This window comes from Eumetopias jubatus, unplaced genomic scaffold (assembly GCF_037043125.1).
Source record: "Eumetopias jubatus isolate StellerSeaLion01/CBP00866 unplaced genomic scaffold, mEumJub1_p1.0 scaffold_12, whole genome shotgun sequence".
NCBI classification, from domain to species: domain Eukaryota; kingdom Metazoa; phylum Chordata; class Mammalia; order Carnivora; family Otariidae; genus Eumetopias; species Eumetopias jubatus.
The window spans coordinates 41074585-41362942 of NW_028274818.1; the positions used below are offsets into that span (position 1 = coordinate 41074585).

At 38.8% G+C, this 288358-nt stretch overlaps 1 protein-coding gene and 6 pseudogenes across 3 annotated transcripts; 5 read left to right on the forward strand and 2 right to left on the reverse strand.

The window, feature by feature from the left end:
• Positions 1-7077: 7077 nt before the first annotated feature.
• ACBD6 (acyl-CoA binding domain containing 6) lies at positions 7078-225314 on the reverse strand. 3 transcript variants are annotated; one of them, XM_028121551.2, is made up of 9 exons: positions 224781-225314; positions 217521-217585; positions 214753-214849; positions 147577-147659; positions 130460-130565; positions 111039-111128; positions 106696-106840; positions 26589-26619; positions 7320-7366 (listed from the first exon to the last, which is right to left on the reverse strand). In XM_028121551.2, exons 1-8 carry the CDS (start codon positions 225000-225002, stop codon positions 26615-26617), a joined length of 813 nt encoding a protein of 270 aa, XP_027977352.1. In that variant the 5' UTR covers positions 225003-225314; the 3' UTR covers positions 7320-7366; positions 26589-26614. The 3 variants fall into 3 exon arrangements, with proteins under 3 accessions (XP_027977350.1, XP_087872900.1, XP_027977352.1); XM_028121549.1 differs by lacking the exon at positions 106696-106840 and having other exon boundaries at positions 7078-7366; XM_088016774.1 differs by lacking the exons at positions 106696-106840; positions 214753-214849; positions 217521-217585 and having other exon boundaries at positions 7078-7366.
• Positions 38694-39366, forward strand: LOC114222876 (lactoylglutathione lyase pseudogene; annotated as a pseudogene).
• Positions 93570-94310, reverse strand: LOC114222875 (calcyclin-binding protein pseudogene; annotated as a pseudogene).
• LOC114222873 (heterogeneous nuclear ribonucleoprotein A1-like) lies at positions 204322-205322 on the forward strand (annotated as a pseudogene).
• A 6275-nt stretch (positions 225315-231589) lies between the features above and the next one.
• LOC114222879 (ATP synthase F(0) complex subunit f, mitochondrial pseudogene) lies at positions 231590-231977 on the forward strand (annotated as a pseudogene).
• Positions 231978-233886: 1909 nt separating this feature from the next.
• On the forward strand, positions 233887-234471 carry LOC114222868 (large ribosomal subunit protein uL22 pseudogene; annotated as a pseudogene).
• Positions 234472-270735: 36264 nt separating this feature from the next.
• Positions 270736-271052, forward strand: LOC114222907 (large ribosomal subunit protein eL37-like; annotated as a pseudogene).
• The last annotated feature ends 17306 nt before the right edge of the window (positions 271053-288358 follow it).

Below are 288358 nucleotides of genomic sequence, written 5' to 3' on the forward strand. Positions count from 1 at the left end.
TTAGAATCATTTTAACATTTAATGCTTCTCAATTAAAGTGATTTCCTGGAGTGGATGCCAAGCTTCGTTCAGAATGCGCATTAACCACTTTCTGTACCGGCAGTTAAAGGCACTGAGGGATTTAAACAGCAATCCACAAGTCTGTTCAGTTAAGGTTTGGCAGAATAAAGCAGATTATAAACAATAATATATGTCTTTCTCTTCTTTTTTTGGAAGGGTTCCAAACTCACAAACGGAGCTAAAGTGCTATAAACATATCCAGGACTAAGCTCTGGGCTCTACGAAATGTACCCCGTGAAAGCCGTGGGCAGTCCCGTGTGTGTACGTGTGCACGTATTTTAAAAGAGCTTTTTATTACAGAGTGTCCATCAACTGAACTTACCTTCCAAATATGAAAATGGAAACCAGGATTGCTACACAAGTGAGAGGAAAAATAAATCCAGGCTGCAGTGTGGAGGATGAATTTGTTGCTGCCGCCTAGGGCGGCCCCGGCAAAGCCGCGCTCCAGTCCAAGTGCTCTCACGGAGCCCTGGCGTCAGCCACCGCAGGCGGGAGTTCTGGGTTCCAGGGGCATTTCCCCACCGATAAGAGACACCCACACGGAGGGCACTGACTTCCGCCACGAGGCAAATGCATGAGATGGGGGGCGGCTCCCGGGAGGTTTCCCATCTGGTTTTTAACCTCAGTGTTCTATTGCAAACTCATGTTCGTTCCTTCTAAGACCATGTAGGAGGAACTTCAGAAAGGAAGATTCTGTCTTGAGTATAAATAAGCTAGCATGCACCTTATGAACAGCCCCATCTAGTTTTGGGGCCCTGGAGGCTTCCGATTAAGGAGGAAGGGACACACCTTCAGAAGTGACTTCAGTACAGGAGTCCCCAGAGAAGAGACAGTGGAAAATGTAAGATAATGACATTTATAATTGTGCCAAGAAAAGTGATATAACAAAACACAGGAAAGAGGGTTTTGAAGAATTTATATATAAGAGTAAAGATAGTAGGAAATAAAAAGCCACAAACTCCCAGTAACTGCCGGTGAACAAACCATTAAGTCCTTCCCAGGGAGGAGCAGGACAAGGCATTCCCAAGGATAAGTGAATACAGACGAGGTCAGAGAGCTTTTCCTGTTCAGGCCTTTAGTGTAATGTCAGTTAATGCATATTTGAAAAATTGATCAGGCTTGGTACATAATAAACGTTAAGTGATGAGTACAACAAGGAAGGTGATTATTATTATCAGTCTGACGAGCACTATACTTGGGCCCAAAATCTCTCGGATGAAGGAACTGTGAAAGGATACTTATTAAAATAACTAAAGATGCTTATGGTAAAGCTCCAATCATGATCGTAACTTTCAAATCACATGATTACAACAGACTGCCCTGAAAGCTCTATATGTCCTAAGGACAAAGTCCAATGTGTATATATAAAATCCATGAAGAGGCTTGATTATTAATGTACCTTTGAGGATGGATGCTTTTGTTTCCACTGATAACGTGGTACAGGAAAACTTTTTGATTTGGTATCACAAAGCTTGGATAATCACCCTGATTCTGAAAAAAAATTAAAAAAAAATAAGATCATGTAGATTGACGTGCTTTACCTATAATAAAGCCCATAAAAAGATGAGCATGCTTACTATTCCTATTTATAGAACCTCAGACAAGTTCCCTGACAGTTCTGCTTCAATTCCCTCACTTGCAAAACAGAGAAAATACCATTTCTACTTTTACAATTATTCTGAGGTTCAATTAAGATGCTTGTGCATAGAATCTTGTACAAAAGGTATAATTACTGTTACGTCCTTGAAGTTACAATGTATCGATTGTAAGACACATTAGTTTATGTGTCACTAACCAAAAAAAGTGTGCCTTACAATGGATCAAATATAGTATGGTAACTACTCTTAAAACATTTAATCCAGGGGCGCCTGGGAGGCTCAGTCGTTAAGCGTCTGCTTTCGGCTCGGGTCATGATCCCAGGGTCCTGGGATCGAGCCCCGCATCGGGCTCCCTGCTCGGCGGGAAGCCTGCTTCTCCCTCTCCCACTGCCCCCCTGCTTGTGTTCCCTCTCTCGCTGTGTGTCTCTGTCAAATAAATAAAATCTTTAAAAAAAAACCCCACATTTAATCCAAAATACCTTAGGAATTAGGATTTGAGATTCACTCACAAATATTTAAACTCAATATACTACTAAATTGTGGCTGGTGGGTAACATACCTATTCTGTGATAAACATTTATTTATGAAGGGGATTTTTGGGGGACTGGAAGTTTGATGAAACCTTTCAACTGTTAAATGTTAAATAAACATTTGAAAGTCTTCATGTTCAACTGAAGCATGTATTAGCCTGGGCACTAACCCCTTCTGCAACCCAAGCTCAGCTCCGCTATAATCATGCACCTTGCTCATTAATCCTCAGGGATGCCGTAGTGTACAAAGAATAATAACCCATAGCCAAGCAGTTAAACCTGGCAGGAAGCTAAGAAATACCTATCTAATAGAAAGGTTCACTTGATTATAGCAACCTTTTAGCTGGAAAATGATGAAACATTAAAAAAAAGATATAATACATACAGTTCCAGATATTATCCTTTGGTTGTTATCCTTCTACCTGACAAGCCTAAGAGATAACAAGATGTGGCCAATTGGCTGACTTCTTACATCTTTATTTGAGACACAGTTATGGTAGGTTTAAAAGATTTAGGTTTTCGTAAGTAATTTATGAATTTCTATGAGACTTTTCAAGATACCTCATGCAATATCTTGAGATAACATCATGTAATTCTAAATATCCATGATAACGGGAAAAGGGAATGACAGTGGCCTAGAACAGTGTCTGTCATTCAGCAGCCTCTCAAAAATTATCTGGATTGAATGGAGGAAGAGTTTTAAAACTTTACGTGAGTTTTGTGGTCAAATAGACAGGACTGAGATTCAGTAGATTTGGTCCTGTGGCTCTACTACTCCTCTGTGATCCTGGGCAATTTAAGTAACCGGCTTGTATCTTCAATTCATCCTTGTTTAAGTGGCCTTAATAAACACGTGCGCTGGCTACTTGATAGGATCCCTATGGAGGGATGACAGATTAAATAATGCCCATGAAAGCCTCTGAAAAGTCAAAAAAGCTAACTGCATATGAAAAGGCATCACTAGTCACACAGAATTGAACACATGGGCTCATTTCTGTCCTGCAGCAGAATCAGAGGTCAAAGAGGTGAGAGTCCGGCTTTTTGGCCAATGTCTCTTTAAAAATTTCCCCATGTACGGCGCCTGGGGGGCTCAGTCCTTAAGAGTCTGCCTTCGGCTTAGGTCATGATCCCAGGGTCCTGGGACCAAGCCCCGCATCCAGCCCCGCATCCATGGGGCTCCCTGCTCAGCGGGAAGCAAGCTTCTCCCTCTCCCACTCCCCCTGTTTGTGGTCCCTCTCTCTCTGTCAAAAAATAAATAAAAATCTTTAAAAGAAAAAAATACAGGAAGCCCAGTTACATCTGAATCTCCAATACACAGTGAATAAATTAAAAAATAAATAAATAAACATTTCCCCATGTGGTGATCAGTGATAAAACTGCAGTCTGTGTACACTGTTGAAATCTTGGTCAGTGGTTCAAAAAAAAAAAAAAAAAAGTGTTTCTCTTATTCTTTCAGATAGGCACAGCAACACCCCCGATCACTCGGTAGGAGCACTTAGAACTACGAAAATAGGGTCAGTCAACAAAAGATTTCTCATTCTTGAAATACTGTAACAAGGAGTCAGGAAAAAGAGTTCTTAGTGGGATCCATAGACCCCTGGGGAGTCCATAGATGGGCTTCAGCAGATCTGTGAACTTTTCAAAATTCCATGTACAACACTGTATTCTAGGGAAGAGGTTCATAGTTTTTTCAAAGTGTTCGGACACTCCCCAAGAGTTAAAAAACACCGATTGAGTAGACTCAAGCAAGCGTTCTGAAGATAACAATGATTCAGGTATTTTTCTGTCTCCTCTTTAATGGTTATTTACATGATTCTCTTTTTACTCCTCATTTTTCACTAGTGTGTATCAAAGCTACTGTGAAGGCAATCTGGGCCTCTTAGATTAGTTGGTGGAGGGCAAAGCAAATGAGAGTCATGAATAAAAAATAAAGATAGAGTCACTAGTGTTGCTCTGATCACAGTATCTTCGGGAAAGAGAAAAGAAAAAGCAACAAATTCTCTTTTGCGTTTTTTTAGGGACATAGGAAAATGGGGCTAGGTATGTTTTTATGTATACACGTACATCTACAGAGGTGGACCTGAAGATAGGAAAAATTATCGTCTTGAGAACTGAGAATGAGGTAAGAGTAGAAAGGCAATCTGTAAACAGTCTAGAAAATTCAAGTGCAAAAAGTAACTACTAACTCAGACAAATGTCTTTAGTTATCCATCTTCTTATGACCACTCCAACTGAACTAGTTTCCAGCTTGAGAACACAGTGGAGACTCAATTTTTAAAATATTATGTATAATAAAAATAACAAATCAGAGAGTTTCAACCGAGGATGAAGTAAATTGAATTCCAATCTCAGTAAATGTTAGGAAAAAAAAAAGCAACAATTATTTTGAAATACTTGTGTCATGACCAGAAATGAACTTTCAGGAAAAGGAAAAGGTTTTCTATGATATTTTAAAACACTAATGGGCTTGAACATTACTAATCTGTCCAGGAGAAAAAAATTATGCATAGCAGAACCAAAGTTATGCTAAATTAAATTATGTCCTGGTTTTATCCTGCTGAACTATACGAAGAGATGGTTCGCCACATATCTGGGGAAGTTGGCTGCTTTCTGCTCCAGTAAATTCGTGTTCTTTGCTCGGTGGGAACTATTGCAGCTTTTGCCAATGGAACTCATGATCCGGCTAAATTGTGATGCACAACATAATAATTCAATAATTTAAGGGAAATGAAAACAAACCAAGATCCAGTTTTCTGACATTTCTGGATGAAATCTTTCCCTCAAGCCACAGGGAGATGATCCACAGATTGTCATGATAGTATGGTTTTCAAAAATTCAAGTACCAGTGACAAAAGAATAGAGATTTTGGGAAATGATTTTAGAATGCACTAGAAAATGTAAAGTTGATGACTGTTTTTAGTGACAGCTTTGAATGTAAATGTGAGACCCTTAAAATAAATATAAAACAAGCTATATTCTTTGCTTAAAAACAATTTATATAGTTTTAGATGTGCCAAAACAGGTTTAAAAAACTTGTCTCAGAAATTTTAAGGTCAGGGGAGCCTGGGTGGCTGAGTTAGTTGAGTGCCTGACTCTTGATTTTGGCTTAGGTCATGACCTCAGGGTCATGGGATGGAGCCCTGAGTCAGGCTCCACACTCAGCCGGGAGTCTGCTTGAGATTCTCTCTCTCTCTCTCTCCCTCTGCCCCTGCCCTCCTGCATGCTCTCTCTCTCTCTTTCTAAAATAAATAAATCAATCTTAAAAAAAAAAAAGAAATTTTAAGGTCAAATTACAAAAGAGAAATGAGAAAAGGAGCTCCTTGATAGCTTTCTGCTTAGATAACTACCCTGTAAATCTGAAATGAATTAAACACTTTTTGATTTGCTAATGTCCTAAAATGCACAAAGCACTATTAATGAAAGCTGCATGCAACATCTTGGTCACTTTTACTGTAACTAATGAATAATGTTTGTTAAAACACAATGTGGAACATGAGAGAATTTAGTTTAATAGCAGGTTGCAATGTGGCTGGGATTATGGGAAAAGAACAGATAATGAATAGAAAGCTCTACCAGAATTACAGTAATATTTCAGTATGTACTAACATGCACATCACTTCTACAGATAATTAAGAAACCATTTAAAGAATGAACAGTCTTAGTGAATGGTTTTGGTTTACATCTCAGAAAATAAGAAATTTGGTTTACATCTCAGAAAATAAGAAATTAGCTTAGAAAAATCACAAAATAAGCAGCATTCACATGCCTCATTTCTCCTCTGAAGGGGCTTGTTCCAGAAGGACAGGTTAGGTGCAGCTAATGGAAACTGTGTCCACTGTCGAGGGCTCCCACGAAGCAAGTTTATTACTTTTCTTAATAGTGACACATTGGAAAAATTACCTTTTAAATACTCATCTTTGCATCTCAAATCATTTACTTCATTTCTCTTCCTATGGCAACAATCTACTTTCCTTATATAATGAGAAATGTCAAGGGATTCCCCCGATGGAGTTCTTGAGGCTTAAAGAGGAAACGTAGGGAGCTGGTTTCAACAGCGGCATACTCGTCTATCCTTTAAAGAAACACTGTGGTGTACTATGTTTTTAATGAAGAAAAAAAAAAAAAGCTCTCCTGGTATCCAGAAATAACTATAATCACAACTAAGCACTGGGGCATAATGGGCTATTTCACATTTCAAACAGGCCTCACAGTTCAGGTCTAAGCCCATTTCCAGAGACTACTGCCAAAGGCAAGGACGGGGGACATCAGAGCCAATTAAAAGGGCCCTGGGGAAATCCCTCCCCATTCTGTGAAGGTGAGTTTAAGGAACCCCGACCTAACCAGTGAATCCTCCGGAACCTGTGCTTTGATCCTGAAGTGAGGTCGCTGAATCTTACTCTAAAATGCCCAACGTTTTGAGGTTTTCAGTAAATCTGGTTATTCCTCTGATTTCTAGACCCCTTTTATGACAAAATTCTACCCTTTTTCTTTTGCTTGCTTTTTCTTAACACCCCTCTTTCTTCTCTATCTTCGCAATCCATCTGCCAGAAAGAAAAGACATTTTAGCTACCTATTCAGACCAGCCTGCAAAATGCCACAGGATCATTTGATCTCTACTGTCCTGGGATTTCGTGCAACTTTGCCTAATTGTCAGTGTAGCACACCGTCGGTCACGTTTTGCTTCTGTATGTTTTTTTTTTTAAAGAGCAGCCATGTTTAATATTGTGAAATACGATGTGTCTCCTCCGTGCCCCACCCTCTAGAACAGTGATACATTTCAGCGCACGCTCAGCAGAATTGGATTGTATTATGCACAGTACACACGTTCATTACCAAAACCGTACTTGCTGGAATGGATGCAAGGAGAATGAACTGCTGAGACTTCAGAATCCCAGTTCCTCAGAACCACTTTTATTAGCCAATGTATACCAAAGACGGGTGGTAAAAGAAGTATTATTTTTGCAGTTTTCCTTCATCATTGACGCTCTCTGATGTTACAGAGTGTGGTTTTCCAGTCTTTTGATTAAGCCTTGCCAGTCGTGTGCTGCTGCAACACGGAAGACACAGCTTTGCAACCTGTCACCTCTTCCGGCAGGCAGCCATCCTGGTCTCGGAGAGCGGGGTCGGCGCCCGACTGGAGTAGCAGCTCCACGATGTCCAAAAACTCACAGGCAGCAGCTGACGGGGAAATGGACAGACAGGAAAAGAAGGCTACTGTGAGACGAAGGGAAATGACTGTACCCCAGCAGGAAAGGCAAGGGCTGAGCAGTAAGGGATCCTGAACAATGAGAAATGTTCCAGCGGCTGGTGGGTGGGTGATCGGGCCTTGTGAGGAGAGCTGGGCCATGAGAGTGCATTCTCAAGTGTTAGGAAAATCAAATTCACCTTTTTTGGTTGCCCAGAAGCAAACAAACAAACACATTTTTGAAACTGTGAGGTTTTTAGGGGCGCCAGGGTGGTTCAGTCGGTTAAGCGTCTGCCTTTGGCTCAGGTCATGATCCTGGGGTCCTGGGATCGAGTCCCACGTCGGGCTCCCTGCTCTGCGGAGGCGGGGGCGGGGGGGCTGCTTCTCCCTCTGCCTGCCGCTCTGCCTACTGTGCTCTCTTATCTCTTTGTCAAATAAATAAATAAAATCTTTAAAAAAAAAAACCTGTGAGGTTTTTAGACTCTCTTAAGAATGGAATGAGGGAGAGAACAAAAATAGTGTTTATGTATTTTACTTTGATCAGAATAATGATAGGTTTGTAGGCTATGTCAAAAGGCTAAAAATATGTAAATGTAAAAAGAAAGATTTCGTTTTGTTTTTGAAGAGGGGGTTAAATGGGTAACTAACTAAACTTTAAAATTTGCAAATGAAAAAAAAAAAAGCTGGCCTAGGAATCATACCATCCCTCTACAGAACTTTTATTTATTTAAAAAAATAACAAATGGCCCAAATCACATAAGACACAGGGAGGGGACAAGGACCTACAGATACGGAGACTCATTATGAAGATGGCATGTATCGCCTCCAGGAGGACACACAGACCAAAGGGCTAGAATGGAGAGCTATCTATGTTTTTGCACATATATGGAAACTTGATTTATGACAACACTGGCGTCGCAGATCAGCAAGGAAACAAAGATCCATTAATTCAGATGCACTGAAACAACTGGGCTAAAGGCAAAAACAGGCATTTCATACAAGATGAAACAGAAATGGCAATAAACATATGAAAAGATGAACAACCACATTAGTAGTCAGGGAAATGAAAATTAAAACTCGGAGATACCATTTCACACCCAGTAGAGAGGTGGAAATTAAGAACAGACGGTACGAAGGTACGGGAGAGGGCTGGGGCGGGGGACGCTCCCCTCCGGACGGCCCGAGCGCACGCTGGTGCCGTCACTACGGGCAACAGCTTGTGTTAAACCTCACACACGTGGGCCCTGCGCCCAGCCATCCCACTCCTACTTACACACTCCAGAGAAACTTGTGTGTGGTTCTCTAGGAGACGTTTGCAACAATGTGTGTAGCGGCGCTCTTCCTATTCATGATAGACCCCAAAGGTCAACAACCCAAATGCCCATTAAGAATAACATGTGAAAATAAAACTGTTTACTTCTTCAATAAAATCCCATACAACACTGAAAAGTCATGAACTATACTTTTACACACGAGTGTACCTCCAGAACATAACGTTGAAGGAAAGAGGCGAGTCAGAAGAATACATACAGTATGGTTCCACTTAAACAAAATTTTAAAAATAGACCAAACTAAACACCATTGTTCAGAGAGACAAATATGTAGTAAAACGATAAGGGAAATCATTACTATAAAATTTGGGATAGTGTTAATCTTGGGAGAGGGGATGGAGGGAAGGCCATGCGAATGGATAAGCACACCCAGGAGGTTTCAGAGATATTGGCAATGTTGCATTTCTTAAGCTAGGTGGTGGGTACATTTTTTTCAAGTTATATTTTAAATTCTTCATATACATTTTACATACGCTTTCATAGGTGATGTAACATAACAGCAACAACAAAAGGTCAAAAAAAAAAAAAAAACAGGGAAAGAAAGAAGAGTAAGGAGTTTGATTCAATGGCCATTTTATTGAGTACATGCCATACCAGTCCTACCAAGGATGCATTAAGATTCCTGCTCTGTGGAACTTACTAACAGCTGGGAGGCTAATATGGAAGTCTGACACTCTTAACACAAAACAGTAACTATTGTAACGCATGCGTGTGCACGCGCGTGCACACACACACACACACACACACACACACACACACATACAAGCAAAGAGGTGGGGTGGGTGGGTGGAGAAGTCGAGGGATCAGGAAAAATGCAAGTAGGTGGTATGTAAGCTGAGCTCTGAAGGACAGAGTAAAATTCCAGGTAAGTGGAGACAGGCATTGCGGAGAGAAAACACCACTAATGGAGGGAGTACTGAGAGAACCAACCGTCTGCTGGCTCTGGGAAGTGATACAGACAGTCAAAAGAACACAGGGTGGACTTGAGTCAAACCATGCAGGGCTGTGAGAGCCATACTAAGCCATGCTGAGAAGTGTGGTTTCGAGTGCTCTAGTAAAGTCTGCATTTATAAGGAAGGGAGTGGCATAATTTGGCCTCCGTGTTAGGATGAAAATTCTAAAAGAGTGACTTGGACAGCCTAAAAATTTGTGGCAGGTAGACCACGTAGGAGACTATGACTATTTTAGGAGGCTTGAAATTAGCCAGTGTCAGCATTAATATAAAGAATGGACTGAATAAGAGCCACTGAAATTCATGTGGTTAGGACACAGCAAAGTACTGGATAGATTAAAAAAAAAACTGTTTGTGAACACTAAATTTAATAATTAATGAAGCTGATATAATATATTTACAGTTAAACATTTAATTATTTATATTTTGCAATTTTCTTTTTGTTTTTTGGAACAAAAATATTTTATTTCAGGTTTCAAATATTTTTAGAGGTTTTTGAAAAGCTCACAGGCCCCCCACTTGTGATCACAATGTTCACTGAATAAAATGGCCCGAGTTTTTCTATACTTGATATGAAACCCAGACACCATAAAGAAAATTACTCATAAATCTGAATACATAGAAACCTAAAATTGAGGGGTGCCTGGGTGGCTCAGTCGGTTAAGTGGCTGCCTTCGGCTCAGGTCATGATCCCAGGGTCCTGGGATTGAGCCCCTCATCGGGCTCCCTGCTCAGCGGAGAGCCTGCTTCTCCCTCCCCCTCTGCCTGCCTCTCTGCCTACTTATACTCTTCTATCTGTCAAATAAATAAAATCTTAAAAAAAAAAGAAACCTAAAATTGATAAATATGAACACATAAAAATTTGTAAAACAGCTATACCACACACAAACAAAATATGATATATAAAGGTAAATCATAAACTGGAGCATAAACACATACAAGAGCTAATACCCTTAATATCTAAAAAGCATTAACAAATCAATCCAAAAGAACAATGGGCAGGGGTGCCTGGGTGGCTTAGCTGGTTAAGCGCCTGAGTCTTGATTTTGGGTCAGCTCATGATCTCAGGGTTGTGAGATCAAGCCCTATGTCAGGGTCTGCGCTGGGCGTGAAGCCTCCTTAAGATTCTGTCTCTCCTCTCCTTCTGCTCCTCCCCCCAGTCTCTTAAAAAAAAAAGAATGGGCAAAAGTATGACAGGAACCAAAGATGATACCCATGTTTTCAGTCTGGGAGACTTGTGCTCTGTCTGTCTCTCTCTCTCAAATAAATAAAATCTCAAGAAAAAAAGATTTTATTTATTTATTTGAAAGAAAGAGAGAGAAAATGAGCCAGGCAGGAGGGGCAGCGGGAGAGGGAGAAGCAGGCTCCCCATTAAGCAGGGAGCCCTATGCAGGGGTTAATCCCAGGACCCCTGGATCATGACCTAAGCTGAAGGCAGATGCTTACCCGACTGAGTCAACCAGGCAGGTGCCCCTCAAATAAATAAAATCTTAAAAAAACATATATAAATAACTCTTAGAGCTCAACAATAAGAAAACAAGTAACTGGATTAAAAATTGGGCCAAAGACCTTAACTGACATCTCACCACAGAAGATATACATATGGCAATTAAGCTTATGAAAAGGTATTCCACATCACATGATCAGGGAAATGCAAATTAAAAGAACATTGAGATACCACTACACACCTATTAGACTGGCCAAAATGTGGAACACTGGCAACACCAAATGCTGGTGAGGATGTGGAGCAACAGGAACTCACTCATTGCTGGTGGGAATGCAAAAGGACACAGACATTTGGAAGACAGTGTGATGGCTTCTTATAAAACTAAATATACCCTTACCATATGATCCGGCAACCATGCTCCTCAGTATCTACCCAAAGGAGCTAAAAACTTATGTCCACTCAGAAATCTACACATGAATGTTTATAGCAGCTTAAATCATAACTGCCAAAACTTGGAAGCAACCAAGATGTCCTTTAGTAGGTGAATGGATAAATAAGCTACTCAACACTAATGAGCTATCAAGCTAACAAAGGACATGGAGAAACCTTAAATATTACTAAGTGAGAGAAGCCATTCTGAAAAGGTTATCTACTGTATGATTCCAACAATATGAACATTCTGGAAAAGGCAAAACTCTGGAAATAGTAAAAAGATCAGTGGTTGCCAGAGGCTGGGGGTGAGGGAGGGACAAACAGGTAGAGCACAGTAGAATTTTAGGGCAGAGAAAATACTCTGGATGATATCATAATGACGGATACACATCATTTTACATTTATCCATAGAATACATGATGCCAAGAGTGAATCATAATGTAAACTTTGGGTGATTATGACATATTTTGACATAATAATTTTATGGTATGTAGCTTCATCAACTGTAACAAACGTACCACTCTGATGAGGGATGTTGACAATGAAAGTGTGAAACGACAGAAAAAATATACATTGGTCTCTGTCCCCAGTTCCTGGCACAGAGCTCCTAAAACCCCCGGCCTTTCCTAAGTGCAGGAGCACTAGAGGCATCTTTTGTTCTAACGCTTAGTCTTTGACCCTGGTTCCTGACAGAGCTCCTCAATCACTTGGAATTTCCCAGGTGACAGGCGTATCTTTTGTTCTAATGAGGTGACTCTTGGTGGGCTCCTGGATTGCTTCAGGGAGGGGGCTGGTCCCCAAAAAGACCCAACCATGATTAGAAGCTTGTAACTTTCAGCCCCAACTCCCATCCTCCTCGAAGGGGAGAGAGGCTGGAGATTGAGTTAATGATCAATCATGCCTATGTAATGAAGCCTCCATAAAACCCCTCAAAGTACGGTTTTAGAGAACTTCTGGGTTACTGAACACATGGAAGTACTTAAAAGGTGGTACTGATGATAGCACGGAAGCTCTGCTCCCCTCCCCCCATATCTCGTCCAATGCATCTCTTCTAGCTAGATGTTCCTCTGTATCACCATATCCTTTTAAATTAAGCCAGTAAACCTAAGTGTGTCCTTGATTTCTGTGAGCCATTCTAGCAAATTATCGAACCCAGGAAGGGGTCATGGAAACCCGACATTGTAGAAGGTCAGTCAGAAGTGCTGGTGACAACCTGGGACTTGTGATTGGCATCTGAAGGCAGAGGTGTAGTCTTGTGGGACTGGGGGGAAGGTAGACAGTGTCTGAGTTGAATTAAGTGGAAGAACACCCAGCTGGTGTTGCAGAGAATTGCTTGTTGTGAGGAAAAAAACACACACACGGTGACCAGAGAGGTGAAGTGAAGTGTGGGGGTAGCGTGAGAGTAAAGGAGACACACACAGCAAGCGTCTGTTCTTTAGAGGGAGGCTATCATGGGGTGAGGGGTATATGGAAAATCTCTGTATCTTTCCCTCAATTTTGCTGTGAACCTACAACTGCTCTAAAAGTCTTAACCCACCAACAAAGCACTTGTAATTGGGTCTATTTCTGTGTTATCTATCATGTTTCATGGATTTACACACCTATCCTTATACTAATACCACACTGTCTTGATGTTTGTAACTTTATAATAAGTCCTGAAGTAAGGGTGTGTCCTCCATCTGGGTCCTTTCCTTTTCCATATAACTTTTAGAATAAGCTTGTAAATTTTTTCCAAACGTCCCGTTGGAATTTTGATTGGGAGTGTGTATAGATCAATTTGGGGAGAATGGAGAGCTTAACACCATAACATTAAGTCTTTTGACCCATGAACAACAGTATCTCTGTCCATTTACTCAAACTGCCCTTAATTTCTCTCAGCATTGTTTGGGAATTTTCAGCATACAAATTGTGCATTTATTTTGATTTAGCCTTAGGATTTTAATTTTTCTGAGGCTATTATAAATGGTATTTTAAAAAATTTCAATATCTAATTGGTTCATTGCAAGTATAACGGAAAACAACTGATATCTGTATACTGACCTTGTGTTTTTAACTTTCTTTTTTTTCTTTTTTTTTAAAGATTTTGTTTATTTATTTGAGAAAGAGAGAATGAGAGACAGACAGCACGAGAGGGAAGAGGGTCAGAGGGAGAAGCAGACTCCCTGCTGAGCAGGGAGCCCGATGCAGGACTCGATCCTGGGACTCCAGGATCATGACCTGAGCCGAAGGCAGTCGCTTAACCAACTGAGCCACCCAGGTGCCCGTGTTTTTAACTTTCAATTTCCAATTGTTCCTTACCAGTGTATAGGAGCTTTTTGATTTTTGTAAATTGATTTATCCTGCAAACTTGCTGAACTCAACTTATTAATTCTAATAGCTTTTTAAAAAATAGATTCTTTGGGGTCTTCTACATAGGTGTCATGTCATCTGTGAATAAAGGAAATTTTATTTCTTCCTTCTAAATCCAACTGCCTTTTACTTCTTTCTTTTGCCTTAAAGCACTGGCTAGAACTTCTAGTATGATGTTGAATCAAAGGGGAGAGAGTGGACATCTCTGCCTTTTTCCCAGTCAGAAGGAAAGCATTCAGCCTTTCACCATTAAGAATGATGTTAGCTAGGGCGCCTGGGTGGCTCAGTCCTTAAGCGTCTGCCTTCGGCTCAGGTCATGATCCCAGGGTCCTGGGATCGAGCCCCATATCAGGCTCCCTGCTCAGTGGGAAGCCTGCTTCTCCCTCTCCCACTTCTCCTGCTTGTGTTCCCTCTCTCGCTGTGTCTCTGTCAAATAAATAAATAAAATCTTAAAAAAAAAAAAAAAAGAATGATGTTAGCTATGGGGCACCTGGGTGGCTCAGTCAGTTAAGCGTCTGCCTTCAGCTCAGGTCATGATCCTGGGGTTCTGGGATTGAGCCCCACATCGGGCTCTCTGCTCCTCGGGGAACCTGCTTCTCCCTCTGCCTCTCTCTCAGTCTCTCATGAATAAATAAATGAAATCTTTAAAAAAAATGATGTTAGCCAACAATTACTTCAGACTGAGGAAGTTTCTTTCTATTCCTATTTTGCTGCATTTTTATTTTTTTTAATCATGAAGGGAAGTTGAATTTTGTCAACTGTTTTTTCTACATAGATGGAGATGATCATGTGTTTTGTTTCGGTTTTGATCTGCTGACATGGTGAAATACAATGATTTTCAAGTACTGAACCAACCTTACATTCCTGGGATAAAGATATTTGAGTATTATTTGTTATTCTTTTTGTATATTGCTGGGTTGACTTTGCTAACATTTTATTAAAGATGTTTGCACTGGGGCACCTGGGTGGCTTAGTTAGTTGAGTGTCCAACTCTTGGTTTCAAGTCCAGGGTCATGAGATGGAGCCTGGTGTTGGGCTCCATGCTCAGGAGGGAATCTGCTTGAGATTCTCTCTCTCCCTCTGCCTCTCCCCACTACTCATGTTCTCTCTCTCTCAAATTAATTAATTAATTAAAAAAAAAGATGTTTGCATCTATATTTGTGGGAGACATTGGCCTGAAGTTTTCTTTTCCTCCAGAGTCTTTTCCTGGTTTTGGTATTAGGATAATGTCAGCCTCACAGAATGAGTTGGACAGCATCTTTTATTTTCTGAAAGAGTTGATGTGTAGACTTAGTTTTATTTCTTCCTTAAACATTTAGTAGAATTTACCAGTGAAGCAATCAGGGCCTGGAGATTTTATTGTGGAAAAGTTTTTAGCTACAAATTCAATGTCTTTTATAGATAGAAGGCTACCTAGGTTATCAGGGCAAACTTTGTCTGATTTTTAAAATATTTGTTGAAATTTGTTTTACGGCCTAGAATATGGTCTAACGTGGTGGCTGCCTCGTCCTTGGGTGCTCCACCAAAGGTGAAACAGTCTGTGTGTCTTGTAGGGGCTTGTTATCCTTTGGAATCAGTTTACTTTGCTGGCATGCAACCTCTGCTATCTGCCGGGTTCAAGAAATTAATGATCTTGTAGATTATCTGTCCTTTTCTTCTTGTTAGTATGGGAGCACTGTTCTCTTGCACTTTTCTACATTTCAAGTGGAAGTAGAACTCTATGGGGGTTTGGTTTTATTTTTTTTTTAAGATTTTATTTATTTGAGAGAGAGAAAGAGAGAGAGCACGAGTGGGAAGGGGCAGAGCGGGAGGGAGAAAGAATCTGAAGCAGACTCGGCACTGAGCATGGAGCCCAACGTGGGGCTCAATTCCACAACTGCAAGACCATGGCCTGAGCTGAAACCAAGAGGAGGATGCTTAACTGAATGAGTCACCCAGGTGCCCTGGGAGTTCGGTTTTAGATGATTTAGTAGTGATATTTCTTCTTTTGCTCTTTGTTGTTACTCAGATAAGGATAGTTTCACTGGCTCCCTTGACCCTTTATTCTGCTGGTGGCTGCTTCCCACTCTGGGCCCCCTGCTATATGCTATTCAATGGCATAAAGCCAGCAGCCAAAATCAGGTTGTGATGAGTTATAAACTTGGGACAGCTTTGGCGGTCCTTTATATTACCCACCGTGACAGACTTAGGCACCAAACTCTACTCCATAATAGCCCGGGCTCAGAGGTAGTTCTAAGTGACTAGAGGCGGAGGGCAGAATTTTACTCTGAGCTTAAGCCAGACCATTTGAGAATGCTATCTGTGTCTCCAGTGGTGTGGGATTTCTGGGAAGGCTACCAGGATTGTCAGTGTTAAATTAGCATCTGATGAATGAATGAAGAAATAAACAGAGAGTAGGAGAAAAGGTAGGAAAAGGCAAGAATTGCCTATTCCAGTCCTGGGGCAGGTGTTAATGGGCTAAGGTCATATTTTGCTTCGGTAGGTCACAGACAGGAGGATGGCGGAGACAGAATATCTTTACCAAGGCCCAGGATTCAACAGAAATTATGTAAGATTATAATATCCCTTAAAGAATTTAAAATAATCGCCCCCAAATAATATAATGGGCATTTTAATTTTACATTTCTGAAAGGTTTTACCATGAATCACTGTACACCAAATTAGATTCCAATGGAAGGCAGTCTTTTATTAAATATAACAAAGTTAAAGACACATTGCCTAGTATCAAGTACTTGTGAGAAGATATTTATCCTGCATAGAACTAGCTCCGTGACATTTATATTTTGAGAAATAATCAGTTAACCTTTTTGCCACAACTATCAGTCTCAACTTATTGTAAGAAACACTTGGTTAGGTTTTAAAATTGGAACTTTTAAAGCAGTATCAGAGGAATAAATTTCCCAGTGTATAAATCTGTAATACAGGATAATAACTACCACTGTCAGATCACACTTCTCAAATCTAACCCAACACTTGAGGATCCTGAGCATGAAGAGCAAGGCTAAACGGACGTGTGCTACAGCTGAAGACATTAAGCCAGCCATCTCAGACAAAGCAGCATTAATGTCACATAGGCCATATAGTGAAGTGACTTTTCCCAACAGTGAGATATGATAGAACGTATGACTACTAACTCAGGAATAGAGCTTACATTTTTAAGTTCCACATCTAGAGGACCACAGCCAACCAGCTGAGAAAAGGCTATGGAGGCTATCTAATAATCCCCTAACCTAACAAATGTGAATGAAATTTTAGCTCAAGACTAACTATACAGTGAGGTTTAAATTAGGAAGTTCAGGGGGCACCTGGCTGGCTCAGTCGATAGAGCATGTGACTCTTGGTTTCGGGGTCGTGAGTTCAAGCCCCATGTTGGGCGTGGAGCCTACTTAAAAAAGAAAGAAAGAGAAAGAAAGAAAAGAAAGAAAGAAAGAAAAGAAAAGAAAGAAAGAAAGAGAGAAAGAGAGAGAAAGAAAGAATAAATTAGCAAATTCAGGGTTGTAGAACAGTACTTCAGAGTGAAGGATAGGTTGTCCATAAGGAAAAGGAGTTTTATTAACAAATGCCTGGGATTTACGCAAAGACCGTTATGAGCACCAGGCAATCAGGAAGTTGTAACAGAGAGAGAAAGAGAGAAGAGGAAGACTAATTTAAAGGACAGGAGGACACTACACAGGTCAATCTCATCCTGGTATGAGGAAGGCATCAATTATGTTTGTTTAGCACAGAGCCAACGGGCAAAGATAGGTGCCCAACAAATGGTTTTTGAAAAAAATATATGCTTTGTACCCCCACTTAGATGGTGAGCTACTTGATTATGCACTTTGTTATATTCTCCTCTCCATCTAGCATAGTGCTGGGAACTTAGTATTTGCTCAAAATTCATTAGTTAATTGATTTCTCCGCCTTTGGCATCTTCAGTAAAGCACAATTCACAAGGCAGAGCCATCTTTCAGAAATGTGTGAGCTGCCCATCCCCTCAAAACGGACAAAGGCAAAGAAGATGAGAGTGGGATGAGAAGGGTACTAACATTTTGCCAAATTAATGAGGGAATATATTGGTGCCCACAATGTGCTGGGAAATACAAAACCAGTCATAAGCCTGTCTCGGAAAAGCTTGAGGAAGTCTACAGGGATTAGAACAGTTGCTGAATTTATGGTACCCTGGGAACCTCTATTTGTCAAGTGCCACAGAGGCAGCCCTGACACTGGCACAGGTGAAGATGAATTTTCATTCAGAGCAGTGAGCCTTCTGACTCCATTAATCCTCAGGGTTTTGATGATGAATTTCTTTCTTTTTTTTATTTTATTTATTTTCACTCTAATGCCTCCTCCCACTGCCCTAACAGCGTGGAAGGAACAGAACAGATGGTCCTTTACGTGGAAGCCCGAGGGCTCATGAGGATACAAAGCCTGCCCACTCTGCAATCACATGACTGCACGTGCAAGGCAAAGCCTTGATTTCCCCCGGGAGACACAGATGCAAGGATGTTAGTATTCCCAGCGGAGGGAGAGGAGGGGACGGCTAACAGGCCATTTACAGGGAAGACCACACTTACACTAATATACTCTTCAGCAAGAACTGGGTTTAATCACAAAACAGGAAGACCGGAATCTGAAGATGAAAAAACACCAAAGTGAAATGGAGGCAAGTAAGGGTTTTAGTAGGCTGCTATGCAAAGCCCATTTAGAATGAACTAGTGAAGACATACAGGCGTAGAACACCGGCCTCTAGTTAACCTGCCATTGGCTCTGACCCAGTTTTAATCGGAAGAAGCCAGGATTTACAACCTGCTTAAGGATGGAGTTTGACAACTGCTATAATCAGAAGAGCTGTCAACACAAGGACAGCTGTCAAGCCAAACTGTAATTCATAAAATATAAGAGCTAAGCCCCTAAGATATCCCCAACATCGTCTGTACTTACTGGATTTAACTAAGAGTTTTATTCAAGTTACAAAAATAGGTTAAGGGTCCTAAAATCAAATAAAAAAATAGCTACGGAGTACCTAGTAAATAAAAAAGGTTAAACAATACTAAGTGACTAAATGGGTAAAATACGTCCAGGAGATTCCCTAGCACAGTGTTTAATAAATGGTTATTATTATTATTACATGCCCAACTCTGCTTTGATGACCTTAAAAACTGGCAGAAGTCTAGTGACCTAGTAAAAAATCTTAATTAAAAATAAATCACTCCTAAAAAAAAATCACTCCTATAACTGATTATTAATTAAACTTAAAATCTTAATTTCATGAAATATTCCTGAGTTGTCAGAATATTTTAGTTTTATATATTTGTAATGTCAAAACCTCTTAACTAATGGTATTATTTTAGTGTTTAATTATCTTGATTATAATATACATGGTATTTGTTTTGTTCTTTCTGCAATGAATAATATAATCTGAGAGACAGAAATAGAAGTTGTTTTACTAGATCAATTTTGGGCAGGATTCCTGAATCAGAGATAATTTTTATTAATGTCAAAACTCTCAGTGAACAGAAATAAGAATACAAAAGCACATGGAGGAACACAGATATGGATAAAGTACAGTTTTGAAAAACAGCCTTGACTCTCTAAGGTGACCAATGATAAAGGATTTTAATTTATTTTATTTCTATAAAAGATTATCTTGCAGAAAATAATGTCTGCTTTAAAAGGATACCAGGGCTGTAATTATTTATGAAATTATGAAAACAGGACTGGAAGTGCAATCAGGAGACCTGAACAAGTGTCTTGGCTCTGCTACAAGACAACCTGTATTACCCTGTCAAGGTCACTTGGCCCCGCCAGACTTCAGCTTTTCATTTGCAAATGTAGAAAACAAGGCCTAGCTCAGACATCTGTTGGAAAGGTTAAGAGATTATGTATATGAAAACAGTACCACCACCACCTTATATCTATCCGGGTTTGGAGGTTTTTTTGTGTGTAAACGTTTTATTAGAGTACATATAAATTAAATACTGAAGAGGACAAATTTTCTTAAGATGAAATTATTCCTATAACTAACGAGCACATAGATCCAGAATCAGATCATTAGGGAGCCTGAGTGACTCAGTCGTTAAGCGTCTGCCCTTAGCTCAGGTCGTGATCCCGGGGTCCTGGGATCGAGCCCCGCATGGGGCTCCCTGCTCGGCGGGGAGCCTGCTTCTCCCTCTCCCGCTCCCCCTGCTTGTGTCCCCTCTCACACTGTGTGTCTCTCTGTCAAATGAATAAATAAAAGAATCTTTTTTTTTTTAAAGATTTTATTTATTTATTTGAGAGAGAGAATGAGAGAGAGAGAGAGCATGAGAGGGGAGAGGGTCAGAGGGAGAAGCAGACTCCCTGCCGAGCAGGGAGCCCGATGCGGGACTCAATCCCAGGACTCCAGGATCATGACCTGAGCCGAAGGCAGTCGCTTAACCAACTGAGCCACCCAGGCGCCCAAGCCCTATTTTAGAGGGCTGCTTATAGATGGAGCCTAGAGATTACCTTCCTTGTATACTGCATTGTGTATGTACATTTTTAATGGTACACCTTTCAAAGGCATTTGATAACATAAAATATGTATGTATGTATATATATATATATATATATAGGTGTGTATATATATATGTAATTTTAATCAACAAATATTTTAAGTATGGTAGAGGAATATAAATGCTAATAAAACAAATTTTTGGCTATCACAAATAATGCTGCAATAAATGTTCTTAATCATGTCTCATTACATATATGTCCAGGAGTATTTCTTGGTTATATAAACAGAAGTGGAATTGTTGGGTTGTAGGGTATGTGTACCTTCAGTTTCACTAGATTTTGCCAAAGTGATCTCCAAAGTGGTTGTGACAGTTGATACTCCCATCAGCAAAGTATGACTGTTCTTGCTCCACATCCTAATACTAATTATTTGTAGATGTTTACTTGTTGCCAAAGTGACCAGTGTCAAGTTATATCTAAATGTTATAATCTGCATTCTCTGATTATTGTTGGGAGACAGTTCTCCAAGGGACTCTTCATGATTCTGTACCTCTTGAGAACAAAGGTAATGACAGCTTCTGTTTCAGACTCTTTTCAAGGATGTGTGTATAGTGAACAGCCTTGGACAACAGAGGTAGTGTTTCCTTCCAGAGCAGAGGGTAGGTTTCTTTACTGTCCAGTATAATAAAGATAACATGTTCTCCTGGGCCACAGCTGGGCAGGTTTGCTTGCAGCTCATTATAAAAGACTAGTGCTCCTTATGCTTAGGATTCCTTTTTTTTAAAGATTTTATTTATTGGAGAGAGAGCAAGCTCGAGCATGAGTGGGGGGGGGAGTGAAGAGAGAGAGGGAGAAGCAGACACCCCATTGAGCAGGGAGCCCGATGTGGGGCTCAATCCCATGACCCTGGGACCCTGAGCGGAAGGTAGACAGATGCTTAACCGACAGAGCCACCCAGGCGCCCCTAAGCTTAGGATTCCTAAGATATGATACACTATGTGTGTAGTATCTACCTGGACTTCTCTGCTTAGCTCCTATAGGACTCAAAAGGAAATGACACAAACATAAAGCTCATCTGCTTGCTGTGCTGTAACAGTCTTGTGTTTTTTGCCAGAATCCATGAAACTGTGTTAGGCTAACTTGTTTGTCTATAAGCAGGGTATAATCCCAGATTACTCATAGTTTTTGACAGTTATGAGTGGGGTTGAGCATCTTTTCTTGCTGTTTATTTGATATTTGGCTCTTCCCATCTGTGAACTATCCATTTTTGGGGGTCTATTTTTCTATTTGATTGTCTTCCTTATTGGCTGGGGAGATGTTCTTGATATAGTCTGAATAATGATCTTATGCAGGTTATTTGCATTTTAAATATCTTCTCCCAGTCTGTGCCTTGTATTTTTACTTTGCTTACACTATCTTTTGTTTAATAGAAGTTTAAAATTTTTAATGTACTTATAATTTAAATTATGATTTGTATTTTTGAGTGTTTTCTTAAGAAACCCTTCCTTACCCTATTCATCTAAAAGTTTGTAATTTTGCTTTTCTTTATATGTGCATTTGATTCAGTTAAAATTGATTTATGTGTATGGGGTGCATTATTTGGTTATCTACTGTTGTATATAACAAACCACTCAAAATCTAGTGGCTTAAATACAACAATGTATTATTTTTCATGATCCTGTGGGTTGACCAGCTGGTTCTTTTCCTTCAAAGAACTAATTTTTAGTTTGTTGATTTTCTCTATTGTTTTTCTATTCTCTATTTCACTTTTTTCTACTCTAATCTCTATTATTCTTTGTTTTCTTTAGGCTTTGTTTGCTCTTCTTTCTCCAGTGTCTTAAAGTGGAAGATTAAGTTAGTTACTGATTTGAGGTTTTTCTTCTTTCTGAACGAAAGCATTTACAGCTATAAATTTCTCTGTAAGCACTACGTTAGCCGCACTCCATAAGCTTTGGCACGTGTTATCTTCATTTTCATTCATCGCAAAGTATTTTCTGATTTCTCTTTTAATTTCCTCCTCCTTGACCCACTTGTTATTTAATAGTAAGCTTATTAGTTTCCTAATACTTTTGAGTTTTCAAGTCTTGATATCTAATTTCATTCCACTGTGGTTGGTGAACATACACTGTATTATTTCTATTCTTTTAAATTTATTGAGGTTGTTTCATGGACTTCATATTGTGTATCCTGAAGAATGCTCTATGTGCACTTGAAAATTATGTATATTCTGTTGTCTTGGATGGAGTGTTTCATAGATGTCTGTTAGATCTTGTTGGTTTATAGTGTTGTTCAGGTCTTCCATTTCCTTGTTTACCTTCTGTTTAGCTGTCCTACCCATTATTGAAAGTGGGGTGCTGGAATTTCCAACTATTATTTTTGAATTGTCTATTTTGAGTTTTTTCTTAAGTGGTTGCTCTTGGGTTTATCACATAAGCGTTTTACCTTCAGCTTCAGATTTATACTCAGCTTAATTCCAGTGATATGCAGAAACATTACTCCCTTATATTTCTATTGCATTTTCCCTCTTTTGGTGGCAGTATTGTTATATCTGTTACATCTGTTAATGTTACAAATCCAACAAGACATTATTACAATTACTTTAACATCTGTAGTCACTTCCTTAACCCATTATAACTTTGTTCTCATCCATCTCCTTTGGGCTGTTATTGGCAAATATATTATACTTCTATATGTTATGGGCCCAATAATACATTATATACATATTATTTTAGATATTACTTTTTAAAATCAGTTAAGGAAAGAAAGGAGAAAAAAGTATGCATTCATGCTGTCTTTTATAAGTATATAATTGTATTTATGGGTGCTCTTTTGTTTTTTCATATGGATTTGAATTACTTTTTGGGTCATTTGCTTTTAGTCTGAATCTTTTCTTTTAGTACTTCTTGTCAGTCTGCTAGCAACAAATTCTCTCAGTCTTTGTTATCTGGAAAAGACTTTATTCCATCTTCATTTTTGAAAGACAGCTTTGCCAGATATAGATTCCTTATTTCTATAAATAGATATTCAAGGTCAGAACACGGTGGGATAACACTGAAAGTGCTCAAAGGAAACCACTCAACTGGGGCATAAATTGTCCTACAAACCAACCCAAATTGTGGCTTCTTTAAAGGTCAGTGTTTGATATTTGTTCTTACTCATGAAGGCTCCTCCCACATGTAGTATTCTCCCATCCTCCCCACTATTCTTGAGAGTACCCTTAGCCTTGAACTTCTCCAGGCTCTGCTGCAAATGAGGTCAGTTCCTTTGGGAAGAGATTAGGAGCTGTTTTAGAGTCTGCTTCTCCCCACAGGCAAAATCTCTGAGCCAGATTCTGGAGCCGGGAGTGTGGACAACAGCAAGCTTCTCTTTGAGTGACACCCTTCTTCTCCCTGCTCTAGGAGTTGGTGCTTGGTGGCAGTGCGGGGGGAGCCTGGTTTGCCTCTCCTGGCATGGAGCCACTACCCTGCAAGCCAGGGCAAGGGTGATCAGGGCTTCAGCAATGTCAGAGTACCACATCCAAGCCTCCATTTCATGGGTGGCTGCCTCCATCTCTTGACTGCACTTGCCTAGGACTTAGGTCTTTATATTTATTTTCTACCTTTTATACTAATGTTTAAGAATGTAATTTTAAAAAACTGATGTTGTATTCAGCATCTTTGCTAAACTGTATTAGTTTTAATAATTTGACTGTAGAGTCTCTTGAATTTCTATGTAGCTACTTATTTTGTTTGAGATTAATAATGATTTTGTTTCTTTTTATCCATCCCATGTACTTTTTAGTTCTTTTGCTTTTCTTTCTGTGTAGTCTAGGATTCCAATATAATATTAAAGAAACTTAGTTTTGGGAGGCATCCTTTTCTCATTCCTGTTTCTAAAGGAAATGCTTCAAACGTTTCACCTTTAGTAATATTTGCACTAGGTTTTTGATATATAATTTAATCAGGCCACAGAAGTTTCCTTGCGTATCTAGTTTATTAAGAGTTTTTATCATAAACAATCATATTAGCTAACATTTACTGAGTACCTACAAGGTGTTGGACATTGTCCTAAGCACTTTACATAGATTAGCCTATTATATGTTTATAACATGTCTCTGAGGTTATTATTATTCCTATCTCACCATAAGTAAACAGGTTCATTGAAGTTAAATAATCTGTCCAAGTTCAGTAGTAGAACTAGAATTTGAACCCAGAAGTCTGGCTTAAGAGCCTGGCGTCTTAACTACTTTTCTGTATTACTTCTTTATATTGCATTCTGTATTGAATTTCCTCAATTGCTTTTTCTACATCTGATTTGTCCAAATGGTTTTTCAACTAACTTACTAATGTGGCAAACTACATTAATAAATGTTTAAACTGTTAAATCCTTTGAATTTCTAGAATAAATTCAACTTAAATCACATCTTTATAAAAAATACATTGATAGATTTCATTTGCTAATATTTTACTTAGGATTTTTACATATATGTTCAAAAGTGAGACTGACTCACAATTTTCCTTTTTTTGCTGGTTTTGGCACCCGCATTATACTAGCTAAACTCATAGATGAGTTGGGGCATGCATTTGGTGATATTTAATCTTCATTATTGGGCTGATAAACATAGTTAGCATCAACAGCTAGCTCAATAGTTTAGATTCCTGGACAACTTAGAGAGGTTTCTGACATCCAAGCCAATGCTAATAAGCAGTGGACATCTGGGGCATCTGGGTCATTTATTACTGAATGGTGGTCAAGGATGGCCAAAACTAGCAAAAGAGCTTAATGTAACCTGTCTCCCAAAGTCTGAAGGTAGTTGATCCTTAATCTGATTTAAATATTGATGGTTGTCTTTTACTCAACCATATTCACACCCAAATAGAATAAAAGTAAGGATACTTTACTAAGTGCTTTATTTACAAAATACTTCAGTATTTTTATCTCACTGAATTTATCCAGTATTCTTTAAGAGCCACACTATGTCCATCTTACAGATTATCCTCTATTTTATAGACTAGTTAAGTGAAGATTACTCAACTAAGCTAATCAGTTAGTAAGTGAAATGAGTTAAAAAATCAAACCTATTTTTCTTCGCTTCAATTACATCAAGAAAGTATTTCCTGTAGAAAAGACTGGAGCTCCTACAGTGACGATGATTAGCATCTCAGTTGTCACTGACAGTACCAAGAATGAAATAATGAATTTTCAAAGGGGGACTGGAGGAGCCTCCATTTCTGCTGATGGTACTGAAAGGCTCAATTTACTATGAATGTTCCCATAAGAATTTTAATATATCTCCAACTATAGAGGTTATTAATCTATTTTTAAACAAAAATGACTGTATTTCTGCTAGTGACCATTTTCCTTTTTAAATTTGTTTTTATATTATTTCTTAAAATTCAAGTATAATTAACAGTGTTATACTAGTTTCAGATATACAATATAATGGTTCAATAATACTATATATTTCTCAAATGTTCATCAAGATAAGTATAGCCTTAATCTCCTTTACCCATTTCACCAACCCCCATGCCTCCATCCACCTCCCCTCTGGCAACCACCAGTTTGTTCTCTGTTTTTTTTTTTTTAAAGCAGGCTCTAAGCCTAGCATGGAGCCCAACATGGGGCTTGAACTCACAACCCTGAGATCAAGACCTGAGCTGAGATCAAGAGTCGGACACAACCGACTGAGGCACCCAGGTGCCTCTGGTTCCCTGTACAAGAGTCTGTCTCTTTTTCCCTTTGTTCATTTGTTTCCTAAATTCTTAATTCCTTAAATGAGTGAAATCATGTGGCATTTGTCTTTCTCTGACTGACTTATTTCACTTAGCATTATACCCTTTAGGTTCATCCATGTTGCTGCAAATAGCAAGATTTCATTCTTCTTTTGTGACTGAGTAGTATTTCCTAGTGTATATGTGTATATATGTCTACTTTATCCATTCATCTTCTTCATCCATTCATCTATCAATGGACACTTGGGTTGCTTCCATATCTTGGTGATTATAAATAATGCTGCAATATACATAGGGGTGCATATTTTTTTGAATTAGTGTTTTTGCTTTCTTTGGGTAAATATACAGTAGTGGAATTACTGGATCAAATGGTAATTCTATTTTTAATTTTTTGAGGAACCTCCATACTGTTTTCTACAGTGGCTGCACCAACTGACCAGGCATTTTTCTAAGCACTACACAGGGTTGGACAAAGTTGAAATAAACAAATAGAGAAAACTTTCTAATATGATTACTAATAATTTGGAAACATCTTACCATAATGTAGAGCTGTCTGACCTTCATTATCCTGTAAAAGAAACAAATAACACATTTTAGAAGTCTACATTATTGCAAAAGTATGAAAGTACCTAAGCTATAGCAAATATATCTGGTACACCAAAGCTCTACAGGTTTTTTTTTTTTTTTAAGATTTTATTTATTTATTTGACAGAGAGAAACACAGCGAGAGAGGGAACACAAGCAGGAGGAGTGGGAGAGGGAGAAGCGAAGCAGGCTTCCCGCAGAGCAGGGAGCCCGATGTGGGGCTCGATCCCAAGACCCTGGGATCATGACCTGAGCCGAAGGCAGACGCTTAACGACTGAGCCACCCAGGCGCCCCCAAAGCTCTACAGGTTTATCAGAAACAGTTCTTTGAGCCTCCAGTAATGTCTGAGCAAGCTCTACTGAGGAGAACAGAGGCTGCTGAATGGCAACTTGTGTACGCAGATGCTACAGCAGAGTCCCAGGAAAACCAGCGTGCAGGTACTAAACCAAAGGGAACCTCTTAACATGTGGCAGTCTGATTACCCAATTAGAGGCAAAAAAAACCCCTGACACTGTATATCCTTTATCTTGGTTAGTATTATAAAGTTCTTTCTAAGTTTATAGCCAAATTTATCTAAGAAGTCTGTGATTTTTCATAGAAGTTAATAGCTTTTGGGGCCCCTGGGTGGCTCAGTCAGTTAAGCATCTGCCTTCGGCTCAGGTCATGATCCCAGCGTCCTGGGATGGAGCCCCACATCAGGCTCCCTGCTCAGTGGGGAGTCTGCTTCTCCCTCTCCCTCTCCCTCTGCCTCTGCTTCTGCCCCTCCCTCCACTTATGCTCATGCTCTCTGTCTCATAAATAAAATCTAAAAAAAAGTTAGCTTTTTAATCCCCTTTCAAATAGTCACAAATTCCAGGCTCATGATATTATCAAATATTATCAGATCAAATATCATAAAGAAACATGATTTCAAAGCACACAAAGTCCTAGAAGTTAAGAAAGTCAAAAGTTCCCACAGGTAACTGCAATAGCTCAGTTAATTTTTTTATTCTTTTAAAACCAAGATATTCTAACTATATATACTAATTGTAGCACACATAAGTACCTTTTAGCAATGCTGCCTCTTAAGTTGAGAGCAGGTGATCATATTAATAAGTAACAAATCAGGATTAAGTACAAGTAAGAAGTAGAATTTAGTAGTTAATTTGATATTCACTTAGTAATATGCATAGCCACTATTGTGCCCCTGGTAATTAAGAATAAATGCTTAATTATTGTGAATAAGTGGGAAAGAGTGATATTATGACCTAATCAACTATTCCTGGGCACACCATATCTACTTTCCTCACTTCTTAGAAGTTGAATGTGAGGGTTGATTCCCAGAACTTTTGGCTATGGTTCTATTTAATCCCTGGGATGATTCCCAGAACTTTTGGCTATGGTTCTATTTAATCCCTGGGTTGATTCCCAGAACTTTTGGCTATGGTTCTATTTAATTTCCTATGGCAGGAAACTTCTTTTCTGGTTCAGACAAGTAGTAAGAAAAAGTCATTCCTTAAGGGCTTTTTAACACCTAGAGAAAGTTTGCAGGGGTGACATTTGGGGGGGCAGAGAGACAACCTTGAGGCAATATAGCTTAATTAAACTGTTTTGCTACCAGAGAATAGGAATTCTTGTTGGATTTGGGGGTGAGGTGTGAGGAAGTGAGTGGAGATCTGAAATAAGTAATTCTGAGGGACCTTGGGAGTCGGGAAGACTTGGCTGAAGTGTACAGTGGTTAAGTGTGGGATGCCCATCGAAGATCATTAGGATAATAAACTCTAAGGGAAGTAAAAGATGGAAAGGAATACTAAGAAGTCAGGAAGATAGCAAAATATTTTTGCCTCCTTTAAAAAAAATTTTAATTGTAGTTGACATACAATGTATTAGTTTCAAGTGTACTACTTAGTGATTCAACAATCATATACATTACAAAATGCCCGTTTCTTTTTTGTCTTTTTTAATATAGCCCCCGCCTTGCTCCCCGCTCCCCTTTGCCTTGCCCTGCTCTTGAGGTTAAGGACAGGTAGGAGAATGGAACAGAGGCAGCTACACAGTAAACAGGTTCCAAGTGACGTTTATGGTAGGCAGAACAACAATGGGAAGTTGCACTCCAGAGTATTCTGACTTGCCTGGCTACAACCAAAAACAATTTAGAAAGAACAAGAAGTGCCCATTACAGCTTTAGACTCATATCTACTTTGCCCATTTCCAATGTTAATCAGAAAAAGTTTATGTAGTGTGTCTATATGTTCTTATACATTCACATGCATGCACGTGATCAGTTTATACATTCATGCTTATGGTTTAAATGTTCAGCAATAGAAAGCAATTTCAGAAAGGGCTTAATCTACTGCAATTTTGGACTTACGTATCCATCATGCAAAGCTGTATTTTCCACAATTATCTATCTTTAGGAAGTGTAGTTCTCTTCCTATTTGTGCATAACTTTCTTGTTTAATCACCCTATTTATATATATATATATATATATTCGAAGTTCAGTTTCTTTCAACCAACCTACCGTCCGTCCTTCCTTCCTTCCTTCCTTCCTTCCTTCCTTCCTTCCTTCCCTCCCTCCCTCCCTCCTTTTTTTAAAGCAGGCTCCACACCCAGCATGGAGCCCAATGCAGGGCTTAAACCCACGACCCTGAGATCAAGACCTGAGCTGAGATCAAGAGTCCAGATGTTTAACGGACTGAGACACCAGGTGCCCCTTTTAATTTCTATCTGTTTATCTTCATTAGGGAGGTGGAAACAATTTTTTTAAAGATTTTATTTATTTATCAGAGAGAGAGAGAGAGCACAAGCGGGGGCGGGGGGGAGGTAGGCAGAAGGAGAAGCAGGTTCCCCACTGAGCAAGGAGCCCAATGCGGGACTTGATCCCAGGACTCCAGGATCATAACCTGAGCTGACGGCAGATGCTTAACCAACTGAGCCACCCAGGCATCCCTAGAAACAATTTCTTTTAATCACTTTTACCAATGAATACTAAATTTGTATCTCCAGCCCAATTTCTAGTTAATTAAAAATATTTACTGAGCTCCTATTATGTCCCAGTTACTATTCTAGGGACTGGAAACACAGATGTAAGAGAGAAAAGGTCCCTTATGTTATAAATCTTACATTCCACTGGTAGGGGAAGTAATAAGCAAATTAATATATTTAATAACAGGCAGTGATATGCTCTGAAAAAAAACCAACAAAGCAGAATAAGGGTCTAGAGTGATGTGGGGTACTGTTTTAGATAGAGAGGACAAAGAAGGACTCTGTGAGAAGGTATGTTTACACAGAGAACTGGGGAAGATTCTAGGGTAGCCATGTAACCCAAGCTGAGCAAACCACAGCATCCATCATCGTCCTGGTCTGAAAAGCCAAGCCAAGCCAATCAGAGTTTTTGCTCAGGATTCTGAAATATGGAAACTAGGGGGATGGAAGCATGCGTACAGAGAAGGTTCTTGCCTCTATAATCAAAATAAGACAGACACAGATGGACAAATATTGTATTCTTTCACTTACATGAAGTACTTAGAGTAGTCAAATTCACAAAGACAGAAAAACAGAAAAGTGGTTACCAGGGGCTCGAGGAAGGAAGGAATGGGGAGCTTTGTTAATGGGGACAGAGTTACGGTTTGGGATGGTGAAAAAGTTCTGGAGGTGGATAGTGGTCATGGTTGCACAATGTGAATGTGTTTATGCCACTGCACTATACACTTGGTTAAAATGATTAATTTTCTATTGTATTTTACCACAATTAAAAAAAAAAGCACAAGCAAACGATGTGAGCCAAAACTGCAAATGGCAACATTCTCCACCTCTCGGAGAAAACGTCTGCAGTAGAAAAGAATGAAGTAGGGTGCCTGGGTGGCTCAGTTGGTTAAGCAACTGCCTTTGGCTCAGGTCATGATCCTGGAGTCCCAGCATCGAGTCCCACATCGGGCTCCCTGCTCAGCAGGGGGGTCTGCTTCTCCCTCTGACCCTCTTCCCTCTCGTGCTCTCTGTCTCTCATTCTCTCTCTCTCAAATAAATAAAATCTTTTTAAAAAATTTAAAAAATTAAAAAAGAAAAGAATGAAGTATTCACAAAGAAATGTAGTGGTCAGAGATGGAGAGAAAATGAGTCTCTGATTCCTATCATTCCAACTATATCCTTGCCCTTCTTGGTTAGGTGAGCCAACAACAAAATACTCCCTAGACGAATGTTGATCTTTTTGTCACTTGCAAATAAGAGTCCTAATACAGAATGCAAAGCGATTTATGACCTGAGTCTTCCTCCCAATTCCTCCTCCCATTTTGGTGACTGCAGTTCCCAATAAGAAGATCTGTCTGGACTTCCACAACTGTAAATGCTCTTCCCTCTGCTTGAAAACCATCTTCTGATCTTTTATAGATAGATACTATCTTGCTCTTTTCTCGTGTTTTAAAATGCAACTTTGACATATTTGAGCATTTTAAATAGACTTATTTTATAGTCCCTATATTTCTTTCATTTGAGATCAGGGAAGAGATGGGTGATGGCTACATGTGATGTTTGTTGTGCTGCCTGAGATCTGCTTAATGTTGATTGATTCCTGTGTACTTTATAATTTTGGACTGTAAGTTTATTTTAAGTGGGTTTTTGGGGGGACTCTGGGTGGCATTTTCTTTCTTTTTCATTTATTTTTTAAATTTAATTTTATTTAAATTCAATTAATTATGATATAGTATGTTATTAGTTTTAGAGGTAGAGTTCAGTGATTCATCAGTTGCATATAACACCCAGTGCTCATCACATCACGAGCCCTCCTCAATGCCCATCACCCAGTTACCCCATCCCCCCACTCATCTCCCCTCCAACAACCCTGTTTGTTTCCTATAGTTAAGAATCTCTAATGGTTTGTCTCCCTCTCTGATTTCGTCTTATTTTTTTTTCCCTCCCTTCTCCTCTCATCCTCTGTTTTGTTTCTTATATTCCACATATGCGTGAAATCACATGGTAATTGTCTTTCACTGACTGACTTAATTTGCTTAGCATAATACCCTCTAGTTCCATCCATGTCGTTGCAAATGGTAAGATTTCATTTTTTTCTGGGGCGCCTGGGTGGCTCAGATGGTTAAGTGTCTGCCTTAGGCTCAGGTCATGATCTCCAGGTCCTGGGATCGAGCCCCATATAGGACTCCCTGCTCAGCAGGGAGTCTGCTTCTCCCTCTTCCTCTGCCTCTCTCCACTGCTCCTGCTCTCTCAAATGTCTCAAATGAATAAATAAAAAATACTTAAAAAAAAAGATTTCATTTTTTTCTGATGGCTTAGTAACATCCCATTGTGTATATTTATATATATACACCCCACCTCTTTATCCGTTCATCTGTCAATGGACATCTGGGCTTTTTCCATAGTTTGGCTACTGTGGACACCGCTGCTATAAACATTGGGGTACAGGTGCCCCTTCAGATCACTGTTTGAATCTTTTGGGTAAATACCTAGTAGTCTAATTGCTGGGTCATAGGGTAGCTCTATTTTCAACTTTTTGAGGAACCTCCATACTGTTTTCCAGAGTGGCTGCACCAGCTTGCGTTCCCACCAGCAGTGGAGGAGGGTTCCCCTTTCTCTGCATCCCCGCCAACATATGTTGTTTCCTGACTTGTTAATTTTAGCCATTCTGACTGGTGTGAGGTGGTATCTCGTGGTTTTAATTTGTATTTCCCTGATGCCGAGTGATGTGGAGCATTTTTTCATGTGTCTGTTGGCCATTTGTATGTCTTCTTTGGAGACATGTCTGTTCATGTCTTCTGCCCATTTTTGACTGGATTATTTGTTTTTTGGGGGATGAGTCTGATAAGTTCTTTATAGATCTTGGATACTAGCCCTTTATGTGATAAGACATTTGCAAATATCTTCTCCCATTCTGTAGGTTGTCTTTTGGTTTTGTTGACGGTTTCCTTTGCTGTGCAAAAGCTTTTTATCTTGACAAAGTCCCAATAGTTCATTTTCACTTTTATTTTCCTTGCCTTTGGAGACATGTTTAGCAAGAAGTTGTTGCGGCCGAGGTCAAAGAGGTTGCTGCCTGTGTTCTTCTCTAGGATTTTGATGGATTCCTGTCTCACACTTAGGTCTTTCATCCATTTTGAGTCTATTTTTGTATATGGTGTAAGGAAATGGTCTGGTTTCATTCTTCTGCATGTGGCTGTCCAATTTTCTCAACACCATTTGTTGAACCAACTGTCTTTTTTCCACTGGACATTCTTTCCTGCTTTGTCCAAGATTAGTTGACCACAGAGTTGAGGGTCCATTTCTGGGTTCTCTATTCTGTTCCACTGATCCATGTGTCTGTTTTTGTGCCAGTACCATACTGTCTTGATGTTTACAGCTTTGTAATATAGCTTGAAATCCAGAATTGTGATGCTAACAGCTTCGATTTTCTTTTTCTGAGTGGGGTTTTAAGTACGAAAAATTCTGTGCTGTGTTCACTGGATTGAGGGTCTGTTCCTCCAGAATGATCTTGCTTTTGTTTCTGCTGGGTACCACAGAGATACTATCAGTCTCTATGTTGATTTCTTAGCTTGAGGATTTTGAACAATTAGTTGGTGTAAATTTTTTTTTAAGATTTTTATTTATTTATTTGACAGAGAGAGACACAGTGAAAGAGGGAACACAAGCAGGGGGAGTGGGAGAGGGAGAAGCAGGCTTCCTGCAGAGCAGGGAGCCCGATGCGGGGCTCGATCCCGGGACCCTGGGATCATGACCTGAGCCGAAGGCAGATACTTAACGACTGAGCCACCCAGGCACCCCAAGTTGGTGTAAATTTTAAAAGGGCAAACCTTTCTCCCACCCCTGGGCCTGGAACTCAGGCCAAGACAAACTCTCCACGTTAACTTTGCATTGGTGGGCAGATTATTTTAGTCTACCTTTTCCCTGATGGTTGTTGGTGTTCTTTCAGATCTCTATCTCATTGGTATTGAGACTGGCAAATCCTTTCAGGGCAGCCTAGTGTTGGTTTAAACTTATCACCTTCTTTTTAAAGCTTTGGGTTTTTTAAAGTTATAAGACTTACAATTTTGTTTCTTGGCTGTGTTTGTTTGAGCCGCTGGAGAATTACCTTGCTTTTTTAAAAGCTCTGCTATGTATTTAAAGGGATGCTTGTTATATTTTATTTTGCGTTGCTGGGTGTTTTGTGGTGGCAGAATTTTCAGAGTATTTAGTCTGGAATCTTGTAGGAAAAGGAAATCCCTTAACCTTTAAGACACAATTCAGCTTCTTCAGGAAACTTCCCCAACTTCTCAGGTGGGGTTAGGTGCCCCTTTTTCTACTACTGGGCAGAGCATACTATATGTACTTACCTGTCTCTTCCACCAAGACGGTGAACTTCTTGCAGGCAAGTACTATGTCTTTTACCCAGTGCCTATCACAGTATCTTGCATATAGTGTATGCTCAATAAATGTTCATGAAATGAGAGAATGAAAGTATTACTTTCATCTTTACTCATTCGTTTATTCTTTAATTTCTTGACCTACCTTTTTTCTTTCACCTGAATTAAAAAAAAATCTCCATGTAATTCCTATAGTGTAAAGTATAACATTAGTATTGTAATGCAATAAGGGACTAAACAATGAACAGGAGACTCAGTTTACAGTTAACTAAGTGCTAAATGACTACTATATTCAGTTTGATTTCTAGATTCTTTTTCTTCTATACGTGCACACAGCAAATTGGTCTCTCTTGAATTTATACAGATTATTTCTCTCCCCACATGTATTCTGCACTAATCTTTTCTTACTTTATTTTGATCATGTCTCCATTTTATTAATTATTTGTTTAAAGATTTAGTTTTCTTCTATCTCCAGATTGGGTACCCTATCAAACATAAGAAATATATTTAATTTTACCAAATGAAGTATTAATGAAAATATTAAATATTTTGTTCAGAACTGATATACAGGAAACTTTATTTTATCCCTTTAACATTAAGCCACTGATAACACTACTGTTTCCTGTGCATAAAACTCTATAGCCAAGTTGATTTTTTTCCTACTGTTAAAAGCAGTTTATCAAATTGAATTAAGAGCCATATTTCTATCATATTTACAGCTAACATCATATTCAATGGTGAAAAACTGAGAGCTTTTCCTCTAAGATTTGGAATAAGACAAAGAGGTCCATGTTCACCATTTTATTCAACATAGTACTAGAAGTCCTAGCTGCAGCAATTGGACAAGAGAAATAAAAAGCATCCAAACTGGTAAGGAAAAAATGAAACTGTCACTATTTGCAGATGATACAACACTATATAGAGAAAAACATAAAGACTCTACCAAAAACTATTAGAACTGATAAATGAATTCAGTAAAATTGCAGGATACAAAATTAATATACATAAATCTGTTGCATTTCTATACACTAATAATGAAGCAGCACAAAGAGAAATTAAGAAAGCAATCCCATTAATAATTGTACCAAAAGGATAAAATACCTAGGAATAAACTTAACCAAGGAGGTGAAAGATCTATACTCTGAAAACCATAAAACACTGATGAAAGAAATTGAGGACAACACAAACAAATCAAAAGATATTCCATGTTCATGGACTGGAAGAACCAATATCGTTAAAATGTCTATACTACTCAAAGCAATCTACAGATTCAATGCAATCCTTATCAAAATACTAACAGCATTTTTTTTTTTTTTTTTTTTTTTACAGAATGAGAACAAATAATCCTAAAATTTGTATGGAACTACAAAAAAGCCTGAAGAGCCAAAGCAATCTTGAGAAAGAAGAACAAAGCTGAAGTCATAATCCCAGATTTCAAGATATACTACAAAGCTATAGTAACCAAAACAGTATGGGACTGGCACAAAAACAGACACATAGATCAGAGGAACAGAATAGAGAGCCCAGACATAAACTCATGCTTATATGGTCAATTAATCTATGACAAAGAAGGCAAGAATATACAATAGTCTTTGATAAATGGTGCTGGGAAAACTGGACAGCTACATGCAAACGAATGAAACTGGACCACTTTCTTACACCATAAATAAAAATAAACAAAATGGGCTAAACAACTAAATGTGAGACCTGAAAGCATAAAACTCCCAGAGGAAAACACAGGCAGTAATTTCTCTGACATCAGCCTTAGCAATATTTCTCTAGATAGGTCTCCTGAGGCAAGGGAAACAAAGGCAAAAACAAACTACTGGGACTACATCAAAATAAAAAGCTTCTACACAGGAAAGGAAACCATCTACAAAATAAAGTGGCAACCTACTAAATAGGAGAAGATATTTGCAAATGATATATCCAACAAGGGATTAATATCTGAAAAACAAAGTTATGGAATGAATACGACAGGAATAAAAGGTACAGTATAGGGAATATAGTCAATGACATTGTTATATCATTGTAGGTGACAGATAGATGGCAGCTACACTTGTGGTAAGCATAGAATAACATATAGAGAAGTTGAATCACTATCTTGTACACCTGAAACTAATGTAACATTGTGTGTCAACTGTACTCAAAAACAAAAAACCCCCAACCCTTTGTTGGAAAATAAAAGAGTAGTTGTTTTTTTTTTTAAAGAACTTATACAACTCAATCCCCTGAAAACAAATAATCCAATTAAAATGAACAGAGGACCTTTGGAAAAGACATACAGATGGCCAACAGACACATGAAAAAGATGCTCAACATCACTGATCATCAGGAAAATGCAAATCAAAAACCACAATAATGGGTGTCTGGGTGGCTCAGTAGGTTAAATGTCCAACTCTTGATTCTGGCTCAGGTCATGATCTCAGGGTTGTGAGATCAAGCCCCATATCGGGTTCTGCACTCAGCACAGAGTCTGCTTAAGATTTTCTCCCTCTCCCTCTGCCCCCGCTCATAATCTCTCTCTCTCTCTCTCTCTAAAAAAGATAAAACAAAAAATAAAAATAAATTAAAGAAAAATTTTAAACCCCACAATAAGATATCACCTTACACCTGTCAGAATGGCTAGCATAAAAAAGACAAGAAATAACAAGTGTTGACAAAGATGTGGAGAAAAAGGAACCCTCATGCACTGTTGGTGGGAATGTAAATTGGTGTGGCCACTGTGGAAAACAATATGGAGGTTCCTCAAAAAATTAAAAATAGAAATACCATATGATCCAGTAATACCACTACTAGGTATTTACCCAAAGAAAATGAAAACACTAGTTTGAAAAGATATATGCACCCCGGTGTTTTTGCAACATTATTTATAGAAGCCAAGATAGGGAAGCAACTCATGTGTCCACTGACAGATGAATGAATAAAGAAGATACAGTATATACATACATACATAGATGCATACATACATACTAGGGAATATTACTCAGCCATACAAAGAATGAGATCTTGCCATTTGTGACAACATGGATGGACCTAGAGGGTATTATGCTAAGTGAAATAAATCAAAGAAAGACAGATACAATATGATTTCACTTATATGTGGAATCTAAAAAACAAAACAAACAAGCAAGCAAAGAAACAAACAAAAAACCAGACTCTTAAATACAGAGAACTGATGGTTGTCAGAAGGGAGATGGGTGGGGAACATGTGAAATAGATAAGGAAGATTAAGGGGTATAAACTTCCAGTTATAAAAAAAATACATCATGGAGATGAAAAGTACAGCATAGGGAATGCAATAAAAAAAAGATGTAAATTTACAGGCACAGAAATAACATGCTTCCTAGATGTTCTCTGTGAGCAGAAAATTCTGAGTATTACTGGATTTCTATTTTTGTGACCATAGTGATATTGATACTCTAATTCAATTCAGACTCGATCTATCATCTCTACCAATATTAGTTCTAAAGATACTGTAGTAAGGCAGCACGAACCATTAAAATCATAATAACAGAGCTACATAGAGGGGATGGATTTTCCCATGTGGCTAATGAGAGATTTTGTTCTTACCCAGTAATTTGATATTTAAAATATGAATTTTATTTTAAAAATAGTATTTCAAGTGAATGCATGATAAGGGAGGCACACAAGAAAATTAACTGTGAAAAATTAGAAGTAGTGATAAAAATTATGAATTAGTAATTTAATTTTGGGTAATTTTTATATTATTTCTAAGCCTGGAATGTACTGCCTCTCCTTATGAGATCTGTGACTCTGTAACAGAATATGATTAAAAGTAAGCTCACAATTTAGAATTTTGAAAATGTATTTTATGATTATTTTTCTAAGAATTTTTCTAGATACATGAATTAAACCTTCACTTGAAGGTTATAGGCATACTCTTTTCTTCCTTGGGGGGAAAAAAGTAGGTACAATAATACTTCATGTAACTGGTATCTTTACAGAGTGTAAAACCTGTCAGGAGGTTTTTCAAATAATTGGAATATTACCCTTTGAGCATACAAACATTAAAACCACCACCCCTAGAAAGAGAGGAAAAAATAAAACAAGATGAAATCAGAGAGGGAGAAAAACCGTGAGAGACTTTTAACCATAGGAAACAAACTGAGGGCTGCTGTAGGGGAGGGGGTAGGGGGGTGGGGTAACTGGGTTATGGGCACTGGGGAGGACATGTGATGTAATGAGCACTGGGTGTTATGTAAGACTGATGAATCACAGACCTGTACCTCTGAAACCAATAATATATGTTAGTTAATTGAATTTAAAAAAAATAAAAATAATAAAAATAAAAACACCACCCCTATAAACCTTCTAAAATATCTTACTTCTCCTTATCACTTTGCACGGAGAACATGGAAGTAAGTTAACCTTCTCTTGAATCAGAGTTATCATTATAAATGGATGATGGCCCTTGATGTCTGGCAGCAAGTAAACATCTGGGAATACGAGTAAACAAAAACATCCTGTTTTTTAAGAAACTTAAGCATAGTCAATACATAACATCAGTTTCAGGTGTACAGAATAGTGATTCGATATTTATATACATTATAAATGTTTATCACAAATGAAGTGCAGTCGCCACACAATGCTATTACAATATAATTGACTATTCTTCATGCTGCACTTTTCATCCCTGTGACTTATTTATTTTAAAACCAGAAGTCTGGACCCGGGCCGGGAGGAGTGTGGGTGGTTGCGGTGTTCTCCGTACTGTAGTCTGTGAAACAACAGTGCGGCCATGGCAGAACCACAGCCCGCATCCAGCGGCCTCACCGACGAGGCTGCCCTCGGTTGCTGCTCCGACCTGGATCCCAGCACTAAGGATTTTCTGTTGCAGCAGACCATGCTACGAATTAAGGATCCTAAGAAGTCACTGGATTTTTATACTAGAGTTCTTGGAATGACGCTACTCCAAAAATTAGATTTTCCCATTATGAAATTCTCACTGTATTTCTTGGCTTATGAGGGAAAAAATGACATCCCAAAAGATAAAGATGAAAAAGTAGCATGGGTATTCCCCAGAAAGCTACCCTTGAACTGACACACAATTGGGGCACGGAAGATGATGAGACCCAGAGTTACCACAGTGGCAACTCAGACCCTCGAGGATTTGGTCACATTGGAATCGCTGTTCCTGATGTACATGGTGCTTGTAAAAGATCTGAAGAGCTGGGAGTCAAATTTGTGAAGAAACCTGACGATGGTAAAACGAAAGGCCTGGCATTTATCCAAGATCCCGATGGCTACTGGATTGAAATTTTGAATCCTAACAAAATGACAACTATTATTTAGTTCTGTGAGAATACTGCTTTGCGACTTCAGTGAAGACCTTGTGGGAGGTAAAAAAGGAAATGGTATGATTCAGGACATTCAGATAACAGAAACATCTAGGACTGAAGAATCATTGTCCCAATTTAAGATTATTCTGACGTCCATTCCCCTTTCCTATTTCAGCTATGTTTTTCACCTAACTGTTCAGTCATTGTGATTTTAAAGTAGTGCTTTGTCTTATGTCCTTGAATTTAGTTAAAAAACTTTACTTTTTAAGGTAATAATTAGAACAGTTCCCTTCAGAGGCTGCATCTGCCTTCTTTCTCCTAAATATGATTTCCCTACAAGTCTGCCTTTGAATCATCATTCTCAAAAAAAAAAAAAATTAAAAAATAAAACCAGAAGTCTGTACCTCTTAATCCCCTTTACCTAGTTCACTCATTCTCCCCAACCTCTCTCCCCTCTGGCAACCATCAGCTTGTTCTCTGTATCTATACATCTGTTTGTTTTATTTCTTTACTTGTGTTTTTAGATTCCACACATGAGTGAAATCATATGGTATTTATCTTTCTCTGTCTGACTTATTTCACGTAGTGTAATGTCCTCTAGGTCCATCCCTGTTGTTGCATTTGGCAGGATTTCCTTCTTTCTCATGGGTGAATAATATTCCACTACACATATATACCACATCTTCTTTATCTATGTATGTATCGATGGACACTTAAGTTGTTTCCCTATCACAGCTATTGTAAATAATGCTGCAGTAAACAAAGGGGTGCACACTATCTTTTCAAATTAGTGAAAAAACATCATTTATTATACATGCTATAATATAAATGATGCCTTCATAGGACATGAAGATATAGAAAGTTATTTGTCTTCCATTAAATGACCCCAGACTACGTTTGCTTTTCGTTGATTTTTACTTTACTTTAGTTTTTTTTTTTTTTACAGCTTTTTCTCGTCACAAGATCATCAAATATTCTTTATTACTGACAACGTGCCTAAACTCCTAACATTGTCTACTTCTGCTGAGGGCTGGTAATCAGATCAGTAAGTTCTTCAAGTGGTGTCTAAAATTACAAAACAGTCTGAGTGATGGACTGGGATGGTCTTACAACATGATCTGTAGTAAGCTTTGTCACAGATCTGTTTATTTTACCTTGAGTGCTGGGCTTCATTCTCTTGGTCAGTGATTTTCACTGTAGGTGTATTTTTTACACTCTGGAAAGTTTGTTCGCAGGGAATCTGGAGTGGCAAGTAATTGAGGCAAACAGAAAGCTCTGGCTGAGAAGGGGACCAACTTGGAGCCCCTGAACACTTGGCACCAGTTGCCAGCACTGTCACCAGAAGGCGCCCCCACGTGTGGGGCTTGAAAGTCACTTCCTAGAGACCTGAGGATGATGGGTTAACGAGCCTCTGAAGAAGTCGGATGTCACTGTTTCACTTGCTTTCTTTCTGTCTCTGGACACTTGTCTAATCCTCCACAAAATCGTGGAATGTGACAAGAAAATGACTGAGAGGAGAGCAATCAAAGGCAGAGTGTACCGATTACTCATCCCTCTTAAGGCAAATGTGAGGACTCACCTCTATGCAAATGTTCTCGAGAACATGTCTGTTTTCGGAACTGAAGCTGAGATGACTGCACTAACTTCAGAATGTTAGGGAAAGTGCTAGAGAGAGGGACTGGAGTAAGAGAGGCACAGTGTGAGTGAGCGGCTGAAACTAGGGAATGGATAATGTATCTGCTGCGTCCACAAGATGGTCCTCTTAGGTTCACCTAAGATTCAGACTCCTAAAGCTACCGCTGAGCACACTTGGCATCAGTTTATTCAGGACTGCAGACAGAAACCATTCAGAACTTGCCAGCAGGGCAGTTGTCAGATGGAGGCCTCGCAGTAATTCATGTGACAGCTTGCCTAGCCATCCAGGAGTTATCTTTTCTCTAGGAGATGCAGCTCAGGTGAGACGAGAAGAAATCCATACAAGTGGATGTGGAGTCTAACCGGACTTAGAAGCCCTGCTGTTTTATAGGAGGCACTGTATCTTGTAACAACAGCTTCTAGGGTCCCACAATGGATACGCCAATTACATGAAACTCAGGACAGTCCAAAGTGCAGTGCCCCCATCAAATATTTATCACTCCTTTGCAGTTCCTCCCAGCCCAGATGTAATTTACCAGTCAGAAGGTCATTTTTATATGTGATGTTGCCTAGCAATAGAACGTGACATCTTTCACCTCATCAGGTTCCTTAGGGAACTTAGACATTTTTACCTGAGGCCAGCTTTTCATCCAGCAGGGGAAACTGTAGTAAACATCACCATATGGTACTAAATATAGCCAGAGTTCCCTTCGAGAAGTTTAATTTGAAATACTTTTTGGATCTCAAAGGACTTGGTCAACTCTTACTATGTCACTTTGACCATGAGAACTTCTTTCAGGGCATGTGTTCTCCCTTCCTATTTTTATTTTCTTTTTGCCTAAATTCTTTGAATACCTAGGTGGATTGGGCTACAATTTTACTATATCTGGTGTTTAAATCAGGAGCATCTGACAGGATAATACTAAATAATGCTAAAACAATACTAGTAATGCTAAAGCATATCTGAAAGAACAAATGCATGAGCATACTTAAGAAAATGGGGGCCTAGCAACTCTACTTCTGGAAATTTATCTCGAGAAACATGGTCCCATCCGCAAGTGTTCATGTTAATAAACGACATGTCATTTGGGTCTACTGTTTATCTAGCTTCTCAAGCCAGAAATGTGAGGTCCATCCTTGCCTTCTCTTTTCCTTATCTTTATATATCTAATCAATCAGCAACTCCTTCTGGTTCTACTTCCAAAATACACATCTTCATTTCTCTTCATCCCCATGGCCTACCCACCCCCCATCATATGTTAAAGTCCCAGTTCCCAGTGCCCCAGACTGTGCTCTTATTCAAAAAAAGGCTGGAGTTATGCATCTATACACCAAGGAATGCCAAGGATTGCTGGCAAACACTAGAAGCTTGAAGAGGCAAGGAAGGATTCTCCCCTAGAGGTTGCAGAAGAAGAATGGCCCTACTAACAATAAGTTCCTATTTTTTAAGCCACCTAGTTTGTAGCACTTTGTTATGGCAATCCTAGCACACCAATGCTCCACTTCCGTCCAGGCCTCCATCACTTCTTACTGGGACTAATGCAGGGCCTTCAGATTTGTGCTCCTGCCTCCTCCCACTGCTGACCCACTGCGGTCTATTCCTCACACAGCAGAGAGAGTGACCTTTTCAAAAGTTAAATTAGCTCTCATCACCACCTTGGTTTAATATCCTTCAGTAGTTTTCTATTGCTCTTAGAATAAAGTAAAAAACTCGGTTACCATGACCTATTTCTTAAACTTTCTGGTCTCAACGATGGACTCTGAAAAACAAACTGAGGGTTCTAGAGGGGAGGGGGGTGGGGGGATGGGTTAGCCTGGTGATGGGTATTGAGGAGGGCACATTCTGCGTGGAGCACCGGGTGTTATGCACAAACAATGAATCATGGAACACTACATCAAGAACTAATGATGTAATGTATGGTGATTAACATAACAATAAAAAATTAAAAAAATTTTTTTGGTCTCAAGGCCCTTGTATAGTAAGCCTTCAAAATTACTGAGGACTTTAAAGACTTTTTTTATGTGGTTTAAATCTGTCAATATTTACCATATTAGAAATTAACACTGAGAAATTTAAAAATCATTACCTTTTACTAGAAGTAACTAAATTTTTTATTTTTATTTTATTTATTTTTAATTTTTAGAGAGAGAATACGAGCAGGTGGGGGGAGGTGCAGAGGGAGAGAGAGACTCTCAAGACCCTGAGATCATGGCCTGGGCTGAAATTGGGAGTTGGACGCTTAACTGACTGAGCCACCTGGGTGCCCCAGAAGTAACTTAATTTTTTAAGTGAAAATATATTTTCTGAAAAAGAAGAAAACACAGTGAGAAGAGTGACAGTGTTTTACATTTTTGCAAGTCTCCTTAATGCGTGGCTAAATAGAAAATAACTGGACATTCATATCTCATTCAGCATTCAGTCTACAATGATACCATGTCACGGGGCCTCTGGAAAATGCCACTGCATGCTCATGAGTGAGTGACTGTAAAAAAGGTCAAATACTGTCTTACCGTTGTTATGAATATAGTTTTAAAAAGATCAGGACTCCCAGGGGTTCCCATTCCCTACTCTGAGAACCCCTGGGCCTAGGAAACCCTGCATAATTTAGTCCTGCCTAACTTTCTAATCTGACCTCATAAATGCCGTTCTTCCTGCTCTCCACGTGGCTGGATCCTTCCTCATCCTTCAAGTCCCAGCCTCTCTTTCATCCACGTAGAGAAAGTCTTCCTTCACTACTGGTGTTATTCTTCAGTTCAATTCCCTGGTTGTTTCTTTCATAGCACTTATTACAATTTATAGTTTAAAAACACATTTATCTGTCTCTTCACTGGATTATGAGCTCTATAGGGATAGGACCCCTGTCTGACTTTCTGACTTATGTCCTAGTACCTAGGACAGAATCTGGCACACAGTAAGGACGTAAACACTTTACTGAGTGAATGAATAAATCAATCATGGATCTGTACAAATATTTATCTGCCAAGGATGTTGCTGCTTACATTCATTCATTAACAGATATTTACTGAGAACCTATTAAGTGCCAGGCACTGTTCTAAATGCAGGAAATAAAAACAGACAAAAATCTCCACCCTAGTTTTGGAAGAGGGGATAGAGAAAATAAACTAAGGAAGGAAAATACACAATATGTTAGATGATAATACATGATGTAGAGAAAAATAAAGCAGGAAAAGATAGGGGATGCTGAAGGCAGGGTAGAATGGATTTCAATTTAAAATAAGGTCTTACTGGAAAACACAGGCCTTACTGGAAAAATTATGGGGGGTGGTGGTGAAAAACGTGAAAATGGTGAAAGAACAAGCTGTATGAATATCTGGGGGGAAAACAATAGAGGGAGCAAGATGAGCAAGTACAAAGGCCCTGAAATGGTCCTGTGCTGGCATGTTTCAGGAACTAAAATGGGGCCAATGTGTGACAGCAGCAGAGGGAGCAAGTTAGATCAGTAACAGTAAATGAGGTGTGAGAGGTAACAGAGGGCCAGATGGCATAGGGCCTTGTAGGCCATTTTAAGGATTCTAGCTTTTATTGTGAATTCAGTAAGAGGTCACTGGAGGGTTTTAAGCAGAGGAGTAACTTGACTTCACTTATGAGCTAAGAGGATTACCCTGGCGCTAGGTTGAGAATAGACTGAAGGGAAGTGGGAAGACCAGACAGGAAGCTTATTTTAACCATCTGGGTAAGAAACGAGGGGCACTTGGGCCAAAATGTTAGCAGAAGGCAAGGTGAGAAGTGGTCAGATTCTGGTCATATTATGAAGACAGAAGGGATAGGATTTGCTGACAGATTGGGTGTTAATGCAAGAAGAGAGAAGGTAAGAATTTCACCAAGAATTTGGCCTGAGCAACAAGGACGTAATTGCCATTAACTAAGATGGGAAAGACTTGGGGCAAAGGAGGTTTCATGGGTAAGATCAGGAGTCTGGTTTTGGACACATTAAGTGTGGGATGTCTATCAGACATCTAAGAGAGATGTCATGTAGGCAGTTAGAGATACATCTGAAGGAGAGAGGTATGGGCTGGACATGTAAGTTTGAGAGTTGTGAGCATATACTTAAAGCCCAGAGACTGGATAAGATCACCAAAGAATTGGGTACAGAGAGAAAAAGAGATACAAAGTTTGAGCTCTAGGGCCTCCCAAAACAAGAGAGGAAAAGAGGCAACCAAAGGAACTGAAAAGGAACTACTGAGAGGAATGAGCCAAAGGAACTGAGAAGGCCAGTAAGGTAGTAAGAAAAGCAGATGAGTGTAATGTCCTGAAACATAAGAGAATATAACGTATTTTGAGAAGGAGTAATCAATTGTGCCAAATGCTGCTGATAGGTCAGGTATGGTAAGAACTGAAAAGTGATCATTGGATTTAACAAAGTGGAAGTTAGTGGGTTTTCCTGATAAGAACTAGAAGAAGGGTGGAAGTGAACATCTACTTCAAGTGGGTCCAAGAGATAATGGGAAAGGAGGAGTTAAGAGCATAAACAACTCTTTCATGGAATTTTGCCATAAAGAATGAAATGGGGTGGTACTTGGACACTTAAATGGGGCAGAGATAGTAGCATATCTGTAACACGCTCATGGAATTTATACAGAAAAGAGGGAAGACTGATAGTGCAAAAAAGGACATGTGGAGTAAGATCCTTGAGTAGGATGGGATCGTACCTAAGAGAGGGCCTGGCTTTTGGAGCACAGATAGTTCATACATACTCACAGGAGGGATGGAGGTCTGTAAGTTCATACATGCTCATAGGATGGAAGGAGGTCTACATAAGCACAGATGCAGGGAGGTGGGTAGATATGACAGTGAGAACTTGTGGAAGTTTTTTTTTTTTTAAATGATGCATGTTTCCTCAGTTATATGGGAAGAAAGGTCATCAGCAGAAAGTGAGGATGAGGAAGGAGATGTTTGGATTTTAAGGAGAGAAGAGTTAATGAGAGTTATCTAACAGAATGGAAGAGTTAATGAAGTAAGGACATGTAGTGTGAATGCTGGGCAGCACTTGAGATTAATGGTCATAACTAAAGTGAGCACAGTTATGTATTTTTCTCCTGGCATGTTTAGCTGCACAGGTACAGACAAGGAAGGGTATGAGAATTAAACACCTATTTTCTGAAAGCCTCCATATGAGGGCCACAATGATACATAAACTAGTTCTAGTCTCTGTGCTCATGGAGTTTGCATTCTTGCTAATATATTGCAAAAGAGAATAACCCAAGCATCTTACCAGTGGCATGGGTACAGTATGATATACCTGCATGACAGGATACTAGGCAGACATCAGCAATTATGTTAAAGACTATCTATGGGTAAGAGAAGATAGTCATGATAAATAAAGTAGGTTAAAAACTATGGACAGGATGAGGGGCGCCTGGGTGGCTCAGTCATTAAGCATCTGCCTTCGGCTCAGGTCATGGTCCCAGGGTCCTGGGATCGAGCCCCGCATCAGGCTCCCTGCTTGGCGGGAAGCCTGCTTCTCCCTCTCCCACTCCCCCTGCTTGTGTTCCCTCTCTCGCTGTGTCTCTCTCTGTCAAATAAATAAAATCTTTAAAAAAAAAAAAACTACTATGGACAGGATGATCCCATGTTTATTTTTAAAATGTGTTATCTACCTATAGGAAAAAAAGATAAGAAAACATCAAAAGTGATAAGGGGTTATCTCAAGGTTGAAATTAAAGATGACTAAAATCTTTTTCTTTATACTTATTTGCATCTTTACAAAATGTCTTATATCTATTAACTTTTTATTATGTTATGTTAATCACCATACATTACATCATTAGTTTTTGATGTAGCATTCCATGATTCATTGTTTGTGTATAACACCCAGTGCTCCATGCAGAACGTGCCCTCTTTAATACCCATCACCAGGCTAACCCATACCCCCAGTCCCCTCCCCTCTAGAACCCTCAGTTTGTTTCTCAGAGTCCAGAAAATGTTACTATTCATTTGTATTTTCTCTGAACCTGAATACTGTCTATGTTTACAAACATTTTTCAGTGATAATTATTACTTAGCTCTTATAAAAACTGATCAAACCAGGGGTGCCTGGGAGGCTCAGTCAGTTAAGTGTCTGCCTTTGGCTGGGGTCATGATCTCGGGGTTCTGAGATTTGAGCCCCGCGTCGGGCTCCCTGCTCACCAAGAGCTTGCTTCTCCCTCTGCCTCCTGCCCTGCTCAGGCTCTCTGTCTCTCTCAAATAAATAAATAAAATCTTAAAAAAAAAAAAATCTGATCAAAACAATTAAAATCATAGCTACTTGTAAATGGCTCTTCACAATTACAAGCATGGTAGGGTTATCTCCCATCTATTTCTGGTTTGCTATGTTCCTCAGATCACCATGTCTAATTCGGGGCTTTTGAGTTCACATGCTGTGGGCTGAAGTGTTCCAGTGTTTAATGTAAAATGTTGAGATTTTTGATCTTATGACATAGAGCATGTCCACCCAAAAATCAATTAAAGCAGGGACATGAACATAAGAACCATGACTCCAATCACAGAACTGATTGGCAAGTTGGGAATAGAAAGACAGGAGGACAACCAGCTTGTCTTCTAATTCTATTACCTTTCCTGTCTTCCAAGAGTACTAGAGAAAGGAATAGGCTTTAAAAAGACATCAAGAGTTTTCCTCAATTCTGAGTTGTTTGTATGTCTAAGTACCTTGATATGTCTATAGAATAGGTTTCTGGCTGAAAACAAAGATGATTATTTTAAATTACTTGCTAATCAAATAACAGTCTTTAGAGACCCAAATGAAAATTCTTCTTTTATTCATCTTTTGTATGCCTAGTACATTAGAAGCACTTAAGAAATGTTCAATCAATGAACTCGATGGTAATGAATGACTAATATAAAGGCTATTCAGTTTTTAGTCATAGTTAATAATTATTTTAAATCAACTACTATAATACTCTACTATGATTATGATGCTTTAATAAAACACATTATCTTATATTTATAAAATCTTTACCTCTACTATTCCTCTTTGTGTGTTTAAGTGGAATTTGTATAGCAAGAATATGACTCCAAACATTTTTTTCTTGGTAACTTCAAAAAGGATATAGGAAACCAAACCTTAGTCTTTATAAACATTCTGTTTTAAAATATATTACAAAGAATAAATGGAATTGAATGTCAAGAATGAGTAAGTGAAAGCTTTTACTCATCTGGTTTACAACTTATATCAGCTAATTTTTTAAAATTTAAGTTGATTAAATTTTTTGGTTGTTTCATTTCAAATGGCCACACCAGAAAAGGGTTGTTTGTCATGGTTATTTATGCCTTTCCTTTCTGTTTTAGCTTAAAAGAAATGTTCAAATTTAATAAATATGTAGTTGTTATAAACAGTAGCAAAAACAATTCCAATAAATTAAAATTGGTTATACATCTGAAATCTTTGTAAGGCATTATACATTAGGGTAAAAGAAAAATACTCAGTTGAATTAAAATAAACAAACTCACTTAGTAAAGTTAGAGTACAGAAAAATTCAGCCATGCTTTTTTTGTAAAACCCAGACTACAAAAGCATAGCAATGTGCAACCCCTCCACTATACCCCACGTCCTTTCTGTTTCCAAATCAATAATAAAAATTCATAAGGAATACAAATGAATGGCAAAATAATACAAGAAATCTAAAGACCCAGACTCTCAAATAAGAAAAGGAAAAATGTGCCCATGTTCCCATTAAGTGATTCTCTACCATTACTTTTAAAGTGGGAGAGAATCATGAAAGCTCCCCTCCATCTGGACTGTTTCTCTGTTCTCTCTTTTTTTTTTTTTAAAGATTTTATTTATTTGACAGAGAGAGACACAGCGAGAGAGGGAACACAAACAGGGGGAGTGGGAGAGGGAAAAGCAGGCTTCCCGCGGAGCAGGGAGCCCGATGCAGGGCGTGATCCCAGTACTCTGGGATCATGACCTGAGCTGAAGGCAGCCGCTTAACGACTGAGCCACCCAGGCGCCCCTCTGTTCTGACTCTTGAAGGGACTTGAAACTATCACCCACCACTCTGAGGCTGGCCTCCAAGGCAGCCACTCTTTGTTAGAATTTTTGCTAGAACCCTGAGCCTTCCTAATCCTTAACTAAAACTGTCTCTCTCATCCCCCTTTACCTTGTATTATTTGTGAATATGTGTTCCCCTGCTCTTTCGAAGGTAAGGACCATGGCATACTTTAACTTATGAGACCCCTATTACCATCATCCCTTGTATCTAGCACAAAACTGCATAAAATTAAAGTTAAATAAGACTAAAGAAAAATAAATGACTTGCAAGAAAACCAAATATAGTTATACCTCACTAATCTAAGGACTTGCTTTTTAGCATTCTTAAGTACCTGGAATAGGGCCCACAGTATGGAGGAAAAACGCCAGTAAGGGCCACATTAAACATGTTGTGACCAGCTGGCTCCCTGGACAGAAGGATTCTTCTACCTAGTTTGAGAAAGCAATGAAAGGCCAATTTGCCCACAAACTATGAGATGCAACACGAAGAGTAAGAGACCTGGAAAGTGAAAAGTGAAGGAGAACAAGGAGTAGAGAAGAGAATGGTAAGAGGGCCCTCAGAGCCTAATGGTAATTAGGAGAAAGAATGGGGGCAGCAGGAGTAGCGGTGAGAAATGAGAAGCTGTGACAGAGGTGGCAAGTTGCAGACATTCTAGACCACAGAGAACAGCCAGCCATAAAGTGGGCTGGGCTGCGTGCCAACCAGTAGATTTTAGCAATCTCAAGAGAGAAAGAGAACCTTTTTAGCCCTATACTTCACACTATCTATAAATACCCATGGTATAGTACAACGATTTAAGAAGGAGGCAATGAAGTACAGAATACGTTCAAAAAAAGATGTTCTAGAAAACCAGTTAAAAAAAATAAAAAGCAGAATGTAACTGTCCAGCTTTTTGAAACCAATACTAATCTAAAACGTTTAACTTTCCAAAGGGTGCTAGATAGTTATGTGTGCTAGACAGTTGTGGGTTAGTAGAGAAAGGAAAGAAAAAGGAACAAACAATACAATACCTATTGTACGCTGAAAGCTTTACAAACATTTCTTTCAGTCCCTCACAACAACCGTATTACATACACGTTGTTATTCCCATTTCCAAGCTCAGTAAAATAAGGCTCAGAGAGATGATATATAACTTGCCCAAGGTCCCCAGGCTCTTCTGACATCAAAATCCATGTTTTCTCAAATATACTGAAAAGGAAAAAGGGGAATCAACACAAATAAATACAAGTAAGGAGAAGAGTGGTTACATTTTTTTCCTTTCACGGGTTAAAGACAATAGGTAACCGAGGTTACAGCCTCACATACAGCATGCTCGTGGGATTCCTATTAACCATACTGTATATCACATTCAGAGAGTGAGCCATCTTCCGCCTCAGCACTATACACTCATCTTTACTTCTCCTCAGTTGATTGCTGTACTTTTTCAAGTCTGCATATTTTGCGAAGCTGTAGCTTATTTTAAAAAATTAACTTTCTAGGGCGCCTGGGTGGCTCAGTTGGTTAAGCAACTGCCTTTTCGGCTCAGGTCATGATCCTGGAGTCCCGGGATCGAGTCCCACATCGGGCTCCCTGCTCGGCGGGGAGTCTGCTTCTCCCTCTGACCCTCTTCCCTCTTGTGCTCTCTATCTCTCATTCTCTCTCTCTAATAAATAAATAAAATCTTTAAAAAAAAATTAACTTTCTAAGCTGATCTAGCATACATAAGGTACATAAGATATCAGAGCCAAGCTGCTTTTTCTGAAAGGTGTTTTGCTTACTGCATTACTGTTTCTTTAATACTATACGGTAAAAACTCAATATACCTCAATCCGCTCTATTCTAAACCCCTTGTATGGTAAATAATCAGACATATAACAGAGAAATCCCAGAAATGATTATTTCTGTTCATACTTACTCGCTACTTTCACAACGAAAGTTTTAATAGACTGCTAAGTCCACAGAACAGTTCCCTTTCCATATAAGGTGCTATGAAATAGGCACTTTATTTGTTGTTGGTAAGAGCATAAATAAGTATGACACTCAGAAAATGTTCATTGCCTCTGGTTTAGCATTTCTAGAATCTAACTTAAAAAATACTTCAAATAGTTTAAAAGCTTTGTGAAAAAAAGAGTTTATTCTAGTATTATCTAGAATAGCAAGAAAGTGGGAACAGTTTAATAATTTAATGCCCCCAAATATAGGAAAAGTTAATAATACATTTGTTGAGCATATTGTTATTCAGCAATTTCAAATGATGGTCATAAAGTATTTATAACTTAGAAAATCATCACAATATTATCAGTGTAAAATGGAAAAATAAAAAACATTTTTACAGTAAGATCTCAAATATGTGAAACAAGAAAATATGGTATACTGAAAACATATTTTTAAAAAATCTACATTGTAAATAGTAGATATATGTCTATGAAGTGTTTTTGTTTTATTTTTCTATATATTCTATGAGCAGGTACTATCATTATAATGGAAAAACAAAATGCCTTGAATTTTTCAAAGTTACATTATTTTACAATATAGCAAAGTCTGGCCTGTAGCAGCTCCCTGAAAACCAGCAGTATTTGCTGGAAATTTAGAATTCTGAAGCTAACGTTTTAGAAATCCATTCGAGGTGGCAAAAATTAACAAGTCAGGAAATGACAGATGTTGGCGGGGATGCGGAGAAAGGGGAACCCTCCTACACTGTTGGTGGGAATGCAAGCTGGTGCAGCCACTCTGGATAACAGTACGGAGCTTCCTCAAAAAGTTGAAAATAGAGCTACCATACGACCCAGCAATTGCACTACTGGGTATTTACCCCAAAGATACAAATATAGGGATCCGAAGGGGTACGTGCACCCCGATGCTTATAGCAGCAATGTCCACAACAGCCAAACTATGGAAAGAGCCAAGATGTCCATCGACAGATGAATGGATAAAGAAGAGGTGGTATATACATACAATGGAATATTATGCAGCCAACAAAAGGAATGAAATCTTGCCATTTGCAACGACATGGATGGAACTGGAGGGTATTATGCTGAGTGAAATAAGTCAATCAGAGAAAGACATGTATCATATGACCTCACTGATATGAGGAATTCTTAATCTCAGGAAACAAACTGAGGGTTGCTGGAGTGGTGGGGGGTGGGAGGGATGGGGTGGCTGGGTGATAGTTACTGGGGAGGGTATGTGCTACGGTGAGCGCTGTGAATCGTGTAAGACTGTTGAATCACAGACCTGTACCTCTGAAACAAATAATACATTATATGTTAAAAAAAAAAAAAGATAGCAGGAAGGGAAGAATGAAGAGGGGGAAATCAGAGGGGGAGACAAACCAAGAGAGACTACAGACTCTGAGAAACAAACTGAGGGTTCTAGAGGGGAGGTGGGTGGGGGGATGGGTTAGCCTGGTGATGGGTATTAAAGAGGGCGTGTATTGAATGGAGCACTGGGTGTTATATGCAAACAATGAATCATGGAACACTACATCAAAAACTAATGATGTAATGTATGGTGATTAACATAATAATAATTTAAAAAATGTATAGTTGGACAATGTTAAAATGAGGAAAGTGATAGTACCCGTGGCAGGTGGAATTTTGGCATGATCCCCAATGACCCATGCCCTTGTATAATCCCTTCCCCTTGGGCATGACTAGGACCTGTGAATATGAGGGAAGACTACTTCCGTAATGGAGGGCAGAAATGGCCTGGAAAGGGCGCGGCTTAAAACAAACAGCCACACTGACCAGGTTGTAAACTGCCTATGGAGAGGGATGGCCTCCAGCTGAGGGAGGGCCTCAGTCCTACAACCACAAGGAACTGAATTCTGGCCATAATCTGAATGAATCTGGAAGACAACACCAAGTTCCAGATGAAAACACATCATGGCTGGCACTCTGAATACAGCCTTGAGGGACCCTGAGCAGAAGACCCAAATAAACCATGCCCCAACTCCTGACCCATGGAGCCCGTGAGATAATAAACATGTACTGGTTCAGGCTACTGAATTTGTGGTAATATGTTATACAGCAAAAAATAAATAAATAAAAATAAAATAAATAACATACAGCGCTATTCTGTTTGGGTTGGATGATTCCTACAGTGTTAGTAGTATGGAATCTGGGTGAAAAATGTTGTGAAGGGCATATATAAAGAGCTTGAGAAAGGTTTCAGTTGGATGATACAGTAATTTTAAATTATATTATGTTAGGCATGAAAGAGAAAATGTCTGAAAACAGAGGAATTAAGTTTGCTTCTACATGGCTATACCGCAGAACTCGGAAGAATATGAGAAAATTCCAGGGAGTCAGATACTTAATTTTCTAATAGAAAGATGTTTCCAAACATAAAACAACTGCTTTTTTTTTTTTTTAAGATTTTTAAAATTTATTTATTTGAAAGAGAGTGAGTATGAGCAGGGGTTAAGGACAGAGAGAGAAGCAGACTCCCTGCTGAACAGGGAGCTGACCCGGGGCTCAATCCCAGGACCCTGAGATCATGACCTGAGCTGAAGGCAGACGCTCAACCACTGAGCCACCTAGGTGCCCCTGAACAACTGCTTTAACGGTCCCTGCGTTCCTTATCCCAAGAAGTTTCAAGCTTAGAAAGCTGACTGAGTAGGAGGCCTAGTATAGGGAAAATCTAGGCATTTCTAGATGGTCTGATTAGTAACCTAAAGACTGCCTCTTTCTTAGACATTTGCCTTTTTAAATACTGTATGTGAATAAAGAGGTACTTTTTTTAAAAAAAGATTTTATTTATTTATTTGACAGAGAGAGACACAGCGAGAGAGGGAACACAAGCAGGGGGAGTGAGAGAGGGAGAAGCAGGCTTCCTGCTGAGCAGGGAGCTCAATGTGGGGCTTGATCCCACAACCCCGGGATCATGACCTGAACCGAAGGCAGATGCTTAACGATTGAGCCTCCCAGGCGCCCAAATAAAGAGGTACTTTCTATTAGAGTACAAAAATTTCCTGCCTGGTAATATTATAGGCAGACAGTAAACATTTGATGAATGAATAAATGCACAAACAACTAAGGAAGGAAAGAGATAGAGATATTAATATGGTTAAGGCTTAGTTACCTTTCAATTTGTGTGTCGGGGGGAGGGTAAATTAAAAATAAAACCTTGGGTGCCTGGGTGGCTCAGTTGGTTAAGCGACTGCCTTCGGCTCAGGTCATGATCCTGGAGTCCCGGGATCGAGTCCCACATCGGGCTCCCTGCTCAGCGGGGAGTCTGTTTCTCCCTCTGACCCTCTTCCCTCTTGTGCTCTCTATCTCTCATTCTCTCTCTCTCAAATAAATAAATAAAATCTTTAAAAATATATTAAAAAAATAAAATAAAATAAAAATAAAACCTTGATGATAGTGAGGGAGTAGCTATCTCTGGAAGAAAGAATGGTGTCTTTCTGTAGCAAATAGGACCACACAGGGAAACTGAAGGAGCTCCAACTGTGTGCTCAAGATCCAGTTTTAGGGGGCGCCTGGGTGGCTCAGTTGTTTAGCATCTGCCTTCGGCTCAGGTCATGGTCCCAGGGTCCTGGGATCGAGCCCCACATCGGGCTCCCTGCTCGGCAGGAAGCCTGCTTCTCCTTCTCCCACTTCCCCTGCTTGTGTTCCCTCTCTCGCTGTGTCTCTCTCTGTCAAATAAATAAATAAAATCTTAAAAAAAAAAAAAAAGATCCAGTTTTAGTCCTGGTACCACCCTCCCACCCTCTTGGTCCATGAGATGAACTGAAATGATTACTGCAGGGCTTCAGGTTGAGCTGGGAGGCATGTTAAGGCAGGAAGTGCAGGGAGAAATGGGGAATGTTAAGAATGAATGATCTAGGGAAATTTCAGAACTTGAAGTCTTAAAAGGAAGCATGATCCGAGATGTGTGTGGCTGAGAGGTTTCACAAACTGAGACCAAGACTGGTAGGTTTCAGCATGAACACTGAAGTGCCTGAATAAAGCCACATGGGATAGAATGAAGGGAGAAACTGTGACATATTCTTACCCTTTCCATTAATTAAAAACTTCAGTCCAAAAGCTATTAATTTCTAAATAGTATATATATTTTGATATATAAATATTGCTTATTTCTTGTCAGCTCTGTAGTCCATAGCCTTCAAAACATTTACTTTCTACATTTATTCCATTGCTTTTACTAAAAACTTATGACAGACTTATTGGACAATATATCAACAAATAAAATCCAAATATGCTTTCTTTTTGCTCTTGTAATTTTTCTTTTCCTTTTTTTTTTTTGACTCTCAAGTTAATGGAACAAAATATATTAGGAATCAAAAATATACTTGAAAATTACCTTTATTAAGAAGGCTGTTTTTTAAATATCATTTATAGGTTAAAAGGCACAATGTTTCTTGAGTTTTTTATTTGCTTTAGGACATTGCTAGAGCAATGCTACTTAACAAATTATTTTATACTTTTTATCTAATTTTAGCTAATTCATTTCTTATGTGAAGTCAGCTTTTAAAAAGGGGTTTAATTCTTCAGTTAATGATGAGGCTTTTTTGGGTTCATACCCTCTCATTTATTAGTGGGCCTCTCTTTCACCTCATTTTCCCCTGAAATAAAACCACATTTTATTCTTTTTAGCTCCCCCTTTTATCCCTCACAAAGTTTTATTAATACTTCAAATTGTTGGGGCGCCTGGGTGGCTCAGTCGTTTAAGCATCTGACACTTAGTTTCGGTTCAGGTCATGATCTCAGGGTCGTGAGACTGAGCCCCGCCTCCAGCTCTGCACTCAGCATGGAGTCTGCTTTCGACTGTCTATCTCTCTCCCTCTGCTCTTCCCCCCCCAAATAAATAAATAAATCTTAAAAAAATATTTCAGATTGTCTTCAGCTTTGCCTCTGAATGTCACTGTAAAGCAGATTTTTACTTTTGAAGTCAAGTCTTTTAGCTATCATAAAATCATTATCAAATATTTTTCTACTTGCATTCTCCTCACTCCCCATTCCCTTTCCCCAACAAATGTGTAAGTCTGATATGATCAACCAGGCTATACGATAATAACAGTGCAACTAAAGATGTTTTAACCCTCTTCAGTGACACCCAGTTTTAATGTTTCCTCCCAGCACTCCTTAACCCAATCTGTCAAGGGACCCTAGGTTCAAGTTTTCCTTTGGCTATCTGGGAAATTTATTCATATCTTCTGCTGTTGTTACCCAAACACAAATCAATTCATATCTGAATTAATACAGTGGCATCTTCACTGGTGGCCCTCCTAATTGACTTTCTCCCTAGTCACAGTACACCGTCACTAGATTAATCATTCTAAAAAAACCCTGTTGTCACTCCTTTTAAATACACACACACAAATTCCCTAATCCGTGGTCTGACTCCACTTTATCCAATTATTCTTCATTACAAACACAGATCTAGATTTCTGCTACCTCTCTCTGTCCCCACCTCTGTGGCCATCAAATATCACCTAGCATTTACAGTTCATGACAGGCCACAGCTCCCTCTTGCAGAGGTCTCTGACTACTGTGGCTCTTACCAATCTCCCCTTTCTCCCCTATTACCTCTCCAAAAAGTACTTTCAGAGTCTCTCTCATTATGGCACTTCATTATATTCTGGATTATCACTGTTCTTGTTATTTAATGAGCTTTTATTGTCTCACCAGTAAGCAACCTGAGGGCTGGGACCATGGCTTATACCTTTTGTGTTCTCTAATGTTTTGTAGCATCAGGCCATGGAGTATTTAATAAAAATATTTGAGTTAAGCTTAATAATCTCAGCAGTTTTCTTATGTTTGTATTGCTGATTTTATTCCTATGGTAGTCTGTGTGCTAAATTTCTAGTAATTACTCTCTTAATCATGATAAACAATTCTATGACATTTAATATAGATGACTTGTAGATATCTATTCTCATATAAAATTGAAAATAATAGGTTTATTATCCATCTAGACATCTCTGTATCATTCTATGGCTTACATTATTTGTCAGGCATTCCTTTAATCTAGGTATTCTGTCAGTTATCTGCCAAGTATTAAAATTTCCTGACAATGCAATGAGATATCACTTCATACCCATTAAGACGGCTGTTGTCAAAAACAGAAAATAACAAGTGTTGGCAAGGATGTAGAGAAATTGGAAACCCTGTGCCCTGCTGGTGGGAATAAAAAATGGTGCAGCTGCTGTAGAAAACAGTATGGCAATTCCTCATAAAATTAAACAGAATTACCATTTGATCCAGCTATGCCACTTCTGGGTATATGCCCCAAAGAAATGAAAGCAAGTGCTTAAATTGGTTATTTGTACACCAATGTTCATAGCAGCATTATTCGCAATAGCCCAAAAGCAAAAACAACCTAAATGCCCATCAACAGATGACTGGATAAACAAAATGTGATCTATACGTTCAATGGAATACTATTCAGCCTTAAAACAAAATGAAATTCTGACACATGCTATATCATAGATTAACCTTGAAGACATTATGCTAAATGAAATGAACCAGCACAGAAGGACAGATATGGTATAATTCCATTCACATGAGGTATCAATAGTAGTCAGATTCGTATAAGACAGAAAGTAGAGTAATGGTCTGCCAGGGGCTGGGGGGAGGAGAGTATGGGGAGTTAATGTTTAATGGGTACAGAATTTCAGCTGGGGAAGAGGAAAAATTTCTGGAGATGGATGGTGGTGATGAAGGCACAACAACTTGAATAAACTTAATGCTACTGAACTGTTTACTAAAAATGGCTAAAATGGTTATTTTATGCTATGTATATTTCGCTAATCAAATTTTTTCCTGGTAATAGATATTTAAAAAACCCACAAAGCCCCAAAATTCTGATGATGTGTTAAATTTGTAGGGCACACCTAACTTTTTATTCCTTTCTCTCTGTTTACTTTATTCTTTTTTACTTTTTATTTTGAAGAGCCATTTTTATGAATTTAAGCTTTCTCTCAAATTTGACTTAGTTCTGAAATGTCTATACAAATACAAGTGGAATGAAACTCCAGTGGCCTTGCTGTCTTTTGCTACACAGGGAAATACTTTAAGATGCTTGGGAATAAGCTGCACTCTAATTTTTAGTAATTGACTTCAGGTTTGTTTTTTTCAAATACACATATCCTTGGAGACATTGAAGGTTCAATTCCAGACCACAGCAATAAAGTGAATATTGCAGTAAAGTGAGTAAAATGAATTTAGTGTCTCAGTGCACATAAAAGTTATGTTTACACTGTAGTCTATTAAGTGTGCAATTGCATTGTCTAAAAAAAAAAGAATGTACATACCTTAATTAAAAAACACTTGACTGCTAAAGAATGCTAACCATCATCTGAGCCCTCAGTGAGTTGTAATCTTTTTTGCTGGTGGAGGGTCTTGCCTTGATGTTGATGTCTGCTGACTGATCAGGGTGGTGGTTGCTGCAGGTTGTGGTGACTCTGGTAATTGCTTAAAATAAGACAACAATGAAGTCGGCCACACTGATTGACTCTTCCTTTCATGAATGATTTCTCTGTAGCATGAGATGCTCTTTGATGGTGTTTAACCCACAGAACTTCTCTCAAAATTGGGAGTCAATCCTCTCCAACCCTGCCATTGCTTTATCAACTAAATTTATGTAATATTCTAAATACTTGCTTGTCATTTCAACAATCTTCACATCTTCATCAGAAGTAGATTCCATCTCAAGAAACCATGCTCTTTGCTCATCCATAAGAAACAACTCCTCATCTGTCTAAGTTTGACCATGAGATTGCAGCAATTCTGTCACATCTTCAGGCTCCACTTCTAATTCTAGTTCTCTTGCTATTTCCACCATGTCTTCAGTTACTTCCTTCACTGAGGTCTTGAACCCCTCAAAGTCATCCATGAGAGTGGGAATCACTTCTTCCAAACTCCTGTTAATATTCATATATGGACCTCTTCCCATGAATTATGAATGTTCTCAATGGCATCTAGAATGGTGAATCTTTTCCAGAAGGTTTTCAACTTACTTTGCTCACATCCATCAGAGGAATCACTATCTATGGCAGCTACAGCCTTATGAAATGTATTTCTTAAATAATAAGACTTGAAAGTTGAAATTACTCCTTGATCCATGGGCTGCAGAATGGATGTTGTGTTATCAGAAGATGACAACAACATTAATCTTGTACATCTCCATCAAGAGTTCTTGAGTGACCAGGTGCATTGTCAATGAGCAGTAATATTTTGAAAGGAATCTTTTTCTGAGCAGTAGGTCTCAACAGTGGGCTTAAAATATCCAGTAAACCATGTTATAAATAGATATGCTGTCCTCTAGGCTTTGTTGTTCCATTTATAGAGCACAAAGTGATTTAGCATCATTCTTAAGGGCCTTAGGATTTTTGGAATGGTCAGTGAGCAATGGCTTGAACTTAAAGTCACCAGATGCATTAGACCCTAACAAGAAAGTCGGGCTGTACTTTGAAGCTTTGAAGCCAGGCACGGTCTTCTCATCTCTAGCTCTGCATGTCCTAGATGGCATCTTCTTCCAATACAAAGCTATTGTATCTACTCTGAAAATCTGATTAGTGTAGCTACCTTCACTCTCTTTGCTAGATCTTCTGGATGACTTGCCACAGCTTCCCCAGCAGCACTTGCTGCTTCACCTTGCACTGTTATGTTATGGAGATGGCTTCTCTCCTTAAACCTCAGGAACCAACCTCTGCTGGCTTCAGACTTTTCTTTTGCTGCTTCCTCACCTCTCTCGGCCTGCACAGAATTGAAGAGATTTAGGGCCTTGTTCTGGATTGGGCTTAAGGGAAGGTTGCGTCTGGTTTGCTCTCTCTAGACCACTCAAGGTTTCTCTGTATTGGCAATAGGGCTGTTCTGATTTCTTATCATTTGTGTGTTCAGTGGAGCAGCACCTTTAATTTCCTTCAAGAACACTCACAACCCGGCTAACTGTTTGGCACAAGAGGCCTAACTTTCAGTCTATCTCAACTTTCAGCATATGCCTTCCTCACTAAGCTTAATCATTTCTAGCTTTTGATTGATTGATTGAAGATTTTATTTATTCATAAGAGACAGAGAGAGAGAGGCAGAGGGAGAAGCAGGCTCCCCGCTGAACAGGGAGCCTGATGTGGGACTCGATCCTAGGACCCTGGGATCATGACCTGAGCCGAAGGCAGACGCTTAACCATCTGAGCCACCCAGGCGCCCTCTAGCTTTTGATTTGAAGTGATGTGGCTCGGGGCACCTGGGTGGCTCAGTTGTTAAGCGTCTGCCTTCGGCTCAGGACATGATCCCCGGGTCCTGGGATGGAGCCCCACGTCAGGCTCTCTGCTCAACGGGGAGCCTGCTTCTCCTTCTCCCTCTCCCCTGCTTGTACTCTCTCTCTCTCTCTCTCTCTCTCACTGTCAAATAAATAAATCGTTAAAAAAATAAAGTGATGTGTGACTATTCCTGTCATGTGAACATTTAGGGGCCACTGTAGGGGTATTAATTGGCTTAATTTCAATACTGTTGGGTCTCAAGGAATAGGGAGGCCTGAGGAAAGGGGGAGAGATAGAACAGCCAGTCAGTGGGCCAGTCAGAACACAGACAACATTTATTAAGTTTCCTGCTGTATCTGGGCGTGGTTCATGGAGCGCTTAAACAATTATGAGTAACATCAAAGATCACTGATCACAGATCATCATAATGAATATAATAATAATGAAAAGTTTGAAATACTGCAAGAATTACCAAAACATGACACAGAGACATGAGGTGAGTAAATGCTGTTGGAAAAATGGTGTGGACAGACTTGTTCAATGCCACAAACCTTCAATTTGTAAGAAACACAGTATCTGCAAAGTGCAATAACACAAAGGGCAATAAAATGAAGTAAACCTGTACTGTGAAGCTATTCTACAATTCCATTACTTTTACTAGAGGCACTTTTGTGACTTTCTGGCTTTAAAGTGGTCTGTGCCTTTAGTCCAACAGTACTAGCAGCAAAGTCTTGGTAAAAGGGCTTTAATTTTTTAAATTCTATTCAATAAACCACCATATATTTGTATGTGTATTTGTTATTGTTTACTTATATTTACAACACAGGAACTGATAAAAAAATTAAAAAGAAAAACTTGTATTTCTTTTTTTTATTTTTTTTAAGATTTTATTTATTTGAGAGAGAGAGAATGAGAGAGAGAGAGCACGAGAGGGAAGAGGGTCAGAGGGAGAAGCAGACTCCCTGCTGAGCAGGGAGCCCAATGTGGGACTCGATCCCGGGACTCCAGGATCATGACCTGAGCCGAAGGCAGTCGCTTAACCAACTGAGCCACCCAGGTGCCCCGAAAAACTTGTATTTCTATACCTTTTTTGTGTGGCAGAAACTGTGCTAGGCATTTTCACATATATAATTTAATCCTCACAAAAGCTATTAAGTAGGTTATTATCCAAATTTTACAAAAGGGGAAATGAGAATCAGAGAGGTTCTGTAATTTGCCTAAGACACACAATATGTAAGCAGTACAATCCTAATTGAATCTGCATCTTACTACCCCAAAACTCACATGGAAACGTCCAATAGGCTAACAGGAAATACAGATCCGAGGTCTGAACTACAGATAAAGATTTGAAAAACATCAGGCCAGAGGGAATAACTGAAATCACAGGTGTTAATGGGATAGTCTAGACAAAGTATAGAGTGAAAGGTGGGGTGAAAGTCAAAACTGTTGTTTAAAAAAGAGAAGGAAGAAAATGAGCCTGATAAGGAATGATCCAAAACAGTGGGTGAAGAATCAAACCTGAAGCCAAGACAAGAGAGTGTTAAGGAAAGAGTGGCCAGTAATATAAAAAGGTCCAGTAGGTATGCCAAATATCATCTCCTCTGAGAGGCAAGAGGCAGGGACAAATGGTTTTCTCTGGTATGGTAGCCACATCCCTTTATATGCATTTCTATGGGGGCAGTCAATCCCACTGTATCATTACGTGTGTCCATCATTCCAGACTGAGGTGCAGTTACACTACAGGAAGGGTTCAGTCATATAACTACCTACTGGGTATAGATCAGAGCCTACTAGAGCCAAATGCTGAAATGCTAACTGACTCAATGAGCCCAAGGCTACTTAAACCTAGGATATAGTACCAAACAGGACAGAAAGTGGAGTACCTGCTTTAGGATCAGAAGAGAAGACTCCGGCTGACAGTCCAAATTCCTGGATGTGAGGCTCTGCTTTAGCTAACTTCTTAGCCTTCCTAAGTGTCATCTACCTGACAGAACCTCTTCTACTTAGCTGGATTCCTGGTTCTGACCCTCATGGCCAGGATTGCCCTATTTTACCTGTAGTTTTAAATGCTAGATAGAAGTGCTAAATATTGCAAAGTAATATTGGATGCTGACTGGTTGAGCAAGGGAAAAGATTCTTTAACAAGAAACAAGTCACTGTAAAAATAAGAGTATTACTGCTGTGACATAATTACATTCACTGGCCTTACTAATTCTACCAGAATGCCACTGTCCTTTTCCCTCACATATGCATATACACTTATATATAATACATATATAATAGAGCCCAGATTTATTGAACCCTAACGATTTTATTACAAATATAATACTATGTAAATTTCCATTTTAAATTATTTATATTTAACAGTGCAGTAGCTATTGTATTTCTAGAGCTTCTAGCAGGCCAAAACTTTTTCCTTAGAGAACTTGGATTGATCCTCACCCTCCACACACCCACCTTTCTCTGTTCTACTAAACTTTAAGGTAAAAGTTGCTTTAAACTTCACTGTATTTGGAGGCCAGATAATCAGTATTTTTCTAAAAATGTGAATATTCTATGTGCTAGAAAAATCCTAATGATTAAGCAAAGACTTCCTTCAATGGAGCACAGCATTTAAAACTGTCAAATAGTGTCCTGGGAATTAGAGGTTTGCCTCATTTTATGCAAAAGATTTATTCCTGAAAAGTCAGAAGCACATCAAATCATACCCTAAATGCAATGGGGAATTATGGCACTTGTTGATAAATCCTTTTGAGCAGTATCTTTTTACACTTGATCTTAGCCAAAAGGCTGAGAAGTGACAGCAGTATCTTTTTATAGTATGACTAAGTATCCTTTATCAGTTTGGTAAGGCAAAATGGTGCAGTACTATATTTCTCAATCTTGAAATATTCATGCCCCCTTCAGATAAACATAAAGATTGCATGCCCTTTAAACATTTTTATTTGAAAAACTGCACACATATACAAAAATAGAAAATATGAACTTCCATGTACCCATCTTCCATATTCAACAACCACAATGATTTTACTGTTTGTTTCATTTATTCCTTTTTTCTTTCTGAAATAATTTAAAGAAGTTCCAGATATGTCATTTCCCCCGCATATCTCAATACGAAACTCTTAAAAAACATGGGAATGTACTCCTATAACCACAATAGCAAAGTTTCCTGATTGTTTTAAAACTGTGTTTTTACAGTTGATTTGTTGGAATGAGGATCCAAACAAGGTTACATGGCTACATTTGATTGTTAGATCTCTTAAATAATTTTCCACCTAGAGCTGACCTCATTTTTTTTTAAGTGCCACTGACTTGTAACAGAGTTTAGTTGTTCAGTAGAATGTCCCACAGTTTATAGATTTGCCAATTTCCTTTCTCTTGATGCCATCATGTCATTATCACATACATTTTTAAATTAGGTTTTATGAGATTTGGGTTCAACATTTTTTGGTAAGAATACTTCACAATTAGTATTCCATGCTTCCTACCGAAAAGGGATCTTGAAGAGCAAATGGTATTTGAGAGGATGGGAATGGATGCATGTGTGACAGGGTAGGACTGGACATTATAGGTATGAAAACATGAGCAAAGGCATAGAGGAAATAGGTAAGTAAGTGATGTGTTCAAGGGAAGAAACTATCTACACCCGTTGGAGGTAGGTTGTCAATACTGTCACGGCACTGTATACACAGGTCCCATCCCCGTCAGACCTGCTAAATCAGCATTTCTGGAGATACAAGCTCAGATATCTTTATTTCCCCAAAGTTCCTAAGGAAATTCAGATGCTTTGCCAGGCCTGAAATCCACTGGCCTGGAGAAGAGTATACATATAAGTAATCTGCTCTTGGTCAAGCAGTGCCTGACCTAAGCAATGCTTAGGAGAGGTCTGGGCCTATAAAAGATGCACACTAGATGTTCACAGAATGGATGGATAAATTTGGCAGATTTAAGAATTTTGGGGGGAACACTCTTATGTAATGTAGATAGGAAACAATAAAATTATCCTTTAAAGATTGTCGTCATTAAGACTGGGATAGTAAGTACCTTCTTTGAGAATCTCTCTTGGCCATTTTGGATATTTTGCTTTATGATAGCTCAGTCACCTTGCTGTTTAAATGGAAAAATTTGGGACAGCATTTCATAGAAGATAACTGCAACTCACAACATCTATCTAATCAATTCAATAATAATTTCCAAATGTACTTAATGGACTATTAAATCAGTAATTAGAAATCAAATTTTGCTACGCTGCAAAAGATATCAAAATTATGTATGCTCAGACTAAGATATTTTAAAATTAAAATTTTATTTAATTAGCATTCCTCAGAGACAGATATTTTAAAATTAGAATTTTATTTAATTAGTGTTCCCATAATCTATATTAAAATTTATTTGTACCTTGCTGACTTATAAAAATATAGGCAGGGCAGGGTAAATATACAGAAAGAGCTCATGGCAGTTGACAAAATTCAATGACATAAAACAACCAGAAAAAAAAAAAAGGCCCAGCAGAAAAAATGATTTAGGGTTTAAGGAGTAGCAAAAAATATGAATAAAGTGAAGAAAACTTTTATATAAGTTGTTTTGTGGGGTGTTTGAAAACATTCCTTCCTTTCACCCACACTTTTGTGAGTTAAAGTTAATGGATTTCTATTGCATTCCTGTTGTCACTATTGCCAAAAGCTTTCCTATGGATGAGGCAGATACCTGGTTATTTAAGGAGCAGGATAAATGGGCCAAGACAGCTTTCCTTATCCCCAATTCACCAGGGAACATTTGAGAATTCCACCTGACATGAGGACAGCACTGTGCTCTTAAACAATCTGCAGTTTGATCCGATTGTTCCCCAGTGGGGGAGGTAGGCCACAGCTCACTCAAGAGTCATTGATTGGATTAACAGCCTAATTCCCAACAGATGAATAGAATACTGATGTCTTGTCAGCCCAGATCACAAAAGGAAAACACAATCTGCTTCTACAGCTCAGAGGTTTAACCCTCTATTTGCCCTGAAGCAACAGTCTCAGTTTTTAGTACTATAATTTCTTCAGAACTATTTGCCAATGAACATCATCAAATGGTGGTTTTATCACCAACCACATACTTTCATCCTCATGTAGGGTAGTTTTAGAAAATGTTTAAAAGCATGGAGTTTTCCTTCAGTTTCACTGCCCACATTAGTCCTGCTGCCTAAATTCTTTCTTGGGTTTCCTAAGGAAATAATAAACTGCTTTCTTTGGGGACTTCATAAAACAGGACATAGCATATGAGAAGAAAAGTAACAAAATCCATACATTCAAAGATAAAACTATTTTGAGCTATTTTTCTGGAATATGCGACTGATTTTATTAAGGGGAATGAATGATTGCATTAAGGGGAATAGAGCTCTTAAATGTTAGCTTTAGTTTATTCTCCTACTCAACCTCTACCTCCCAGCCCTTACTGTAATTTAATTTTTGTGTATGACTGTACAACAAAGAATCGAATAAAAAGGTCTTATTTCTAATACAGGTTTATTAAAAATAAGAACAAAAGACTTCATCTATTACAACACTGTGTAACAGTTGAGAATAAAAACAATGATGGTAGTGGCTAATCTGTTTACTGTACTAAGCAATTTACATGTGTTCTCTTATTTAATCCACCCAACCTTATGAAGTAGGTATTAAATTATCTCATTTCACAAATGAAGAAACTAAAGCTTAGGTTAAGTAACTTTGTCTGAGGTCACATGATTTGTTAGTGGCAGAGCCAGAACTTTAAAATTAAATCTCTGGCTCCAAAGCTTATGCTCTTAAACACTACTGAGATTTTTATGGATTTCTCTGTATGTCTTCATATTTATATGGAGTCTGAGGTGTTAAAATTAAGATTCAGCCATCGCTTAGAATCTGTTATCATTCTTTTGGGAAAACATCTCTATGTGTACAAATGTCCTCTATTGGCTTTTCTTTTCCTTTAGGGCATTTTTTCAAGCATTTCATAATAGCCACCTAAAATTAGCCATGTCAAAACAGAAATCTTTTTTGCCCATGGTTTTGGAGTCATATTCAACGTCTATCTTTTTTCTTTATCTCTCATATTGTCTTTCATCAAGTGAGGTTGATTGAATTCTCCTCTGCACTGTATCTCTGATTCTTTCTTTCTCCACAGTAATGGATCCTATCCAGGTCCTAACCTCCTAATCCACTAACTCCTACAAGCGCTTCCCTGATAATTTATCTGGTCTCCTGTCCCTTTGCAAGCACTGTCCTAAGCATGTTATTCTTCTATTTAAAACTTTGAAACATATTCTAATTGTCTTCAAGTCAGATAAAAATTTCTAAGGATTTCCCTAGCTCTGAACAGAATTTGGCATATTGTCATGGTTTTAAAAATTAACCTTGTATATGAAGGAAGTTTAGATCAGTGCAAATATGAGAACAAATTATATAATGAATAAAGATTGTTTATATTATTAGTATTATAATATTACATTAGATTATAACCTAATTCTTTATGGTAATACATGTTCCCTTAATAGCCATTAGGCTAAAGGACACTTTTGGAAAAATAAAAAGTACAGGGAAGAGAATATATTTTTTGGAAAGAGACAAGGAAAAAGCTCAACTAACGCCAATAAAAAAACATTCACAAAATATGATGGTGTGAAAGATCTTCATACTACCTAGGCTCCAACAAAGCTTTCTTAATTCAGATATGCTTTTCTCTCAAGAAAACAAAAATTTACAGTAGTATTATTATTTTACAGAACACTTTCATATAGACCAACTTATTTGAAAGTAACATCCTGAAGTAAGTAGGATAAGCATTAGTAGCTCCATTTTATAAATGAGGAAATTAAAGTTCAGCAGGGTTAAACGACTTGCCCAAAGTGATATAGTAAGTCAAACAACAGAATTAAGACTTAAACTTATGTCCTCTACACAAATGGAATTAGTAAAGAAATGGCAAGTTTGGGAATTTCAACGTCTAATTCCCACTTTTAGACCACAAGTAACAGTTATTACTGAATCTGAATAATAAAACATTAGCTACTAATATTTTGGCCAAGATCCCTCCCACCATCTCCAAATATGTTGTCAATGTTCATTCAGTTAAGCATGAAGAAATCCAACAAAGAGGAGAAAGGACAGTCTCAGTAACTAAAAATAACCTTATACTAAAACAAAACAATCTATTTTTTAAAGATTTTATTTATTTTTGCGATAGAGAGTGAGAGAGAGCGCACTCGCGCACATAAGTGGTGGGGAGGGGCAGAGGAAGAAGCAGACTCCCTGCTGAGCAGGGAGCAGGGAGCCGATGTTGTTGTCGCACTCTACTCGATTCCAGGACCCCGGGATCATGACCTGAGTGGAAGGCAGATGCTTAACCTACTGAGCCACCCGGGCTCCCGTAAAATAAAACAATCTAAAACAAGTGTTTAGAAGGTACAAATATCATGAACACATTCTGAATCAAGACAGGTCCTATTAGAGGTTCCCTAGAAGCTGGAAGATACCTAGGAGGATGACCTCCAAAGAATTTCTTTCCCCACTTATCTGGAAGGAGGGGCAAAAGACTGCATGAGGAAGCAGAACTGCTTCCCTGAGTGTTAAACACTTAGGAGCACTTCCATGGTGGCTGGAGACATGACGCTTAATGCCATGGATACTAATAGCTCATAAGCTCTTGTGATTTTTGTTCCTTCATACTGTGTGAGTTCTTAAATTCAGAGGAAATTTTTATAGCCCTCACTCACATAAATTAGGGAGGTAGAAGTCTTTGCTCTGGATTCCCTGGTCAAGTATAAAGTTTAGCTGACAAGGCTGGAAATGGTAGGCATGTCTACTAACCCATCTTTAAAAAAGAATATCCTGAAAGGCCTACTGTTTTAATAATATCCTGAAAGGCCCAGAGCTTTCCATATTTTCATGTCTACAACTTCAGATTCCTATCATGTAATACAAAACAGCATTTTAGCAGATATTCTAAAATAAGCCATATTTTCAGTTCTCCTTTCAAAAATCAGAAATGTTAACAATATCAAGTAGAAGCAAAAACCAACCAACAAAAACAAAAACCAAACAACCCCCAATTTTAATAACAAGGACAATCCAATCAATGATGTATCCTCTGTGGTAACAGAGATAGACTTGTCTGACTGTGGAAACCAGGTTAAAGACAAGGGCTTGGACAGTTGTGCCCTGAAACAAGCAGACTGCAGGTCTTATAAATACATACAGAAATAATTAAAATATAAGGGGTTTAGAGAGATTAATCTCCTTTAAATAATCTCAGCCACAAAGCCTGTAAAGACACTGCTGCAGGCCCGCGTGAGACCAGCTGTCGGATATCAGCGCAGCAGAGATTAACTGCCACCACTTCTGCTCTGACCCTCCGCACACTCTTCTCTGGACTCCATCTGCAGTACTCACTGCAGCACTCAGTACCTGGTACAATGTGGGGCATTATCATTTTGGCTTGATTACCTATCTTTAGCTGAGGGAACAAAACAAACCAAAATAAGAAAGTTGGTGCCGGAAGGGAATCAAAAAACGGAGGGCGCAGAGGACTCTAGGGAAATGCAGGAGGGCTCTGGAAAAGTGCTGATTACCTGATTCCATTCATTTAACCCGTGGCAATTTCAAAGTCACCTTTAATTATTTTCAGACTGAGTTTTAAGTAATGCAGATAGTACCCTTACTCCCAAAGGAAGCACAAAGCAACTGATAACTCTTTAAAAACACATTTGTTTCAAAGTAGCCACAAATTAAAAAAATATTTTTAAAGGTGACAGTGCCAATGAATACAACAAGAATATTTATCATAAACAGCATTCCTTCAGTCAGATAAATTTGGGGGGCCCCCTCTGTATCTCTATTATATGCTACTTCCATGACTTAAAAAGGAAACCATTAAAATCCAGACAAACAATAGCTTTGAAGATGACATGAAATCAATGTACGTAGAAGTCCTTTTAAAAATATAAGGTGTTATGCAAATACTATATAAATATTTTATGAGAAGGATTTCAGATAGAATTTACTTGGACTGATAGAAGAAAATAGGATTATGAAACAGAAGAATATTATGAAGCATTCTAAGTGTTCAAACATTGTAAGAACAGATACACATGTTATTATCAGATCTATTCTTCAACCAGGATAAATTGAGACCTGGTGCTGGACCACCTTCTTTAAATAGGGTCTATCCAATGTTCCTAAGCCTCTTTTATTCTAAGTTTGCTTCTCTGATTTTTGGATACCAACAAATCTCTGCTATAATTTCTTCTTGTCAAAAAGGTGATCTTTTAAAATTTTTTATTTTTTTAGTATCCTATTTACCTCACAGGTGCATTTGAAGGACGAGTGAATAGATAGTATCTAACTCTCTGACTCTAGACTAAAAGTGGGCTACTGCATCAATTCGAAGTATTTCAAAGAAAATTCTGTTGATATGCTAGAAGGAAATATTCTGGATAACATAATTACTGCATTTCTTACACAAATATGACCAATTTTCAAAGAACTAGAATATCAAATTTACTTTTTTTTAAATGAGTAAGAAGGTGTTTTGGGTTTTTATATGGTTAAAAGGCAGAGTTCTTGTTAAAAAGAAAATTTCAGACATTAAGACATAATAGAAGACAGCCTCATTCTATTATTATGCAACGGGTCATAAAAAACATGTTCAGTTTCTATTCTTTTAAATCACACAGGTACCCACACTTTTCTCTTCTGTATGTCTTTAAAATGAAAGCTCTGTCTTTATGTTTTTCCCCCCTTAAGAATGGGTTTTAAAGAGTGCCAAGAAGGAGGCCAAATGTCAAATATACACCTGTCCAGTCAAGACTATATTGATATCCATCAACACATTTTTCAACTTCAGAGTGCTCTCAGATGGTAATGACTTTCAGAATAAATGACTGGATTCAAATTTTGAACCACTGATCCAGAGGTAAGCACCTCTTTTTCACTGATCACCTAGCCCAGTGGTTCTCCAAGTACGGGCTCCAAGTCTGTGGTATGAGTTTCACTGGAAAACTCATTAAAAATGCAAATTATTAGGCTCCTACCCAGACCTACTAGACCAGAAACTTTGGGGGCCCAACCAATCTGTTTTAACAAGCCCCTGGTGATTCTAATGTTAGCCAACATTTGAGGACCACGGCCCTACGCTAGTCCAATATATTCTCTGTAAATGAGCACCATCTTTTGGACGAATAGAAGTAACTATCAACCATAGTGAAATAATTAAATGCAATAAAAAGTTTATTAAAATATTATTTTAAATGATTTATCTTTTCCTTAATTATTTGAATTTAAACATACTTGACAGGATTTCTTTTCATCTTCCAGTGAAAGGCTGTCCATCAGAGATACCATTATAGTCTGGTGCACTGTTTTTATAAGTTCTATAACATAAACTGACATTTATTGGAGCTTCACATAAGATTTTTCCATCAACGGATGTGTTGGAAGAGCAATAACCAAGTATGCTGTGGTGGGCAAATACCTACACATCAGGACACTTTTCAAAGCCATCAGGCAAAAGGGGGTCAGCTGAATTTTTTTTACAGCACAGGCTAATGCTTTAAGAGTGTCTTGATGGAATCAAGGAAATTGGATTGTCCCCCCATTTGCTGGGCTAAAACAAGCCTTTTTTATTTATCCCATTAGAGGAACACAAGAGAAACCTTTTAAATGTCACTAAAAATTTCCCTGCATTGCAAAACCCAGTCAAAAGGGTTTTAATTTTCTCTGAGAACTCTTAAGTAATGCAGTATGTCAAGGTTTAATAAATTGTAGGTGGGGATAGTTTTTGTTACAGGCAACTTTTTTTTTTTAAACAAGTGCTTAGACATGCTTAGGCTTCTCTATAGAGAGAGGTCGGGGCACCACCTCATCCAGCAGAGAACTCAACTTCAGTCCAGATAGCAAACAAATGAATCATAATGGAATCGGTAAAATATTTGAAATAAATTATAAGGATATTTTAAAAAAAGAAAAAAAAATTTTTTTAAAGATTTATTTGACAGAGAGAGACACAGTGAGAGAGGGAACACAAGCAGGGGGAGTGGGAGAGGGAGAAGCAGGCTTCCTGCCGAGCAGGGAGCCCAATGTGGGGCTCGATCCCAGGACCCTGGGATCATGACCTGAGCCGAAGGCAGACACTTAACGGCTGAGCCACGCAGCCGCCCCAAAAAGGAAGTATTTTAAAATGTTTTGAAAATGATGGTAAATTTTTTGATATGTAATATTTTTGTGTTGAGCTTCTTGAAAAATTTCTTAAAGAATGTGGCCTTGAACAAAGAAAGCCAAACCCAAAGGACAGCATGGAGATTAGGTATTCAACAGTCTTCCAAAAGAAAGAGGGACTACACAGCAAAGAGTGACACTGTATTCCCAACCTGTAACAGGGTAAAACCCCACCTTTTACAACTTTCAAAATGCTATAGACATACCAACTAATAATAAAAAAAAAAATAGTTGAGAGGCGCCTGGGTGGCTCAGTCGGTTGAGTGTCTGCCTTTGGCTCAGGTCATGATCCCAAGGTCCTGGGATCAAGCCCCACCTCAGGCTCCTCGCTCAGCAGGGAGTCTGCTTTTCCCTCTCCCTCTCCCCCTCCTCTTCTCTGTCTAAAATAAATAAAATCTTTTAAAAAAAAAAGGCATAGCACAAGCAGTACTGAGGTTTTAAAAAAAATAGTTGATATATATATGGATTACATATATCTCTAGAAACATAATAATGAAATGGTCTATATTTAGCTTCTATGATCATATATTTTGGTGTATTTTTTAAATAGATCTAACCATTAAATGTTACGAGGGTTTTCTGGTTGATTTTTTCCCTCTTCAACAAAATATTAAAAGTACTTAAAAACACAAAACAAAATGTTACCAAGGGAATACCAGAACAGAGGAGTTTAAAAAAAAAAATGATTACCTACAAATGAATATGGTTCCTTTCCTGAATCATCATCTTAGCAGAACTATTTTTAACCATGCTGAAATGCTTGAACAGAGCATCTTACTCTATTTCCAAGAAAGAGCACGAGGGAGGAAGAGGGTAAGAAACTATGCCAAAGATAAAATAGCTAGTTCTTCTAAATATAATGATTAATAATGAAATTATGTCACTATCCCTCTTTTTATTCCCTGCTTCTAGAATATACATTTAGGTCACATCAGGACCAGAGGACGTGGGGTTCAACAATAAGACCGTTCAGTAGGGCAGTCCTACAGGCTGCTGGAGCCACTTGAACTGCTGGTGTTTTGAGTCCACCCTGTAACCACAGCTGTTCCAGAGGGAGGCTGAGTGAAGTGCAAGCTGACAAAAGAAGAATGTGAAGCAGAAAGATTACATTTGTGTCATGTATAATCAGCTATTCCTACACTTTCAATTAATCTGCTTTAATTATTAATTAAACTTAGTATTTAAAAGTTAGCATCTTCTTTTTATGGGAACTCTAGCTTTATTACTTAAGTTCCTAACAAGTTAATACATTTCGGTATTAGTCACTCTATTCTTTACATGAAGACAAAGGTAGTTTTCCCTTTTTAGCTGTTAGCAATAACAACTCAGAAGCTCTAGATGAAATTCTAAGTTGTCAGGCCTTGAAAGGTGAGTTGTTGAAAGTCTTCCAAATCTGTCAACACTGATAAAAGAACTATCAATTATAAAAAGACAAATAAGCAACCAAAGAGAAAAGAAGCTGACCATGGAATAAGGGAATATATTCAGAGAGTCTATAATGAATTTTTAATCATCAAAAGATCCTACTATTGGCTTAACTTTACTACTGTTTTCATAGGAGAACCTACACTAATCCCAAAACTTGACATTCAGGTGAATAGAAATGTTGAGAAAACTTAGTGTTCTCTTTGCTGGAATGCAGGGATTCTTATTCTGGATTCTCAGGTTCACAGGATATCTGTGAAAGGGCTTCAACAAGTGTATGAACCTATTAAAATTGTTTGTAAAATTCTACATGCATGTCCTTTCTCTCTGGTGTTCACAGCTTTCCTAATATTCTTCCTAAAAATGTTAAAGAGCACTGTTGTGGGGTAGCCAAACGGATTAAACCAGACTGGCCATGAATTGGTAATTGCTGAAACCGGGAATGAGTACGTGGAAGTTTGTCATACTAGTCCCTCTAATTCTGCATGTGGTTGAAGTTTTTATAATTAAAGATTATTTTTCTTTTCACTGCTGTGAAAGGAATTCATTATATACAAACCACTTCTTGAGAGGGGACTGTGGAATTCTACCAATCAATCTGAGTGAATTGCCAAAGTAAGTGATAGTTTTATCTTTCCTTATGTCACAAGTCAAAGTGAAGGTAAGGGATTTGGAATCTTAGAAAACGTAAGTGTAGAGACCATAAATATGGAAATCTTTCACACCAAAACTTTCAATGATACAAGTTACCTTACTTTTACAATTCTTTATTTTCTTTCTCAAATATGCCAAAACTTGACACAAAATAAGGAAAACAGGAGAGAGAAAAGGTAACTGGCAAAGCAAAGACCACAAAGACAAAGAAGGTGGTGGTTTGATGCTTGAAGGGGAGGGGGGAGAAGGGAAAGGAATAAAGTGGTGGGTCTAATCAAATCAGTGTAAAAAGCTGAGGCTCTCAGAGTTAACCTTGCCAATCAGAGTAAGCAAGAGAAGGAGCAGGAGCATGTTTGTGCACATTAAACTTTGTGTGTGTCCTTGAACCTCTGGTGCACTTCCTCCTCTCAAGCAGCCTGCGAAGGCTTCATAATGCTTACCCTTAAAGAGAACCTTGAATTCCATTAGAAAGCTCCATAGGAAGGAGAAACCCTCAAGTGGCGGCTTGAACCACATGGACAGCTCATACCCTTTACTGATATTAGAAGTGAGCTCATGGGATTAAGTCAGGAAGTTCTGGAAAATTAAAAAGTATGAACACACTGATAAATGCCATTATTACCAACAAGAATACAAGATACCTTTAGATCCTCTCTCCTTTTTTTTTTTTTTTAAGAGATGGCAAATACTTATAACACCTATATCATAAAGACTGGTTACTAAGTCTACAATTAAACTCTAACTGATCTGGCTAAAATCTGACTAATATTTTATTAATTTTTACATCTGTATACTGCTTTGCTATAAAATCACACACTCATTTGATAGCCTAGCATATTTTACCACAAACTATACTTTTGAATACAAGGAAGTAGGAAGGTAGATACCTTGTCTTTCATGTCACACCTATTAAGTGATTATAGTTCCATTCTGTTCTGTACTAATGAGAAGATACCTTATATAATATACAGTTTTAATATTACATGTAGGCAGACAAAGATTCAATATGAAGGAGAAATTTCTAATTAGAGCTTTTGAAATTGGAATAGTCTACTATGTGAAGTAAACAGAAATGTTCTAGCAGAGGCTACCTGGCTTAACCTTTTGGAAATTTAGCAGAGAGAATTCTTGCATTGGGTAGGAAGTTGAACCAGATGATTTTTAAATTCCTTTCTACCTTTAAGATTTCACAATTAGGCTTTATTCAGGGTCACATAGTATAGTCAATGGTAGAATAGAAACTAGAATCTAGGTAACCTGACTCCAAGCTTAAGGTCTTTCTAAACATAAGGTTTTGAAGGGTTATAAGCCTTCAAAAGTCTTCAGACAATAAACAGAAGAGTGAGGTTAATTGGGTCAGGGAAGCAACAGTGGGGTGATGAGGAACTGGAGAGCTCAAGGCCTATCAACAGAGGGCAGTAGCTACTCAGCTCTAGCTGATTGCTGCTCTATAGGAAGGAGCCCCGGACTGCCATATTTTTAGATTTTTCAAGAGAATCCTAAACTCTCTATTTTTATGTGAAATTAATTGGCAGTTATTGGCAGTTAGTTGTAAATAAACTGTGGGTACACTATCAGTGCTAAACAAAAATTGATCTTTGGGGTATGTATGACCCATGCCAGTTTGTGACCAAGAGACTTTCTGCAAAAACCCCACATCCAATTACTGATCTTTAAAAACCCCTCTCTAGATTCTTCAAACTTATCAACACTCTTTTTGAAATACAAAAACCTAAAATTTGTGCTTTATATTAATTATAGTCTGCTATGTATATAATAGTAATTTGCTCTGGCTTTTATAGATTATATTCCTGTTACTATTAAGTGTCAGCATTAAGTTGGCTTTTGCAAGAACAGCACTACAATGCAATCTCAATATTCACGTATGGTCCAAAATAACCATCAAATTTTCTACAGATGATATTTGTGCACAATCAATCTCTCTACATATGTATATGGATATGTGTCCATAAATACTCTAAAAACACTTTTAGACAAATCACCATTTCTTTGAGGCGTCATTTTTTTCTTGAATTATCTTATTCCCATCTTTCAGGCATTATTAACCACTCTATGAGTGTATCAGTTTGATCATCAAAAAGTTTTGATTCCCATCTTTCAGGCATCATTCTGTTGCCTCATTTGGGAGCATCCTGTTACTTTGTGTAATTCCTTCATCTTTAATTTGCCCTCTTAATGTGACATTTAGAAGACCATTTCAGACTCAGCAACACCACGCACAGCCAAATAAATTTTATAACATGCATACATCTAAGTAATAAATCTCAGAAATCATCAATGAGCCACCATTCAACATTCAAACAAATTAGTTCTTTTAAGGCAGATGACTCATCCATTTCTTGAGTTCAATGAGGAAAAACTGCTTGACTTTTTAAAAAGTTACAGAAGTACAGAATTAGCCCAGTTCTGAGGGCACAATCAACTTTAAAGTGTCAAAATGCTGTGATTCAACTGTAGGTAGCTAAGATGTTCAGAAATCTTTATGATGAAGAAGGTGGATTGCCTGGGGATAAAAACCCATTCTTTTGTTTTCAAGCTTACAACAGTGTAAGATGTCAACAATTTCTGGTTTACAGCAATAGCAAGAGAGCATGTAGCCAGGGAACCATTAAGAAGGAGCAATTTACTATACCAGGTCATAACACTTTGACAGTGTCCTATAATTCAGTTAGATGTAAAAATAAGATGACACTGGGTGTTCTCTGAACTCAAAGTAATTTGAACTTGATTCACACTGTACTGGGAGCCAGTTGCTCATTCTTAGGTACAAACTTAGCAAAAGAAGTGATTATTCAGTATAAAAATGACAGAAAAAAAACTTATTAAAGAAAATTGTGAGCTGTGAAAATAGGAACATGGATTAAAAGTCACACTGAAGGGGAATACCAGGTGAACGAAATGATGTCTACGTATAAGAATTTCAGTATAAATAAGGAAATATTAAGGACACGAAGAACTTATTACTACAATCCTCACAAAACACATTAGATGGCTGTGAATTCTAAAAGCACTGAGTCAGTGTGATAGAGAATGATGACAGCACAATGCAGGAAAACAGCATGGAATCTGCAGTTAAAATACGAAGTGTGAACTCTGGTTATCCTACTTACTAGCTTTGTGTTCTCAAGCAATTCACATAATGTCTTTGAGCTTTAGTTTTCTCAACTGTGAAATGAGGACAATGCCACACAGGGCTCTTGTAAGGATAAAATGAGCTAATATATATAAATACATTTTGTAAAATGGAAAAAATGATACAAATATTTGATCTTTCAATCAAAGAAAGATTACATCATCTTTGTTCACAATTTTCAGACTTCTTTTGCAGTGACATGTCTTTCTCTGTTGACCCAGAAAACTGCCTTCATTTTTTGGAGATATACAGGTTTCTTTGCACAAGAGGATGATACATTTGTTTTATTCAACAAGTATTTACAAAAAGCCTCCAAAGCTCCCAGGACTTAATACTAAAGGCTTGGTACACAGGGAGGACTAGACTTGATCTCTACCTTCATAATCTATTATAAGGGACCTCTTTTTTGAAATAAAATCATATTCAGCAGGATATTCTTAAACTAGATAAAAATTGAGGTAGGGAAGGAAACTTCTAGGTACCTCTGTGGGGATTTACAGAACACTCTGAAAACCATCAAGCTGGTAGGTAAGCCTCCCAACATTTGTGTGTGCCTAGGGCAAGATTACAAATGGAGATCTCTAGAACCCCTTCCTTTCCAACTCCTGGCTCCATCCTACGTCACAAAGGGCTTCACATGCATGAGTAGAGAAACCTCAGCGACCATGTCGAAGCTCAGTTCATCTCTCCACCTCCATTCACTTACCCCGTGCCCATCCTTCAGGCCTAGGGGTGCATGCTAGCAGCAAGATCTGCCTGCCCTTGGATTGGGTCCTGAGAATGAACTGGGCCATGGCCACTGGTCTCCATAAAAGCCAGGTGTATTTCTGGTGCAAGATGTGACTTGAAGGTACAAAGCAAATATAAATTTTACATTTTGGGAAGGGATAAATAAGAGACATGACTGTCTTACACCTCAGCTGTTTCTTCTTTCTACTCTAGTCATAAACTAATACATTCAACCACAGTTTTAAGAGATTCTCTACATTTCTTTCAATCCATTCATGTTTTAAAAAGTATGTTAAAATTAAACACTGCAGTTCTAAAAAAATAAAAAACTGTTTGAAAAAGATAAATAATAGCCACATGAAACAAAACCAATCCACTGCCAAGATATCTGTCAAGAGCATTAAGTCACTTCAACATGGGTACTGTGGTCTCATAATGCATACCCTTCATTACGAGTACATCTAATTTGTCTTCAGAGCAGTCTTTAGCATCTACTGCTCAAGAATGTCTACCTGATGTATGTGTTAAAGCATATTTGTTTAGGCCTGCCACACGCAGACAGTACTCTACAGAATATGCATATTGACCGAATGTGTCAAGAAAGTCATGAAGGATTCAAATAACCTTGTTAAGATCAAGTTTTCCTACTCTAATTTTTCTTTTTTTTTCTTTCCACAATTTTCTAAAAGATACTGTTTCTTTGAGGCATTATTATTTCTATTCTAAATCTTTGCTCATTGTTTATTTCAAACACATACTAAGTGATACGTCAGGTAATGTGACATATACATATATAAACACACATTTATACACATATATAAACATACATACATAACATATATAAATGTGTATATAAATTATACATATATAAACACATTTATACACATATAAATGTGTGTTTATTTCAAACACATACTAAGTGATATGTCAGGTAATGTGTCTACACTCAGGAGTAGAAAAATATCCAAGTTCCTACTCTCAAGAAGCCTAGAGTCTTAAAAATGGAGATAATTATAATAAAGAATGATAAACTCTATCACAGATGTAAATGAAGTATATTACAGGAGTGAAAAAGAGGGGGTATAAGAGGAGGTTGTGGTTGGAGGAAAAGAAGTGGTACGGAAATGAAGAAAGTGTAGGCAGAAGGACTTTGTGAGCATGTATGTGCGCACACGTGTGTGTGTGTTCCCGGCTGGCGGAGTATTTACCTACAAATGAACAATAATTTTTTTAATATTTTATAATATTTACTGAATGTGTGCTGTATATCGAACATTATGTAAGAGACCACCAGGAATATTACAGAAACAGAAAACATGATCCTTGCCCTCAAAGAACTTACCATCCTGGAGAGACAATGAAGGTGAATAATAAAGTAAATACAATTAAGGCAATCACAGCAGTTAAATAAAACAACTGGAGAATACCCTATATATATATAGTAGAGTTTTCTTTAATTTTATCTTCCTTGGTTAGGGAATTTTTCTATGATGCTGTCTTGACCTCAGTCAGGGTAGATAGTCTCTGACTGTATTTGCCTTCCAAATGACCCATTAAAAAAACACAACCTTGTTCCCCAAGTTGTTGCTTTATTATTCTGTACGTACATGAACTTATGGAAAATATGCGAATTCCAAAATGAACAAAGGGCAGAAACTACAGAAACACACTGAAAAATGACCTCATGTTGGATAGCCTTATTATTTTTAAAAAAATTTTTTTATTAACACATATAATGTATTATTTGTTTCAGGGGTAAAGGGCTGTGATTCATCAGTCTTACACAATTCACAGCACTCACCACAGTACATACCCTCCCCAATGTCCATCACCCAGCCACCTCATCCCTCCCACCCCTCTCCACTCCAGCAACCCTCAGTTTCCTGAAATTAAGAGTCTCTTACAGTTTGTCTCCCTCTCTGGTTTTGTCTTATTTCACTTTCTGCCCCCCTTCCTCTATGATCCTCTGCCTTGTTTCTCAAAATCCTCATATCAGTGAGATCATATGATACTTATCTTCCTCTGACTGACTTATTTCGCTTAGCATAATACCCTCTAGTTCCATCCACGTCATTGCAAATCAGCCTTGTTTATTCTGTTTAAAAATATATTCTCTAGGGGTGCCTGGGTAGCACCCTTGGTTAAGCATCCAACTCTTGGTTTCAGCTCAGGTCATGATCTCAGGGTTGTGAGATTGAGCCCCAAATTGGGCTCCATGCTCAGCAGGGAGTCTGCTGAAGATCCTTTCCCCCTCCATCCCCCTTCCCCTTTGCGCTCTCTCTCTCTCAAATAAATTCTTAATATATATATATATATATATACATTATATATATATATATCTTTTCTAAAAAGCTTTGATGTCTTCACTTTGTTTTGATAAAGTAACTGAAATTTTACCAGTCAGGATCATTTGTTAGTGGAAAACCTGGATTTGACTCTTGATGTTGTAGCTGTCTGACTGGATTATTATGTGGAAAAAATTCTTTTTAAGGATTATAAGAAAAAAAAAGACCAAATATGTAGACATAGCTTGCACAATAATCTAAAAAAATCACAAGTGCTCAGCCCATAGGATTATATCTAAATTTACATCCGTCCTTTAAAAATCTAGGAATTCTAAACAGTTGTTATTCATCATAGCAATGAATTAGTTTAATCTGATGATTTTATCCTAACTCCTACTTAAGATAGATGGCTAGATGGCACCACAAAACTGGCAGGTGAATATAGACAAGCCTGGCACTACAGAATTACATGCAGACATTTTATAAATTTGAGATTCTCATCTTCCCAATACGCGCCATCCCCAACTCACCTACTAAGTCGTAATTTCTGGAATTGAGGTTTATTTTTAAAAAGATCTATAGTTGATTCTGGTGATCCAGGTTTGGGAACTTCTGGGATATACAAAATGAACTCAGCAACTTCATAAAGCAAGGAACGCTGGATAGAACAGTATGGTCAGAGAGGTGGGGCTTTGAGAGTCAATCATTAAAGTCGAGGATTGATTCATAGATAAGAAACCACCAGAAGTTCTTGATCATAGAATCATTTTGATACTGAAGTAACATTTAGATAATGATATTTAAGGAAGACTAATGTATCAATTTTATAGAGGATCAAAAAGTCCCTTTAATAAGTTGCCACAACAATACACTCATGAAGGAATGGTAATTCAGACCATACGATTGTCAATGGAAATGAAATTTATACTATATAGCTCTCCATACCTTACACAGGCAACAACTGTAGATCTCAAGAGCTCACCTTCCCACAGTCAGATGGTAGTTAAGCCTGAGTGGCAATAATATTATTAAACAATGAGTGGAATGCCAAAGGTTTATACTAATTAAGCAATTATTATTACTATGGATAAACAATAATATAATGCATAAAGAAGCCAAGGTTTGACAACTAAGTAGAAATTAAAAGTATGAGCAGAATGGGACAGAGAGAAACCTTTTCTAGTAACACACTAGCCTAATGGTTTTATTACGCATGGTTCTTTTTGGTGGTTACTTTTTATTATGAAAATAACATATATATAGAAAAACAGAAACCTATTATTCATATTTAAAGCTGTTAACATTCTGCCATATTTTTCTTTTTTGTTGACGTAGGTTAAAGAAATATGGATGACATGACATCTTGTCCCTAAATATATCAGTGTGCACCTAAAAACATAAGGAAAAATCCTACACACCCAAAATACAATTATCACACTTAAAATGGTTAATATTAACTCATTAATGTTAATGTAACATGGTCCTCTTAACTTTTACAGTTATATACAAATCAAGACAACATGGGCTTGTGTTACATTCCTTCCCCAAAACAATCTATACACTCTTTTTGAATTACTGATGGAAAAGTTAGATAAATAGACTTCGCAAATCCTCTGGACCTTAACCGGCAATGTGATAGAAACTCTTTTTGTTTAAAAAAATGTGTCATTAAGGAATGTTCATTTGATATTAACAAAGAGAAGTCACTTGGAGTTTCACACATAGTGCTTCCAGAAGACTTTCAAGAGTTCTTGAGTATCACTGCTTTCCAAGGGTCATGGGTGTGGATTGAACATCAGCAAGAACCATGGCATGCTCAAGACTTTGCCCTTAACAGAACCAAGACCTCTGGCCACTGTCAGATAATCTGTCACTATAAGCTACTTGTATCCAAGCCAGATATTTATTGCTATTGATCTGCCTGGTCCTAGCAAAAGACTTTTGTTCTCCCAGACCGGGACTTTGACCTCAATTAAGTTATGAATTTCAATCCGATAGACTGCTCCACTTACCCTACTGCTCTCCCTGACTGGATTAATTAGAATTAGCTAGGCCGAGAGTCACCCCAAGCTCCTCATGGATCATGTTATTTTAATAATAAATAAAAGAATAGCAGCAATGTACAAGAAGTATTTTGAAAGATTGCTCATCTAGGAACATCATTCAGAACCTGCCAATATCAATTTCTCTGACTTTGATTACCTCATTTACTTTTTATTTCTTTTCATTCATTGGCGTTTCCCCTTTTATTTCAGCTTTCTAAACATGTTCTTTGCATTTAAAAGTCAAAGTACTTGCCATTTTAGCACTTTGGTGCTATTTTAGGGTTTCATTAGAGAGTAACTCATCAAAGCAATCATTTGCAAGAACGTAACTTAAAAACATTTATAATCTCAGAGCATCAAGGAAAAAAACATTCCATCATCTAAGAAAAGTACTAGTCTTTAGCTAAATGCACTTTTCCTACAGCTGGTTAAAGCAATAAAAGCAGACAAATCAGAATGTCACCAAGAAGGCAATATCCAAAGTTGCAAAGAATAAGAATGTACAAATACATTTGTTTTTAATCCATAATCCACTGGGACAGAGTACATAGTGGCCAATGAGAACTTTAAATCATGTTGATATCAACAATAATCAGTGGGATCAGGATTTGCTAAATATACTGTTCTAACTTCATGATTTACCACCTAAACATAAAAAATTATTTTAAAATGTAAATAATATTATATAAGAATGTTCACATTCTGGGATGAATATTTGGTATTTGATACTGAAACTGTAAGATTTTTAGAACACATAAAGGGAATCCTAAAAACTCTATATGTTTTCAATTGATGGTTTTGACATAGCAAAAACCCTTTTATTACTTCTTTGATTACTGAAATTTTGAGTTTTGATTAGCTTGAGGAAACATAAAAGAAAGATTTAATTAGAATGTCTAAGTCTAGTAGCAATTTCAGTATTAAAAGCAATACAAAATTATAGCACAAACTCTGCCCTCAAAATGCTGAGAATTCCATGTATATTTGGAAGGTGTATTCTGAGGACAAAAGGATATGCCATATATAACATTGTAAGTCAGTGATTTATCAAGCGTTAGTAATAGAAGTGTTCTTATCAAATAATCTTGTAGGAAAGAAATAGGCACACATGAAAGTGCTGCAATGAAAAATCAAACAACTGTATTTTTTCAAAGTACAGTTACTGGATTTAATATCCATTCCCCCTCTTCCCTCTCACTACCACATACGCACTCACTTGGGTTCTATAGATTATGTGAAACTTCATTCATTTTAGAGAAGAATTTTCTATTTTCCCGTGGAAAGGTTCTAAACTCAAGCACTAGCAAACATTTCTTCTTCAGCACCCAAAACATATCAGTAATGTAGTAAGAAAGCAAAACTGGCATGAGGACTGGACTTTTTACAATGTGTGAGAGAATCAAGGATAAAAGAAATAATTTGAGAGCTAAGGCTATTTTCATAATGAGCCACCCAGCAGGAAAAGATCAAATGACAAAATGTATTGTGCTTTGGCAAAGAGCGTCTGTTTTCACACCTGACTTTCATTAAGTTGCATATTCTTAAGTGGGATTAGAGCAATTCTCTAGCAAATCATACAGGTGATTTAACACATTAGCCCAGACTTTTCAAATGACCCTTAATTAGGGTCACAAGGACAATATGTGAGGGAAATCAGGAAAATTTAACATATTTACAACTTCCCTTACAGTTGAAATATTTGAAATGTAGACAATGACTTAACATCATAAAAACAGTATAGGAGCTACATTAAAGTAATCAGAAATCTAAAAATCTCAAACATTATTTGAAAAACATAAATGCTAGACAGATTATAGCAACAGAAAAGATTAAATATTTAAGAATAAATTTAGCAAGAAATGCTCAAATCCTATGTAAGGAAAAATTTTAAATATTCCTGGAAAGATGCAAAAGTAGACTCGATCAAATGGAAAGATATCTCCTATACCTGAACAGGATGACTCAATATTATGAATACATCAGGTCTCCCTAATTTATAAATTCAATATAATCTCATTAAAAACACCAACCAGCTATTTTATGAAGTTACATAAACTGGTATTAAAGTTCATAACAAACAAACGAATATGTAGAATAGCCAGGAAAACATTTAAAAAGAAAAACTATGAGGAATAGCTGTTCCAGACATCAATACCTACTATGAGGCCTCTTTATCAAATCACGTAGTTTTGGTAAGTGAATAGACAAAGAGACTAGATGAACAGATGATAAGACCCAGAATCAGACCCAAACATATGGAAATTTTGTACAGGACAAAGGTGGCACCTCGGGTCACTGGGGGATGGCCTTGTAAATAAATGATGCTAACACAACTGGGGAAGCCATTTGGGAAAAGACAAAATTGGGCTCATATCTCACACCATACATGTAGGGATCTGAATGTAAAACATGAAACCATACACGTACCAGGAGACAACACAGGTGAATTCCTCTTTAACCTTGGTGTTAAGAAAAAGCTTACCATGACTAAAACTCCAGAGGCAATAAAAAGGCTGATAAATTTGACTACATAAAAATTAAATTTTAGGGTGCCTGGGTGGCTCAGTCGTTAAGCGTCTGCCTCCGGCTCAGGTCATGATCCCAGGGTCCTGGGATTGAGCCCTGCATCAGGCTCCCTGCTCGGTGGGAAGCCTGTTTCTCCCTCTCCCACTCCCCCTGCTTGTGCTCCCTCTCTTGCTGTGTCTTTCTCTGTCAAATAAATAAATAAAATCTTAAAAGAAAATTAAATTTTATATCGCAAAAGATACCATAAAAACAGTTAAAAGAAAACTGAAAAAACGGGGGGAAAATCTGCAACATACTCATATCATACAATGACTGTAACTCAACTGAAGAGACAACATTAATAACTAAAGCCTACCTCTGTTCAAATACAGGCAATGACAATTACATTATTTAACGATTAACAGTGATTTTAAGACGTCTCAATTTCAAAATGTTAAAAAAGTCATCTTAGAATTGACTTAATGTGATGTAACTAGTTAGTTCAATGTCATTCCAACAACAATGCCATGGCTTCAAGGTACTTGGTCACTATAATAATTCTGAGATTCAAATTTTAGTTCTTATGATTTATAACCTCTAGATACATGTCAACTATATATGTATATATATATATATACACACATATATATATTTATTTATTTGTAAATGGGTTTACAAATGTATAAAAGAATTTAAGAATTTGAAAAATAAATATTTTTAGTAAATTTACAAAAAGATATACCTATGTCATTTACTAGTATACTCTATTTTTGCTTAAACATCTCAATTTTTCAGTCTAATTTAAATATTTACTTTAATACTGATTGTCCAGGAATAGTGTTTACATATAAAATAAAGGTAGTAAAAGGGAGAAGGCAAGCCTTTTTTTCCCCATTTTCTGGGGAGGACTTTTTAAAGGCAAACAAAAAAAGAAAAGATTAATACATGTCTTCTAAAATTAGAAAATGAGATACTCAGTGATAGTTACATATTTGAATACTGAAAGAGAGGGAGGTAAGATAAATCCAAACTACTTCCCCTTGAGAGAAAAATTTTTGAAAAACTGAAAGAATATCTTTTTTTTTTCCTCATTAAAGTTTTGTTTAAATGGGCCTCAAAATTCTGTGATAGTTTTTTGGTCAAGTTGTTTCCATTAAAAAGTACTGATTTTAAAAACTAATAACTTAAAACTGCCATACAAACACAAAAACCTCAATGGTCCAAAAAACATTCTTCTTTCCTTCTGAAAGTTTTACGATGCATTGTTATCATTAACCAGTCTTTTACTATTAAACTTAAATGGCCAATTGACACAAACAGTTCTGAGACCGTTCTTCCACCACTGATTAAGACTGGGGTGGCAGGTATTGGGGATAATATTCATTTAGCCTTCTGAGCTTTCTTGCCAGACTTGGTGACCTTGTCCGCTCCAGCTGCCTTCTTGTCCAAAAAAAAAGAAAGAATATCTTAAGTGACTATACAGCCTTACTGAAAACAAGAAATTTCCTTGAAATCTTGTTTTATCTAAGTAATGTGTGTACATTTTATATCCTATTCTACAATTATATGTTTCTTTACCTATAAAATGATTTTTAGAGCTACTTCCAAGTTAAATTATTTGTATTCCCCAAATCTTCAAGGAAAATGGATACTCTGGAAAGATGCACCATATTCATCTTATGGTTTCTCATATATTCTTTTTTATTAAATTTTTAATTTTTTTTTACTTTCTTAAAGATTTATTTATTTGAGAGAGAGAGAGAGAGAGAGGATGAACAGGATTACAGAGGGAAAGGTAGAGAGAGAGAGAGGTAGAGGGAGGAGCAGACTCTCCGCTGAGCATGGAGCCTGACTCAGGGCTCAATCCCAGGACCCCGAATTCATGACCTGAACCGGAGTCAGACACTTAACCAACTAAGCCACCCAGGCACTCTGGTTTCTCATGTATTCTTGCATATACCATGTATTCCACTGTTGCCAGGGATATAAGGCCCTCAGTTTGATAAGCTATTAAAAAAAACAATAAAAAACTTTAAAACAATAGAATGATATGGAAAAATGCCCACTATATATAATATTAACTGAAAAAGAAGTACAGAAACCACATGTATGGCTGTTTTTTGGTTCTCAGTAAGATGTAAGAAGATATAATAATTTTCTTAATGCAACAATTAAAAAAGTTAGGTAAATTGAAAAGTTGTATTTATAAAGAGTCATGGAAGCAAAAAGGACTGAATGAACTAAATCAGAGAGCTATTCAGAGAACACGTTCTCAAAAAAAAAAAAAATTAAAAGAAAGAGAGAACAAGCTCTCTCCTGATGCTTCCTTACCTCAGGGTATCTGCTGATTCTGTGTAAAGGCTAAGGAAATAAAATGATGACACTGGGGAAAATAAAATCAGCAAAACTTTTGGAGGTTGTCTGGGGTTGGCTCAACAACTGAAAAATTTCAGAAGTCCCAAATACAAAGTGCTATTTTCCCACATGGTTTAATTTCTGAATCAGGGGTCGTGTGGGAAATCAGAGTTTCTAAAAGAACACACAGGAATCTGTTACCTTGCAATATTTGAGAGAGACAGTCCTGCTTGAGGAAGAGGCCTACCTCAAACAACAAGTCTCAGTGTAAATACATAATGCCAAAATTTGGAAGCCGTGTGAGATAGGAAGCTGGAGAAAAAAAGCTCAGAGCAGAAAGAACCAGATTGAGTGTTCATCAGTCTTTCACGGCAGGGAGGCAGAGACCCACCCATAGGCTCACAAGCTAAAGCCCTAAAAAGCCTCCCCCAGATACGCAGGAAAGCAGAAGTATAACTAGAGCTACAACACAGCACCAACCTAGCTTAATTCCTCATTGGCCTGAGCTGATCAGCCCCTCAATCAATATATCTGACCGAGGATCAGGGCTGCCCTCTCTTGGGGGAAAACAGCACTGACTTCAGTCTCTATTCTTCTTTATACATAATGTGCAACATATCATAAAAAAATCATGAGATATAGCTCTTCCTCGTCTTTTATTGAATAGTTCAGTTTTAAAACCATAGGTAAGGCTGAATGAAGTAGGTATCCATGTGAGTGGAAGGGAAGAGAAGAGGGGAGGAGTCATGGTATAGAGCAAGGTATTAGAGACTAACTAGGATGAAGAGGGTGTCCACTGGGAGTGGTAGCAGCCTAATGTGAGGTGTCAGGGCCCATACAGGATGAGGAAGATGTCCAGACAGAAAGATGGTCTGGTGCAAAGTATCAGAGTCCAAGTAGAGTGAAGAAGCTATCCCTACAAAAGGTTGGCAAGGTATTGGATGTTGAAGCCTAAGCCGCCTGAGGAAGGCACTCCCATGGGAAAGTGACCCATCTCAGAGAGTCAGCGGCCAAGAGGTGTGAGGATGGCATCCTCCAGGAAAGTGGTCTGAGCAAACTGTCAGAACTTCAGTATGATGAAGGTATCCATGCAGGAGAGGGGGTGACAACAGCAGTGAGAGACTGGTTACACATTGGGAGACTGATCAAATAAGTAAATATGATAATAAGAGCCAGGCTTCTCTCTGTCAGAGAAAAAGAGTTACAAATATAGAAAAATTGAATGAATCTTGTGGTATTCACCCGGAAGTAGAGGTACTGGTGTGAACTTATGGTAAACATACACACAGCACACAAAGAAAAAGGAACACAGATATTAATGTGTGTATGTGTATATGTCAGGGGATCTGGGAAGAGTGACAGCCCAACAGCAATGAACATACCTATTACTCAGATCTTGGTTTCTAAATACCATTCTCTACTAAAATGAACCACAGCTCTCTGGAGAAACTGCTGTTTCCATGGCTGGGAAAGGGAAAGGTTCAAGATGAGCTGGAGTTCCTGTTATGCCAGAAGTGCGAAAATTCTCAAAGAATTATGGGCATATGTCAAAAAGACACAGGAGCCAGACTGAAGGGCTCCCACTGGACAAACCTGGAATAATTTGAGCATAAATTTAAATAATGGTAACAGTATATTATAATATTAAATAAAATAGGGAACTATGAATCCAAACTGATGTAAATAAAAGCATGAATTGAAGTTTTGACGAGGACAGGATATTTTTATATCTCCAAGTATCTTTCCAACAAAACAGTAATGAATTACAAAGGGACAAAAGTAATTTTACTATGAAGAATCTTGGCAGACACCACCCTAACCAAGTGACCAAAATAAACATCAGTAGTGGGGCAAATTGAAAGTATGTGCTATCAGATAGGTTCCAATAAGAACATAGTATCACTTCTACAACATCCCTCTAGAGATGCGTAACATAAACATAATCAGGAGGAAACATCAGACAAACTCTAAATGAGAAACAGTCTAGAAAGTAATTGGTCTGTAATTTTTAAAGATATCAAATTCATAAAGGTCAAGGAGAAACTGTGTAATTGTTCCAGACTAAAGGAAATCTTTAGGCTCTTTTCAACATGATAGTTAAATGCAATGTGTGATTCTAAACTGAAGCCTTTTGTTATAAAAGACCCTCTAGGGGGACATGTGGGTGGCTTAGTTGGTTGAGCCTCTGACTCTTGGTTTTGGCTCAGGTCATAATCTCAGGATCCTGGGATCAAGCCCCGAGTCAGTTTCCATGCTCACTGGGAGTGTGCTTGTCTCCCTCTCTCTCTGCCCCTCCCCATGCTTGTGCTCTCTAAAATAGAATGAATAAAAATAAAAAAAAATAAAAAAAAAAAGACCCTCAAGGGCCAACTGGCAAAATTTGAGTGATGTATAAAGATTAGATGACAGTAATATACAGTGATAATATCCTGATTGGGATAGGTGAATTGTGGTTATATAGTAGAATGTCCTTGTTTGTATAGGGGTGATAGGGCATAATGCTGGCAAAATACTCTTCTAGTTCAAGGTTTAAGGTTTAAACACACTCTTGTTGTTTGTATAAGTTTAGATTGTTTTCAAATTAAAAAAAATTTATTGAAATATGTGGACAAGCGGGAAATTGTGATCCATAAACAATAAAGAAGAAAGAGCCAAAAGCAGCAGCCTCAAAGATGATTCAGCTATTTAAATTAAGAAAAAAGAACTTTAAAATGATTACTGCAAGGACGCCTGGGTGGTTCAGTCGGTTAAGCGTCTGCCTTCGGCTCAGGTCACGATCCCAGGGTCCTGGGATCGAGTCCTGCATTGGGTTCCCTGCCGAGAAGCTCCCTGCTTCTCCCTCTGTCTCTCTCTCTCTCTGTCTCTTATGGATAAATAAATAAAATCTTTAAAAATAAATAAATAAAATGATTACTGCAAATACATGAAAGAAAATAGAACAAAAGATGAAAAATTTCAACATAAAAAGGGATTAGGTAAAGTTAATTAAATGGTCATTCTAGAACTGAAAAATTACAATGTTTGTAATTAAGAACTCAATGCAATTAAGAACTTAACAGAAGAAGATAAATTTATCAAAGGCAAAGATGGGTCAACAAAAATTATCCAAACTGGAGCACTTAGAGAATATAAATATATAAATAATACAAAACAAAAACAATAAAAAATATATGATTTTTAGAATACATGCCAAATGGTCTAAAATATGAGAAACTGTACTTCCAGATAAGAGAATGGAGGAGAAGCAATATCTGAAGACATCACAGTGAAAAATTTTGCAAAATCAAGAAAAGGTATGTTAAAAGGTTCAGTGGACTCCAAGAAGAGTTAAACAACAACACCCACTTAGTCACTCCTGGAAAATGATATATATTGGGAAAATCTTAAATGTTGTCGGACCAAAAGACATCATCCTCAGGGCAAGAACAGTAAGACTTACAGCTAACTTCTAAGAAGAAAATATGACAGCTAGAAGACGGAATGACAGCTCTAAAGGGCAGAAAGAATAAAGTGGCCAGCACAGAATTCTCTATCAAGCAAAATTATCTTTTTAAACAATAAGTGAAACAGACATACTCAGAGAACTAAAGTTGAGGTTACCCACCATTAGAAGTCAATATTATAAGAAATACTGAAGTAAGTACTTCAGGCAAAAGAAAAATGATACCAGATGAAATCAGGAAACTGCAAGAAGGAATAAAAAAGCATCATTTATATGCATAAAGATAAAAAACTATTGACTGTTCAATGCCAAAACAGTATCCTGTGAGGTATGTAGCAAATACAGAAGTAAAAATATATCACAGTTACAGTAACATAAGCAGAAAGAAAAATAAACAGAATTGTACCGTTTTAAGAATTTTACATAGTTCAGGAGGAGACAAAAGCATTAATTTAAAGCAGACTGTAATAAGGTACTATTTTGTAACTCCTATCACAACCACTAAAAGAATGATCATAAAAAGAATAGCCAATACCCATTAAAGAAGGCAAAATGAAATAATAAAAAAATACTTGATAAATACAGAAAAAATTGGGAAAGTAAAAGCAGAAAAACAAAAAGCAGGTGAAACAGAAAACAGAGAAAGATGGCAAAATTAAATGGAATAATACCACTAATTACATTAAATGTAAATAAATTAAACTTTGTCATTAAAAGATAAAGATCCAAATAAAAACCAAGACCTAACTACATGCTACTTACAAGAAACACACTTTAAATATAAAGACATAGTGTTAATAGACTGAATTATGTTCCCCTCAAATTCGTTAAGTTGAAGCCCTTACTCCCAGTGTGACTGTACTTGGAGGCAAGGCTTTTAAGGTGGTAATTAAGGTTAAATGACGTCATTGGAGTAGGGCCTTGATCCAACAGGGCTGTTGTCCTATTAGAAGCAGAGGAGACACCAGAGACCTCTCTGTGAGCACACAGAAGAAAGGCCATGTGAGGACAAGTGAGAAGGCAGCTGTCTGCAAGCCACTACAAGAGGTCCCACCAGAAACCGACCCTGTCAGCCCTCTGCTCTTAGACTTGAAGCCTCCAGAGCTGTGAGAAAATGTCTGCTGTTTAAGCCATTCCATCTGTGGTATTTTGTCATGGCAGCCCAAGCAGACTAATACAGAAATAGGGTAAAATTTAAAGGATAGAAAAAAATATATGAGGCAAACACTATCCAAAGAAAAACTGATGTGGGGCACCTGGGTGGCTCAGTCATTAAGCGTCTGCCTTCGGCTAGGGTCATGATTCCAGGGTCCTGGGATCGAGCCCCACATCAGGCTCCCTGCTCAGCGGGAAGCCTGCTTCTCACTCTCCCACTCCCCCTGCTTGTGTTCCCTCTCCCGCTATCTCTCTCTGTCAAATAAATAAATAAAATCTTAAAAAAAAAAGAAAAACTGATGTAACTATATAACACTGAACAAAGTACATTTTAAGGCACTAAAATTAATAATTTTAAAATAGCCATTTCTCAGTGATAAAAGGGTCAATTCAACAAGATCTTAGATCTGTATCTAATAACACAGTTTGAAGGTCTATAAAAAGGAACATAACTAGAAGAAAAAATAAATAAATTATAATTGGAGATTTTAAGACAATTCTCTTAGTAACTGAAACCCCTATCTTATACCACACACAAAAATCAGTTCAAAATAGGTTAATGACCTGAAACCACAAAACTATTAGAAAACATGGGGGTTAAGCTCCTTAGCACTGGTCTTGTCAATGTGTTCCACTATTATTTTTGTTATTATAAGGACTGATATTTCTATGTTCTTTAATTTTGGAGCTGAAACTATGCTCCCCCCCCCCAATGTAATTGTCTTAAATATTTCTTATGGATCAGTAGGATATTTAACATCAGATGATATAAAATTTTTGATTTGGTTTTCAAGTGTAATTTTAAAAAATCGAGTAAAAGACAGTATATTATTTTTACCCCTATTTTCATCCATTCTACTGTTGTTTCTCTTTCTTCTTTATGTCACAAGTTCCCTCCTGTTATCATTTCCTTTCTCTTTAACGAACTTCCATTTAGCCATTCTTTTAGAGTAGATCTGTGGGTGACAAATGCCCTGCATTTTTTTTCATTTGAGAACGTCTTTATTTCACCTTTATTCCTGAAAGGTATTTTCACTGGCTATAGAATTAAGAGTTGACAGCTTTTCTTTCAGCACCTGAAAAATGTGGTGCCACTTCCTTCTGACCTCCATGAAAAACCATCTGAATCATTGTTTCCCTATAGAAATAATGTATTCTTTCCTACTAGCTGCTTTCAATGTTTTCTCTTTAATTTTTGAAAGTCTGATTTTGACATATTCAGCATAGAATTTTTCAGATTTATCTGTTTTGGGTTTGTTCGGCTTCTTTAATCTATAATGCCATTCATCAAATTGGGAAGTTTTCCGCATTATTTCTTTGAATATTTTTCAGCTTCACACTGTTTTTCTCCTCCTTCTGGGACTCAGATGACAAAAAGCTAAATCGGTAATTGTCACACAGGTCCTGGAAGCTCTGTTGATTTCTGTTCCATCTACCTTCTCTTAGTTTTTCAAAATAGGTAATTTCTACTAATCTGACTTCAAGTTCACAGATTCTTTTCTCTGTCATCTCCATTTTGGTATTGAGCTCATCCAGTGAATTTTTATTTCGGTTATTGTGTCTTCAGTTCTGTAATTTTCATTTAGTTCTTTTTTATATCTTCTATTCTTTTGCTTAGGAATAAATTTTAAAAAAGAAGTGTAAGACTTATACACTGAAAACTACAAAACATCATTGAAAGAAATTAAACAAGCCCTAAATAAATGAAAGGACATTTCATGGATGACATGACTTAATATTTTAAAATGGCACCACCTCCCAAATTGATCTACAGATTCAATGCAATCCCTATAAAAATCTCAGCTGCCTTTTGTTTTGCAGAAATAAGTAAACTGATTCTAAAATTTAGGTGGAAATCTAAGGGCCCAGAATAGCAAAAACGACCTTGAAAAAAAAAGAACAAAGTCAGAGAGTTCACACTTCTCAGTTTCAAAACATACTACAAAGTCATAGTAATCAAGAACCAAGAAAATCAGAACTTGAATGAGCAAAGGCAATCAATATACACCAAACACCAAGGTGACTCAGATGTTAGAATTATCTGACAAGGATTTTAAAGTAGTAGTCATAAAATATTTCAATGAGTTATGAGCATTCTTTTTTGTTATGCAAAAATTCAGGTTTTATTTTTACTTATTCTTACAATGGTGGGAGTTGGTATCAGGAACTTATAGGCAAATATCAGGAACTTATAGGCAAACAACTTTTGTTTTCTATCACTTAGCTGAACAAAAATACGCACAATGTGGCATTACCATTAGGCAAGACTTGCTTTTTTACATTTCACACAAGAATACAATATTATCCTTTTTTGAACAAAATGCCGAGATTACTAAGGAAACCATTTTGGAGGAAGTGTTTAATAAGCATGTTTTATGTAAATAAATCCTCCAGGAGGAAATGGGAACATTCACTGCCTTTACTTAGAAGGCTATGTAAGCAGTTATCTGTCAAATTTATCTGTGCAGCTTACCAACATTTCCTCATTGGAAACATCAATATTTCCACATCGCAGTTCCCAAAATGACTTTAAAGTCTTAAAATTCTGTGTCTCCTTTGGCTTGCTTCTCTCTTGATTCCACCCAGGCTTTATTATATGGTTCACTTCATGTCATCATCTCCATCTTCATAAATTTTCTTTAGAACATTCATCAATCCCTCACTAGGATCTGTTTCAGTGTCATAGGAGGGCTTTTCTTTCCCTTTACATTCTTTTTCAACCTGAGTCAGGTAGTCCCACTGCGTGTTTTCTGCTTTCTTTCTACATAAGATAAGAACTGTATCTGTCTTGACTTTTTTTGAACTGCCTTCCACAGAGATGGGTTTTAAGAGATTGTTCACAATCATGGAGTAACTCTTCCCATTTAGATTCTTTACCAAAAAGATCAAATGACCTCTCTGTAAAATGCACCTGCACATTCTTAGTGGGGACCTGATGAGTTACTCCAGTTAAGGTAATGTAGATTTTCACAAACTTATCTGACTGATCCCATCCGTAATTACTGATTTTCACTGTATATCCTGTTGTAATGGGAGAAACCACAGCGGCCGGCTTTTCACTGTCAAGAAGTTCTGCTTTTTTCTGTGATTTCTGCTGCATCTTGTTCTTGATTTCTGTCTCAATCTTGGATTTTTCAGCTATAAGGGCATCACGTACTTTCTAGTGGCCTTTTCTAGCAGCACCTTCACCTCTTCTAAATCTTTCTGTAGCTCTTCCAAAGCTGAAGCCATGGTCGGGCAGATTGGGCAAGACCCAAGCTGCAGACACGCAGGGGAGAGAACAGGAAACACGGCACCGAACGTGCTTACCCAGACGCAGGCCCCACCCGCACGAGTCGCAAAGCGCCCCAAGCCTGCGTGCACACCCGACCTGGCACGAGACCCGGCCCGCCTCCTGCACACAGTGCCTCTGGGAGTTATGAGCATTCTTGAAATAAATAAGAACAGAAAATCTCAGCAAAGGAATAAATTTAACAAAAGATATGTATTGGCATAAGGGTAGACAAATCAATCAATGGAAAAGAATTGAGAATTCTTTTGAAATCAACCCCACATTTACGGTCAAATGATTTTTGGTAAGGGTCCTACAATTCAATGGGGGGAAAGGAATGGTCTTTTCAACCAATGACACTGAAACAATATCCACATGTAAAAGAATAAAGTTGGACCTCTACCTCACATCATATACCTCTCAAATTTAATCAAAAACCTAAATGTAAGAGAGAACATTATGTAACACTCTTAGAAGAAAAAGGCTTAGGGCACCTGGGTGGCTCAGTCGTTAAGCGTCTGCCTTCAGCTCAGGTCATGATCCCAGGGTCCTGGGATCAAGCCCTGCATCGGGCTCCCTGCTCCATGGGAGGCCTGTTTCTCCCTCTCCCACTCCCCCTGCTTGTGTTCCCTCTCTCGCTGTCTCTCTCTGTCAAATAAATAAGTAAAACCTTCAAAAAAAAAAAAAAAGGCTATGATCTCTGATTAAACAACAGTTTCTTAGAAATGACATCAAAAACACAAACAAAATAAAAACTAGATATATTGGGCTTCACCAAAATTAAAACTTTTTATGTTTCAAAGATACTATTATGCCAGTAAAAAGACAATCCATTGAATGGAAGAACATATGTGCAAATCATACCTGATAATGGGCTTGTATTCATAATACATAATAAATCTCACAACTCAATAATAAAAAGACAACCAAATTCTTAAAATGGGGACAGACATGTTTTTTTTCCATATGGATTTTTAAAATTTAAATTCAATTAGCCAAAATATACTACATCATTTGTTTCAGACGTAGTGTTCAATGATTCATCAGTTGTGTGTAACACCCAGTGCTCATCACATCATGTGCCCTCCTTTGCGTCCACCACCCAGTTAGCCCATCTCCCCACCCAACCTCCCCTTCCGCAACCCTGTTTGTTTCCCAGAGTCAAGAGTCTCTCATAGTTTGTCTCCCTCTCTGATTTCTTCCCAGTTTTCCCTCCCTTGCCTTCCCCTAGACATAGTTAATATTAATCTGTTCTAGCTGTTTGAGGTATAGAGACCACCTACAGAATTAGGTGAATCCACAAAACTAACCTAGTCCCTTTTCTTTGGGGGTCCTTCTGAATGATGGCTAGAGAATTTAGGGAGATTAAAAGAAAAGTGCCAAAAATAAAATAAAGGGTCTGATTCAGGCAATTACTTCATTTATCCCACTACTAATACCATCACCTAAGCAAAGTCCCCAACCTACTCCCTTGTACCCACACCCGTCAGGCTTCTGTTATGACATATTTTCCCTTTGAGGTCACCACTATCGGTCCTTTCAAAGCTGATTTCACCCAGATTAATATCTCAGACAGAAGAGAGGATGGCAATAAGAGACACAAATGATGATTTACCTCAAAAAGGCTGGCCCTGAGTCCATTATATCCCTCAATAGGTTTTGCTTCCAAAAAATCTTATTATGCATTCTGCGGCCTTTTTTTTCCCCACCCAATTAAAAAAAAGTGGGCCCAGGATCTGAAAAGACATTTACCTTTCAAAGAACATGCAAAAGTGGCCAATAAGCACAGGAAAAGATCCTCAACATCATTAACAATTAGGACAATGAAAATCAAAACCACAATGAAATATGCAAAATGGCTATGTTGACAAAGATGTGGAAAAACTGGAACTCTCACACATTGCTGGTGGGAATGTAAAATGGGGCAGCCTCTTTGAAAAACTGTAAGTAGTTCCTCAAAAGGTTCAACTGAGAGTTACCATATGATCCAGCAATTCTACTCCTATGTATATATCCAAGAGAAATGAAAATATATGTGTATATGCCCATGTAAAATGTTTATAGCCACTTTATTCATAACAACCAATATTCATTAAACTGAAGAGCAAAAAATCAAAAAACTAAATGTCCATCAACAGGAGAATAGATAAGTTGTGGTACACGCATGCATAGAATAAAAAAAAAACATACAGCAAATAAAGGAACAAATGATATATGTAACAAGATGGATATATGTTATAGTAAGCATATGTTATATTGAGCATAATAAACCTGATCCAAAATAATATATATGTTACAAATATTTGACTTTCAAGAGGAGGTAGAATTAATTGATGGCAATAAAAGTCAGAATAATAAAGGCTATTAATGAGGTGCAATCAAAAATGGAAGCTCTAACTGCTAGGATAAATGAGGCAGAAGAGGGAATTAGTGATACAGAAGACCACATGATGGAAAATAAAGAAGCTGAGAAAAAGAGAGTTAAACAACTACTGGATCCACGAGAGCAGAATCTGAGAGATAAGTAATACGATAAGACGAAACAACATTAGAATAATTGGGATATCAGAAGAAGAAGAAAGAGAGAGAGGGGAAGAAGGTATACTGGAGCAATATATAGCAGAGAACTTCCCTAATTTGGGGAAGGAAACAGGCATCAAAATCCAGAAGGCACAGAGAACCCCTCTCAAAATCAATAAAAATAGGTTAACACCCCGACATCTAATAGTAAAACTTATGAGTCTCAGAGACAAAGAGAAAATCCTGAAAGCAGCTCGGGAGAAGAGGTCTGTAACCTACAATGGTAGAAATATTAGATTGGCAACAGACCTATCCACAGAGACCTGGCAGGCCAGAAAGGACTGGCATGATATATTCAGAGCACTAAATGAGAAAAATATGCAGCCAAGAATACTATATCCAGCTAGGCTGTCACTGAAAAATAGAAGGAGAGATAAAAAACTTCCAGGACAAACAAAAACTAAAGGAATTTGCAAACACGAAACCAGCCCTCCAAGAAATATTGAAAGGGGTCCTCTAAGCAAAGAGAGCGCCTAAAAGCAACATAGACCAGAAAGGAACACAGACAATATACAGTAACAGTCACCTTATAGGCAATACAATGGCACTAAATTTGTATCTTTCAATAGTTACCCTGAATGTAAATGGGCTAAATGCCCCAATCAAAAGACACAGGCTATCAGACTGGATAAAAAAACAAGACCCATCAATATGCTGTCTGAAAGAGACTCATTTTAGACCCAAAGATACCTCCAGATTGAAAGTGAGGGGGTGGAAAACCATTTACCATGCTAATGGACACCAAAAGAAAGCTGGGGTGGCAATCCTTATATCAGACAAATTAGGTTTTAAACCAAAGACTGTAATAAGAGATGAGGAAGGACATTATATATCCTACTTAAAGGGTCTATCCAACAAGAAGATCTAACATTTGTAAATATCTATGCCCCTAACATGGGAGCAGCCAATTATATAAGCCAATTAATAACAAAAGCAAAGAAACACATCGACAACAATACAATAATAGTGGGGGACTTTAACACCCCCCTCACTGAAATGGACAGATCATCTAAGCAAAAGATCAACAAGGAAATAAAGACTTTAAATGACACAATGGACCAAATGGACTTCACAGGTATATTCAAAACATTCCATCCCAAAGCAACAGAATACACATTCTTCTCTAGTGCCCATGGAACATTCTCCAGAAAAGATCACATCCTAGGTCACAAATCAGGTCTCAACCGGTACCAAAAGACTGGGATCATTCCCTGCATATTTTCGGACCACAATGCTTTGAAACTAGAACTCAATCACAAGAGGAAAGTCGGAAAGAACTCAAATACATGGAGGCTAAAGATCATCCTACTAAAGAATGAATCGGTCAACCAGGAAATTAAAGAAGATTTAAAAAAATTCATGGAAACCAATGAAAATGAAAACACAACTGTTCAAAATCTTTGGGATGCAGCAAAGGCGGTCCTAAGAGGAAAGTATATAGCAATACAAGCCTTTCTCAAGAAACAAGAAAGGTCTCAAATACACAACCTAACCCTACACCTAAAGGAGCTGGAGAAAGAACAGCAAATAAAGCCTAAAGGAGAAGAGAAATAATAAAGATCAGAGCAGAAATCAATGAAATAGAAACCAAAAGAACAGTGGAACAGAACAACAAAACTAGAAGCTGGTTCTTTGAAAGAATTAACAAGATTGATAAATCCCTGGCCAGACTTAATCAAAAAGAAAAGAGAAATGACCCAAATAAATAAAATCATGAATGAAAGAGGAGAGATCACAACCAACACCAAAGAAATACAAACAATTAAAAGAACATATTACGAGCAACTATAGGCCAGCAAATTAGATAATCTGGAAGAAATGGATGCATTCCTAGAGATGTTTCAACTACCAAAACTGAACCAGGAAGAAATAGAAAACCTGAACAGACCTATAACCACTAAGGAAATGGAAGCAGTCATCAAAAATCTCCCAACAAAGAAGAGCCCAGGGCCAGATGGCTTCCCAGGGGAATTCTACCAAACATTTCAAGAAGAATTAATACCTATTCTTCTGAAACTGTTCCAAAAAACACAAATGGAAGGAAAATTTCCAAACTCACTTTATGAGGCCACCATTACCTTGATCCCCAAACCAGACAAAGACCCCATCAAAAAGGAGAATTACAGACCAATATCCTTGATGAACATGGATGAAAAAATTCTCACCAAAATACTAGCCAATAGGATCCAACAGTACATTAAAAGGATTATTCACCACGAACAAGTGGGATTTATCCCTGGGCTGCAAGGTTGGTTCAATATCTGCAAATCAATCGATGTTATACAATACATTAACAAAAGAAAGAAAAAGAACCATATGATCCTCTCAACAGATGCAGAAAAAGCATTTGACAGAGTACAGCATCCTTTCTTGATCAAAACTCTTCAGAGTATAGGGATAGAAGGTACATACCTCAATATCATAAAAGCCATCTATGAAAAACCCACAGCAAATATCATTCTCAATGGGGAAAAACTGAGAGCTTTCCCACTAAGGTCAGGAACATGACAGGAATATCCACTATCACCACTGCCATTCAACATAGTATTAGAAGTCCTAGCCACAGCAATCAGACAACAACAAGAAATAAAAGGCATCCAAATCGGCAAAGAGGTCAAACTCTCACTCTTCGCAGATGATATGATACTGTATGTGGAAAACCCAAAAGACTCCACCCCAAAACTGCTAGAACTCATACAAGAATTCAGTAAAGTGGCAGGATATAAAATCAATGCACAGAAATCAGTGGCATTCCTATACACCAACAACAAGACAGAAGAGAGAGAAATTAAGGAGTCGATCCCATTTACAATTGCACCCAAAACCATAAGATACCTAGGAATAAATCTAACCAAAGTGGCAAAAGATCTGTATTCAGAAAACTATAAAATACTCATGAAAGAAATTGAGGAAGACACAAAGAAATGGAAAAACGTTCCATGCTCATGGATTGGAAGAACAAACATTGTGAAGATGTCAATGCTACCTAGAGCAATCTACACGTTCAATGCAATCCCCATCAAAATACCATCTGCTTTTTTTCAAAGAAATGGAACAAATAATCTTAAAATTTGTATGGAACCAGAAAAGCCAAATAGCCAGAGGAATGTTGAAAAAGAAAAGCAAAGCTGGCGGCATCACAATTCTGGATTTCAAGCTCTATTACAAAGCTGTAATCATCAAGACAGTATGGTACTGGCACAAAAACAGACACATAGATCAATGGAACAGAATCGAGAGCCCAGAAATGGACCCTCAATGCTATGGTCAAGTAATCTTCAAAAAAGCAGGAAAGAATGTCCACTGGAAAAAAGACAGTCTCTTCAACAAATGGTGTTGGGAAAAATTGGGCAGCCACATGCAGAAGAATGAAACTGGACCATTTCCTTACACCACACACAAAAATAGACTCAAAATGGTTGAAAGACCTAAACGTGAGACAGGAGTCCATCAAAATCCTAAAGGAGAACACAGGCAGCAACCTCTTCAACCTCAGCCGCAGCAACTTCTTCCTTCAAAACGTCGCCAAAGGCAAGGGAAGCAAGGGAAAAAATGAACTACTGGGAGTTCAAGATAAAAAGCTTTTGCACAGCAAAAGAAACAGTCCACAAAACCAAAAGACAACTGACAGAATGGGAGAAGATATTTGCAAATGACATATCAGATAAAGGGCTAGTATCCAAAATCTATAAAGAACTTCTCAAAGTCAACACCCAAAGAACAAAGGATCCAATCAAGAAATGGGCAGAAGACATAACAGACATTTTTCCAAAGAAGGCATCCAAATGGGGCCAACAGACACATGAAAAAGTGCTCAACATCGCTCAGCATCAGAGAAATCCAAATCAAAACCTCAATAAGGTATCACCTCACACCCGTCAGAATGGCTAAAATTAGCAAGTCAGGAAATGACAGATGTTGGCGGGGATGCGGAGAAAGGGGAACCCTCCTCCACTGTTGGTGGGAATGCAAGCTGGTGCAACCACTCTGGAAAACAGTATGGAGGTTCCTCAAAAAGTTGAAAATAGAGCTACCCTACAATCCAGCAATTGCACTACTGGGTATTTACCCCAAAGATACAAATATAGGGATGCGAAGGGGTACGTGCACCCCAATGTTTATAGCAGCAATGTCCACAACAGCCAAACTGTGGAAAGAGCCAAGATGTCCATCGACAGATGAATGGATAAAGAAGAGGTGGTATATACATACAATGGAATATTATGCAGCCATCAAAAGGAATGAAATCTTGCCATTTGCAACGACGTGGATGGAAATGGAGAGTGTTATGCTGAGCAAAATAAGTCAATCGGAGAAAGACATGTATCATATGACCTCACTGATATGAGGAATTCTTAATCTCAGGAAACAAACTGAGGGTTGCTGGAGTGGTGGGGGGTGGGAGGGATGGGGTGTCTGGGTGATAGACATTGGGGAGGGTATGTGCTATGGTGAGCGCTGTGAATTGTGTAAGACTGTTGAATCACAGACCTGTACCTCTGAAACAAATAATACATTACATGTTAAAAAAAAAAAAAAAGGAGAAGATAGCAGGAGGCGAAGAATGAAGAGGGGGAAATCGGAGGGGGAGAAGAACCATGACAGACGATGGACTCTGAAAAACAAACTGAGGGTTCTAGAGGGGAGGGGGGCGGAGGGATGGGTTAGCCTGGTGATAGGTATTGAAGAGGGCACGTTCTGCATGGAGCACTGGGTGTTATACGCAAACAATGAATCGTGGAACACTACATCAAAAACTAATGATGTAATGTATGGTGATTAACATAACATAATTAAAAAAAAAAAAAGAATAATAGTTCCCTCAGAGTGGGTGTGGGAGGATCGATACTGATGGGAAGTTGCTTAAGGAAATAAACCTACTGGGGTTTTGGAAATGTTCTACTTTAATATAGATGATAGTTGCATAGGTGTGCATGTGTGTATTAAGTTGTGTCCTTAAGATTTTTGTACTATATGTATCTCACTAAATATATTTTATATGTCAATTCTTTTAAATAATAAAGAAAAACTACTCTAGTACTTTCATACCAAACATCTTTTTTTATTTCAATTTTTATTTATTTTTTATTTTTTTAAGTAATTTTTACACCCAACGTGAGGCTCAAACTCACAACCCCGAGATCAAGAATTGCATGGTCTACCACTGAGCCAGCCAGGCACCCCTATACCAAATATCTTTAAAATATGTTATATATGTGTAAGTAGAGAAAATAAAGAGAATAAAATGTACTCAAGTTTTACAGTGGAGCAGTTAAGAGTTTGGGCTTTATTTAGAGTCAGAATGACATGTTCAAATCTAAACTTTATCACTTACTAGCTCCAGGACTTCCCAACCTCCTGTTTCTTCACCAATAAAATCCAGATAACAATACACCTACATTATAGCACTGATGTGATAACTAAAAGAGATAATATATATAAAATGCTTGGTACACAGTAAACACTAAAAAACTGTTTTATATCTTACCCCTCCTCCAACCTACACACATAATTATAGATGGTTTTACTTACTGTTTTATACTTTTCTCATGACTTTGTTTGTTTTTTGTCTTTTTTCAGATAATGAGGAACTCTGAATTCAAATCTGGAGAGTTTGGAATTTGTCCTATGGGCAGTGCAGTCTTAGAGAGTTTTGACCAGGTCAGTGACATAATAAACAGCAGTCTCAAGAAGTCTCTGTTGGCAGCAATATTTTTGGTGGACTTGGGGAGGAGAAGTAGACTTGGTCAGGAGCAGCAAGACAGCTTGAAGTAGAGAGGTCATTAAGTTAAGCCCCACAACACCCTGGTGAAATCTAGACTTGTCAATTATTCCTATACTTTAAAAAAAATACATTTTCTATTTATTTCATAAACCTACATACAGAGATAGAATTTCTTTTTTTTCAGATTCATTCATTTATTCGTTCATTCCACGTATCCTTTTTTTTAAACTGAGATGTAACTGACATTCAACATTATATTAGTTTCAGGTATACAACATAATGATTCAATATTTATATATACTGTGAAATGATCACCACAGTAAGTTTAGTTAACATCTCATGTTTTTGAAATCTTTTACAACACATAGACACCAAGGGATTCACAGAGAGGGCATGGTGCTCTCTGCCATTATGTAAACCATAAGTTTATGTAATTTACAAATCACCAAGTCTTAAATATTTCGGTACCAAACAAGATATTTTCCACTTGAACTGCATTAACACCTACTACACAGTGTAACCACCTAACACCACAGATGCTCCCACTTCCCCCTCAGCCCTGCTGAGTTCCTAATTATTACTTTACAGTAAATCTTAGAAAACCTAGTAATAAATCTTCAGCATTCAAATACCTCCAGTGTGCTTTGGGAGTAGTTTTAATCTTTCTCCAGGGTTTGAAAGATCAAAATTACTCAAGAGGTCTGTGGGGTATATGTGTGTATATTTAACCTATATCCTAATTTCAAATATGGTTAAGAACCTATGTTCCAGAGTTGAACTAAAAATCAATACCAAGCAGTGGAAGAGACAAAACTGTGTCCATAATACTGCCAGATAACAAATGAAATCTATAAAGGATCTTTCTTAGAAATAAAATAAAAAATTCCAATTCCATCAGTCACAGAATATAGAAACTGCAATAAAAGTACATATGAGATATACTGACGGGTAAAAATTACAGAAAAACACAGAGGAGACTTTGACATATCCCTAATTATGACTCCGTTTCAGGCTAATGGTAAAAATTAGTCTTCAGATAGTTGATAACATCAGCCTGTCTCTGCTGGGTTAGTACCACGATCTGTGGCCAAGCAAATACTTCTAATAAAATTGATTTTCCTTTTTGGCAACCAATAGGCCAGTCAATAATAATGTTGTTTAAGAAAGATTGAATCATGAGGGAGATGAACCCTTCCTTCCATTTATTATGTTTGTATTGTCTATATTTGAAAAGAGTTTTCAATAACGAAACCAAAGAAGAAATTACAAGGGGAAAGCTATTCTGAGAGCTAATCTCCAAAAGCCCTGTGACTTGGAAGCATGTTAGCAATCCAAACTATCAAAGTCAAGAGCATTCCCTTAACTGAAGCCAAATTGTATGGATTAGGATTCTCAATAACAAAGGAAAATCGAGGCTAGGGGCAATATAAAGTAGTCCTGTGAATACAAAGATGTCAAGGAAAAAACTGGCTGCACATAGTCCTAAATTATCCATCCAAAAACCTACATGGAACTTTTACTTTGCATTAAAACTGGTATTCTGTAAAGAGTATTCCATAAGGCCACATACGCAGTTTTTGAATTGTCTGTCTTATATTAACCAAACATAATACAAGAAAAACATAGACAAAAACCTCAGGCTATTCCTAACTTGGGAACATTTCCCTCCAAAATACCCCCTAACAATGCAAACCAAATAAAAGACATAATTGCACCAATACTTTGTTGTTTTGTTTTTTAATTTACTTAACTTTATGGTAGTGGATAAGGGAAGCAAGGGATGGAAACATGATTTAAAAGTTCATAAAGAAAAATAAACAAGTAAAAATCACAGGAAAATTTCTCAATAAGTAGTGAAGGAACCTATCCTACAAGATATTAAAAAATATTTTGAAGCTATAATCCTTAAAACATCATAGCACAAGTACATGAACGGAAAAACAGAGCAATGGGATAGGAAACAGCCCCAGAAATACACTGAAATAATATAGAGGAAGTCAGAATATGGAAAAAAAGATACTTCAAATCAGTAAAGGAAAGATTATTCAATAAACATCACTGAACAAATGATTAATCATCCACACAAAAATAAAATTGGCACCATCTGGACAAAAATAAAATCTCTATTACATACATGTGACACAAATTAATTCTGGATGGATCAAAGAAATCATGAAATGATGAAAGTACGAGAGGGAAACATGGGGAAAAATTTTAAAATTTTTATCACAAAGTGCTAAATTTTCCTTAATATATAAAAAGTTCCTCTAAATTAAGAAGAAAACATCAATCCAACGGGAAACAGATCCATATCCAAAACATATGAGCAGATATTTCACAGAAAATGAAATACAAATGGTTCTTGGTTACAGGAAAGGATGCTCAACACATTGGTCCATTTATATGGTACCAGTTAAATAAATTATGGTACACCTCTATAAAGGAATATTAAGCAGACATTAAAAAAAGTAAGGCAGCACTATCAATACTGATATAGAACAATCTCCAAGATAAAGAAAGCAAGTTATAGAATACTGTGTGTAGTTTGCTACATACATGCTTATATATATATATATAACATATCCTGCATGGATATATATAAAACTAGTAATAGATCTGTCTCCAGAAGGGAACTGGGTGGCTGGGAAACAATGATGGGAGGAAGAGTTTTAAAAATGAGTCTTTTGTGTTTTTTGAGGGTTTTTTTTTAAGATTTTATTTATTTATTTGACAGAGAGAGAGAGAGCACAAGCAGTGGGAGCGGCAGGCAAAGGGAAAGGGAGAGGGAGAAGCAGGCTCCCCGCTGAGCAGGGAGCCCAATGCAGGGCTCGATCCCAGGAGCCCAGGATCATGACTTGAACCAAAGGCAGACGCTTAACTGACTGAGCCACCCAGGTGGCCCGAGGTTTTTTTTAAAATATACATAGTACCTACTAAAAAAAATATATATATATATACATATATATTTCAAGGCAAATTATGGCAGCAGGCTCAAAGCTAGGGAACTGGCCCAAGAAGAATGCACACATGTCCAATGGGAAAGAAGTATTTCCTCTGATAAAGCAACGAAGACACCCAAAAAGTTCTGGTAAATGCTTAGGTCCTTTCTGGTACTCATGTTCTATTTTTCTAACATTTTATCAACTTCTTTATAAGCCAATATTACTTTATTCAATAATTACTGAGCATCTACTGTATGTCAGCTATTATACAAGGCACTGGTGATATAACCAGACTCTAGTACCTGTATATGGTAGTGTTGACAATACAGACATGTAATCAGCCAATTACAATACAAAGTGATTGTACTGTACTATCTCTTTGATGAGCTTAAGAACAGGGAGCTATAAACTACTGGGTGTGTCTAAGTGGCTGAGTGAAGGAAGGCTTCCTGGAGGAAGTAATGTGTAGGCTGAGGCATAGGAAGGAGAATGAAGGAGAGAGAAAATAGCATATATAAAGGCCAAGAGGTGAGCAGCATGTCAAGTCCTTCAAAGAAATGAAGCTTAGCACACCAGGGATGGGCATAAGCAAGGAGCATGCTGAGAAATAAGTGGAGATGTAAAATCATGAAGGGTTTTCCAGGGCACATGAAATTTAGATTCTGCCTTAGAAAAATAAGAGTAAACAAGAAAACAGTTGCAAATCAGCATCTTAGAAAGATTCTCCAGATGAAAAATGGAAAACATACTGAAGGATATTAAGATTAGAAGCAGAAATATAATTCGGAGCTGCTGAAATAATTTAAGAAGCCTGAACTAGTGTACTAGAAATGTTGAAATAGAGAATGAGTACAGGGGTGCCTGGGTGGCTCAGTTGTTAAGCGTCTGCCTTCGGCTCAGGTCACGATCCCAGGGTCCTGGGATGGAGCCCCGCATCCGGCTCCTTGCTTCGCGAGAAGCCTGCTTCTCCCTCTCCCACTCCCCCTGCTTGTGTTCCCTCTCTCACTGTCTCTCTCTGTCAAATAAATAAATAAAATCTCTTCAAAAAAGAGAGAGAAATGGGTAGATGTGGAGATATACTTAGAAGGCAGAACCTACCGGACTTGAATGGGTATGAAAATGAGAGAAGAATCAAGGATGATCCTGGAAACCTGGTTGGATGATGGTGCCAACCACGGTGAGGGGTAGTGGCAGTTGTTGAGAGATGGTAGGTCCAGTGTAGGATGTTGTGACTCTGAAGTGTCTGAGGGAGAGCCAAGAAGAGATATATGTTTTTAGACCTACTGGCTGAGATCTGGGTTGGTGATAAAGCTTTCTCTTATTCTCTGTGAACTGAGAGAGAATCTGAGAATGAAAAGGACTATAAGACTTTTCAGGCAAAATTAAAGATGGATACCATAACTTATGATAATATCAGAGTTGTATAAATTTTTTCTAGCTTTACCCAGAGACTAGGTGTACATGTGTAAAAGGCAGGTAATTGCATTAATCAGAATTAGGCTTTTCCCATGTGGCTTTACCAGTTGAAAAACAGAGAGAACAGAGATGAGGATGACTATAATAGCATGAGAATGGATGAAATGGGAGAAGGTAGATCAGTAAGGAAACTAGAGATTTCTTTTAGGTCAAATAAGAAATTTAGAGTGAAGTGGAGAGTGTAGTTAGAACTAAAAACTTTAGGCTTAATGAAAAGAGCCAGGATGATCCCAAAGGCCTAAAGGGCTAGACTGGAATGGATATATATGGCAATCAATGTTATGTAAAGAAAAGCATTTTATATCTAATATACTAAATTAAAAAGTAAACACCTAGAACAAGACAAGGATACCCATTTACATTACTTCTATTTGACATAGTACTAGAAAGCCTAGTCAGATTAAGCAAGCAAGAAAAATAAAAGGAATCCTGGGGCATCTGACTGGCTCAGTCGGTAGAGCATGTGACTCTTGATTTGGGGTCATGAGTTTGAGTCTCACACTGGGTGTACAGATTACTTAAAAAAAAAAAAAAAAGGAAGAGAGAAGGAATCCAAATTGTAAAGGAAGAAGGAAAATTATCTGTTTATAGACAACAAACATGATCTTATATGTAAAAAAAACCCAAAGATTCCACAAAAGCTGTAAGAACTAATAAACGAATTCAGCAAAGTTGTAGGATACAGAATCAACATGCAAAAATCAGCTGTCTTTCTGAACACTAACAATGAACAATCCAAAAAGGAAATTCAGAAAACAATTTCATTTACAATAGCATCAAAAAGAATAAAATACTTAGGAATAAACTTAACCAAGGAGGTGAAAGAACTATACCCTGAAAACCACAAAATGCTGCCTAAGGAAATTAGAGAAACCAATAAATGGAAAAACAACCCATAGACTGGAAGATTTAACATTGTTAAGATGCCAATACCCCCCTAAGTGATCTAGAGATTCAACGAAATCCCTATCAAAATCCCAATGACATTTTTTGCAAAAATAAAAAAAAAATTCCATCTTATTAAGCAACCCAGAATAGCCAAAACAATCTTGAAAAAGTAAAACAAAATTGTATGGCATCTGGCTGGCTCAGTCGGAGGAGAATGTGACTCTTAATCTTGGGGTTGTGAGTTTGAGCCCCACATTGGGTGTAGACATTACTTAAATAAATTAATTAATTTAATTAAATTAAAAAAAGACAAAGAAAGTTGGAGGTCTCACAGTTCCTGGTTTCAAATTTTGCTACAAAGCTACAGTAATCAAACCAGTGTGATAATGGCACAAAGACAGAAATATAGACCAATGGAATAAGATATAAAGCCTAAACCCTCATATATATGATCAAATGATTTTTGACAAGGGTTCCAAGACCATTCAGTGGGGAAAAGACATTTCAACAAATGATGCTGAGAAAACAGACTATCCACATGCAAAAAAATGAAGTTGGACCCCTACCTTAGGCCATATACAAAAACTAACTCAAAATGGGTCAAAGACCTAGACATATGACCTAAAATTATAAAACTCTTAAACATGGGGAAAAAGCTTCAAAATATTGAATTTGGCAATGATTTCTTGCATATGATACTAAAAGCACAGGCAACAAAAGAAAAAATAAGTCAGGCGGACTTCATCAAAATTTAACACTGTTGTGCATCAAAGGACACTATCAATAGAGTGAAAGACAGTTCACAGAATGGGAGAAAATATTTGCAAATCATGTATCTGACAAGGGATTGACATCCAGAATATATAATGAATTCCTACAACTTAAAAATACAAACAATTCAATTTAAAAATGGGCAAAGGACACAAACAAAGAAGATATATAAAGGACCGATAATCAAATGAAAAGATGTTCAACATCACAAATCATTAGGGAAATGCGTATTAAAACCACAATGAGATACCACTTCACACTCAGTAAGATCCCTATTATCACAAATACAGAAAATAACAAATGTTGGTAAAGATGTGAAGAAACTGGAACACTTGTGTATGGCTGATGGGGACGTATAATGGTGTAGCCACTGTGGAAAATGCTATGGTGATTCCTCAAAATATTCAACAAAGAATTACCATATGATCAAGCAATTCCACTTCTGGGTACATACTCAAAAGAAATGAAAGCAAGGACTCAAATAAACATTTGTTTCCTATGCTCATAGGAGGAGTCATCACAATAATGAAAAGGGGAAAGCAACCCAAGTGTCCGTAGATGGATATTTGGATAAACAAAATGCAGTATATACATATACTGATAACTAGTTTTAAAAAGCAAGGAAATTCTTTTTATTTTTTTAATTTTTAATTTATTTGAGAGAGAGGAGTAAGCGAGAGAGAGCAACAGCAGGGGAGGAGCCAAGGGAGAGGGAGAAGCAGACTCCCCGCTGAGCATGGAGCTGGACATGGGGCTCGATTCCGGGACCCCGGGATCAGACTCTGTGCCAAAAGCAGACGCTTAACCGAATGAGCCACCCAGGCGCCCCTAAAAAGTAAGGAAATTCTGACACATGCTACCAACAAGGAGGATCCTTGAAAATATTATGTTAAGTGAAATGAGTCAGTCATAAAAGGACAAATATTATAAAATTCCACTTATAGGAGATACTTCGAATAGTCAAATTCATGAAGGTAGAAAGTAGAATTGTGGTTGCTAGGAGCTAGGGAAATGGGGAGTTAGTTAAGAATTCAGAATTTCAGTTGGGGAAGAAGAAAAAGTTCTAGAGATGAATGGTGGTGATGGTTGAACAATGTGAATGTACTTAATGCCACAGAACTGCATACTTCAAAATGGTTAAAATGGTAAATTTTATGTTATGTATATTTTGCTACAGTAAAAACAAAAAAGAAAGAAAACATAAGGGTAAATCTTAATGATCTTATATTTGGCAATGGTTTCTTAAGTATGACACCAAGAGCACAACTGAAAAAAAAAATAGATAAACTGGACTTACATCAAACTTAAAACCTGTGCACCAAACGATACTATCAAAAAGTGAAAAGAACCCACAGAAAGGAAGAAGATACCTGCAAATCATGTATCTGACAGTGGTCTACTACCCAGAATATATAAAGAACTCTCAAATCTTAACAACAAAAAGACAAACAACTCAATTTAAAAAGGGGTGAAGGACTTAAACAGACATTTCTCCAAAGGAGATTCAGACTTTTTTAACAAGTACATGAAAAGATATCAACATCAGTTGTTAAAGAAATACAAATCAAAATCAAGCAAGATGTGATATCGCTTTGCCCCCAGTATAATGGTTACTAAAAAGAAAATAAGTGTTGGCAAAGCAGTGGAGAAATTAGAACCCTCATGCATTGCCAGTAGAAATGTAAAATGGTGTGATTCCTGTGGAAATAGTTTTGAGGTTCCCCAATAACATCAAATTACCATACAACTCTGAAATTCTACTCTTAGGTACAGAACCAAAGAACTGAAAAGAAGCGTTCAAAAACACATACATGAATTGCTCACAGCAATTATTCACAACTGCCAAAAAATGGAAATTACCCAACTGTCCATCAACTGAAGAAATGATAAAACAACATGTGGTATACCCGTACAACGGTATAATATTTAGCCATAAAAAAAGAATGAAGTACTGTTACATGCTACATGATGAACCTTGAAAACATATGACAAGTTAAAGAAGCCACTGATTATGATTCTATTTACATGAAATACCCAGAATAGGCAAATCCGTTGAAACAGAAAGCAGATTAGTTGTTGCCACGGTCTGTGATGAGGGGGAAATAGGGAGTGACTGCTTAGCAAGTACAAGGTTTCCTTTTGGGGTAACGAAAATGTGAAACAAGAAAGTAGCAACAGTCACACAATACTGTTAAGTGTATGAATGCCAATGAACTTTACACTTTAAAGTGGTTAATATGGTGAATTTTATGTTGTGCAAATTTTACCTCGATTTTTTAAAAAAGCTCCCTCTTCATCAGTCTTACCTGACAGTTAATATCAGCTCTATATTGTAGCAGGACTGTAACTAGTTCTTTATGTCCTCGATCACATGCCCAATGGAGTAGAGCTCTTCCCTAAAAACACACAAAAAAAGAAATGAATTTGTTGTTCCAGTTATGAGGCCAGGTAAAACATACTTTTTTTCTTTGAGAATCGTGTATATATTTCATTATTATATTTATCTGAGTATAGTTGACACACAATGTTACACTAGTTTCAGGTGTACAACACAGTGATTCAACTTCTCTATATGTTATGCTATTCTCACCGCAAGTGTAACTACCATCTGTCACCATACAATTCTATTATAGTATCAGTGACCGTATTCCCTATGCTGTGCCTCTTATTCCTGTGATTTATTCATTACACAACTAAAAGTCTGTATCTCCCACTCCCCTTCACCCATTTTTCCCATGTCCCCAGCCCCCTTCCGACAATCATCAGTTTGTTCTGTGTATTTATAGATCTGATTCTGCTTTTTGTTTATTCATTTGTTTTGTTTTTTAGATTCCACAAGTGAAATCATATGGTATTTGTCTTTATTAGTCTGATTTATTTCACTTAGCATAACATCCTTTAGGTCCATCCATATTGCTTGCCATTCTCATCCTTTTTTACAAGAGCATAATATTTGTATGCATGTGTGTGTTGTGTACACATATCGATATATCACAACTTCTTTATCCATTTTTCTATCAATGGACACTTAGGCTGCTTCCACATCTTGGCTACTGTATGTAATTCTGCAATAGACATAGGGGTGCATTTATCTTTTCAAATTAGTGTTTTTGTTTTCTTTGGGTAAATACCCAGTAGTGAAATTATTGGATCATACAGTATTTTTTGGGGGGGATCATATTTCTATTTTTTTAAAGATGTTATTTATTTGTTTATTTGAGAGAGAGAGAGCACGTGCATGAGCAGGGAGAGGGGCAGAGGAAGAGAGAAAAGCAGACTCCCCTGCTGAGCAGGGAGCCCGATGCGGGGCTCAATCCCAGGACCCCAGGATCATGACCTGAGCCAAAGGCAGACACTCAACTGAATGAGCTACCCAGGCACCGCTGGTATTTCTATTTTTATTATTTTGAGGAACCTCCATACTGTTTTCCACAGTGGCTACACCAATTCACGTTCCCACCAACAATGCAGGAGGGCTCCTTTTTCTCCACATCCTCTACAACACTTATTATTTCTTTTGTTTTTGATTTTAGCCATTCTGACAGATATGAGGTAATATCTCTTTGTGGGTTTTTTCTGCATTTTGCTGATGATTACTATGTTGAGCATCTTTTCCTGTGTCTATTGGCCATCTGTATGTCTTTGGAAAAATGTCTATTCAGATCCTCTGCCCACTTTTTAATTGTGTTATTTTTTTGGTGTTGAGGCACACAAACTCTTCATATATTTTGGATATTAACCCCTCATTGGACATATCACTTGGAAATATCTTTTCCCATTCAGTAGGTTGCCTTTTTGTTTTGCTGATGATTTCCTTGGTTGTGCAAAAGCTTTTTATTTTGATAGAGTCCCAATAGTTTATTTTTGCTTTTGCCTTAGGAGACTTACCAAGAAAAATGTTGCTATGGCCTATGCCAGAGAAATTACTACCTGTGCTCCATTCTAGGATTTTTATGGTTTCAGGTCTTACATTTAGGTCTTTAATCCATTTTGAGTTTATTTTTGTGGATGGTGTGAGAAAGTGATCCAGTTTCATTCTTTTACAGGTACCTGTCTACTTTTCTCAACACCATTTATTGAAGAAACTATTTTTTCCCTATTGTATGTTTTTGTCTTTGTCATAGATGAATTGACCATATGAGCATGAGTTTGTACTTGGGTTCCCTACTCTGTTCCATTCATCTATGTGCCTACTTTGTGCAAACACCATACTGCTTTGATGACTACAGCTTTGTAGTCTTACCTTGAAATCTGGAATTATGATACCTGCAGTTTTTTCTTTCTCAAGATTGCTTTGGATATTCAGCCTCTTTTGTGGTTCCATCCAAATTTTAGGATTATTTGTTCTTGTTCTGTGAAAAATGCTGTTGGTATTTTGATAGAGATTGCACTGAATCTGTTGATTGCTTTGGGTATGAACATTTTAACAATATTGGTTCTTTCAATCCATGAGCAGGGACTATCTTTCCATTTGTTTGTGTTGTCTTTAATTTCTTTCATCAATGTTTTATAGTTTTTAGAGAACAGGTCTTTCACCTCTTTGGTTAAGTTTAGTCCTAGGCATTTTATTTTACTATTTTTGGTGCAATTGTAAATGAAATTTTTTCTTAATTTCTCTGTTATTTTGTTATTAGTATACAGAAATGCTGATTTCTGGGTATTAATTTTGTATCTTACAACTTCACTGAATTCATTTATCAGTTCTAGTAGTTTTCTGGTGGAGCCTTTAGGGTTTTCCATGTATAGTATCATGTCATCTGCAAAGAGGGACAGTTTAACCTCTTCCTTACCAATATGGATGCCTTGTATTTCTTTCTCTTTTATAATTGCTATTGCTAGGACTTCCAGCACTATACTGAATTAAGTGGTGAGAGTGGACATCTTTGTCTTGTTCCTGATCTTAGAGAAAAAGCCCTCAGTTTTTCACCATTGAGTATGGTGTTAGCTATGGGTGTTTCATATATGGCTCTTATTATGTTGAGGTATTTTCCCCTCTAATTTGTTGAGTTCCTATCATGAACAGATGTCAAATTTTGTCAAATGCTTTTTCTGCATCTACTGAGATGATCACATGATTTTCATCCTTCATTTTGTTGATGTGGTGTATCACGTTGATTGGCTTGTGACTACTGAACCATCCTTGGATCCCCAGAAAAAAATCCCACTTGGTGGGGGTGAATGATCCTTTTATTTTTTTAATTTTTTAACTTTTTTTTAAGATTTTATTTATTTGACAGAGCGAGACACAGCGAGAGAAGGAACACAAGCAGGGGGAGTGGGAAAGGGAGAAGCAGGCTTCCCACGGAGCAGGGAGCCCGATGCGGGGCTCGATCCCAGAACCCAGGGATCATGACCTGAGCCGAAGGCAGACACTTAACAGCTTAGCCACCCAGGTGCCCCTGAATGATCCTTTTAATGTACTGTGAATGTGGCTTGCTAATATTTTGTTGAGGATTTTTGCATCTATGTTCATCAGGGATATTGACCTGTGGTTTTCTTTTTTGGTGGTGTCCGTGCACAATTTTGGTATCAGGGTAATGCCGGCTTCGTAGAATGTATTTTAAAGCTTTCCTTCCTCTTCTATTTTTTGGAATAGTTTAAGGACAATAGGTATTAACTCTTCTTTAAATGTTTGATAGAATTTACCTGTGGATCTAGAATTTACCTAGATGTTTATTTTTTGGTAGTTTTTTGATTACCAATTCAATTTTGTTACTAGGATTTTCAGATTTTCTATTTCTTCCTGATTTAGTTATAGATGACTATATGTTTCTAGGAATTTATCCATTTTTTCTAGGTTGTCCAATTTGTTGGCATATAATTTTTCCTATTAGTCTCTTAAAATGCTTTGTATTTCTGTGGTGTCAGATGTTACTTCTCCTTTGTTTCTGACTTTATTTGGGTCCTTTTTTGCCCCCCCCCATGAGTATGGCTAAGGGTTATCAATTTTATCTTCTCAAAGAACCTCCTACTGATTTCACTGATTTTTTTTTTTTAGTCTTTATGTCATTTCTTTATGCTCTGATCTTTATTATTTCCTTTCTTCCACTCACCTTGGGTTTTGTTCTTTTAAGGTGTAAGGTTAGATTGTTTATTTGAGCTTTTTCTTGTTTCTTGAGGCAGGCCTGTATTGCTATACATTTCCTTCTAAGAACTGCTTTTGCTGCACCCCAAAGATTTTGGATCTTTGTGTTTTCATTTTCATTTGTCTCCATGTTTTTTATTTCTTCTTTGACTTCTTCACTGACCCACTCGTTGTTTAGTAGCATGTTGTTTAGCCTCCACGTTTGTGTTTTTTCCAGTTTTTTTCTTGTAATTGATTTCTAGTTTCATACTGTTGTGATCAGAAAAAAACGCATGGTGCGATTTCACATTCTTAAAATATTTGAGACCTGTTTTGTGGCCTAACATGTGATTATTCTGGAGAATGTTCCATGAGCACTTGAAAAGAATGTGTATTCTGTTGTTTTTGGATGGAACTTTCTATAAATATGTTATAACCATCTGTTATAATGTCTCATTCAACGATACTGTTTCTTTATGGATTTTCTGCCTAAATCTATCCATTGATGTAAGTGGGTTGTTAAATTCCCTACTATTACTGTATTACCATCAATTTCTCTCTTTATGTCCATTAATATTTGCTTTATGTATTTAGGTGCTCCAATGTTAGGTGCAAGATATTTACAATTCTTATAACTTCTTGTTGGATTGATCCCTTTATCATTATGTAATGCCCTTCTTTGTCTCTTGCTACAGTGTTTCTTTTTTTTAAGATTTTATTTATTCATTTGAGAGTCAGAGACAGAGACAGAGAGAGCACAAGCAGGGGGAGAGGCAGAGGGAGAGGGAGAAGCAGATTCCCCGCTGAGCTGGAACCCCAACATGGGGCTCGATTCCAGGACCTGGAGATCATGACCTGATCCAAAGGCAGACGCTCAAACGTCTGAGCCATCCAGGCGCTCCTACGGTGTTTGTTTTAAAGTCTATTTTGTCTGATGTAAGTATTGCTACCCCAGCTTGTTTCTTGCTTCCATTTGCATGGTAAATGTTTTTCCATCTCTTCATTTTCAGTCTATGTGTCTTTAGATCAGAGGTGAGTCTCCTGAAGGCAGCATATAGATGGGTCTTTTTTATCCATTCCGCCACCCTGTATCTTTTGATTGTAGCATTTAGGCCATTCAAGTAATTATTAATAAATATGTCCTAAAAGATACAATGTTTTAAGAAAGACAAAGTAATATGTAAAACTGCAGGTTAATTATTCTAAGAATAGTTGATAGAAAATCCTCCATAGGAAAGGCAATAGGCTTTTCTAAATCAACTGGAAATCCTGAGTTCTACTTCTGGAATCCATTATGCACGAGCCCAATGACTTACTTCAGCCTGATCCATTTCCTCACCCACAGAGTAAAGAAAAGGATAATACTAACACCAGTAACACCGATTAGTACTTGTTGAATGAATGAACTATAAGAGAATGCGTTGTTAATTTTAAAGTACTTTATAAATGTAAAATAGTTTTCTTAAATTATTATGTTCACTTCTTCTGGTGAAAGAAATCTTATGGATAAAATATGAGTACTTAAACTTAGGTAGAAATTACAATCAGTATATCTAAATTAACTCATATATTCCTTACAATGTAAGAAAATTTAGTCAGTTTGAAACTAAGCACTGCCCATTAATATCCCAAATTTACACTGTGAAATATCTAAAAAAACCCACTAATACAGTCTGCTAGTGTCTATCTTCAAATGTTGCACTTGCAAAACAGAATAGATGACTGTTAGGAGACAAAGTACTAAATATGAAACATTTAACCACTGTCTACCAAAGACTCACAGTTACTATCAACATGTTACTTCTATTCTCCACTTTCAGAAAATCTTGATTTAGTTAATTAAAGAAGCTCACTTGGTCCAAAAAAAAAAAACAAAAAACCCAGAAGCTAAGGGCTTTTCTGAAGAAATGAGTGGTATATAGTTTAAACCTACTCTTTGAGGGTAGAAGTGATGTTGTCATTTTTAAAGAATGTAATGTTTTTCTACATTAAGTTGAAATCCCTACTTTATGTCATTTTAGAAAAGATTTAAGAAGATATAAGCAGGAACAAAGATGGTTTTAAAGTAAAAAGCACTTTTCAAGAAAGCTTTTCTAAACCCACTTTATACTCTTTATCTTTCAGACTCTCTTCATGCACCTAGTAGTTCGACTAATTAAACCAGGATTTATTCTTGAAGAAAACAAGAAAAAAACAAAGACAACTTCTTCCCTTCAAATTATTCTTCTCCTTTTCTTCCATTTGCTCAATTTATTTACTTGTGAATATGTTTTCCTACAGGCTTACACAAAATCCAAAGAGGAAGGAAAGCAGAAAAATTTTTAAATGTGGGCAAATTCTTCACAATTTGTTATAGCAGCAAAACTATTTTGTTCAGAGCCCACTAAGAATATCTTTTAATGGAGACAGTTCTAAAAGCCAAGTAAAAAATGTATTGTCTAGTAGAGAAAAAGAGTTTCCCATGTTAAAATTTCTGTAGCTCTAATATGTATTAACCTGGTGTTACTAAGGCACAAATTCCAAAACCCTTCATAGGGACAATCAGATACTGTAATAAGACTCTTGGGAAAAATACCAATGTATAAAATATTCTATAGTTCTATTTAACTGTTTCACAGATTTTCCATTAAGAGAATCAGGATTTCAAAGTCTCTAATTCTAAGTGTATATTTTATGGCTATTAAGTTAAACTATTAACAAGAATTACTGCACAGTTAAAATGACGTGTGATATACTTACATGGGGCACCTACCAAAGTACCTAATAGTTAAGTAAGAAAACATAATATTAATATATCTAGGACTTTTACTTCAAACTGTACAGATAATTTCTACTTCTCAACTAGGTTCCTGCTTTCTCCTCAGGTTTAACCCAATAGGGTTATATCGACTAACGCTAAAATATAAATCCTTAGCCATTGTGACGGGAAAGCAGACAAGCAACACATTTTACTGTTAATGGGAGTTATATTTTAAATTTCCCATATGTGGTGCCAAAAATTTACTTTAGGGGAAACACCTATGACTGGACCCCAGTAGTGATTTCCACTTTAGATATATTTTCCAGAACGGTAGCACTAGTCTAGCAATGTTTTAAGGAGGATGATGTGCTCTCAGACATTTACACTACGCTTTTTAATACGTTTTTTGACCCATGATGTAATTAATTTTTGTAACACATTATTTTAATGGTACACTAATTAACCTTGAATTAGAATGAATTCTCTGACAATGACTTTCTGTAGAAGTGCTGAAGATATCTACATTAAGACCACCTAATGATTAATATTTTTACACAGTATTAAGAAGCCCAAAACAAGAGCAAGATTAAACATACCTGTAAATAAACAAAGATAAAATAAATCAGGCTTTGGAATTTTACCTTCAAAATGTTCTATACTTAAATGAAGAAAGACCAGCACAACCAGGTGTCTGAATGTGATCTCTTCAGATCGCATAAATCTTTCCCCTTTTACTTCAAATTATAAAGTTCCTGTGAACATGCTCTAAGATTATTAATTCAAGGAATAATATAACCAGTAATTTGCAGAGATGTTATCCTCATAACCATTCGGGACAAAATCAGGAAGCAAACACCTGTGTTTTCTTCCTTTTCTCTTTGGTAACCACACACATATCTCGACAAATACAATGCAATTATTAAATTATTTCAGATACAGGATTTCATAATCTTTCCTCTAAGAGAAAAACCATGAAGTAGATACATATCAAAGTGACAAGTTTCTTAAAGACTATCCCAATTCATAAAGTAGTTCACCTATTTTTTATATAATTGCTTTATTTTCTATGAATGATACAATCTCCTACAAATTTTCAAGTTAAATGTACTTTTACTATACCACAAAAGCTGACAATTCTTTGTTTCTAGTTTTAACAAGTCTCCTGAAAAAATATCCTACAAGTATTTAGGAGATTGGGGGAAAGTCATTATTTAAAGGAAGTTTTGGCCACAAGAAGACTAAGAAGCACTATTTGTAGAGCTCTGGATAAATTCTGGAATTCGAATACAGTAAAACACAGGGGGTAAAAAAGAGTTCTCATCTGTTAACCACGAGTGCAAATACTGTCCTACCTCAGACAGATGAATGACTCTTAAGTGCTTTGAAAGTGCAGGGTGGCAGCTAACCTATTAAGTGGTATTACTTTCATATCTTATGGAAAATACAGAGCGGGTCTTAATATTTTAAATGCTTCTTTGATATCCTTAGTTACTTGTCCTTATACCTGTAGAATCTTTTTAAAACTAGATTTTCTCCTGATACCACAAATTAAATGAAAAATGAATGCATTATAAAATGAGTCTTGATGTTCTTATGGTATTTTGAGAACACATACAAAACGTACACCATAAGTACAGTAGACAGAAACATAGCAAAGTTAGTATATTTAAATTTGTGAGAGTTATCTTGTTATTCTGTGCAAAAGAAATACTGCAAACAGACTGACTTGAACTTCTCTCTGCAAAAACACTGGGTTTAAACTGACAATTGTGGTGGAGACTGACTGCGGCTACCGACAACCTTCCGTGTCTCTGTCCCCTCTGTCATCCCTATCGTCTACCTTTGCTGCTATGGCTGCTAGAGCAGCTGGCTACCTGAGGCACCACGAACTACACAAGGCCTCCCACTTACCCCTCCCTCTCAACAGTGACCCAACAGTGTTGTTTCAAAAACGTAAAGACAGGATTAGGATCAGGAGGCAGTGTAAGGTGCCAAGATGCGCCTAGCAGGGAAGGCAGTGGCTCCTCATAGGATACTTCCTTTACCAGCCTTAGAGAGAATACCACATACCAGTATGTGTGATACATATTTAAATCAGCAACTACTGGATCTCTTTCACTGGCTAAGATCTAAGGTAAAGAGAAACGCTGTTGCTGAGTTAACAGGGAATTGAGAAGTATTTTAAATTTACTACTTTAAAAAATCTCTTCACACGGAGTTACTAAGCCATAACGTTAGTGACTTAAGGATGAAGAAATAAGCAAGGGAGTTATTACTTTATCCTGTATAAAATAAATAATAATAAGTTGCCATGAAAACAGCCCAGGTGGGGCACCGGGGTGGCTCAGTCATTAAGCGTCTGCCTTTGGCTCAGGCCATGATCCCGGGGTCCTGGGATCGAGCCCCACATCAGGCTCCCTGCTCAGCGGGAAGCCAGCTTCTCCCTCTCCCACTCCCCCTGTTTGTGTTCCCTCTCTCGCTGTGTCTCTCTCTGTCAAATAAATAAATAAAATCTTAAAAAAAAAGAAAACAGCCCAGATGTCCATCACAAGGCAATGGATAATGATATATTTGTATGATGGAATATTACTCAGTAGTACAAGAAAGAACTGATTTACAGAACAAAGTGACTGAATCTCAAAACATAATGCTAAATGAAAGAAAACTTACACAGAAAGTACATATTATGATTCCATTTACATAAAGTTCTAAAACTTACAAAACCAATCTATGGTAGAAAAATTATAAGAACAATGGTTACATTTGTGGAATTAGAAGAACGAACCAGCTGGGAAGGGGCATGATGGAACTTTCTGAGGTGATAGTAATGTTCTATATCTTGACAGGAGTTTCACTTACATAGGTATATTAACTGAATGTGCAGTTAAGATTTGTGCATTTCACCGTATGTAAATGCTATCTCAAAAGAAAAAATACTGAATTCTAGTAAGTGATATGATGCTGACGCATTTAGAAGGTAATGTGTTGTCTGCAAAATACTCTGAAATGCATCTAAAATAAGATTGACTGATGGACAGAAAGATGGATAGATATTGATAAAGCCAGCACAGTAAAATATTAGTGGTAGAATCTAGGTGGTAGGGATACAGATGTTCACTGTAAATTTCTTTCAACTTTGCTGTATGCTTAAAATTTTTCATAGTAAAGTGTTGGAAAAAAATGAAACAAAAATTTGTACACCCACATTCATAGCAACATTGTTCATAATAGCCAAAATATGAAAGCAACTCAAGTGTCCAAAGACAGATAAACGAAATGTGGTATAGACATACAATGCAATATTATTTAGTTTTAAAAAGCAAGGAAATTCTGACACATGTTATAACATAGATGAACCTGAAGACGTTATGCTAAGTGGAATAAGTCAGTCACAAGGGACAAATACTTGTGATTCCATTTCCATGAGATACCTAAAGTAGTTACATCCATGGAGATAGAAGGCAGAATGGTGGTTGCTGGGGGGGTGGGCGGGTGGAGACAGGGGAGGGAATGAGGAGTTAGTGTTTAATGAGTACAGACTTTTGGTTGGGGAAGATGAAAAAATTCTATAGATGGATGGTGGTGATAGTGCAAGTGAATGTATTTAGTGCCACAGTAAAATGGCTAAAATGGTAAATTTTATGTTATGTGTATTTTACCACAATAAAAAATAAGTTGCCAAAGCTCATAAGATTTAACCTACTTTTACTACCTTCTGATTTTGTACTAAATATGAGCTTCTGATATAAAGTTAGGCTTGATTTTGAAATGGTGCTGCCTGCACTAATGCAAATGAGAATGTGACAGTTTAGAATGCATTTCTCAATTATTAGTGTGAATGAACAAATGCCTTCAAATTACTATTTTAATCAAATATACAATCAAAATAACATATACTGAAATGTAGAAAGTTATTTAAGGACATACATTTTTTTTTCCTTTCTCAAATCTTAAATAAAAGCATAAATTTAGCCTCAATATACTGACTCTGCTTCTTAAACCTTTTGTTAATAATGTTAAGACTATCAGTTTCACGAAATTTTGCAGCAGTTTCTCAAGGCAAAAACATGTAAATTGTACTCTGACATGGGCTACAAATTTAAAGCAAAGCAAGAAGGGAAAGGGATGGAGAGAAAAGTAACTTCCTTCAAAGCATTTGAAAGAACCAACAGACATATGGAGAATGGTATAGTAAGTATTAACTACAAAACTTGTTTCTTTTTTTTTATAAAACTTTTTTCTGTTATGTGAAATACAATGTCCTATTTACAGTATCAGCTGGAAACACCATGTAATTTTCTCCAATTAGAAATACGTGCCTTACTATATTAGCAATTACAGCTTGAATAAAAAAAAGATATATACCAGGAACTATACTTATTCATAATAACTTCATTATGAAATACGAATTATTTAAAAGCATTTTATATATATGTTCATGTGCCATGACAGTTATAGATCCAAATATATACATTTCCAGCAATATATGATTGTGTTTATTTCAATATGTGGAAAAGCAAGCATATCATTTATGACTATAAATTAAATTTCTATGACTATGACTTATTTTATGACTATAATTAAATTTATGTGCTTACAGCAAATTTTTAGTGCAATAAATGTAATTTTTGTCATCTAAGGCAAGACTGAAATTGGGTTGAACTTGCTGGATGAACATTTTAAATAAAGTCAGATACCATCCCAAAGAATCCTAGGTAATCAGTAATGAATCTCTCAAGCTCAAATATCAGATAGATGGACACAAAGAACTGGATGTCCTTTCAAAATTAATTGTCACCCAACTTATTATAGTAGGGAAATGTCTTTTTTTATAAAGGGGTTAAGAGTATTTAGCTAGCAATTTAATTCTGACATTTCATATTTTTAGGCCATCATCAAGGCTTACCAAGTTGTTGTTTTATTTGCTAGAGCTTTAAAAGTCATGAAGCAATACCATTTATTTTATTTAGGATGTTAACTTTGATTCTAATTTTAAGCTCTCATTTCCCTCATGTTCTTAAATTAATTCATACAAATCCCTGATTAATAATAAAAGGCTTGCCATCAGTATTCAAGGCCCAGCCTGAGATGTCATGGCTGAGAGGGCAGAAATCTGCTTGGAGCAATGAGAGAACCCAACTGAATTCTTGGCGTCTCAGTCTATGAATGTGTAAGCACTTCATCTGTTCCTGGAAACACAATGTTCTGGCAGGCTGGGGGTAAAGGTAGCTGCATGGGTAACAAACTGGAAGACCTGGAAACCATACTACATCAAAGTAACTGAATGACAGAAGCACTACATTTTACAAGTTTCTTTTATCTTTAAAAAAAAAATTGTGTTAGTGTAAGCTATTTGTGTTCTAGACGTTTTATTCCCATCAATGCTGTCCAGTGATCTTTGCAAAGGTCGTGCGGTAGATTTGCCTTTTAGTACTATTTCATAAAAGAAATTGTTGGGGCGCCTGGGTGGCTCAGTCGATAAGCGTCTGCCTTTGGCTCAGGGCATGATCCCAGGGTCCTGGGATCGAGCCCCACTTTGGGCTCCCTGCTCGGCGAGAAGCCTGCTTCTCCCTCTCCCACTCCCCCTGCTTGTGTTCCCTCCTCTCACTGTGTCTCTCTCTGTCAAATTAATAAATAAAATCTTTAAAAAAAATAAAAGAAATTGTTGAAAATCAGAGAATAACACTAGCAGGGCCAACTGGAAATCACATATCCTTCTTAAATCCTGTGGCAAAAAGGACACTCTCTCAAACCTGCATTTCTTAGCACTTATATGTATTTGAGTAGTGATATGTATATCTCTGAATTAGTTCCTGTCTGTAAAATGAGGATAGTATCTATCTTATAGTGTTGTTGGGAAGATAATAAGTGAAAGTACTCTGTAAACTAAAACACACACCATATAAAGTATTATTATTTGAAAGATGGAAAATTCTAATAGGGAACATCTAGTACATGCACAATACGTTCCAGGGGGAAAGTGACCTTGAAAAGTTAAGTGGACTTCCAGTTTCCAATTCCATATATAAGGGGCTTGGAAGTTGCCACTCTTTCCTAACAACAAGCAAAATGCTGAACAGGTTGAAAAATCAACTATTCTTGTTGGATCCATAAGAGAGGGGAAGACACAGGGGTGCCTGGGTGGCTCAGCAGGTTAAGCATCTGCCTTCGGGTCAGGTCATGATCCCAGGGGTCCTGGGTTCCAGTCCTGCATCAGGTTCCCTGCTCAGCAGGGAAGGGGAGAAGCCTGCTTCTCCCTCTGCCCCTTCCCCCAACTCATGCTCACTCTCTCTCTCGCTTGTGAACCCTCTCAAATAAATAAAATTTTTGAAAAAAAAAAAAAAGAGAGAGAGAGAGAGAGAGAGAGAGGGGAGGACACAGGGTAAACCACTGCCCCCAAGACTAGAGAGGCGGACAGGTGAACTCAACTTTCTGAAGCAGAGCTTCATAAGTGAAAACCACCCCAGGAACTGCCAGGCAGAAAAACCATACTACAACTGACAAAACTGACAAACTGCTGAAAGCTCAGTGTGAACAACTCTAAGAGTAAAAACTCCAGGGGAATCTACTCCATGGTGGGGAGGCTACCCGACACTGTGAGATTTACCTCCAGGAGTTTGGCCAGGCTCCCAAAGTAACTATCAGAGAAAAATCCCCTCCTAATTCTGGAGCGGGAAATGAATCTTTTTGAAATAAATCAGAGTACTCTGTTATTAATAAGGCCTGCCTTTGAGGAAAACTAGTTAACCGGTGCCTAACCTGCTAGGGTATTATCAGAGCCAACTGACCTGGGGAAAGGGAAATACCCAACTCCAGCCCACTCTAGCCATCCTGTTCCACCTAAACAGGGAGGAAAAAAGACAGAACCACTTGTGAGATTCACAGACCAGAGGCATAGACTGACACTGCGACCTAATCATAGGACCATAGAGCCCTTCCCCTCTTCCACACCTCACCACCACATTACTAAAGAACTATTCATAGCAGTTCCTTTTACCCAGTATATGATGTGTAGCTACTAGTAAAAATTACAAGGCACACCAAAGGATAAAAGACACAATCTGAAGAGAAAGAGCAATTACCAGATCCAAATATGGCAAGGACATTGCCATCATCAGGCCAAGAATTTGTAACAACTATGATTAATATGCCAAAGCCTCTAAGAGATAAAATCGACAGTGTGTAAGAACAGATGGACCATGTAAGCAAAGACATAGAAATTCTAAGGAAAACCAAAAAGAAATGCTAGAGATTGAAAAAAAAAAAAAAACCTGTAATAGAAACAAATAATGCCTTTGAAGAGTGGCCGGTTAGGTCAGTTGGTTAGAGTGTGGTGCTAATAACAAATAATGCCTTTGATGGGCTTATTAGTGGCCTGGATATGACTAAGGAAATAATCTTTGAGCTAGAGGAGATACCTAATAGAATCCATGAAAACTGAAAATCAAAGAGAACAAAGACTGAAAAAAACCAGAAAAGAATATCCAAGAACTGTGGGAAAACAAAAGGTGTGACATATGCATAATGGGGACACCAGAAACAGAAGAACCAGAAGGTACAGAAGAAGTATGTGAAACAATGACTGGATTTCCCCAAATTAATGCTATACACGAAGCCACAGATCCAGGAAGCTCAGAAAACACCAAGCAAGATAAACACCAAAACATACACACACTACACCTAGCCATATTCTTTTCAAACTACAGAAAGTCAAAGACAAAGAAAAATCTTGAAAGAAACTGGAGAAAAAAAATCTTACTTATAGAGGAACAAAGATAAGAATTACATCTGACTTCTCCTCAGAAACCGTGCAAGAGGGGCGCCTGGGTGGCTCAGTCAGTTGAGCGTCCGACTCTTGATTTCAGCTCAGGTCATGATCTAGCGTGGTGAGAATGAGCCCTCCGTAGGGCTCCATGCGCTCAGTGTGGAGTCTGCTGACCGTCTCCCTCTCCCTCTACCCCTCCCCCACACTTGCACTCTAAATAAATAAAATCTTAAAAAAAAAAAAAAAGAATGAAACCATGAAAGCAAGAGAGTAGTTTGGAAAAAAACACCAACCTACAATTATGTACCCTGAGAAATTCTCCTTCAGAAATAAAGGAGAAATAAAGACTTTCTCAGACAAACAAAAATTGAGGGAATTTGTTGCCAGTAGACCTTGCAAAAAATATTAAAAGTTCTCTAGAGAGAAGGAAAATAATACAGTCAGAAACTTGGATCTACATAAAGAAAAGAAGAACAGAGAAGAAGGAATAAGTGAAGGCAAAATAAAAACTTTTTTCTTATTTTTCACTGATCTAACAGATAACAGTTTGTTCAAAATACCAGCAACGTTGTGCTCAATTATGTATGCTTATATATACATATACATATATATATGCTTACATATAAGTGAAATGAGTGACAGCAATGATACAAGGGACTAGAGGGATAAATTAAGATTATTTTATTGTTATTATCTTATTATAAGATACACTATCCATGAAATGGTATCATGTTATCATGATAATAGACCTGGATTAGTTGTAAATGTATATTGCAAACTCCAGAGCAACCACTAGAAAAAGGTTAAAAGAAAAAAAAAAAAGAGGCCTAACTGATAAGCTAAGAAAGGAGAGAAAATGGAATCAATTAAATCCTCAATTAAAACCACAAAAAGTAGAAAAAGAGAAGATAAAAATAGGAACAAAGAATGAGTGTAACAAATAGAAAACAGTAACAAAAATGATAGACACTAATCCAACTATACCAAAATTACTCTGAATGTCAATCGTCTAAATACACCAGTTAAAAGACAGATTGTCTCAGTGGATCAAAAACATGACCCCATTATACTGTGTCTGTAAGAAACCCACTTTAAATATAATCACACATACACAGTAAAAGTAAATGTTTGGGGGAAAATATACCATGCTAATAAAAAGATAATAAAAAGATCAATGGTTGGAGCAGGGCAGGGAGTATAACCAGGCAGAGCACATAGAATTTTAAGGGCAGTGAAAATATTCTGTATGATATTAAAATGATGGATAGATATCATTATACACTTGTCCAAACCCACACCCAGAGTCAACCCTAAGGTAAACTACGGACTTTGGGTGATTGTGACGTATCAACGTAGGTTCATCCTTGTAAAAAATGCACAGTTCTGGTGAGTGATGTTAATAATGGGGTTGGCTAGACACAGGCAGGGGACAGGGAGTATATGGGGAGTCTCTGCATTTTATTTTATTGTAAACCTAAAACTTCTCTAAAAAAAAATTAAGCCTTTAAAAAAACAGAGTCAGGGCGCCTGGGTAGCTTAATCAGTTGGGCGTCTGACTCTTGGTTTCAGCTGGGGTCACGATCTTGGGGTTGTGGGATTGAGCCCCACACTGGGCTCCCAGTGAGGAGTTTGCCTATCCCTCTCCCTCCCCCACTGCCCCTCTCCCTGCACACACACGTACTCTCTCTTTCTCTAAAATAAATGGATGAGTGAAATCTTAAAAAGAAAAGTTAAGTGATCTTCATTCATTTCTTCATTATATTATTACTTTTCATTCATATTATTCATTAAAAATAATCAAGATAGCTAAAATTTATTGAGTGCTTGTTATGTGTGCGTCAGGTATCATTTAAGTGCTTTATATATATTAACTGATTTAATCCTCAAAACAATGCTGACACAGTACTATGATAATCTCCATTTTATACATAAGGAAACAGACACAGAATAAACTTGACAAAGGTCATATAGCTAGGAAGTGACAGTGCTAAGATTTGAACCTATGTAGTCTAGCTCACCACAATTATAATATACTGGTTCTCTTTTTCTTTTTAAAGATTTATTTATTTATATCGGAGAGCAAGAGAAAGAGAGGGCACGCACAAGTGGGAGGAGCAGGGAAAGGGAGAGAGAGAATTTCAAGCAGACTCTGCACTAAGCATGGAGCCCAACATGGGGCTTGATCTCATGACCCCAAGATCATGACCTGACCTGAAACCAAGAGTCAGACACTCAACCAACTGTGCCACCCAGGCAACCCTATAATATACTGCTCCTACTTATTCATTCATTTAATCATTCATTAGTTCATCAAATATTTATTGAGCATATGGAATATGCCCAAAACTCTTAACTGAGACGTTCTCAACACGGAAGATCTCAAAACATTTACCTTTCTCAGGAAGCTACTAGAGGAAATGCTCCATCAAAACTGGGAAATAAATAAAAAAGGAAGCTCCTGGAGGAGACACTTCATCTAAACAAGGAAATAAATAATAAAAGACCTGGGATCCAGAAAACAGGGAGAGAAGGGAAGGGAATTCCCAAGACAGCGGTAAAGCGTAATCCCAGGATGACATCTACACAACAGGCCCAGAGGGCACCCAGGTGAGATTAGAGAAAAAGAAAGGAGAGCTCCAGAAGGGACATCACTCAGTACAGGATTGATGACCTGATGTGTGTGTCTGCACACAGAAGATCTCTGCTGGGCAATTTGAGGAAAGAAGTAATGATAGAAACATAGAAGATATAACATGAAAACAAAAAAAAAAAGCAATGATTAGCCTTCAGAAAAACAGAATGTTGTACCATGGCATGTAGATTATATTATTCATAATTATATAATTATTCATTTCCTTCCCACCTGTGCATTACTTCCCTGTTGTCAGAAAAGGTTTCCTACCATCCAGACCTGGAGTTTGGTCTCGTGACTTGTTTTGACCAAAGGAATGTGAGTAGATGTTGACACATGCTACATCTAAGCAAAAGCTTTAAATGTATTTGTGGGGTCTGATTCAGTCTGCCCTTAGTTCTGCCCCAGACAGTGTCTATCCACTGAGATCTCAGAATGAGAATGAGAAGATACATGAAATTGAGATAAACTGAGCCCAAACAAGGCTAGCTAACATAGCAGAGCCGGACTGATGCAAACCCTTTTGAAATATGAGCAAGAAATAAATGTAGTTATTAACCACTGAAATGTGGCTAACAGCAAAAACTGACTAGGACACCCAGTACCACCTAAAGCTCAGAAGTGAGTATAATTTACATAGAAATAATAATATAATTACTCTACACCTATACTATAATTAATTATAAAATAATAATGATATTTTAACATTGATTCTGTAGAGATTCAATCAGAAAATGAAACCAAATGTTGTGACATAACTGTTAGGAGGGTGGGAAGAGGAGAGGGAAGTATGAGTAAAACAGCTAAATCCTAATATAGCAGAAAAGAAAATCAATAATGGCTAAAGTTGAAAAATCAAGAGATACATATATGTTATTTAGAAATATGCAGGTAGGGGGCGCCTGGGTCGCTCAGCTGTTAAGCGTCTGCCTTCGGCTCAGGTCACGGTCCCGGGGTCCTGGGATGGAGCCCCGCATCGGGCTCCCTGCTCCGCGGGAAGCCTGCTTCTCCCTCTCCCACTCCCCCTGCTTGTGTTCCCTCTCTCTCGCTGTGTCTCTCTGTCAAATAAATAAATAAAATCTAAAAAAAAAAAAAAAAAAAGAAAGAAATATGCAGGTAAATTGCAAAAGAAACAATGAGAAGAATTGAAAGTTTTTGCCTCAAGGGAGCTAGAATCAATATGAGAAGGGTACAGGTAAGGAAATACTTTTTTGTTAGAAGACTTATAGTACTGATTTTTGTTGAACTACTTACGTGTATTAATTTTATAAAAATCTTAACTCCCAAGTACAAAAATAAAAAACAACAATAAAATCAAGGGAAGCAGTAACACCTGATTTACTAGGGGAAAAAAGTGTATTCTAATCCTGAAAGGCAAAAAACACGCTAGTTGGATCAAAATACCTGGTTTTATTATTTCCCAATCTGGCTTCTACTCTTCTCTAGCTACATCTTTCTTAGCTGTTTGTTTCATTAGTTAGGGGAGAACAAACACTATTACTGGTCCCCCTATACTACAGAATTACAGTCTTTCCAGATGTCATTGACAATGTACTACAGGAAAGACACTAGCTAACAATCAGATAATATTAAGGGCTAACCTGTATAAAGAGCTATCAGTATGTACACTGATTATTTATCTACTCCACACATTATCTATGATAACTGCATGTCTTCTTCCTAACAACTGCCACCTTTCAGTCATTTGGATCATCTTTCACTGCATTATCAAAGAATGAGTAAAATGAGTAAAACTGAATAGTAAATTTTGCTCCCTATTTAACAACTATTAATTCAGGGACAGTTTAAGCTCAAAATGTGAACAGTTTTATTCACAAAACAAATAAAATAAAAAGTAATATATTTTACAAAATAATTTAGTATAGAATCCCTTTACATAGCAGGCCCACGTTTAAATGAATGGATTTACCAGGGAGCCTGGGTGGCTCAGTTGGGACAACTCTTAATTTCAGCTCAGGTCATGACCTCAGGGTTGTGAGATCTAGCCCCACATCAGGCTCCGTGCTGGGTGTGGAGCTTGCTTGAGAGTCTCCCCCTCTGCCCCTCCCACCCCCACCCCATCTCTCTCTCTTCCTATCTTAAAAAAAAGAAAAAGAATGGATTTATCAAAATTCTGACACATTGTTTTCTAGAAATATATTTACTGAGCAAAGGACAATATACCTGTTTAAAGTATAATGAAAGAAGACACAAACTATTTATAAATATTTTTATATTACCTATAGATTTCACTTATTAGGTTAACAGTCTCTCCCTTTATTGTGAAGAAACAGAAGTTATTCCACTGCAGCAAGTTTCAGCTAGTAACTTACACAAAATCAACAGATGGATGGATACATACATAGAAAGTATCTTAACTGGGTAACACTATCTCATATAGATTATTCTGATACAATCTTAACCATACTACACTTTGAGCTGTAGTTCATAGGCCATTTTGAAAAAAAGCACTGGGGCAGAATAACAAAGCATAAGAAAATAATTAACAAGGCATGTCTTCCATACCTCTTCATCTTTCATATTCACATCCACATTTTTCGATTTGATGACTTTGGTTACATGGTCAATGTTGTTTTCCCTGCAGTAATCAAATATGTTTTTGTCTTCTTCCCTAATTAGAGTAAAAATAAAAAGTGTTTGTCTTACTATAGATAATGCATAAAAGTTACATATTTTTAACACAATCTGTTTACTGTTAACAAACATCAATGGAATTTGTTTTCATAAAGCATTTTACATGAACAATAATGGATTTTCCATAAGACATAATATATCCAATCTCTAAAGACTAAAGTTCTTAGCAACTATAATAGGGAAAAGCTTCACCTGCTTTAAGTTTCACTAGTACACTGACATAACACCTTGAGTTGATCTTCTCAGCCCTCTTCCTCTCCCCAGTTCCTTTTACACACTGACAGGCACAGATGTCCTGACTCAGAATTCTCAATAGCAGCACTGCAATAACGAGGTTATTTGCTATTGTCAATACAGAGGTCTCAAAAGATCAGGGCACAGCTTACTGCTTGTCTTACAGGGTAACATAGTAAGTTGATTGCTACCCAAGTTTAAAATAGTGTGTGTGTGTGTGTGTGTGTGTGTGTGTGTACACACATATATACACACATACACATATACACTAATGTAATTTTCTTAAATACAGAAAGCAATTTTCTTAAGGGAAAGACAGAGCATCACAAAATTCAGAAATCTTTCATGAAATATTAGAAACAAAGACCAGGAACAAAAACTGGGAAGCATATTATACCCAGCACAGTATTCTAAGTATATTGGTGGACTACATTCATTCACGCTTTCCCAACAACTTCACAAAGAAACAGGTAAAGAGAGATTATATGACCTGCCAAATGGCATCACATTTATCACAGGTAGAACAAGAGCTAGAACTCACTCAGATCAACTGATTTTGTATATAGTACATTTTTCTATCATATCAAGCCACATCTTGACTAGTCAGCTAGTCTATTCTAGAATCTAATGCAGAAGTTCTTAACATGAGGTCTATGAGTTCTCAAAAATAGTATACAGAATTGTGTAAATGTGTGTGCATTTTTCTGAGTGTGTTGCATGTATGTGGGAGTATGGGAGCTTCAATGAAGAGTCTCAAAAAATCAGTAATTCCCAAAAAGATCAGTAATTTGGAATATTATCAAAGAAACTTCTATATGTGGACTACATTTTCTGGACAGGCATAAAAGAATGCAATTTGAGTTCTAAAAATTATACTAGTATGTTTTATAACCTGCCGGGCCATAGCTTCCATTCATCAGAAATGAAAGCTATTGGCCTTAGGAGTCCTTCTATCTTAAAAGCCAATTTAAATACCTTATACCTTATAAAAAAAGCTATTTTCACTCAGAGGTAATTAACTTAAAACACCCCATTTTGGCATTAACCATCTAAGCTTTCCTTATGCACGTGATGTATTTAATTGAGCACCTACACATGCAAGACACTGGGCAAGATTCTGTTGATGACGTAGGATAAACAAGAAACTTTATGTTCAATACATGTAGAGTACAGTTGGGATGAGAAAAATCAATACATGATTAACATAAAGTAAAGATGGATCTTTAAAAAGGCCTATAAGAGTACAGAGCTCAGCTGGAAAAAAATGAGGTAGACCTCCAAGAAGAAACAGGTTTAAAAGGAATATGAAAAGGTCCATTTTGCGGAGGAGAAAATGCTCTTCCAGATCACTTACTCTGAAAGAAAACAGAGAAGTCTGAGAATGGACAAGTATGACTTTTAAAATTAAGGCTGTATGTAATATCACTTTAGCTATATACCTAACTCTCACAAAAAACACTGTTTCTGTGAAAGTGTATTAAAAATTCTGACTTGGGAATAATAGGGACCCTTTATTTTCATCCAATCCAGTAAGAAAGGCCCCTCTAATTTAAGAGGCAGCAACTAACTGCAAGAGAAAGGACTGTATCATTTTGAATTATAACAAAAAATGCACTATTCCCCAGTTGTTTTGAACTTGAAAACAATGGACAATTGGTGGTGGGGCACAGAAAGGAAGGTAAGGAGGATCCCCTGGATCTGGGTTACCCATACCTAGTAACGCGTAAGGGTTATTCATAGATGGGGAGGACCCTTCTCAATCTATGAGGTCTTTCTTCCTGAATCCTAAATGTGTATGTATACTTAGGCCTTAACCAGTGAAAGAGTAAATACAATACAAACTTACTTAAATTTTTATTTAATATATTTCATATTTTCAATGTGTATTATGCATCATTTATATAAATTATTTTTATTTGGGCATATGAATGTTTTGGAGGGCAGGGGCATTTTTTTCTTTAAATTTTTTTATTGTTATGTTAATCACCATACATTACATCATTAGTTTTTGATGTAGTGTTCCATGATTCATTGTTTGTGCATAACACCCAGTGCTCCATGCAGAACGTGCCCTCTTTAATACCCATCAACAGGCTAACCCATCCCCCCACCCCCTCCCCTCTAGACCCCTCAGTTTGTTTTTCAGAGTCCATCGTCTCTCACGGTTCATCTCCCCCTCTGATTTACTCCCCTTCATTCTTCCCCTCCTGCTATTTTCTCCTTTTTTTTTTTTTAACACATATTGCATTAATTGTTTCAGAGGTACAGATCTGTGATTCAACAGTCTTGCACAATTCACAGCACTCACCATAGCACATACCCTCCCCAATGTCTATCACCCAGACACCCCATCCCTCCCACCGCCACCACTCCAGCAACCCTCAGTTTGTTTCCTGAGATTAAGAATTCCTCATATCAGTGAGGTCATATAATACATGTCTTTCTGACTGACTTATTTCACTCAGCATAACACCCTCCAGTTCCATCCACGTGGCTGCAAACGGCAAGATCTCATTCCTTTTGATGGCTGCATAATATTCAATTGTGTATACATACCACATCTTCTTTATCCATGATATCTTGGCTCTTTCCATGGTTTGGCTATTGTGGACATTGCTGCTATAAACATTGGGGTGCACATACCCCTTCGGATCCCTACATTTGTATCTTTGTGGTAAATACCTAGTAGTGCAATTGCTGGATCGTATGGTAGCTCTATTTTCAACTTTTTGAGGAACCTCCATACTGTTTTCCAGAGTGGTTGCACCAGCTTGCATTCCCACCAACAGTGTAGGAGGGTTCCCCTTTCTCCACATCCCCGCCGACATCTGTTGTTTCCTGACTTGTTAATTTTAGCCATTCTGACTGGTGTGAAGTGGTATCTCATTGAGGTTTTGATGTGGATTTCACTGATGCCGAGCGATGTTGAGCACTTTTTCATGTGTCTATTGGCCATTTGGATGTCCTCTTTGGAAAACTGTTCATGTCTTCTGCCCATTTCTTGATTGGATCATTTGTTCTTTGGGTGTTGAGTTTGATAAGTTCTTTATAGATTTTGGATACTAGCCCTTTATCTGATATGTCATTTGCAAATATTTTCTCCCATTCTATCGGTTGTCTTTTGGTTTTGTGGATGTTTCTTTTGCTGTGCAAAAGCTTTTTATCTTGATGAAATCCCGATAGTTCATTTTTGCCCTTGCTTCCCTTGCCTTTGGCGATGTTTCTAGGAAAAAGTTGCTGTGGCTGAGGTCAAAAAGGTTGCTGCCTTTTTTGATGGACTTTTGATGGACTCCTGTCTCATGTTGAGGCCTTTCAACCATTTGGAGTCTATTTTTGTGTGTGGTGTAAGGAAATGGTCCAGTTTCATTCTTCTGCATGTGGCTGTCCAATTATCCCAACACCATTTGTTGAAGAGACTGTCTTTTTTCCATTGGACAGTCTTTCCTGCTTTGTCAAAGATTAGTTGACCATGGAGTTGAGGGTCCATTTCTGGGCTCTCGATTCTGTTCCATTGATCTATGTGTCTGTTTTTGTGCCAGTACCATACTGTCTTGATGATGACAGCTTTGTAATAGAGCTGGAAGTCTGGAATTGTGATGCCGCCAGCTTTGCTTTTCTTTTTCAACATTCCTCTGGCTATTTGGGGTCTCTTCTGGTTCCATACAAATTTTAGGATTATTTGTTCCATTTCTTTGAAAAAAGTGGATGGTATTTTGGTGGGGATTGCATTCAATGTGTAGACTGCTCTGGGTAGCATTGACATCTTCACAATGTTTGTTCTTCCAATCCATGAGCATGGAACACTTTTCCATTTCTTTGTGTCTTCCTCAATTTCTTTCATGAGTATTTTAGAGTTTTCTGAGTACAGACTCTTTGCCTCTTTGGTTAGATTTATTCCTAGGTATCTTATGGTTTTGGGTGCAATTGTAAATGGGATCGACTCCTTAATTTGTCTCTCTTCTTGTTGTGGAGGGCAGGGGCATTTTTTTCATCCGAACAACAGTTCATCATCTGTTGTTTATCACCACTAAATATGTCAGGCACATAGAGGACTTACAAAATGCTTATGGGTACAATATACAGTGTAAATTAAATATAAAAAAGAAATTCAGTAAAATCACCACAAATGTGCCACAAGCTAAGTGACTAAGACAAAAAAGAAAAATAAGTGATACTCTTAGGTTTAGTTGCTAAGTTATCCCCACTCCAAGATTGACTCTAGTACTGCCAGCAACCAAGCTGTCTTTATACAATGTCACCACCTAGTGTCCAAAATGGAGAAACATCTGGAGCAACATCTTTCCACATCTCTTGCCTCCAAGATTATGTACAATTTACAAATCTAATTCTCTTTTCCTGTCTACATTCCCCTGTTAATACAGCATTCTGTAGGAAACATTCCCTCTATAACCCCCATACTTACCTTAAATAAAACATGTGCAAATGAATTCAACCATTACCAAATACAGTAGAGCTTAAACAAATGTCAGTGCTCTTTCACATCTTCTCACTTTATCTTCCTTTCTCTTACAATTCTTAGCCAGTTATCTCTCTCCCTCTCTTTGCTGAATTTGAGTGATAAAATTACCATATCCATTCTCTATGGATAAGCAAGAGTTATGGCCAAGATACTATCTTCAAAGATATCCCACAGTATCCCTAGCAAAAGACAGAAAGTCTCTCTCTCTACTCCAAATTTTCTGAAATCGACAGAAAATACAATTGTATATCTGAAGGGGAAAAAAACCCCACTGGTTTTCTTTGAAATTCTTTTAAAATATGAGGACACACCCTTATGGAAGAGAGGAGTGGTGTTTAAGTATGGCTGTCATTCATCAATCACAGGAAGAACAGATCCTTGCATAATCCTAAAAATGTTATCTGTACCACTTTCAATGAAGATTGTATTTTCCTATCAAAAGAGTATTTTAAACAAGCTTCACAGCAAGCCACCTAGAGTCCATTAGCTACTATTTCACCTCTTTTGTAGAATTAAAAAAACGCTTTTATGGGACTAGCTCAGAGAGATACATGCAATAAATATTTCAATTTATATATTTATTAAACTCTCAATCAGAAAAAAAATAGTATGCCAGTAAATAGACAATGAAAAATTCTTTACTGAATGAAGGAAAATACAAAGTAGAGTAAGCCAATTCTTACACAAATATAAACACATGCCATTAATTCCTCAAATTAAGAAATGTGTACCTTTGTGCTCTGTGGAAGTACACAAAGACCTTTAAAGGGATATGCAGGTATGAAAAACTTGAGCTAGAAAAAAAATTAAAATTTTAAGTGAATCAACTTTCAGCTCAACTTGTAAATAAATGCATCTTTTTCCCTTAACTGATCTACCTGGAGAGACTCCTGTGGTAACTATCTCATCACCATTGTCCTTTTCAAATTTTCCTCTGTTCTGATCACTCCCCTCCCTAGGTTATATCAGAAAGGCATATGCCTCTCTCCTTATTATGCTATACTTCTAGGAAATACAAAAAAAAAAAGACTTTGCTAAGACTTAGCAAATGACTCAATTAAATCTGTTACTCTTTTGCTTAGAAATGCTCCGTTTAACTAATATACTAGGAAAGGTTTGGGGGGAAAAAATCAATCCTAGGTTGACTATCCCAAGATAGACCTTCCTTGGTACCAAATAAAGGGACAATTCTCATTAAAAACTGGTGTTGGGAAACATTCTAGAGCTAAGGTTAGAGGATGGAAGAGCTGAAATAAAACACAAAACAGACTTGATACTCTACTCGGTCTCATTTTAATAAAAAAAAATGTTCATCTGTTAAACTATTTCTAAAAGCCTCATTCATCTCATTAAGATACATTTTCAATTAAATTTTACTTATGTTTAATAATTATTTAACAATATTTATGATGGATGTTGATCAGCTGTATAGAAATAATTACAATGATAACTCAAAGGGGAAAAGATTTAATGCATAAAGTTTTGGGTTATAGAAAATTAAATTTTAAAAAGTCCAACTTACATATGTATTTTTGTTACAGAGAATTATGATTGTATGATAAGATTACACAAAATATATTACTTTAAAATAAAACTGTGTGGGAGAAGAATAAAAGAAGAAAAAGGAATGATGTAAAATTTCTGTTAAAGACCTTGTTCATGTATTTTTTTTTAAGATTTATTTATTTAGGGCGCCTGGGTGGCTCAGTTGGTTAAGCGACTGCCTTCGGCTCAGGTCATGATCCTGGAGTCCCGGGATCGAGTCCCACATTGGGCTCCCTGCTCAGCGGGGGGTTTGCTTCTCCCTGTAACCCTCTTCCCTCTCGTGCTCTCTGTCTCTCATTCTCTCTTTCAAATAAATAAATAAAATCTTTAAAAAAAAAGATTTATTTATTTAGAGACCGTGAGTGGGGGAGGGGCAGAGGGGGAGAGAAACTCAAGCAGACGTTGTGCTGGGCGAAGACTGACAAGGGGTTCAATCTCATGACCCTGGGATCACAACCTGAGCAGAAACCAAGAGTCAGATGCTTAACTGACTATACCAGGAACCCTTTGTTCCTGTATTTTTAAATCAAGATAAGAATTTTATTTTAGTTAAACTTTTTATTTTGAGACAACTAAAGATTCACATACAACTATAAGAAATAATACAGAGATCTTGTGTACCATTTTCCCAGTTTCTCTCAATGGTAGTATAATCATGTATTTTAAAAAATGGATTATTGGGTGCCTGGGTGGCTCAGTTGGTTAAGCGACTGCCTTCAGCTCAGGTCATGATCCTGGAGTCCCGGGATTGAGTCCCACATCGGGCTCCCTGCTCATCAGGGAGTCTGCTTCTCCCTCTGACCCTCTTCCCTCTAGTGCTCTCTATCTCTCATTCTCTCTCTCAAATAAATAAATAAAATCTTTTAAAAAATGGATTATCATTGAGAGTATTTAGATTCATCTAAAAGATTTAAATATCATTATTTATAAAATACCAGAAATTATGCTCTTTGTAATATACTTAAACTTTTAAATAAGAATTTTAGATGTTATCATAAGATTCTAAAGAAGAACATAGTCTTCCAAAATTCTCTTAGGGACTACACTAGCAAAAAGTTGCTTTGAGTGTCAAACTAGCCCAATATTCTATAAAGTAGAGGCCCAAAATAAGGAGTGGGCTAATCAACTAAGGATGGTCAAATAAAAGCACTACAGAAGAGCTAGCTTTGAAGAATGAATTGACCACCCAGCTGGATTACTGAAGAATAGAACGAAGAATATTCCAAAGAATAGAAAGAAAAGGAAAAGCATCAACAAAAAGAAGTGCTCAAGGGACCTAGCTATGGTAGGGTGTTGGGAAATAAATTAGAGAGAATACCAGATACAGATCCAAAGAGCTACTTGATTCAGATACTAACCTCAGCATATCTAAAACAAACAAAAAACCCTGAAAAGGCAACTATCCTCAAGTAGGAGGTATGATTAGCAATGAACCATAGTAGGGGGAAAAGTCAGTGAGGCCAATTATGAACTCTGACCAAAAGAAACAATTAATTTGAGAAAAAAAAAGGGGGGGGCGCCTGGGTGGCTCAGTTGGTTAAGCGACTGCCTTCGGCTCAGGTCATGATCCTGGAGTCCCAGGATCGAGTCCCACATTGGGCTCCCTGCTCAGCGGGGAGTCTGCTTCTCCCTCTGACCTTCTCCCCTCTCGTGCTATCTCTCATTCTCTCTCTCTCAAATAAATAAATAAAATCTTTAAAAAAAAAAAGCATTCTGAGCTATCTCTCTACTGGGAGACAGTTTGTCCAAGAGGCCTCAATTAGGACCTTGGCTAAATCAACTCTCAGAAAATGGTTCACCTTCTATTTACATATTCACAAACAGTCATCTAACTATCAATCTGTCTGGGTTCCTCAATACTTAGACCGAGGGTGGTATGCAGGGTACCTAAGCACTTGTCTCACTACAAGGATACAGCCTTTGGTATTTTAGTTTACACCTTAGATTCAAATGAGTTCTATTATTGCTACTCTGTCCCTGGAGTATGTATCTTTTTCTAGATCTTTGAGACTGAAGAATGAACATAAATTCACAGAAAAGACACTGTGAAGCTCTTTAGGAGCCAGTCTTTCTAAAATGAAAGCCTGCTGGCTGTCTTACAAAACTCAGGAGTACTGTTGCTGAATACTACTTCTTTGCAGGAATTTAAGTTCCTAATTTATTTGACAAATGTATGGTCAGAAGTTGTTAATCTGAGGGGCGCCGGGGTGGAGCAGTCAGTTACGCATCCAACTCTTGGTTTCAGCTCAGGTCATGATTTCAGGGCCGTAAGATCGAGCCCCACGTTGGGCTCTACACTCTGTGTGGAGTCTGCTTAAGATTCTCTCCCTCTTCCTCTGCCTCTCCCTCCCAAGCTCTCTCTCTCCCCCTCTCTAAAATAAATAAATAAATCTTAAAAAAAAAGTTGTCTATCTGAAAGGTAAAGACTTGTTATTCTGTCCAAACACAATGTCAGGAAATAATGATGTCATCTCACTGATCTCATTTTGACTAGATTACCAACATTCTATCATTGTATGACAAATACAAAGCCCAAAGTCTAATGCTGATTTTTTATACCTTTATGTATATTTTATATGTAAATGTATAATCTTTATTTTATATGTATCTATATATAACCTTTGATATGACTAAACTATCAATACTTTAGGAGCTGAGATAAAATGTCTACATAGAAATTAAGATACTCTATTTTTTTAAAAAAGCATGTTTTAACTTACAAATATAAAAAATATATACAAGCATATTTTAATTTTGCTTACAGTTGCCTTTCTCCTGAACAGGAAAAATTTGTTCTTACTCAAAAGTTTTTGGCAAAGCTGGTGTAAGGTTTATTTGGGAGAAGGAAATAGGTAAAGTCAGCTCCTAACTTAAGAATTAAATAGAGCTGTCATACCTAGCACATCAAAAATCCCCACTTTTAATTAATATCTAATTAAAATTTTGGATATTAAATTTCACCTTGTAAAACACTGTTTTCGAGTCTCAATCTTACAAAGACCATAAGTGAGAATCTATACTATGATCCTCCAGGTAAAATCTTGTAAATAGTACCTCTTTTCTGAGATACCTTGGTCATATGCCCTTGAGAAGGCAAACAATGCTGGGCCAGTAACTATGCTCAAGAAACCTAGCATTCAGATCAAGGCACTTAAGAAAGTGCTTTTGTTGTTGTTGTTGTTGCTATTTGTAGTGTTGTTCTTAAAATAATTCCTGAAATCCTAAATGGCAAAAAAGACCTTTAGAAATTATTCATTAAGTTACCATATTTCCTTGATTCTAAAACACAAATTTTTTCATATTTTAACATTTCTGATGAATCTTATCATCTGTAACACCTTACAATTAATTAGCAGCATTTTTTTCTTAACGGTATTTAAATAACGGTATTCTAAAACCAGGGGTGTTTTAGAGTCAATGAAGAAATAAAGTAGGTTCAAAATACACAGTGCCAAATGGACAGGTGAATGACTGCAAGAATTTATATATACTGAATCATAATCCTCCCACTCAGAGTGCTACTATATCTGCAATTGGTTTCAACCAGTTAGTTTTCCCTCTTCCTGTTATGCAGTAATGGCAATGTCTTCTCCACCAAATTGTAACTATATTCGACTAGGTTATATATACAGTGTACTTAATTCTATGTCTAGAAAATGTATTTATTTATTTATTTATTTTTAAGATTTTACTTATTTGAGAGAAAAATGAGTGGGGAGTGGAAGGGCAAAGGGAGAAGCCAACTCCCTGCTGAGCAGGGAGCCTGATGCAGGGCTCGATCCCAGGACCCTGAGATCATGACCTGAGCCAAAGTCAGACACTCAACTGACTGAGCCACCCAGGCACCCCTAAAAAATTCTTAAAAGCCTCAAATAAAAAGTTTTATTTCTTATTTATGTTGTTAATATGCTGTTAATGTATTTTTCTCACATTTTTGCAAGGAAGCAATGACGAAAGATCAATGTCCCAAGTACTTCTTGTATATAACTTGTTATTCTGGAAAAGTTATCTAGCCATGATTTATAGACAGTAGTTACTAAAAATGCATTTTCACCTCTTAAAACCTGCTTAACTCTAAAATAGTTGATTGAAAATTTCTGATACTTTAAATACCTGTATGAAAAAATGTATTTCAATTTGATCAATCCCTGGAAAACCAGTGGCCACATCAGAAAAATTTATAGAATCTCTTGGCTAACAGGCTCTATAGAGCTGAGTTACATTCTCAAACATTAAGGTAAGTCTAAAATCAATAAATTCAATTAATCCAAAAGAAGCATCATCATCAGTATACTGATAAATGAAAGACTATAGTTTCTAATTTTACCAGTAAAGCAAATTTTAAAAAACACTAAATGGAAAAGGGATTTAAAAGTTTAAATGGAAGATATGCATATGTTCATGTAGTAACAACTACTGAAATTACTTTCACTAGTTGCAGAACACAAGGATTCCTCAACCACCTCAGGAGCAGTATAGTATAGCAACAGCAGAGTACTAATCATGTGACCCCGGGCAAGTAACCTCACCTCTCTGAGTCTCAGTTTCCTCATCTGTAAAATAGGGATATTAATACCTACATCTCATAGGATCATTCTGAAGATTAAGTGAAATAATATAACACATGTAGTATGGTAACTAGCATATAATTACGGTCAATAAATGTTAGTTGGTATTACTACCTTAAGATTTCAACATATGTTGTATGCTGGGTCCTTTCTCATATACCCTTATATAACACTATCAATTAATTCATCTAACAACTATTAATTAGACCTCTAAGGAAATAAAAATAAGCCAATGTGGATGGAACGGCGTCAATAAGGGGGGGTGAGGGGAAAATGGCATTAGATAAGATGATGAGGGGCCCTGTAAGACATGCTAAGAATTTTAGATTTTATCCTAAGTGCTATGAGAAACCACTAAAGAGCTTCAAGCAGGAGAGTGATCTGATGATATGAGTTATAAATCCGGAGGAAACAGCAAAGGAAGAAGGAATCCATTGTGTACTGTCCTGGCCAAGAGATGATGACTGTTTAAGAGTAGTGACAGTATTGCCAAAGGCATGATAGTGGTGATAATGAAAACTAGATGAATCTGGATTATTTTGGAACATGAAGAAACAGAATTTCTGATACATTAGGAATGAGGGGGAGAGAGAGAGTAGACCAATGTGACGTAAGAGACCCAGGAACAACATACTTTACATAAAATACCGGTAAAATACTTATCTAATACATACATACATAACATTTTATACTGGGTAAAATTTATAAATAAAACCATGTAATTAATGTTATAATGCCTTTTTCACACAGAATCCCAACTTCGACAAACACCAAGCATTTATTACCATATACAATGCAATCAGCAAAATTCTCATAAATTGAAAGGCAATGAAATGAACCAAAATTGCTTGCTTTCAGTATTGAGAGAACAGCTGATAATAATTAAATGAGAGTTAAGAAGATGACTTACAATTCTAGCATCTTTGCTACACTTTTAAAATATCTTCTTTTAAATATGTCTGTAAAGCATTTTAACAGAAGAAAACATTTATTTATATTATGTGTAATATATATACCTTTTATTATAATGGATAGTGTACCATAACTTTATGTATCTTTATATGTGCACACACACACATACACTAAAAACTCTGTAAATGAGTCTAAGTGTTTAGCATTTCAGATACTACATAATGATAAGATTAGAGAGGCAGACAGAAAAGAGACAACAAGGTGGGGAAGAAAAAAGAAAGAAAAAAAGGAGAGAGGAGGAGAGTATGGTTTTTGTTGAGGAATGACCCCTTGTTCAGAAAGGGCTGTTGATCTACAAACAGGTGGATCTACCTATATGCTTGGTTGGCATCATGACACTGAGCACACAGGAGCTAAATAAAGCACGTAAGAAAAGGGTGAATATGAGAGCCAGGAGACTCTTACAACAGTTACTGTTTATGGCAAGACCTGCTTGTCCCAAGGGACCCATTTTCACATAATCTATAATTATCTCTTCGCTTTAATCGCCTTGTCATTCCTAAGGCTCTCCTGGGCACTGGAAGAGGAAAAGCTCATTAACTAAACCTTTTCTCCTCTCTCCAGCCACCCATGGCTTTTAATTGCTTGGTGTGTTATTATCTAGGAGTGCAACTGGGATCATTTTCATAAGAAAGGGAGGTAGAGAGGAGGAAGGGAGCCATGAGTCCCTGAGGTATGCACCACAGAAAAACCTTTGCTTTCTCAATTATTTATGCCAGCTGAGGTTTTACAGGCTGAATAAATCCATAACTCAAGTTCATTCTGAGCAGTCAGATTCTCAAGGGGGAGTTGCCCACTTGCCTATACACACTTGTGTAGTCCTCAAAGAATAACCAGAATGTAACAAGACATATGTCATCCAATTTATCACCTATCACCAAAGTGTTAACACAATGTTGATCATGGGCAACGCAGTGCAACAGGAAAGGATTTCACTACTACCAGCCAAACAGATGTAGGGAAGCAGGATAATCTTTCTGGTGCTGAGAAAAGCGGTATCAATGGTACAGCAGTGTCCCAGAACGACTTAGCCAACTGAAAGCAAAAAAATCCAAATATTCAAATTTTAAAATTAAAATATGTATAACACATACTCTTGAAACTTTGGAGTCTTACATTGATTTGTCCAAACAGACTGCTATCTAACAATGTGAAGCTTTGAATAAATAACAATGGAATTTTATACCATCTGATTTTATAAATCACTTAATAAAACAATATATGTTGTAGCTTTTTCTCCAATTACACCTCTTTCAGGAAAATTTTAGAGTACAATTTATGTGCAAGGGATAAGCTTTTACGCTTTCATTCCAGTTCATATTTTTACCAAAAATACAAAATTAAAGCATAATCACTTTCACTGTAGTTTATTATATTATGCCACTTTATAATCAGAACTAAAGAGCAGCCAATCAAAAGATATTTATAAAATATTTTCAAAATCCAACGTTGTTTAAAAATTTTTAACTTTGTAAGTCAATGATGAAAGCATCTCTTTAAAATTCTACAGGCTTTTGTGTCTGACCACAGCAGTGACCTCTGGTATTTTCTGCCAAAACAGTTCATTTGTCTCACAGAACAACTAATCAATTCCAGAGCCCATCAATCATCTTAGTTGTATGCTGGTCTGGTCTTGCTTAGAGAAGGTCCAGATGGCTGCCTGTCTAAGTGGGATTAATAAAATTCTGATAGATTACATAGCATCAAACTACAAAATATAACAGGGACGACCAAATCTTATTGCAGGGTAGATTGGACACTGTACATGCTTCATTTATTTTTAATTCTTGCCCTAATTTCTCAGTTTATGTGTCAACTTCTAGATAAAACCTTCTAAGCATACAAGTCACCAAAAGTGATTTCTTGTTGAGTCAGTATATGTAGTGCAGAAGCATTTGACTCTTTGCAAAGCCCTATGCTTATTAATCAGAGCTTTTTCTGCCCATCTGCAGTATAAATGAAACACATCTGCTCTTAAGATTAGAGCAACTGTCTGTGAGTTCAAAGATTTGTCACTCTCTTGTTTCTATAGTTCCAAACATAGATTCTAATAGTATTGGCTCTTCCTTTCTTATTTTCCATTTTCTCTTGCAAAAGCAAAAAACCTGTACTTAATTCTAGAACCAGACCAACATGGGATTTTAGCTCCTAACATAAGCCCTGTGTTCTGGGTCCTTGCTGTGGGAGTTCTGTGTTGAATAACAATACTAGTAAAAGTTCACAGTTACATAGTAACTTATTTTGTGCCAGATATTATTCTAGGATGCCTGTGCATACTATTCATATAATCCACCTAAGTGTCATATAAGAAAGGTAATATAATTACCCCCATTTTGCAAATAAAGTAACTTGTCTAAGGTCACAGAGCTAGTAAGTGGTGGAACCAACATTTGAATGCCGGCAGTTTGGCTTCATAGTATTTTATATTTAATTAGCCTCACACTATATCTCCTCTATTACACCATAGAACAATTAACCAGCTTCATAATGAAAAATCGGTGTCAGGGGGTACTGGGGTGGCTCAGTCAGTTAAGCAACCGACTCCTCATTTCGGCTCAGGTCATGATCTCAGGGTTGTAAGATCCAGCCCCGCATCAAGCCCCACGTTGGGCTCTGCGCTTATCACGGAGTTGGCTTGTCCGTCTCCTGTCCCTCCCCTCCTCTCTAAAATAAATAAAATCTTTAAAAAAATTGGTGTCAGGGCTCTAGAATATTAACACAGAGATCTGTACCTATGACATTATATTGTCACTTTCTGTGACAGAGTAGAAATAAGGGTCCGAACCAAAACAGGCTCAGAATTGGCCCCAGTGGCCCTTGGCTCAAGCACATGTATAATAAAACAAAAATGGGCCTTAACTTATCACCTACAATGCACATTAGTCAGGAAAGCTGCCAGAACAATGGAGCCCAAGCCTTATTAAATGAGTTTATTAGATACTGATTTTCCTGATCTTTAAAAATTAAAAAAATTTACAAGACTATATGTATTAAAATACCCAAAACAGAACTTCAATATACTTTTTTAGGGGCTCCTGGGAGGCACAGTCGGTTAAGCATCCGACTCTTGATTTCAGCTCAGGTCATGATCTCAGGGTCATGAGATCAAGTCCCGGTCAGGCTCCATGCTGAGCATGTGGAATCTGCTTGGGATTCTCTCCCTTTCCTTCTGCCCTTCCTACTCATGCTCTCTCTCCCCCTCTCTCTAAAGTAAGTAAGGAAATAAATACAAAATATTTTTTAGTGTTCTTTTTAAAAACATTGGTTCTACAGAACTTTTCCTTTCACCTAAGTTTACAATTTAACATTTCTAAAGCTCTAAAACCTGTCACTTTCACCTCAGCTGAACTTAATTCTGCCAAGAAACTGCAATTAACATCAGTTAAAGCACAACTTCCTCTTGAAAAAATAAAACACCAGGTATATTTCACCTAAGTACAAGCAAAATTTGATTACATAAACTTTAACAAATAGCCTATATTCATTGTTGTAACTGCATTCTAATACTTCAGAAACAATAGGGATCACATCTGATCCTTTACTGAAATAACCCAACATTTCAGTTTAATTTTTATCATGATCTAGTTTATTATAATGGAATTCAGTTTAATTACAAAATGATTTCTTGAATATAAGAAAATGACTAAGTGCTGTGATTTCTGATTTGCTGTTAATAATGGCAAAATTAATGTTTGTAATACTTAAAAGTCTTTCAGTGGTCCACATTCATGTTTCCTACTGTTTCATATCTTAATAATATGTTCCAGAATATATAAGACTAAAATTTAGATGACTTAAAAAAACAAGGCCAAGACAAAAAAATCTTAGAAGAATGTGTCACATGACTTTAAAGCAGGGCAAAATCCTTTTCCTGATTTTCACATAGTGCTGAAAGAAATATTATCAAAGAAATTTTATACATAACTTATAAAACGTAAGATCCTTGTTAAATAATACAAGATGACCATTAAGAATTTTTAAAATTGTGGTTAAAAAAATCCCCACATAAAATTTACCATCTTAACCATTTCTAAGTGCACAGTTCAGTAATGTTAAGTATATTCACATTGTTGCACAACCAATCCCCAGAAATTTTTATCTTGCAAAATTGAAACTCTACACCCATTAAATAACAACTCCCCATTTCCCACTTCCTCCAGTTCCTGACAACTGCCATTCTACTTTTTGTTTCTATGAATTTGACTACTCTTGTTATCTCCATATAAGAGGAATCATACTGTATTTATCTTTTTATGAATGGCTTATTTCACTTAGCATAATGTCCTTAAGGTTCATCCATGTTCTATAGCCTGTGTCAGAATTTCCTTCCTTTTTGAGGCTGAATAAGATTCTACTATATGTATATATACCACATTTTGTTTATCCATTCTTCTGTCGATGGACATTTGGGTGGCTTCCACCTCTTTGCTATTATGAATAGTGCTGCTATGAACACGGGTGTGCAAATAGGTCTCTGAGATCCTGTTTTCAATTCTTTTGGATATAAAACCAGAAGCTGAATTGCTGGATCATATACTAATTCTTTAACTTTTTGAGAATTCTCCACAATATTCTCTTTAGTGTACCATTTTATACTCAACGTGATTTTTAATCTTTAAAAGAAATAATGCTAATTTCACAATGACAACAAAAAATTTAAAACTTTTTTTTCTAAAAAAGAACATAAACATTTTTAGAAATTGTATAAGCTTCATGGGACTAAATCAACACCTTCCCTTACATACTTCAGTTCAGACTGGAGCCATACTAAAAAATAAAAAAAAAAGGATAATGGCATTTTTATCAGTATTGTGAATAAACCTAACACAAATACACACACACTCACACACACAAAGAAATAAGGTATTCTGAGGAAAACTAACACCAACAACAAAACCCCACAGCTTTAGATTGTGTGAGACACAAAACCTTGCCCTACCAACTACTTATGTGGTGGGAAAAGTTACTACTGGTACTGACTCAAACACTTATTGATTTCAAAGATAATACACCTAAAAAATTCTTTCCTATTTATTATACTACTAGAGATACCACCAAATTAGTTTCATATTAAGAAAAATTCTTCACAGATGGAAGTTTTCAGAATTAAAAATATATACACACACATACATGTATACACACATTTAGATGTATGTATCTCTATTATCAAAAACCAGAAGAGAAATTACCTGATGATTTCTTCATGATACAGAGAACTAACAACAGGCCCACCAAAACCAGTATTTGCTTCTTTTCCTTTCTTCTCTGGTGACTGTAGGAGGAAAGAAGGTGAAAAAAAGACACATGCATTAAGGCAGTGTGTATTTAAAATAGTCACAAAATACTACCTTGCTAAGTAATACTAAAGATTTGAGGTCCACCATTTTTCTGAGGCCTTAGTAACAATTTCAAGATGGTATCCAAAAGGCAAGATGACCCTCAGGTCATCAGACTAATGGAATGAGTACCCACAAGCAAACCAAGGTCATTTCACTACTGTGCTCTTGAGCCACTTAAAGTCCACCATTCCCTTAGCTGATTATAAGATGTCAGCTTTGTTGACTGTGGAAAATATTGATGCTCAATGTAGAAAAATGAAAATGAAATATGACCTATAAATATCAGATGTAAATGTGATCATGAAAATCATATCTAGTTAGCAAAATTAAAGTTTCCAAATAAAAAAACTAAACTGTAGTAAAACTTCAAACTCAACCATAAAGAAAAATAAGTTAGATAAATAAATAAATCGAAAATAAAAATAAATATTTTTAGGTGGCAAGAAGGAAGGAGAGAAGGTGGAAGAGAGAGGAAAGGAGGTTATGATCTAAAATAAATGAAAAAAGAAGCAAATTGTTACTGGAAGACTTTCCAAAATCAAATATTCAATAGGCCCTGACCCTCAATATTCTCAAAAAGCAGAAAATTAAGATTAGCAAAAGATGTGAATAGATACTTTACCAGAGAAGATACACAGATGGCAAATAAGCAAATGAAAAGATGTCCAATATCATACATTGTTAGGGAAGTGCAAATTAAAACGATGATATATTACTACACACCTCTCAGAATGGCTAAATACAAAAGACTGATAACACCCAATGCTGGTAAAAATGTGAAACCACCAGGAACTCTCATTCATTGCTGGAGGAAATGCAAAATGGAACGGCTATTTTGGAAGATGGTTTGGCAGTTCTTCTAAAACTAAACTAAACATCATCTTACATATACATGATCCAGCAATCTTGTTTCTAGGTATTTATCCCCCAAACTTGAAAATTCATATCCACAAAACATCAATGTTTAAAGCAGTGTTGTTGTTTTTATAACTGGCAAAACCTAGAAGCAACCAAGATGTCCTTCAATAGGTGAACAAATAAACAAACTGTGGAACATCTATACAATAGAATATTATCCTCTGATAAAAAGAAATGAGCTGTTCTATATTAAGACAAATGACAGTAAATGACTAAAATCATTAATTAAAAAGGAGACTTTACAACTGATACCACAGAATTAAAAAAGGATTTTAAGAGACGACTATGAACAATTATACACCTACGTTATATAACAAGTTGGATAACCTAGAAGAAATGCAAAAATTCCTAGACATATATAACCTACCATGATAAAATTCTTATGCTTAGAATAAGAATAAAAAATCTGAAGAGACCTATAACCATTAAAGAGATTGAATGAGACATTTAAAATCTCCCAACAAAGAAAAGTCCAGGACCACAAGACTTCACCAAAGAATTTTACCGAACATTTAAAGAATTAACACCAATCCTTCTTAAACTCTTCCAAAAAACTGAAGAGGAGGCAACATGCCTAACCTCATTTTATGAGGTCAGCATTACCTTGATACCAAAGGCAGACACAGAAACTAGAAGAAAACTATAGAACAACATCTGAGGAATACTGATGAAAAAATCCTCAACTAAATACTACCAAATTGAGTACAGCAGTACATGAAAAGGATTATATACCATGACCAAGTGGGATTTATTCCTGTGAACTTAAGGATGGTATGGTTCAACACATGAAAGTTGATCAGTGGAATACACCACATTAACAAAATGAAGAAAAACTATGTGATCATCTCAACTGGTACAGAAAAAAGTATTTGACAAAATTCAACGCGCTTTCATGATAAAAAAAAAAAAACCCACTCAATAAACTAGAAATAGAAGGAAACTAGTTCAACATAATAAAGGCTAAATATGAACGGCCCACAGCTAACCTCATACTCAACTGTAAAAAAACTGAAAGCTTTTCTTTGAAGATCAGGAACAAGGCAAGGATGCCTACTCCTAACACTTCTATTCAACAGAGTATTGGAAGTAGCCAGAGCAATTAGGCAAAAAAAAAAAAAAAGGTATCCAAATTGGAAAGGAAGAGGTAAAATGATCTCCATTAACAGATGACATGATCTTATACCTAAAGATCCCCTCTACATACACAAACATAGACATACAAGAAACTGACAGAACTAATGAACAAATACAGCAAAGTTGCTGTATTAATACACTGAAATATGTAATGTCTGAGAGAGACAGAAATAAGTAGGTTTTCTAATATTAAAAAGTGATCAGTGTTATGGAAAAAATGTGGGGAAGATAATTGCAATTTTAGGGCCTCCCAGGGAAGGTCATTTGAATAAAGACATAAAGGAAGTAAAAAAGTGAGCCTTGCAAATATCTGGGGGAGATTGTCTGATATATAGGAAACAGCTAGTACAAAGGCCCTATGGTGAGGGTATGCTTAGAATGTTAGAAAACTTAAGTGTTCTTTTCTGAAGGCTAATTAATATATTTTAGGGGGCAAGACTAGAGGCAAGAACACAAAGCTGTTCATGAGACAAGTTTCTGTTGGTGTCATTCACTGAAACTCCCCCTGCTTGTGTTCCCTCTCTCACTGTGTCTCTCTCTGTCAAATGAATAAAAAAAAAAAATCTTAAAAATAAATAAATAATATGAAAAAAGCCTTTTATATTTACGCTTTTACCTAAAGAAGTTCCTTTAATATTTATTATAGTGCAGATCAGTCACACTCTTAATGTGAGTGAAAGAGGCAATTTAGAAGAAATACCTGTGATCTGCTGGCAATTATTTGCTGTGAAAACACAAACTAGTAATTCAGAGTTATATGTACTTTGGAAAGGGATGAATACAGTTCTTTTTCTTTCTTATTTAATTAATAGCCTTTATTTTTTATTTATTTTTTTAAGATTTTATTTATTTATTTGACAGAGAGAGAGCAAGAGAGGGGACATAAGCAGGGGGAGTGGGAGACAGAGAAGCAGGCTTCTGGTTGAGCAGGGAGCCCGATGCGGGGCTCAATCCCAGGACCCTGGGATCATGACCTGAGCCGAAGGCAGATGCTTAATGACTGACCCACCCAGGCACCCCTAATAGCCTTTATTTTTTAGAGCAGTTTCAGTTTATAGAAAACTGAGTGGAAACTACAGAAAGTTCCCATATGCTTACCTCCCCCAAATATTCCCCTATTATTAACATCTTGCATTACTGTGGTTACTGTGGTACATGTTATTAATTGAAGTCCATAGTTTATAGTAGGGTTCACTCTTTGTGTTGTATATGCATTTTGACAAATGTATAACAACACGTATCCACCATTACAGTATCATTTAGAATAGTTTCACTGCCCTAAAAATCTGGTACTTCACCTAGTCATCCCTCACTCCCACTGAAACCCTGGCAAATACTGATCTTTCCACGGTCTCCATAATTTTATCTTTTCCAGAATATCATATAGTTGAATCATACAGTAGATAGCCTTTCAGATTGGTTTCTTTCACTTAGCAATATGTATATAAGGTTCCTCCATGTCTTTTCTTGGCTTGATAGCTCATTTCTTTTTTAAATTTTTAATTGTTTTTTTTTAACTTTTTTAAATTTATTTATTCATGAGAGACAGAGAGAGAGAAAGAGAGGCAGAGGGAGAAGCAGGCTCCCAAGGAGCAGGGAGCCCGATGCGGGACCCAATCCCAGGACCCTGGGATCATGACCTGAGCCTAAGGCAGACGCTCAACCATCTGAGCCACCCAGGCGCCGTTATAAATACACACACACACACACACACACACACACACACACTTACTTTACCACTGTAACCATTTTTAAGTATATTGTTCAGTAGTGTTAATTATATTCAACCTCCCCTGGCTCAAAACACAAGATTTTTCTCCAGTCTTCATCATAAGAGTATGGTGGGGCTCTGCGAGGCAAAACAAATAGAAATAGGGGGCTCTCCTAAGACGGGGCCCCCAGGAGTTTTTAACTCTCAAGCCTGTCCACTCGGCCTCCAGCAATTCATCTACTATCATTTAAGCCAGTTTATGGCTCAAGCAACTTCTGCTTCCAGTAAGCTGATCTCAGGTGCGATTCTCTCTATTCACCTGTCTATCCAGTTTGAGAAGTGGTAATTTCCCTACAACCTCAAATCTCAGAAGGATCTAAGAATAGTTCTTGATTTTCAGTTTGGTCAGATTTTTGTTACTGTTGAGGACAGGAGTGATGACTTCCATGTTCTTTATATTTAGAGCTAAAACTGGAAGTTTGATTATCTTTTAAAGATAGTTTAAAATGAAAAAAGTCGGGGCGGCTGGGTGGCTCAGAGTCGTTAAGCGTCTGCCTTCGGCTCAGGTCATGATCCTGGTGTCGAGCGCCACATCAGGCTCCCTGCTCGGCAGGAAGCCAGCTTCTCCCTCTCCCACTCCCCCTGCTTGTGTTTCCTCTCTCGCCGTGTCTCTCTCTCTCAAATGAATAAAAAAATCTTAAAAAAAATAAATAGAATGAAAAAAGTCTTTTATATTTACCCATATATATTTAGCACTTCCAGTTTCTCTTCACTCTTATGTAGGTCCAAATTTCCATCTATTTTTCCTTTTACCTAAAGAAGTTCCTTTAATATTTATTATAGTGCAGATCAGTCAGCAATGAATTATCTCTGCTTTTATTTGTGTGAAAGTGTTTATTTTACCCTCACTTTTTTTTGTATTAACATTAGATTCACATAACAAAATTAACCATTTTAAAGTGTACAAGTGAGTGGCATTTAGTACATTCACAATGTTGTACAACTACTACCTCTATTTAGTCCCCATTTTCATCATCCCAAAAGAAAATCTTAAACCCAATGCAGTCACTCCACTGTTCCTTCTCCCCGAAACCCTGGCAACCACCAATCTGTTTTCAGTTTCCATGGATTCACCCATTCTGGATATTTCATACAAGTGGAATTATTCATTATGTGAGCTTTGGTGTCTGGCTTCCTTCACTTAGCATGTTTTTGAGGTTCATCTACATTTTAGTGAATATCATTCATGTATCATGCACTTCATTCCTTTTTATGGTTGAGTAATATTCTACTGTATCTAAATAACCTTTGTTTACCCATTCTCTAGTTGATGGTTATCTGGATGTTGTGTACCTTTTGGCTATTATATTGCTATGAACATCTGTGTACAGATAGTCGAGTTCCTGTTTTCACTTCTTCTGGGTACATACCCAAGAACAGAACTGCTGGGTCATATGGTAATTCTATGTTTAAATTTTTGAGAAACTATCAAAACTATTTTCCACAGCAGCTGCACTATTTTACATTCCCACTAGCAATGTAAGATGTTTCCAGTATCTCCACATACTTTCCAACACGTTATTATCTGTCTTTTAATTACAGTCATCTTAGTATATGTGAAGTAGTAATCTCATTGTTTTGATGTGCATTTCCCTAATAACTAATTTCATGTGATTGTGGGCTCTTCTTTTTGGAGAAATGTCTATTCAAATCCTTTGCCCATTTATTAGTTGTTATCTTTTTTGTTGAGTTGTAAAAGTTATTTATGTATTCTGGATACTAGATCTTTATCAGATATATGATTTACAATTATTTTCTCCCATTCTGCAGGATGTCTTTTCAGGTTGTTGAGTACTTCTGCAGCAGTAAAGTTTTAAATATTGATCAAGTTCTACTTATCTATTTTTTCTTTGGTTGTGTTTTTGCTGTCATATCTAAGAACCCATGGGCAAATCCAAAATCATGAAGATATATCACTATGTTTACTTTAAAGAATTTTAATAATAACTCATTACTTAGATCATTGATCCCTTTTGAGTTAATTTTTGTATATAGTGTGAGAAAGGGAACCTTCTTTGCATGTGGATATCCAGTTGCCTCAGGCATCATTTGTTTAAGAGATTATTCCTTCTCCATTGAATGGTCTTGGAATCCTTGTTAAAAATCAATTGATCATAAATATGAGGGTTTATTTATACACTCAATTCTATTCCACTGCTCCCTATGTTTATCCTATGCCAATACCACACTGTTTTAATTACTGTAGCTTTGTAGCAAGTTTTGAAATTCAAGTGTGAATTCTCCAATTCTGTTCTTTTTCAATACTATTTTGTTCATTTGGAACTCTCTGCAATTGCATATGAATTTGAGAATCAGCTCTTTCATTTCTGCAAAAATGGAAGTTAGAATTTTTATAAAGACTGCACTGATTCTGTAGGTCACTTTGGGTAGTACTGCCATCTTAACACTGTAATATTTACAAGTTGTGAACATGGGATACCTCTCCATTTATGTAGGTCTTTGCTAATTTGTTTCAGCAATGGTTTTTGGTTTTCAGTGTAAAATCTTTCCCCTCCTTGGTTAAAATTATTCCCAGGTATTTATTCTTTTGGATGCTATTATAAATGGAATTGTTTCCTTAGTTTCTATTTTGGTGTGTTCATTGCTGGTGTATGTCGCTCTTGTATCTTGCAACTTTGCTGAATTTGTCTAATAACTCTAGCAGGCTTTTTGTGAATTCTTTAAATTTTCTATATATAGAATCATGTTGTCTGTCAACAGAAATAGTTTTCCTTTTTCCTTTCCAATTTGGATACTACTCATTTCTTTTTCTTGTCTAATTGCTCTGGCTAGAATTTACAGTACAATGCTGAGTAGCAGTGGTAACAACAAACATCCTTATCTTATTCTTCATCTGAAGAAGAAAGCTTTTTGTCTTTTACAATTAAATGTAATGTTACCTGTGGGTTTTTATTAATGCCCATTATCATGGTAAGTAAATTTCACCTTCATTTTTGAAAGCTATTTTAACTGGTACAGAATTAAAATTTGATAGATTTTTTCCTTTTGATGTTGTCCCTATTGGCTTCAGACTTCTGAAAAAGTCTACCGTAGTTCTTACCTTTGTTCCTCTGTATCATGTTTTTTTGGCCTGGATACTTTAATATTTTCTTTTTTTCCCTGGCTTTCAACAATTTGATTACAATTATGTCTTGGTATGGTTTTCTTTGTTTATGCTGCTTAGGATTCATTGAACTTCTTGGATCTATGAATTTATGGCAGTGATTCTCAATTAGGGGAGATGTTTTCCACCTCCCATCCTTGCTTGAAGGTATCTGGCAACCGTCTGGGGCAATTTCTGCTAGTCTGAAGTGGGTGGTCCAATTGGCATCTAGTGAGTAGAGTCCAGAAATGCTGTTAGACATCTTACAATGCACAGGACAGCCCTCTACAACAAAGAATTACCCAGCCCTAAATGTCAATGGTGCAAAGGCTGAAAAACTTTGGTTTATAGTTTTCATCAAATGTTTAAAATTTCAGCCAATATTTATTAATTTTTTTCTATCTTTTCCTCTGTCTCTTGCTTTTTCTCTTCTTTCTGGGACTCCAATTATATACATGCTACATTGTTTGATATTTCCCCACAGTTCACTGGGGCTCTGTTTATTTTTTATTCAGTCTTTTTATGCTCTGTGCTTCATTTTTATTAGGCTCACTTGCCACATCTTCAAGTTCACTGATCTTTTCTTATATAATGTCTGATCTGCTATTAATCCCATTCAGTATATTTTTCATTTTAGATATTATTTTCCTCCATCTCTAGAAGTTCCATTTGGGTCTTTCTGAATCTTCCATTTCTCTCTCCATTTCCATTATGTTCATATGTTTTCCTCGACTTTTTTTTTTCTTGGTCAGAAGACACTATTCTTTAAAAAAATTTTTTAAATAGATTTTTATTTATTTATTTGACAGAGAGAGAAAGAGAGAGCACAAGCAGGGGGAGCAGCAGGCAGAGGGAGAGAGAGAAGCAGGCTTCCTGCTGAGCAGGGAGCCCGATGCAGGACTCAATCCTAGTACTCCGGGATCATCACCTGAGCCTAAGGCAGACGCTTAACCAACTTAGCCACCCAGGTGCCCCTTTCCTTGACTTTCTTGAATATACAGAATATATTTATAATAGCTGTTTCATCTCTATCATTTCTGCATCTACTTTCATTGACAGGTTTTCCTCCTGGTTATGGGTCATATTTTGCTGCTATCTTTGCATGCATGGAAGACTTTTACTGTAAGGCAGACACTGAATTTTACTATAGTTTGCTTGATTTTGTACTCTTTAAGTTATGTTAGACTTTGTTTTGGCATGAATTCAGTTATGTGGAATCAATTTGATCCTTTCAAGACTGACTTTTAAAGTTCTGTTAAGGCAGGGGCAGAGCAGCCTTTAATCTAGAGCTTCATTTAGCCTCACTGCTAAAGTAAAATCCTTCTGAGGTCTCTACAATTTTATGTTCCATATACTACATTTTCTTCCCACTCTGACTAGTAGGAAATGAAATATACTCAGTCCTATGTCAACTCCAGGAATGTTTGGCCTACTGCTTTCTTGTATTTCTTTCCTCAGCTTGTTAGTTTCCTCTCTCACATAGAGAGATCAGTATTCAAAGGGATCCCTCTGCACATCTTTGGAACTCTCTCTCTTTCTGTGCAAGAAGTTGCTCCCTAGTAATCAGCTTCCATTTTCCAGCTCAAATTAGTGAGAGAGCCAGACTCTTTTGGGTTCCTCTTCCCTGCACTGTAGCCTGGAAATTATTTCCAGGCCATAAGGCTGAGGCAATTATAGAGCTCCTTTTGTTTCCCTTCTTTACTAGTTGTATACTACTTTTATTATGTCTGAAAAATCACTATTTTTCATCCATTATGTCCAGTTTTCTTCCAGTTTTCGGCAAAATGATAAATCTCACCCCCATTACTCCACAATGCCCTGGAGAAGTCTTGCAAACATTAATTTAAAAACTAGCATAATATGGGACGCCTGGGTGGCTCAGTCATTAGGCATCTCTCTTCGGCTCAAGTCATGATCCCAGGGTCCTGGGATCGAGCCCCACATCAGGCTCCCTGCTCAGCGGGAGGCCTGCTTCTCCCTCTCCCACTCCCTCTGCTTGTGTTCCCTCTCTCGCTGTGTGTCTCTCTCTCTCTGTCAAACGAATAAAATCTTTAAAAAAAAAAAAACAAGCATAATATTCCACGCAAAATTTACTTAACCATTATCTGATAGTTGTCTAGGTTTTTTCATTTTTTCACTCATAAACAAAAATGATGAATATCTTCGTATATAAAGCATACTATAGTTTTAATTAAAATCTTTAAGAAAAAAATGACTCCATAATCTAATTATAGTATATTTAAAGTATATTTTTTCTTCCTGGGATTAATTTCTCTTTCTGAAGCTTTGTGCACGGTAGAATGCTGTAACAACCTTTTTGGTGGGGGAGGGGAGAGATTATATCTTAAGGAGAAATAATATTTAAAAAATAATCTGCCATTATCAGATTGAATTCAGAATAAAGCTGCCAAAAACGCATTAGTTTTGCTCTCCATCTATAAGAAGGGGTAAACTTTGGCTACCTTACCCTCCTACTTCCACTCCAATGAGTGTTTCTCATAGAGGCCTAAGAAGTTTATTTCATTTCTCTCTACTCAAAATCCATTAACTTATTTTTATGTTACATCAGCAGTTAAAGAAAGAGACTCCAATTTGGCAGCCAATAGGATAAAATTTGCCAATTCTTACATTGCCTCAGACTGTATTATTTGCGACAGTGAAATGCTCCTTCACTCAAAGGGGAAAGATTAAGTTGTTGGCTGAATCTTTATCACTTGATTCAAATTCCACCTTACTCAGCTGCACCGTCAAGATTTAAAACCTTGTGAAGCATTCTCTTCCAGCTGAAAAATAACTATTCCAAAGATTATCAGGCTAATATATGCAAGGAGGGGGTTTCTTGCTTCCATGTGCTACCTTTTATTGGTTTGTTTGCTTAATTTGTTTATAGGTCTAGCTGTAGAAATTTGGGTAAATTAACCTCTCTGCCCCAGTTTCCTTATTTGTAAAAACAGGAATATTATTACCCATCCTATATGGATGTTTCAAGGTATAAAATATGAATGTAAAATAGAACAGGGCCCAGCCCAAAGAGGATACTATATAAGTGTTAGCAAATATAATAATTATTAGCCAAAAATACAGCCATTTCTCCAAAGCAAAAGTGCCTCAGTAATACAGATAACAAGATGCTTTGATGTGGACACTTATAATACTGAACCATGAGTCTTTATCTAAAGACACTTAAACTTCAGAATCTCCTGCTAAAGCAACCAACCCCAAAACCAAACAAACAAGAAACTTAACGTAACTGTCATTAAGAAAAAAGAAAATAAAAGTAAGACTTAAGGAGTGTCTTCCGTGTGCTCTGCCCTTTACATATATTATCCAATTCCAACTTCAAAACAATTCTAGAAAGTTGTCATTTTTACTGCATTTCACAGTAAGACATCGATTATAAGAAGTACCATTATTTTCTGTAATGCTAAGAAAGAAAAAACACAATTAAATATAATACACCATCAATTTTAAGACACATCCAGAATTTTTTAAAAATGTCAAGAACTTAATAACTGCCTTATATTTGATGAAATATATCTCCATTTTACAGGTTAGAAAGCTGGAGATAAGAGAAATGAAGTATCCAGTGCCACAGAGTAAGTGGCAAAATCAAGATTTAAACCAAGATCTTCTGATGTCCAAAGCCTGTGCTCTGTTAAACTATGCTACTTCTCCAAGCTACTTTAGAAACCATTATTACATATTGACAATATTTTGAATTAAAATTTTGTTCAGTTTCTTAAGTATAATTTTTAAAAAATTAAGTACTTAGTTCAAAAGGAAACTTTAAGATTAAACATATAACTCTGAATTTTTGAGGCTGATTTCTGATAAATTATGCACAATTTAATCAATTACACAGACTAATACCACAGACTTTAAAAAAGAATACTTTCCCTAATCATCCTTCACAAATATTTCACTGTTTTTTTCCTGAAACATGAATATTCATTTCCACATACAAAAGTAAGAATATTAATCTCATCTCAGCTATTATCTGTCATGAGCATTAAAAACAACAACAACAAAAACCTAGGGGCTCCTGGGTGGCTCAGTCAGTTGAGCATACACCTTTCGATTTCAATTCAGGTCATGGTCTCCGAGTGGTAAGATGGAACCTTGCATCAGGCTCCAAACTCAGTGCTGAGTCTGCTTGTCCCTCTCCCTTCCTCTTGTACTCTCTCTCTCTCTCTCAAATAAATAAATAAAATCTTTAGAAAAAAAAAACCTACCATGAAAATGCTATTTATAACAGTACTACTTCTAAAATTTCACAAGAGGGGTTCCAGGGTGGTGCAGTTGGTTAAGTGTCTGACTCTTGGTTTTGGCTCAGGTCATGATCTCAGGGTGGTGAGATCAAGCCCTGTGTCCGGCTCTATGCTCAGCATGGAGTCTGCTGGAGATTCTCTCTCCTTCTCCCTCTGCCCCTCCCAATAGTGCTTATGCTCTCTCTCTAAAATAACAAGTAAATCTCTTTTTAAAATAAATAAATTACTTCAAAAATTTTCACAAGAAAGATAAACTCCATAAATCTATGTATTTTAACCTTAGTTTCTCTTAAAACTACAAACAGCATAGTAAAAAAAAAAAAAAAACCAACTCCTAAACCCTTAACTACAATGGACATTTAATAAGGATGTCAATTATCTAGAAATATTACATAAATGCTTAAACTACAATTGGAAAATAATTTTTAGATCAAAGAAAAGAAAGCAGAAATATGTGCAAGTAGGTATTTTATCCAAACCTCCAAATTTTGGCATTCCCTATTTTTTGCATATATACTATATACACAATAGCTTAAAAAGTGATGCAGATTTTAAAATATAAAAAAAAAAAACTTAAAAATACACTTTTTTAACCAAGTTTTTTTAATCACCAAAATATATGAGATAATTTTTCCAGATAATTAATATGGTCAAAAGACCTCTTAGAGAATCCTTATAAATCACCAATTAAATTTCATCACTGTATAGCAAAACAAAAAATAAGTTCTTCTTTTACCACTCTGTAATATAATTTAAGAATAAATATATTAATTTTGTAGGATTGGTAGAATTCAACCACAATCCTTTCTGTTACTCATCTTTACTTGAAACTAATGTTCTTGAATTTTTAAGACTGAAATGTGGATTGGGATAGATTTTGGGGTCTATACCTTCCTTTTCTGTAATTTTCATAAAGTATTTAAAAATCTGGCCGTTGAGATACTTTCAAGATTGCTTGGCTCTGGTCCCCTTTCCCCCTTTTATGTTTTTTTCCTTTTGTCTTTATTATCATTGTCCTGCTTGGTTGTGATTCAATTCCCAGTAGATTCCTCTCAGCGTAAGGTTTTATACTGGAAGGGAAATTTGGCTGGTTAATTTTGGAACATAGCCCAGACAGCTCTAAAGAACCTTCCCATGAACCCTTTAAACTCAGACATGAAGTGTACAAAATCCTCTAAACTACCTGTTGGCAAAAAAGTAAAATAAACTACCTGTTGGCAATTTTAGGATCATGCCATTCTCAGGTCAGACGCCCTATTGCTTCCTCCTATGGAGATCCCAATGCTATATTAATCGTGATGGCTTGTTCCAATTTTAACTAATCAATGAGTTTTTACAGAGATATTGCTTAAGAGCTTTTGGTTATGCTATCCTGGTTATTCTGTTAAAGAAGCATTCAGGAATATTCAAAAACTATGCTACAGCCACTGCCATCTTCCCAGGATTCCAATAACCAGAAGTTATTTCTGATGGAATGCATGCCTGGGATACACAAACAGATTACTAGTGCTAAAGTAGGTGTATTTCCCTTTTTTTTAAAGTTTAAACTGGGTGTATTTCTATCCCATTCTCTTTTCCATTACTTTTGCCTCCACTCAACCAACTATCTTAATAGGATGAATGGATGATTTCATGAAAGAGAGGTACAGAGATTGATAAGGCAAAACCAGTTTATTTTATTTATTTTTAAGTAAACTCTATCCCCAATGTGGGTCTTGAACTAATAACCCCAAGATCAAGACTCAGGTGCTCTACTAACTGAGTCAGCCAGGCACCCCAAGGCAAGACCAGTTTAGTGAACATCTGTTATTTGTGGCTTACCAAAGTCTTTTGAACACTATCTCAACATTTTAGTAACTTTCCATATTGTGGATCTCAACTTTCCAAAGCAGAATCCTCAAAACCTCATTTCTCAAGACTACCTTGTAGCAACCATATGCAGGCCTATGACCTAGTTTCCACCACTCAGATGCACAAACAAGCCAGCTGGATATAAAATGGAGCTACAGGTCAATGATCTGCCGCAAACCATACTTCTTGATTCACAGCTCAAAATCTAGTTGATATGATCCCATCAACAAAAGTATGTTTGATACAAGCAGAAGTCAAGTAATTAAATCAACTTATATTAATTCATATTTTAAGTACACAGGAGAAAATTAATGTCATCAGGAAATTCACAAGTAGAAATCAATGTTACCTTATGGATGGATAGCTCTCCTGAAATATGGCATCTATTGTTTTGTGATTGCTACTTTTAAAATACATATTTATGAACTCATCAGATGTGCAAACTTATGGACTGAAAACCTCTAACAAATATGCAAACATCAGAGGTATTTGAGTTTGATGTTTGCTATTGGCTTTTATAAATATCCTTTATCAGATTAAGAAAGTTCCCTTCTGGGGTGCCTGGGTGGCTCAGTTGGTTAAGCGGCTGCCTTCGGCTCCAGTTGTGATCCCAGGGTCCTGGGATCGAGCCCCACATTGGGCTCCCTACTCAGCAGGGAGCCTGCTTTTCCATCTCCCTCTGCCTACCGCTCTGTCTATTTGTGCTTTCTATCTCTCTGTCAAATAAATAAATAAAATCTTAAAAAAAAAAAGAAAACTCCCTTCTATTAACAGCTATTAATGGTTTTTATCCTGAATGGGTATTAAATTTTGTTGAATCTTTTTTTTCCCCTCTGTCAAGATGATCGTATGAATTTTTCTTCTTTTCTGCTAACATGACATATTACACTGCTTTTCAAAAGTTAAACCACTCTTATATTCCTAGAATTAACTCTACTTCATCATGTTGTCTTATTCTTTTTATTTGTTGCTGGGTTTGATTTGCTAATATATTTTTTTTTTAATTTTTCACCCATGTTAATGTGAATAATTGATTTGTATTGTTCCTTTTTTGTATCATTCTCGCCAGGCTTAAGTGTCAAGGTTATTCTGGTCTTAAAAAATGAAATGAGAAGTGTTTTCCCTTTTTCTATTTCCCAAATAAGTTTGTGTAAGATTGGCAGTATTTCTTCCTTAAACAATTGGAAGAATGTACCAGTGAAGCTATATGAGCCAGAGGTCTTCTTTGCAGCAAGTTCTTTTAAGAGTCACTTTCCTTAACAATATTTGTCCTTCCATTTCATGAGCATAGAATGTTTTTCCATTTCTTAATAGACATGGAACTATTCAGATCTTCCATTTCTTATTTAGTCAGCTTTGGTAAGTTAATGGTTTATTTGGGGTGTTTTAAAAAATTTGTCCATTTTTTCTAAATAATCAATTCATTTGCCTAAAGTTGTTCATAAGATCCACTTATTAATTTTTTGATTCCTTAACATATGTGGTGGTGTCCCTTCTGCATTCCTGACATTGACCATTTGTCTTTTTTCTCTTCTTTCTCGATCATTCTTACTAGGGTTTTATTAATCTTTTCAAAGAACCAACTCTTGGCTTTGCTGATTTTTCTCCAGTACATATCTGTTTTCTATTTTATTGGTTTTTCCGCTTATCTATTTTGTAAAATTTGATTTTTTATTCTTTCTGTAGCTTCTTGAAATGCAAACTTAAGGGGCACCTGGGTGGCTCAGTCGTTAAGCGTCTGCCTTCGGCTCAGGTCATGGTCCCAAGGTCTGGGATCGAGCCCCGCATAGGGCTCCCTGCTCTGCGGGAAGCCTGCTTCTCCCTCTCCTGCTCCCGCTCCCCCTGCTTGTGTTCCCTCTCTCACTGTGTCTCTGTCAAATAAATAAATAAAATCTTTAAAAAAAGAAAAAAAGAAATGCAAACTTAAAGCATTATGTCCTCTTGGGAATTATAATTCATTCAAAGAAACTTATTGAGGATAAATATCCAGAAATATTCTTAACTTTTAGTGGATTCTCTGGCTTCCCACTTGAAAAAAAAAAAAAAAAAAGGAGAAATGTGTTCTTGTTTTATCAAAGAGCAAACTGATGAATGGAAAGAAAAGGCTCAAAATAAAAATTTCCTTGGCCTCTATAAGGCCCTTCCTCTTATTTAGATACAAGCTAAAAACAGACAAATAGGTAGAACTGCAATACCTGGGGCACAGAAAGATTAATAAAGAAGCACTTCCAGAAGCATTTACCCAGAGAGTATGTATTTTAGATCCTCCAGAATAATCAAAAAGCATCTTAAGTAACTGTCTTTGGTCCTACTATATTGCAGCATAACTTCAAGGAGGAATGAGCAGGAATCTTTTCTACCAGTTACCTAAGTACTTCACTACCTTACCAGTTTAAAGTCCTTATTCAAATATTGCCCTTCTCCATACATCTTACCCCTACCACCCTATTTAGAGCTATAACCCACCCAATGCTCTCTCTATATTATACTCCAATCCCTCTTCTCTTCCTGTGTAGAATTTAAGCCCCACAAGGATAAAGGTTTTTGTCTATTTTTTTTACTGATGTATCCTAGGAACTTAGAACAGTGCCCAGTACACAGAAGGCACTTAATAAATATTTGCTGAATATATGAATAAATGGATAAGAAAAATAAGGCACAGCTTCAAATAAGGTGGATTTTTACATGAGAGTGAATTTTAGTTATATATTAATTTTAGAATGAGACATACAGTGTTGAAATACTACTCTGCCACTTATTAGTTATGTAACTTCAGGAAAAATTAACTTTCCTAACTTTCCTAAGTTTCAGGGATCTTTCTTCCAGAAAATGCAAATAATAGTGTTTGCTTTATAGGGTTGTGATGAAAACTAAATAAAATATCTGAAGTAGGGTGCCTGGGTGGCTCAGTTGGTTGGGCACCCAACCCTTGATTTTGGTTCAGGTCATGGTCCCAGGGTCATGGCATCAAGTCCTACGTTAGGCTCCGGGCTTAGCGTGGAGTCAGCTTGAGATTCTCTCTCTCTCTCCCCCTTCCTCTGCCCCTCCTTCCACTCACATGCACTCTCTCCCTCTCTCTCTAAATAAATAAAATCTTCTTTAAAAAGTTTTTAAAATAAAAATAAAATATCTAAAGCATTTAGCATAATTCATGGCACACAGAAAGAGCTCAGTAAATATAGCTAATTATTATTTTTATGACTAATGAGTGTCTTAACCATGTATAACTGGATCAATATCAATCTCTAGTTAAGTTTCTACAGGCAAAGTCAGTCTTTGACCCTATCTTATATACCACCTTCATCAATAGTTGACTCAAGATACAAAAAGCATGCTAATCAAATTTCCTGATGACAGGATCAATGAAAAAGACATCATAAATAGATGACACATTCATGATCCAAAAAAAAATCCTAATGTTGGAATAATGTAATGAATCAAATAAATGTAATTTAATATGAGGACTTGTAAAGTACTGAACATAGTACACAACAGACAATGCATAACAGAATCTGTAAAAAAGACTTGGGATTGTAGTTCTCTGAAAGTGTAAAAAAAAGTAACATTTTAATGTGGCTGCCAAAAAGTTAGAGAAATTTTAAGCTACATCACAGAGCACAGAACTCAAATGAGAGAAAAGTTCTATTCTACAGTGGTCACACTATGTCTCAAATAGTCTGTTCAATTCCAAAAGCCATACTGTAAGAGGTGCTAAGAAACTGAAACTTGTTCAAACCAGAATGATTGGGATGGTGGTGGGGCTTGACGGCGATGGGGATGGAGAACAATTTTAGAAATTACGGATACCTAACCTGAAGAAGAGGAAACTTAAAAGCTGTCTTAAAACAATAAAGGATTCTTGTGTAGATGAAGAATTGGGACTTGGGCTTAGAAGGCTAAAAATAGAACATATGAGAAAACAACAACAATAAAAATAAAACAGTGAAGTAGATTTTGACCTAATATAGAAAGAAGCTTCTAATAACCAGAGTAAAAAATTGGGTTAACTTCACAAATTGTATATTTCCATCACTAGGAGTCTTCCAACAGAAGCTAAAAGTCTATGTTGGAATAAGCTGGAGACAGAAAATCAGTCTAGACAACCACTAAAGTTCTAAATACAAGATTACAGCCCTACAAGAAATGATTTTTTAAAAAGACATATAAATGGCCAATAAGCACAAGAAAAAAATGCTTAACATCATTACATATCCGGGAAATGTAAATCAAAACCACAATAAGATGCAACTTCATACTCACTAGGATGACTATAATCATAAAATCAGAAAATAACAAGTGTTGGCAAAGATGTAGAGAAATCAGAACCCTCATACACTGTTGATGGGAATGCAGAAGGTTGTACCCACTTTGGAAAATAGTCTGGCAGTTCCTCAAAAAGTTAAAAATAGTTACTATTTGACCCAGCAATTCCACTCTTAGGCATATACCCTTGAGAAATGAAGATATATGTCCACACAAAACTTTGCACACCACTGTTCTTAGCAGCATTATTTGTAATAGCCAAAAGGTGGAACAAATGTCCACCAATGTCCATCAAAGGATGAATGGATACACAAATGTCCATCAATGGATGTCCATCAATGGATGAATGTCCATCAATGGATGAATGGATATACAAAATGTGGTATATCCATACAACAGAACATTATTTGGTAATAAAATGGGGAGACTGAAATTGACAGCTAAAGGGTTATTTCAAAACCTCAAAAAGAAACTCCATACTCTTCAGCTATGAGTTTCAATCTCTTTATTTCCCCCAGCCCCAAGCAACCACTAATCTGAGTCTCAATAGATTTGTCTATTCTGGATACTTCAAATAGATGGAGTCATAACATATGTGGTCTTTTGTGAATGGCTTCTTTCATTTAGCATAGTTTAGCATGGAAAAACAAGGATTCTTCCAAATTATAGCATGTTATCAGTACTGCATTCTTTTTTACAGCCAAATAATATTCTGTTGTATGGATATACCACATTTTGTGTATCTGCTCATCTATTAATGGACATTTGGGTTTTTAGCATGTTCATACCTGACTGGTAATGGCTATACAACTTTATGAACATACTAAAAATCACTGAATTGAACACTTCAAATGGATGAACTGTATAGTGTGTGAATTATGGTGCCTCAATAAAAAAAAAAAGTACCCAAAAGAGCATAAAGTTCTGAAATAGTAGGTGAAGGGATAAAAAATCTATATCCTAACTAGCCTACAAGCTCATCACATTAATTATCACAATGATTAGTAAACATAATGATAACCCTGGGAGGTAAGGAAAGTGATAAAAAGTGTTTAGTGAACTATGATTAAAGAAACTTACAATCACATGAAAAGAATCTTCACCTGAAAATAAAAAAGCTCAGCTATTTAAAAGAATACATTTAGTTAGCTAAAAAATTCACTCGTGTAGGATAGTTCATTCCCCAGATCTACAATCAGGGAGGCAATCTCTAATCTAGAACTACTACATTATGATCTTGTCCTACTGCTACAATCACAAAATCAAGTAATTCTAGATTATGTAGGGATTTAGCTAGTATATATACTGTTAAAAAAAAAGTAACACCAGTTTAGAATTACATTTCCTGAACTGTGGCCAACACGGTACTAATCCATAAAGGAAATGTATTCATAATTAATTCTTCAGAAATATAATTACACTCAATGAACCTTCAAATCTTCTTTTGTTATTCTCTTATTCCTGTCAGACTTATTCAAGTCAAAATAAAAAATTTTTAAAAAGAAGGTAATTTTATAGTTCTAAAATTTCAAAGTAGACAGGTTTATAAGCAAAATCTTCAAAAAGTTTCAGAAACTCTGTTCTCATTTTCTAACTCTGTATCAAGGCACAGCCAGACTGCCCCAGGGGAAGAAACCTGGGCAGACGGTAATTGTATCTGACAGCAGCAATTTCATGCAAGGTTGGAGATTAGAAGACCATTAATGTGTGTGCAGTAATTGCTCTGGTATTTTCTGTTACTACTGAGGGTCAGCTCAAAGGAAATTCATGGCAAACTTCACCTTGGCTACATTTGGTCCAGGAATTCCACCCTAAGAAAGCACATGAAGAGTATGAATACACTGGTTATAGGCACAGCAGGTGTGCAGAACATTCCTTTGATAAGCACCTGATAAAGCATGAAATAGGAACATGCAATTCTGAAAGATATTTCTACCTATATCTTTACCAGAAAAATACACACAATGAGTAGGACTAAAAGTTGATCTTTAGCACAGTCCAGATAAATTCTTTCATAACATCACACTATAGCAAAAGCTGACTCAGTATTTGGAAATTATATTGAATAGAGAGCCTTGGAATTCTGGAAACTCTAGAAGGACAGCAGGAACAGCAAACTTATCTGAAAAATAATAGGAAGATGGTAGACTAAACACATATTCTTGGCTCCCTCTCCCTCCATATAACACACTGGAGCAACTCAACAACTAAACAAACTTGGAAGAAATTATGGATGCACCTAAAGGAAGAGGGTGCAGGGGGTAAAAGCTGGAGTAGAAATTTAATTTGGCAGTAAAACCTGAATGTTCAGGGGCCCAACCACCTGATAAAAATAGATTCTCTTAGCAAATAGAAAGGGGTCATACCCACCACATGCTATGTATGGTCCTATACATGCTTACTCTAGAAGTCCTAAATATCCTGGTAGGCTGAACTGTCCTCAATACCTTTGCTCAGGAAGGACCTACCTATTTTCAGCATTCACCTGTAGAGTCCTGCCAGAAAAAAGGTCTCAATTACTCCATTTCACTTCATCTCAGTGAGAGATCAGAGGTTGTTAGCTCACTGGCCCACCAGACTTGAAAAAAGATACAGCTGCCTTTGCCTGCCAGTCTATTATTGCTCAGAAGACCTCAATAATCAGACAGGTGCTATAGAAACCTACAATCTGTAGTCAGAGAAAAATTACAATCATTTAAGAAGAGAAAGAGGCTAAGATGAATTAGAATGAGTAGCTTCTTTTGAGGGAGGCAAAATTAAGGGAATAAAGAGAACTTTCATACAATAAAATGTTACATACAGACACACATGAACACTAAATGTATTATTCCATAAAAGTCTACTGTAAACATTAACTTTTTTCAATGTTGATAATATACATTCTAGTTTAAATATCTCTTCTACAGCACAATAAGTACTTTCAAGCAGCTGCTCTCTTAAAAACTTAGCTTATCAATGAAAGGTATATTAATCAAGGTACCTGCTTTCAGGACATTTAGTATTACCAAGGATTTAGGATACATTGCCCCATAAGAAGCCGATATGCTGCCACATATAAGAATCAACATAAGACAAATAAGATCAAAATATTAAAATGTACACTATAACAATAAATATAACATTTACAGAAAGGGGACAATTAGTGTGGACTAGAGGCGTGTGGAAGGCTAAAAAGTACTTAATGATCAGGGCTTAAAAAAAAAAACAAACATATGTAGAAACAGTACAGAAGGCATTTCAGAAAATAGTATGAGTAAAGAAAGGCATACTAAATGAACTATATGTGCGGGACGATGAGGAGGCATGTCAGATGAGAGTCCAATTTACATTAAAGTTAGAGAAAAGGCTGGATTCACAATGCCAGGGATAGGTTAAAGAGGACTTGAAAGTAAGAATTAATAACTTATATTTGAGTTAATGGTCCCTCAGAACTTTAGTATAAAACAAGTTTTTGTCATTTTCCTGTTAACCTTCATTATAAAGAGGAACATATGTTCCAGTATAAAACTGTTCTTCTCCACATGCTATACAATCACATCTAGAACACACCAAGTTTTAAAACATACAGTCAAATATTCAAATAAAGATAATGGTTTTTTCAGGACCTCAGTTGTATAAATCACTAAAAATAATTCATATTATAAACCCTAAAATTATTATAGTATTAGTATACTGAAAGGGACAACCTCATCCAACAATTTGGTAGTATAAGAGAGAGCTTAAAATATTCCAGTTATTCAAGAGAAATCTCCAGTATTTCAGCAATTTGGCTCAAGTTTGCCTTAAACATTCCTTTTTTTTTTTTTTCAAGCTTTATTTATTTATTTGAGAGAGAGCAAGGGCAGGGGGTGGGGGAAGTGGCACGTGGAGGGAGAGGAAGAGAAGAGAAGCAGACTTCCCGCGGAGCATGGAGCCTGACTTGGGGCTCTCAGGACCCTGAGATCATTACCTGAGCTGAAACCAAGAGTCCGTGTTCAACCAACTGAGCCACCCAGGCGCCCCTGCCTTAAACATTTCTAATTTTGAAACCATGGTCAATAATTTATTTGTACTTTCTCCATTATAACTATAACTTACTGTTCCATTTCCTAACATTTTGCCCCAATTATAACCACACAGTTTGTTAAGGATATCCCTGGCTGTGAGGAAGTGGCAGCTCATAAAGCCAGAGATTAAAATGTTCAATCCTCGTTTAGCTAAGGAGACTCAGCTTGAATTAGCTAGGACTCACAGCTGATGAACAGTTTAGCACCAAATATCCTGACGATGATAGGCAAATGAGGAGACTGGTCCTTTGTGACTATTCCATTCCCAATATAAAGGTTTTTCACCACGGACTAGGATCCCACTAATAGCTGTCAGTGCATTTAAAAAAGTGTTCTCATTCATTCATTTTAGCTTAACTATAACATACACAGTAAGAGGACTTTGACACTCCATCTGATAATACATATGCAATGCTAAGATCCTCAAGTTCCATGGGGAAAAGGAAAAATTTAAGACAATTTGTTATTTAATTCATGAATTGCTCTTCTTCAGAATTCTATTAAATGAGGGATGCTTGTACAAGGAAAAGATTGCTACACATCTAGTTGTATTTATATAACACTCTTAATTTTAAAAGGAAAAAATCAAACACATATGATCTCAAGAAAACATTCAAACGTGGTAAACTGCATGTGCTTATTCAAGATGCTATTTTGGAGGTAAAGGTTTAATTTAGAAAGCTTTGACTCAAAATGTAAAATGAAGCCATTAGCATGTTATTTATTCTAATTATATTCAATTTTAAAATAACCAATAACATAAAATTGAAATGTAAATATAGCATACTCAAGAGGGATTTCCTGGGACTATTTATGACCATATTTCTATAAAAATATTTACTACACATGTGATTTGGAAGCAGTCTCTCACAATGGGGTTGTAACCACCATAGCAATTAATAAATCTGGAGTCATTTATTTTCAAAGTACCTATATTACTTTATGATCTAAAAAAAGCTTCCATAGAGAATGTAGTTAAATATAAATAATAAGCATTATAGTATAAGATAGTGATTTTTAAACTGCATTGGCCAAAACATCACAATTGCAAAAGGCAACCCATTAGGTTACTTCTTAAATTATTAATGACAAGCGTAATCTGGGTCTATTTTATCACTTCCAAAACTGTCAGAAGGAAGGATACTTCTAGGCTATAGCAAATAATGTCCAAGAGTTCTACAATCCTAAAAACAAAAAACCCCACTAATTTGAAAGAATTTTGTCTGGTATAGTCAACACTCAACACTTAAGACAAAACTGGTAAACTAAAGTGCCAAGTACTCCAGAATATCTTCACCTAAGTGGGTTCTCCTTTTCCCTGAATTTGCCAACAATTGTTCGTATCACTTCAGTGATACTTGTTCCTTCTGACATTCTACCCTGGTTAATATAAGCTCTAGCAGAATCTAGTAAGTAAGGTCTATCTCACAATAGAGCTGAGGCAACAGACTGTACTGGATGCCAAAAGTTTAGGAATGAGAATCCTTCAGATACTGGTAAAACAAAAATAACACAGTTGAAATTACAAGTTTGAAAGGGAAAACATCCTTAGAATTGTTTCTATTTTTATATCTTGATAAGTATACTAAAACCAGTGGGATAAAAATAAACATTCTAAATATTTTATGATTATTTAAGAATGCATTTTTACTTACACTGTTACTATAAGAGTGTATATCAGAATGTTATTCACATATCACATTCAGAATTCGAAAAAATTTTAAGGATCTTAGACCCATATATTGCTCTATAATTTTCCTATGTAGTCTAAATCAGGAAATCCACTGAATTAAATAATCTCACGATTTAGAAGAACATTTAGAAAAAAAACATAAACTATTCATATAATGAAGAATAAAAGTGAAACAATGATTTACTTTAAACACAGTTTAAACCATGTCTTTACATTTAACCATTTTCAAACATTTCATTTTTTTTAAGATTTTATTTATTCATTTATTTGGGGGGGAAGCGCGCGCGCGCGCGCACACACACACACACACACACACACACACACACACACACACACACACACAGGAACGGGCAAAGGGGGAGGGAGAGGAAGAAGGAAAGAATCCCAGGCAGACTCCACGCAGGGCTTGATCTCAGAACCATGAGATCATGACCTGAGCTGAAACCAAGAGCCGAATGCTTAACCAACTGAGCCATTTTCAAACTTTTCAAAGTTGATGCATCATTTTATTTTATACAGTAACAAAAATACCAACCTAATTTTCCTAAGTACTCTTTTATCTAAGTCTAGTCACAGATGACAGTTTTACTACCTAATTTAAATTAATATAGACAGTTATTTTAAATTTTCTAAATCAAAATTTTTTAAGGTTCATAGGCTTTTGGCAGTTACTGGCAATGTATAAAGTGATCTGTAGGTTGGCTGTTTGATTATAACGCTCATTCAACAAGAGCCTGACACTTCCCCAACACTTGCTGGCTTTCTCAACTTGTTAAAATAGAAATTAAGAGGCGCCTGGGCAGTGCAGTCGGTTAAGTGTCTGCCTTTGGCTCGGGTCATGATCCCAGGCTTCTGGGATCGAGCCCCAGCTCTGGCTCCTTGCTCAGTGGGGAACCTGCTTCTCCTTCTCCCTCTGTAGCTCCCCCTGCTTGTGCTCTCTCTCTCTGTCAAATAAATAAATAAGATCTTAAAAAAAAAAGAAATGATAATATTATTGGGCATATTTAAATGTAAATAAAATACTTTGTTTTAATTATTAAAATGATTATGATGAATATTCATTAAAATTTACCCTTAATTAGTAGTTTGCCTATTCACAAAAACAACAGACTGAATGCCAAAAGCTCTTAAGAAATACTAACTGGGGGCGCCTGGGTGGCTCAGTTGGTTAAGCGACTGCCTTCGGCTCAGGTCATGATCCTGGAGTCCTAGGATCGAGTCCCACATCGGGCTCCCTGCTCAGCCGGGAGTCTGCTTCTCCCTCAGACCCTCCCCCCTCTCATGCTCTCTCTCTCTATCTCATTCTCTCTCTCAAATAAATAAATAAAATCTTAAAAAAAAAAGAAAGAAAGAAAGAAATACTAACTGGGGGTTGCCTGGGTGGCTCAATCGTTAAGCGTCTGCTTTCAGCTCAGGTCATGATCTCAGGGTCCTGGGATCGAGCCCCGCTTTGGGCTCCCTGCTCAGCAGGAAGCCTGTTTCTCCCTCTCCCACTCCCCCTGCTTGTGTTCCCTCTCTCACTGTCTCTTTCCGTCAAATAAATAAAATCTTAAAAAAAAAAAGAAATACTAATTGGAGGGCGCCTGGGTGGCTCAGATGGTTAAGCGTCTGCCTTCAGCTCAGGTCATGATCCCAGGACCCTGGGATCGAGCCCCACATCAGGCTCCTGGCTCAGCGGGGAGCCTGCTACTCCCAGTCCCTCTGCCTCTCCCCCGCTCATGTGCGCTCTCTCTCTCTGTATCCGTGTCTCAAATGAATAAATAAAATCTTTTAAAAAAAAAAGAATACTAATTTGTCTAGAAAACTTGCTGCTTCTAAGTGATTTACTATTTTCTAGTAGTTATAATAAAGATTATCTAGCTTTCACTATTTTTAAGTGAGAGTTGAAAAACCTATATAGAGAATACCCGTGATAACTTAGAACAAAAATCAGCATAAAGGAGGTAAACTCTCAAATACAAGAAACCTGCCATTCAATTTATAGGGATTCTTTACTCTAGACCCTATCTAATTACTTGTGGTCTTAAGCTATTCATTTATAAGTTGGCTAAAGTAACCAGTAAACACTCCTTTGGGGCATATCATTTGTAATAGTGATTTATTAGTCTGCTGCCTCCCAGTATTGGTCTGACCCTGAGTTTATAATTAGGCTGCATAATGTGGATACAGAATGGTGGTTCACCATCTCACTTTATGAAAGGGTATGGACATATAAAATGGAATGGTTTAATTAAATGAATTGAGAATGCTGGTTTCACCTATACAGCTTTAAAACATTGTATTTAGTAACATCATAATATATGTCCAAAAAGCTTGGTAGCTACAATTCTACAAATAACCTAGGAAATAGATGTCATACTTCACTGCATTAAGTGTCTTGTTACTCCTAACTGACAGCACAATGGTGACCTAAACAGATAAATGTTTTCTTTACCTCTTGGAGCTTAAAGTTTAGAGAATGGAAGAGACAAGTATTAACAGTCAATTATAATGTAAGTAGATATATGCTAGGTAAAGGAAAAGTATAATCTACACAGATTTTAAAGTTATATCTCACTCTTTTTCCTCCAAATCCTATGGAATAATATTCTCATAAATTGCTTCCATTCTTTACTCTTAAGCAGCTCTGCTTCACAGTTTGTAGTCACAGATTTCCCCAGAGGAAAATTCTGAAAATAACACCTAGTAATGTGGTACCATGTTTACAGTGGGTACTCAAAATGCATGGTGAGTACTCAATAATTATTAACCATTAATGAAAAGTCACAAGTGACTAAAACATGAGACTGTATTTCTTTCTAGACAAATAACGCATTGCTCAATGAATCTAAGACATTAATCAAGAACTGAAACTATAAAACTTGGCTACTGACGTCTAGGAATTCATTCTAAAGAAATAATTAGATAAGTGTACAAAAATATAAGTAGAAAAATGTTTATTGCAGCATTACCTATAAGAGTAGAAAGAAAGAAAGAAAGAAAAAGAAAAAGAAAACAGCTGAAGAGTCAAACACAGAATCATAGATTATTGGCTAAATTAATTAGGATTTATCCATACAATACTATGCAGGCATTAGAAATTTATACACACACACACAAGGAAAGATGACTATGATAACTGGCAAGTAAAGTAGATTTTTTAAACTCATCTGAGTAGTATGATCCCATTTGGGAAAAAATAAAAAATTTTAAAATCTAACTATATGTGTATGTGAATGGACATATAAAAATTTCCCAAAACACAAATGCCACATATTAACAATGTATCTTTAAGACAATTCTTATTTTCATCCAAAAACTTCTGTATTGTCTCCAAGTTTCTGTAAAATTTTTTACAATCAAAAAATAAAGCTATTTCCACTTTAATTTTTTTAAGATTTATTTATTTATTTGACAGAGAGAGACAAAGCAAGCATAGGAACACAAGCAGGAAGAGTGGGAGAGGGAGAAGCAGGCTTCCCGCCAAGCAGGGAGCCCAATGCAGGGGCTCGATCCCAGGACCCCGGAATCATGACCGGAGCCGAAGGCAGACGCTTAACGACTGAGCCACCCAGGTGCCCCCTGTTTCCACTTTGATTAAAAAAAAAATCTGCTCATAACCACCAAAGACAATAAAACCTGGCTATCTATGTCAGGTAGTTTGTAGGCAACTTTACAATCGGATCATATATGGGTTGTGATAACTTGGTGCTACTGGACTGAATTAGACAGAAACAACATAATTAAAATATCAGACTCTGGAGTCAGGCAAAACTGGATTAATTTCCTAACCACCACAGTTAAATCTATTTAACGGCAATCAAGGTTCTGTTTTTGTGGGGTCTTTTTTAAGCTTTCTACACCTTGGATTCTTCATCTGTAAAACAGAAGTAATATTAGCACCTACCTCATAGAGTTGTTGTGACCCGTAAGATAATATCTACAAAGCATTTAGAAAAGTGTCCCAGTTTATATTAAGCAAACACACACACACACATATATACATACCCCTACATAATAAATTTTAGAAGTTAGTTTCTACATGATCCCCAAACATTAATATTGGATGAACTAAGCACTGATGTTTTCTATCTCCTAAACATTTGTTCTCCATTTTTAATAATTATGCCAGTGTCTAAATAATTGAAGTGGCAAATTCTTCTTCCAGTGTTTTATTACATGTTCCATGTGGAAAAAATTCAGTTTTGTATAAGTATATAAAGGAAAAGTTAAAATCCTTCTTTTTCCTTACTTTCTTCCCCGATCTGACATCATTTCTTTCAATATTATGCCCGTGCCTGAATCATTTGGTGGCTTAACTTTCCCAAATGGGATCAAACTGAACATAGTGACCTGCACTTTATCTCATATATGATGGACAACCTTCCATATCATTCTTTTTATTGCTGGATAGCATCCTTATATATCATTATTTAACCATTTCCGTATTGATGACCATTTATATTGTTTCCAACTTTTCAGTAAGGCAAACAATCCTGCAATGTACATCCACAACTTGTATCTTCTAGAAACTGTAGATATTTTTATGAAATTGAGTCTCAGAAGTGGATTGTTAGCTTCTTGGCCTGTATTCCCTAAAGAACACAACCTGAGGCAAAGCTTCCAAACTAAGGAATACTTAGGAGGTAAAATCCCAGGGTATGAAGAATGAGAAGGAAAAGGAGGTGAGACAGGTAAGGAAGAAAAGCAAATAAAACATGATACTGTTACTGAGCTGGCTTCACTGACCTAGGTAAGAGAGGATGTCTTCTTGTCAGGCTAAATGGACATCCTATCTTGGAACAGGCAAAAAAGAAGGGAAGAAAGGAAAAGCAATTTAACTGTCAGCTCCTTCCCATTTCCTGTCTCTACTTGGTCAAATTTTGCCCCCTGAACTTCTTGACTTGCTACATAACCCCTCCAAACAGCTGCTGGGGATAGAGTTTCTGCCACACATACCCTACCCTTATCACCTGCATCCAGAAGAAGGAGAAGGAATCAAAGCCTCTTTGAGTCTGGTTGGGTAGGAGGTCCTGCTGAATCAGGTGGTCCTCATACCAAAGAAGGTTAAGTAGGCAGGCAGGTGGTTTTAGGAGGCAAAGAAACCATCTCCTAGAAGACTGCTGCCAATTTACACTCACTAAATGTGCATGCCTATGCCGACTGCCTCATGCCCTGCCAAAGTGCCTTCTAATTCAATCTATCAAAAGAAAAGTAGCATGCACTGTTTTATCTTACATTCCTTGATTATTAGTGAGATTGAGCATCTTTCACTATTTATTGACATTTGTATTTCTTCTGGGGATGGCTTATTCTTATAAATTTCAGGTGCCATTTCTCACCCTTCCATTATGAGACTATAATTAGACTGCAGGATTCTGTTACTCTCAGTGCTACCCTATTCCCTAAAATTACTTCAGATTACCTATAAATCAGACACTGAAGACTGCAGCTAGACTATCAGCTAGCTTAAATACAGTACCATAAAAAAATCTTTGTGGGTTATTCTGTCCATAGCTATAACAGAAGACGACAGGCAAGAACACAACTTCCTTATCCCCAGTTTCCATAATTACATTTTGCACCATTTAGGGAAACCTTGGCATATAAGAAAAGTTTGCATTTCCATCCAGTTTCCATATGTCCTTGAGCTTGTCCTATGGCCAGAATGCTTCAGTTACCAGTCAGGACAATGACCCCAGCTTGCTATCATCACTGTTTCTCAACCAAACTTCATTGTCAGTGTCCAGTTCAAATTTCCTTTTATCACTGTAGGGTTCTGACCATAAGATAACCATCTCCGATATAGAAACTTTTTCCATACGAGCAGATACCAAGAAATTCAGACCCCAATTTGTGATAACATCTGTTTCCTCTTATGATCATTTTCCCTTTCAAGAACTATCCTGATTGGGTTTTTTTTATTTACTTCCGCATTGTATCCAAGGGTCAAACCATCACCCCACTCTCTCCCTTTTAATCTCTGCCATACCCTAAAAATTGAAATACCAACAAAGATATGGTAGTTTGACTATAAACCTGAAAGTTAGTAATATTTTCGCTGTCAAGTTAGAAGTTATGTCAAACAGCTGGAAGTCTTACTTCTCATGCACTGCGATGTGATTAAACAGCACTGTCTCTAGAAGAAGGCTACTCTGTAGTGAGAATGAAACAATGTGGTTTTCAGGCAATATTTCAAATCCAAGCCTTTGTAATATTTTCTTCTTTTTAAACTATAGTTGACATATAATGTTATATTAGTTTCAGATGTACAACATAATCTATTGATAATCCTATACATTACTCAATGCTCAGGGTAAGTGTAGTCACCATAATGTCACCAGACATTATTACAATATTACTATATTCCTTATGCTGTACTTTCTATTGCCATGACTTATTTACTGTATAACTGGAATTTTGTACCTCTTAGTCCCCTTCACCTCTTTCACCCATCCCCCACTGCCTTCCTCTCTGGCAACCACCAATTTGTTCTCTGTATGAGTTTGCTTCTGTTTTGTTTGTTCATCTTGTTTTTTAGATTCCCCATATAAGTAAAATCAAATGGTACTTGTCTTTCTCTAACTTATTTCACTTGATACCTTCTAGATCCATTCACATTGTTGCAAATGGGATGATCTTATTCTTTTTCAAGGCTGAGTAGTATTTCATTGTGTGTGTGTGTGTGTGTGTGTGTGTGTGTGTGTGTGTGTACATACACACCTTATCTTCCTTATTCATTAATCTATTGTTTCTCTTCAGATCACACACATTTTTTGTCTTTGTAATATTTTCTTTAAAATGAAGGTATTTATTTTCAACTTAGTTAAAATTTAATCACACAGCTGATAGATTGGATATATATGGAGAAACTGTATTTTCCAATTCCGCATAAAAGGAATATGACTTAGACGTAACTAACTCAGTCCTATATGATTCAAAGTTTGCAGCCATAAAAAGGAAATGAATTAACTTTTCCATCTGAATAATTCCTCCATAATTTCAACCCAGTCATCTATTCAACATAGCCTACAATGTGTGCTACATTTTCACTAATTTCCCCAGCAACACTAACACTGCATCACATTTATTTTTTGGTAGAATACTAATACAATTCTTATCTCTGTTAAATATAGTTGGTATAAATAATAATTTATATTTGCATTACACTCTAGGGTTTACACTTTTCTACATATATAATCTCAATGAATTATCATCTTCCTTCACAACTTTAAAACATGACAATATACTACAAAGCTCCAAAAGTAAATCATATCAAATATTATAAATAAGATCTTAACAATAAAAGAGGAATAGAAGTATAAAGAAATTAACCCACCATTCCCTTCTTACCTTGCTCCAAAACAACTCCACATTAGCACTGTTGTTCATTTTCCCAATTTAAGCTTTTAAAAAATACTAAATTTCCCTGTATTGTATTTCAATCAATTGCCTAAGCTGAGACTACAATGTCATAAATAAAGTACCCAATCATAAATTTCTCAAAAGACATAAAATCAAAGACACCTAACACCTACAAATTAAATGCAAAAACACAAACAATGAAAAGGAGTTATATAAAATTCAGGTTGATCAGTTAGTTAACTAGTCTATTCAGAACAGACTTAGTCTTTATTCTCTGTACTAATATTAAAATTATAACCATGCACCAAAATCATCTTGGTCTAGTCTTTTCATTTTATGTTTTCTTATAAATTATGGAGCTACGGGAAAAAAGTCAATCACCTTTCAGATGTTTGACTGCAGAAGCACTTCTTAGAATAGCAATGATATGAATTATTTAAATATAGGACTCTCCCTGAAATGAGGGCTATCTGTAAAACAGCATACACTTAAACTATATTACTATATATTACAATATTTTAAATACCTAGAAGATCTCAAACCTCCTATGATTCTATATTTACATAGCTGATGAAGAACACCAGTATACAGAAATTAAAAAAAAATAAAAAGGCCTAGAAAAGGCAGAAACACAGCTTCTACTATTTTCATACAAACAAATGCTACATCTATAACATCTTACCATACCCAGGCATTAAGAGGCCATGTTCCTTGTGCTCACTATAAAGTATATTTATAAGAATATATAAAGTTAAGTTGAATTGATTTTTAAGTACATGATTGAAATAGCATTTATTTTTTTTTATTTATTTGAGAGAGAGAGCAAGCGAGCGAGAGAGAGAGCGCACATGAGGGGGGGAGGGTCAGAGGGAGAAGCAGACTCCCTGCTGAGCAGGGAGCCCGATGCGGGACTCGATCCAGGGACTCCAGGATCATGACCTGAGCCCAAGGCAGTTGCTTAACCAACTGAGCCACCCAGGCTCCCCGACTGAAGTAGCATTTAAAACCAACTGCTGGGATGCGTGAGTGGCTCAGTCGGTTAAGCATCTGCCTTGGGCTCAGGTCATGATCCCAGAGTCCTGGGATCAAGTCCCACATCGGGCTCCTTGCTCAGCGGGGAGCCTACTTCTCCCTCTGCCTGCTGCTCCCCCTGATTGTTCTTGCTCTCTCTCTGACAAATAAATAAAATTTAAAAAAAAAAAGAAAAGAAAAACCAACTGTCATTGTATGGAGACGGATAAAAATACTTAACTATTCCAATTTTTTGTTAAACCCATTTCTTAAAATTGTTATCTGAATAGAAGCATATTCTAAGTTTTCCCAAATTTCAGAGCTCTTTGCATTAACCTGTGAAAATAACTTAAACAGAAATCTGCAACTTAAGAATTACTGTTCTGCTCATTTTGCAATTGATATTTTCTTGTTCTTAAATGATACAAATAATTAAAAGTTAATCTGTCGGGCACCTGGGTGGCTCAGTCGTTTAAGTGTCTGCCTTCAGCTCAGGTCATGATCCCAGGGTCCTGGGATCGAGTCCCACATCGGGCTCCCTGCTCAGCGGGAAGCCTGCTTCTCCCTCTGACCCTCTCCCCTGCTTGTGTTCCTGCTCTCGCTGTCTCTCTCTCTCTGTCAAATAAATAAATAAAATCTTTAAAAAAAAAAAAGTTAATCTGTCATCCTGGAAGGAAAAAGATAATTGACACTTTATTCTTTTCCAACCAGCATAAGGTAATTAAAAGGCTGAAGATTTTTTCTAAGCATAAAAATGATCAAAGGAAAAAGCAGTGTGGTTGGTATAGCAAATTATTCAAGATATATGGTTTTCAGCCTCAGCAGAGGTTCATACCAATTTTCCTTCACACATGCACACACACACACACACACACACCTGTAAACACAGAAAAATGTTTATATCTCCAAGCACTAAAGTTATGTATGCACCTAATTATATCAGATATAATCTGATGTGCTGAAATTTTAGGAGGTTATATAAAAATAGGACAAGGACTGATCTGAGGGGTTCCAACTAGTGTCAAACCCTTCCTGTAAGTTAACATATCCTCTGCTGGGGTTGTTTGTGTACAAAATATGTTAACTCTTCCATTACTTCATTATTCAGGGTTGATTCATATGGTAAGGTGACATCTGGCAAAAAGCTACACTAGGAAAGAATGCTCACACCTTACTGACAGACAAGAATGACTCAGTGTCAGAGGGCGACAGCATCATGACTTAGTGCAGACTCAGCTGAAGCACCCCATCAAGCATCCCTGGAAACTCTGGATAAAGCCAAAAGAGGTTAGTTGTTGGTCCAACAGGGAACATCCCTATTTAAATTTCCCCGGGAGATGCTATAAACACAAAGGTGTGTGTGTATATGTATGGGTGTGTGTGTGTGTGTGTGTGTGTGTGTAATCAATAATTGTAAAAATCATAAAATCTTCTAATTTAGATGATTTTGTGATTTTACATTGATTGCAGAAATGCTAGAGGGAGGAGGTAAAAAGCAAATGATCTTGAGTTTACTGAGAAAAATAACATTCCAAAGTGCATCAATTCTTTAAAAATTTCAGATGACATATAATTAATCATTATTATTATAAGATTTCAGCAGGATTACAGCATTAGTTTATGCTAAGTAATGCAGCCTGAAAAGGCTCAATAAATCTTAGCTAAACTGAATCTCAAAGGACAAATTAACATAGTCACCCCTAGTTTTACAACACAAATAGATCTGAAAAGAAAACAAAGACTATAGCACTTGGAAGTATAGAAATCTAGTACAGTACCAAAGTAATTATTCCAGAATAATAATTCCACAGAATAAAAGATATACAAGAGAAACCCTCTGTGAACCATAAAAATATGTAGAAAGAACACAAAGATTAAAATAGTGATAGAAATGACTTAGCTATTGTACAAATATTAGACATTTTAAAAATTCAATCTCTCAATATACAAAACTTCTCCACATGATGCATATTTGGGGAGATGGGAAGGTAAATCAACCTTAAAATTTATCCATCTAGGTTACCAGAGGGGATGCATGAAGTAGGTGGAGGGGATCAGGGGTACACTTATCTTGATGAGCACTGAGTAATATATGGAACTGCTGAATCACTACACTGTACACCTGAAACTAACAAACTACTATATGTTAACTGCACTGGAATTAAAATTAAATTTAAAAAGATTATCCTTCTAGTTTTAAAAAATTTTAATATCCAAAACAATGTTCAGAATTTTTAAAAAACTTTAAATAGGGGACAGTTCCAAGCGTTGTTTTTTTTTTTTTAAGTAAGCAATACAAATAGTTATTTGGGATGCAATGTTAACACCATACATAAACACAATGTTGCTATTTTTGAGGCTTTAACGTATCTCATTTCTTAGTAATACCATCAAACTCTTTTGCTATAATTACTGATATTGAATGCTAAATGACAGCAGGTAGTATGAAGGAAATTTAAATACACACATATAAGACATGTATACACACACACAACAAACCATCACTACCAAAACAGAAGTTCTAGATTCACTTGATCAAAATATTTATAATCTTATACCTGTATTATGTCTACATTGCTATCAGTTTATATGCACATATACAATTGCTCTAACACATAAGGTTAAAACTCTGAAACTGTAATATTCAGTCCATGTTAAGATTTCTCCTCACTGTAAATCTAACATAGAATACTTCTAAATACTTTCAAACACTGTAAGTTGTTACCAAAAACATTATAGAGCTTTCAGTTTCAGAACAAAGAAAAAGATCACTTTTCAATTATTTTACAATTTCCAATTTACTAATGATTCTGTTCATATTCACTTATATCCAGTGTGAAATACAAGAAGTAACACTACATTGTCAAGAAAGAGTACAAAGCCCAGGGCGCCTGGGTGGCTCAGTCGTTAAGCGCCTGCCTTTGGTTCAGGTCATGATCCCAGGGTCCTGGGATCGAGCCCTGCACTGAGATCGAGCCCTGCATCGGGCTCCCCGCTCTGCGGGAAGCCTGCTTCTCCCCACTCCCCCTGCTTGTGTTCCCTCTCTCACTGTGTCTCTCTCTGTCAAATAAATAAAATCTTAAAGAAAGAAAGAGTACAAAGCTATAAAGGCATCTTGAAACAAATCTGGTGTATATTTCTCTTTTAAAGTTATAAAATATGAAGTTATTAAACTGGCTTAAAATACAGCTGAAATCTACATTTGTTTTTAAAAGGGTAGACAGCCCTAGAAAAGAATATCAGGCTCCAATATAACAGGGTCAAATATTTGATGAATATTTAAGGAAAAGACAACATGGAACAAAATATATCCACAAAAAGTCAAAATCTTCTAAAAAGAGCAATATGGTGTATAGACAAAATAATGCATACCATATATCTAAGTTAAGCAAGCCTAGCCCTGAAACTCTTGCTTTTGTACTTTCTAGCTATCAGCTGGTTAATGTCTATATTACTTAAACTCTGTGAGCCTTAGATTCCTTGTCTGTGAGAGGGGAATAATACCTACCCTACAGAACTTTTTAAAAATAAAAGGACTGAGACTAACAGAATCTTTTAATCTTATGTACATGTATGTATATGTGAATAAATTTGTATGAAAGATATATACTGCTTTGGTATAGAATATATTAGGGTTGTAATAAAACATTCGTTAAGTTTGTGGGATATAATTTCACTGACTTTTGTGTCATTTTATTTTTAAAATAAATGGGGAAGAAAAAATTATCTTCCTTCTGGGTTTCAAAACCAAATTAACAGATTTTTCAAGCCCTAAATTTAAAACAGCCCAGTGTCCTAACTACTATATGATGGGAAAATGCTATGGTAAAACTTAATTATATGTTAAAAAGAGTAAGTGGGACATATCTCATTAAAAAAAAAATCCCCAAAACTTCTCTTCCCTAATATTTCCGTTTTATTTAATTTAAAATTATAAATGACTAGGAATTACACTAAAGTTTTTTTCAAATATATGAAATATTCAACCTAAGGAGAAATTGGAAAACTGTAGAGGATGACAACACTTATTTATTATGTCCAGGTACTGCAAGAAGAAATACCAAAACTAATACCCATTATATTTCAGAATCTGGTTCCAATGCAATATAATCCCACTAATATCAATGAAAACATTAGAAGTTTATCCCAAGGTAATTTCAAATGAGATCTATGATGCAAAACTACATTGCTATTTAAAGATAGAATGTGAGTCCTAAAAGTATTCACATGTTTTGTTTAAGTTATACCACTAAATTATTTTTTTAATGAAGAATGAAGGTGTCACTCAAAGTTTCTGCATACACACATATAGGCATATAGATACATACTGCCTCCTTTCTTCAATTGGCAAATATAATAGCAGAGGACAAGTAAATGCGTGAAGCAATGTGAAAATACCCAATGAATACATTGCGGGCATGATTAGGACATGATTATCCTATTTGTCAATTCCCCTGAAACTAACCAAAACATTATACATTTTTTAACCACAAATAGGGACCACTAGATTAAACTGGAAAATGCAAACCCACACACACATACACACACGCACACAAGCGTTTAGAATTCTATAGTTCCATACTGTGCAACCCTTTATAAAGTCAGGAGGGTAGACCAATTTTTTTTTAAGATTTTTATTTATTTATTTGACAGAGAGACACAGCGAGAGCGGGAACACAGAAGGGGGAGTGGGAGAGGGAGAAGCAGGCTTCCCCCCAAGCAGGGAGCCCGATGCGGGGCTCAATTCCAGGACCCTGGGACCATGATCTGAGCGGAAGGCAGACGCTTAACAACTGAACCACCCAGGCGCCCCAGGGTAGATCATTTTGTTTTTACTAATACACCATGCTTTTCTGTATCAGAAATTACCTGTATATGGAAACTAATAAATCTGACCCAAAATATATTCAATATCTGTTCCTAATAACAAAACATGTTATAATAGGGTTCTTCTTTTAGAACAAATGGTTTTTCAGTAGAAAAATTAATCTCTTGGGGCGCCTGGGTGGCTCAGTCATTAAGCATCTGCTTTCGGCTCAGGTCATGATCCCAGGGTCCTGGGATCGAGCCCCGCATCGGGCTCCCTGCTCGGCGCGAAGCCTGCTTCTCCCTCTCCCATTCCCCCTGTTCGTGTTCCTGCTCTCGCTGTGTCTCTCTCTGTCAAATAAATAAATAAAATCTCTTTATAATCTAGAAACTAGATAAAGTGCAGTTTCAATTACTAATTCCTAATTAATACACATAAGTTGCTTTTTAATTAAAATAAATGTGAAATAATAACTCACTCCAAATGGAACTATTCCTAGACTATTTCTTCTAAGTCTTTAATATCATAATTGAATTAGTCTACTCAAATGTGTAACTGCTTTACTCACAAAGAAATATACCCTATTCAAGTGCACAAAGAGGAAAGTCTTAAGAATTCTTCTATAAAAGAAAAGTTTAGTTACACAACATACTAATTTTCTAATAAATTTAGATTACCAAATGAAATTTATATTGCTTATTTTTCTTTCATGAATTAAACAGGACAACAAAATCTTTTCTCATTTTTAGTTCTCATCTCTTATTCCAAGGTTACATTTTTGGATGTAAAGATAAGATGTTCTTTATTGAAACTATATCTTTACTTTTCATGAAAACATTACATTTTGATATATTAAATACAGCTAAAATTTTTTTAAATTTCTAACTCTACAGTTACTGTAATGTGTTTCTATAAGAGAAAAACACAAAATAAGCACAATGTCAGTGTATTTACCTTCACAGGAAATCACTGAAACTTTAAACTGTCAAACACTGCCCTCTACAGTCCACTGAATTAAGAGACAATTCAATTTCTCTAAATCACAATATAGTCAGCCAAGGAATTTTGGATTTCTCTGTTCCCCCCGCCTTTTTTTTAAGATTTTATTTATTTGTCAGGGAGAGAGAGGCAGAGAGAATGCACAAGCTGAGGGGCACCTGGGTGGCTCAGTTGGTTAAGCGACTGCCTTCAGCTCAGGTCATGATCTCAGGGTCCTGGAATGGAGCCCTGCATTGGGCTCCCTGCTCGGCGGGAAGCCTGCTTCTCCCTCTCCCACACCCCCTGCTTGTGTTCCCTCTCTCTGTGTCAAATAAATAAATAAAATCTTAAAAAAAAAAAAAAAAGAATGCACAAGCTGAGAGTGGCAGGCAGAAGAAGCAGGCTCCCAGCTGAGCAAGGAGCCCTGGGATCATGACCTGAGCCAAAGGCCGACAGACGCTTAACTGGCTGAGCCTCCCAGATGTCCGTCCTGCCTTGTTTTTGAAGCAAGATTCTCCTGCACTACATAACGCTCTTTTAAAAAACAGGCATATCCTAGATAAATGCCTATTTCAAATATATTTCAAACTCTTAAGGTTTCTCCTCCTCTCTGGCTCACCCAAAACTCCATGTGCGGTTAATTAAGCATTAACTCTTTCATGTTCCTGCATAAAGAATACAGTACTTAACCCAATTAAGATCTAACCCAATTTGGAGACTCCACACGGGGTCGGGTGCCAGAGATAGCAACGCTGGGTCACAGGCCGGATGAGCACGGAGTGCGGCCAGAGACCAGGGAGACGGGAGTGTCTGCTTTTCTCTGGGGGCGCACTGAGGAGCGGGGCCCCGAGTTCTCAGCTCCTCCGGGTGGAGATTGGGAGGCCACCATTTTTGCCCTTGTCCTCCAAAGCTGTACCGAGAGCTTGCAGGGAACAAAAGCTCCTGAGAGCAAACCGGAGCAGCTTCCTTAGCCCGGACCAACAAGGGCGGGGCAATTCAGCCTCCGGCAAAGACATTTGGAAACCACAGCAACAGGCCCCTCCCCCCAGATGATCAGCACGAACAGCCAGCAAACCAAGACCAAGTTTACCGATCAAGGAGGAACGGGAGAACTCCAGCGCTACGGGAATACTGCACATAGAATTCATGGCTTTTTTTTTACCATGATTCATTAGTTCATCAAAGTTAATTTTTGTTGACTGTGTTTTTTATTTTATTTTTATTTTTCCCTTTTTCAACCAACATCAATCCCTTTTTTAAAAAAAAAACTTTTTATTTTTCATTTTTAGAATCATATTTTATCCCTTCATAGTAGTTACCCTTATTTTTGGCATATATATATATAAGTTGTTCTCTCTTTAAAATTTTGAGATACAGTTTCTTCTAACAGATCAAAATATACCCTAAATCACTAGTGTATGGCTTTGTTCTAGTCTCCTGCCTGATCACATTCTCTCCCTTTTTCCTTTTTTTTTCTTAAATCTTCTTTCTTTTTTCAAACAACTTCTTATCTTATCAAGTCCTTTTATAAAATCTTTTATAATTTTCATCTTTACAGTCATCTTCCATCCCTTCATTGTATCAACCCTTATTTTGTACATATATGTCTTTCTTCCTTTAAAATTTTAGGAGGCACTTTTTTCTAACAGACCAAAATACGCCCAAAATCTAGTGTGTGGTCATATTCTGCTTTTTTTGTATTGTTCTGTTTTTGTTTTTATCTTTTTTTTTCTTTTTTTTTCTCTTTCTTTTTTCTTTCTTTCCCTTTCTTTTCCCCTGGTTTCAGGTCTTTTCTGATTTGTATACAGTATATTTGCTGGGGACGTTGTAAACCTGTTAGCATTTTGTTCTCTCATTCATCTGTTCTCCTCTGGACAAAATGACAAGACGAAAAATATCACCTCAGCAAAAAGAACAAGAGGTAATACCGTCAGCCAGGGACCTACTCAATACGGACATTAGTACGATGTCGGATCTAGAGTTCAGAATCATGACTTTAAAGATACTAGCTGGGCTTGAAAAAAGCGTGGAAGTTATTAGAGAAACCCTTTCTGGAGAAATAAAAGAACTAAAATCTAACCAAGTCGAAATCAAAAAGCCTATTGATGAGGTGCAATCAAAAATGGGGGCACTGAATGCTAGGATAAATGAGGCAGAAGAGAGAATCAGTGATATAGAAGACCAAATGATGGAAAATAAAGAGGCTGAGAAAAAGAGAGAGAAACAACTACAGGATCACGAGGGCAGAATTCGAGAGATAAGTGATACGATAAGACGAAACAACATTAGAATAATTGGGATCCCAGAAGAAGAAGAAGAGAGAGAGAGGGGCAGAAGGTATATTGGAGCAAATAATAGCAGAGAACTTCCCTAAGGTGAAGAAGGAAACAGGCATCAAAATCCAGGAGGCACACAGAACCCCTCTCAAAATCAATAATAATAGGTCAACACCCCGACATCTAACAGTAAAACTTACGAGTCTCAGAGACAAAGAGAAAATCCTGAAAGCAGCTCGGGAGAAGAGATATGTAACCTACAATGGTAGAAACATTAGATTGGCAAAAGACCTATCCACAGAGACCTGGCAGGCCAGAAAGGACTGACAAGATATCTTCAGAGCACTAAACGAGAAAAATATGCAGCCAAGAATACTATATCCAGCTAGGCTGTCATTGAAAATAGAAGGAGAGATAAAAAGCTTCCAGAACAAACAAAAACTAAAGGAATTTGCAAACACGAAACCAGCCCTCCAAGAAATATTGAAAGGGGTCCTCTAAGCAAAGAGAGAGCCTAAAAGCAGCAAAGATCGGAAAGGAACACAGACAACATACAGTTAACAGTCACCTTAGAGGCAATACAATGGCACTAAATTCATACCTTTCAATAGTTACCCTGAATGTAAATGGGCTCAATGCCCCAATCAAAAGACACAGGCTATCAGATTGGATTAAAAAACAAGACCCATCAATATGCTGTCTGCAAGAGACTCATTTTAGACCCAAAAACACCCCCAGATTGAAAGTGAGGGGGTGGAAGACCATTTACCATGCTAATGGACACCAAAAGAAAGCTGCAGTGGCAATCCTTATATCAGACAAACTAGATTTTAAAACAAAGCCTGTAATAAGAGATGAGGAAGGACACTATATATCCTACTTAAAGGGTCTATCCAACAAGAAGATCTAACAATTGTAAATATCTATGCCCCGAACATGGGAGCAGCCAATTATATAAGCCAATTAATAACAAAAGCAAAGAAACACATCGACAACAATACAGTAATAGTGGGGGACTTTAACACCCCCCTCACTGAAATGGACAGATCATCTAAGCAAAAGATCAACAAGGAAATAAAGACTTTAAATGACACACTGGACCAAATGGAATTCACAGACATATTCAGAACATTCCATCCCAAAGCAACGGAATACACATTCTTCTCTAGTGCCCATGGAACATTCTCCAGAATTGATCACATCCTAGGTCACAAATCAGGTCTCAACCGGTACCAAAAGATTGGGATCATTCCCTGCATATGTTCAGACCACAATGCTTTGAAACTAGAACTCAATCACAAGAGGAAAGTCGGAAAGAACTCAAATACATGGAGGCTAAAGAGCATCCTACTAAAGAATGAATGGGTCAACCAGGAAATTAAAGAAGAATTAAAAAAATTCATGGAAACCAATGAAAATGAAAACACAACTGTTCAAAATCTTTGGGATAGAGCAAAGGCAGTCCTAAGAGGAAAGTATATAGAAATACAAGCCTTTCTCAAGAAACAAGAAAGGTCTCAAATACACAACCTAACCCTACACCTAAAGGAGCTGGAGAAAGAACAGCAAATAAAGCCTAAACCCAGCAGGAGAAGAGAAATAATAAAGATCAGAGCAGAAATCAATGAACTAGAAACCAAAAGAACAGTAGAACAGATCAACGAAACTAGGAGCTGGTTCTTTGAAAGAATTAACAAGATTGATAAACCCCTGCCCAGACTGATCAAAAAGAAAAGAGAAATGACCCAAATCAACAAAATCATGAATGAAAGAGGAGAGATCACAAGCAACACCAAAGAAATACAAACAATTATAAGAACGTATTATGAGCAACTCTATGCCAGCAAATTAGATAACCTGGAAGAAATGGGTGCATTCCTAGAGATGTATCAACTACCAAAATTGAACCAGGAAGAAATAGAAAACCTGAACAGACCTATAACCACTAAGGAAATTGAAGCAGTCACCAAAAATCTCCCAAGAAACAAAAGCCCAGGGCCAGATGGCTTCCCAGGGGAATTCTATCAGACATTTAAAGAAGAATTAATACCTATTCTCCTGAAACTGTTCCAAAAAATAGAAATGGAAGGAAAACTTCTGAACTCATTTTATGAGGCCAGCATTACCTTGATCCCAAAACCAGACAAAGACCCCATCAAAAAGGAGAATTACAGACCAATATCCTTGATGAACATGGATGAAAAAATTCTCACCAAAATACTAGCCAATAGGATCCAACAGTACATTAAAAGGATTATTCACCACGACCAAGTGGGATTTATCCCTGGGCTGCACGGTTGGTTCAACATCCGCAAATCAATCAACGTGATACAATACATTAACAAAAGAAAGAACAAGAATTATATGATCCTCTCAATAGATGCAGAAAAAGCATTTGACAAAGTACAGCATCCTTTCTTGATCAAAACTCTTCAGAGTAAAGGGTTAGAGGGTACATACCTCAATATCATAAAAGCCATCTATGAAAAACCTACAGCGAATATCCTTCTCAATGGGGAAAGGCTGAGAGCTTTTCCCCTAAGGTCAGGAACGCGGCAGGGATGTCCACTCTCACCACTGCTATTCAACATAGTATTAGAAGTCCTAGCCACAGCAATCAGACAACAAAAAGAAATCAAAGGCATCCAAATCGGCAAAGAGGAAGTCAAACCCTCACTCTTTGGAGATGATATGATACTGTATGTGGAAAACCCAAAAGACTCCACCCCAAAACTGCTAGAACTCATACAGAAATTCAGTAAAGTGGCAGGATATAAAATCAATGCACAGAAATCAGTGGCATTCCTCTACACCAACAACAAGACAGAAGAGCGACAAATCAAGGTGTCGATCCCATTTACAATTGCACCCAAAACCATTCGATATCTAGGAATAAATTTAACCAAAGAGGCAAAGGATCTGTACTCAGAAAACTATAAAATACTCATGAAAGAAACTGAAGAAGACACAAAGAAATGGAAAAACGTTCCATGCTCATGGATTGGGAGAACCAACATTGTGAAGATGTCAATGCTACCTAGAGCAATCTACACATTCAATGCAATCCCCATCAAAATACCATCCACTTTTTTCAAAGAAATGGAACAAATAATCCTAAAATTTGTATGGAACCAGAAGAGACCCCGAATAGCCAGAGGAATCTTGAAAAAGAAAAGCAAAGCCGGCGGCATCACAATTCCGGACTTCCAGCTCTATTACAAAGCTGTCATCATCAAGACAGTATGGTACTGGCACAAAAACAGACACATAGATCAATGGAACAGAATCGAGAGCCCAGAAATGGACCCTCAACTCTATGGTCAACTTATCTTTGACAAAGCAGGAAAGAATGTCCAATGGAAAAAAGACAGTCTCTTCAACAAATGGTGTGGGGAAAATTGGGCAGCCACATGCAGAAGAATGAAACTGGACCATTTCCTTACACCACACACAAAAATAGACTCCAAATGGTTGAAAGACCTAAACGTGAGACAGGAGTCCATCAAAATCCTAAAGGAGAACACAGGCAGCAACCTCTTCGACCTCAGCCGCAGCAACTTCTTCCTAGAAACATCGCCAAAGGCACGGGAAGCCAGGGCAAAAATGAACTATTGGGATTTCATCAAGATAAAAAGCTTTTGCACAGCAAAAGAAACAGTCCACAAAACCAAAAAACAACCGACAGAATGGGAGAAGATATTTGCAAATGACATATCAGATAAAGGGCTAGTATCCAAAATCTATAAAGAACTTATCAAACTCAACACCCAAAGAACAAATAATCCAATCAAGAAATGGGCAGAAGACATGAACAGACATTTTTCCAAAGAAGACATCCTAATGGCCAACAGGCACATGAAAAAGTGCTCAACATCGCTCGGCATCAGGGAAATCCAAATCAAAACCTCAATGAGATACCACCTCACACCAGTCAGAATGGCTAAAATTAACAAGTCAGGGAACGACAGATGTTGGCGGGGATATGGAGAAACGGGAACCCTCCTACACTGTTGGTGGGAATGCAAGCTGGTGCAACCCCTCTGGAAAACAGTATGGAGGTTCCTCAAACAGTTGAAATTAGAGCTACCATTCGATCCAGCAACTGCACTACTGGGTATTTACCACAAAGATACAAATGTAGGGATCCGAAGGGGTACGTGCACCCCAATGTTTATAGCAGCAATGTCCACAACAGCCAAACTGTGGAAAGAGCCAAGATGTCCATCGACAGATGAATGGATAAAGAAGATGTGGTCTATATACACAATGGAATATTATGCAGCCATCAAAAGGAATGAGATCTTGCCATTTGCAACGACGTGGATGGAACTGGAGGGTGTTAAGCTGAGTGAAATAAGTCAATCAGAGAAAGACATGTATCATATGACCTCACTGATATGAGGAATTCTTAATCTCAGGAAACAAACTGAGTGTTACTGGAGTGGTTGGGGGTGGGAGGGATGGGGTGGCTGGGTGATAGACATTGGAGAGGGTATGTGCTACGGTGAGCGCTGTGAATTGTGCAAGACTGTTGAATCACAGATCTGTACTTCTGAAACAAATAACGCAACATATTTTAAGAAAAAAGAAAAAGAAGAAGATAGCAGGAGAGGAAGAATGAAGGGGAGTAAGTCAGAGGGGGAGACGAACCATGAGAGATGATGGACTCTGAAAAACAAACTGAGGGTTCTAGAGGGGAGGAGGGTAGAGGGATGGGTTAGCCTGGTGATGGGTATTGAGGAGGGCACGTTCTGCATGGAGCACTGGGTGTTATGAACAAACAATGAATCATGGAACACTGCATCAAAAACTAATGATGTAATATATGGTGATTAACATAACAATAGAAAAATTAAAATAAAAAATATAAAGAAAAAAGAATTTAGTCATTGTAAAATAATATATTAAAATATATTTTGACTTACTTACTTATAAAAAAAAAGATCTAACCCAATTAATCCATATATAACATATCTGAGAAAATATGGACATAAGCTGTACAAAAGAGCAATAAAGACACTGCATTCAGAATTCAATGTATACAAGGCCTTAACTCGATTTCCTATTGACTTGGCACATTATAACCAGGAAAGCTTTATGAAGCAAAAATAACCCTTCCCCGGCACCACAAGGGACACAACTGCCAGATCATCTCAGCTCAACATCTGCTGATCCTCTTCTGTTTCAGATACTGTCCTGGTACAGGGAATATAAATATAAGTAAAATATAATCTTAATTTTGGGTAAATTTACAGTACCATATAAGAGAAAGAAAATTTAAATGCAAAGAGCTAAGTACAATGAAAGTGTGGGCCACAAAGAACAGGGACTTTGCTTATCTCAGTAAGGTTCAAGGAATGAGGAAAAGATTCCTAGAGGTGAAAATACATTGAACTTAGTCTTAAAGGATGAGCATAAACTAAGAAAGAGAACGCTAGATGTGAATTATTTAGAACTACTCAGAAGGTAAAATTAGCGAGACTTGATAATGGGCCACTAAGAAGTAGTAAGGAAAGATGCAGGGTTACTCATAGGTTTTTCACATGAATTAACTAGGTATATGGCAATACCATTAATTAAGTAAGATAGGGAATAAAACTGAAGAAAACAGTTGAAGGCAGGTGAGGGGCTAGTTAATGAGTTCTACCTTGGAGTCAATGAGTTTGAAGCCCTACTGCAACACAAAAGTAGAAATGCTCAGCAAGAATTTCAACATGTGAAATTAAAATAAAGTAAGAAAGGTAGAGCCCCTCAAGTGGAAATGTGGCCTGTAGATCTGTTTGATTTGGTTCACATTGTGCTTACTTTTTTTTAAGCCTTATTTAAAAATCAAGAGATGTCACATAAAAACCTAGATTTCATACCCTATCTGGCACTCACAGCAAAAACTGGATGGAGCTAAGGTCCAATTCCCCTGTTTAAATAAGGCCTGCACACCTCTGTAAACCACAATCCACAACTATGTATAAATCCCAACCCACTTCATTCTTCTATGTTAATGGCATTGTCTCTGTAGGCGTTTTTCTTTTTTCTTTTTTATGACCTGTGTCTAAAAAGCTCTAATCAGGATCACAGAAAAGATTAGGGCTAAAAAATAAATTTATAATCAACATAGGTTATAGTTAAAAACTGCAAGAACAGTAGGGAGAAACATCAACATAAGCTGAATCCTTGGGCAAAACAATATTTAATCATGCAGATTTTGTGCTTTATGATATTCCTATCAACTCAAAAGTGGCCTTTACCACATTCACGCCTTAATTCAAAATTCACGTTCCCTGGGGTACCAGGGTGGCTCAGTTGGTTAGGTGTATGCCTTCAACTCAGATCACAATCCCAGGCCCGAGTCAGGCTCCCTACTCAGTGGGGAGTCTGCTTCTCCCTCTCCCTCTGCTCCTCCCCATGCTCATGTGCTCTCTCTCAAATAAATGAATAAAATCTTTAAAAACATTCACTTTCCCTGTGTGTGCATATTTTAATCTCTTCAGGAACATTATTAGTCCTTAACCATAAACTCTGAGTTTTCTATTTATTTCCATGTAGTTTTTTTTTTCAGGAGTTAAAATAACAATATGCATATCTGATGCTCTATAAATGCTGCTGAATTGAATAAAGTAATCCCCCAGGCCACCTGGGTGGCTCAGTGGGTTAAGTGTCTGCCTTCACTCAGGTCATGATCTCAGGGTCCTGGGATCAAGCCCAGTGTTGGGCTCCCTGCTCAGTGGGGAGCCTGCTTCTCCCTCTCCCCCAACTCGTGTGCACTCTCTCCCTCTCTCTCAAATAAAATCTTTTAAAAAATAAAAATAAATAAATAAATAAAGCAATCGCCCAATACTGAGTATTGAAGAAATGAGAGATGAGCCAGAAAAGGGTTAGAAATATATCCTAAAAGACAAATGTAAAGAGATTAGTGTTATTTGAGAAGGAGATTAAAATAATCTAAAAACTATTTACTAGGTTCCTTCTGTGGCATCACCCTGTACGCAGTATGGCCAGGATACAAAGATGAACCCAATACAGTCCCAGGCTTTGATGTACTATTATCAAGTATAAAGGTTAGATGAGGTTCTAAGATGAGAGTTTTAATATATGAGAAACTGTAGCTTAAAGCATGATTATCTAGCATAAGGCCGCTAAAGAAAGGAAATCCAATTCAATACCAGTAACTGACAGTCAACAAAAATTAAATCTGAAACAAGATGAAAGAAGATAAGTTTTTGGCAAAATAAACATATCTGCTCAGTAATTTTTTTAAATATAAATTTCAAAAGTTAAGAGTACCCTTACAGGTAAGTATACTTACACATATGAATTCATGTACTCTAACCTTCAATGACTTGAGAAGTAGGACAATGCTATAAAAACCACAGATGAATAGAAGCAAGTTTTACAAAAGGCTAGATGATTACTGGACAGCTAGATAACCACTTATTTGCCTATCAAAACAAAAGAGAGTGTCAGTTCTCCCACCTATGCAATTTATCCTCTTGGACAATACACAAATATAACAGATGCTAATCCAAAAGTCATCAGACTAGTAAAGTGAAGAGAAATACGGTTATTATTAAGATCCCAAGTAAACATAAAAGTTTCAAAAATCTAAGGATTCAAAAAAAAAAAAAAAAGGCAAGAGACTAGATGGTCAGGAAGAACCAAGGTATTAACATTACCACTGAAACATACTGAAAGCCTTAGAAATTTCTAAGAGTAAAATCGCCATCTTATTTATAATGAACTTTGCTCCCTCTGGTGGCCACAAGAGGTTTTGCTAAAGTAGACGTGGAGGTAGAGGGCAAACAGAAATAGAACTGCAGGAACTATCCAGACTAACCTTCATCTGTATGTCAGACAAATTAATGTTCAATTTACGAAGACCACTTTTTTAAAAGAAAGAATTTAGGATTTAGTGTTATGAAGGTAGTCATACATAATTACACAGTCACAAGTGGATAGATACTGCTGGGAAATATAACTGAACGAGTATATGACATGTGGGCAAAGAACTTTGTATAGAGTTTCATTTTAGAGTCTTCCATACCATGTGAATTTTTATTTCCATATGCCTATATTACTTTCATTCAAATATTGAGCCTTGGTGGCTCAGTTGGTTAAGCGCCCAGCTTCTGATTTAGACTCAGGTCACGACCTCAGGGTCCTCGGATTCAGTCCCACTGGGGCTCCACACTCAACGGGGAGTTTGCTTGAGATTCTCTCTCTCTCCCTCTCCCCTCCACCACTCATGTGTGTGCGCTCTCTCTCTAAAATAAACAGGGGCTCCTGGGTGGCTCAGTCGTTAAACATCTGCCTTTAGCTCAGGTCATGATCCCAGGGTCCTGGGATCCAGTCCCACATCAGGCTCCCTGCTCAGCGGGAAGCCTGCTTCTCCCTCTCCCACTCCCCCTGCTTGTGTTCCCTCTCTCTCTATCTCTCTCTCTGTCAAATAAATAAAATCTTTAAAAAAATAAAATAAAATAAACAAATCTTTAAAAATATATATTATTTTGGGAGGTGGGGGGATGGGATAATTGGATGATGGGCATTAAGGAGGGCATATGATGTGATGAGCACTGGGTATTATATGGAACTGATAAACTGTTGAACACTACATCTGAAACCAACGATGTAGTAAATGTTGCCTAATTGAATTTAAACAAAAATATATATACATTATTTTCTGGACAATACAGGAAAAATACCTAATTTTTTAATAAGTTTTAATCAATGAGTCTATTCCCCTTATTCAGAGTAAAACCCATAACCATTATAATAGACTATCCCATGTGCCCCACTCTACTTCTTCCTGTTTCTCTGCACCCCCCCCCATTGCCATATGCCCATTCAGTCCTCCTTGCAGTTTGTTTGTTTTTTTTAAGATTTTATTTATTTATGAGAGAGAGAGAGAGAGAGAGAGAGAGAGTGAGCATGAGCCAGGGAGGAGCAGAGGAAGAGGGAGAAGCAGACTCCCCGCTGAGCAGGGAGCCTGATGAGGGGCTCGATCCCAGGACCCCGAGCCAAAAGCAGATGCCTAACTGACTGAGCCACCCAGGCACCCCAAGCATATGACTCTTGATCGCAGGGTCTGGAGTTTGAGCCCCATTTGGACATACAGCTTACTTTAAAAAAAAAAAAAGATGAGCCTGTGTAGTGGGTTAAATTGTGTCCCCCGAAAAGACAGTCCAAGTCCTAACCCCAGGTCCCTAAGAATGAGACCTTACTTGGAAATACGGTTTTTGCAGATATAATCAAGTTACGATGAGCTAGATGGTCAACTAACATTTAACAAGAAAGCCGTCAATGGAGAAAGAATAGTCTCTTCAATAAATGGTGCTGAGGAAACTGGATAACCACATGCAAAAGAATGAAATTGGACCCCTATCTTAACTTACACTAGTAACAAAAATTCACTTGAAAAGGAGTAAGGATTTAAGCATAAGACTTGAAACTGTAAAACTCTTGGGATACCTGGCTGGCTCAGTCGGTTAAGCGTCTGCCTTCAGCGCAGGTCATGATCCCAGAGTCCTGGGATTGAGTTCCGCATCAGGCTCCCTGCTCAGAGGGGAGCCTGCTTCTCCCTCTACCTACAGCTCCCCCTGCTTGTGCACATGCACGCACACACTCTCTCTCTCTGGCAAATAAATAGATAAAATCTTAAAAAAAAAAAAAAAAGTAAACTGCAGAACTCCTAGAAGAAACCATAGGATAAAAGCTCCTTGACATTGGTCCTGGCCATGATTTTTTTGGATCTGACACCAAAAGCACAAGCAACAAAAGCAAAAATTAATGTGGAACTACATTAAAAAGTTTACGCACAGCAAAAACAGCTCAAAATGAAAAGACAACCTACAGGACAGGAGAAAAATTATTTGCAGATCATATTTCTGACAAAGGGTTGATATCTAAAATATATACAGAATTCACACAACTCAATAACAAAACCCCCAAACAAGCCAATTTAAAAATGGGCAGCAAAACTAAACAGACATTTTTCCAGAGAAGACTTACAAATAGCCAACAAGTATACAAAAAGGTTCTTGACATCACTAATCATCAGGGAAATGTAAATCACAACCATAATGAGGTATCCTCTCACACCTGTTAGAATAGTTATCTAAAAGACAGATGGCAAGCACTGGCAAGAATGTAGAAAAAAGGGAACCCTTGTGCACTGTTGGTGGGCATGTAAACTGGTCACTGTGGAAAACAGTTTAAAGGTTCCTCAAAAACTAAAAACAGAACTCCCATATGATCCAGCGATCCCACATCTAGTTTTACATCCAAAGAAAATGAAAACAGGGAGCGTCTGGGTGGCTCAGCCACTAAGCGTTTGCCTTTGGCTCAGGTCATGATCTCAGGGTCCTGGGATCAAGCACCACATCAGGCTCCCTGCTTGGCAGGAAGCCTGCTTCTCCCTCTCCCACTCCCCCTGGTTATGTTCCTGCTCTATCTCTCTGTCAAATAAATAAAAAAATAAAATCTTAAAAAAATGAAAACAGAATCTTGAAGAGATATCTGCATTCCCATGTTCATGGAAGAATTATTCACAACAGCCAAGATACGGAAACAACCTAAGTGTCTGTCAATAGATGAATAGATAAAAAAAGATGTGATATACGTACACAATGGAATATTATTCAGTGATGAGAAAGGAAATCCTGCCACTTGCAACAACATGAATGGACCTTGAGAGCATTATGCTAAGTAAAAAAAGTCAGGGAAAGAAGACAAATATCACTTATATGTGAAATCAAAGAAAGCCAAACTCACAGAAGCAGAGTAGAATGGGGTTTCCTAGGAACTTGGGGGTTGAGGGGCGGATGGGAAAATGTTGGTCAAAGGGTACAAACCTTCAGTTAAAAGACAAGTAAGTTTTGGGGATCTAATGTACAGCATGGTGATTATAGTTAATATCATACTGGGGTGCCTGAGTAGCTCAAGTCAGTTAAGTGTCCAACTTTTCATTTCAGCTCAGGTCATGATCTCAGGACTGTGGGATCAAGCCCCTTGTCAGCCTCTGCACTGGGCCGTGGAGCCTACTTGAGATTCTCTCTCTCTCTCCCTCTGCCCTTCTCTCTCTAATAAGAAAAGATAATAATATCACATTATATACTTGAAGGTTGCTAAGAGAGTAGATCTTACTATTTTCACCACAAAAAGAAATAGTAATTATGTGATGTGATGAAGGTGTTAGCTATGGTGGTAATCATTTTCAAAATGCAAGTGTATCAAATCAAATTAACACATTTTACATTTTTGGGGGCACCTGGGTGGCTCAGTCATTAAGCGTCTGCCTTCGGCTCAAGTCATGATCCAGGAGTCCTGGGATTGAGCCCCGCATCGGGCTCCCCACTCTGCGGGAAGCCTGCTTCTCCCTCTCCCATTCCCCCTGCTTGTGTTCCCTCTCTTGCTGTGTCTCTCTCTGTCAAATAAATACAATCTTAAAAAAAAAATTTTTATATTTCTAAAAAAATTTCAGTGTAGTTAACATACAGTATTATATTAGTTTCAGGTGTACAATACAGTGATTCAGTGATTCCATACATCACCCAGTGCTCACTATGACAAGTGCACTCCTTAATCCCCATCATCTATTTCACCCATCCCTCCATCCTCCCTCCTTTGATAACCATCAGTTTATAGTTTGTCTTGGTTTGTCTCTCACTTTTTTATTCCTTTGCTCATTTATCTTGTTTCTCAAATTCCACAAGTGAAATCATTTGTCTTTGTATTTGTCTTTCTCTGACTTATTTCACTAGCATTATACTCTATAGCTCCATTCATGTCATTGCAAATGGCGAGATTTCCTTCTTTTTATGGTTGAATAATATTCTGTTGTGTATACATATCTTCTTCATCTTTTCATCCATTGATGGACACTTGGGCTGCTTCCATATCTTGGCTATTATAAATAATGTTGCTATAAATATAGGGGTGCATGTATCCTTCTGAATCACTGTTTTTGTATTTTTTGGGTAAATACCCAGTAGTGTAATTACTGGATTAGAGGGTAGTTCTATTATTAATTTTTTGAGGAACCTCCATACCATTTCCACAATGGCTACAAAGTTTGAATTCCCACCAAGAGTACAAGAGGGTTCCTTTTTCTCCACATTCTTGTTAATACTTGTTGTTCCTTGTGTTTTTTATTTTAGCCATTCTGACACATGAGGTACGGTAGTTTTGATTTGCACTTCCCTGATGATGAGTGATGTTGAGAATCTTTTCATGTGTCTGGACATCTCAATGTCTTCTTTGGAGAAAATGCCTGTTCATTTCTTCTGCCCATTTTTTAATTGGATTGTTTTTTTGGGTGTTGAGTTGTATAAGTTCTTCATATGTTTTAGATACTAACAATTTATAGGATGTCATTTGCAAATATCTTCTCTCATTCTGTAGCTTTTTAGTTTTGTTGATTGTCCTTCGCTCTATAGAAGCTTTTTATTTTGATATAATCCCAATAGTTTATTTTTGCTTTTATTTCCTTTTCCTCAGGAGACCTATCTAAAAAAATGCTGCTGCTTTCAATGTCAGAGAAATTACTGCCTATGTTCTCTTGTAGTATTTTTATGGTTTCAAGTCTCACATTTAGGTCTTTAATCCATTCTGAATTTATTTTTGGGTATGGTGCAAGAAAATGATTCAGTTTCATTCTTTTGCATGTAGCTGTCCAGTTTTCCCAATTTATTGAAGTAACTGTCTTTTTCCCATTGGATATTCTTCCCTGCTTTGTCAAAGATTAATTGATCATATAATTGTGGATTTCTGGGGGTTTTATTCTGTTCCCATTGATGTGTCTATTTTTATGCTGGTACCATACTGTTTTGATTACTATAGCTTTGTAATGTAACTTGAAATCTGGAATTGTAATACCTCCAGCTTTGCCTTTCATTTTCAAAACTGCTTTGGCAATTTGGGGTCTTTTGTGGTTCCACATAAATTGTAGGATTTTTTGGTTCTAGTTCTGCAAAAAATGCTGTTGGTATTTTGATGGGGACTGCATTAAATGTATAGATTGCTTTGGGTAGTATAGACATTTTAACAATATTTGTTCTTCCAATCCATTAGCATGGAATGTCTATACATTTCCTAGTGTCTTCAATTTCTTTCACCAGTGTTTTATAGTTTTCAGAGTACAGGTCTTTCACCTCTTTGGTTAGGTTTATTCCTAGGTATCTTATTTTGGGGGCAATTGTAAATGAGACTGTTTTCCTAATTTCTCTTTCTGATACTTGTTATTAGTGTACAGAAATGCAACAGGTTTTTGCACATCGATTTTTGTATCCTGTGACATTACTGATTTAACTTTTTAGTTCTCAGTTCAAGTTTTTTTGTGGAGTCTTTAGGGTTTTCGATATAGAGTATCATGTGATCTGCAAATAATGTAAGTTTTGCTTCTTCCTTACCAATTTGGATGCCTTTTATTTCTTTCTGTTGCCTAATTGCTATGGCTAGGACTTTCAGTACTATGTTGAATAAAAGTGGTGAGAGTAGACATCCTTGTCTTGTTTCTGCTCTTAGGAGAAAAGCTCTCAGTTTTTCCCCATTATGTAGGATATTCACTGTGGGTTTTTCAAATACAGCCTTAATAATGTTGAAGTATATTCCCTCTAAACCTTTGTTGAGGGCTTTTATCATGTACTTTGTCAAATGCTTTTTCTGTGTCTCCCGAAATGATCACAGGGTTTTTACCCTTTCTCTTACTGATGTGATGTATCATGTTGACTGATGTGCAAATATGGAACCACCCTTGCATACTGGAAAAAAATCCCACTTGATCATGGTGAATGATTTAAATGTATTGTTGGATTCTCTTTTTTGCTAGTATTTTCTTGAGGATTTTTGCATCTATATTCATCAAAAATACTGGCTTGTAATTCTTTTTTTGTGGTGTCTTTATCAGTTTTGGTAAACTCACAGAATTTGGAACTTCCTTCTTCTATTCTTTTGAACAGTTTGAGAAAAATAGGTAGTAATCCCTCTTTAAATGTTTGATAGAGGGGCACCTGGGTGGCTCAGTCAATTAAGTGTCTGCCTTCAGCTCAGATCATGATCCCAGGCTTCTGGGATCAAGCCCCATGTTGGGTTCCCTGCTCAGAGGGGAGCCTGCTTCTCCCTCTGCCCCTCTCATTCCACTCATGTGCGTGCATTCTCTCAAATAAATAAAATATTTAAATAAATAAATAAATAAATGTTTGATAGAATTTGCCTATGAAGTCATCTGGTCCTGACCTGTCCATTGGGAGTTTTTTTTTGCATACTGATTTAATCTCCTTGCTGGTAATCGATCTACTCAAATTTTCCATTTCTTCCTGCTTCAGTTTTGGTAGGTTATGTTTCTAGGAATTTATCCATTCCAAGTTGTCCAATTTGTTGGCATATAGTTTTTCATAATATTCTCCTACAACTGTATTTCTGTGGTGTGGGTTGTTGTTTCTCCCCTTCCATTTGTAATTTTATATATTTCTTTGTTTTTTGATGAGTCTGGCTAGAGGTTTATGAGTTTTATCTTTTCAAAGAACCAGCTCCTGGTTTCATTTGTCTGTTTAGTTCCTATATCACTTATTTCTGCTCTAATCTTTATTATTTCCTTCCTTCAGTAGAAGGGCTTCCTTCAGTATTTTGGGCTTTGTTGCTTTTTCTAACTCCTTTTGGTGTAAAATTAGGCTATTTATTTGAGCTTTATCTTGCTTCTTGAGGTAGGCCTGTATTGCTATAAATTTCCCTCTTGGACCTACTTTGGTGCATCCCAAAAGTTTTGGATTGTTGTGTTTTCATTTTCATTTGTTTCCTAGTACTTTTTTATTTTTCCTTTGATTTCTTGATTGATCCATTGTTTAGGAACATGTTATTTAACTTCCATGTATTTATGGTCTTTCTAGTTTTTTCTTGTGGTTGATTTCTAATTTCATAGCATTGTGGTCAGAAAAGATGCATGATATGACTTCAATCTTTTTGAATTTTTTGAGACTTGTTTGGTGGCCTAATAGGTTATCTGTTCTGGAGAATGTTCTATATGCACTTGAAAAGAATGTGTACTCCGCTGATTTAGCATGGAATGTTCTGAATATATCTGTTAAATCCATCTGGTTCAGTGCATCAATCAAAGCCACTGTTTTCTTACTGATTTCCTGTTTGGATGATCTGTCCTTTGATGTAAGTGGGGTATTAAAGTCCCCTACTATCATTGTATTACTATCAATTAGTTCTTTTATGTTTGTTATTAACTGTTTTATGCATTTGAGTGCTCCCATGTTGGGTGCACATATAATTGTTGTATCTTCTTGTTGGATTGTCTCCTTTACTATTATAAGGTGTCCTTCTTTTTCTCTTTTTACAGACTTTGTTTTAAAGTTTATTTTGTGTGTTGTAAGTATTGTTACTCCAGCTTTAATATCCATTTGAATGGAAAATGTTTCTCCATCCCCTCACTTTCAATCTGCAGTGTCTGAAATGAGTCTCTTGTAGGCAGCATATAGATGGGTTGTTTTTAATCCACTCTGTCACCTATGTCTTTTGATTACGGTATTTTGTCCTTTTACATTCAAAGTAGTTATCGACAAATATGTATTTATTGCCATTTTGTTACTTGTTTTGTGGTTGTTTCTGAAGTTTTTCTCTGATTCTTTCTTCTCTCTTTCATGGTTTGCTGGTTTTCTTTAGTGATATATTTGACTTTCATTCTCTTTGTTCTTTGCATATCTATTAGTGGTTTTGATTTGTGGTTTCCACTAAGTTTGTATATAATATCTTCTGTATATAACAGTCTATATATTAAGTTGATGGTCATTTAAGTTTGAACCCATTCTTTAGTCCTCTCTTCCCCACATTTTAGGTATATGATGTCATATTTTGGTGATTTCCTTGACTGCTTTTATATAGAAACATTTATTTTTATTGCTTTTGTGCTTCCTCCTTTCATACTATCACTTTTGGTCTCTCCTTTCCTCTGAGTCCCCTTTAATATTTCTTGCAGGGCTGATGTAGTGGCCATGAACTCCTTTAGTTTTTGTCTGGGAAACCCTTTATCTCTCCTTCTATTATGAATGATAGCCTTCCTGGATAGAGTATCCTTAGCTGCAGATTTTTCCTATTCGGCACTTTGAATGTATCATGCCACTCCCTTCTGGCTTGCAAGGTTTCTGCTTTAAAAGTCCTCTAACAGAGGTGGCTCCACCTGGGTGGCTCAGTTGGTTAAGCATCTGCCTTCGGCTCAGGTCATGATCCCAGAGTCCTGGGATGGAGCTCTACATCAGTCTCTCTGCTCTATGGGGAGCCTGCTTCTCCCTCTCCCTCTCCCTGCTTGTGCGCTCATGCTTCTGTCAAATAAATAAATAAAAATTAAATTTAAAAGTCCCCTGTTAGCCTAATGTGGTTTCCCTTATATGTAACTGTCTTCTTTTGTCTCACTACTTTTAAATTTTTTTCTTTATCACTACATTTTGCCATCTTAATTATGCCTTGGTGTGGATCTGCTTTTGTTGATTCTGTTGGAGGTTCTATGTGCCTCCTGGATCTGGATATCTGTTTCTTTCCCCAGATAAAAACTTCCCCAGGGAAGTTTTTAGCTATTATTTCTTCAAATAAGTTTTCTACCCCCTTTTCTCTCTCTTCTTCTGGGATCCCTGTAATAGGAATGTTATTGTGTTTGATGGAGTCACTGAGTTCCCTAAGTCTATTCTCCTTCCGCATAATTCTCTTTTCTCTCTTTTGTACACCTTGATTACTTTCCATTACTCTGTCTTCTAAGGTCATTAATTCATTCCTCTATTTCTTACAGCCTGCTGTTCATTCCATCAAGCATGTTGCTCCTTTCATTTATTCACTTTTATCTCTATGTTACTCCTTATCTCCGTGTTAAGGGTCTCACTCATGTCTTCCACTCTTTTCTCAAGTTCAATGAATATCTTTATGATCATGACTTTAAACTGTCTAGCAGCCATGTTATTTTTATCGGTTTCACTTAGATCTCTGGCCATGGTCTTGTCCTGTTCTTTCATTTGGGACAAATTCCTCTGTCATCTCATCTTGTCTAAGTTTTTGTGCCTGTTTCTGTGTGTTAAGAAAGTCAGCTATGGCTTTCTGCCCCTGGACACTGCTGAGTAAGCATCGTTAAAGTCTCCCCTCCCACTGCCGCCATGTCTAAGTCAGAGTCTCCCAAAGAGCCTGAACAGCTGAGGAAACTCTTCATCGGAGGTTTGAGCTTTGAAACAACCGACGAGCGTCTGAAGAGCCATTTTGAGCAATGGGGTACGCTTACGGACTGTGTGGTAATGAGATCCAAACACCAAGCACTCCAGAGGCTTTGGGTTTGTCACATATGCCACTGTGGAGGAGGTGGATGCAGCCATGAATGCAAGGCCACACGAGGTGGATGGAAAAGTTGTGGGACCAAAGAGGGCTGTCTCAAGAGAAGATTCTCAAAGACCTGGTGCCCACTTAACTGTGAGAAAGATTTTTGTTGGTGGCATTAAAGAAGACACTGAAAAACATCATCTAAGAGATTATTTTGAACAGTATGGGAAAACTGAAGTGATCAGGATCATGACTGACAGAGGCAGCGGCAAAAAGAGAGATTTTGCTTTTGTAACATTTGATGACCATGACTCTGTAGACAAGATTGTCATTCAAAAATACCATACTGTGAATGGCCACAACTGTGAAGTAAGGAAAGCCCTATCTAAGCAAGAGATGGCTAGTGCTTCCTCTAGCCAAAGATGTCGAAGTGGTTCTGGAAACTTTGATGGTGGTCGTAGAGATGTTTTTGGTGGGAATGACAACTTTGGTTGTGGAGGGAACTTCAGTGGCCGAGGTGGCTTTGGTGGCAGTTGAGGTGGTGGTGGATACGGTGGCCGTGGGGATGGCTATGACGGACTTGGTAATGATGGAAGCAGCTCTGGTGGTGGCGGAAGCTATAATGATTTTGTCAATTACAACAATCAATCCTCAAATTTTGGACCCATGAAAGGAGGAAATTTTGGAGGCAGAAGCTCTGGCCCCCCTGGTGGTGGAGGCCAATACTTTGCCAAACCACAAAACCAAGGTGGCTATGGTGGTTCCAGCAGCAGCAGTAGCTAGGGCAGTGGCAGAAGGTTTTAATTACTGCCAGGAAACAAAGCTTAGCAGGAGAGGAGAGCCAGAGAAGGGACAGGGAAGCCACAGGTTACAACAGATTTGTGAACTCAGCCAAGCACAGTGGTGGCAGGGCCTCGCTGCTACAAAGAAGACATGTTTTAGACAATACTCATGTGTATGGGCAAAAAACTCGAGGACTGTATTTGTGACTAATTGTATAACAAGTTATTTTAGTTTCTGTTCTGTGGAAAGTGTAAAGCATTCCAACAAAGGGTTTTAATGTTTGGGGTTTTTTTTTGCACCCATGCTGTTGATTGCTAAATGTAATAGTCTGATCATGATGCTGAATAAATGTGTCTTTTAAAAAAAAAAGTCAGCTATGTCTGCTGTTCCATGGATTGGCCTTATGAGGAAGAGGTCCTGTAGTGCCCTGCAGTATAGTTCCCCAGTGTGTTTCCCAGGACCCGGTGCTACAGGGAGTGACTTAAAGCATGCTGCATATGCTCTGCTGTTGTGTTCTGGCCACTTTATCCTTCAGGCCAGTTGTCTACAGAGGCTCTCTTTGCCTGTTGTGGGCAGTGTTTGGTCCCTGGCCTGAATGCGGTGAATATTAAGTAGGTGTGCTCTGGTCTGCTTGTGAAATGACACCTGTCACCACCGCCACCAGAACCGAGGCCCTGCAAAACTCCCAGTCCATGGTGCAGACAGGGGTTTGGGCTGGTCTTCTAGGGGAGGGGCCCTGCCATGCTGGGACTGAGGCAAGTCTGACTGGGAAGGGCGACTCCACCAGAGCATAGGGGGCAGGGCTTGGTGTAAGCAAGTTAGGTAGCAAGTGTTGGCACTACTGGTTCCCACAGATGGCTCTGTGCTCATGCTGTGGTGCAAGGGAGGGAAATGGCACACGCCAGTTCCCTTGTTCCTAGAGGGATCTCTCCATGAACTCTGCCTCTCTGGGATACACTAGGAGATGAGCAAATAACCTTCCCACTGTATGACCCAGGCGCTCTTCAGATCATTGTATCTACACTATATGTCTGCAGGCTGTTTGTCTTTCCTTCTCTCCAATAGCAGCCTCAATGCCTATGGGCTCTCCTGAGCCAAGCCCACTGACCTTTAAAAGTCCAGGGTTTAAGCCCTGCTAGTTGCTAAAGTTCATGAAATTCAGCCCCTCTTGAAGCCCTTTCCAAGCCAGTTGCTTTGGGGATTGGTTTTCCCCATGTGCTCCCCCGTGTGCTAGTCTGTATCTCGCCTCTCTCCACAACCAGGGCTTCCTCCCCATTACAGCAGCCAAATTCTGTTTCTCTCCCAAAACGAGTCTCTGTGCTTCCTATCTTCTTGGATGTGCCCTCTTCTCTGCCTTTAGTTGTGGAGTTGTTCTGCCAGTCTTCAGGTTAGTTCTGGGGTATTTTGGATGATGTGATAGTTATCTAGTTGTATTAGTGGGAGGAGGCGTACCTAGGGTCCTTGTACTCTGCCACCATCTTCCCAACATCTGCCAACACGTTTTATATCTTAAATTTACATGATATTCTATGTCAATTATATCTCAATAAATCAGAGTGGGGGAGAGATAAAATGAGGTCTGAGGTGGGCCCCAAATCCAATGACTAGTGTCTATGTAAGAAAAAGGAAAGGGAGATTTGGATACAGACATGCTGGGAAGAAGGCCATGTAAAGACAGAGGCAGAGACTGGAGTTACACTGACACAAGTCAAAGAACCCTGGGGGCCACCAGAAGCTGGTAGAGGCAAGGGAGGATTCTTCCCTACAGCCTTCAAAGAGCGCATGGCTCTGCTAACACTTGATTTTTGGACCTCTAGCCTCCAAAACTGTGAGAGAATAAATTTCTATTGTTTTAAACTACAAAGTACCAGTCTGTGGTACTTTGCTATGGCAATTCTAGGAAATTAATACAGCCTGTAACATTTTGTGACAAAAAGTAAGAAACGGCTGAAAGACTGATGGGGACATATCAAAAGGAGACAGGAGCCATCCTGAAGGAGTTCCCAGTGACCAAATAAATATAGTAATGGATTGTAACCCACTGAATAGAAATCCATGAGTATATACAGTACAGATATAAATACATGAATGTTGGGAGAAGCAATCAGCCATGGGCCCTGAACATCTCTACACCTTCTCCTCCGGTATGCCAGGCTCTAACTACTCTTTACCTGGGCCATTTCTCAGGGTTGTGTGTACAGCAAGCAACCCTCAGGGATGAGGTAATGTCTTCCCACCCCTGACAAAGAGCAGGCTTGCTTCCACCTGCTATAAGAGGGGTAAATCCCCAAAGCTCAGTGCTCCTTTGCTGTAGCACAATCCACTGCATATGCAGGAATCCATCTAGGCCCACCTTCATTATCCCTGTGGGACTTGGGGGATTCGAGAAACCAATGCAAATCAAATGAATCTCATGCACTTTGAAGTACCATGAATAATAAAGTCCTTTGGCTCAAACCCAGGAGTCTTGTACCTCTGCCAGCATCTAAGAAACAGTAACAGGCTAACTCATTAGCTTGCAAGTAGGGCACAATCCTAGATCTTTCATAGTTCTTGACAGTGAATAAATAAATAAACAGGGGAGAAGGGAAAGCCCATTTTTATAGAATGCCAAATAATAAATGTAGAAGAAATAATGGAGTTGGAAAATCATTAATGGATATTAAAACTAGTGGGTGAAATCTGATGAGGAAAAGGATATTTACATAGTCTTAAAGTATCTCCCCACAAATTACTAATTACAAAGGGAAAAATAGGAATTTTACAGTAGAGAAATCTGGTAAACACCATGTTAAGCAAGTGATCAAAGTTAACATAACCAACACTGGGACAAATAGACATCCTGTATCTCCTGGTATAATGCACTGAGAAGGACACAATTCCTTTGTATTTCTCCTAAAAATGTATAATCTGAATCTAATTATGAGGAAACATCAGACAAGCCCAAACTGGGACATTCTACAAAAGAGCTGGCCTATATTCTTCAAAACTATCATAGTCAAGAAAGAAAAAAAAAAGGCTAAGTAACTGTTCCAGACTACAGGAGACTAAAGAGACAACAAATAAATACAGTGCATGATCCTGGATTGGATGATGAATCAGAATGTTTCAAAGAACTATGAAGGAGATTTTTAAAATAAATGATAAACTTGAATATGGATCATGGATTCAACAATATTGAATCAATGTTACAATTCCTGATTTTAAGAAAAAAGAACTACTGCTCACTGTTGACTGGAATATAAATTGGTACAGCCATTATGGGAAATAGCATGGAGGTTCCTCAAAAAATTAAAAATAGGGGACACGTGGGGGGCTCAGTCACTTAGGCGTGCAACTTCGGCTCAGGTCATGATCTCAGGGTCATGGGATCCAGCCCTGCATCAGGCTCTGTGCTCAGCAGAGAGTCTGCTTCTCCCTTTCTCTCTCTGCCCCTCCCCCCACACGTGGGCATACACCCATGCACGAACTCCCTTTCTCTCTCTCAAATAAATACATAAAATCTTTCAAAAAAAATTAAAAATAGAACTCTCATATGATCCAGTTCTGGGTATACATCTAAAGGAAATGAAATCAGGATCTTAAAGAGGTATCTGTACTCCCATGTTCACCGCAGCATTAGTCACAATAACCAAGATATGGAAACAATCTGTCTTTCTATGGATGAATGGATAAAGAAGATGTAGTATAGGGGCACCTGGGTGGCTCAGTCATTAAGCGTCTGCCTTCGAGCTCAGGTTATGATCCCAGGGTCCTGGGATCGAGTCCCGCATTGGACTCCCTGCTCCGCAGGAAGTCTGCTTCTCCCTCACCCACTCCCCCTGCTTGTGTTACCTCTCTTGCTGTGTCTCTATCAAATAAATAAAATCTTAAAAAAAAAAAAAAAGATGTGGTGTATATATATAAACAATGGAATATTATTCAGCCATGAGAAAAAAGAAAATCCTGCCATTTGTGACAACATAGATGAACCTGGAGGACATTATGCTAAGTGAAATAAACCAGACAAAAACAAATATTCTATGATCTCATTTATATGTAGAATTTAATGAAATTAAAAAGTCAAACTCACAGCAGCAGCAAACAAAACAGGTGGTTACCAGGGACTGGTGGGGAATGGGAGATAGGGAGATGCTGGTCAAAGGGTATAAAACTGGGCGCCTGGGTGGCTCAGTTGGTTAAGCGACTGCCTTCGGCTCAGGTCATGATCCTGGAGTCCGGGGATCGAGTCCCGCATCGGGCTCCCTGCTCAGCAGGGAGTCTGCTTCTCCCTCTGACCCTCCCCCCTCTCATGTACTCTCTCTCTCATTCTCACTCTCTCAAAATAAATAATAAATAAATCTTTAAAAAAAAAAAAGGTATAAAACTGCAGTTGCATAAGATGAATAAATCTAGAGATCTAATATACAGGCATGATAGGGGCACCTGTCTGGCTCAGTTGGTAGAGCACATGACTCTTGATCTTCAGATCATAAGTTCGAGCCCCAAACTGGGCGTGGAGCTTACTTTAAAAAAAATAATAAAAAATAAAAAATAATATGCAGGCATGATGACTACAATAAATAATGCTGTGTTGAATACTGAAAATATGCTGAGAGAGTAAATATCAGGTAATCTCACCACACACACAAAAAAAGATAACTATATGAGAAGAAGGTATATTAATTAGTTTGACTATAGTAACCATTTCACTATATATATATATGTCTAATTATGGTATATACCTTAAATACATACAATTGATGTCTGTGTGTATAGAATGCCCTGCAGGAACTCTGAGCCTAAAGTGTCTAAAAAAAGAAATTTCAAAAGAACTCATGACCAAAAAAAGTTCTAATTTTTATAATGATGGTATAATGATAAAGTCCTTATTCTAAGAAATAATGAAGTATTTAGTGATTAAGGGACATGATGTCTGCAACTTATGTAAAATGGTTCAGAAAAAATTTGAGTGTGTGTATAAATAGGGAGAATGCGAAAGCAAACATAAACAATTGGTATATCTAAATAAAGACTATCCAGAAGTTCCTTGCACTACTTCTGAAACTTAAAAAAAAATTATATCAAGTATATATTAGTTAATAATGCACCATTAGTTATTATTAATACATTAGTTAATATTATATTTAATAATTATGTGTAATATATAATATTGTATATTTGAAATCTGCTAAGAGAGTAGATATCAAGGGTTCTCAGCACCAAAAGAATGGTAACCATGAGAGGTAATGAAAATGTTAATTAGTCTGATTGTGAGAATCATTTCACAATGTATACATATACCAAAAAGAAAAACATCATGTTGTACATCTTAAATACATACAATTTTTATTTGTCAAAAATAGAAGTTATACCAAAATAAAAACTTACCCTCTTCCCCCTGGCAAAAAAACAAATAAGGCAGAAGAATTACCTTGATTAGATATTCAACAGCACATTCTTGAGATAAGATGAAACATAACAGAAAACACAGTCAAGGGTTTACATTTTAAGGTATTGTTCATTTTATACTTCATTTTATACTTCACTTTATACTCCATGGAGCTTTGATTAAAACAGTTAACTACCTTTACTTGAATTTTTTATACATATACACACCCGTAAGTTTAGATGGATGCTATACGTATGTTATATATACACAAGTGTATATGTGTGTAAATACATGTAAATATAAAATGCTAGGTGCAGAAAAGATAGCAGAGGGATTAAGAGTGGGGCTCTGAACTCCTATACAGATAAGTCCATTTCCCAGCACCATCATTTATTAGCTGGCTAATCTTGGGCAAGATATAAACCACTCTATGCCTGAATTTCCTCATTTTTAAAATGCAGACAGTAATAGTTTTTTTTTTTTTTAAGATTTTATTTACTTATTTATTTGGCAGAGACACAGCGAGAGAGGGAACACAAGCAGGGGGAATGGGAGAGGGAGAAGCAGACTCCCCGCTGAGCAGGGAGCCTGATGCGGGGCTTGATCCCAGGACCCTGGGACCATGACCTGAGCCAAAGGCAGACGCTTAACAACTGAGCCACCCAGGCGCCCTGCCAATAATAGTTTCTAATCTAATTAAGATTCTGGTGGGGGCACTTGGCTGGCACAGTCAGTAGGGCATGCAACTCTTGATTTTGGGGTCATGAATTGAGCCCCACATTGGCTGTAGAGACTACTTAAAAATAAAAATCTTAAGATTCTTGTGAAGATTTCAAAGGACAACACATGTAAAGAGCTTAGCACATTCAGCAATGAGAGTTATTATTTCATTGGCTTCAGAAACTAGTATCAAAAGAAAATGATTCTCTAACCTAAAAGATAATAAATGAAATATCAAATGTCTTGAGATTGCAGTTACGAACTACTTCATACCAGTCAGAAAGAAAGGGAACAAAAGCTGAGTCAAAGGGAACCAGATCAGAATGTTTAAATTAAGCAAAAATGTAAACAAAACATAAAATTCCTCTTTACAACTAGATTACAGATGTCAAAACATTTTGAGAACAATGTATTAAAGGATGATCTTCGATTTTTTTTTTAAGAGAAAGAGAGAGAGCAAATGCACATGTGGGAGACGGGGTGGGGGGTAGCAGAGGGAGAGAGAATCTTAAGCAGGCTCCACACCCAGCACGGAGCCCCACAGGGGGCTTGATCTCATGACCCTGAGAGAATGATCTTTATTTGAAAGTGCCTTTGATTCTGCTTAGTTTACTCAAATTTATGTTCAATAGGTGAAATTTACATATTTTTAAAAAGCATCCTTACTGCCTGTTTAAATTTCCATAAGGAAGAACTACCTGGGCGCCTGGGTGGCTCAGTTGGTTAAGCGACTGCCTTCGGCTCAGGTCATGATCCTGGAGTCCCAGGATCGAGTCCCACATCGGGCTCCCTGCTCAGTGGGGAATCTGCTTCTCCCTCTGACCCTCCCCCACTCATGCTCTCTCTCTCTCATTCTCTCTCTCAAATGAATCAATAAATAAAATCTTAAAAAAAAAAAAAAAGGAAGAACTACCTAACCACATGAACTCTGCAACCATTTTTAAGAGTTATAGTTAACAACAGCGCCTGGGTGGCTCAGTCAGTTCAGCATCCACTCTTGGTTTTAGCTCAGGACACGATCTCACGGGTTGGTTGTGAGATCGAGCCCGAGGCTGGGCTCCAGGCTCCGCAGGGAGTCTGCTTGAAGATCCTCTCCCTCTGCCCCTCCCCTCGCTCCTGCACATGAGCACGTTCTCTCTCTAGAATAAATAAATAAATCTTTAAAAAAAAAAAAGAGTGCTAGTTAGCAGAATTGTATTTAGTAATTAAGGTACTGAAGGTAAGAAATAATAAATTCTGTCATTTGTCAGAACTTATAAACTCAAACGCCTACATAGGCCAGGCATCAGAGACAGTCATGTAAAATCAATAGGGAAGAACTAAGACCACAGAGACTGAAAAGTAAAGTACTCACCAAAACGCAAACTCAAGTTTTGTTTTGTTTTTTAAACACTGCGGCATATGCATTCAGGCTGAGTTCAGCTCAGAGGGGCACCTGTTTACACCACTTAATTGACTAAGTCCTTAGGACCTCTATGATATACATTTGTATGCAAACTTGATGTTTCATAAAAGATACTAACAAAATGGAATATTTCTGAAAATATTCATGCACATCAAAACATCAGGAAAGTTTCAATGACTTCAAAAAGGCAGCTGTATCTTTAAAGATACCCTAAGCTGGTTATCTCTCCCTCTTTGTATTCACAATTAAGATATACTTTTGTACATCATAATATATAATCTTTAAGGTACCTTACAACTCTGAATTTTTTTTTAAAGATTTTATTTATTCATGAGAGACAGAGAGAGAGAGAGAGAGAGGCAGAGGGAGAAGCAGGCTCCCAAGGAGCAGGGAGCCCAATGCGGGACTCAATCCCAGGACTCTGGGATCATGACCTGAGCCGAAGGCAGACGCTTAACCATCTGAGCCACCCAGGCGCCCACAACTCTGAATTTTAAGATTCCTTGATTATTGAACAAAATTCCTTCAAACTGGTAAAACATGTGTACCAATGAAATAATTGTTACCAAAAAATCTGAAAGTTGCTATATTCATTCATCACTGAAATGTTTGGCCTAAATATTTTTAATGAAAAGTAATACACATTTGCATTTTCAACATGGTACTGATGCCTTTATCCCACTAAAACACCTGTCACCAATGTTTCAGAAAAATTTTTGAAATAAACTACCAACCCCCACCTTTATTAAAGTCTTTCTAGATAAGTATACCAGAAAAAGAGGGTACATTTAAGTGAACAATACCCAATACCTCCAAGGTCCAAAGTAATCTCTCTTTCCACTGGATTCCCTAGCACTTGCATTACCACTATATTTTGTGTATTTTATCTTCACTAATATACTTTAAATTATGTAATGGCAGAAAGCATACCTTATTCATATTTTATCCACATCAAAAAGCATTTTGTACTTGCACAGAAGTGCTCATTAAAAAAAAAATCTAAGAGAAACCTACCATTTCTCAAGATAATGATGCTCTCACGTTAAACTCTTTCAAATTCTGAAATGAACTGAGTTTTTACAAAATTGAAATTATTATTATGCTTTTAAAAATTCTCTACAATTCCAGGGCACCTGGGCGGCTTAGTCAGTTAAGCGACTGACTCTTGGTTTCAGCCCAGGTCATGCTCTCAGGGTCATGAGATTGAGCCCACATTGGGCTCCATGATTAGCATGGAGTCTGCAGGGGACTCTCTATCTCCCTCTCCTTCTGCCCCTCCCCCCTGCTCACTTGCTCTCTCTCTCAAATAAGTAAATTTTTAAAAATCTTTTTTAAAAAATTCTCTACAATTCAGAGAAGTTCTCAATATCACTAACTGGTTAATATTCAAGCAATAGTATTTGAAGTAGATAAATATTACAATAACTCTATAATCTAAGAAAATAAAACTTTTAAGAATGTTACTTAAGGGGCACCTGGGTGGTTCAGTCACCTCTGCTTTCGGCTCAGGTCATGATCTCAGGGTCCTGGGATCCAGCCCTGAGTCCAGCTCCCTGCTCAGCAGGGAGTCTACTCCCTCTCCCTCAGCCCCTCCCCACCCTCCATCTGCCCCACTTATGCTCTCTTTCTCTCTCAAATAAATAAAATCTTTAAAAAAAAAAAAAGAGGGGCGCCTGGGTGGCTCAGTTGGTTAAGCGACTGCCTTCGGCTCAGGTCATGATCCTGGAGTCCCAGGACCGAGTCCCACATCGGGCTCCCTGCTCAGCAGGGAGTCTGCTTCTCCCTCTGACCCTCCCTCGTCTCATGCTCTCTATCTCATTCTCTCTCTCAAATAAATAAAATCTTTAAAAAAAAAAAGAAACGAAATACAACAGCACTAAAAAATAATTAATAAAAAAAAAGAATGCTACTTAGCTTAGGCTTGGTTTTAAACCTTTATGTGAGAGGAAGATGATATGTTTTTGGAAAGTATTATTTACAATCATCAAATCCTACCTGAGGATTCCAACCTGGATCTAATTTCTTAACCACTGCGATATACTCCTGCATCGCTTGATTGGGGCTTGAATCACCAAGTGCTTTCCATGCTTCCCTACAGTAAAGAATACCCAAAATGATCTATCATTATCTATGGAAGTAACACAAATGACACATTCCTTTTTAGTGTTAAAAAACTGGCATGCACATTTTAAGGATGTGAGATATATATATAAGCCACAAATGAGTGGCTTATATATCTTTTTGCATTCACAATGGTCTATACCAACACACACCTTACGCCCCACCACCTAAGGAGCCTCTTTAGACATTTTTTTTCCTAATCACCCTCCCCCATGAATTTTTGTAACACAGATATATTGCATATCGAATGAATTTTAGAAGACCACAAACAATTGTAATATCCAAGATTTTATAACTCCCCAAAACCCACCTTTCATCCCTATTGAGAATGTATGATCTACAGACCAATAAAAGTAGTTTCCACCTTATATAGCATTTTGGTAACGTGGGAATAATCATCACACAAAACAATATTCCCTAGAAAAATGTTTTGAACTTTGTATTTAAGCTGTGAGAAATACACCTTCCCCTTTTGCTGTTATCTCAGCTATAAGCTGCTGGTAGTGGATCCTGATGCAAGGACTTCAAAAAGTGAGGGGTGGTAAAGACAGAGGTACGAATTTTAATGAGTAAGAAGGTAGGGACCACTTGCAGTATAAATATCAAGAGTAATATTTTAGTCCTGTGCCCCCTTCTGAGTCATCCTTTTCTTCTTTTTCCTGTAAGCTGCCAAGACAGGCTCCTTCTTGGTCTTGCCCTGCCAATTCTTATTACTTCCACCCAGGAAGGAGATCCACTGATTCACTGTAAAACACAATTCAGTACCACAGTTTTTTCACTACCTTCCTGCTCCCACAATGAATATAACATCTTTCTGAGGTTTTCCAAATTTATTTTTCCTGACCCTGTTGAGAGTTACCTGTATACATCCCAACACTCTACCCCTAAGTATATCAGCATATATCAAACAGGAAACTTAACATTAATACTATTATATAAACATAGACTACCTTCAGATTTCCCTGATTTCCCAATAATGTCCTTTATAGATTTCTTCTCCCAGACCAGGAGCCAATCAAGATTCACACATAGCACTGAGTTTTGTGTATCTTTAGCCTCTTAATTATCTTCCATGATATTGATATTTTTTGAGTCCAAACCAGTTGTTTTATAAAATCTCTCTCAATTTTGGTTTGTCTGATTGTTTCCTCACCTTCGTGGTATTCTTGCCAAAAATGAATAATCATGATTAGAATTAGGTTTTGGCAAAAGCAATATATAGGTGACATGTCCTTCACAATGTATCACATCAGGGGCACATGACATCAGTTTGTCCCTCCCATCATCACAGATAAGATTAAGGACTTGGTAGAAGCAGTATCTCCTGTTGTCTTCCTTGTAATTAAAAAGTAAACTGAGGGTCAGATTGTGTAAATGTTCCTCAGTAGTTTTTCATCTAATGGTTTCAGCATCCATTGATGATTCTTGCCTGAATTATTATAGTGGTTGTAAAATCAAAACTTCTCAAAATTGCTAAAAACAATGAAAAACCAGGCAAGCAGAGGGGAAAAAAATAATGCTGAAGTTATGAAATTTCAGAAATTAAAACAAAAAACTCACAATAAAAGTTGCATCAGGTATTCTCCACAACAGTAATAAAGTGTCAGAGAACTATTTGTTATCATCAGCAAAGAAAGCTTCTGCTAGAACGGAAATCAAAGCACTGCTTCCTTCACTGAGAATGTCCTACACAAACAAAGTCAGCAGAACTAAACATGGGCCTAATGACATAACTGATTTACATTCAAGTTCAAGCTTTGCATGACTTTACAGCTGGGTAACAAATAGTTCGCAGACAGGCAACCTGTCAAGGGACCACATTTTGAGTAGCACTGCTCTAGAATGTAAAGTTAGAATCCATTTTTAGCACTCTTCTCTCTTCAACCATATTTCATTTCTTTTTTAAACCCTATCCTTTATACTTTTAATTCCAGGGCTGACGCTTCCAAAGTTCTTCCTCCTAAAACTAAGGGTCCCTATTGCATGCAATTTCTCTTTTTTTTCACTTAGACAAGGTAAGAGTAAATAAGACCTCATAGGATAAGGAGGAACCTCTGAATGAGAAGTAAAAAAACTGGGACGGGGATAATCTTTTTATAGATTTAGGAAAGAAGTGGATTCAGTATCTTTTCTCCCCCCTTTCTTCCCAACCAGTTATTATAAGCACTTCACTGTGGTGTGGGTGGGGCAAGGTACAGAAGAGCACTAGAGATAAGAAGATAAAATTGGGGCAGGGGAGAAGAATAAAAATGGGGACTTATCCTGTTCTTCTCCCTTCCCATCTTCCTGTCCATTCAAAGATTCCTACACAGGGCAGAAGAGGTGATCCATTAGGGGCTGTATGACAGGATAGGAAAATCTCAAGCAATAGCTCTTACCATCACTCTCTAAGAAGCTATCTGTATGTAAGGAGTGTATGTCTGTCGTGAACTATGTGTATACCAACATCACGGCATGAGAATCCTTTAGGAGACTTAGCTAAAAGCGGATTCTTTTAATCTCTCTCCCAATTGCCTGTTGTTAGCACAGTCTACAACAGAGAGATTAATATAAAAATAATTCTTTAATCTGCTCACTACTTTCTAATTCCTAAACACCTAAACCATTTCCAACAACCTCATTAGATTCCAAGAATTTCTTACCATTTTTGCTTTCCTTCAAAATCAAAGAAGCTTGGTTTAGGAGTATTACAATTTCCAACTTTGACCTAATTGAAGGGAGGGAAAAAAATAAAGAACTTATTTTTCAAAGAAATGCCAGAGAAACTTTTTATTTTCAAATTTATCATGTATACTCAGTAACTATAGGTTAGAAAATATTTGCATCTATATAGAATAACAAAATTTAACATTCTTTGTAAAAGCAAACAAAAAAACAAAATTTTTTTTAAAGATTTTATTTATTTATTCATGAAAGACAGAGAGAGAGAGAGAGAGAGAGAGAGAGAGAGAGGCAGAGGGAGAAGCAGGCTCCCAAGGACCAGGGAGCCCGACACGGGACTTGATCCCAGGACCCCAGGATCACCCGAGCCGAAGGCAGATGCTTAACCATCTGAGCCACCCAGGCGCCCCTCAAAAAACAAATTTTAAAACACAGGCCGCTTTGGCTTACTGCATAAAACCAGTGTTGTCTAATACTGTGATACATAAAAAAATATGAGTCACAAACACTTGCATTCCTAAACTAGTAGACAAATTATATATACAAGGCAAATTATAAATACAGATGTGATCCTTATTATCATTTATCATATAGAATTTTTAAATGTGCAATAAACAAGCTGTGAAGTACAGTTTATCAGAATTCACAATATTGTTTATTTATGCTGATTCTCATTACACTATCAGCATTTTATCTCTCCCCAATTCCAGGATAAAGAATACTATTTGTAAAGTATCCTATTATGAAACTAACTGATACAAATATGGATGCTGACAGCCTTGCAAAAAACTTTCAAGGGTTTTCCAGCAACAATATAAATTCTATCTACTCCATAATAAGCTCATCTTGTTTGTGCCCAATACTTATTTGTAATCCTCAAATAACATTTGTAGTGAAATTATACGTTATTTTCATTGTGAATAAACATAAATGAAATTCACACAAGTGCAGAATTCACTATACAGCCCATATTCCCACTACCAAAAGTAATCTCTGACGAACTCTCACAGCATTTACTCCGCAGCACTTTCCACTTTTACCTGGTGTTAGAAAGTTTTGGGTAAAATCTCATCTTTCTATCAGAACACAGTCTCTAGGAAACCATTCTTAACTCACTCATTGCACCTTATATAGTGCCTAACCTATGGTAGTAAAAAATGTTTGTTGAATGGAATGAGTATGTCAGGCATGTGTTCAACCAAATACCTATTTTTTCCTAATACCACAATCCAACCCCCAAGTACTTCTCAGAGACCTTCTCATCATCTACTATTACTTTTATACACTTGAATTTTACTAAAATCAAACTGATGGTCTACTCACTAACAGACTGATCTACTCACTGCTTTAAGGATTTTTATTGAGTTTCGCTCATGTTACTGCCCTCGCCTAAAATGCCTTCTCCTCTTCCGTCAGCTTTTCACACCTTTCAGTCCCACTCAAGGTTCAGATTATAAGAACTCTTTCAGTCTACAATGATCTTATCCATCTCTGAATTCGTAACAAGTATCATCTCCATCATTTGCTTAGCAATTAATCACAAGGCCCTCTGATGAATATTAAAATGTCCACTTACAAAGGAGCAGCCCTATTATAAGGGGACAGAAGGAAGAAACAGTGAGAGAGCAAAAACAGTGAGAGAGCATTTCTTGATCACCACAAACCAAAAGCTTCATATATGTAATGGCAAATGAGCCATGCAACAATCCTGTTAGGTTTGCCATTACAAACTCATTTTATAAATGAGTACAGAGACTCTAAGGAGGGATGCAGAGTTCACACATTAGCAAATCCTGAATTAGTAGTCAGGATGTGAATTTAGGACTATTTGACTCCAAAGTCCAATATTCCTTTTCTATAGCACTCTGTTTTACATGCCACATCAAATCTAGGCATCTCCAAATCACTTCAACTACTGGATTGTTAGAAACATGAGAGAAACTATGACACATCATAAAAACAGCAGTCATTACTATTTTTGTTTTTTATCCAGACACCAGCCAGTGGTAGAAACAAATACCAATATCTATCTATTCTCCATTTCTCCCACAGTAATAGAAGTCTCAGCCAGACGCACGTGTAGTCATCCAGCTAACCATCACATATACCGTGCAACTTCGGCGCAGGTAGAGGGGACTGGATGTGTGAGAAAGTGATATAAACATCTTCCTTGAAAAGAAAGGAGGGCTTGTCCTTCCCTTTCCCTGAGCTCTGGCTAGAACATGCATGTAAGTGATGATGAGCCATCTCTGGCCATGGAAAGAGGATCTGAGAGGAACAATTCTCAAAATTTTTGGTCTCATGATCTCTTTACACTCTTAAAAAATGAGGACCCCAAGGAGCTTTGTTTATGTGGGTTATATCTCTCAATATTTAACATATTAAAAATTAAGACTGTAAAAATGTGTATTAACTAATTTAAAAATAATAAACTCATTAACATATTTAAATAACAAAATTTTATGAAAAATAACTGTATATTCTAAAGCACAAAAAACTTAGTGAGAAAAGTAACACTGTTGTACATTCTGCACATCTCTTTAAGGTCTGCCTTAATAGAAGGCAGTTGTATTCTCATTTCTACTTATCTATTCAATATACTGCAATATGTTGCTTTGGTTGAAGTATATGAAGAAAAAGCTCACACAGATACACTGTTACAAAAGAAAAGTATTTTAGTAGCCTTTTCAGATAATTGTGGATATTTTTTCTTTGATACCACACCAAAACTCAACAAATGGCAGTTTCTTCAAGATTGGATGCAATGTGGATTCTGATGCTGTATCAATGAATTTTTCCTTCTGCTACATTAAAATCCAATGGTCTGACTTGCACTTTGAATGGATCTTTTACTCACACATAATTTGTAACATTCCATGCAATATTTGGAAAATACGGTTCACTGAGTTATGCATTCCTTCCAAATGTTGACATATTATACAAGAGCAGAAGTTACAATCATTAGAATCACCATTAATCTCATCGAAAAAGTTCTTAAGTATCAGGAAGCTGTCAAGTTCATGTGACAGACACAGATTTTCCAAACCTCTAATTTTCATTTGAAGGCTCAAATGTGACCACTGGCAACAAACACTGTCAGCTGTTTTCCTTAAAGTGACAGGCTCACTTCATTCACTTTGAAGAAACCATCTGCCGAATACTGAAATTTGAATAAGCAGAGTTAATCTGTGAGTTGTTTTATTAAGGAAAAATGATGTTTCATGAAAAATGTGGACAGCTCAGCTTGCAACTCAAAAACTACACAAGTGCTTTTCCTCGAAATGGCCAACATAACTGTGTGCAGAACTGCCTTGCATGTACTCCCCATTTCATCACACACAATATTAAAAAGGGAACACGGGAGGGAACACAAGCGGGGGGAGTGGCAGAGGGAGAAGTAGGCTTCCCGCGGAGCAGGGAGCCCGATGCGGGGCTCGATCCCAGGACCCTGGGATCATGACCTGAGCCGAAGGCAGACGCTTAACAACTGAGCCACCCAGGCGCCCCTATCAAAGACATTTTTAAGTGAAATTGGCCTTTTTTTTTTTTTTACTCTGAGTACATGGTGGTAAAATATATGACTACTAGTACAATTTGCTGTCACTGCCTTGATTCATGCTGATGCATCGGCAGTTTTATCAAAGAGAAAAAAGGCAAATAATGTCTTAGTATTATTAACAAAATAGTTTTGTATCTTATCGATCTACTGAGAAAGTCTCAGCGATTCTCAGCGGTCTCTAGACCACAATTTGAGAACTGCTGCCTTGGGGGAATGGCTGAACTACAGAACAGAAAAAGACTAATCCCCCAGATGATCTCATGAAGCAGAATCACCATACCAGCCCTAGGTCACCTACCTCCAGACCATTATGCATGATGAAAATAAAAGCTCAGCAGCTGACCCTATATTCTAACTGACACATAAGCTTTTGCATTCCCAAATTCAAACAATAGTTCTGGATCAGAAAAGACTGGGTAAATAAAACTACGGGATTTTAGGACATGATGAGCAACAGTTTCCAAATCATTGAATAATAAATCATTAGCTATAGAGCAGAGTTATAAAATGTGCCATTTTAACAAAACACCTAAACTCTGTTCTGATGTATATATGATAAAACAGAATGTTTTAACAAAAGGGGCTAATGGCAAATGCCACTGAATCATGTGTGGCCAGGTTAAAGTAGGAGAACATGCTGGGTATCCTCAGTGTGCTGGTGCTGAAGGCTCTGGTGAAATGAAGCTAACAGGGGTTTGAAATTTTCATTATCCTATAGAGTTTTCACAGGTGTCAATTAGTTATCTTTTGCTGGGAAAGTGTAGGCTAATGCAGAGGACCAAAAAACTGTTCATTGGTGTGATCTTTTTGAAACCTCACTAAAAGATGATTTTGGAGCCACAGGCTTATCTGAGACTAAAAGAGTTACGATGTTAGGTAAGTTTAGGGTTCTGAAAAGAAGGTTCACAGCTCAGCTTATTTCTGTTATCTTCCTGGGGACAACTTTATTTCATTCGGCCTCCAAAATGCAGTGCTACTCTGAATACAAAATGTAATTGTTTCATGAGAAATTCTGGTCCATGCATCAATTATATTGGAATTTCAACTTTATTATGCTATCAAAGATGCTAATTTTTTTTTATTTTATTTATTTGACAGAAAGAGAGAGAGAGGACACACAAGCAGGGGGAGCTCTGGCAGAGGGAGAAGGAGAAGCAGGCTACCTGCAGAGCAGGGAGCCCGATGCAGGGCTCAATCCCAGGACCCTGGGACCATGACCTGAGCCGAAGGCAGACACTTAACGACTGAGCCACCCAGGTGCCCTATTTTATTTTTAACAGAATTCTGAAATAGTGTTAAAAATAGCATCTTTGGGGGCACCTGGGTGGCTCAGTTGGCTAAGCATTTGCCTTCGGATCAGGTCATGCTCCCAGGGTCCTGGGATTGAGCCCCGCATCGGGCTCCCTGCTCTGCAGAGAGCCTGCTTCTCCCTCTCCCACTCCCCCTGCTTGCGTTCCCTCTCTCGCTGTGTCTCTGTCAAATAAATAAATAAAATCTTTAAAAAAATAATAATAAAATAAAATATTTAGGAGGGCCTGGGTATCTCAGTTAAGTATCTGACTCAATTTCAGCTCAGGTTATGATCTCGGGGTCACGAGATGGAGCCCCGCCTCAGGCTCCACAGTGGGCAAAGAGCCTGCTTAGGATTTTCTCTCCCTCTCAAAAAAAAAAAAAATTTAGAAGAGATTGATGAAAATCGTTCCAATGTCATATCTAAGTAAGCATAATCTTATTCTCTAATAACAAAGAATTTTATTGCCAGATACAGAATATTTCTAAACACCTTAACATCAAATTCTTGAAAGGGTGAGGGACACACCTCCTCCAGAATACCTGGATGAAGTGAGGATACTTGAGACAGAATGGTTACCAGTTGACAGGTGACTATAGTTCACTGATAACTCAGAAATCAGATATTAATAATGATGATACTAATAACAGTAAATAAAGTTATGTCCTAGAAAGAAAAAGAATGTTCTCTAGGGAATTTGGAGAAAAGCAGTCTTATGCTGCCCAGAGAATTACTAGTCAGACATGTTGAAGGTCCTAGCACAACATTCAATAAACTCTTCTTGTTTAATAATTGAAAGTCTGATTTTAATGTTATTGGGACAGGATAAATAACCAGAGAGAAAAAAGATACCCAGAACTTCTGCAAGAAAGCAAATTCCAAGGCCAATTCAGGGGCAATTTTCATTCAACACTGTAATTTATACCATATGTATCTACGGCTATGTGTCTCAAGTCACTTTAACCGGTATTCATAACTGAAGTTCATCAGTCTTCAAAAGAAGATTCATCTCTATTCAGTACATTCAGTTGAAGAATACAGAGAGACCCTACAACTATTTTTTTTTCTTAAAAGAATACAGGAGGAAATAGATACCAAGAAGCAAAAGAAAGGTTAAAATTTTTTATAAAATAAAATGGGCTATTCCCCAGAACGTCATTGCTTCCAGTGTTCCAAAGAGCTGGAGTTTTCCTAAAATGTTATTTAACTCTTGTTAGCAATTTTTCCCGTGTTTAAATCTAGACTCCTAGGGCGCCTGGGTGGCTCAGTTGGTTAAGCGACTGCCTTCGGCTCAGGTCATGATCCTGGAGTCCCGGGATCGAGTGCCATCGGGCTCCCTGCTCAGCAGGGAGTCGGCTTCTCCCTCTGACCCTCTTCCCTCTCGCGCTCTCTCTCTCTCATTCTCTCTCTCTCAAATAAATAAATAAAATCTTTAAAAAAAATAAAAATAAAAATAAAATAAATCTAGACTCCTCAAGTAACTTTCTAAGTCTCTTGAAGGCAAATACCATCATGCTTTTTCTTCTTTGCACTCCCTGCAGGTATAACACCCAAGTGTTTTGCACATAAAAGATGTTATACAAGTATTGGTTGATTATAATAAAGCGATTATTTCTCCTTCTGGTACCTTTGACTCTTTGAATGATAAATCAAACATGTCTTATAGGACATTACGATTTTTATTTCCAGGTAAAGTTCGGAGCCTTAGAGTCAGGAGCTACAATCTAGTTCTAGTTCTGACTGATCTGTCTGTATGACCCTAGGCAAGTTATGTACTCTTTGGGCTTCCCTTTCCTTTCCAGCAAAAGAAGGGGATTATTTCGCCTGGTGTTTACTAGCCCTAAAGTGTTTATAATTTTATCTAAAAATCAGAAGCCCATTCAGCCAAAACATAAGTCTAACATATTTAGGATTTTAAAAATACAATAACAAAAGTATAATACTTTATTTTGTATTGCATCATCCTTTTATTACGATCATATAATTTTCTTGGAGCTCACAATTTTTTTTAACATTACTTCCATGTGACCATAATACTTCCATAATTACCTCCATATGACCCTTCAGCAAGAGTGAATGATAAATCTTATTTTATCATCCTCATTTGTAAAGGTTCTGAAACTGGTAAAAGCATTAAGTGCAAGGTCACTGTGCAAGTCAGAGAAGACATGGAAAACTGTCATTCGGTGTCCAGCAAATAACACTCCCAGGAGAGCAGAGAGGCCCTCTCCATATTCAGAAGGATGCTAATCCTTAGTGGATGATTATACATACACACACGCAAACTTCATTACACCTAGCCATCAACCAAGCACGTTTACTATTAGATTTTGGAGGACAGAGAAGGCCTCTTGTCGCTCTCCCGCATCCACCCCTTCCCCAGGACTTTACCTGCTTGTACCTGGCATACAGGTACAAGAGCTGCTCCCTGCTAGCCACTTGAACCAGGCCTTGGAGGTGCGCTGCAGCCTTCTCAAAGAGCTCGGTCAGGCTCCCGGACGTCTCGGTCTCGGGGCTCTGGAGGGATTCCACATCACCGGAGTCGTCCCCCGAGCTCAGCTCTCCGCCGCTGTCGCCCGTGGTGGCCCCCGCGGGCAGGAATGGCGAGGCCATGTGTCCGCTCAGTGCTCCTCGGAGCGGGTGTAACGCCGGCTCGGAGGCCTGGCCCACCAGTCTCGGTCCTGAGCCCGACCTCGAGTCGGACCCAAGCTCACTTACTCCGCGCTGCCTCACGTAACTCTGCCTCCCTCCCACTTCTCTCCCGGGCGTGCAGGGCGGGCTCCGCTACTCTTCGGCGGCTCGCCCCGGCCGACCCGCTCTCCTCCGCCTGCCTCTGGCTAACAGAGCGCCCGGGCTCGACCCGGGTCCCTCCACCTGCGAGCGGGTCTCGGGGAGGCGCAGCTTAGACTTCCGGAAGGGAGGGCGGCAGGCAGCACTGGCTGGCGGGGCGGGGCGGGACGGGGAGGGGGCGGTGTGCACGCGGGGCGGGGCGGAGGCGGCGTGCACGCGGGGCCTGTTGGAGGCGGCGTGCACGCGCGGCGGGGGCGGGGCGCGGCGGTGTGTGCGCCTGAGTACGCGTCCGAGCACGCGCGCGGTGCGAGGCGCGGCGGGCTCTCCCCTGGGTCGGACAAGTGTGGGTGGCCGTACGTGGGGCGCCCTCCCCTAAGAGAAGTCGTGGGGCCGCGCTAGGGAGATGCTGGTCGGAGAGACTGTCCTCACTCGTTGGATGTCCATTCATCGTTTCGCTGAAATTATTAATCCCGAAGTCTGGAAATTGTTCTCGGAATAGGCCTTCGGGGCGGGGAAGGAGGCAGTCTATTGGGTAGTGTAGCGATAGGAGCGGAGTCGCGGGAAACACCGAGCTGAGGACGAAGGTTCCGCCTGAGCCCCCTCCGCGGATGGTGTGTCCCGAGCGCCCCCAAACTGGCTTCGGATCCCTGCATGCGCATCTGCTGCTTGAGAGCTTGGCTTTAACTTGAATAATGGGTGAAAATTTGGAAGGTGGGGCCTTCACCGCCCAAGCCGTGTGATTGGTGGAACCGCTCGTCTCCCTGTCTCACTTTGCTCGCCTGTGGAACCGCCCTCCACGTCTCAGGGCTGTGCGGGGACGCGCCCGTGCCCCCCCGCAGGTAGCACGAGTCTCCTCTGACAGGACCTTTGCCATTGTATTTTGAAGACACTAAAGTGAAACCAAAAAGTACTATACGGTTCTGCCCTAAAGGGATTTACACAGAACTACACAGAAACTGTAACATGATTGTTACAATTAATTTTCACTTAGCGGTTATTATGTCCCAAGTGTTGTAAAACAAAAACACAAACACTATGTTCATTTAGTGCTCAAAACAATGTAATAAGCACCATCAGATTGGTATGAAGAAAGTGTTCTAAAGAGTGGTTACTGACCGTGTGGGGTTAGACCTTATACAGGTGGACAGGGTAGAAGGGCAGGTAGACAGGGGAGAGAAGAAAGGCGGGAAGTGTGAAAGCTTGGGTCAGGATTCAACAAACATTACTTGAGATTCTAGAATGTTCTGGGGTCCTGGGATCGAGCCCCGCGTTGGGCTTCCTGCTCAGCGTGCTCAGCAGGGAGCCTGCTTCCCCACCACCACCACCACCCTGCTTGTGCTTTCTCAATCTCCCTTTCTCTCTCAAATAAGTAAACAAAATCTTTTTTAAAAATTACACTTTTCCAGGGGCGCCTGGGTGGCTCAGTTGCTAAGCGTCTGACTCCGGCTCAGGCCATGATCCCAGGGTCCTGGGATCGAGCCCTACATCAGGCTCCCTGCTCCACAGGAAGCCTGCTTCTCCCTCTCCCTCTCCCCCTGCTTGTGTTCTCTCTCTCACTGTGTCTCTCTTTGTCAAATAAATAAATAAAATCTTTTAAAAAATTATACTTTTCTGTATGTACATTATATTTGGATGAAAAGATTAAAAATAACACATGAAAAAGAAAAACAAGAAGAGCCCCTGACATTCCGAAGCTGGCCTGGCACTCACAGCTAAGCCATATTATTGTCCTATTAGACAGAAATAATCTCGTGAAATCCTAACCTCAGACAAGGTCATTGTAAAAGCATGATAAAATAAGGCAAAGCACTTCATGAATTTGTCTAAACACAGACAAGATCACTCTGTCCCACAAAATACCAAACACCCTTTCTCTTGGCCAAAATGAATGGTTACTTCTTCTTTACAAATTACAGCTTTATTCTCATATTAGTCTTCTCTCCCTGTAGATAAGATTTATTGAGATGCCCAGTCATGGAATTGCCCTGGCTTTCTGACAGCACCCAATTGAGAACAGATCCCTGATACCTTAGACTCTCCTTGAAGCACCAACCAAAGCCCAAATCCTGTAACAGGTTCTTTCTGAACGCCTTCTTACTGAGGCAGCCCATGGTTCCCTGTGGTATGTATTTTTCCTTGCTGCAACAAGAAACAAATACAACTGGATTTACTACAGCTGATTTCCTGGAGGTCTCCAGCTGAAGGGCGTTGATACTTGAGAAGGTTTGATTTCTTGAAGATTCTATTAAAACTCCAAAACTATCAGGATCTGGCAACTTTCAGGGAATAAATCTTTTACAATTGGTGTTTCCATTCAAACATTTCTTGGGAACTGTAGGGAACTGAATATGTTTTCCTGAACCTGAAGAAAAAATCAGCCAAGAAATCAGGAAGACAGAAAATATTATAATTAGAATGAAAGTATAACAATCAGTGTTAAAAATTAACAGCGAATATGGAGAGGTTACTGATTCAAAGGGATCCACTGACAAGTCAAAAGCAATACCAGGAATGCTAACACCTGGAGTCCAAAGTGAGCCAGGGAAGGAGCAGTCAGGAGAAAAGTTGTCAAGAGCTAATCGGTCTTGCTGGCTGGCAGTTGCCTTGGTGTACATGGGTTCATGGCCCCACCTGCTGCTAATGGTGAATCATTCTTGCAAATAAAATAAAGAGTAATAAGATTATATGCATAGTACACTTTACACAAATTCTATGAGTGATGTTCTGAGAAATAAGTTTTGGAAGCAGCATAAGTCCTTAAACTGGCAATTCAAGTGATTCTAAGTAGTACCGCTACCTTTGCTAAGAGATCTGAAAGTTATGAGAATACTACCCAGCAATGTTTGCTGGTATTTTCTAGTGTTTATATTCTAGTGTTACAGTCCTTTGAAGGTACTTTAACAAAAAGAAGTGCAAAGAGAAGATTATAATATACTGCAACATGACATCCTGAACTGACCTAAAACCTGAATTAATGAAAGTCATACTTATTTCAATGGCAAAACTAAAGTCAGGACAAGCAAAGAAAATATTTTTGTTAATAAAGTAACTGGATTTAGCACAATTCAGGTTTTGTGAAATATTGGCCTTTTTTTACATTACCATCAAAATATTCATTAATTCATCAAAAATATTAAGTCCTGATATGTTTCAGACACAGTGTTCAGCCCTATGGATAAACAAGATTATCATTCCTCTTACTCTACTCCAGCCTCATGGACCCCCTTGCGACTCTTCTTCAAACCAGGCATAATCCAGCATCCTCCTATTTTAGTGCTTCGTGCTTACTAGTCCCTCTCTCTGGAACACTCTATCCCCAGATTTCTATGCGGTTTGCCCTCACCTCTTTCAGGTGTTTGCTCAATCGTTGCATTAGCCAAACTTTCCTTGGCCGCCTTATCAAAAATTGTAACTCCATCCTCCCAACACTCTCTACCCCACTTCTTTAGCGCATATTGCTAACTAACAATATATTTTACTCATTTTTTCTATCATTTCATTTTTTTTAAAGATTTTATTTATCTATTTGACAGAGAGAGACACAGCGAGAGAGGGAACACAAGCAGGGGGAGTGGGAGAGGGAGAAGCAGGCTTCCCGCCGAGCAGGGAGCCCGATGCGGGGCTCGATCCCAGGACACTGGGATCATGACCTGAGCTGAAGGCAGACACTTAACAACTGAGCCACCCAGGCGCCCCTGTTCTATCATTTCTATGTAAGTCCCAGGAAGGCAGGGATTTTTGTCTGTTTTTATCACCGCTGTATTCACCAGAGCTGGCACATAGCGAAATCTTTATTGAATAGATAAGTGAGTGAATGTATAAAAGACCTAGTCATTGTTCTTTAAGGGTTCAGGATAGTAAATGAATAAGGGCAATAACACATTTCAAGTGATATGGAAAGGGCATGCCAGACAGAAGTAGCATGAGTAAAGGCACAGAGGTATAAAAATAACAGGCAATATTGCTTGTTTTCACTTGATCATAACAAAGGTTCAATAAACAAACAGCAGAAGTGTAATTAGCTGTTTTTCTCTCACCAACACAAGCTAAAAATTGGAGCATATGTTAACTTACTCCTGAGAGCAATACCTTGCTTAACAAAGACTGCACTATTTTACAAATATTTAAAAGAATAGAGTTCTTATAGGTCAGTGGCTTATTTGTATGTCACTAATCAAATTGGTGGTATTTACCTGGGACATAATCTTCTAGGCAACCTATGGCCTTTAATCCAACTCTTTAAGCACATTAGTGGGATGCTGCACGTGGGCAGATAAGCAGGTAGAGAGAAAGATATTAGACTATATTATCTAATTTGCATAATCTTGAAGTTCATTGGACTACCTTCAAATACAGTAACTAGAAGAATTATACTAAACACACACAAAGGGGCGCCTGGGTGGCTCAGTCATTAAGCGTCTGCCTTCGGCTCAGGTTATGATCTCAGGGTCCTGAGATCGAGCCCCACATTGGGCTCCCTGCTCAGCGGGAAGCCTGCTTCTCCCTCTCCCACTCCCCCTGCTTGTGTTCCCTCTCTCGTTGTGTCTCTCTCTGTCAAATAAATAAATAAAATCTTTAAAAATAAATAAATAAATAAACATACACAAAAAAAGAAGGACTCACAACAGGGAAATCAGAGCCCTGACTTTGGAGTCTTTATGAAATCTGTATAATGAATAAAATTTAATGAAAAAGAAAAACACATCCTCAAGTTCTTAGGAAGTTAGATATTTCCTACCAAAAATTAAGAAAAAAATGTGATTAATTTTGAGACACCTCCCACCCCGGCCTTAGTAGAGTCTCTTTGGTGATAATGGATGGGCTTAACTCTATATAAGTTAACAGATTTCTGGGGGACATGTTTGTGGGTTTAGAAACTGACTTAATGGTAGAATCTTGTGTAATGCTGCTTATCATTACATGGATTCAAATACAAGGTCAAATCACATGCCATAAAGCAAAATTAGATTAAATAATAAAAGCCTAGTATACTCTTAGTTATCAGTCCTGAAGAGTTTCCACTGTGTTTGATAAAATGAACCGCAGACCAGCACAGAAAATCAGTGGACTCAAGTAAGTGGATAAGTGATGGCTCACTTCTGCCCCACATTTGAAACATTTTGGTGGTTGTTGTTAATTTATTAGCGAGTACATTAATAGTGTTGCATATTATATATTAGTAAATGTGAAGAAGTTTTAAAATTTCATATTGTTATTTTGACTTGTTGAAAATTAATCAACAATGAATTATTAAATGCTGACTTATTAACCTTTTAGGTAATATAATACAATAAAAAGTCCACAGACCAAGGAGTCTGCTATCATCCTTTTATTTATTTTAAAATTTTATTTATTTATTTGACACAGAGAGAGACACACAGCGAGAGAGGGAACACAAGCAGGGGCAGTGGGAGAGGGAGAAGCAGGCTTCCCGCGGAGCAGGGAGCCCAATGCGGGGCTCGATCCCAGGACCCTGGGACCATGACCCGAGCCGAAGGCAGATGTTTAATGATTGAGCCACGCAGGCGCCCCTGTCTGCTATCATTCTTGCCATCAAATAATTTAAATTTTAGTTGGAGAAACAAGATTAGGACTGGTGAGAAAAATTAGAAAGTTAAATAACACAATAAAATTAAGTACTAAATCTTGTGGTGCACAATGAAGTGAAATAATGATAGGAGTTTTTAGTTAGATTTCCTCCCCATAAAAGTTCTCAGTTGAGCTCTGTTATTTTTCAGAAGAAGCCTTTTAAACATTGAATGACTTTCATGAGACCTCATGTATTCAGGTGGGTGTCCAAGTGGATCTAACACACAGGTCTCCTAATGCATATGTATGTATGTGCATACATATGTATTACCTATTTTTATTAAAGTATAGTTGACACACAGTGCTGTAGTCTGGGGCTTTTCTATCTACTAAACACATGGTGCTCAGTAGTCATTAAATGAGAAGGGAGCTATTAGTCAATCGGCAGAAACTAATTTGCACTATTTGTGGGCACATTAAAAGTAAAATCTTTAGGGAAAGGATCACCGAACTTGAAACCAAGAAACTGAAAATTTTCTTGTCCATCTCTGTAATCTTTTTCTGGGTACAGTTACTGGTTTGAAGAATAAAGAGTCCAGAAAATAAAAACATAACTAACACACTGTGCCTTCATAAAATGTAACTTCTTTATATGAAAAATGAGGCCTGGGGGCCCTGGGTGGCGCAGTGGGTTAAGTCTCTGACTCTTGGTTTCAGATTAGGTCCTGATCTCAGGGTCATGGGATGGAGCCCAAGTCGGGTTCCATGCTCACTGCAAAATCTGCTTAAGTTTCTCTCTCCCTCTGCTCCTCCCCCCACTCCCACACCATGATCTCTCTCTAAAATAAATAAGTATATAAGAAAGAAAGAGAGAGAGAGCGGACACCCGGGACTCCAAGATGGCGTCAGTCGTACCACTGAAGGAGAAGAAGCTCATGGATGTGAAACTAGGAGAGCTGCCCAGCTGGATACTGATGCGGGATTTCACCCCTAAGGGCATTGCTGGAGCATTTCAAAGAGATTACTACCGGTATTACAACAAGTATGTCAATGTGAAGAAAGGGGGCATTGCTGGGATTTCTATGGTGCTGGCAGCTTATGTGCTTTTCAACTACTGTCCTTGTTACAAGGAACTCAAACACGAGCGGCTCCGCAAGTACCACTGAAGAGGGCCCAGTATGGAGGCACTTTCGGCATTCCTGACCATGACCTTTGCCTGGCACCCTTGAATCCTTTCATATTCTAATTCAGAATTAACATCCAATAAAAGATGACTGGTAAAAAAAAAAAGAAAGAAAGAAAGAGAGAGAGAGAGAGAGAAAGAAAGAGAGAGAGGAAGGAAGGAAGGGAAAGAAAGAAAGAAAAGAAAGAAAAGAAAGAAAGAAAGAAAGAAAGAAAGAAAGAAAGAAAGAAAGAAAGAAAGAAAGAAAGAAAGAAAGAAAAAGAAAGAAAGAAAGAAAGAAAGAAAGAAAGAAAGAAAGAAAAAAGAAAGAAAGAAAGAAAGAAAAAGAAAGAAAGAAAGAAAGAAAGAAAGAAAGAAAGAAAGAAAGAAAGAGATGAGCCCTGTGGGGAAAGAAAGAGAAAGAAAGAGAGAGAGAGAGGGAGGGAGGGAGGGAGGAAGGAAGGAAGGCAGGCAAAGAAAGATGAGGCCCAGGGGTTTGAACCACTTAAACCACCCTCTGGGTGGTGTAAGATTCCAGGTGGTGGTCATCTTGAAGGGCACCGGTGGAGTGGAGATGTAATATACATATTGACCACATGATGGCAATATAGAGCCAGGTTTGTTTTCTGCCAGTGTGACAAATTCGCTGGATTATCTTTGTCCTTTGGGTCTTTTGTACTTAGGAAAGACATGGACCTTGCCCAAGGAATGAAACAATTGTTTATGTAATTATATCTTTATTTTAAACAGAAGCCAAATCCTAATCTTGTTTCTTCTTTAGACTTAGAACTCAAGAACTGAGAGTGAAAACAGGCTTTAAGATGTGCTTGGTTAAAAAAAAAAAAAGTTCTAACAAGTGCACTTGCTATTCTGAATGTCACAATAAGAAATAAAGGCTTTACAGTGTAGAGGAAGATAAACTTAGCTCTGAATCTACGTCATTACCCCCTCTTGATTGTCATTGGTTGTTGGTTTTGCTTTTGTTGGATTTTCTTTTCTTGAAAAAAAAGGTCTTGTACCTCACCCTGTTCTTCCAAATATTTGGGGGAACTTTAAGTTTAAAATTGACATTCTAGGGGCACCTGGGAAGTTCAGTCGGTTAAGCATGGGACTCTTGATTTCAGCTCAGGTCATGATCTCAGGGACTTGAGATTGAGCTCCATATTGGGCTCTGCACTGGCTGTGGAGCCTGCTTAAGATTCTCAATCTCCCTGGGACACCTGGGTGGCTCAGTCGTTAAGGTCAGCCTTTGGCTCAGGTCATGATCCCAAGGTCCTGGGATTGAGCCCCACATCGGGCTCCCCACTCTGCAGGAAGCCTGCTTCTCCCTCTCCCACTCCCCCTGCTTGTGTTCCCTCTCTCGCTGTATCTCTCTGTGTCAAATAAATAAATTTTTTAAAAATCTAAAAAAAAAATTCTCACTCTCCCTTTCTCTCTGCCTCCCCCTTGTGCTCTCTCTCTCTAAAAAATTTTAAAAAATAAAAACGGCCAAACTCCTTTAAAAAAAACTGACATTCTAAAATACACAATAAAAGATATTTAGTATGTATATCTTGACATATATTTATTAAAGTTTAAAAGACTTAGGAAGTGAAAATGTACCAAAATTATAATTTTCATATACCACATTTTCTTTAAGTTTGCATTCATCAAAATATCCCATTGTTGGGGCGCCTGGATGGCTCAGTCATTAAGCGTCTGCCTTCGGCTAGGGTCATGATCTCAGGGTCCTGGGATCAAGCCCCGCATCGGGCTCCCTGTTCCACGGGAAGCCTGCTTCTTCCTCTCCCACTCCCCCTGCTTGTGTTCCCTCTCTCGTTGGTCTCTCTGTCAAATAAATAAATAAAATCTTAAAAAAAATATATCCCATTGTTGTTGATCTTAATGTCCACAGCTGAACATCATCTTGGAAGAAACCATGACTGTGATGAATTTTGTGGCATTTGGGCTTTGCAAGAGTTGATCAGACATTAGTAATCAAAAACCAGGAATGGCTCTTCCCCCTAAGCAGCCTGAGGTGACCTCTGAAAATGGTTCACTATTCGCTTGACCCAGAAAACCCTACGAAATCATGTAAATCAAGAGGTTCAAATCTTCGTGTTCACTTTAAGAACACACATGAAACTGCCCAGGCCATCAAGGGTATGCATATCCGAAAAGCCACCAAGTATCTGAAAGACGTCACTTTACAGAAGCAGTGTGTGCCATTCCGTCGCTACAGTGGTGGAGTTGGTAGGTGTGCCCAGGCCAAACAGTGGGGCTGGACACAGGGTCGGTGGCCCAAGAAGAGTGCTGAATTTTTACTGCACATGCTTAAAAATGCAGAGAGTAATGCTGAACTTAAGGGTTTAGATGTTGATTCTCTGGTCATTGAGCACATCCAGGTGAACAAAGCCCCCAAGATGCGGCATAGAACGTACAGGGCTCATGGTCGGATTAACCCATACATGAGCTCTCCCTGCCACAATGAGATGATCCTTACTGAAAAAGAGCAGATTGTTCCTAAACCAGAAGAGGAGGTTGCACAGAAGAAAAAGATATCCCAGAAGAAACTGAAGAAACAAAAACTTATGGCCCGGGAGTAAATTCTGCAGAATAAATGCAAACAAAACAAAACAAAACAAAACAAAACAACAAAAAAAACAGGAATGGTTTTCATCATCAAGAAAATCTGGTCAGGCAGACACAATCACATTAAACAGTTTTGTTTATATTACCTTAAAAATAGAGAATAACATTCAAGTAGGATTTTTTTGGTTTTTTTTTTTACAATTTTTTTTTATTTATTTGGAGGGGGGAAGGGACTGAGGGAGAGGGAGAGAGAATCTCAAGCAGACTCTATGCTCCAACTCAGCATTGATCCCACGACCCTGAGGTCATGGCCTGAGCCAAAGTTGAGAGTCAGACGCTTAACTGACTGAGCCACCCAGATGCTCCATGATTGTAAGTTTTTAACTACTAGTTCTTAAAATGTCAAATGACCGTGTATAACTTTAGGCCATTATTTTGACTGTAGAATTAAACCTCTCTTCCTGATCCCCCAAATGAGTCAAGCAAATAGCAACTTTTATTTATTAGAGTGCACCCGTGTTGCTCAGAAATAATAGCACTGTAAACCTAACAGAGATTGCATCACACACTTGTGTATGCACATACATGTCACTGGCTATTATAATCGGTCTGAATATTGATGTTCCTGCTTCTGATTTTGTTTCATGATGGGAAGGGTTTTTTAAATCAATTGTTTATTATTAACATTTTCAAAGGTACAGAAAAATTGAAAGAATAGTAAATAATCACCCAACTTTCTATCCCCTGGATTCAACAATTGTTAAAAGTTTTCCATATTTGCTTTATCTATTTATCTATCTATCTATCTATAATTTTTTGATGAACCATTTGAAAATAAGTTACAGACATCATGGTACTTCAAAACCTAAGTACTATAGTATGTATCTTCTAAAAATAAGGAAATTGTATTATAAAACCCTAATGCCATTATCATAGTTAAGAAAACTAACAAATATCAACTATCATGTAGATCTTTGTATTCAAAATTTCCTAGTTTGTTCCAAAAAGGCTTTAAGCACACATATACTCAAATTACTTAAAACTAAAATACATGGGGCACCTGGGTGACTCAGTCAGTTAAGTGTCTGCCTTCAGCCAGGTCACGATCTCAGGGTCCTGGGATTGAATCCTGAATCGGGCTCCTTGCTCAGTGGGGAGTCTGCTTCTCCCTCTTCCTCTGCCCTCCCTCCTCCCCCCGCTCATGCTCTCTCTCTCTCTCTCTCTCAAATAAATAAATAAAACCTTATTAAAAAAATACATGGATATATATGTATTATGCGTGTATTAGCATATGCAAGCCAGAGCTCAGGTCTAAAAGGCTTGGTCAAAAAAATCAGAGCACTTTACAGTGAAGGTGAACAATCAGCAAGAATTTATTGACAATTGATCACATGCTAATTACCATTTCTGATTCTCCGAGTTTATGGGTATATAGAAGCATCAAAGGCATTGAGCCTACATTTGTGCTTAGTATAACCAAAAGCATAACATATCGGTGGAAGGTTCCTGCAATTTCTCTTTAATTGACATGTTTCTATAAATGATTCAAAGAACCTCAATTTCATATAAAATATCAAGGTAAAAATGAACTCTATTTGTGATATTTTATCCTAAATATGTAATTTGTTCTTTTCTAACCTCTAAACAGTAAAATAGCTTTCATGTAATAGTCATCTTACATAGACCATCATTTTTGGCAAGGGCATGTTATCAATCATAAGTAAAGATAATATTTGAATTATTTTGGTTACATTAAGTTGTCATGCTCTTTTGCTTTTAATAGTAAGGTCTGTTTCATTTTGTCTTTCTGTGCATGATACAGGGTGAGTTGTTTATGAAGAGACATAAGACGGAGAAAGGAGGGATGAAAGAGAGAAGTCTTGAGTTGCACACAGCCCCAAACAGTGACTGGGGGACAAGACAGGTGCACACAAAAGAGGGGTAAAGCGGGGCGCCTGGGTGGCTCAGTTGGTTAAGCAACTGCCTTCGGCTCAGGTCATGATCCTGGAGTCCCGGGACTGAGTCCCACATCGGGCTCCCTGCTCGGCAGGGAGTCTGCTTCTCCCTCTGACCCTCTTCCCTCTCGTGCTCTCTATCTCTCATTCTCTCCCTCTCAAATAAATAAATAAAATCTTAAAAAAAAAAAGAGGGGTAAAGCATTATATAATCAAGCACTAAATGATATACTGAGGACTGTTACTGCTGCAGGAATTTAGAAAAGAGGAAGGTCAGTAAAGACATCAGGAGGTTCCAGAGCTTCCTGGAGTTGGGAGTTGAGCCTTAAGGGATGGTCAGATTTGAATAGGAAAAAGGGAACGAGAAGGGCTTTGCAGGTGAGTGAAACCATGCGAGAAAAGCCATCATAGCACACTTGCAAAAGAGTGGTTTGGGGTAAAGGAAATTGATTGGGAAGCAGGGAGGGAAAAAGAAAGTGAGGGGTGAAGTGATAAAGCCATGGTAAAGCAGACCTCACAGTTCCCTAGGATAAAGAAATAGTCTGTTCTTCCATTTGCACCCCACTTTGCCTCAGAAGTAATTTTAGGTAGCTATGACAATCATTATAGAAGTGTAGGAGTGGAATTCTGAATTGAAAATGGGTGATTAGATTGGCCTAATGAAGGGAGTTAAGAATAGAGAGAAATAGATGAATTTGACATTAAGTCAATGGCTACAATCCATCTATTAACGTGGCATTCTGTTGACCACAGTTTTCCATCTTTTTCCTTCCTTTTCCCTTTATTCATCATAATATTCTTGGGACTTCACTGCTGACTATTGACTAGGATAAAATCATATTAACCTAAAACATATTGAAGTGTTGAATAGTTATCAAAAACATCTATTACAACTGAGTAATTAAAATAAATGTATTTTTGTAGCGTCCTACTAAAGCCTTTATAATCTCTCTGGAGCCCAATCTTGGCCTCCCTGACAGATCTACCCTGGCAGGTGCACACCCAAAAGAATTCCCCTTAGGGGGCACCATTCACCCATCAGAGAACTCTGCCCCATTAACACTAAAGGTGTTGGCTAGTCGGTTAGTAGGATTGGACATGAAGAATTTACCGCTGACATCAATCAGAACAGCATAGGTTATATGGCCGTAACAAAACCCCCTAAGCTTCAGTGACTTAATCCCATAAATCTGTGATTCTACCCACACTCTGTTTCTCTGCTTAGCAGAGTCGTCAGAGATCCATCCTGACAGAACCCATCTTGACACCTGCTTCCACAATCTTTAAAGCAGCAATAAAGGAGAATGTAACAGATTGTGCACTGGTTCTGAAAGATTTCACTCAGGAGTGACAAGTCCCTTCTACACGCATTTCACCAGCCAAAGTAAGTTACATGGTCATAACCTAACTTCAAAGGGGGCAGGGAAGTACAATCCTACTATGTTCTTGGAAACAGGTGAATGCCGGACTGTTCATGAACATCCCAAATGACATTCACTATCTTACTCTTTTTTTTTTTTCCCTCTCTTCTTCCCTCCTTTTTGGGAAAACGTATTATTTAATGAAAAACTCTTGCCAGAGTAGGGTCACTTGCTGAATAAGAGATGTGCTGCTCATGCACATTATACCTTTGAAAGTTCATTCTATGTAGTCTTTTACAGTATTAGAATATAATTTCTGCAAATATTGCCCAATTCAGAGACCATCTGTAGTTTATGGAAAATATTAACTGTAGTGAACATAATTGCACTGAATCACGTGTCTGCAGTATCTTCCTTTTTTCCATGGAAACCAGGAGACATTTTGTAATTTATCAACAAGTGTGCTGCCAGGTTAGAATTGAAGGCTTGCTTCCAACTCATTGTGCTTGTCAGGGCATGGCCCAATTATCCCTAATGCATAGAAGAAATAGCTGTGTATTTCCCACTGTGCCTCTTAAATTTCAGTAGCTGGCTGAGTATTGGGCAATGTGTTATACCGTCACCTTCCAGGAGGGTCAGTTGAAGGTTTTCTGTTTTCAGTGTGGGAATGACAAGCATGCCTTAGCAGTTTGGTGGAATTAGTTATCTGATACCTCATAGTATGTTAAGGGCATTGGCCTTGGCATAGAAAGAGCTTTGCACATGCTTGCTAACCTATCTTGGCTATGTTTACTTATTTTTTGCTTTTTAAGTGATTTCTTATTTTGCTTTGCATTTTGCCACCTGCCTGTTTTTAATTTCTCTACCTTGGAATTCCTTTGAAACGTGGTTACATTTTGATGAAAAAGGTCATAGGTGAAGACTAGTGAGATCACGCTTTGAGTTGTTTTTCCAGAAGAGCAGAAGTTAGGTTTGTCTTGGTAGCCACTGAATCTCCATTGCCTGGGATGGCCCCTGGTGCATGGTGCCCAAGAAATACTACTGGATTACTAAATGAAGGCATGACCAATGGATAGAGAAGACATTATTGGCATACCTGCACGGTAGTTCTCTATGATTCTTTTGACCAAAGGCAAAAATTTTAAGGTGCTGGACTGGAATGAGAGATAGAGAGAACTTCTCTGTGTTAAACTAAGCTAACAGGTTCCTAGTTTTTCTCTTCAATTATTTTAGTTGCTAGACTGTTTTCATCTCCCACTACTCCCTAATCATAGTCAGCTTCTCAGCCAAACTGAGCCACCGACTTTTCTCCGAATGGTCCTGCTCCTTGTTGAATTATGTCCCCCCCAAAAGATATGTCGAGATCCTAGCCCCCAGTACCCCAGAATGTGATCTGATTTGGAATTAGGGTTGTGGCAGATGTCACTGGTTAAGATGAGGTCAGACTGCAGTAGGGCTGGCCCCTACTCCAATATGACTGGTGTCCTTGTAAGATGGCCACGTGGACACAGAGACACACAAATAGAATATGGTGTGACAATGAAGGAAGGCAGATGGGACAGCTAGCCAAGGAATGCCGAATACTGCCTGCAAACCAGCGCAAGCTGGAAGAGGCAAGGAAGGTCCTCCCCTGCAGGTTTCAGAGAGAGCAGGGCCCTACTAACTTGACTCTGGACTTGTAGCCTCCAGAACTGAGGCAATACATTTCCGTTGTTTTAAGTCACCAGTTTGTGGTGTTTTGTTACTGCAATCCCTAGGAAATGAATATACCCCCCATGGCCATGTGCTCTGTTTCTTCTATCTGGTCTTTACCCACATGGTCCATGTCGAGACCTTCCTCAGTATCTCTTCTTGGGTAAAATCTCGAAATTATCTGCAAAATATTAGATTGGCTGGCTCCCCTCACCTCCTGGAGCATCTGTCTAATGTACAGTAGACAGTGAGAAACAAGCAGAATATTTTGGAGACTGCTCTGAAAGTATCAAGGTGAGGACAAGTAAAATGAGTTAAATAAATGAGTAAATTCAGGAGAAAGCATATTGGTCTTTGAGACCTGGGAGGAAAACAGGGGGGAGGCCAGTAATACAAAAAGCTTGTACACACAACAGGGGTGCCTGGGTGGCTCAGCCGTTAAGCGTCTGCCTTCGGCTCAGGTCATGATCCCAGGGTCCTGGGATCAAGCCCCGCATCGGGCTCCCTGCTCAGCGGGAAGCCTGCTTCTCCCTCTCCCACTCCCCCTGCTTGTGTTCCCTCTCTCGCTGTCTCTCTCTCTGTCAAAAAATAAAATCTTAAAAAAAAAAAAACTTGTACACACAATATTTTGAAAGGCAGAGTGAAGGTTCCAAGGGCTGCACTGCCTAGGTGAGCAGACACCATTCCAGGTTCCTTGGCAAAGAGGCTTCCTCCTCGCTAATGATACCTTGCTGACAATGCTGCTTGCAATCGAAATAAATACGGCCCAGGAGTTCCACTCGATTCAGACAAAGTCTGAGAAGGAGTTTAGGAGGGGTTGTGCCACAAAGAATGAGGTCATGAGATAAAGATTTTGAGTTAAAAAGAACAAACCCATTTTGAATGCACTTTTGATAGAAAATAAAAAAGAAAGAAAAAGGGGGAGGAAAGAAGGACGAATGAAAGAGGAAGAAAGAAAAAGAAAGAAAGAAAGAAAGAAAGAAAGAAAGAAAGAAAGAAAGAAAGAAAGAAAGAAAGAAAGAAAGAAAGGAAGGAAGAAAGAAAGGAAGAAAGAGGGCGCCTGGGTGGCTCAGTTGGTTAAGCGACTGCCTTCGGCTCAGGTCATGATCCCGGAGTCCTGGGATCGAGTCCCACGTCGGGCTCCCTGCTCGGCAGGGAGTCTGCTCCTCCCTCTGACCCTCTTCCCTCTCGTGCTCTCTATCTCTCATTCTCTCTCTCTCAAATAAATAAATAAAATCTTGAAAGAAAGAAAGAAAGAGAAAGAAAGAAAGAAAGAAAGAAAGAGAAAGAAAAAGAGAAAAAGAAAGGGAGGGAGGGAGGGAGGAAGGAAGGAAGGGAGGAAGGGAGGATGGGAGGGAAGGGAGGTGGGGGCTTCAGAATACGCTTGTTATTTCCCTCACAGCCTTTTGGTCAAGTCAATGAGATAATAAAATATGCATAACCATCTCTACTGGCATTAAACAACACTGGCAGTGAGAAATGATGGATGTTCTGGTGACCCATGTAAATTTGCTCGGAGTTAGAACCATTTCCACAGTCTGTTGCTTCAAATGTGCTCCCTGTCCCTGTTGGCCGCCCCTGGGCTTGGCTACAGGAGGCAGTAACTGTCACATAGAGCCGACACATACCTCCAGTGCGCTGCTTATCACTTGGCATCTCAGTCATCTTTGTTGAAAAAACAACAAAGTAGCAATCAATTCAGTGAGAATGAATTAAAGAGACAAAGAGATACACACACTGGGACGGAGGATCTCGGGTCGGAGGATCGCGCGGCAGCGGATCAGAAGAGGCCACTTTAGGGGGGAGGGAGCTAGAAGCAAGGTATGGGGTGAGCCCACCAGCTGTGGGGTGGGAATGGGGGGGGAGGCCAGGGGGCAGGTGCGCTCCCCCATCAGGCAGACTAAGCGAACTAGCAAATCGGGCCTCCAAAATATTTGGGCAGGAAGAGCATATGACAGTTCAAAGCAACCTTTTTAATAGTCCTCTAGTTTGTCAGAGTTTATATTTATTTTATGGTTTATAATTTTAACATTATAGTTTCTATATTTCCCCATGGCTTGGAGTTTTCAAGGCTTTCATGAAGCTGTAGGTGTTTGAGGTAGAGGAATGCTGGGCTTCTGTCCCAAACTGGGCACAGTCAATTCCAACATGGACAGAAGCTCGGGTGTAGCCCCAGACTGGGGCCGAGGAAGCTGCTAGAAGGTGTGTGGCCACTGATAGGAAAGCTAAGAATAACAAATGAGTAGCAAAGGGAGCAAAATGGGGGCTGGATGGTCTGGAGAAATACTGGAAACTTACAACAGAGGCTTGCAAAGGGCCGTCAAGCCACTTGTGTGGGTGAACTGGGTTTATTTAAAAAGATAGGAAATGATGCGGGGCGCCTGGGTGGCTCAGTCGTCGGGCGTCTGCCTTCTGCTCGGGTCATGGTCCCAGGGTCCTGGGATCGAGCCCTCCATCAGGCTTCTTGCTCAGCGGGAAGCCTGCTTCTCCCTCTCCCACTCCCCCTGCTTGTGTTCCCTCTCTCGCTGTGTCTCTCTCTGTCAAATGAATAAATCAAATCTTAAAAAAAATAAAGAGATAGGAAATGATGAATGGCAGCAGTTCAGCTCTTGCCCTAGACAGGGCTGCTTACGGTCAAGAAGACGTCACAGGCAAGGTGGGGGGTGGGGGCTCAAGGGTACTGGAGGAGTAAGAGCTGAAGAGTAGCAGGAACCGGCTCCTGCCTGAATAGAAGAGGGAGCGCCGCTCGTGGCCTAAAGAGAGGGACGTGTGTGTGTGTGTGTGTGTGTGTGTGTGTGTGTGTGTGTGTGTGTGTGTAAGGGCCCTGCCCTAGAGCCAGAGGCCAGCCGGTGGTGAGGGTTGTGCCCTCTGGTGGCTGGTGCATTGTCTGAGGGCCTCCAGGCATTTTTCACCAGTGGCGCTGGAGCAGCCCTCTCAGGGAGCTTGTCACTGCAGCCAGGGACACAACGCGACAGCAGTGACAGGCCATCCCAGAAATCCATCTCCATTTGGAGCCGAATCATTTCTGTGCCATTACTCATTTGCATCCTGTCTATCCCTGAGGCCGGTGACCTGGGGGAAAACTTCCCGTCACACAGAGGAGAAGAATGAGTACCTGGAGTCAGAGCTGACACTCAGAGATGCTGGCCTTGTAAACATGGGGGGCACAGATTGATTAGAATGTGCTAGAGCTACTCCAGGTGAGTCAGCTTGACCTAACTTAATCAGTAAGTGATAAACAGCTGCTGGGCAGACAGCCCAAGAAAGCTTCCTATCAACTCTTGGCTCTGGTTTGGTTAGTTCAATAGCCAGAGGTATTTCCTGATTTCTTCTAGTGACAGTTATGCATATGTTAGTGTAAACTGGATGTCACTAAGTCCACTTCCCTTTGGAGGCCGCTCCTGCCTTTGATGTTCAGTGTGGAATGACTGGGCTCCTTCAAGCGCCCAGCACCTCTGGCTCTGAAATCCAGCTTCCTGCTCGGTCCTTGCCGCTTGCTCCCCACCTTCCCCCTGGACATAGCTACAGCAGACGTGACCTGTCTCCTTTCTGCTGCCAAACACAACTAACACAAAGCAGTTGCACATAACAGAGTTTTCTGAAGATGCTGTGGCTAATGAGGACAGACAGAGCTATTAGAGCCTGGGACAGGAAATCATTTCAAATGCCAATTAGACATCATTGTTCCTAGGATTACTTCGACCATTCCCTCCATGAGGAATTTCTCTCCGTGTCCCTCCTTGGCATGCTCAGGGTGCCCCAAAGCCGGAGTTGCTTAAAAAGAGATCAAGAAATACCCCATCCTTCTGCTCCCTCCCTTATGTAGATGGAACTACCACTTATTAAATACCAGGGACTTCGCTGACTGCTTTTATTATCTCATTTAATCCTCTCAACAACCCTGTGGTAGACACACCTATATTACAGATGAAGAAACTGAGACTCGGAATGATAACTTGGCCAGGGACACAGCCTGGTTGAGATTTGAACACAGCCCCACTACTCCAAGCCCATGCTCTTCACTGCTGCATCTGCTGCCCCCTGGCACAGCCCGATTGTTCACATATCCTTAGGTCATCAGAATTCAAACCTGTTACTCACCCCTCAACTCAGCAAAGCTTTCTGTGGAGTCAGGTAAAAATGTCCCTAACATTTGCTTCCATGCCATGGAATCCTTTCCCCCAGGAGCTCTCTCTCAAACACAGTACTCCCTCTCCTGAGGTAATTTTCATATCCACTCTGATCTCCTTGCCACTGAGCTCTTCCTCCTCCCTGGCTCTCCTAGGTAACTTTCTGCTGTCTCAGCTCCCCTCCTCCCAATTTCTCTGTGTTGTCAGCTCTTCTCCAGAAAAGCCTCATTGAACACCGGGAGCAAGGATCCATTTGCCCCACTTCCTTCTTGAAACAGGTGAACCCGGCCCCACGGAAAAGGCAACACGAGGATGTTTAACTCTTACACAGAATCTCTCAGCTGTTTTCCCCCATGGCCGTGGGAGAGATGGAGGCACTCTCCTTAACCTGAAGTTCTATCTTCTTCCTCTTATCTCCTGGGCCTTTTTGGAGTTGAGCTTGGCCCTCCATGAAGCCAGGACACTCAGCTCCCCCCGAAACTTCAGAATTCTTAGTGACATTCTTGCCACTGGTTGGGATAACAGCCACAGAGAGGAGAGAGAGCGCGCATCTTCCAATGGAGTGCTCATGTCAACACTGTGCCCTCCTCCCCGGCCCCACCTTGCTCTGAAAGACTATAACAACAGGAAGCCACAGTCCAGCAGAGACCTTTAACCAGGGAATGGTGAGAAACAACAGCTCTGTTGCCCAAACTCAGATACAGTCCTTCTCCAAGCACCGAGATGAAGATTCACGAACCAAGCAAAAGACTACTCTGAGTACCTGTTTGGCATGAGGCATGCTCTCAGGGAAGTTTGTCTTCAAGAAAAGAAAGGGGGCGCCTGGGTGGCTCAGTCGTTAAGCGTCTGCCTTTCGGCTCAGGTCATGATCCCAGGGTCCTGGGATCGAGTCCCACATCGGGCTCCCCGCTCCGCGGGAAGCCTGCTTCTCCCTCTCCCACTCCCCCTGCTTGTGCTCCTGCTCTCGCTATCTCTCTCTGTCAAATAAATAAAATCTTAAAAAAAGAAAAAGAAAAGAAAAGGAAGGAAGGAAGTAAACGTACCCCTCCCTGATGGAATTTAAGGCCTATTTCCAGAGATAGGAACTAAAAGAGAACCATCCACGTGAGAGAGGGGACGCTGTGGGTGTGTCGTGCAGACAGCGAGGGCTACAAGAGCTCAGCGGAGGCCGACGGCACTGACCTACCTGGGCATGGCCGACAAGTGGCCAGGCCAGAGCTGAGGCTCGCGGGCACAGAGCGTCCCTCGGGCAGGCCGGAAGGGGCGAGGGCATTGTGAGAAGGACAGGAGCAGAGGTGCGGGGGCCGGAATGCGCATGATGTGTTCAGGGGACAATGAGTCATCCCCTCGGCTTTCTTTACAGCTGCCACATAATAGTGGGCACATAACAGGTTATTATTTCGTTTTCTTTTCTTAAAAACTGCAAAAAGAAAGCGAGACCCAAATTCTCAATTTAGAAAATATGCCTGTGATGTCAGTGCCCAGCGACACCGAGGAGGTGAGATTTCCTGAGCCCCGTATGAACTTGAACCCTGACAAAATTCTCACCCTTGTTTGCTGGAAAGTCCATTTATTTAATGCTGTTGTGCAGGAGAGGAGTTTGTTCTTTGGAAATCCTGAAAATAACCTGGTCAAGCCTTACCTCGGTTACTCAGCACAGTGTCAGCCCTCACGCTGACTCTGTCACAATTGATCACCAACCTTTCTGTTTTAAAACCCTTTAAAGCTCTTTGGAGCCAGGAAATGTCTCTGAGGAAACTAATCCTGGTAACATTACCTACACGAATGTCTTTGTGATGTTACATCAGCAGTTGTTGTGGGGCTGGTGGGTGTTTTAAGGTGCATTTCCTGAGGATTAGAATGCTCTTTCGGATGAGTGCCCGCCTGCATTTTGGAATTTCCGGGTATGTATTAAAGGTGGTGGGGCAATTCCACCCCCAAGACAGAAGCAGGAAGATGTTTTGCTTTTCTGGTATTTTCTATTGAAGATGTTTTTGTTTTTCCAGTATTTTCTATTGAGGAATATCAGCTGCCTCTAACTTAAAACTTATGGAAAGTTCTCCTTTATGTATCATCCTTTAAAAATAATCTGTAACCCACCTGCCTTTCCGAAATGGTTACTATACATTTCCAGTGTATTTAGAAGGTAAATTAATTGTCACTTCATGATTTTAGCAAAACAAATGTTACCAGAGGGCTGAAGGAACAACCACTTGAGACATTGTGTTCTCTTAGTCATAGGCACATACTAGGAAAAATTCAACTAAGCCTCACCCGGGGGTATTAAAATAGCCCTTTTCCCAGCTCAGAATCACATTTCAAAGGGTGCCTAGGTGCAAAGCTAAGCCAAGTATAACCTAGCCAAGATAGTGCCAAGAGTAATACGTTGTTTTCCATTTTGTTTTAAACAACAGAAGGCAGCACAGAGTTGGGAACACCCAGAGAACCAGCAGTGAGCCACCCCGAGCAGCAGGGAGCTGGGTGACCTTGAACAAGTCACCTAACCTGTCTGGGAATCTGCATTCAGAAAATGAGGAGGACTGCCCATTGTGCCTTAACACATATTGACCAAAATGAGAAAATATGAGCAAAAGCATTTTGTAAATGGCAGGGGTTTTCTACAACAATTAAAGGAATCAGAGAGGTGGCTATTTGGGGAAAATAAGATATGTGCCAAGCTTCTTTTCAAAAAATGATTTAATATCTTCCATCTTATGTGATTTAAATTTAGCAATTACAGGTTCATTAATTAATACCCTAAGAAAATGCTGTTATACCATCGCTGTGTCTTCTAAATGAACCATTTCTTTTTTCACTGTCATTTGTAATTTTCTTCCATTACCTGGAGGATAATGGGGTGAGATTTTTCTAAGGGTCTTCTGTCCAGAGACAAAAGACTTTTTCCACTATTATCAAGTACACCAGTTGAACAGTGATTTATTTGACAATATAATACATTTTTTTCAAATGAAGTAAGGAAATGGAGGGTGTTCCAGCAAGTCATATGGAGGGAGGTGTTGGGTGGAAAGTGTAAAAGAAGGAGGAGAAAAGAATATTGAGGAGAGCCGACCAGGAGAAGTATCAGGCAACCATGCAGGAGATCTTCAGCATTGAGATTCCATAAACGAGACGGCTCCTGAATGAAGGGAGCACTTCAGCAAGTCCCCATCTGCCTGTCAAGCTGTCTGGGCTTCAGCTGGCCCCTCCTGTCTTCCCCACTGCTCTGTTTTCTGAAAGCTGATCAGCAAGAACATGGCAGAGCACTTTTCTAAGAGGACCATGATCTGTCTTTCAAGAAAAGAGAGAGCCTGTCCAGGCAAAGTCATACACCAGTCTCCCAATGACTGGTTTTGCTGCCTGAAGCCTGATCACTGTCCCCACTTAGATCTTATCCCCAAAGAACTTGACTGCTCCCTCATTTTCATCTGAGGTAAAATTATCAGGGGAAGTGATCCTAATACACTGGCAAAGGTGACCCCACCCTTACAAAAGGGCACATCATTTCTCAACTATTTTTCAATATTACTTAATGTGGTGTCTGTCCAATCAGATGGAGTCCCACAAATGTGGGACAATGGTCAGCTTGAAGCCGGTGGCTCGGGTGTGAAAGGATTCACCCAAGGCAGAACAAAGGAGATAGAAGTTTACTGAACCCCCCACAAGGGAGCTGCGGGCAGGAGAGCAGACGAGAAGCTATCTGCAGCCAGGCAGTGCGTGGAGGCTGTTTGTAAAGAAGGAAGGTGAGGGGTACCTGGGTCAGTCAGCTGGGCATCTGCCTTCAGCTCAGATCATGATCCCTAGGTCCTGGTCCTGGGATCGAGCCCTGCATCGGGCTCCCTGCTCAGTGGGGAGCCAGCTTCTCCCTCTCCCTCTACCCCCCCCATGCTCTCTCTTGCTTTGTCTCTCAAATAAATAAATAAACTCTTAAAAAAAAAATAAAGAGGGAAGGTAAGGAGGTATGGCAACATATAGAATTTCCCTTTTTTGGTAACTGTGCCTGGTCATAAGTATTGGTTAGTTAGGGGCTATGGATATTTTGGGGTGGGTCACCTGTTGGGCCTGTCTGAGTTCAGCCAGGGGGTTGGGGCCACTTTGGGCCCTTCTGCCTTGATCGAGTTTCCATTGCTCAAACCTGTTGTCTAAACACGGCCTCTACACTGAACAGTTGCCTTTATCCACCTGCAGGAAATGCAAGTTCAAGCAGCCCTGCCCATGGCCTATAGGAGCCCTCGGTGCCTCCTCACATAGAGATGGGGGCTCATTCGCTGCCCTCCTGATGGGCCTGGGTACTGTAACCCCAGGAATTCCCTCCCCACCCGGTTTCGTGAAGGAAATGCCACGTGGCAAGGTAGAACCAGGAGGAGAGTGTTTTACCCAAGCGCCACCTTCTCTACCCATCACCCTCTCTCGTGTCCAGCCACTGGGGTCTCCTGTCCGCCACCCGTCCCCAGTCCTGGTTCTTTGTCACTGCTAGTGACCTCAGTGATAGCTGAGACAGATCCTATTAGGCAGTGGAGAAGGAAGTTTTTATGTGACTGGGATTTTTTTTTTTAAGATTTTTATTTTATTTATTTGACAGAGAGACACAGCAAGAGAAGGAACACAAGCAGGGGAGTGGGAGAGGGAGAGGCAGACTTCCCGCTGAGCAGGGAGCCTGATGCAGGGCTTGATCCCAGGACCCCGAGATCATGACCTGAGCCGAAGGCAGATGCTTCATCACCTGAGCCACCCAGGCGCCCCGTGACTGGGATTTTGTCTAACAATGGGATATGAGTGAGATTATGACCTATTGCTGCATCTCGCCTCGTGTCAGTGGGTCCCTGTATTTGATGAGCCAGCCTCTGGTAAAGCTTGAAGGGGAGGAAGGAGTTCATTGATGATGTTTATTGAAAGTTTCAAAGGTTGCTTTCTATAAATATAACCTGGACACCACTGACTGCCTCTTCTAAAATTAGTTTCTTAAGCTAACTAATTCCTCTGCTTCCCAGGTCATCTGACCAAGACCACAAGGGAAGTAACATGGGAAAATATTACTGAGAATAAAGCTTTTATGGTCAGATAAAATAAAAATATTAGTTCACTGATGTATTTAAAGGACTTAAACCTTTACACAGGCGATGTCTTTGACATTCCAATTCCTCAACTTGACCAGGCACTGTAATATCATGTCTCAAATATCAAAGATGAAAAATATTATTACTATAGTTACTATTTACTGAGTGCTCACTCTGTGTCCAGCAGTGTGTTAAGAAATTTACATGTATGGTTGCATTTAATCCTCACAACTACCTTCTGAGATGGAAATTATTATTCCCAGTTTACAGATGAAGAAACTGAGGCTGAATGAGACAATAAGAGGCCACCTAGCTAGTAGGTGGAGGGGCCAATATCTGAATCCTGGCAATGTGGCTTCAAAGCCTACGCTCTTTATATCTACACATACATTCTTACTTTCTCCTTTGCAAGAACTGGGAAGGCCCTTCCAATTCATTATTTGGTGAAACTGGGTTTGCTGCGTAGAGAAGGGCATATTGGTCTTGTTAAATGGAAGGTTGTGGAATTTAATATGAATTACTTGGGATGTTGCTCTCAGGGCTACTGAAGACATCTCTGACTGCCCAAGCTCAGCAGCTAGTGACAGAGCTGGGGATTCAGGCTAAGAGCTTGCCCCAGAGTTTGTACACTTCTGTCAGCTACTGCAGGATGCCTCTCAGGGTGTCTGTCTTAGTCCCCATTTCTTGAGAGCATCAGGAGGGAAGAGGAGATGTTTTCTACTGTGATTCAGTCTGGTCCCCTGGTTTCTCCATCACCAACCGGAAAGTATCCTTCTTAGGCAGGAGGCTTGCCCAGAACCCCCCGTGAATCCCACAGCATTTCCAAGTGTTCAGGATGCTTATGCACCCACTTTTCCACTCCTCCAACTCCTTCTAATTCCAATCTTCTTCCCCTCAGAAAGGTCACTTTACTGTTATAAACCCAGTCCGCATCCAAGAAGCTCAGAAATTCATTGTACTATCAGGATAAGGGTCAAGGTAAGAAAATACTGATGTTTAAAATCAGAAGCTAAAAAAAAAATCACACAGATTTCCAAAGGAGGAAGTACTAATGGTTTTCTGAATGCACAAATAATAGCTTGTGAGAAGCTTTTAAAGAGCTTTCCTGATAACTCAAAAGGCCCAAGGTTGGTTTTTTTTTTTTAAGTTTTCTTAATGGAATCTAAACACTTCATTGTGTTCACCAGAGCAGCGAATTGAATGTAAAGTGGCAGCAGACCCTAAAAGGGAGGCCAGTGACTTGGAGCACAATTTGCATGAAATACATTATTTTTCTTTTTTTTTTTTATGGTATTCAAATGTTCCTATGAGAGATGAGGCTGACTTCTAGGACTGTTTCCTTTTTTACCACAGGTCACACTGGAAGGGTCCGCCCCTCCCACCGCCTCCCCAGCCTCACGCCCAAGTTGCCATGTGGGGGCTCTCTACCGCCTCCTTCCCCTCCCATGGCCATTGCCCACCCCTTCTTTCCACAGGGTTAACCCTGTTTCTAGGGCCTCTTCTAACATAATGATCATTACCAACCCCAGCAGTTTCTTAAAAAGAAACAAAGGACCACATTCTTAATATATTGAAAAATAACACATTATGTAGTTTTTCAAGGAGCATTTATTTAGGAGGACTATCCTGCAAAAGAATCTCCTCAGATAGGCAGGGCAGATATTAATCTGTTCCTTTAGAACCAACGCCTTGGCTTACAGAGGTGGAGTCCATGTTAAACCTTGAGTGGTTCTGAAGCAGCAGGTTCTCTGATTCCTTGGCCAAGGCTCTTTCCTGCAATCCTTCTGACCTAAGATCCAGCCTTATTTTGAAGGAAGATCATCTTTGGGCGCCTGGATGGCTCAGTTGGTTGGGCGACTGCCTTCGGCTCAGGTCATGATCCTGGAGTCCCGGGATCGGGTCCCGCGTCGGGCTCCCTGCTCGGCGGGGAGTCTGCTTCTCCCTCTGACCCTCTTCCCTCTCATGCTCTCTATCTCTCATTCTCTCTCTCTCAAATAAATAAATAAAAAAAGGAAGATCATCTTTTTTTAAGCTTTATTTATTTATTTAAAGATTTTATTTATTTATTTGACAGAGAGACACAGTGAGAGAGGGAACACAAGCAGGGGGAGTGAGAGAGGGAGAAGCAGGCCTCCCGCTGAGCAGGGAGCCCGATGCGGGGCTCGATCCCAGGACCCTGGGATCACGACCCGAGCCAAAGGCAGACGCTTAAGGACTGAGCCACCCAGGCGCCCCAGAAATCATCTTTTAATGAAGACATCAAAACAATAAACAATAATAAGAATAATACAATAGAAAAAGAAAATCATATAATCACATTTCTTTTCCAGTATTTACTTGTAAGATGATTTCAATCTCAAGGAAGAAAAAAAGAAAATTGCAATCCCTTTTCAAAGTTGAGTATAAATTCATTTAAACACAGAGTAGACAGCTTGCCCAGCTCCTTTCCCCACCCTTCCATCCACACGAGGCAATTTAATTAATGGGCAAACAGCCCAATGGTGGATTTTTCTGATAGAGTAGCATGAACGATCCATCCTTGCACAGTTCGTTGGCACACCACTCTGGCTGCATGACAGAAGCAGAAGAGAGTCGTATGGTTTCCTGGAAAGTAATTGTTTGGCAGGGCTCTAGCCTCGTCGATCCGCATAGAAAAGTGCTCAGGTGGCCCTCTCTGGCGCCAGGGCCAGGGTGGATGGCAGAGGGTGGGCGTTGACTGTGTGGGTGATGGTGCGAGGTCCTGAGGGGCTGGGGGAAGGGGAGGACACAGCAAGGGAATAGAGAGAAACCCAGAGAACCAAGCGGTAAATCATTCTTGCTTCTCTGCTCCTCTAATCCCTTCCTCTAGCCATCCAACGTGTACTCAATATCTATTGCTTGCTCAGCCCTGGGCAAAGAGTTTTGCGTAAGTGAACCCAGGAGACCAACTTTTAAAAGGTATATTAAAAAAAAAAAAAAGTCCATGCCTTTGATAAGCTTTCTGTTCAGATGTGGATATAGCTTTTCAAGAAGTTATATAACAAATATATTGAGTTTGTACTCTGTGCAGTGGGGGTGTATATTGATATGTTACTGTGCAAAGAACCAGGTTTTGAAGCCCATTTCATTGGCATGGTCAATATTGTACAGAAGTGCAGAAGAAGATTACTTTTATAATTACCCCCAGATTGTGGTCATGTGAAAAATTTGAATCAACTAGAAAACATTTCAAAGAATTTGCTGGAAGCCTTTCCAGGATTTTTTTTTTTTTTTTTAAGGAGTGGGCAGAAGGGGCAAAGGCCCATCTCAGACTTTAGGCCAGTCAGGCATCGGCCCTGTTCCCAGAACCAGCACGTGTTCAGAGAGGCCTCCCACTACCTGCATTTCCATGTCTCTACAAATATGGGCTTCAAACATAGCATGGTGTGACCTGCTTAACAGAAATGATCTCAGCACTGTGGCTGTGGATTCCTTGTCCCTGTCCGCTCTCGGCAAAAGGCAGCAGCAATCCCTTCATGCACATTTTAAAAGGTCTTAGGATCTCCCTTCTGTGAAAATGTCTTTTGGAGACTGAAGGCTTGTGCCTGTGATCTCACATTCTGCACGCACCAATAGTAGAACATCAGCCTCTTCTTGCAGACAGGAGCTGGTCATGCACTCAGCTGGTGTTCAGGTTATCCCCTGTTCCTCCTGGTCCTCCGAGCTAGGTACTGCACTGCTGCACTGTTTCTATCATTTTTCCACAAATGAATTCTGCCACGTGATGCCGATCTGGCTCTACCTGCCAGCATGCAAGGATGATAGCAGGAGACTGAAGAAGCGGGAGCTGCCACTAAAGGAAGGCAAGCCTCTCAAGAGTGCCTCAGTTGCCTCAAGGCTACACCAGCATTGTCGGCCACAGCCTTATGTACAAACCGGCACCCACATGTCCCTTCGGCTTGTCACAAAATCCTCCAAAAAGGCTCTCTACCAAAGAAAGTTCTGCACAGAGCAAAACACACCTTGGTTTCACTTGGTCCCTATCTTTGATTTGGGGCAAGACTTGGTTTTCATATTTGCAAACCAAAAGAGGAAGACCCATGATTTCTAAGGTCCTTTCCAGCTTTAACTTTCTATGTAAAACCCAAAGGAAAAAAAAAAAAAAACAGGCATGAGTCATTAAGATTCACTGCCCTGTAGTTGAATCAAGAGAATCTGTATTAATATTTATTTAAAAATATTTTTTGTAGAATTTAATTTTTATCCAGAAGTTTATAAAATTTAGTTAAAATTAACAGTTTAACAATTAGTACAGGGCAGCATAACAATTAGTGTTTGGTATACACACAAGAACCCTGAACTCTGAGTCAAAAGACCTGAGTTCCAAGCCATCAAAGAGACACCATGCTCTACCCGAGTGGGAAAATCATGATTTGGGAGCTGATTTCAAATTCAAGCTCCATCACTTGCTAGCTGTGAAACTTTGTGCAAGTTACTTAAACTTTCAGGGTCTGTTACTTCATCAGTAAATGGGAATAAACAATATATCACCGGATTGTAGTTTAAGATTTAGGGACATAAAGCTTAAGATTTTTTTTTAAGATTTTATTTTTAAGTACTCTCTACACCCAATGTGGATCTCAAATTCACAACCCCAAGATCAAGAGTTGCATGTTCTACCAAACTAAGCCAGCCCGGCGCCCTCAGAAAGCCTAAGATTTATTAAGCTCTTAAGATTTATTAAGCTTGGGGGGCCTGGGTGGCTCAGTCGTTAGGCGTCTGCCTTCGGCTCAGGTCATGATCCCAGGGTCCTGGGATTGAGCCCCGCATCGGGCTCCCTGCTCGGCAGGAAGCCTGCTTCTCCCTCTCCCACTCCCCCTGCTTGTGTTCCCTCTCTCGCTGTGTCTCTCTCTGTCAAATAAATAAAAACTTAAAAAAAAAAAAGATTAATTAAGCTTAAGATTTATTAAGATTTATTAAACTAATAAGAATATTAAGTATTGAATCATTCATGCAGCAAATATTTCTTGAGCACCTGTTATGTGCCAGGCATTTTTCTAAGTGTTGGGGATACAGCAGCGAACAAATTAAAAGGTAACTCCCTTGAGGAGCTGATATTCTAGTGGGTGAGACAGAATAAATAAAATAAATAAATAAATTATACAGAATGTTAATTGATGAGCATGACAGAAAAACCAGAGCGGAGCAGTGGGGGGGTGGGGGATCAAGAGTGACAGGGGTGAGGTCGTGGGTAGCAGCAGAAAGTAGAGTGATCAGACTAGGGTTCATGGAGAAGGTAATGCTTGAGCACAGGCTTGAAGGAGGTGGAGTTAAGTCAAGGAGATACACGGGGAAAGAGCTTCCGGCAGAAGAAGCAGTTAACTGTTACAGCAGTGGTTCTCAGAGCATGGTCCCCACCCGTGTCACAAACATTAACATTATCTGGGAACTTACTAAAAACACACATTTTCAGGCCCCATCGGAAACTCTGGTGCAGCCCAGCAATCCACCCTCCAGGGGACTCTGATGTTCCCTAAAATTTGAGAGTCACTGAGTTATAGAATCAAGGTCTAGTGGGCTTGTGCCAAGCTTGTGCCAGTCTTGTGCCAGGCCAGCATGGCTAGAGCGGAGTGAGAAAGAGGGAGAGAGAAGTAAATAGCAGGTGATGTCTGGAGAGAGAACAGCGCGGTGAGGTGGGGGTCAGAACGGGAGAGATCCCGGGGCACCGGGGTGGCTCAGTCGGGTAAGCGTCTGCCTTCCGCTCAGGTCATGGTCCCAGGGTCCTGGGATCGAGCCCCGCATCGGGCTCCCTGCTCAGCGGGGGAGTCTACTTCTCCCTCTCCCTCTGCCCCTCCCTCCCCCACTCCTGCTCTTTCTCAAATGAATGAATAAATAAAATCTTAAAAAAAAAAAAGAACGGGAGAGAGCTTGTGAAGTCTTGTTAGCCATTGTAAGGACTTGGGTTTTCACTCTGAGTGAAATGTGGAGACATTTCAGGACTATGACTAGCCGTGACACAGTCTGTTTTGAAAGTATCATTCTGACTCCTGTTAAGAATAGATTGTAGAGGGGCGAATGTGGAAGAATATTTCCCAGGAATGCAGGCAAAAGAGAACGAATGGTGGATTGGATTAAGATGGTAGTAGTAAAGACGGGGAGAAGAAGGGGAGTCTGAATATATTTTGAAGGTAGAGTCAAGGGATTTTCTGACAGAGTGGCTATAGGGAATGAAAAAGAGAGAAAGATATTGGAGATGTGCCTGGCCTGAGCCACTGGAAAGTTGAGTTGCCATCAATGAGATGGGGGAAGGTGCAGGGAAAGCAGGTGTGTGATGAGAAGTAGGGAGGTGGGGTGGAATAAGAAATTCAGTTTGGGACATGTCTGAGCTGTCCATTCAACCTCCAAAAGGAGATGTTGAGTGCGTAGTTGGATATATGAGCTGGCATTGAATTGAATCAACTTGTCATCATGCTGAGTTATGTGAAGAACCAATTTCCACCAACACCATGAGGAACTGATTCTGCTCATTTCAAATCCAGAGTGATGTCAGAGTTCTTAGTCTTTTTACTACTTATTTCTTTATAGTCCACATATCCCAAAGAGAGATTTCTTTTCTCAACCAGCTGAAAGCTCTCTGGGCTCAGTTCCAGAGACTTCCGCCACAGAAAGAAGGTCCTGGTTTTGGAGAAATGGAGGCAGTGGGGTACTTAGGTCTCCGGACTTTTGGTGAAAATCAATGGAATGTCCTCATGCTAGATTTTGTCTTTTTATCTGAAGTCCGACCTATGTGGTAATTTAGAGAGGTTCTCCCCCCAAGGGAAAAAAATATATGGTAGCATTAGCTCAGGGTACATGACCAGAAGCTCCAATCATAGACTAGGAGAAAGTGTATGTTATAAACACCTCACTATAATTAACTGTTTTATCAGCTGCTTTGAAAACATATCATTGAGAATTTCCAAAAGAAAAAGACTTGGGTTTCCCAGCTGAGACTGTTTGGAACCTGGTTGCTGGGGTTTCCATAAACTAAACTATCATTAAACATTTTCACCACTGAAGGGGGTCATTAGGTGTGCAAGCCCATTTGATTTAAATTCCTATTTATTTTGGTTGTGGATCTCTATATAGATTTGTGTCCCTAAGGCAGAAAATGAGATAATGACATTTATGGGTCTTAAACATGTATTTTCTCAAAGGTTCACATGGATAGAGTGACTAGGGCTGCAATACACGGTGGAAATTACACCCAAATATTTTGCCAAAATGACTCCTTGCTTCATTTTCCAGTTCATAAAAATGACCAGGGACTGCCCAAGAGAAGCAATTCTTCCCTTTTATTTACCCACCTGCCACAAAGCAATGTTCAGCTCTATGTGGACGCTTACGGCAAGAGGTGGTGGGCTGGGAAAGGGCCAGGATTGCCTGCCCACGAGGCTGTCCTATGGGGAAAACACGAGGTTCAGAGAACGGTGCTTTGAATGGCAGACATAGGCCTGCTGTTGGCATCAGGTCCTCTGGCCTTCCACCGAGGACCCGATGGAAGAGAATTCTACTCAGAGGAATTATCCTGTGTTGATGGGTGCCACCCTGGTTTTAGGCCTTAACATCTGCCAGCTTCATTCTCAAATAGACCCTGGGATTCTCATCTAAGCAGGGACCCACTTGGACTGCCTCATCTCTACTTTGGTTTCATGGACTAGATTCTAGTGTCTAGCACCAAACTTGGCCTGCCCCTGACTTCATCTTCACAGTGTCCCTTGTGACTCCCTGACCCTGACGCACCTCAAGCCCAGAGGTTTCTCTCTGCTGAGGCCCTCCCATGGTGTTTCTACCCAGAGTTCTTAGGAGCAGCTCTACCTACACCTTATCCTCATTTTTTCAAAGTCAGACTCTGGAGTTCCTGAAGTGTAGAAAGGAGTCTTTAACAACACAGGGCCCTCTAAGTTTTGCAATATGGCCTGTGGTCCCATTTCAGGAATAAGAACGAAAATTGTTACAGACAATGAATACTAGTGCCACTCGCTCACAGGAGCATTGGGAAAGCCTCCCTGGGCTGAGTAATCCCAGCCGGCCTTACTGTAAGGTGATCTGCCACCATTACTGGTGATCAGTTGCTGAGGCTGCCGCCAGGGATGTAGCATTTGGTGACCATGCGCTATGACTTAAGACACAGGATGGGGATGGGAGAGAGAAAGAAATGGACCCATCCAGGACCAGGGACTGAAGGGTCATGAGTACTCTACTCCCCTCCTGAGACCCCCTAAGATGTTTGTGGCTGCAGAAACTTTCCCTTGACATGATTTTATATTTGGAGGCAGAGAAGAACACTCAGCTTCTTCAGAGTATTCTGCACCCACCTACACTCCCTCACCTGACACACTCACAAGCTCCGTGAGGCACTGAGATAAGTGTCCCCCCACCAAGCAAGGCAGCGCTCTCTTCCTGTGTCACCAGCACCTCAAAATCGCCTAATGGGCGTATCTTTTTAAAATGAGATCACTACATGTAAAGCACTTTGAACAATGGCTGACGCAGAGTAGGCATTGAATATGTGCTCGCTCTAATTACTATTTTTGTCTCTGGTCTGCAGATGCATCCTGTGCCATTTGCCTCTTCAGATGCCAGTATCTTAACGCCCCCCACCCCAAGGCCCCCGCCATGCATATGCCAGGTCTCATCTCCCTGAAAACAAAGAAACCAAACAACAATAGCAACAAAAAACAACCCTAAGCATTATAATTAGACAGGCCAAGGTGTGCTATTTCGGTGGCTTCTTAAAAATAAGCTCAAAACAAAACTACTCAGGGATGTGGAAATTAATTTTAAATGCTGAAACGATAAGCCAATGTAATATGGAGACCTTGTTTAGGTCCTGATTCAAATAAACCGGCTGTAAAAAGACACTGGAGACAATAAAGGAACCTTAATTACAGACCGGGTATGCATGATACCGAAGTAGTGTTGTTAATTTTGGTAGGTGTGAGAATGGCATTGTGGTTATGGTGTTTTGTTTTGGTTTTTTTTAAGTCAATATTTTGAGAGATCCAGAGGTGAAATAATATGATGTCTGGTATTTGCTTTAAAGTACTTTGACAAATAGAGGCACCTGGCTGGCTCAGTCAGCAGAGCATGTGACTCTTGATCTTGGGGTGGTGAGTTTAAGCCCCATGTTGGGTATAGAGATTAATTAAAAATAAATAAATTAGGGGTTCCTGGGTGGCTCAGTCATTAAGCGTCTGCCTTTGGCTCAGGTCATGATCCCAGGGTCCTGGGATCGAGCCCCGCATCGGGCTCCCTGCTGGGCGGGAAGCCTGCTTCTCCCTCTCCCACTCCCCCTGCTTGTGTTCCCTCTCTCGCTGTGTCTCTCTCTGTCAAATAAATAAATAAATAAAAATTAATTAATTAATTAAAAAGTACTTCAGCAAATAACCACCGATCAAACAGCTGATTGTAATGGCTGCAATGAGGGAGGGTTGAAACCTGGACCAGAGGGGAAAGTCCTGGGAGCGGGGGGTTGGGGGGGTGGGGGAGTAGGAGTGGGGGGTGGTCAGAGATTTGGGTGAGCTTGATTCTGGGCCCCGGGAGCCTTGGGAGAAAGAAGCATAGTAAGGTGAGACCTGCACCGTGGTGAGGACTGGGAAAAGAGGAGAGAGTTCCAACAGAGTGACTGCAGGGCACCACCTCTGTTTGTGCGGTAGCTTCCAGGCCCTTTTGCTCCCAGCCCCTCCTTGGAACAAGACAGCCTATATCCAACACAGCAAGATTAGAGTGGTCCCTGGCTATTCTTTCTACTAGACACAGAAAACTTGTAGGGAGTGAAAAAAAAAAAAAAGAAAGAAAGAAAGAAAGAAAAGAAAAGAAATTACCACTTTCCTCAGCACCCACATGCCCCCAAATGTCAAGAATCTATTAACAATCTTGCAGCAACAGTCAGGGTGTAATTCTGGGAGGCTGGGGAAGGCTGTCTCTGTTTCTCTTTTCCTAAAATTCTAATTTAAAGGGGCAAGGTCTTTCATATTTAGAGCCGGGTTTGCAGCACGCTCATTCTTTGGTTATGACTACAGCTCATTCACCCTACTGCAAGAGGACCAAGATCACATCCTTCCCTCCCTTGCTGGTGAAAAGCTGCAGACTACAGCAGCCCCGGTCACTGGGAGAATGAAGACAAACTTCAACTGCAGGCTTTACAATGTTGCTGAGCACCGTTTACTTAAATCCCCTGGACAAACGGAAGTGGATGGAGTGTGCGGCCCAGGCCCACTCTCAGAAAACACTCCAATGGAGGCTAAAGGAGACGGTGCAAGAGAATCTAGGCTTCCATTCATGACTCAGGCATCAGTGGTGTCCCTTCTCTCCCGGGCTCCGTTCAGAAAAAATGTCAGATGCCAAGAAGATCCACAGCTACCAAGAACACTCCTTGCATGCCACCCCGGCCTAATCCCTTTTCTTTTCAAGTCTTGGTTCTTGAATTTCTGAAATGGAGAGACAGGGAGAGAGGGAGAGGATACCATACTTCCCTATTTGCTTCTTCCCACTCTGAGGTTCGATAAGAATTAAAGACGTGGCACCTGCACCTGGCCCCCTGGAGAAAGTTTTGCACGTGAGGGAATGCCACCATTTTGTTCAGAGGTCTTTTCCATTAAATCGCCTGATTTGGAGAAGTATAGAGGAATTTAGTGTCCTTTCTATTTTAGTTCATTATATTATTTTCTGACTCAACTACATTTTTAAAGAAAAGCTGGGTTGTATTCCCACCTGCAGTTTAATAATGTTTGAAGTGGGTCGTAGTAAAATCATGTTAAACTTTTACCTGGAGCAAGGAGAGAGAGATAATCTCTTTGTCAATCTTCCATTCCCTGCCAAAAGTAGGAATCTTGGTAAAACACTGGTCCTGTGTAAGCCATGAGAGAATATTGGAAAAAAAAAGAACTTCGCCCAGAAATGGCAGTTCTCCTTTTGTCTTTATAACATAGTTCTTTATTTCTTTGGGGGCTTATGCCTCCCTACCCCATCAAGTCCTAGTGAGGCTGTCCATCACAGTGCCCCATCCCTCTTCCAGCTTCACTGGAGAATACGCCCAACCAAGTTGACCAGTCCAGGTAGATCGTCATTCCAACCATTGTCATTAATTTAGAGGTAGGCAAATAACCCAAGTGGGCCAAACAGGCAACAGAGCTGGTCTACTCTTCACTCATGTCCTTGCTAGTTTGGATCGCTGGTACAGTGGATCCCTGGCTCTGAGGTCAGTTCATACTCTCAGGACCCAGCCAGAGTAGCTACAACCTGAGGGCCTTTCGGCCTGGGTCATATGCTAACTAAAGCATAGTCAAATTTCCAAGGCAATGGAAGCTCCTGTGGTGTGTCAAAACCAGACTTCAGACAATACTTTTGGAGCTGCTGAGGTAAGGATGAACCAATTCGCCTAAGGACACCGTGTCCCAAAAGGGAAACTCACCAAAACAAAAGGAGGATTTGGGGCTGATGTTCTGGGCTCTGTGCCAAGACCTAAAGATCCTTAAAGCTAGGTAGCATCTTGATGGGCTTTGGCAGATCCCAAAAAGACCCGATTTACCCTTTTCCCCAAGGTAATGGATGCCTGCACATATCTACTCTTGGCTAATCAGGCAGGACCCATGCAAGAAAGACAAAAGATGCCTCAAGGTGATCTGAGGTCACCTCTAGACAGAGGATAGGCTGTCATCACTTTTTAAAGTACCTACCTTCAGTTCCACAGTGTTAATCCCTACCATTTGCACCCGCATGCTTCAGAGAAGAATAGGTTCTCCAGAAACAACCTGGTCCAGCGGTAGTTGGCATGAAAAATAGGCTTTTCTCGAGGGCAGACCAAGAAATAGGAATCCCAGATGGGTTAAGAATCGAGTGCCTTTCAAATTGACTGAGTGGTGGTGAGGGAGTGACAAGGGGGAAGAGTGCCATTTTATTTTCACTGGAAGACATGGTCTACTGTGCTGACGTGAGGCCACTTTGACATTTTACCGGTTATATGCGGAGTCTTGTGTCGAGCTTATTTGGCACCACATTTCTACTTTATTTTTGAAAGTACTCTTTAGAAATTGGCACCTAAGGCGGCCGTCTGTCTGGCCTGACCCTCAATCCAGTTCTGAATCTGCGTGATTCCTTCTCTGCATCCTCTATGCTTCCCCAACCTTCTTTAAATAGGTCGTGCTGGCTTCCACCAAGGGGCAGTGGAATGTATTAGTAACAGAACTCTGCAGAGAAAGGCTCATCTGCAGTTGTGACTCTTAGTTGCAATTTGTTCGGGGCCTGCTTCCCCTCTGACCTGTCTCCTGAGGCCTCACTACAATAAGCCCTGCCAGTGGTTATATTGCCTCACTTAGACCTTTCTGGATTTTTAATCTTGTAATGCTAATGAAAGCTTTATCCAATTTATGACATCCTACTAATAAAGATGTTGGCATACATGGCCCTTATCCTCTTGACCAGTGATGAAATAGTCTGTGATTCTAGTTGGGACTGATTTTGACTCGAGTGTTCCTTAGCCAGAGGTGAACTGTTTCTTTATATCTATCCCGGTGGCCGTCTGAATTTTAGAAGTTCAAATATTCTCCTGTCAAAGAAAATATCCCAGGTGTAAAGTGTGACCTTTGTGTGTAAGGAGACAGAGAATGGTGTCCAAGTCAGATCACTTAGTTTTTTTTTTAAGATTTTATTTTTATTTATTTGAGAGAGAGCGAGAGAGAGAGAAAAAAAGAGAGAGAGAGAGAACACGAGCAGGGGACGGGGGGGGCGGGGGGAGCAGAGGGAGAAGCAAACTCCCCTCCGATCAGGGAGCCTGACTTGCTGGCTCAATCCCAGGACCCTGGGATTGTGACCCAGGTCGAAGGCAGCCACTTAACCGACTGAGCACCCAGAAGCCCCAAGATTATTTTTATTTATTTACAGCAAGTAAAGCAGATTAGGATTAAAAAGAAATAGAGCCCTATTCATTTAAGATACGCAGAATGAAATGGCCAGGCATTAGCACCATGAACAGACAACCCCATTCGGTAGGATAGAGTGACCAACTGTCTTGGTTTGCCCACGGCTGTCCCAGTTTTAGCACTGAAAGTCCCACATCCCAGGAAACCTCTCCATCCCAGGCAGACTGGAACATTTGTTCATCCTAAAGTGGGTCAAGTCACAGACCACAGGCCATGGCCAAAAGAAATATACTGTCCAGGTATTTTTGTGGTTGATGCATATATTTGTCTCAATATCTTTGTGTCTTAGTAAAAGAAGAGTTAAAATCCTCAACCTCCCACTCAGGATTGTTAAAAGAAATTGCCTCGATTCATCACTAGGCAATTTGCAAATGTGAGATGCTATGAAATTATAAATAATAGCTTGGAAGTGATTTTCATGCAGCTAGTAGACCTTACCTGGCTGACGCCAAGGTCTTGCTGAGTAACTATTAGAGCTTTCCTTATGGGGAAAAATCTAGCCCATTGTGAGTAATTTTACATTTTTTTCATTCCTGCTAATGCTAGGCCGCCTCTCAGGACAATACAGAGCAACCTTGGCTCCGATTTTATTTAACCAGCTGGATGCAGCCAAATTATGGGCTTCTTTTTGGGTGGAGCATATTTTTGTGGGCTGTGGGAGACCTGTAATTTTTTTTTTTAATGCAAAACCATTTATAGCTTTGGGTGATGTAAAATCCACGGGGTGCCTACAACAGTGTCATGCAACCGAAGGGCTTCCCGCCGGATCCATCTGGGACACAGTGGAGCCAGGGCCTCACCCAAGTCTCTGCCTACCCACTCTCCACATCTCCTGCACCGGCCCGCCCTCAGGCAGGGCAGCAGGCTGCAGAGCCTTTTCCTTCTTTCTCGGCTTGTGGTTCAGAGGTTTCAATTACCAGCCAGGTTTTCTTTTTATCGAGAGAGCTATTGTTTGATGCTGTGCATTCATCCATCCATAAGTACCTCAAATTGTCTGACTTTCTAGCTTCAGAACCATGGCAACAGCGTCGTTTGGTGTTTAGAGTCCTAGATGAGAAGGCAAACCTCATTTTTAGGTGAAGCTCTGCCCTAGCCTGGCTGAGATATCACAGGCAAATTGCCCAACCTCTGGGACTTCCGTTTCCTCGTCTGTTCAATAAGAGGGTTGGATTCAATTAGCGGTAGAGCTCTGCTAGCCTCAGAAGTTTTCTGATTCAGTGCACGAGGGCTAAGTGGTGGGTAATACAGGAAAGAGGGAAAAGATAAAGAGATGCAGGGCAAAGGAGGCAGTGTGGTGGAAGCCAGTGTCCTGTAGAGAAAAGGTGGCCAGGACCAGAGCCTCATGAGAAGGGCTGACCAACCACCCTGATAACACAAACACCTGGGGGCACCTGGTGGCTCAGTCAGTTAAGCATCCGCCTCGGACTCAGGTCATGATCCCAGGGTTCTGGGATCAAGTCCCACATCCGGCTCCTTGCTCACCAGAGAGCCTGCTTCTCCCTCTGCCTGCCGCCGCTCCCCCAGCTTGTGCTCTCTCTCGCTCTCTCTGACAAATAAATAAATAAAATCTTAAAACAAAACAAAACAAATAGCTGCCATTCCGTTCGAAGGAGTTTGCTGGACTATGATGGGATTTCACTTCTCCCCCATCATCACCCTCACTTCCAGTCAAAGTGATACTCAACAGCCAGGGGTGATACAGAGGAAAGTCTACCACGAAGTCATGAACGGAACATAAAAGGGGAACATTAAAAAGTTGATTCTAAAAAAGCAATCCAGAAATCCATTAAACTGAACTCCATTTACAAATAACTCATTTTCTCAACACAATGGAACAACTGCACTTGTACAGATCTCAGTGGGAAACCCTTGGGAAACCCTGAATTAGCGAACAGCCCTACACATGCAAGTTCATGGAAGTTATAACACGTGGCATGGCTGCGTGGGGAGGAGACAAGGAAGCAGAAATCATCCCTGTCACTTACACTGGCTTCCACTTCGGGCTCTACAGTCCTGGGTCTATTGTTCCTCATTTTAGGGCTCCAAGAATTCTACTTCACTGGGATCTGATAACCTCTGTGATTATTAGGGATCTTATTAATGGAAGCAGGCTCCAGAGGAGTATCATTTACCACCAGCACTCTTTAGTTCCTGATGTTATTTCACTGGTGAGCCTCAATTACTGCTACTGCATTTACCCAAATTCTTGGGTACTTGAATTTGGGTACCCAAATTCTTGCTACTTCTTGGGTTCAGGCCACAAAGGAAAATAAGAATATATTATCTAACCTAGATTCTTTCATTCTGAGGTCCCCAGAATCCCGAGGAATATGCACAATAGTAACAAAAATCTGAGAGCTATTTTCGTCATTTTTTTTTAAAGATTTTATTTATTTATTTGACAGAGAGAATGAGAGAGCACAGGCAGGGGGGGCAGTAGAAGCAGAGGGAGAAGCAGGCTCCCCGCTGAGCAGGAAGCCCCATGCGGAACTCGATCCCAGGACCCTGAGATCATGACCTGAGCCGAAGGCAGCTGCTTAACCAGCTGAGCCACCCAGGTGCCCTATTTTGTCATTTTATTTTATTTTTTGAAGATTTATTTATTTATTTTGGAGAGAGAGGCAGAGGGAGAGGGAGAGAGAGAATCTCAAGCAGATTCCCCGCTGAGCACCCAGCCGGATGTGGGGCTCCATCTCACGACCCTGAGATCACGGCCTGATCCAAAATCAAGAGTTGGACACTTAACCGACTGAGCCACCCAGGCACACCCCCTATTTTTTAAAGATTACTTTTGTCATTTTAAAAGTTGTGGCAATCACGAATTTGAATCTGAGTACAGAATTTGAATCTGAGTCTGTTGCCTTCCTGAACCTTTGAATATAGCTACCTTTATACTTAAGCAGGCACATTGAATGATGCCAGGAATTACTCAGGTCCAATTTCCATTTACTGTTTCATCCCACAATGGTTACCTTTATAACCTTGACCCTCTAATCCCTCCAGATACAACCCTTGACAATTTGCATTTGGATCCCATAATTTTTTTAACTTTTATTATGGAACACTTAATACAGATGGATAGGTGGGGATAGAGAGACAGAGAAAGACAGAAAGAGACAGAGACAGAGAGAGGAGATAGTATACTAAACCCCTATGTAGTCATCACTGAGTTTCCATATTATCAACTCATTTGATGCTGAGAAGAGATCATTTTAAACACCTTGCTCCTTTAAACAACAAAATTATTTTTGACAATATTTATGAAATGAAGCAAATAACAATAATGGCCAGAATTGCAGGCAGTGAATTTTCTTTTACTGAACTTCATAATCACATAATCATGGCAGTAGAAACGATAAAATAAAAATAAAATAAATAATACAGTACTAAAAAAGAAAAAGGCATAATATTTATTCAATAGTGTTTACATCTACTTAGCAGTCTGAACTTCGATCCTTTGGATACAGTCTGATATAATAATATTTTGTATACATAATTGTCCGGTAACTAATAAGTGAATATTAATAAAATGGAAATGTTTATAAAAGGTTCCATTTAGGCAACCTTTAAAACATAACACAAACGTAGTATTGTATTTTCTTGATCCATTCTTCAGTTTTAAAATAACAATCAAGGGGCGCCTGGGTGGCTCAGTCGTTAAAAGTCTGCCTTCTGCTGGGGTCATGATCCCAGAATCCTGGGATCGAGCCCCGTATCCGGCTCCCTGCTCAGCGGGAAGCCTGCTTCTCCCTCTCCCATTCCCCCTGCTTGTGTTCCCTCTCTTGCTGTCTCTCTCTCTCTGTCAAATAAATAAAATCTTTTAAAAAAATAAAATAACAATCAAGAAAGGAAAATAACGGCACCTGAGTGGCTCAGTTGTTAAGCGACTGCCTTCGGCTCAGGTCATGACCCCAGCATCCAAGGATCGAACCCCACATCGGTCATCAGGCTCTCTGCTCCGCGGGAAGCCTGCTTCTCCCTCTCCCACTCCCCTTGCTTGTGTTCCCTCTCTCGCTGTGTCTCTCGCTGTCAAATAAATAAAATCTTAAAAAAAGAAAAGATTATATTTATTCTATCACATAGAATAATTGAATTGGAGTAACTCAAGTTCTTTTTCTTTGACTTGTGCGATCACTATTCAAATCCACTTTTCATTTTTTTATTGTTTTTTAAGATTTTATTTATTTATTTGACAGAGGGACATAGCGAGAGAGGGAACACAAGCAGGGTGAGTGGGAGAGGGAGAAGCAGGCTTCCCGGCGAGCAGGGAGCCCGATGTGGGGCTTGTTCCCAGGACCCTAGGATCATGCCCTGAGATGAAGGCAGACGCTAAACGGCTGAGCCACCCAGGTGCCCCAAAATGCACTTTTTAAAGGCAGGAATATGTAGTTCCACAGGGTTAAAAATGTGAATTTCAGCAGAATGAGCTCCTGGTGCCCAACCAGTACAATGTTTTAAATTCTCTACAGACAATGCACCCCTTTATTGTCTGCACCTGGGGTGAGCTGCTTCCACCACCCTACCATATGTTTTAACACAGCCTGGGCACAATGTTACATAGTTGCTCATGTCTATCTAGTAGTGGCCTGGGGACCATGCTCCTCTCATTACTCTGGCTGCACCCAGGCCTTAGTCTTACCTTTCCTCTGGGAAAGGTAGATTGGATCAGGAAATTGCGCTTTGACAATTCTGCAAGATACATGATTTTTTGGCCTTTCAGAAAAGGCCTCTATTTGGGGCACCTGGGTGGCTCAGTCGGTGAAGTCTCTGCCTTCAGCTCAGGTCATGATCCCAGGTCCTGGGAGCCTGCTTCTCCCTCTCCTTCTGCCCCTCCCCCCTGTTCCTGCTCTCTCTTTCTCTCTCTCTCTCTCTCTCTCTCAAATAAATAAATAAAATCTTTTTTTTAAGAGAAAGGACCTCTCTTTACTAAAGCTATTTTTTACTTCCCTCTTTTTTTCAGATGGGCCAGGTAAAATAGAAAAAAATTTTTTTTCGTTTTATTAAGATATAATTGGCATATAGCACTGTATAGGTTTAAGGTATATGGCACAATAACTTGACACACAGATATTGTGAAATCATTACCACAATAAGTTTTAGCTAATATCCATTACCTCATATAGTTACAAAAATTTTTTTTTCCCTTGTGATGAGAACTTTTAGGATCTACTCTCTCAGCAAGTTTCAAATATACCATATAGCATGTTAACGATAGTCATCATGGTGTACATTACATCCCTAGTTCTTACTTACCTTATAACTGGAAGTTTGTACATTTTGACCACCTTCATCCAATTCCCTTACCCCCTACTTGTGACCCTCTGGTAACCACAAATCCGATCTCTTTTTCTATGAGTTTTGTTTTGGGTTTTTTGTGTTTTTTTTTTTTTTAGATTCCACATATAAGTGAAATCATACAGTAGTTGTCATTCTCTGATTTATTTCACTTAGCAAATGCCTCAAGTTTCATCCTTGTTATCAAAAATGGCAGGATTTCCCTCTTTCCTTCCTAAATGGCTGACTAGTATTAGTATTTTATGACTGAATAGTATTCCACTGTATAAAGAAGTTTGCTTCTTTTAAGACATCACTGAAAGCTTCGGGAAAGCCACCATACCCACAACCCCACCTGTTATCTTTTTCTAAACTTCTCCTCTTCATACGCATATTGCCTGAGTCCCATAAGACAATGGGGAATAATTTAACCAGTGCTTCTTTAATTTAACCAAATGTTACCTTCTGAAAGGGTTGCCACCTTCCCCTGGAGAAAGAGGGAAAACTAGCAAATTCAGTTCAGTCATTCCACATTTTAAGAGTTGCTATTTTAAATTCTCTGAGATTATTTATGAACTGGAAGAGACACCAAATGGAAAAGAGGTTAACTCAGAGGAGTTTGGGTCACATCTGAGACATGGAATAGACTATGATGTGGACAAAGACAGATATAAAGGCAGAATAGCTGGCTCTTCAGAATGGCTCTCTCAGGAAGTCTAATGATTTAGCCCCTCTTCAAGCCAATACTCTTTGGATATTTGTTCAATATTTCTTTCCTGGGACAGAAATATTTTTAAAATTCCATTTGAGATTAATGTCTAGTTTGGTGAGAGTATGACCAAATTACATTTTCACCAGTTATATAAAAATTCTCCTGTGAAGATCTGTATTAATTTACACCATTTAGCCAATGTATTCCATTGATTTTTTTTTTTTTACTGCTTACTTATTAATTGGTGCCCTGGACATCTACTCAGCTGGCATACTCCTTAATCCAGATTTTGATCGGGATAAAAGAATAAGTAATTAGAAGCTCAGGGTGGTAGAGTATCATAAAGCCTGGTAGACTATGAGCTATTGCCTTATTTTCTGTTTCTGTTGTTTTTCATTGCTTTTTGTCATTGTTTAATTATGTTTTTTAACTAAGAAACTCCTTTTTTGGCTATAACCTTTAAGTATCAAAATAGCCAGTTACATGACCACTGTTAAGTCTACTGGAAAATTCTGCAACCTAATGTTAGTTTTTAAAAAAATTCCTTCAGGGGCACCTGGGTGGCTCAGTCGGTTAAGCGGCTGCCTGCGGCTCAGGTCATGATCCCAGGGTCCTGGGATCGAGCCCCACGTCCGGCTCCCTGCTCGGCGGAGAGCCTGCTTCTCCCTCTCCCTCTGTCTGCCACTCTGCCTGCTTGTGCTGTCTCTCTCTCTGTCGAATAAATAAATAAAATCTTTAAAAATAAATAAATAAATAAATAAATAAATTCCTTCAGGGAAAGGGATTTAGATGTAGGCAGTAGTAATGTAGTGTTTGGTACACCCAGAATTAATTTGATATGCTTTATCAGCCAGTTCCCATATCTAATATAGCATTCATTTGCTATACTAGATGTATACAGAGAAAAGGGAAAAACCTGTATACTTTTATGGAATTACTAGATGCTGGCTCTGTAGTGGGTTGAATAATGACCCCCAAAATTCATGTTCACCTGGAACCTCAGAATGTGATCTTATTTGGAAATAGTGTCTTTGCAGATGTAATTATAGGGATCATACTAGGCTCAAATGGGCCCCTAAATCCAATTAAAATGACCTTACAAGAGACAGAGACATGGGAAAGTAGGTCATGTTAAGATAGAAGCAGAGATTGGAGTTATGAGCCACAAGCCAAAAGACGCATGGAGCCAATGGGAGCCACCAGAACCTCGAAGAGATGAGGAAAGATCCTCCCCTAGAGCCTTCAGAGGGACATTAGCCCTACCAACACCTTAATTTCTGACTTCTGGTCTCCAGAACTATGAGAGAATACATTTCTGTTGTTTGAAGACACCACGTTTGTGATAATTTATTATGGCATGTGTAGGAAACTAACACAGCCTTCTAACCTGATGCTAATTCCTGAGAACTCCCAAACTCACTGTAGTCCACCAGGCTACCAGGGGTGTATAGAGGACAGGAAATATGACGGTTTGGGCCCAAGTCCACCCCATAGTGAGCCCAACAGTTCCATGGACCCATTATGTGGTTATTACCCAAGTTCCTGAGTGTATAATAGGAATAGGTGTGCTAGACAACTGACACAATCAGTACATTGCCTTCAGGGCCCATGGAGTGATGGCCGTTACAGCAGGAACAGCTAAGTAAAGCCTCCTGGAGCTTCCTGTCCTAATGAGAATAGTAAACGAAAACCAATATTGCATCCTCAGGGGAATTGTCAACTCTAGTGACACCATCACAGACTCAAAAGATCCCAAGGCAGTGATTCCTTTCACACTGTCATTTAACACACCTTTTTGGACTGTGAGGAAGGTAGGTAAACTTTGGAGAATGATTCTAGATTATCATTAATCAGGTCAGGCACTTTTTGAAGTAGTTTTTCCAATTTGGTATATATATTGGAGCAAATCGTCTCAGACCCTGACTCTTAATCTACAGCTATTGATCCAGTGAATGCTTTTTTCTCTATATCAATTTACAAGACCCACCAGCAGCCATTTGCTTTCAACTGGCAAGGGTTTGCCTTAGGGCTGCATCAACTTTCTTGCTTTCTGCCATAATCTAGGCTAAAGATATCTTAGGTCATCTTAACATTCCACATAAATTATGATGCTCCATTAATTGATGGCATGCTAATTGGACCTGAGGAGCAGAAAGTAGCAAGCACCACGGATACCTTACTTATACACATGCATGCCACAGAGTAGGAGATAAACCTTAAGGAAATGCAGGGGCTTTTTTGGTCTTAGAAGCAATATCACCAATTTTGACATGCTACTACAACCCATCTACTGAATAATCCCAAAGCTGCCAATTTTGAATAGTGCCCAAAGCAAGAGAAGGTTCTACAGCAATTTTTGGCTATATGACCCAACAGATCCAGCCATATTCAAAGTATCAGTGGCAAAGAGGGATGCTAATTTCTGGCAAGTTCTAATAGGAGAATCACAATGCATACCCCTGGTGTTTGGGGACAAAGCTATGCTCTCTCCTTCAGATAATAATTCTTTTTTTTCTTAAAGAAACAGGGCGACAGGGCACTGACAGAAACATCTGGGACATCAAGTGACAATACAAATTGAGCTGCTCATCATGAACCAGGTAATATCTGGTCCAGCAACTTACAAGTTGAGAGTATGCTCACCAACAATTGATCATCAAGTAAAAATAATATATAAGACATAGGACTCAAGAAGATTCTAAAGACACAAGTAATTTGCATAAGCAATGCCTTAGACTCCCACAGCACCTATTCCTATGCCCCCTCCCCCTCAATATATACCTATGATGTCAGCAAGAGTTCATTATGATCAGCTGACTGAGGAGGAAAAACTCAGATCAGGTTATAAGTGGTTCCACATGCTATTAACCAGCGGCGGGCTGCAGCATAATAACCCCAATCAGAAGCATGTTAAGACGGTAGTGAAGGGAAATCCTTCCAATGGGCAAAACGAAAGAAGTACATTTTATCATCCACTCTGTCAGGACTAAAAATAGGCACTGATTAATGGACAGTGGATGGATGGTCAGGGAACTGGAAAGGACAGGAAGGGAAGATTGGTGACAGAAGAACTGGAAATGGTATAAAGATGGATGTCTTGAAGTGGGCACACAGTAAAGATATCTGTTTTGCTTGTATAGGCTTACTGCACAGAAGGTTATCAAAAACTCAAGACGAGTCTTTGGGGTCTGCCGTGGAAACAAGATGACGAAGGGGACGTCATCGTTTGGAAAGTGTCACAATAAGACGCACACGTTGTGCCGCCGCTGTGGCTCGAAGGCCTACCACCTTCAGAAGTCCACCTGTGGCAAATGAGGCTATCCTGCCAAGCGCAAGAGAAAGTATAACTGGAGTGCCAAGGCTAACAGACGAAACACCACTGGGACTGGTCGAATGAGGCACCTAAAAATTGTATACCGCAGATTCAGGCATGGATTCCATGAAGGAACAACACCTAAGCCCAAGAGGGCAGCTGTTGCAGCATCCAGTTCATCTTAAGGATGTCAACGATTAGTCACATAATAAACGTCTGGTTTAAAAAAAAAAAAAACTCAAGATGATAAGTTGACCTATTCTGTGGATCTCAGCCAGACACTCCAGTGCTTAATGAATTCATATCCAAAGTAGTCATGGCGGGCGCCTGGGTGGCTCAGTTGGTTAAGCGACTGCCTTCGGACTCCAGGTCATGATCCTGGAGTCCCAGGATCGAGTCCCACATTGGGCTCCCTGCTCAGCAGGGAGTCTGCTTCTCCATCTGACCCTCTTCCCTCTCATGCCCTCTATCTCTCATTCTCTCTCTCTCAAATAATAAATAAATAAAATCTTAAAAAAATAAAGCTTCAAAGTAGTCATGGCAACAGGGATAGAAGCAACTCATGGGATCGACAATATAGACTTCCTCCCACTGAGGTTGGTATGGCTACTGCCACTGTTGAGAGCCTAACCTGCCAACAGTAAAAACCTACACAGAGTTCCTGGGCAGGGGGCAGGGGGACACACCAGCTACCTGGACCCGCCAGCCACCTGGACCTTCCAGCCACCTGGCCATCTGGTAGCAGATTAATTACATTAGACCTTTTCTATTATGGAGGAAGCAGGAAAAGAATAGTTAAAGTCAGTGAAATCAAGAGTAAAATGTAAATTCCTGCATCTTGCATCCCCTGCCAAAAAGAAGGAAGTATGACTTTTGGTTCTGCCCCTTGGAGTTCTGGAGGCTAGTTTCCAAAGAGAAAAGTTGTGATACTCAGACCCAAGTCATTATAAGCTTTCTCCCAACTACCATGAAGGATTATAGAAAGCATACCTCTCTCCAGTTCTATGGGTTATTATTCAGATTTAAATTTCATAAATGGAATGAAGATAACTGCCCACAAAAGTGTTTCAGGGGCGCCTGGGTGGCTCAGTCAGTTAAGCGTCCAACTCTTGATTTTGGCTCAGGTCATGACTCAGGGTTGTGAGATCGAGCCCTGCATCAGGTGCTTAAGATTCTCTCTCTCCCTCTCCCTCTCCCTCTGCCTCTCCCCCATCCCTCTCTAAAAAAAAAAAGAAAGGAAGAAAAGTGTTTCAGTGCACCCATTTTGAGAATGTCTTAGATGATATTCTTGGTAAGATCAAGATTAGATCATCTTGAGTTTGACACTTATGATAAAAAGTTCTTAAAATGTGCTTCTTGGGTGCCTGGGTGGCTCAGTTGGTTGGGCGACTGCCTTCGGCTCAGGTCATGATCCTGGAGTTCCGGAATCGAGTCCTGCATCGGGCTCCCTGCTCGGCAGGGAGTCTGCTTCTCCCTCTGATCCCCCCCCCCATGTGCTCTCTCTCTCTCATTCTCTCTCTCAAATAAAATAAATAAAATCTTAAAAATAAATAAATAAAATGTGCTTTTTTTTAAGTAATTTCTACACCCAACATGGGACTTGAACTCAACCCCGAGATAAAGAGTTGCGTGCTCTTCTGACTGAGGCAACCAGGCACCCCTCAAAATGTGCTTCTTGCTTTAATAAAATCTGGCATTTGTGATAACAAGATGATTTTGTTAGATTGCCCTCTACTGCTTCCTTCCACATGTAGATGAGAACTTACAAGAACATGTTCTGGTTGCTCCTGTTACTATAAAGAACCCTGTGTCTGGCCTCACCTACAAAGACGGGGTATAAAAAGGTATGGAAGTTGCTAGGTTGCCCTGGAGAGGATTCTATCAAAGCAATCCATAAATGTGTCCAGGCAAACAAAAGAGACGTAATGAATGGCTGAGACCATGGCCATCCCGGGAAAGCTAAATGGTAATAAGAATAGCTAACATTTGGGTGCCTGAGTGGCTCAGTTGGTTAAGTGACTGCCTTCGGCTCAGGTCATGATCCTGGAGTCCCAGGATCGAGTCCTGCATCGGACTCCCTGCTCAGTGGGGAGTCTGCTTCTCCCTTGGACCCTCCCCCCCATGCTCTCTCTCTATCTCATTCTCTCTCTCAAATAAATAAATAAAATCTTAAAAAAAAAAGAATAGCTAACATTTATTGAATTCTTACTATGTGCAAGGCACTTTTCCAAGCACTTTCCATGCTTTGAACTTCATAGTAACCATCTCAGAAAGTTCATTATTATTTTACAGATGAGAAATGTGAGGGTTGAGCAAGTTACCAAGAATTAGTAAGTGGCAGACTTGGAATCACAATGCTGTTTTGTCTCTTTAAGAGGTGAACTGAAGGAGCAAAACACAATAATATAAGGGCAGCCAAGCTAGATGTAAAAGAGATCAAAAGAATGGAATGGGGTAGAGAGATGAAGCAGGTGACTCAGGAAATGGAGTTCACAAGCACTAGACATGTAAGAACTATGGGAATCTTACCAGGTCAGGAGCAGTTCCTGGGAAACACTGTGCCAGGCAGGAGCTAAGGTAGAATCTAAAGTCATAGGTCATAGAACCTGTTTTAGACAAGTCCAGAGTGCACATGGAGCAGTGTGACATTACCGTATTGCTCATGTGAGAAGATATTCCTCCTAAGATGTCTTAATAACAAAAGACACTCTAGAAGTTACATTTAGAGATACCTGGCATTTTGAGCTACATCTTAGAATCCCTAAAAAATAAAGAAATGTTTCTTCTCTGGTCCAACAATTACTGAACTGTTTTCTGTTATAATTCTACATGGTCGATATACATCAGAAATGACTTTGTATAACCTATGCCTTTGCTGGCTAAGTTAACGCAAAGAACATTCCTGTTGCTAAGTGTTCAGTAGCATTTACTTACTTTACAAGAAGTTGTCAGGGGTGCCTGGGTGGCGTAGTCAGTTAGGTGTCCAACTCTTGGTTTTGGCTCAGGTGATCTCAGGGTCGTGAGATCGAGTCCCGAGTCAGGCTCCATGCTAGGTGTGGAGTCTGCTTAATTTTCTCCCTTCTTCTCCTCTGTCCCACCCCGCCCTGCACGCTCTCTCTCTCTCTCTCTCTCTCTCAAATAAATAAATAAATCTTTAGATAAAAAAAGTTGTAAATTTGCCCTTCAACGAGTTAGGTTAGTATACAGCCTTACACGGAAGTCAAGCTCTTTTTTAAAAAGTGTATAAATTAAAGTTTTTGGTAAATTAAATTGTGTCTTAAATATCTGCTTAATCCAACTGATTGATTCTTTAGGAATATCAAAGAACACTATGTTTAAATTTTTTAAAAGATTTTATTTATTTATTCATAAGAGACAGAGAGGGAGAGGCAGAGGGAGAAGCAGACTCCCCACTGAACAGGGAGCCCAAAGCGGGACTCGATCCCAGGACCCTGGGATCATGACCTGAGCCGAAGGCAGACGCCTAACCATCTGAGCCACCCAGGCACACACTATGCTTAAATTTTTTTAAGGCTTCATATTACAAGTCATCTTAGGGTAGGGAAACATCTGTATTAGCCTTTCTATTTTCAGTTCCACCATTGGGTTTGAGTCACCACGTTCCAGCCCCAATGAATTAGAGATATGGGAGAAAGGCACAGAAAGGTTATCAGGAAGCTGGGTTATCTCATCTGCCTGCTCTGCACTCCCCTGGCACCTCTTCAGTGGTTGCTCTTGCCTGAGCATTCTCCTCTTTTCCATCTGCCTTTTTTACCGCTCCTCCCCTCCATGCTATTGGAATGGAAGCATATTGCTCATGTGAGAAGATATTCCTCCTAAGATGTCTTAATAACAAAAGATACTCTAGAAGTTACATTTAGAGATACTTGGCATTTTGAGCTACAGCCAACCTACTTGGCTGAAGGTTATTTGGAAAGGCCAAATCTAAACCACAGTAGTGACCAGGTGCTTAGTGGCAGCCAAGCTACGTGTATGGCAAGAAGTGGGGCCAAGCAGGGGAATCTCCATGAGCACAGAGGGTGAGCTGCGCACAGGGTACCAGGCATTAGCCGTCAGGACAATCCAGCTGGGCTAACAGGTGGCATTGCGGAGGTGGGTGGAGTACACAGCAGGGATTTGGGGAACATGAGATCCATGGATATCCAGACGTGCAGACGCTCTCAGCATTGGGTCGCCTGGCAGCCTGGAGCAGGCGCTTTGCCTGGGGCCATATGAAATAGTTGGGTACTCAGCCAGGACTGGGGTTTGCCTGGGAGGACTTTCCCTGTCATTGTCTATCCTGATCTGTGAGAAAATGTAAGTGCCCATAACAGCTCCGTGGGAGGGTAATACCACATCAAGTTGGTTCAGCAAGTCAAAGATCAGCAACTGAGTAGGAACTGAATAATTAAAATGATTTTTTAAGTTAGGGTTCTTTTTTTCCCTTTGGCCCTCTTAGCCTGTCCAGGTGTCCGCAGGGAGACCAGCCATCCACATTAGCCACTGTGGCAAGGCTGTCCGAGCAGTTCAGTGGGTGTGGAGGTTGGCTAGCAAGGATTCATCAGAATCCTTTATTTTCAGGAGGCAGCTATAAGGAGGCTGATGCATGCACCTGGAAAGCAATCCAGACACTTTGGGCAATATTTGGGGAGAGGTAGAGGAAGTGGAGAAAAGACAAAGCTGGTTGCTATTCCAGGTGAGAAAAAATGACTGTATGTGGTTGGCCCAGGCCCGTAAGGTCTTGTCTGCGACAAGGAGTGGTATGTCTGTGCTGTGAATGCTATCACCCAGACAGAACGTTGCTCTCGCCATTAGACGACGGGTAGGGATTAGGTTATTTGAGGGGCTCAGGTGTAATCTCCTGAGGGGTCCCATGAGACCAAAGATGAAAGAAGGTGTATCTCTTATGCATTTTTCCCCTCTGTTTTTAGAGAGAGAGAAGTGGGGGAGGGGTAGAGGGAGAAGGAGAGAGAGAATCCTACGCAGGCTCCACATTCATCACAGGGCTCCACACAGGGCTCGATCCCACGACCCTGAGATCCCACCATCTGAGCCAAAATTGAGTCGGACGTTTAACCAACGTTTAACCACCCAGGCACCCCTACGTCTTCCAGCTTTAAGAATGCTTTAATTCAGGGATCTATAAAGCCTTAAGTCAAGCAGGCGGACAGGTGGAGGGAGGGGCAAGTCTGACAAACCCGAGAGGCGAGTTTGGTGATCAAAGCCAGGAGGCAAACCTGAGGCCAACGGCCGGGCCCTGAGCATGAGGCTGCGGCACTCTGGGACTCCGTGCTATTCAGTAAGGGATGGGGTGCCCATGTAGGGAGGCAGGCTGACGAGTATCTGAATCAGGGCCATGGCCCGGGGCTGGTCCTGTGGAGCTGCCTGAAGAGTGATGTCAGCTCAGGCCACTATAGTTAGAGAGACGCAGACAGAGGAACAGAACAGAACAAACAGCAGTCCGTCAGTGCTGTTTTCATCTGGTTAAAGACTAATTTCCTAGTTCCAAAGGTGAAACTGAGAACATGTGCTTTTTCTTCTGACAAGCGGTTTTTAAAGGCAGATAAAGACACCAACTAAAGGTAAATACAAAAGTGGCTTACTGCTACCTCTCAGCCTCCAGATCTGGTGGGCAAGTATGACGAGACCCCCAGCGCAGGGGAGAGTGCGGTTTGCGGCTCTTGCCCCTCCTGGCAAGGTGCGGAGCATGCTGGCGGCAGAGGGGATTTGCCATCCCAGCCTCCTGCAGGCCCCCAGACAGCCTGGGTCCACCTCCCCCAGTCAGAGGAGGGCCACAGGGAGACAGCAAGGTACACAGCTTTCCCAGGAGCAGCACGGAGAGAGTTCATGCTGTATTACCCCAGGCCACCAGAAAGAAAACCAGAGACCATCTCTTTTATGGAACTAACCAGGTACAATCCTCATGTTACTGAGTATGGCCAGACATTCTCAGCCTGGGTCACCATGCATGGGATGACCACATAATTTATCATTCCAATTGGACACCTTTAAGAGTGAAAGGGGGCCTATTACTTCTGCTGGACATCTCCAGCTCATCGAGGCCTATACCTACTCAACATATACACGGTGACCCGGTCCTTTCAATTTTACTATTAAAAGCTAGTCATGCTCTTGAAGTCAAAGTGGGATTAGAGTCTAAAGTGGGAATGCCAGGGGCGCCTGGGTGGCTCAGTCCATTAAGAGACTGTCTTTAACTTAGGTCATGATCCTGGAGTCCTGGGATCGAGCCCCGAGTCGGGCTCCCTGCTCAGCAGGGAGTCTGCTTCTCCCTCTGACCCTCTTCCCTCTCATGCTCTCTATCTCTCATTCTCTCTCTCTCAAATAAATAAATAAAATCTTTAAAAAAAAAATTTCCCTGGACCAGGAATAGTCTGGGACTCAGTCGAGTTCCCTGAGGCGAACTGGGCCAGCTGGGGGACAAGAAGCTGAGGGGATCAGCACATTTGCCCTGCTTTCTGCTCACTTTTGCTTAATCTAGGCTCACATACGTTAGAATCACTTCGGGAGCTTTAAAAACCCAGTAATGTCTGGGCCCAACTTCCGATCACTTCTCCATCTCTAGGGGTAGGGCCCGGCTTCCATGGACTTCAAAAGCTCCCCAGGTGATTTTATTTATTTTATTTTTTAAGATTTTATGTATTTATTTGAGAGAGAGAGAGAATGAGAGATAGAGAGCACGAGAGGGAAGAGGGTCAGAGGGAGAAGCAGACTCCCCGCTGAGCAGGAAGCCCGATGTGGGACTCGATCCCGGGACTCCAGGATCATGACCTGAGCCGAAGGCAGTCGCCCAACCAACTGAGCCACCCAGGCGCCCTCCCCAGGTGATTTTAATGTTCTAATGAGAACCATTGTCCTATGTCCTCACTCTGAAGCCCATGGCCTCCTGTTACGGTTATTTGATTTCCCTCCTTTGAATACTGTCTTGGTAGTATTGGCTAATTTGGAGGCCAGAAGACATGACTAGAACCCATGTTCCATGTCAGAATGGTGGCACAGGTGGGATTGACCAGAAGGGTTTCTTGTCCTTGTGGTACCTTGTCTTGGGCTGAGTCCTGGCGCTGTCCAGGCCTCCCACCCACTTCTGCCTCTCTTCAGCTTTGGCCTCCCCTGTCTCATTCTTCTCTGCTCACAACACATCGATTCCCAGTTTGCAGCTGGTCTCCCCTTCTCCGGCCCATCCAATGGCTGGCCTCTTTGCCTTGCCAAGGACCCCCTCTGGAAAACAGTCCCTGCAGGCCATGATGACTGATTGCTGTTCAGGGCTCCACCCCTCCCTGGTTTCTGCCTCCTGGTTGGGGGAGCAACCCTCAGGCTTACAGGATAGAGAAAATCTGGACTGTGCATTCCAGAACAGGGATTGGTGGACCCCACAAGGGTGGTGTGTCAAAGTGCCAATTTCCTTCTGACAGGCTGGCCAGGTAAGCGGTGGTTTGCTTTCCAAATGATAGCAGAGGGGCACCTGGGTGGCTCAGTCAGTTAAGTGTCTGCCTTCAGCTCAGGTCATGATCCCAGTGTCCTGGGATCGAGCCCTGCATCGGGCTCCCTGCTCAGCGAGGAGCCTGCTTCTCCCTCTCCCTGCCGCTCTGCCTACTTGTGTGCACTCTCTCTCTCTGCCAAATAAATAAATAAATAAATAAATAAATAAATAAATAAATAAAATCTTAAAAAATAATGATAGCAGGAAAAGCCTGGCAATGCATTCTGCCTAGGCATCCTTGAAAATTGACTCTCCTGCTTTCTTTGAAATTTGACCCAATGAAGTCAAATGAGCTTGGGGCAGTGACCAGCCCAAAGCCCTGAGCAGGATACAGCAGGAGCTTTGGATTATTTATTGAGTACCTACTGTGTGCCAAATACTCTGCTATACGCTGAGTGTATACTGGTAAATAAAACAGTTATGGTCCCTGGAGCCTATGACTCTTACCATCTAGTTACAAATACTTGAAAATCTGAAGAGCATGGGGGAAAACTAGTAGGGAAATAGTGGAGCAGAAAGACAGAGATGCACACACACAGTGCTTTTTCAATGCAGCCCCTCACGCAGGGGACAACCACGCCGCCCTGACCTCCTTGGAGGTTCAAGGCCACACACTCAAATTCCTTAATCAAACAATAGGCTAGGGTGAAGGGAGCTATATCTTAGACCCAACTATTTACACAGCCACTACAAATTTGTGGAAAAAGAATCCCCACCATTCACAGCTGTCTGCTCAACAGATGCTCAAGAGCCTTTCAGTCAAGAGGAGGAGGAGGGAGGGGGTTTGAATGTCTGCAGCTCCTGGAACTTGACATGCTCCTGTCTTTGTCTGTGCCCAGAAGGTCCTGCTCCTCTCCCCAGCTCCCTTCTGAGGAACAGCAATGATTTTAGAGGCATAATAAGGAGGGTTTGCATTGAATTATTAAACAATAGGCATCGAAAACGTGTTTTCTTTGACCTCCTTACCCCTGGCTTCTACCAGGCAGTGTTCTTTGGTACCGAGGCGCAGATATTTGTAACATGGAAGCAGACTGTTTTCTTTTTGACAATATTTTCCACACTTATTTAGAACACTTGCACTTTAAAACCCCTTTTGATAAACTTTAAAACATCACATGCTCTTCTTTCATTTTCTGAAATTCAACAAAAATCTCGAGAGGAACAAAAGCACTGGAACAAAGCACTGCTTTGTTTCCAAACCAAGCCCCCTCCAGATTCGGGTGGGCAGCACGTGGGAGTCTGAACTCCCTCCTCCTCCCTCCAGTTCCGAAGACTCATTGTTCTAAATGGTAATATAACATTTTCCGTCTTCATTTGAGGGTAACGTCCCATTACCCTGTTCAGCTGTACATTTTCTCTGTGACATAAAATAGGAGATGTCGCCGATAAAATAATGAGACAGGCTTTCAACAAGTCAGTAGGAATGTATACACCCCAATGAGCATTGTGCTTTTGAAATAGCCACCTTGGAGGTCAACATGTTTTTAGAGCTAATGCCATTGCTCCGAAGATCTGTGCTGTGCTCATTTGGGTATGGCACAGGGCAAAAAGCAGGAGCTTTGGAGGCAGGTGACTTGGCAGCAAATCAAGTTCTGCCACTTTTGAACTCTGACCTTGATCAAGTTGCTTAACCTCTCTTAGAGTCTCAGTTTCCTCATTGGTATGATGAGAAAAAGGGCGCAAAAAATGTACGTAGCCCAATAAGTAGTTATTAACATCATGATTATCACTAATGACATGTTCTTTTGAATTGTATTAAAACACCCTTCCCAGTGATTTTCTGGAAAATTCCAAGTCTTTAAAGTCAATTTAGAAATACAAAAACGAGTAATAAATGGCTGGAAATTCTAGTTTTGGTGGGAAAAACATATTTGCTATTATAGTCAGGAGCCTAAAATTTTATGTTGTTCTTTAAGTGGCTTTGAAGTCAACTCCAAAAGATGTTTCCAAAATGTTTGGCAAGACCACACACTCTCCTCAGAATTGTGCGCGGTCTCCCTGGGTGGCCATTTTGAAGCGGATACAAGTCATTTGAACGTCCGAGTAAGTTGCACGGTGTTAAAGAAATTCTCTTTGCTTTATAGTCACACCACATAGCTAGACCCTGTAAAAAAGCCTTAATTATTGCAGATCTGCCTTGTCATTTCCTCTATGTCCTGACATATATCTTCCTTTTTTTAAACTGTGATGTGTAGTAACCAGAGTCCGCCCACCCCCCCCCCCCCCGCTTTTAAATGTTCTCCCTTTAATTTCTGAAGCTTTGTGACTGAAAAGGAAAATTAGACCCAAGCTCCTGCTATCAAAGCTACTGTCACTCCACAGTTTCAGGAGGCTTTCAGGTTTCCATTTTCCTTGTCTCACCCCAGATGCCTGGCATACGGGATAGCAGAAAAAACAAAATCTGTTGCATTTTTGGAATGTTATTAATGCATAAGCAGCCCAGGGATTGAGACAACTAAAATAGTCTCTCTCTCTCTCTCTCTCTCTCTCACACATGCACGCATGCACTTTTTTTTCTTTCTTTCTTTCTTTTTTTTTTTAAATCCAGAGAGCAAAGAGCAAAATTATGCCTGAAGAACTTTGGAAGAATCATCCAAATGCATTATAATCCACTAATTTCCCTCTTATTGCCACCCACCACCACCCAATCTCTATTTCCTGATAGGAAAGCCTCTTTAGGTGTTAGACAATGATATTACACAATAGAACTATAAATCCGATGTTTGTGTGGAATGGAAATGGCCCTGCTGAACACCACCCTTCCTCCCATTAACAACATCAGAAAGCGAGTTAGTGAGGGGCAAAATCATCTATTAGTGTCTCTGAGTGGATTTTAAAATTGTTTTCCCCAGGGCCTTCTGGGGTTTTTTTAAATACGAAGGTGTTCATCCAACTGAAAAAAAAATGTTATGTCTGTAAGCAATTTAAGATTCAGCATGTCTGGCAATTCACATTTTCTTTTAAAGGATGAGAAAATGCAGCACTAAATGTGAATATGTATGCTGTGTAGGGGAACTTCTGAACCCTTCGCTGTCATCTTGAAGCTTTTAGGATGGAAGCTCTTGAGAGTGTCAGATTGTAAAAATCATTCTCTCATTTCTGGAACTTGAAGACATCTCTTTGAGCATAACAAATGCAAGATCACAAATAAGGTGCTTTGACCCCAGTGGGAGATGTATGTTTGACATATACAATTCCACTTCTCTTGCCTCTTTTCATTAGATGGTCCTATCTACCCATCCCCTTCTCTAGGGCTGATGGGATTCGTCCCCCGGAGTCAGTGTGGTTGACAACAAAAGGGTTGTATAGATGTAGCCGGCATGGTCAGGAGATTGGTTACAGGGGAACTGAGCAAATAAGTCAGCATACTGAGGATAATGGGAGCCAGGTCTCTCACTCTTGGACAGCTCTGTATCTGAGTTACAAATATAGAAAGGAAGAAGGCTAGAGTAAACTCTGTGGTGCTGGATTGGAATTGAAGGTATCTGTGTGAACTCCTGGTTTTTAATGTAAATAGACAATTAGATTTATGTGTATTTATGTGTGTGTATGTGTAGATATATACTTCCATCGGCATACATATATATAGACATATATCCTGACCTATTAGTCTATTCTATTTTATTCTATCCTATTCTATTTTTTTTTTTGTCTGTTTGTGTAATTTCCTATCTCTCTCTGCACAGTGTCTGGAAGGAAAACATCCAAGTAGTGGGGCGCCTGGGTGGCTTAGTTGGTTAAGCATCTGCCTTCAGCTCAGGTCATGGTCCTGGGGTCCTGGGATCGAGCCCTGCATCAGGCTCCCTTCTCGGCAGGGAATCTGCTTCTCCCTCTCCCTCTCCCTCTGCCACTCCCCCTGCTTGTGTTCTCTCTCTCTCTGTCAACCAAATAAATAAACTCTTAAAAAAAAAAAAAACATTCAAATAGCAATGAGCATACCTGGCACCCACGTCTTAGCTTCTAAATATCATTAGAAGATATCAGATCTGTTAAAAGGAACCAGTGTGGGGCATCTAGGTGGCTCAGTCGTTAAGCGTCTGCCTTCAGCTCAGGTCATGATCCCAGGGTCCTGGGATGGAGCCCTGCATCAGGCTCCCTGCTCAGCGCAGGGAGCCTGCTTCTCCCTCTCCCACTCCCCCTGCTTGTGTTCCCTCTCTCTGTGAGTCTCTGTCAAATAAATAAATAAAATCTTAAGGAAAAAAAAAAAAGGAACCAGTGTATCTTCGAGAAATGACAGATTCCAGGGCATGGTAAGCTGAAAAATAGTCCACCGAGTACTATCCATGCACATCCTAATCCCTGAAACCTGTAAATGTTATCTTATTTGGAAAAAGGATCTTGCAGATGTGATTGAGTTTCTCTTCAAAATGAGATTATCCCTGTATTATCCGGATGGGCCCTAAATGCCAATACAAGCGTACTTATGAGAGAGAGGCAGAAAGAGATTACAGGCAGAAGAGGAGGAAACGATGTCACCAAAGGGGCAGAGACTAGAGTGATGTGGCCAAGAGTCAAGGGATGCTGGCAGCCACTGGAAGTTATGGAGGAGACAAGGGATGGATTCTTTCCTAGAGCCTCCGAGGGAGCATGGCCCTGCTGATATTTAGATTTTAGCCCAGTGATACTGATTTCAGACTTTCAGCTTCCAAACTTGTGAGAGAATAAATTTCTGTTCTTTTAAGCCCCAATTTGTTATAGATAATTTGTTACAGCTGTCATAGGAACTAATATGGGCACTAGGACAGTGAATGTATGAGAGGAACCCAGAACATCTTGTGCCGGAAAGCAAGGTAATGCTCAGGAATGGTGAGGACCCAGTTTGAAGGGTCTCCCGTTGGCCAACTTGAGGACAATTATGAATCAAAATAAATAAAAATTGAGAATAAAAATAAATATCAAGCCAACTATATTAATCTATTATAAATAAAATAGGAGTTCGTGAGTCTAAAATTGTGTAAATAAATAAGTGAAAGAAAACTCTACCTCACAGTGCAATGCCAACTAATAAATATAGAAAGAATGATGGAATTAGGAAATCGTTTGGCAACCCTCATAATAAAAATGGATTTAGGCAAGAAGCATCAGTGGATACTAAAACAAGTGGATGAACAAAACTAAAATAAAACTAGTGAATGAAAATTTGATGAGAAAGAGAACATTTATATCATCTCATAGGATCTTCCAATAAAATATTTATTAATCCCTTATTAATAAATACAAAATGTAGGGCGCCTGGGTGGCTCAGTCAGTGAGTGTCTGCCTTCGGTTCAGGTCATGATCCCAGGGTCGTGGAATCGAGCCCCATGTCAGGCTCTCTGCTCAGCAGGGAGCTTGCTTCTCCCTCTGCCTCTCCCCCTGTTTGTGCTCTCTCACTCTCTCTCTCTGTCAAATAAATAAATAAAATCTTTAGAAAAATAAAAAATAGGGGCGCCTGGGTGGCTCAGTCGTTAAGCGTCTCCCTTCGGCTCAGGTCATGATCTCGGGGTCCTGGGATCGAGCCCCGCATAGGGCTACCTGCTCAGCAGGGAGCCTGCTTCTCCCTCTCCCACTCCCCCTGCTTGTGTTCCCTCTCTCTGTGAGTCTCTGTCAAATAAATAAATAAAATCTTTTTAAAAAAAAAGAAAAAAATAAGTACAAAATACTCATTTTTTGAGAAAACTTTCTAAAATGAAGTATAGCTAACATGCACTGTTATATTAGTTTCAGGTGTACAATATAGTGATTCAACAATTCTATACACTACTCAGTTCTCATCATGGTAAGTATATTCTTAATCCCCTTTACCTCTTTCACCCATCCCCCCACCACCTCCCCTCTGGCAACCACCAGTTTGTTCTCTGTATTTAAGAGTCTGTTTTAGTACAAAATACTTATTAATGAACTTAACTATTAGAGAAATTTGGCGAAAACGGGCTTAACAAAGTGACCAAATTTAACCGTGCCAGTAATGGGGTAAAAAGACATCATGTATTCCTAATACACTGAAAAGAACAAAGCATTACTCTGTGGTAGCCCTGCCAAGAGTGCATGACCTAAAGTTAATCAGGAGAAAATATCAGACAAAATCAAACTGAGGAATATTCTACAAAATGACTGGCTGTACTCTCTGCAAATGTCAACAACATGTAGGACAAGGAAAGGCTGAGGAATTCGTCCAAACTAAAGAAGACCAAAGAGATCTGACAAAAAAATGCAACGCATAATCCTTGATTGGATTCGAGACCCCTAAAGGATATCATCGGGACAGATGGTAAAATTCGAAAGTTGTTTGTGGATTAGATGGTAACATTGTATCAGTGTGCACTGTAGTTGTCCTTGTTTTTAGGAAAGGCATAACAAAGTATTAAGGGATAATGAGGCATTAGGTCTGCAACTTTCTCTCAAATTGTTCAGAAAAAAACAGTCCGTAAACAGGCAGAGAGAATGGAAGACACGTGTGGGAAATGTTAGCAATTGAGGAATTTGGGTGAAGGGCCTATGGGAATTCTTTGCGGTATTCTTACAACATTTTTGTAAGTTTGAAATGATTTCTAGAGAAAAGAAAGGTCATTATTCTTTCATGGTACCTTATCACTCGATTCAGAGTCCTTACGGAATGCTTACCGCATTTTTCAGGGAAGTGAAAGGCCACTGGCCGGAAAGCCGAAGACCTGGTTCTGCCACTGTCTGGGTCCCCTTGCGCAGGTAACAACCCCTCTGCCCCTCCGTGTCCTCCGCGTTCTCGTTCTCTGCCTTTCTCTGCCTAAGGCATTGCTCTCACCACGGGGTTGGCGTCAGCTTTAAAGGGGATCACCGAGGACACAGTCAGAAATCATCGCTGTGGAATGGGGAGCAGCTGCTAATGGACACTGCACCCCATTTCTTTCTGTGGCAGAGAAACATCCTCAAATTAAATGGTGGCGATGGCCGACTAACCCTGTGAAAGCAGTACAAAAACACCCAACTGTACACTTTAAATGGCTGAATTATGTGGCATGTAAATTGTATCTCAATAAAGCTGTTACAGTCGCTGCTGCTGCTTTCCTCGTGCCACCTGGTTGGAGCAGGACACCTGTGACAGAAGGGTGCTGCGTGAGTAGAGAAGACGCAAGCGCATCCCGGAGGCGGGGGGTGGGGGGGGAGAAGAAACGGTGAAGGGGTGAAGGTCGTTTTAGAAGGAATGGAGGAAAGGGTGTGAGGGGCACCTCAAGCTCCTGCCTCCCAGGCCCTGGGGTTGTCCTCAGCTCCTCTCACTCCACACACAGTCCCCGGGTGACTGGATCCATATCTGTATCTTCAACTCACTCCCAGGGTGGGTGACTCCTTGTGCGATTTAGGATTAGATTTTGCGGCAACTGAAAGAAAAGTAAAATAAGGCTAGTTTATACACTTGAACGAAAGAGAAGTTCTGGAGTTTTTTCCTTCTCACATAAAAGTCTGAGTAAATAGCCCAGAGCTGTTATGAGGCTCCATGATGTCAGGGACCCAGGCTCTGGGGCTCCATTTGCACAGGCTGTGCACCGTGCAACTCCAGAGAGTGTTATTCACACGTACAGCATGAATGATCTCTTGTGGAGTAGCACAAGGGGATGGCCCCGGCCCAGGATCCCTCTCTCTTGTTGTTCTCCTTTAAGTGGTCTCAACCTTTTTGTCCGGGGTGGCGACATTTTTTTTCTAGGCAGGAAAATGGAGGAAGGGACAGGGGCAAAAGGAGGACACAGGGTATATATGGGCTGAATCTGAGGTAAGGTTTTCAAGAACTTCTCACATGACATTTCACTTACATTTCATCGTCAAGATCTTAGTCCTATGACCATACGCAGTTGCAAAAGAAGTTGGGAAATGTAGCTTTTATTCTAGGTGTCCACCTACTCAGCTAAAAAGAGGGGGGAGGGAATTCTAGTACCAAAGAATAAGAGGCAATAAATATTGGAGAATAACTAGTAGTCTTGGTCATTCTTTCCAATTCGTATTTATAATCCAGATCCATATATTCAACTGTCTCCTGGACATCTCTACTGAGATGAATCACAGACAGTAAGACTGAATGTATCCTACACAAAAGGCATCATGTTTACCCACTCAACTCCCGTCTATAACCTGCATCTTCTCCTGTGTTCTCCATCCCAATGGAAGGCACTGTCACCTACCTACCTGGTTGGGAATCATCTTAGAGTGTTTCATTTCCTTTACTGCCTGCCCTCTATCCCACCCTGCAAGCTCTACCTCCTAAATGGCTCTTGTATCCACCTCCTCCCCCTCCTCATTCCCTTACTTCAGACTCTCATTTTTCTCTAGTCCGGATTACTATAGGGATCTCAAATGGAACCCACTGCCTCCAGGCTGTGTCTCTACAATTCTTTCCCCACGTTATACCCAGTGTGCTCTTTCTAAACATAAACCTAGTTTTGATTCACCTCTCCATAAAATTTTGCAGTGGTTGACCGTATTTTTGGTGGCAAAGTTCACTCTCTTTAAGCATGACGCCCACGGCTCTTCATGATCTGGACTTGGCCTGCCTCTCTCACCCCATCTGCTGCCTGCCCCGACCCCACCCCCTTTGCTCCAGTTGTACTGAACTATCTGTAGCTCCCTAAACTTTCAGGAGTTTCATGCCACTCAGATTTTGCACATGCTACCCACTCTGTGTGGAATGACCTTCTCATTTTTGTCTGTGTAACTCCTACTTCTTCAAAACTCAGCTCCAGCACTGCCGCCCCAGGAGGTGTTCCTACTTTCCCCAATCTGATTTAGACATTCTTCGTCTTGCTTCCACCGTGCATCATCTGTCATGATCTCAATACTTGTTTATTTGTTTATCTTGCCCACAAGACTAAAATCTCTTCAAGGGATGAGATCTTGTCTTTTTTGCCTTCACGTCCCTAGTGCCTGGCACATAAATAGTTGTTGAGTGAATAAATATGCCAGGCTCAATCTTACACATGTTTATATATAGTATTCTATTCCCATAAACCAACATGAGCTATATCCGTTTTACAAATAGGGAAACTGAGGGACGCCTGGGTGGCTCAGTCGGTTAAGCATCTGCCTTCGGCTCAGGTCAGGATCCCAGGGTCCTGGGATCGAGTCCTGCATCAGGCTCCCCGCTCAGTGGGGAGCCTGCTTCTCCCTCTCCCACTCCCCCTGCTTGTGTTCCCTCTCTCGCTGTGTCTCTCTCTGTCAAATAAATAAATAAAATCTTTTTTAAAAAATAGGGAAACTGAGGCACAGGAGAATTGTATGACTTGTCAAAGGCCACAGTATTAGTTAGAAGGGCAGATGGAAATAAAATCCACCCTTGTGCCTCCCTGTTTGCTCCTATTTAGACAAATAGCATTTGTGGCTGTTATGAATTGATATATGCACCCACTTTGGTGTTGGTTAGTTAACCTCTATCCCGAGTCCACCATCAGAAACATGTACTCCTTCTCTTTCCTCACATTCCCTAGTCCCTAAGCACAGTTCTAGGGTACTTACAAAACATAGTATAGGTACTTTGTTTCTTTTTTTTTTTTTTAAAGATTTTATTTATTTATTCATGAGAGACAGGGAGAGAGAGAGAGAGAAGCAGAGGGAGAAGCAGGCTCCCAAGGAGCAGGGAGCCCGATGCGGGACTCGATCCCAGGACCCCGGGATCATGACCTGAGCCGAAGGCAGACGCTTAACCATCTGAGCCACCCAGGCACCCTAGGTACTTTGTTTCTTTTGTCTTCTCCTGGGGAAATGCCTTTATAAAGCTTTGATCTCTAGCAATGGAGTCTGTGTTTCTTTACTCATCCCCTCCTTCGATGAATATTTATTAAACGCCAACTCTGTGTTGATGCTAGCCTCATTCACACGAACATACAGAAACAAAGATGTTTCAACTATTATCAGAATCTTTTCATCTCTTTGTTGGGAGTCTCCGAGATTCAGCCTTATCTAAGGATACAGTTACAAATGAAGAACAAGCAGCAGAGCTGTACTCTATGTTCAAGGTTACATGTCATTATTGTTCCTCCTTAACCAAGGCTTGTACAATCCTTGTAT

Coding starts and splice junctions, on each gene's coding strand:
- ACBD6 (XM_028121549.1), bottom strand. CDS start 225,002: ATGGCCTCGCCATTCCTGCCCGCGGGGGCCACCACGGGCGACAGCGGC. Junction 130,566..147,576: donor TATCATGAAGAAATCATCAG/GTAATTTCTCTT, acceptor TACTCTAATTAG/GGAAGAAGACAAAAACATAT. Junction 111,129..130,459: donor TGAATATGAAAGATGAAGAG/GTATGGAAGACA, acceptor GTGTGTTTTTAG/GGAAGAGCTCTACTCCATTG.